At 39.8% G+C, this 288358-nt stretch overlaps 22 protein-coding genes, 2 long non-coding RNA genes and 2 other non-coding genes across 42 annotated transcripts in view; 12 read left to right on the forward strand and 14 right to left on the reverse strand.

The window, feature by feature from the left end:
• Exn (Ephexin) overlaps window positions 1–75627 on the forward strand; it is a 120719-nt gene extending 45092 nt beyond the window's left edge. The window contains exons 2-19 of one of the 12 annotated variants that reach the window (XM_074088311.1): window positions 5657–5686; window positions 29801–32583; window positions 32993–33093; window positions 49385–49509; window positions 50151–50295; window positions 51437–51920; window positions 53766–54007; window positions 58704–58818; window positions 64469–64613; window positions 66754–66931; window positions 67495–67677; window positions 68190–68394; window positions 69183–69351; window positions 69871–70010; window positions 70596–70745; window positions 71196–71358; window positions 72615–72819; window positions 73853–75627. In XM_074088311.1, coding sequence (XP_073944412.1) covers window positions 29837–32583; window positions 32993–33093; window positions 49385–49509; window positions 50151–50295; window positions 51437–51920; window positions 53766–54007; window positions 58704–58818; window positions 64469–64613; window positions 66754–66931; window positions 67495–67677; window positions 68190–68394; window positions 69183–69351; window positions 69871–70010; window positions 70596–70745; window positions 71196–71358; window positions 72615–72819; window positions 73853–74016 — 5661 coding nt within the window. In that variant the 5' untranslated portion in view covers window positions 5657–5686; window positions 29801–29836 and the 3' untranslated portion in view covers window positions 74017–75627. Of the gene's footprint in view, window positions 1–5656; window positions 5687–14893; window positions 15110–29800; window positions 32584–32992; window positions 33094–42988; window positions 43168–44910; window positions 45199–45662; window positions 45876–49384; window positions 49510–50150; window positions 50296–51436; window positions 51921–53765; window positions 54008–58703; window positions 58819–64468; window positions 64614–66753; window positions 66932–67494; window positions 67678–68189; window positions 68395–69182; window positions 69352–69870; window positions 70011–70595; window positions 70746–71195; window positions 71359–71622; window positions 71685–72614; window positions 72820–73852 lie in introns of those variants that run through there. The other 11 variants (XM_074088316.1, XM_074088315.1, XM_074088317.1 and 8 more) reach the window with 11 other exon arrangements.
• On the reverse strand, window positions 51095–51166 carry TRNAE-CUC (transfer RNA glutamic acid (anticodon CUC)). Its single transcript has one exon. It is a non-coding gene; the product is annotated as a tRNA-Glu (tRNA).
• Window positions 74795–79526, reverse strand: loj (p24 family member logjam). Its single transcript, XM_074088325.1, has 4 exons — window positions 79275–79526; window positions 78876–79139; window positions 78226–78344; window positions 74795–77835 (listed from the first exon to the last, which is right to left on the reverse strand). Exons 1-4 carry the CDS (start codon window positions 79485–79487, stop codon window positions 77727–77729), a joined length of 705 nt encoding a protein of 234 aa, XP_073944426.1. The 5' UTR covers window positions 79488–79526; the 3' UTR covers window positions 74795–77726.
• A 367-nt stretch (window positions 79527–79893) lies between these two features.
• Window positions 79894–82598, forward strand: LOC141428376 (tRNA pseudouridine synthase-like 1). Its single transcript, XM_074088357.1, has 6 exons — window positions 79894–80093; window positions 80177–80305; window positions 81088–81297; window positions 81377–81472; window positions 81787–82027; window positions 82371–82598. Exons 1-6 carry the CDS (start codon window positions 80044–80046, stop codon window positions 82596–82598), a joined length of 954 nt encoding a protein of 317 aa, XP_073944458.1. The 5' UTR covers window positions 79894–80043.
• Mkp (MAP kinase-specific phosphatase) lies at window positions 82595–83316 on the forward strand. Its single transcript, XM_074088359.1, has one exon. The coding sequence runs from the start codon at window positions 82595–82597 to the stop codon at window positions 83171–83173; it is 579 nt and encodes a 192-aa protein (XP_073944460.1). The 3' UTR covers window positions 83174–83316.
• Window positions 83317–83319: 3 nt separating this feature from the next.
• On the reverse strand, window positions 83320–102454 carry melt (ventricular zone expressed PH domain-containing protein melted). Its single transcript, XM_074088363.1, is given in 15 exon segments — window positions 83320–88473; window positions 88997–89269; window positions 90009–90277; window positions 91680–92046; window positions 92585–92709; window positions 94506–94595; window positions 95721–95750; window positions 95753–95830; window positions 95969–96084; window positions 96520–96674; window positions 98666–98812; window positions 99254–99513; window positions 99987–100191; window positions 100972–101226; window positions 101923–102454. Coding segments are annotated over 15 exon segments (2721 nt in total). The 5' UTR covers window positions 102028–102454; the 3' UTR covers window positions 83320–88227.
• Window positions 102455–103383: 929 nt separating this feature from the next.
• On the forward strand, window positions 103384–107899 carry LOC141428355 (cytoplasmic tRNA 2-thiolation protein 1-like). Its single transcript, XM_074088326.1, has 4 exons — window positions 103384–103678; window positions 103761–104300; window positions 104670–104874; window positions 104950–107899. The coding sequence occupies exons 1-4, from the start codon at window positions 103631–103633 to the stop codon at window positions 105492–105494; spliced, it is 1338 nt and encodes a 445-aa protein (XP_073944427.1). The 5' UTR covers window positions 103384–103630; the 3' UTR covers window positions 105495–107899.
• A 59-nt stretch (window positions 107900–107958) lies between these two features.
• On the reverse strand, window positions 107959–113721 carry LOC141427739 (mitochondrial E3 ubiquitin protein ligase 1-like). The gene is made up of 6 exons (XM_074087331.1): window positions 113444–113721; window positions 113114–113271; window positions 111993–112150; window positions 111267–111537; window positions 108752–108959; window positions 107959–108054 (listed from the first exon to the last, which is right to left on the reverse strand). Exons 1-6 carry the CDS (start codon window positions 113558–113560, stop codon window positions 107959–107961), a joined length of 1008 nt encoding a protein of 335 aa, XP_073943432.1. The 5' UTR covers window positions 113561–113721.
• A 1207-nt stretch (window positions 113722–114928) lies between these two features.
• pea (ATP-dependent RNA helicase pea) lies at window positions 114929–124733 on the reverse strand. Its single transcript, XM_074088327.1, has 12 exons — window positions 124559–124733; window positions 123672–124474; window positions 122827–122988; window positions 122086–122190; window positions 121673–121828; window positions 120231–120743; window positions 119708–119955; window positions 118656–119322; window positions 117782–118075; window positions 116966–117291; window positions 116525–116704; window positions 114929–115200 (listed from the first exon to the last, which is right to left on the reverse strand). The coding sequence occupies exons 1-12, from the start codon at window positions 124650–124652 to the stop codon at window positions 114978–114980; spliced, it is 3771 nt and encodes a 1256-aa protein (XP_073944428.1). The 5' UTR covers window positions 124653–124733; the 3' UTR covers window positions 114929–114977.
• A 143-nt stretch (window positions 124734–124876) lies between these two features.
• On the forward strand, window positions 124877–125679 carry MED9 (mediator complex subunit 9). Its single transcript, XM_074088330.1, has 3 exons — window positions 124877–125140; window positions 125223–125328; window positions 125451–125679. The coding sequence occupies exons 1-3, from the start codon at window positions 125037–125039 to the stop codon at window positions 125589–125591; spliced, it is 351 nt and encodes a 116-aa protein (XP_073944431.1). The 5' UTR covers window positions 124877–125036; the 3' UTR covers window positions 125592–125679.
• Window positions 125680–125907: 228 nt separating this feature from the next.
• Window positions 125908–140568, reverse strand: GTPBP1 (GTP-binding protein 1). 2 transcript variants are annotated; one of them, XM_074088328.1, is made up of 13 exons: window positions 140448–140568; window positions 140034–140231; window positions 139106–139217; window positions 137470–137659; window positions 136039–136217; window positions 134792–134955; window positions 133780–133902; window positions 132886–133001; window positions 131438–131582; window positions 130473–130679; window positions 128952–129197; window positions 128414–128575; window positions 125908–127839 (listed from the first exon to the last, which is right to left on the reverse strand). In XM_074088328.1, exons 2-13 carry the CDS (start codon window positions 140127–140129, stop codon window positions 127693–127695), a joined length of 1887 nt encoding a protein of 628 aa, XP_073944429.1. In that variant the 5' UTR covers window positions 140130–140231; window positions 140448–140568; the 3' UTR covers window positions 125908–127692. The 2 variants fall into 2 exon arrangements, with proteins under 2 accessions (XP_073944429.1, XP_073944430.1); XM_074088329.1 differs by having other exon boundaries at window positions 140034–140568.
• Window positions 140569–140760: 192 nt separating this feature from the next.
• LOC141428359 (uncharacterized) lies at window positions 140761–142677 on the forward strand. The gene has a single exon (XM_074088331.1). The coding sequence runs from the start codon at window positions 140981–140983 to the stop codon at window positions 141656–141658; it is 678 nt and encodes a 225-aa protein (XP_073944432.1). The 5' UTR covers window positions 140761–140980; the 3' UTR covers window positions 141659–142677.
• Window positions 142678–142934: 257 nt separating this feature from the next.
• Window positions 142935–161075, reverse strand: Mrgn1 (Mahogunin ring finger 1). 2 transcript variants are annotated; one of them, XM_074088332.1, is made up of 15 exons: window positions 160834–161075; window positions 160541–160659; window positions 159660–159931; window positions 158993–159180; window positions 158391–158545; window positions 156814–156948; window positions 155232–155333; window positions 154420–154560; window positions 153814–153933; window positions 152833–152943; window positions 151685–151876; window positions 150334–150442; window positions 148690–148835; window positions 146313–146388; window positions 142935–144787 (listed from the first exon to the last, which is right to left on the reverse strand). In XM_074088332.1, exons 1-15 carry the CDS (start codon window positions 160919–160921, stop codon window positions 144675–144677), a joined length of 2067 nt encoding a protein of 688 aa, XP_073944433.1. In that variant the 5' UTR covers window positions 160922–161075; the 3' UTR covers window positions 142935–144674. The 2 variants fall into 2 exon arrangements, 1 of the variants encoding a protein (XP_073944433.1); XR_012451420.1 differs by lacking the exon at window positions 148690–148835 and having other exon boundaries at window positions 144773–144787.
• A 417-nt stretch (window positions 161076–161492) lies between these two features.
• Window positions 161493–164638, forward strand: RpL10 (ribosomal protein L10). The gene is made up of 5 exons (XM_074088362.1): window positions 161493–161564; window positions 161687–161715; window positions 161795–162100; window positions 163081–163243; window positions 164451–164638. The coding sequence occupies exons 2-5, from the start codon at window positions 161693–161695 to the stop codon at window positions 164616–164618; spliced, it is 660 nt and encodes a 219-aa protein (XP_073944463.1). The 5' UTR covers window positions 161493–161564; window positions 161687–161692; the 3' UTR covers window positions 164619–164638.
• Window positions 164639–165781: 1143 nt separating this feature from the next.
• PolH (DNA polymerase eta) lies at window positions 165782–171624 on the reverse strand. 2 transcript variants are annotated; one of them, XM_074087437.1, is made up of 9 exons: window positions 171592–171624; window positions 171333–171492; window positions 170678–170812; window positions 170320–170422; window positions 169720–169936; window positions 168748–168865; window positions 167963–168103; window positions 167361–167728; window positions 165782–167263 (listed from the first exon to the last, which is right to left on the reverse strand). In XM_074087437.1, the coding sequence occupies exons 2-9, from the start codon at window positions 171464–171466 to the stop codon at window positions 165909–165911; spliced, it is 2571 nt and encodes an 856-aa protein (XP_073943538.1). In that variant the 5' UTR covers window positions 171467–171492; window positions 171592–171624; the 3' UTR covers window positions 165782–165908. The 2 variants fall into 2 exon arrangements, with proteins under 2 accessions (XP_073943538.1, XP_073943536.1); XM_074087435.1 differs by having other exon boundaries at window positions 171333–171616.
• Window positions 171625–171889: 265 nt separating this feature from the next.
• Window positions 171890–185108, reverse strand: LOC141428373 (fidgetin-like protein 1). The gene is made up of 10 exons (XM_074088349.1): window positions 184885–185108; window positions 184649–184807; window positions 184048–184557; window positions 183847–183965; window positions 183104–183259; window positions 180505–180638; window positions 179908–180022; window positions 173668–173780; window positions 172938–173129; window positions 171890–172040 (listed from the first exon to the last, which is right to left on the reverse strand). Exons 1-10 carry the CDS (start codon window positions 184992–184994, stop codon window positions 171921–171923), a joined length of 1728 nt encoding a protein of 575 aa, XP_073944450.1. The 5' UTR covers window positions 184995–185108; the 3' UTR covers window positions 171890–171920.
• On the forward strand, window positions 172354–172460 carry LOC141428439 (U6 spliceosomal RNA). Its single transcript, XR_012451425.1, has one exon. It is a non-coding gene; the product is annotated as a U6 spliceosomal RNA (small nuclear RNA).
• Window positions 185109–185401: 293 nt separating the features above from the next.
• On the forward strand, window positions 185402–191721 carry Josd (Josephin domain containing). The gene is made up of 4 exons (XM_074088333.1): window positions 185402–185675; window positions 185775–185947; window positions 186142–186322; window positions 186649–191721. Exons 1-4 carry the CDS (start codon window positions 185595–185597, stop codon window positions 186913–186915), a joined length of 702 nt encoding a protein of 233 aa, XP_073944434.1. The 5' UTR covers window positions 185402–185594; the 3' UTR covers window positions 186916–191721.
• Window positions 191722–192425: 704 nt separating this feature from the next.
• GLaz (Glial Lazarillo) lies at window positions 192426–208125 on the reverse strand. The gene is made up of 4 exons (XM_074088334.1): window positions 207623–208125; window positions 195351–195481; window positions 193799–194001; window positions 192426–192580 (listed from the first exon to the last, which is right to left on the reverse strand). Exons 1-4 carry the CDS (start codon window positions 207749–207751, stop codon window positions 192435–192437), a joined length of 609 nt encoding a protein of 202 aa, XP_073944435.1. The 5' UTR covers window positions 207752–208125; the 3' UTR covers window positions 192426–192434.
• Window positions 195851–196668, reverse strand: LOC141428365 (uncharacterized). Its single transcript, XR_012451423.1, has 3 exons — window positions 196617–196668; window positions 196458–196543; window positions 195851–196337 (listed from the first exon to the last, which is right to left on the reverse strand). It is a non-coding gene; the product is annotated as an uncharacterized lncRNA (long non-coding RNA).
• Window positions 199174–204152, reverse strand: LOC141428364 (uncharacterized). Of its 2 annotated transcripts, XR_012451422.1 has the most exons (4): window positions 203805–204152; window positions 203660–203719; window positions 203501–203586; window positions 199174–203380 (listed from the first exon to the last, which is right to left on the reverse strand). It is a non-coding gene; the product is annotated as an uncharacterized lncRNA (long non-coding RNA). The 2 variants fall into 2 exon arrangements; XR_012451421.1 differs by having other exon boundaries at window positions 203660–204152.
• Window positions 208126–209543: 1418 nt separating the features above from the next.
• On the reverse strand, window positions 209544–222431 carry LOC141428366 (probable cytosolic Fe-S cluster assembly factor CPIJ010948). Its single transcript, XM_074088336.1, is given in 10 exon segments — window positions 209544–211265; window positions 215491–215620; window positions 216184–216341; window positions 218457–218616; window positions 218619–218663; window positions 218862–219110; window positions 220110–220268; window positions 220853–220998; window positions 221161–221375; window positions 222255–222431. Coding segments are annotated over 10 exon segments (1440 nt in total). The 5' UTR covers window positions 222321–222431; the 3' UTR covers window positions 209544–211153.
• Window positions 222432–222855: 424 nt separating this feature from the next.
• LOC141428380 (dynein axonemal light chain 4) lies at window positions 222856–230629 on the forward strand. The gene is made up of 2 exons (XM_074088361.1): window positions 222856–223225; window positions 228705–230629. Exons 1-2 carry the CDS (start codon window positions 223154–223156, stop codon window positions 228951–228953), a joined length of 321 nt encoding a protein of 106 aa, XP_073944462.1. The 5' UTR covers window positions 222856–223153; the 3' UTR covers window positions 228954–230629.
• A 4215-nt stretch (window positions 230630–234844) lies between these two features.
• On the reverse strand, window positions 234845–247794 carry Git (ARF GTPase-activating protein GIT1). Its single transcript, XM_074087332.1, has 13 exons — window positions 247558–247794; window positions 247086–247219; window positions 245889–246001; window positions 245508–245688; window positions 244871–245001; window positions 244224–244413; window positions 242375–242447; window positions 242042–242236; window positions 241651–241781; window positions 240692–241183; window positions 238628–239722; window positions 238128–238487; window positions 234845–237812 (listed from the first exon to the last, which is right to left on the reverse strand). Exons 1-13 carry the CDS (start codon window positions 247619–247621, stop codon window positions 237642–237644), a joined length of 3330 nt encoding a protein of 1109 aa, XP_073943433.1. The 5' UTR covers window positions 247622–247794; the 3' UTR covers window positions 234845–237641.
• A 185-nt stretch (window positions 247795–247979) lies between these two features.
• On the forward strand, window positions 247980–252780 carry Ost48 (dolichyl-diphosphooligosaccharide--protein glycosyltransferase non-catalytic subunit Ost48). The gene is made up of 7 exons (XM_074088337.1): window positions 247980–248186; window positions 248287–248525; window positions 249181–249423; window positions 250084–250227; window positions 250608–250769; window positions 251399–251629; window positions 252505–252780. The coding sequence occupies exons 1-7, from the start codon at window positions 248051–248053 to the stop codon at window positions 252661–252663; spliced, it is 1314 nt and encodes a 437-aa protein (XP_073944438.1). The 5' UTR covers window positions 247980–248050; the 3' UTR covers window positions 252664–252780.
• A 17542-nt stretch (window positions 252781–270322) lies between these two features.
• LOC141428368 (leucine-rich repeat flightless-interacting protein 2) overlaps window positions 270323–288358 on the forward strand; it is an 18609-nt gene continuing 573 nt past the window's right edge. Inside the window, exons 1-8 of one of the 2 annotated variants that reach the window (XM_074088339.1) lie at window positions 270323–271203; window positions 276817–276966; window positions 278761–278877; window positions 279476–279622; window positions 280155–280416; window positions 280576–280707; window positions 280974–281161; window positions 285449–288358. The exon at window positions 285449–288358 is cut by the window's right edge and continues 573 nt beyond it. In XM_074088339.1, the coding sequence (XP_073944440.1) occupies window positions 270832–271203; window positions 276817–276966; window positions 278761–278877; window positions 279476–279622; window positions 280155–280416; window positions 280576–280707; window positions 280974–281161; window positions 285449–285559 (1479 nt within the window). In that variant the 5' untranslated portion in view covers window positions 270323–270831 and the 3' untranslated portion in view covers window positions 285560–288358. Of the gene's footprint in view, window positions 271204–276816; window positions 276967–277362; window positions 277512–278758; window positions 278878–279475; window positions 279623–280154; window positions 280417–280575; window positions 280708–280973; window positions 281162–285448 lie in introns of those variants that run through there. The other variant, XM_074088338.1, reaches the window with a different exon arrangement.

Genomic DNA, 288358 nt, shown 5'->3' on the forward strand with positions numbered 1-288358 from the left:
GCCTTAGGTCAAACCACTGAGGAACCACGGCTTTTACTTTTTAATTAACTGCCCGAAGGGTTGAGGTTTTTTAAAAATACGTAGTGATCATTTTTATGGCCTTAATTGGCTTCCACGAAACCACATTTCAGTGGTGTCACTGTAGTTAAACTTTACTGCTTAAGTACCTATTTCGTACAACTTATCAAGTACACAGTCAAGTGTAAAAATATGAACTTAATTCAAAGTTTCAAAAATAAGTATTCCGACGCAATAAGGCCGTAGTAATCTATTTTTGAGTGTTTCGAATAGATACTTATTTTTGCACTTGACTGTACTTATCTGTAAATATCTTTAAGTTTCGAACAAGGGCATAATGGTCCCGCGATCTCGAGCCGAGAATCACATGCTGTATCTGTTTAATTTACGTTAAGTGAAATTAAACTGGACGTCAGAGTCGTTGGCCTCTTCATTAGTAAACATAACCGCATATATTTGTGGCTTGTAGGCTCAGAAAATGTAATGGGCAGTTACAAAGCAATCTGTTTCAAACTTCCAATGCCCTACACGCACCTTTAATCTTGTGTTAAGAGCGTTTAATATACCTGCTCAGCTGGCAACGTTGCATTTTTGTTAGTTATTCTCGATTATTCCATAAAAATTGAATTAAAATTAATAATGTTGTCTAATAGAACACTTCTTAATATATACGTTAATGTGTCTACTCCAATAATTATTCGTTATACTTTTATTTTCTTTAAAAACCGGTCATAAACATTAATTCGTTATTAAGGAATATAAAAGTCTATCACGAATAATTAAGAAGTGTTCTATCAGAAAATATTTTTAATTTTCATTAAATTTCTATGGAATAATCGAGAAAACTAACAAAAATGCAACGTTGCCAGCTCAGCATAGCAGGCAATAATATGCAATGCGCCTGAGTCGTGTCCCTGCGCAAGAGTCATGAGGCTGACTGCATTTCCGCGCTGGATTTTAATAAGTACCTAAAACGTTGGATGAGAAATGAAGGCGCCAGCTCTATGGACATGGGTACCTAATTCATTTTTTTTATTTTACGTGACCGAAAAGCTTGTGATCGTCCGGGCTGCACGGACCTGATGTTTCTGTACATAACATATACCCGCCTTAATGATACATGTGTGGTTTATAAGTAGATCGCCAATTGTAAAGAGAATGTTCTGGCTAAGACTAGGAATAAAGATCATGTCGATAGTGGCAGACACAGAGCTGAGGACTTGTCGTCTAACTAATGTACTTAATCGAAAACAATAATTACCACTTTAATGATGATGAGGGTAGAAAGCAATGGCGAATGGACAATACAGCCTCAGATGAATGTAAATTTGGCCAACATTATTTGACCTTACTCTTTGGATGGGTATTTTATCGTTTCTATCTGTTTATTAAACCAAGATACTAAAATGACGTTTCATGTGTTAAGTACCTGTTTTTTTACATCTCATAAATAGTGATGTGCCACAAGCTAGCTAGGAGATATATCGACTTTTTGTATATGTTGATGTTTTGTTTCAACTGCATTCTAAGCAAGACCTACCTGAAAGCTCAATGCTTATGGAAAGTAGAATATTTAATGCTTTAATTTCATTTTTGTTTCCATAAAATAATATGTTTTATCGATTATTTTCAATTATGTCGAAAGCCGAAATCAGAGAGCAGCACTATTCTTATCTATGCTGGTCACATTATTTTTACATTTGACATTTCATACTGACACTTAAGTTCTTGGTTAAATAAACAGAGTATAGCTTCTCTATCGTTGCATCAGACAAGTGTTCTTAATCCCACGGCTGAAAACGCAAACACTTTCCACTCCACTTAGTATTGCTTTGTATGGCTTCCAAAGGAACTAGGGTTACCATGTGCCTGTTTGTTTCCAAGCTGAACTATTCCTCTTTAGCTTTATCTCGCGACTTCTCTAGCGCGGAATAACAAGTATTTCGGAAAATCCCATCTTCATACACCTCTCTCTAAAATGAAGAAAACAAGTCTAGTGGGCTAGAACTCTATTATGTAGCTAAATTAAAGTTCAACAGTCGGAACCCATTAGGCAATAGGTAGTAAGAATTTTTGAGCTGGTCACGATTTGAATGGGTCCCGAGCCCCGACTGTTGTGTTGTGACTTGTTTTCTTCTTTTTAGTACTTATAGGCACTTAGGCAGTTGGGTTTTTGATTTTTTAAATTAATTGTTTTATTCACACTTTTAATATTTCTGTGAAAATGGTAGACTATAACTATATACACATTTAGAAAGGGCTAATTAATAGCTAACATTTGATACCATACTCGGTAGGTTTTTTTGTTAAACACACGATTTGTCTCCAAAAATCCGTCATTTTTTGTATTTCATGTGCCCAGTGTCACTCGCGTCATCAAGACGAATCTAATGACGTATAATTTATCAAACTCGGATCAGCCGTTGAGTATTTACGAGAGGACATAGACATATTAATTTAATTTTATGTATAATGTAATATATATCTTATCTGCTTACTACCATAGTCTCATAAGAATATTGTTTACACTAACAATACTTGGATCTACTGAGTTATCCGAAAATAAATTATTTTGATATTTTTTTTGATAGGAATGGAGATAGATATCATACATACGGGTCAAACACATAACCCTCCTTCTTCGCAGTCGGGTAAAAATATCCGTAGGCAGTTTTAATGATGATGTTCCTACGGGATAGGGATAAAATCTCGAACTAATAACCGCGGGCTTAGAGTCATGAAATTTGGCATGAGTGTTTTAATTTAACGTCAATGTAATTTTATGGAATTTCCACGAGAATTTAATAAAATCCCGGAATTTCAATTCAACTGCTGTATCTAATTATTTACGCGTACGAAGCCGCGAGTAAACGCTAGTTTCATATAAATTTGGAAAGCGTCAGGAACAGGCTTGGGCTAGTTTTAAGGCATGTGGATCAAGATAGCTCCAGATATAGACCATCTTAAGTGTTACCACATGACGGCAATACTCGATGCAGCAGACCGGAAAGGTGTATGCATAAAGCCAAATAGCAACACGATCGAGGCGCAAGTATTTGCAGGAATGCACTCTTGCCAATACCACAGAAAGAAAAAAAAGTATACCGCGCAATGTACTTACTGTAAGTTTTGAAAGCATGAGTGCACGTTGCTATCTTACCGTTGGCTCATAAACGCGCTTGAAGAGAGCCTGTTTAATATAGAGATAGGCTGATAATTAAGTTATGGAAATTAATTAAAGCTGAGTTGTAATGATAAATAATTTTATGTGGTAGCTTAGGTAGTGGCTTGACTTAAGGACTCTTAAGCTGAATGTCAATCGATCGAGCTCATCATTCCGAATTTATTTTTCATTTTCAAAGCAGCCTGAGGCCAGTCGTCGAGAAATACATCCAGGTCGTCCCGCCATTCCGTCTGGGCCTACCCCGCCGTCGCCATCCGTCGTGTGGCACCCACTCTGTGGCATGCATTCGCCTGACATGGCCGAATTTACCTATTGATTTTTTTTTAAATTCACCATGACCTTTTCGGCGAAGAAACCTGCATTACCCTGCTAAGCAATTCAATGGTATTTGTAAAGTTTCCAATTCGCACTAGGCCTGCGTGGGAACTAGAGCAGGAGCCTCCTTATTTCGTGTGACATTAGCATATAGGCTGACAGCAGTATAAAGGTATGTAGATGAAAAGATGAACGGAAAGCAAAAACATTTCATGCTAAATGAAACTTATCGAAGTTATCAAGCATCCGCGAATGCCGTCGCTGCAGCGTTATCGCGCAGCCACTGACCGCGCATACGCCGTGGCCATGATGCAAAAACTGGCGCCATGCAAAAACCAACCTCAATAACTTACAAAAGAGCACAGTCAAGTTTTGTTGTCTTTTCTAATTTTAGCTCCATATTTCTGTTGAAACCGTGGTTGAAACTATACGCTAACGTGTTTCGTTCTCCCACATGTTCTTTTGTTGGCATTTGTTTATTGAGTAATACGTCATAGTAATCGGTTGCGATAGCTCTTTGGACAGATTTGTTATAATTGTTAACCAGCCTGGGGCTACAGGCTTTAATTAAACTCTTTGTTTGGCGGTAATTTAGATCGTATCTATGTGTAATCTGTGTTGCGGTCTTTATCTATGATCGCATGTCGTCAACATACACTGAAATAAAACAAGAACCTTTGGCAAACGCACATACGCACAATGTCTCCAGGAAATTTTGTTGATTCGACAATACACTACATAACAGTTGCCTTTTGGTGTAACTGTAAAAGCAGACTTTAGATATACGTATACAATTACATGCCCTACATGCATATTATTATACTAATGAAAACCACGCAAAAAAAAACTGAAGTAAACAGCAACAATAATTCCATGCACATGTATACATTCATAATAATCCAACTGTTACTGTAACCATCTTTGACAAAATGGCGACAGTGACGCAAGGTGAAAAAAAAAGTAAAAAATTAACAGTGCGAAGAGAGTGCAAAGTAGAATTTCCACATCGGGGTAGGCTGGAACTAGTATGTATGTTGATGGATTTTCAAAGGTAATTACTATATGAACCGATTTCAAAATATTTTATTTTTATTTGAAAGAAGATACTTTTAGCGTGATCTTATAAGTACGTTAAGAAAAAAAATGCAAACAGTAGCGGATAAATTACAATCTTAATTTAGAAATATTTTTTACAAAAACTTAAACTTAAAAACTGCTCAACTGGTTTAAGTTTAAAAATAATTTTCCTTGAAAGTTTTTATTAAGTTTAACTTCCGTGATTTTTTTTTCATATTTTTTTAGACGTGGGTTTTTTTTTGAACTTTCGGAGTGAACATCTCCGAAAAAATTCACTTTATCAAAATATGGTTTTGCAAACCCTTATTCATATTCAAATATCTATTCAACGATACCCCACAACAAAGGGTGGAAGTGAAAAAAAAATCATCCCCACTGGTGTAGGTACGAGTACCTATAGGGTGGTATTATTTTAATTTTGTTATTTTAACACTTTGTCGGCGTGACTGATATATATTATATTCGTGCTAAATTACAGCTTTCTAGTACTAACGGTCTCTGAGCTTAGCCGCGGACAGACAGACAGACAGACATGCCGAAAATATAAAGGTTCCTAGTTGACTACGGAACCCTAAAAAAGAGTAAAACAAACGCTCAACTACCCATTAAATTTGATAATATACTGCGGAAACGTGCCAAAACAATTATAAACGTAATTCGTTATGCATTTAATCGATGCCGCCATATTGGAACAATGCATCGGTGACACGAACAATGGCTGTTTGCTTGCTTCCTTTGCCTGCAAAACATGTACCACAGATTATACATCATCATTCCCTGAACAGTTTTCTTGCTGTCTCTGTATCTGGTTCACTTCCTCATTATCATTACGTCCTTCCTTGTCTTTGGTGAAATCAGTGGAACGTTTATTAACGGTTTTGTTCTTCTCATTATTGATTTTGTTCATTGAATTAGCAATAACAGTAGTAATTTTAAAGCGATTTTGCATTATCTTGTTTTTAACAATGTACTTATCTCAATGTTAAGACTTCCTTAAAAATATTACAATTTCCCTATCTTCATGTTAATCAAAACTTTAACGTTGTGTATGTTTTGTTTCAGAATCTGCTGTTTGTGTGTGAAGAACTTTAGGTGAGATATGTTTCTAAATAGGATGACTTAAGAAATACATGACGTGTCCTTCAAAACATCCTACTGTTGCAGGCAATGTATGCAAATAAAAACTTAAACACAGATTTAAATTCATTTAATATGTACACAAATTTATACAATCAGAGAAAACAGAAACTATTAATCGTTGCACTGTTTCATATTCCTAAGAGGAGTTCTACATTTATACCATATGCTGGCAAAGTCTAAATATAAACATATAAAATGATTGTCTGTTATGTAAACATTTAATAAGTACACGTTTCTGCGACAATTCGTCATAATTATTATATCCCTATTCGTATGTATTAATTAATTAATTATGTGTTCGTGGGCAGGCTTATCTCAGATCTCAAACAATTCACTTTTAAGCAGTCTTCTAAACGTGAAACCTGTTGGTTGAGTTTTTTTCATCGCATTCACCGCCGAATATGGCAAACGACCGTTTGTTTTCGGCCCAAAACCGACTGGTTTAACGACTTATAGATTAGTAATGTATATAAATCTACCTACAATTTACTAACCATATAAGGATTTGTCTATCGTCCTTCAACTTGGCTTCTGTAATAGGATCGTTTTTTCTGGCTGGAAACATAATCCGTACAGTTTAATTGATGTGCAGTTTTTTGTGACATGCTTTGAAGCCAGATTATATAACAATATATGACAATGTTTTCCCAGAGGTTTTTGGAGGTTTTTCTTAATAATTACACACATAATTGTGTCTTGATGTACAGTCAATTAAACTCTACAAGAATATTCATTATGGTAACGCAGTCTACGATCGCTTACAGAAAATCTTGAGAGATTTTTCGGTCTTTTTTGTACTTGTCGACCGATGTGCGATGTGAAATGTCACCTATAATTAGGCTACACGGGTTCACGTAGAAATCGTCTGTTAATTAAACTTGCTTCACCTCCAAAATTACGTGATGTTTTTTGGGGTAATTTTTGCCGCAAGGAGGCATTTTGGGACCGGCTTTATTACTTGCATGCATTTTCGTAATCAAAGAGAGGTTTCCGTCATACGCATGATTGTTACGCAAACTGATTGATATTACCGATATTTTTCCGTAGGTGTAGTTGTATTCTTTCACCAATGTTTGCTTATTAATTTCTTAGCACTTCTGGGGGAAAGTTTTGTTGGTAGGAGGAGGGGTTTCTTCTTTGTGCTATCCGAACGTTAATTGCCATACTTGGCCATTAGGGCCGTAACTTTTGAAAACAAATGCCGCAAGATGTCAAATTATAATGGTGTAACCTAAATTCCGGAGAATCATTACTGCGACCACAGAGTAGTCTAATCTGTGGAGCCGGTGATTGAAGCATTTGCTCTTACTTCGTGGAGTTTATACTAAATGACGGGAGAGAAAATATCAATAATGGTGGTAGCTATGACTACCAGGAGCCTATCAGAAAATTTAATGTCAAAAGAAATAGGAATAAAGTCAGAAGAAACTCCTCAAAATTTAGTTGTATTTATATTACGTTTTTCGAATGGATGGCAAACGAGCATGTGGGTCTCCTGATGGTAATAGATCACCACCGCCCATAAACACCTGAAACACCAGGGGACTGCAGATGCGTTGCCAACCTAGAGGCCTAAGATGGGATACCGGTAAGTGGGAAGTGCCAGTAGTTTCACCGGCTGTCTTACTCTCCACGCCGAAACACAACAGTGCAACCACTGCTGCTTCACGGCTGGATTAGCGAGAAAGATGGTGGTAGCAATCCGAGCGGACCTTGCACAAGGTCCTACCACCTGCAAAACAAACACAACACGTTGTTGTTGTGATAACAAACTTGTTTTTTAAACTGCTTTGTTTAATAAATTCATGTCCAATTCTACCTAATTGCCATCAAATCAAATAAATCTTAGGAATGCAAAACTTTCCCTGTTGTAAATATACGTGACTCGTGTGAAGTTCGTGTAGTCTTGATATATCAATGTTCAGATTTCTTGATGTCCGTAAAATTACGATAAAACTCGTAACTCCAATTTATTGGTCAGCTTTCCCCAGAAAGCACTTGCCACTTGCCAAAGGTCACTGATGAAGGATTGAAAGAACAATTTAATGGTAACGTCAACTTTCGTTCTCACGTTGTACTACACGTACATTATGGTATGTAGGTACTTGTAGGTATCAGATTTCGAATTAATAGCTGTCAATATACATGGCCCAAAAGTGCTGAGTCATGATATACGTTGACGATTACACAGCGAAGGGGTAATTCCAAATTATGAAATTAAAAAGCATCGACCTTAGTTGATGTTACAAAATTAGTTAGTAGTTAGTTTAAGAGTGTCATTGTAGCAGTTAGATTATGGTACATCATAGTGACTAGTAAATGGAGAGCAAACTTTATCCTGGTACTGCAAGATACAGGTTTTTTTATAGGCTCGATTCTTGTTTATTCTGTGACGTCACCGCATTTAGCAGGAATCCAAGCGTATACACGAACTTGTTCTCAAGAACTGGAGACTTGTAAGCTTCGTCTGATAGTTGCAGTGCAGGGATTCATCCCGAATGACTCACACTCACTGTAAAATTTTGTGAACATTTATTCAGGAACGTAGTTCCTGCGTCAACCATTGGGTTATTTTTCAGGGGGAGGCCTGGCCTGAATTTTTGTGTGAAGATATCATTATTATAGAATTTTGAATCGGTAACCAAAATCCTAGGGTGCGGGTACTGGACCATACTGGGGTGAGCACAGCCCACTTGTCGCGCCCCCTCCCCCCTAATGCCTATGGCGTCAACATTCTATGTCTTGTACCCTTTTCCTGCATGATACCTACTTTTCTGATGTCTCTAATTTGTTCCAAGTGCTTATTCTGGGTAGTACAGTAATAAATATAAAACTTGGACAATTGGCCACTTGCTCACTTTTTCCAAGTATTCTGCATCAAACAAATATTATGCAAGATTATTTTTTACTAGATATGTTTATTTATGCAAATATTTATTGTTTTATAAACCGAATTAAGTATGTACGATTTTTTAAATGTCTTAAAAATACGAAAATATCCACGTTTTAAATAGCCAATTAAACAGAGATTTGACGATACTAGAAAGCACCATACTCAATTAAATTTTTCTCGAAAATGATGATTTTACGAGTTTTATATTTTCAGTTACTTATTATATCACTTTAAGTTATTTAAGAGAAAAAATGTATTCCTAACATATATATTTTTTAATTTATTTAAATTAGAAATGCAAATACAGCGAATATAGTGAATAAATATTATTTATATTTCTATTTCTATTTGTACATTGTATCTTAAATTAAATGCTCGCCAAACTGTGAGACAGTTTGTTGGCGTTGCGCTCAATCAAATCTTAAACTACAATAAGTTAGGTACTTTACACTAAGATAAGAAAAATGAATACCAATACGGCATACGATGACTACAAACTTTTTATGTATGTGTGTTCAATAGAAATTGCAGACAATGTAAACAAACCCATATTCCCTCATTCATTCGCAATCTCGCACTTTTTGTGGGCACCCATGAACTTATTAACAGAGTCCATTATGTAAAGGAATATTCCTTTTTACTGACCGAGCCCCATGACAGATTTACTGAGTCTACTGATGTGGCTGCATTTTCAGATTAGATCGGTTTTAGAAGTGTCATGCTGCATCTAATTAATTTTCTACCCATTATAAGCCCTGTGCAATCAGACAGCATTGCGGGAGCAGGTGCAGCGTCCATTGACCCTTCAGTCACTTTCTCCTGTAACACGGACGACATATTTTACCCTTTTACAGATTTAACGGCATCTTTAACAGACCTGTTGAAGCAGGGTGTAACTGATGTTACGTCTGGTTGTATCATCTCTATAATCAGCCCTGCAATGTTTACGGATGTTAATTATAAAAATGACATGTTTCGTAATGGTGATCATATGTTTTAAGACGGATGACATCAATAAAAAATAGAAGCGTTTCGCCTTGACTCAATGCCTTCTGTTGATGGAGTATAAACACCCAATCAATCATATCGTGTCTATTTCACTATCATTATAATCTTACTTCACGCAATTTATCGCGTATTTATAAAGGACTTAAATGATTGACTGATGCTTTGGTTATTCCGGAAGTAATCGATACGATATGATATGTAGTAGCACCTGCATTAAATATTCTTCCGTTGGCCATCTTCCAGTACCTACAAATGTAACAGGTGTTATTTAACTATTGATTCGTAAGCAAAGTATCTCTTACTTTCTCGTTCGATTTTGATGTATTGCAATCGATATGTCCGATTCGGTATCAGATACCAGAGTACACTGACCTAATCGATTACGGTCACGACTTGACGCGGAAGGAAACCCTAGTGGAATCTGACTTGGCTTCCTCATTGTCCGGCTTCCTAATAAACAGTAATCTAATATTTAATTGGTGCTAAGCCGTAGTGTCCGGTTTGACCTACCACCTTGAAATTACCCTTTTTCAGACAGAGTCGAACATGTAGCATAAGTGCGCAGAGTAAGTTGAGCTGCGAAATGTTACTCTGCGTAACAACTCAACTTAATCAATCTGCCAACGGTTACTCTGCGAAAGGTTTCCTGCTTAACAAAAATCTGCTAAGTAATCGTTTGTCTGCGAAACATATATCCTTCATACAAATATCATCCTGGCAGTTGGACCGACCCAGCCCAGTTTTTAACCACGTTTTTATTTTCATTTTTTTTCTTAAAACTATATAAACCATAGGTACTTATGGTGTGAAAGTACAAAATCAGCCTACAATGTGGCCTAATCGCTTCAATTTTCATTTTAATCGATTATTTTGACTTCATCAAAATGAAATAAAATACCTGCGCTTGTAATTAAATTATAATTATTAAACATTCATTACAACATTGACAACATGCACTGCCACAAAATGGGGCTTCTAACTCTCCATCACTTTCGTTTAAGTGACATGTGAAAGAGACAGCGAGAATGAAGAACATTTGCATATGAATTAAGATTGATGAAGTGCTGTCATAAAGTGCGAAGTGTAAATAAGACTTTGAGTCGAGGACCAAATTGATGACTGGCTATATTCGGAAAGCGGTTTAACGGACTGGCCAAAACAAATAAATTACATTCACATCGAAATTAACGCATTGAAACCATTATTAATTAGTTGTTATGAAACATTTTGAAGACTTAATAAAAGAACTTAAATTAAATAATTTAATAAATAAATAAATATCACGGGACACTTGCCACTAATTGGCCTAGTGTAAGCAAAGCTTATGTTAGCTTGTGTTGTGTGTTACCTACCCTTAGCCATAAACGCTACTTTTAATTCGTCTTACCTGACACTAACATTTGCAAGATGCTGATGGATGAAACATACATTATGGTACCATAACAGATATTATGCTACTTACTTTTAATGAATAAGAGTGTCGGTACAGTACATAATAGGTATTTTGATACCTTCCCTGATTAGTTGGTGTTCCTTACTTTATGTGGTAGAGGTTCATATGTATGAGTATGTTTTCTGTACTGCTCACTATCTGTTGGTGTTCGATAAAGAGTTATTATATTGTATTGTACTCGTATGTTTGTATGTGGACTTGTGGAGTAGCAAGGTAGAAGCTAGTAGGTAAGTACATATATTTCATAACTTATTTCCCTTTCATAGTCTAAGCATGAATTGCATCAAGTTACTGAAACGATATCCAATGTCAATCAATAATCGATCTATGAATATTTTAGGTTAGTAGATATATTTACAATAAATAAGTTACAGTTGATCACTATTATTAGTAGGTACGCAAAAAGTATTACTGGCAAGCTGCGTGACTTGTTCAAATATTACTTCATCAGTGAAGAATGTGTATTGTGTATGGGTACCGATAACAGTTTTTGTTCAGTTTATTGCAAGAGGCTTTAAAATCGTGCATATATGGCCACAGAATAAGTAATAGTACAAGTGAGTGAGTGATATGGCGTAATATGATAATCGAATAAGCTGTCTGTTAATGATTAGAGAACCTGGCTATGAGGCTTGAGGTGTCAGGTTCAATCCTCGGTCGGGGCAGATGATATGGTTTTATTTTTGAGTGTTTGATATATTTAATTAGTGGTGTTCACTGTCGTTTGATTCGCTTCGATCACGTTCCAATTTTTTAACAATTTTGTTTAGCACCAATCTTGTCCTGATAATAAGGAATACAACAAAAAAAATATCCAATTCGGTGCCGTCGATCGGGCGTTATGCGCGTACATACATTTCGGCGATTCATTTTTATTTATACTTATATAAAATATATAATATACAGTTATTTAACTATTCTATAGCTAAAACAAGTTCCGATTCCATTTATTGCTTACTATATAAGAATTAAAAGTGATAGTTTCTAAAAATGAACTAGTCCGTTCTTATAAGCACTACCCATCGAAATAGAGTAAACACTGTGTGGAAATACCGTTGCAAATTATGGATTTTGGCTTTCGTATATAAGTTATAATTTTTAGAACAATGAAGCTTGTTGTAATAATGACCCACATGCGGCCGCGCCTGCCGCCGATCGGCACCGGCGACCGCCACCTCCAGCTATTGTTCGTTACTCTAAGAACGTAGAATATTCCATTAACAGTTTACTTCTGTTCATGCCCCCAAAGCGAATAATATCATATTGAGACAGTGAATCCTTCGTCGAAGAAAGGCATTCCCAAGTAAAAACGAGTCTGACTAAAATTAAATCGACAAAAATCCACTTAACAAACCGGTTCACAAAATATTAGACGGAAAGAAATCTCGATCAGTGCACAAATTTTGGTAACAAATATAATGAATCTCTTATCAAAATTTGTTAACTGATTATACCGTGTGTGGCCTGTAATATGAGCAAATAATTAAAATATAGATCGTATTCGTCAAACCACCGTGGTCGTGGTTTGACGACCAGATGGCCTAGTGGTTAGAGAACCTGACTACGAAGCTTGAGGTCCCGGGTTCGATTCCCGTGTCGGGGCAGATATTTGTATGAAAAATACGAATGTTTGTTCTCGGGTCTTGGTGTTTAATTGTATTTAAGTATGTATCTATCTATATAATTATATTTATCCGTGCTTAGTACCCATAACACAAGCTTTGCTAAGCTTACTTTGGGACTAGGTCAATTGGTGTGAATTGTCCCGTGATATTTTTTTTATTATAAATTGAACATTAGTTCAGCAACTTTTAAAAATATATATTTTTTTTAATTACACTAAAGTTTACTGGAAGAAGCAATGTAAATCAAAATGATTGATGTTTGTAGCGTGACAGGCGACGTCAGTTGTGTTCTAGGATGTCGTAAATTGAAAGATAACAGTGCATATTTAATTTGTATGAAAAAGGGAAAATCTAAAGACTCCATTATTTTTAAAAGTCGCTGAACTAATGTTCAGTTCGACGAGTAGGTACGAATCTAATTTTTAATTATTTGCTCGTATTACAGGCTACACCCGGTAGAATAACGAGTATTAAAAACAAATACAACGAATGCAAAACTAAATCACAAAGCAAATGCTAATGGCAAAAGGCCCATAGCCATAATCGTTAGTATGTCGACCAAAGGAGACAAGAGTCGATGATTCAGGTTTAGGTCAGTCGTGGGCGTCGTGCTCATGGTGCAACTAGAGATCAATCAACTAGACCTTCGCCACAGAATAACTAATAGTGCCTTCGCGCTATGGCTAACGTAATCGTCATTTCGTCCATTGCATTCAGTTATGTTAATGATTTGACCTGAGGATCCTTGAGGTCACTACGTCGATTTGTATAGTTGTTAGTTTTGGGATACTGATTAATTGCATCTAATGGGATTAAAATGGTGGCACTTATGTGTCAAAAAGCCGTCTACCTAGTGTTGGAACCTCAAGAAGTCTCCAAAACCGGCTCGCACCTTGGCTCTCGATTTACGATATTATTTAAATGATATGTATACATCACAATTTTACACAACTTTTTTACACAGTAGGTTCGCTTTGAAACGCTAATGCGGATCGGAATCAACAATGTGAGATAAACATATCAATGATATTAATGTCTGACAATAGTTGAACTTTGTATCCGTTTCATTTATAATATTGTTCTTTTAGGAGGCTTGCTGCCAGTCTAAGTGGATTATAGCTGGTGTGATACGAGTTAATGTACTCTTGATCTAGAAGTCCAATGTGCTCCTGGCTCTCTTTGCTTTCTTTTTAATATCTACCAACATATTGACACGTCAACCCAAGTAGATGCAATAGCAAGTAAATCAAGTACTTAAATCCACCACCTTTAGCCCTTCTGGAAATTAACTGAAGTCTGTGCATTATTTTGAGTTGATTGACTCTTGATCTAGAAGTGCGACATGTTCTAGAACAGAGAAGTGGTCAGCTTCAGGTAGCTAAACAGTCGATGGTGGTAAAGCAGGAAACTACACGTTAATAGAAAATATGTTAGTGAAAATGACTGATTATTAGTATTCGCACAGAGCCTAGTCAGTAAGCGATATATTGGGCTTAATGAAGTTTCCTTGGAGTCTACTCGTAGATCAACTCGGGTATTGTTTATTTTCTCAAAGAACTGACACGAATAGCATTTTATTTAATAATCATGCTAGAAGCTTGCATGCAAGTTCTTACTGTGTTTTTTCAGAGAGAGCGAAGCGTGCGAGAGCAACCTGCATAGTAATTGCGTAATTTAAATAAATCTTAGCGAAGTTAAAATTACATTACATTTTGCTGTACTAGTTCAATGACACATACCTACTTAGTTATTTAGATCTTTATTTTGCCTTATTGTCTTTATTGAGTCAATATTTCCTGTTGTGGTATCTACCGGTCCCATTTCAATCATTACTTACACTAATTAATTCATTTAACTTTTTACTAAACGACAACATTTCGAAACATCCCTTAAAGGGCTTAAAGTATTATTGTTTCTCGCACAATGCATATTGTTCCTATTTCAATTCTTTATCTAATGTCAAGTCTGTGGTAATAGATAACTTTAAATTCGGTGTCCAGTTCGGTGAACCATATTATGGCCCATAAATAATGGGATTAACTTTCTTTCAATAAGAGATTAAACAGGTAGATGTAGAGCCCTACGCATTCCGTGCATCCGCCCACTGGGTCAAGAAACAAGAAACAGGCACAGGCGCAGGCAGAGGCAGCGTCATTCAGTCAGAGGCGTCAAGCGACCAAACGTCACTAACGTCAGATCCGTTGCAACCGTCAGCGAGCACGCACGTGCGTCGCGCCGCTCACTCCCGACGTTTATTTACGTTATACCACCACCCGCAGAGACAACACTTATAACAAACCTAATAATAACATTATTAATCATCAATGAGTCCACAAAACAGTTTCTGTGCTAGTGAAGTGATATGTGCTGTGAATTTGGATTTCCTAACCGAGCAGGTATTTATTTTGTCTATACTACTGCTACTGCTACTAGTGATGTAAGCGAGGCAATCACTCAAAATTAGCTATTAAAAGTTATAAATACCGGAGAAAGTCCATTAACTTTTTATATTATGTCACTTGGTTCAGAAATAGGTTCGGTTATTGATTAAATAGATATAATTGAAGTGGGAGCATGGCTCGACGGTTGATTTCATGTGTGGTCTGCGAACTTGTAGGTAATTGGTTTTTCTTCCAACAAAGCTTTAATTTCATCATAACCGCACTAAATACTCAGCACAAAGCGGGACTTTTCTGCTCTAGAGCAGAAAAAATGTATGAAAATCCTTTATTGCATTGTTTTAGATTTTTTTTAATGGCACCACCAAAGATACCTCTTTACACTTCACAAGTATTTTTGCTATAAAATTAGCCTGTATAGTGTAAAAAATCTAGTGTTTGGTTGACCAACCTGGCTCCCATCCGAAATTTGACAGATCGCGGGTAAAGAGTGCGAATTTAAACTTACAAAAATGGAATCATCGAGTGCTAGTGACATTTCTTTCTCCTATTCATTGTTTAGCATGATTTTTTTTCGTCTACTATTCCTGTAATAGTTGAAAGAAAAGCAGATTATGCACCTCGCATTAAGTAATTTATATTGCCCTCGTGCTTTTTAAAGCCCTCGCTGACGCTCGGGCTCCAAATCGGCACTCGGTACAATAATAAATAACTTTCTGCTTGGTGCAACAATCTACTATTATAATAAATGATTTTAATATGCTAAATTCGGTACATAAGAAAGTATCAGATAAGATAATTGAACTGTTTCAATATTATTAACTATACATTAAATGACGAAAATAGCGAACAAGGGCCACGCTCAGCTCAGCATGATATGATAGGTTATGTAAATATTATGTTAGTTGTACAAATTTTTCAACTTGTGTTGCGTTGCCCCCATGAAGGTCAGTTAATTAAAGAAAATTAATTAATTCCATAACATCACTCATACACACACACACACACACAAACACAAACATCACGCCTGTATTCCCAAATGGGGTAGGCTAGGCAGAGCACACGAAACGTTACTGCTCCGGAGCCATTTTTAGCAATTTTAGGTTTTAAGTTTGACAAAAACGGTGCAATAGTGACAGGTTGCTAGCCTGTCGCCTACGGTATACCTTAAGCTATACTTATCCTCAGTCGCCTCTTTCTTACGACATCCAAGGAAGAATTGGAGAGTTGTAATTCTTACCCGACACCACACGGGTCACTAATACTGGGCAAGAAAGAACTACTCGTATAAACCTCCCCAACACAATTTCGTAAAACCGTAGTAGAAGAAATCATTAAAAAAAAACAGAAAGTATTTCTACACAGAGCACTTTATCTGCTTTGAATGATAGGATAGGTACGAGAATTATGAGATACCCATGTGTTGAACTCAAGATGAAAATCAATTGAACTTTGAATTGATCCAAAAACACGTTGTAAATGTGACTTGGGTTTAAAATAAGAAACAGCGCTAGCCAAAGTATCCCAAGTTAAGTTCTCGTTTTAATAATATCTTTGCTCTTTAGTTCTAAATATATCATCATGTCATGATGTCTCCTTTTCGGAATTCCCTGCCTAATTATTGCAACTCTCCAAGTAATCTGTGTTCGGTTCCACTTCGACTTCGCCTTCAATACCATTATTGATTTCACAGACTAGCTGGAAATGATCTGTATTATTAACTGTCGATTACACAAGCGGAATATTTATTACTTTTAAATTACCTGCCTCTCTGTTGGTCGGTTCATCAAAATTTTAGGTTTTTAGACCAATAAACTCACGTAGGTAAAGCTAAGAGTCTCGAGTATCTTCGTTGAGTCAACATTGTGGTTTTGTATTCTGAATTCATCATATAGTACACGCCTAACTAAACTAATAATAAAAATACGGTTACTTACCGTATGGTAAAATCAAACTAAAAGATAGCTCATAAAGGGATGTAGAAAAACGACTTATATATTTAATAAAGATCACTTTTATATCAATTGGTTGCATTTCGCCGTGTCAGTACTTTATCACGAAAAACTTTTTCACGAATGACTATCACGATAAAGTCGTTCGTGAAAAAGATTTTCGTGAAATAATACTAGCACCGATAGGTAATTAACTCTGGTGGTTCAGTAGAGTTCAGCCAAGGGCTCATTGTGAGATACCTACCTACGCTTCTACTGCGAAATGGGCGCACAATGAGCCCTTGGCTGAACTTTACTGAACCACCAGAGTTAATTACCTATCAACTAACGACTTCCTATTAACCTCTCCATTTCTTCCGTGGATGTCGTAAGAGGCGACTGAGGATATAGGTTAAGGTATACCGTGTAGGCGACAGGCTAGCAGCCTGTCACTATTGTACCGTTTTTGTCAAACTTAAAACCTAAAATTGCTTAGTGGCTCCGAAGCGGTAACGTTTCGTGTGCTCTGCCTATCGCATTTGGGAATACAGGCGTGATGGTGTGTGTGTGTGTGTGTGTGTCATCCTATGAAGCTAAATACCTAAAAATAATCAATACACACTTTAATTATATTAATACGTATATGTCTAAAATACTAGTAGACACAAACTTCAAGGTAGGTAGGTTGCTTGTTAGGTATCACGTCTATTTACCATAGGTTTGACATCAATGATATCACATTCACATTATAGCCTGACCTAATGCGAACAATCGAAACATGCAAATCGGATGTTGTTCGTAGTAAAGAGAAAGATTAACAAAACAACACAGCAGTGTTATCTACTTTTGCACTTGAACTTGGTCATAAGTAAGGATTAGAAATGTTTGAACAGATTTAATGTAGCTAAGAACAGAATAATATCTGCCATATTCAAAATTATACCCGAACTACATAGCTAACTGCATCAATAATAATGTGATATACTTATAAAGTGTTTAAAAGAAGAAAATGCGGATGGAATTGTCGAAATTATTATAACATCCGTCATCTAAAGTAAAGATCATCTACAGGTTATTCACGTTTGAATATTGGTAACAACCATGAAACCGCCAATTTTGCCATGAAAATAAGAAGTATATTGATGCCTCGTAATTTATATCTATACTATTTATGTATTAGGGAAAATGATAAAGGCTCAGAGGGTATGGTTCGAAATTATACTTTTGAAAGCGCTACGCCTATTTCTCCAAAGTAGTACAATATTGATATAGTAAATGCAAAGCTGCAAGCAATCCACATGTGCAACGTTCAGTTATTAAGGTCAGATCGGGTTCCGCGCGACTGGCTGCAATTACAGAGTATACGTTAATAACTTTAGTAACAATATGAAGTAACGCAGCAGATGCAATGCAATGCGTACCTAGTCTCGTGACGCGCGAAGCAGTGTCTTTGTTTTTGTACTTTTTTTAAAAACGTTCCTTTTTAAACAGTATGCGTGTGCGAAAGAGATAAAGGCTTTGACAAACAGCTGTGGCTGAGCCCATGTCGAAGATTATAAATATAAAATACCTATATTTGCAACAAATCTTGATTTTATTCTCCGTTTTTTTAGATTTTTATTAGCTTAGCTTTATTTTTCCTACCTGCACTAAGTGCCGCATATGTTTCTTTAGGTTTAAAGTTTGTGAATTATATCGAATAGAAGAGACTACATCAAGGAAAAGTTTCATTTACCTCTTTGAATAACCCACGTATATAAAATGACATGTCCATTGTCCTCAATAATACGACTCTTAATTTTACTCTCTCTAAATTTGTTTATCTTGTACATAAAAGTTTCTCTAGAAGTTATAACTATGTAGTTAACAATTATGTACCACCATTTTAAATGCAATTCGTTACGATATTTTGTTCAATTACACTACAGTAAATATTCATAAAAACAACACACGCTTCGTGAAATTAAAATTCTTCAATTTTTAATGCGTTTTTAACAAATCACTAAATAATTCTAATTGTTTTACAACAGGATCTATCCCATTGTCTCTCTATACAATGCCTATTTTTACTGACAAGTCTGCACTTCCGGTCCTTTTGTTCGCTCAACCTTGGGAATCCCTTCCTTTTTATTTGGAACTCATTACAAGGATTAACTGGTAAAAGAACTACCCGCATCCCATACACGCCTACTTATCCTTTGTGTTGTTTAAAATTATTACTTTCTATTCTTATCTGCCGACGTATTTCCCCATTACTTCATTTAGTAAACAGTCTTCATTTACTATTATTTTCCTGGAAATACATAACCGTGATTTCCCTTTTACAAGCAGCTGAAGTAAATCAATGGTCTTATAATAAATGGCATAGTTATTTAACTTGGAGATTGATTATATTAACGGGCAATAGAATCTAAAACAATCCATTGTCTAGCACACTGCGTTCCTCGAAATAGTGCTAACAAAACAATCATATGGTGTAGTATAGGGTATGATAGTAGTACCTACTCGTATGGTTTGGACAGTAAAACTCCACCCTTTACGTTTTAGACGAAGCATTTAAAAAGTTGATTGATATTTTTAATAAGCTACTGTTGTCTTTAGCATCTGGCCTGAAACCAGCACACCTCCATAATAGTAACACAATAGAAACAATGAATGCAGACGTATTGCACACGTATAAGGATTGTGACGGCAATGGTAAAGGTGTACATTGGCTGTAACGAAGGTGATAACATTATAGTATTACTGGAACTATACTAATTGTATTTGTTATCAACACTTCCTCTCTTTGTTCGTCAACCAAATCCACATGATGTTTATGTTATGTTCAAGAAGTTACAATTGCGTACTTTTCCCTACACCTGTCTTAAAAGTTTTGAACAAAGACCAAGGTCAGTAAAAGATAATATAAAATTCATTGTCAACAACTTTTTTAAAATTAAATTATCTTAATTATCTTAACGTTATCTTCCTACCAGTATCCGAAAACTAAGCCTATTTGTAATGACGAAATGATAGATAGTCTCTTTCAAACAATGGGTGGCGCATGTATCGACAGTCACCTATTATTTTATCGATTTGCTTAGCCATAGTTGAAATAATGGTTGATGGTCATGACCTGTTTGAGAATTTATGTCATTATTATTACTTACATTACAGTTCGTGACGCTCTGACTTGTTCTTTGGCTGGTATGTGTTTTGCTGCAAATGACGCATAAAGCTTAAGTTTTGCTTGATATTATCCTGTCTTCACAGCGACGCCGTGTGCCGAATACCTAACTACCTATATCGAACGCGGTAAAAGGAGTAGCCGGCTATACATTCCTCACCAAGGCTAGCAAGATGCAGTAGACATTGAAAAAAAGCACCTTTTTACTGTTGTTTCTGTTTTGCCGTTCCAATATTCAAAAGTAATCCGAATGCACGTTACACCTTACATTTTGATGCCAAGGGTATATAATACAGCCTCGAAAAAATTAATGAAACTAAGTGATTTCTACATAATATTATACATTATTAAATAATTCATTTCTAAAGTGAAAGCGGTGTCGGTAAATTGACAAGTATTTACATATCTGAGGTTTGGGAGTTGGCGTAGGTTACGACGGCCCTTTGTATCTTTATATTTCTTTAATGCGTTTCTCCAATCCAGTGAAATCTCGGAACCACTGATTATTACGTTATTATGTGACAAACACGAGTAAATTACATGCTTAGCAGTAGACGAGGTAGGTATACGGAAAGATGTAACGTCATTGTTGTTACATGATTGTTAAAGTTGTAAAATGTGGCAAGTATCTAGAAAGATTTTTATCAGCCCAGAAACATAATAAGCTGGTGAGGTGAGGTAAGTATCATCAACTAAGAATTCCTCAGAATCATGGCGTAATTAACTTTGATCTTTTGCAAAACTTCGCTCGATTATTTTTCTACTTAATTATTTCCTCACCTATGGTCATTACTGTAAAAGCATCAAAATTACATATACCTACTTACTGCATGCAGCAAATTTTGTTCAAATTTCAAAATTTCAAATTTCAAAAAATTCAAAATTCAAAATTCAAAAATTTCAAAATTCAAATTTCAAATTTCAAATGATTTATTCAGTAAATAGGCCGCAATGGGCACTTTTACACGTCATTTTTTTAAACTACCAGCGCTTTCGGAAAGACCATCATTGCCAAGAAGAATGCGCCGCAAGAAACTTGGCAGAAAGTCATTTTTTCATCAAAATATAATTACAAATAAAATACTTAAAAACTATATTATACAATTAAAGAAAAAAAACAAAAAATAATAATACAGGAAATAGGGATGTATGGGTCCCTTAGTTACAATACTAAACACTAACTATATCTAAACTATATCTACGTTCAGTGGAAGTGTAGAATGCTTCCACCGTCATAAATTTTAAAATAATAATAACAATAATTTAGTTCTGAAATATACATTTCAGGTCAAGTAACCATTAAGCTTTTGTTCATTGTACTACATTTGTTTTAGCGCTCTCACGATATCAATGTTAACTATTGAAACTTCCTATCAATTCACTCATCAGACTAGTTTATTTTCACTTTCGTATGCAGCTACTTCATTAACTTTCGTTTTTTCTTTCAACATCATAATAATAAAACTCAAAAAATCGAACATTACTGTGACAAACAAGCAGTTTTGATTCTCATCTTACTCTTATCAGTTAGTTTGTATACAATTGTAAACATACTCCGCTATCGAAAATACAAACTGAGACATGGATGCACAGACATCTATGTTTCGCTCTCATCGCAGATGTCGCTAGTGCTGCTGCTTAAGTAGCGTAGTAGAAATAAGCAAACTGAGATATGTATGCATAGGAGAAATTCGTGTCTGTACTCCTGTCCAGTGGTGGTGTAGGGGTATGGCACGCGGCACGGAATGCTGAGGACCTGGGTTCGATTCCCAGCACTGGTCTCTTTTTCTGGTTTTTCTGTGCATCCATGTCTCAGTTTGTATTTTCGATATGGTTTTAAGGGATGACCCTAAAAGTAACAAATTTGGAGTTGAAATAAAAAATACAAAAAGACTCCAAATAACCAATCATAATACTCCGCTACTCGTAGGCTTGGCTGCAAATGAAAGAAGTTTTACATTAACGTGCGATTGTAAATAGAATAGGGTCATTTGCAATACCAAGATGGTCGTTCACAACCAATATACTATATTGTTAGTTGTCATGTCATTCTTAAGACATGCAGTTAGCATACTAAGTGTTCGTACGCTTTTCACTGCCATAAACAACACTTCAAAAGACAACTGTGAGAGGCAACTTCGTTCTAGTAGCTTCTGAATAGTGAAATTAAAAAAGTCGCCGATAAGCTTTAATAGTTATTTGTGTCACAAGGGAGCAAAATGGTGTATTTACGGCGAGGGCGTACATTGAATCCTGGATGTAGCGAAGGATTCTACAATAGAATCCTGAGCGTAGCGAGGGCTTCTAAAGTAGAATCCTGAGCGTAATGAGGGATTCAAGTGTTAACGCCCAAGATGAAAATAATTGTGCTCCCGAGTGGCTCATACAACTTTTCACACCGAGCATTAAGAAACTTGAAAAAACAAATTCTAAATATTATTAAAGATCAACCAGCCTAGAAAATGGCGTGGCTTTACAATTATCAACTTCAAAAAATGGCATTTGCAATAAAATACTTAGAAAAGCCTTGAACAGAAAAGTTGCACTTTGCTCCCTCTCGTCAGGGAGGAAAAGTTACTTTTCTAAAGGAGAGGTGTAAAAACGATGTTTAATCAATCGGGTTATTTTTCCATTTGTAAACATCACTCGTTTCACCAGTAATCAAAATCACTTTTACTTATCCCTCTAAGTTCAAAGAAACGGGATCGAGATCATTAATCGCATCAACTAACCCGTTGGATTAATCAAACCTTGTCGATTCGTTAATCATCGATTACTTTAGCGAATACTCTCCGCGTCTTCATCATTGGTCTGTCGATCAATCCCGTTAGCTAGTACAGTTATCAACGGACTATGGCGCTTCACTTTACACGTTTAGGGAATTTCTCGGCCTTCGAAAAACGCTGTTCGAATTTTGAATGCGTTCTTTTGTCCGAGAATATGGGTTTGTGTGCCAGTTCGTTGTTTCACCTGTTGATTAAGTCTGTTGTGTTGGTTACCTACATTGATCTTGTGTTTTAACTTTACATGGAACTGTAACTGCGCCTTTTCTTATTCGTGTTATAAAATGACCTTTTTAGAGCATCGTGTGTTTATAAGTTTACTTAAACGTGAGCATCGTCGGGGTTATTGTTATTTGATGAAGTTAATTAAACGAAATAATTACATAATTGGTCATTATGTTATAAAATGTAAGACCTTGATAGTGGAAGAGGATTTCCTGGTGATAGAATATTAAGTACTAGCTACTTAATAGTAACTTTGGGAAGTATTCCTATTTTGCCAATAATAGCACATAGAAAATTCTACGTTTTACTCTACTAAAAACATGGCTATAAATATGTTCAGTAAAACATGATTTAACAATCGACGTGTATTCTACCCTGCAACATTAGTGACTCTTGACACCTTATTATGTAAGTTCAAAGAGGGTCGAGATTAATCATAACTAACCCGGATTAATCAAAGCATTCTACACATATTTAGCGATACTCTATTCTTATATTGGTCTGGAAATCCTTAAGAATTTCATTATTTTCAAGTTACAAAATTTCTCGGCCTTCGAAAAACGCTTTCGTTTTGAAGCTCAAGAAACTTATCGACCTATTAGGTTGAATTTTACAAAAGCTTAAACAAATTTTTTTATTTCTTACTGCTTACGAATCTAGGTTATCTGACCTGACTATGTTGATCTTGGGTTAAAATACTTAATACCAATTTCATCAAAATCGGTCAGTGGTTGACGTGAAAGCGTAACAGACAGACAGACTCGACAACAGTCAGAGTTTTCTGTTTCTGTTAGAATATTAAGTAGCATAAGTAAGACGATTTATTTTAAAAATATTAAAGTTACACATTTCCTAAGAAACTAAAAAAACATTAGGGATGCTTACACCTGGTTTAAACTTGACAGTGCTAACACAATGGCATGATGACACACAGAACATAGATCTGAAACTAAATTTTCGTTTTTGCAGCGAGATGGCCTTAGGAAATAGCGAAAAGATGAAAGACAAACATGAGAAGGTAAATTAGCTAAGACACGCTCTAAACTTGACTTTATCGTGACCATTGGTCAAAGTCAAATCAGGCAACTATTAAGTAAACGTTTGGTCAACTCTTACGTGTACAGGTCGATAAGCAATGCAAGAGCTGGCACGAATGGATTGAACGATAGTAATGTCACTTAGACATTTTTGTAAGAAAATAACATATCCATGACATTTTCACATTTGTGTGAAGTGTATTCAAATTGGTAACACACTATAAAATACTTTCATTTATTTTTCGAATGTTGGAAGCTGTCATCCTCCTTGTATGACCTCCCCACTTACATTACTCGCCCTGTTAACTTTAAATCCCTCCTTCGTTATGTATATTCTCCTTTCATTATCATTCTGTGTGATTTTATATCCTCTAATAATATAATACTATAGTTCTAATCAATAACAACACCTTATAGCAGTGTGACGTGACTCCCGCAACAGCGTTCGGCCGAAAAGGATTTTTTTTTCTCTCTCTTTTGAAAAATATTTTCTTGCTCCTGTCAAACTGTTGGCGTTCTGCAGAATCAACCGCAGCCCTGTCATCGTAACTGACATTGCTCCAAGCCATAAGGCCGCTATTGAGGGGAATAATAATAATTAATAACAGATACTTTCATTCACTCGTTCAATCCATTCGTGCTAGCACTCGTGAATCGACCTGTACGACATACATACAATATGAAAACTAATAAATAAAGAGAACTAGCCCTTTTCCCGCGATTTTACTTGTACTTATAATGTCTGGAATTTTAAATTGAGATTCCGGGATTTCACTATAATCACATAGAAACCCGCAACATTCATTGTGGTTTTCATTAACTTTGTATGTATAAAGAAAATCTGTGCAAAATTTCTTGTCTCTAGACTTAGCAAATGAGGATTCTGGATCTTACATGCGTATATCCCGTGGTAATATCGAAATAAAAAGCAGCCTATATGTCATATCCGAGTTCCAACTACATCTGGGGGCACGGCAGTGCCCCCGCCAAGTCGAGCAAAACAAAAACAAAGGCACGGCCGTACCATACTTTTCTCGAAGCCATTCAGGCTATATCTGTACGTCAGATTTCATCCATTTATGTCCAGCTGTTGTAGCTTGATAGAGTTACATGTACATTATATTATATAAACACAGACTGACAAACTTACCAGTGTATTTATTAAAGTTAAAGTAAAAAGTTACTAGTTAATCGATGTTATATATCTCTTGTACCAATTAGAAAAATACGCGAGCGAAAAAACGTTTAAGAACTATTTAGCTTTGTGTAAGATGTAGTTCAAATTCACTCACGTACAGAACTTTCTAGAGCTCCGCGTGTGCCTAAACCGACCACCGCCGACGCCTGTAGGGTTGCCAATGTTGCCATACACTTTTTAAACATGTAAAAAAACGGGCAAGTGCGAGTCGGACTCGCGCACCGAGGGTTCCGTACACATTTATAGGTATGTAAGTAAACGGGAATCGCGTCTTGAAGATATTTCTCGCTTTTTCCGAGAGATTTAATACATCCAGTGTATGCAGAGCCCTACTCTTAAGCAAAATATACGCAGTGTGGGGTCAGATTATATTGGACAATGATATTTACAGACAGACATAAAATATCAAAATTTTCTAGTTGGTTGTGTTATAATAGCTACCTTCATACCAAATTTCAAGATTCTGAGTTCACGGGAAGTACCCTGTAAGGTTTTGATTCCCTTGCGAGTTTCTAAAATTTGCGGAAATTTGCAGCATAAACGGCTGCATCTTTTGATTGCATTGGCTTAGAAGTTTGATTTTTTCACAGCGCCAATAGGGACAGTAGGCCTCAGAATTTGATATAAATTTCAGCTTGATACCTCCACGGGTTCCCGAGAAAAAGGGTCTTGACAGACAGACAGACGGACAAAAAGTGATCCTATAAGGGAACCCTAAAAACAAGATAACACATTTTGTAATGTCTTGCGACTAACATGTTTATAATTGCTCAACGATATGATTTCCCAATTTTTCTCATCTGTGAGATGGGATCGGGTCGGATGCAATAACACTATTTCCTCGTCGTGACCCAGTTAAAACTAGTGGAAATGTCCACGACTTCCTTACGACACCAGCATATTGGGCATACTTAAAGTGTGTGGTCTCATCAGCCGTAAATAACTTAGAATCGGACAAGTTATTTCAGTGTGTAACGTAGCAATTAAATAATATAAACTATAGAGGTTTACTAATGTTTCGGCGAATAACGTTTGGCAACCTGTTTCATCTCTCAACTTTTCATTTCCCAACAGTTTTTTCTGAAACTGCAAAAATTTCAAGATTTTTATAAATCTAACCTAACCTAAAGGGTTCTTCTACACGATGGCCCTGAAATAAATCCTGAAATATTTACAGTTTCAGAGTTTGCCAAATATAGCTGTTACCCGCAATTTTTCCGCATAAAATTTGCCCACTCCCGAGATAAAAAAAAATGCCTGATGTGAACATGGAGTTGTTAATAAGTATAGTACGTACGTATCTACGTGATTTTTTTTAAACCAGTTCAATGGTTAAATAATTACTCCCAATATAAAAACAAACAAGAAAAAATATCTTATATAAAATAACATAAATTACTTAGTCTAGTAAATTTTTGTTAAGCCTTAGATTGTTTCATTTTCATCGGGTTCTTCTGATTTTTTGCGATCACTAAGAGGTTGGACGAAAATCGACGTTTATATTAACTTAACTTATAACTATAAATTGTATGTATGTATGTAAACTCTATATTGTACAAAAGAAAAGAAACAAAACACAATTGACAAACTGAGATACTTGTACAAATGTGGACTTATCCCGTTAAGGGATCTCTACCAGTGAACCTTTGAGTCAATTGTATCTATGAATGTACAGTTTTTTTTTCTTTGTTGTATTGATACGAAACTTGGCAATTTTATGCGTAATTCTGATTGATGTCTATATAGTAATATTGATAAGCTGTTTATAAAGTCGGAAGTTAGCAGTGGCGTAGCTACCAAGGGACTAGGCGGGCAGTGCCCCGGGGCCCTCAAGCTCAGGGGGCCCTCGAAATTCTGCTTTATAGCTGACGATAAAGTTGCTTGGCATTTTTAAAGTATTTGTATTTATAATGATTTTACTACAAAAAACCTTACCAGTTTTGATAGCAGTGGGCCCCATTTTTTTATTTGCCCCAGGACCCTAGGTTACCTAGCTACGCCACTGGAAGTTAGACACTGAAATTCCAAGACTTTGTCCAAGACAGAACAATGTAATCCAGCCATGTTTGGGCTTGTAAGAATAGTCTTGTATTTGTAACTACAAAAGATAGTTTATGGAGCACTTAGGTAGGCAGTTACCATGACAACATGTTTTAATTTTTTAAACTACAATGAGGGTTTCACGAAGACGAAATATCGCTAGATGGCGTTAGTGTTGTGAGGTACGTTTGACGTTTGACGTTTGCTCGTGATTGGTTAAATAACTAAATGAGCCAATCGCATGCGAACGTCAAACGAACCTCACGATATTAACGCCATCTAGCGATTTCGCCTCTGTGAAAACCGTCATTATTATTGAAATCTGACTAGCTAAATAGGCTCTACCTTACTTAGTAAGCGAGACGCCGAAGATATAGCCCACAGTTCAGTTAAGTAACAGTCTATTCGAACTAAATTAATAACTCTAAATTATACAAATTCGGAGAAGCAAACAATAAACCTCATTTTAATAAAAATAAGTTGCACGTTCGTGAGTACACACACAGTATGTGAATGTGAAGGAAGCAGCCCTAGTCGATGGCTGTTCCCCGTAATTTCGAGCGGAAATCGCCGCACGCGCACGTTGTGCAACGCAGTTACATTTGTACTGGACGATATTCATATGCAAATGCTTATTAAATTGGTGTATTACGAATTTTGTATAACAGTCAACAAATGATCAAATTAATATCAGAAGGCATTCAAATTTAATTTAAATATCCCAACGAAGACAAAGTTAGATCACTTAACTACATAACCAATATCACTATATTAATAAGTAAGTCAATAAAGCCCGGTTTCTTCGGTTTGGGTCAGTGGTAATTTTTAACACGCATACATACCTATATTACCTAGTACCTACACTTCCAATGATTCTATTTACTAGAAACATGATATATTTATAGTTTCGATGACAATCGAATAATCGAATAAGTAGATACCGTGTGCAAAAACAGATTTACCTAATAAAAATATACTTATTACGATCTTACCTGCAATAGGGTTCGTTTGTGGTGATAACTTGGTAAGTTAAAAGGGTCGTGGTTCTTTAGTGTGGTCCAAATCTTTACAAGATCACCTACAATAGCGTTCGCATTTCGATCAAATAGATTTCTTGTTAATTTCTAGAATATATAATACAAGACAATGACTCTTTATTGTACAACAGAAATAGTTCACACTATACACACAGTAGTAGTAGTAGTAGTAATGTGGTACTAGTATTACTAGTAGTATATACTTGGGACTTATTCAAGGATTTATTTACAAATGTTTGTTTACCATTCTAAGTAGGTTAGGTACTAAGAGTACCTCAAATTTCATAGTTGTCGGGGAAAGTTGATCACGACTCTGTTTGACCCCACTTGCACTCTTGCGCAGGGTTCAGGTGCACTCACAGAATGAGATAGCCACGTACGTAAAGGCCTAAGGGCACAATGAACGTTTGACACATTCTTGGAAAATAAGGATGGATATAAATTCTCTGTTACGATTCTAGTTGTTCAAAAATTTAAAATTTGCAATAACTGGAATTAAACTTGTGTTATCTATCACTGTTGGATGATTTGTTAATGTTCTACCGAAGACAAATATATAATACAATATAATAAATAATAGAACAACCAATTAAAAAAATAACCGTATCAATAAATGAAAAATTAGCACGCCTAAAATTGTTTAATTATTAGTAAATTGAATAAAATTTCTATCATCGCCATATCAGCCGTAGGACATCTACCTACTGTTGGACATTTGCCTACCGCATACATAATACAAATTTCTATGTATATCATAAATAGGTAGATAAGTTCATACATTCCATACAGGAAAAAATATTTTTTCCAGTGCATTATAACCAGACAATAACTTTTCTTTATGCTCTAACACGCGTCACTTCGTGACCGCCATTATCATTCAAATCAGGAGTCATAAACATTGATATGTTTAGATGTTGTCTGGTGACAACATTCCAAGGACATTGCAATTCTCCACCCGCCAATATTTTGCAAACCACATAAAAACTACAGACATGTATTGAACAAAACAAGGTATCGTTGCTGCAATCTCGTGAGAACCCGTAGACAATAATACCAGCAATCAGACGTCGGTCTGTCCGTTGAGACTTGAGACTGTGGAAACATATCCAAGAAACGTGTACTTTCCCTCCACAATCAACTGCGATCTGTTGCAGCAATGTAGGTTATAGGAGCCAATTAGTTTCCAACTATAATTTTATGATGTACCATGTTAGATCAATCGATATTGTTATTAATTCGCACTTAAACATGTACGTTTATTGTTTCAGATGACGTAGAAAAGCAGTCGGAGATATCCATCACAAATGTTATTAAACGGACTAATGGAAGGCGCGCCGTTAACCAAAAACAACCTGTCATCGACGATTAAACACCTCAACAGCGACGGGAAGGAACACGGAACCATCAGTGCATTGATGAACTTTATCCTACCAGACACGAACATGGCAATAAAAGATAACCAAAAAAATAGCAACGAGTACGTGTACACTGTACCCATCCAACCGCCTACAAACGTAACATCAATTTCAGAAAGAATGAAGTCTATCAATGCTGCAAAGCAAGCATTCTTAAATTCAACAGTTAATTCACAAATTGATGCACCTAGAAATTACTCTAAGAAAGAAGAAGTGACATTACATTACGCTCAGATTGCAATAACTACCGAAAGTGAAGATTCAAGGAGCACGGGTGGAGGCAGAGATTTCAAACAAACGGTAAATCGGTTCAAAGGCAATGAAAATGTAATGCAGAATGATGTTGCACAGAATATTAAAAAAAATATTGAACATCAACAAAGGAAAGTTAGTTTTAAAATTAAAACTGCCGGAAATTCTCATCGACGGCCTCCTCCAGCTGCAAAAACGATGACATTCTCAAGCAGCAAAGTATCAGAATTAACCAAAAAGTTCAATGAATTAGTTGTTAATGAACCGCTTAAAGGCTTAAGAAAACAAAATTTGGTTAAAACTATTGAAGATTTGCAAGCGACTTCGCGGTGTTCTGCGAGCAACAGCTCAACGCCGTCCTCAACTCTTAGTAGCAGTCCAAATTTAAAAATAGTTCTGCGACAGAGACGAGGGTCTAGAAAACGAAATAATAGGAGAAGATGTTCAAGTATGGATTCCATCGATAAACATGCTTCCGACAGCTCAACTAGAATGCGCGTAATACGCTCTAAATCAGATGGTACAAAAATACCCAAGTCTCCTAAAAAGAGATTAAAATCTCAAGGGTCTAGTGAACAAAGTGGTTCGGATTCTGTCGATGGATCTCCCAAAAAGAGTACCCTTAGAGATGTAGTGCCCTCGAAAGAAAAGGTACCAACGGAAAGCAATGTAGTTAAAAACGTTATTAAAAAATTTGAATGCGAAATTAGCGCGCAAACAAATTTAAGTAATAATGGTACCCTTAAACGACCACCTGCAAAACCTCCAAAACCATTACCTATTAAAGAAAAACCAAAAGTACCTGAAAAGAAATCAACTCTAGTATTAACTAAAAACATTGTAGTAAAAGACGGCGTTCCAAAAATCAAAACTATACGTCCTGTTTTACCTGAACCGCCACCGAAACCTATCAGTGTTAAAACTCTCGCAGCTGAAAATTTGAAAAGAAGGGAATCTCTTAATGATAAACATAAATATAAAACTAATTACATACATTCCGACAAAATGCCTTTGCACATAGTTGAGATAATCCAAGAAGATATCAACGAATCTTCTATTACGCCGACTAATGAACATGAGGTAATTTCTTCTGAGTTAAGCAAGAGTGACAAACTTGAGGAAAACGCACAAGATGTTAATTCAAGCATAACACCTAATGAGTCGTTTTTGTGGAGAAGAAAGAGTAGCACTCAAATTTATTCTGACAGTGAAAAATCTGCATCTGATAGTCCGTATAGCGTTTATAGTTGCACTCTAAACGAAACTGTAGAACATCGTGCCGAGGAGCCACAAACAATCTCAGTAAAACCAGAATCTCAAGGTAGTGAAGTAACTATATCTTATAAAAATGATGAAAACAAAGCTGATCTTAAAAATGACACTGACCTAGATTTCGAAAGCAACCTAGTTGAAGCATACAACAAAGAAGTTCTTATCGGGTTCACTTCGAAACCGAAAAAAGTGGAGTTAGAAGACGATTATGAAATCTTGGAACCGAGGGAAACTGAAAATGTAGTGGTAATACCTATTAGAACGCTAGAAAGGGTATCAAAAATTAACTGCCCCTTGCCTGAAATTCCAAAAGAAGAGCCTAAAGAAAGCAAAAAAATGGTAGTGGAAGAAAATATTTATCAGTGCCTTTTGGAAATGCGATCGCATCCTGAAGGAGATGAAAGCAGCTTACACAGCTACGAACTGTGTGATTCGCAACTAGAAGAAAGAACCAGGGGCGACGGTGACAGTGATGACGGTTACGAATATTGCAAATCACCAATAAAACCCTACTGCGTGACCTCGAGCACTGGCATACAAATAGCCGAAAACTATCAACCATATCAAAATAAGCCCAATCACAAAAATTACCAAGTCTCCAAATCCGTGAGTGGCACTTCAACGGTCAGTTATGAAAAGATAGGTTCCGATAGGATTTACGAGAGAATTCCGGCTCAGTCACTTCAGTCCAAGGAGAGTAGTCCAACTGATAGAAAAAGACATTCATACGCCTCTGATTACACCAGCTACAACGACACAGAGAACATTTACGACACAATTAAACTCAGTGATTGTAATTCACATTGTTATGAAAGCATTCCTAACAGCCCTAGCGTGGTAAAGCTTCGGAATAGTCTTCGAAAACAGCTGGCATCGACTGTGCATAAACGCTTATCATTTGATACCGTTTCTAATATTAGCCAATCAACGATGTCTAGCGAACAGAAGACTAATAGCATCTACGGTCAAAGGTCTGTCATGAGTTACAATGGGCAGGAGATCGCCTTCCAAGTTCCAAGCAGCGAAACGAGCGTCAGCGACCGCAGCGACCGAAGCGACGACTGGGTCGACGTGTCCGACGAAGAAAAGAATGACGAGCAAAAAATCATTATGTAAGTATTAATATCTATACAATTCAAATGTCAAGTTCGAATATTTCAATCGATATCTGCTGACCTTATCAAAATTAGATTTATTAATGTAGAGTCTGCAGTAGGTATAATCTAATTAGTTATGGATACGTTACGTTCAAGGTCGAAATATTTTTTGGATTGCGTTTTCACATGTGGATGTTACTTGCCGGATTAGCAAAATAGGGTAATAAATAGGTCAAGTGGTACAGAACGAGACGGCAGACATATAACTGGCAATTACAGTTTCCAAAGAGAAACGTAAACATTGTTATCGTCGCTTGATATTAAAGCGTTCGGTTTAGTGGAATAAGCGCAGGGGAAATGTGTGGACGTTATAGTAGATGCAATAGGCAGTGAAAACTGTAACACAAATGAATTGTTATTGCAGTGTGAGGGAACGGAGTCGTGGGAGGAAGAGTCCTATCAGCTGGTCGCAGAAGGTGCGGCATCAATGGCAGAAGACACCGAAGGAGGCTGGCGATGACCAAGGTAAATGAAACGATTTCTAATTTGCCCCAACGATTAAAATCTAGGCTATAGGAGCAAGTGACTTTGCTACTCCGCAAAACCACGGCACTTAGCGCAGCTTGAGTCACAAAATGTTAAGGTTTTATTGCAAAGTAATTTGTTCCTCCTTTTTAATTCGATCATATGCGAAACGATTGAATCTGTTGTAAGGTAAGGACTACTTGTAAAAGGTGTTTATCAATTTGTTGACGCGCAGCGCCATCTATTACCACACCTTGGTACTTAAATATCGACGGAACTAACGAGTAAAGCATGCGTTGTTCACGGGCACCGCTAGATGGCGTTACAATGATCGATATTCGTTACATTGATGTTGTGTGCCATAAATAGAATGTTGTAAATGTAAATAAACATTATTTTGTGATAGATAGAGTTGAACAAATGATAGAAAAGCTATCTTGTATAATTAAACAATTTAGGTTCTAACTGGATTAAAGCAAAACGCACAACATGACTACAGTTCGCTCGCGTCAAATTGTGCAACTGCTATGATGATGACCATCTGTACTAAACGCATAAAATCTTAGATTAATTGAATGTGATTACTTAAAATGTGGCATGTGGCACAATTTTGTCATATTTCAATTAAGGAACAATGTATCCTAAACAGTTTAACACTTGGTTGGGGCATGTTTTATAGCGTATACAAATTTGTGTTTGATGGTAATCTCTTTTAGATGTAAGTTCCCACCCTGCCTAAGAATATCGCACTCAACTAGTTTAGAGATAGTTATCAATGACAAGTGAGCTATTGACGAACAAATTATTAACATGGTTTTAAGAAAATCCTGTACGATAACTTACTCAAATTAAAGCATTTGATGATTTTAAGTGCTTTTAAAATAATACGTACCGTAAACTGCTTCAACTTTGCCCTCTGGCCCTAACATTGCCTGACTCAATTTACAGTCGATAACTAGCACCCTTCTAGGTTTTTAAAGTAATAATAATTCCCGTGTAGATAAAAGTTTAAAGCCTATAAGAGTGCTAAGTTATCGACTCTAAATCGAATCAGGCAATGTTGGGGCCAGAGGGCAAAGTTGAAGCAGTTTACGGTATCTGTTTAGTTTAGCAAATGTCGCTATCTCGCATAAGCTATGCAATTTTTTGGGATAAAAAGTAACTAATGTATTGCCAATCTAGGTTAAAAACATTTGTTGTGCCGTTGTTGTGAGATCGAGTAACAAACATGCATATATGTATTTTAGTAGAATAGAAGGACCATTAGGATTGTCTAAGTTTGAAACTTAAGTGTGCAGTGCAATGTCTGGAGTTTGCCAGTGGGTAGGCACTAGGCAGTGTCGAAACAAGTTCACGGACCGCGGGCGTGGGCGGTCGCTAATTGTTGCCGGATTCCTGCGCGCGCGCCGCACGCAGCTTAACATGGAATCAGACAGTTCACTTATTTAGTTAATTTATGCATTTCATTGTGCACCTTTCATTCAGTGATACGTCTGAACGCAAGTTGAAACGGAAGTGACCGTGGAATGAAAGAAAAATTACCTAAGCAATTATTCTGGTGAACGTTAATTCGAATAAACCGTTTTACATCAGCCGAGTCACTCACATCTGACAGTTTTGTTAATTTCATTGGCGTCCTGAATCCGCTTTCGGATAACTCAAGTGCTGACTGACTGATTGTTTGATCAATAATAATTGTTATTAACGGAATATCTTTTGCCAGTTGATTTACTAACGCCTAATAGCGTAGGGATATTTGTCAAAAAAAGAGTTGTGTGCTACGTTGTTATTATGCGCTACGTTTTTAAATAGTACATATAATTTTATGGATAACATTTATTTAGGTAATTAAGTTCTCGGCGGTGATCTAAAGTAGATTCACATTTCCAATATACACTTAATTAATAGTACCTGGGCGACCGAGCTTTGCTCGGGCTAAAACTCGATAATAAACGTTTTCCCAGAGACAAGACCAAGCTAGATCGATTTGTCATCCCCGAAAACCCCCACATACCAAATTTCAGAGATTTAGATAGAGGAAAAATATTTTCTTCAACTTCAAACACTCGCTTTTGTAGATACTGAAATAATCGTAACTGGTACAACTAAACGTATTTTGTACTAAATATACGCGACGTACAAATTTACAAATGCACTTTCTGTGTTTACTACCCGCTGTCATGCACCGACGCGTTCGCGATTTATATCGCCAGTTGCAATTGTTTCATTTATATGCAATTAGGAAATGATTAGGAAGGAAGCCACGAACAACAAACTGCTACTGTGTTGTTTTGCTGCGAAAGTTTTTGCGAGTTACGTAGAGTCGAAATTTTACTACAGACAGAGGTCGATTCGAGGCAGAAAAAGTTTTGACTAAACTTTTAAACAAGTAAATTAATGCATAATTTATGACTTCGTGTAAAATTTTATTTATTGTGTCTGTATAACTAGTTACGCACACACTATAACTAACAATACTTAATCACACAAACTGATCTTCTTTATTCGCTTTATAAAATGCCTAATCTACCCCTTTAGAAAGCGTAATAGTTTTTGTTTGGTGACTCCGTACCTATGGCGCTGCAACTATCGATCTGATATAGTATCCTGACCTACATTGATACCGCTGGCCCATTGTATAGGTACATAAACTTGATACATATCTGCAGCGGTTAGTACTGTGAAAACAACGTGCCAGTTTGTACCATGTCGAAAACGGTCGGAGATTTCAGCTGAAATACCTACTGTAAGAAATATTTTTACCGTTTATTAGTATCGAATCTTGAAATTTCAAAAGCTAAGCTTTAGCGTAATACGAGCAAAGCAAATAATTAAAACAACATTGATTCAGCGACTTTAAAAATAATGGAGTCTTTAGATTTTCCCTTTTTCATACAAATTAAATACTGTTATCAATATTCGCCATCGTAGAAGTCCTAGAACACAAAGAACTGACGTCGCCTGTCACGCTACAAACATCAAAAACTTTGCTTTACATTGCTTATTCGAATAAACTTGAAAGTGTAATAAAAATAAACTAATTATTTTTAAAAGTCGCTGAACTAATGATGTTCAGTTTGAGGAGTATGATCTATGTACAGTCCGGTACATTTTGGGAATTGAAATTTCAAATCAAGTACATACCTAGTCAGTACATAGGCAGAAACATATAAGATTGTTGCTTGCTATGTGTTGGTGTGCAATAAAGAGTTATTGTATTGTATTGTCTGACACAGGAAACGTTTCATACTTAAACCACCTGTTTTAAATGCTCAACGTTTTGGACTCCATCCATGCAAGGAAGCGCCATATGCAAACACGGCACTTAACAATGCGAGGAAAGTAAAAGTAAGCAGCTATAAAACAAAAGCTGTTATTATGCACGTTGCGTACGTTTGTACGCAATTAATGGTCGGACATTAGCTTATTGCGGTGTTTATCCGTTGTAAGTGCGTGTATGCATAGTTTAAGAAGTAAGTGCTAGAAAATGTGTAAAAGCAATCACTCAAGATTTGCCGAAAGCGTTTAGAGGAGAATCAACATCAATCACAAGGATGGGGCTCAAAGAAAAGCGGTTTAGAAATCTATAAAAACAATGCATTGAAAGAGGTACCTAGTTGCGCTTTCTCTGTAAATACCTAAATAGACTAACCTACCGACAAATTGACCAACATTTATAAATTAAAACATCACTTAAGTAACAGTTGCTTGAGTTACATCGTAATTAATGTTGCAGAAATTCTAAGTTTAATTAAAACGTATTTTGACATAAAACATGTCTCTATTAACGAGTTAATTAATCCAAATAACATTTCATTTGTGCGACATAAATTCTCTCACCGACGACTATAAATCATATCTGCCGCAATAGAGTCATTCACTAGACAAACTCTAATTTTGGTAGCTGGAGCTGCCTTAAATTAATCGGCCATTGTTATAAATAGATAATTATTTCATGACAATGGATACATTATAGCCTTTAAGCGATTGTACAGCGGTACTGGAGCGGAGTTCCTGGTTTTAACGTAGGGCTTTATTGAAATTACTTTATTCTTGTCATTTCTCTTTCACTCTCTTGTAGTCTAGAATTAGGATGAAAGAGACGGGAATGGCGCAGAAAGCCTGGCGGAAGACGCCGTGGGCGCGATATTCATTGTTCAAAGTAATGGCTTAACTAACTATTGTTTTCATGTTAAACAAATGAAGGCTTAGGTACTGTTTGCTAGGAAGTGATTAATTGATTTATATTGACTTTCGTTTTTAAAATGGATCTGGGGTAAAAGTTAAACCACACAAAATCTATAATTTCTTCGCGATCGCAATCAAATGACAGATTGTAAAGTCTGATTGCTCGCGATCGCAATCAAATGACAGATTTCGCATACAAAAACTACGTTCTACGCTTTTGAACAGAGATAGGTATTTTTCCCAAACGATTCTACTTATAGCGACATGTAATTTAGATTAAACAGATAATATGCTTACTCACAAATTATGATTGGTTTTTGGGGTCTTTTTGTATTTTTTATTTCAACTCCAAATTTGTTACTTTTACGGGTATCCCGTGAAATCATATCGAAAATACAAACTGAGACATGGATGCACAGAAAAACCGAAAAAAGAGACCAGCACTGGGAATCGAACCCAGGTCCTCAGCAATCCGTTGCTGAAGTATGCATAGTAGAAATAAGCAACCTGAGATATGTATGCATAGGAAAAAATGCGTGTCTAGATTCCTGTCCAGCCGTGGTGTAGGGGTTATACATTGCTGGTCTCCTTTTCTGGTTTTTCTGTGCATTCATGTCTCAGTTTGTATTTTCGATACTCACAAATTGTTTAACATTAGTCTCGATTTCTAATAGATGAAGTTTAAATTCGTCCCTTGCTCATACTATTGCTTCAACAAAAGGACTACAGCATGCCTCAACTTTTCCATTCGACTTTCTACACAATGCGTTTAAAAATCAAGACATCAGTATTACATAGAAGCTCATAAGCTAGGAGGCGAATCATATACACATTCCAAAGGCATGCATCATAAGAAGAATTTGCTCTTCAGAAAATCATATTTGGCCATCCGGGTCTCGGCCGTAACTTTCGCGCCGTAAATGAAGTTGTTTTGACATTATATTGAGAAAAACCGGCCAAGAGCGTGTCGGAAACGCCCAAAATAGGGTTCCGTAGCCATTACGAAAAAATTAAGTAATATTTTATACGGAATCTTCCAAGTTTAGGTATATTTTATACCTTAGGCTGCTATTAAAGAGCGTTTATTCCTGCTGAGCTGGCAACGTTGCGTTTTTGTTAGTTTTTCTCGATTTCATAAAAATTGAATGACAATTAAAAATGTTGTCTGATAGAACACTTCTTAATATAGAAGTTAATGTGTCTACTCCAATAATTATTCGTTATAGACTTTTATTTTCTTTAAAAACCGATCATAAACATTAATTCGTTTTTAAGGAATATAAAAGTCTATCACGAATAATTATGGCGAAACTATAAGGGTTCCGTTTTTACCATTTTGGCTCCGGAACCCTAAAAAGTAGTCCAATGAGTGAAGCACGTCAACAAGCATTGGTTTGTTTAAAGTTTCTTTAGCAGATCAAGCAATTTTTGCTGAGTAGATCAATCTGTTATATTTGAACAAGTCGAGACGGCTGTCGACTCGAACTAAAGGTCAAGTTTTGAGGTAGCGTGGGAGATACAATAAAATTTATTTGTTTGTTGTCATTTTGAGATTTTATTTAGATTGACATTGATACATATGTAATGGACGTGTTTTGTTATAGAACACGAATAAAGAAGAACACTAAAGAGCAATATCATGTAGAAGCTCTGTAGATCAGCCTTTCCATTTTTTTCCAATACCAGACCATTATGAAGCCCGACAATGATCGCCACGGAGAAATAGAAAAGATAAGTGCTAATCTGGACGCATCAGTTAATGCTTCGATCCAGTTTTACCCTATCTACAGACTCTCCTAAAATACGCTCGCGGACCCCAAATTGAAAAAAACAGCCGCAGACTACTGGTGGTTAATAACTGGCCCGCTCCCAGTATAGTATTGGTAGGTCTTCAATCATGGTAAAGAATCGAATTCCATTTTCAGAACAACAAATCTACTCCCACGTGTCTAATTATAGCTTACTTTAGCGATTAAAAGCTCTATTCATGGCATCATTAGCTTTTAAAAAATTGTTCTGACGGCGTCGACTAAATTAAATGCTAAATTCAATGCCAATATTGTATCAGGTTAGCCTTCGTGCTATTATGCACTAGTTCTGTCTTCCGGCTCGGCGCGGACGTGCGGCAGGAACATATTAGCATCAGGAGACGACTGGCTTTGTTGCAGTTTTTAGTGAAAGTATTTCCTATAATGAAGTGAATCAAGTCATTATTGTGTAGCGTAATAGACGCGTTGGAAGGTATTATTACAAACTAAGTTGGATCACGATCCAACACACAACACACTGTCTAGCTATACAGAGAGGTAATGCGGCCTGCGTTTTGGGTTCATACCAGTGACGTCTCTTGACGACGTGTTTGCCTTATAACTTATGTATAGGAAGGTTGTTTGTTTTATTTGACAGCGGGATAATTTTGTTTGTATTTTTTAGTCTACCTTTTTTATCTATTCTGAATATTTATGTAGATGATTAGCCATGTTTGAGTGAATACTGAGCGTCTGCGACAATGTTTTTATACTTTTTTGTCGGTACAGTTGTTACAAAGGCTTGATGCTTGATCTTAAATCAAAACTTTGAGATGAGAGAATACTACATCCGGGAAGCCTAGTAAGGGCCTTGAAGATGAAGCGAAGCTATTCACTTCATAAATAGTCGACTACTTCATAGTAGTTACTCACTTGTAAGAATAAGACAGACATTCTGTTGAGTCTTAACCTTTTAAAGCATAGGTCGTGAACTTCAATTCTGGCTGAGTGCCAGAGTGACAAGGTGACTTACTTGGCACACTGCGACTTAGGTTTAATATTCACTATAGGTATTTGTTGATCTGAGATTAAAGCAATATCAAGATAGGTTAGTGTTGGGACCTATGAAAATCGCTCTTAAGCGATAAGGCCGCCTATTGCTTACCTTGTAATTTTCTCTGTGTACCTGTTTTCTGTATCGCTTACTATTTTTGGTGTACAATAAAGAGTAATTGTATTGTATTGTATTGTAAAATCAAGCGTCATAGCGATGTCTAGGCTTTAAAGTCTAGAACAATAGAATTCCTCGCTAAGTATTGTGACTACTTGTATAATGCACAAATCTTCTCACGGCTCTGCGTAGAACTTTATATTGCTCAACCTTGACCGTAAAATAACTACCTATGGTCTTTATGCGCATGTATCCAGTGGAAGGAGACCTCTTGCCAAAGACTGTTTGGACTACCCCTCTTTGACGTTGGTTCTTAAGAGAGGCCAACATTAACTGGTAATTTGAGTGCGTGATGACTCGTATAATCACAGTGATATGCATTTTGGACGATAATTCATGTTCCATTGAAAATAAATTGAGCAGTTATTCAATAGTTTAAAAAGATTGTTATGACATGACATTGAATTTGGCCTTACATCTCCACAAGATATCAGTGACTTGACATAACGTTTGAATGATGAAGACAAGGGTAGCGTAGATTCATCTAAAAATGTTATTACAATAATAGTCGTTTTATTCATAAATCATTGGACAATTAGCCATACGAAACGCCTCACTTCACAGTAGAGAAACTGAACACAATGTTGTCAAAGTCGAAGAAAAAACCGATAAACGACTTTGATCGCGGGAAACTGCAACAGATCTCTCGAAGAAAAAAGCCAATTCCGATAATCACCTTACAATGCAATGATCTGATCACGCTATTTTATATTTAAAATTGTCAGTCCAAATACTAACAATTAAAACCAGAGAAACTCATTGTAATGTGAACAATGAAGTTTGTAAAACGATTACAAAGTACAAGTTAAATACGGCTGAAGTATAATTTATGACTTTCGCTGAGCAATTTTAACAGACTCTAAATATATAATGGTGAGAAAAGTTTTTGAGCTTTGATAACAATGGTCCGGTTACGTATTTAGCGCCGTGCTAGAATCTAAGACGGCTGCTGCCATTGGCACACATGAAATACTTATGTACCTAAGAATTTAAGAGAACAAAACGTACCTTAAGTACCTACCCATTTAAACTTGTAAGATGATAACGAGAAAAAGACATTCGCTTCGCATAACCTTCATAAGCAACGCCTCAATATAGAATGCAATCCGAAGGCAATCCAGGAGTAAATGCACAAAATCTCAACGCAGTTAAGCAACTAGTTGCAAAACACACAGTCAAAATCGCCGATGAAGTCGAACGTGGGATCAATTATTTACCTGTTCCAGTTGTGGCGACTTGTCGGCGTTATGTCACTTTAGACACGAGAGCAATGTTCTAGATTTCTTGTGCATTACAATTAGAGTAACCTGTTACGCTTAGATCTTTAGCAAAGAAAGGCGCCACCACTTTAGTATTCCAAAACAGTTGCAGCATTGCCATCTATTTGCAGTATTTATCTTCAGCAGTATCATTTTGGAAACAATCGGCTTTCTTGTCTTTGATCGGCTATAGTGACTTCATTATTCTGTTCTCTATAAATGTTTACGGCTTAATTGATAGAATTTGCCCTAGATTCCCGCCGGTCTCACTGGACCAGTTTTCTGAAATGTTGCTCCAGTTGTACTCCGTTTCCTATTGTCTCCGATCTAGTTTTAGGCCAGACATGCCCCGCTGTTTCAAAATCGATTTCTTAATTTGCAAACGGGATCACGTTGACATCGAGTTTCCCATTTACCAAACAAAAAGTAAATATTATGATTCGTCTATACGTGCGCATGATCATTGAGACTGGAATGAAGTTCCGTGTACCTAAGTAAAGTGTGATTGATAAATGATATTAAAATTAACGTGTTTTATGACGTAGAGTGATGGTGATGATGTCGTTAAGGCGGATGCTAAAGGTTACCATGTATTTTACCTTGCTTTAATTAGGATATTTTTGATACTATTTATCAATAATTTAAACACAGTTCTAATAAAAACCATTTAGTATTTAACCGGAAAACTAGATAAATAAATTTTCAATTAGCTGTAAAATTCGATTTTTAGTAGGTAACTTTGAAATAAATAATTTGAATAAATAGTCAGCTGACTAATGCTGGCTAACATGCGACGTCAGTGTTCAGCATTATGGTACAAAATCCATGGTAAATCGAATTTTGCCAACTGATAAAAAGCATCTATGACTATGGTGTACCAAAAAAATTAAATTTGATCTCCATTCCAGTTAGATCTCACTTATTATTACTGAAATCATTTATGAACTTGGCATTCTTTCTCATTTATTTATAGAATATATAAGTATTGTTATGTATTGTTCACTTATTATTATCATGTTTATTGAAAAATTTATTTATTGTGGTCCTTTACTTATATTTATCATGACGGGATGTAGACCATTTGCAGACAAATCTGCGGGTGGAAGTTAATGTTATGTGCAGTAGCTACTCCTGATCGGTCTACCCTCATTCTTTTGCAGTTCTACTGGACGGTCTATTCATCCGCAAATTTCTTGGTCCATCCATGGTAATATGCCTGCAACTGCATCGAAATATAGGAAGCTCAGTAGGAAAAATCACTGTCAATACTTCCTAACAATTACGTAATAATATATTACTGTTGGTTTCTAATAAAATACAATAAAAAATGTTATAAGTTTTGTAAACAGCAAAGTAAACGATGACATTTCTTTGTCTGAATCCAGCGCCATGACACGTTCGGGGTGTAACTTAAACGGCATTTCTGGTACGCCGACGCTTTTGCTACAATTGCCGCATAAGGCTCGCGGGGGAGAGCGACGGTGCGCGGCCGGCGCGCGAGTCAGCCCTGCGCCCGCCCGCGGACGGACGCGCCGCCTGCGCAGCCTCGCGACAGTGAAAGTGCCCGCGCCCGACATCCACTGTTCTACAACTAAAGTGATGTTGTTTTCATGTAGCAATTATTCATTGTTCAGTGTCATCTGTGTTGGTGCGAAATTGTCATCGTATGAAGTGTCGCAAGTGGACGACCGTGGCTCCGCCGGCCGGTTGCGTTTTGGTTGCTGCCTAAAATCACGCGCACTCGTGAAATTTAACAATTACCCACAAAATAAATATTTGTAACAAGCGGAAAAGGTTTTACACTGAATCACTTTGTAGTTTACTTTCTATGGTTTCTTAAGCGCTAATTTTGTTTGTTATCTGCCGTTACGCCTCACCTCGGTTCATCAATGTTCGGTCTAGTTTTGTTTTAATAGTTCAGTGTTTAAATTCATGTCTACATCAAGTTCTCATGATTGTATTTGTTCACTTGTTAATTCAATTACCTTTATGACGTTGTTTTATTGTCTGTGTCTTTGCTAAATAGTTAATGATAGGTCATTTTGATTCGCCAACCTCGATATTGCGTATTTCTCATAACTAACAATGGTATTTGGTAAATTTGGGTCGTCATGTATAATAGTTTTATTGTTCGCTTTAAAATCCGAGTCCTACGGTAGGTCAGTTGAGGACATTGTCAATTTTAGCTCGCAACAATACACCTTTTTGGCAAATAATGACCCACATCCGCACTAAATTACTCAGCTTTCCAGAACCAACAGGTACAAGCCCTAAAGAGGTTACTAACTGTACGAATTTACTGCAAATTACAAATCTTGTAAGCAATAAGTGAAATGATAATTACATTACAAGTAGCTTGAAATCAATCCCTTTAGTTTAGGTATAGTTTACCCCTTGTAAATTTCAAGCTCTTTGCAGGTTTTATGATCCCGTCCCTTAATAAACTTGCTGAACTTCAATAATGTTGTATTTCACACTGCAAACATTCTTGGTTTACAAACCCTTTCGTTTTTTAACTTCAATGTCTGTTTAAAACTGTTATAATATTTATTACTTTCCTGCCGCTGTACAAATTGGAAACAACTCAACTTGCATCACTTCGCGTGCTGCTTCACTGTTTGCTAACGTTCAACGGTTACTTGATTCATATGAGTCTACGGAGACGACAGTGTTGACGTTTCTATCGCTACGTCTCTTAGAAAGTATCGCGTGCTTGATGATGCGCTGATAAAAAATATCTGATGCATATGTGTAGTTTAGTCTTTGTCTTTACCCTAGTCTAGAATCATCATTAACTGTGATTGTTACAATTGCGAGGCGGCTACGACATTCTGTCTATCTAGTTCACTTTAAATAAATTCTTTGTCATTTTACCAGCAAAAAAATAATCTTTTCAATTGCCTTCGATGTAAGTTGCGCTAATCAAAACGTTAAGTATAATATTAGCTTCACATTAGCCCGCTTTACGCGGTAATTGATTGTACTGTTCTCCTTCCGCGGAACAGATTATGTTAGGCCTTCATTGTTTCGCAACTTGCAATGCTCTGATTGCAACGCCATACAAACACATGCATAGTTATCTTCTGATTTTGCAACTGTAACCATAACCGCTTCATGATTCGCGGCTGAATTGCAATCGTTAATTCTATCTATGTCAATGATACGGAAAATTGGTTTATCTACGCCTGTTTAAGTGCTAACCAATGTCGTTCCAATAAAAGTGATTTTCGTTTTGTTTGCAATAATACTGCAGCATTGAAACGAGCAAAAACAGCTCTCGATTCTAAAGGCGTTGGAAATAACCCGCTGGTACCAGTTGACCCTGAATCGCCGAGCAACACAGCTGCCGGCTCATTTAGTTTTTTGTTATAGTAACTTGACCATTTAAAAGTTTAGGAAGGAAGCAGCTGAAACTAAAACCTAACGCAACCACATAGCCACAAATCTGATGAAAATTTCGCCCAAGCATTTTCATTCCCATATATATGACAATAGGCAACGGCGGCTATGTGAACTAAACGAGCGTGCTTTGTTTGTGAATAAAACTGGTAAAACAGTGAAATGTGCGTGATAAAGTGAAACGAGTGATGATGAAAAATGGTGGTGGAGAGGCCCCCGGTGAGCGGCGCCGGCCCGCCGGTCAGGCCGCGGACTTTCCGAAGGAACTGCGGCGATCAAGGTGCTCTAGGCTGTTAATGTTGTGGCTGCTTGAGACACGTATGGCTTGCGATGACGCCACACCCCGGACCTCACAATAATGACTCAATAACTTGGCGACAGGTTGCGCCAAATTAATCAAAGATTTCATTTTTGTGAAGCCCGTAGAATCCCAATGAGATTTAGCTCGCTCGATTATATGAAGCGCCTCTCATAAATTTGAAATTCTTTAGCATCTTATTTTAACTTTAACTGCGTGTGTTTATGACTAAACTAAATACATGATTAAGTCATAACCAACGCATTGTTCTCGCAAGATTTCAGAACTACCAAGCATTAAGTACTTAAATCTTATAAAGCGTAGCTTATCTGTGTTCGGGCTTTGATATTATCTTACTGGCTCAAGCGGCGTGATCTCAGCTTGTTTGACATTCATGTGGAATCCACTAAACAGCCTGTATTTTTGATCGCGCATTCCTTTTATAGTTTTCATAACATCGCCCACGACCGTTTACATCGGCACGAGCGCAAAATCACCGTATTACAGCAAGAATGACGAAGCAGTAAGGGATGTGGTGACCAAGGATGGGGAAGAAACGGTGAAGTTCATCCAAGTGCTGGAACAGAATTGCTGGCTGAGCATTAGAACAGTACTACGCTATGGAGAGTTTGAAATACAGGAACTTGTCGCGTTCATTGGTAAATGTTGTTCATGACTTTGATGCCTTCTTTTAGTTATTAATATCTTTAATCATCTACTCATCACCTCATAGTCATTTCTAGAATCGCGCACATCTAAAGGTTCCTATGTATTCCTTGTTACAATTAGGTACATTAATAGTGTGTAATTTTTTGTGTTCCGTGCCTTAGTTGGCCAAAACAATACCCTTATGTCCATACCGTTACTTTGTGTCCGTTTGTCTGTTTAGTTGTACTTAACCCTCGGTACGCAAATCCGAAAGAACTTGGCCTGTACTTTACTTATACAATGAACTCTCCTCATATCTTTAGTCAACGCAGTTAATGTGAAAAGATAATTAAATATTTTATATTTACTGGGTCATAAAGTAAAACACATAACAACTTATAATTCTAATGTGTTGAATTATTTTTCATAATATTTCATTAAGTATAATTTTAATTTTTTTACAAATTAGCTATTTAATTTGTTAAATTCAATCCGCTTCTTTAGATACTAGTTGCAATTGTACCTATTTTAAGGAAGAGCGGAGGCTCTTACTACAGGTATATTCTTACCTAAAAAGAGGCTCCAGCCACAATTAAATGTAACACGCAATGGTTTATGAATAAATTATTATTATTATAACTAAAGTTAGGTGGTTTCTCCTATATTGGGCATGTTACTTTTTACAGCTGGTATTTCCGTAGAATGATTAAAACTCTTGTTTTTCCTCTCAATCGGATGCAGTCAGAGATAACCGAAGGTTTCACCCATGTTTCACCTGATAGCGTCTGCTAGAGATAACTCGTTCACAACAAAATTGGCGGGTTTCATTCACTTTCTCGATACCCTGTTGTTAGTGGTCGTTATTATTATGAACCTGTTTATTGATTATGTTTGAGAGCAATTGAGTTTTTATGTAACTTTTATTACAATTACATGTACGTGACGTTGTGGAACAAGACGCTTTGTGTACTCGTAGAAGTGTGGTGTGAGTAAGATAAGAAAGTTATTAGAGTAGCAAAATAATTGCTAGGTACTTAAGTTTCGCAATTCGGAGCGCTTCCGAATTGGATAAATCCAAATGGTTCCTTTAATAATATTTATTCGTAGTTAAACCGTAAGTTTCTTATAAGCTTTCCTAGAATATATTATAAACAAATTAATGGCCCTTATTATTTTCTTAAATGAATTCAAAGCCATTATCTTAAAATTCTAATTTATCCCCCAAAATTGGGAAACGTGAACGTGTCTAGTGAAATGATAAAACGAGTTGACTTTGGGTTGGGAGTGCGTTTCGTCAACTCACTGACGTCTCACGTGTTTCAGTGATTTTGTCATATCACTAGTATCACTAAACAAATCTGGTGAAATGAAAGAACAAGTTGCCTTTTTTGGTGATTTCGTCATTTCACTAAACAGATTCAGAATTTGATCAAATGACTGATTATTTCTTGTTTAAATGATAAAATGAATTCGCCATTGTAACATCCGATTTGGTCATATCCCAGAGTTTTTTTTTCAAATCTCTCTTTTGGCCGCATAACAGTCATAGTTGACGAGTAGATTTTGGAAGACGGTTTGACCGTTCTTTTTATTGGACTATATCTGCTTAATCTTCTTTTGAAAGAATAGTGATGTAGTTTTTATTAAACGTTCAATAAAGGTATTCGTATTTCATTTCAGTTGAGCTACAGAAGTTGACGTGTAATTATACTAAGAGACGTAAAAAATAGCTTTCTAACCAATTAAGTTAATCAAATAAGCATTGGCATTGGATCTTTTACCATTAGATGCGTTTATACAGCTGTCGGAGTTAGTGTAAGTCATCGCTAAATCATTAATATTCAGCGACTAAGAAAATTACTGGAATTAAATTACAGAATAAATATTTAACTACCAGTTGTTCCCGTAACTTCGTCTGCGGCTCGATCCCGTGGCCGCGTGGGATACTTGGGCGTACCCAGGGAGGGTAAGGAGGGGCAGCTGCCCCTCCCTGGACTTTGTTTACCTCCTTACTAACTATCTACTGTTGTCGATAATTATGTTTATTTATTTGACTAGGTGCTTATAAAATTTGATTTGCCCCCCCCCCCTGGCCCAGAACCTGGGTACGCCCATGAAAGTAACAATGTTACTCGCTATCACACAGCTTTCTAACCTTGGAATTATCAACTATCAACCCTCGCCTGTGGTTCGGGTTGATATATACGTCTCGAATGAAATACGCGTTTTATGCACTTGTTGTACAGTACAATCTACTATTAAAATAAATTAGTTTTTGAGTTTACCGAGTACAAAAATACATTACACATATTTTCACAAACTTTTGCATTTAGGTATGACATAATATGTAGTAGGATTATGAAATAAACAACTAAACTACAGCAAGAGCAATATAGTTTATCGTAAATATGTACTTATATATTATTAAACTGTATTGCATCTAGAGAGTTGCTTGACTTTGAAAGAATCAATACAGAACCTATCAGTGGCATGGAGTTAACATTCTCATTAGTCACCCAGGAGGTTGAGAGAGGCGTGAGATACGTCATCACTGATTCACCCAGTAGAAATTGCGTTATTGAGTCGCCACGCCACTGATACATATTTATGTTCCTATAAAGCACCGTTAATTGGAGTGATAGCAATATAGTAAACCTTATAATCAGAAGCCTTTAAGCTGCGTGCTACAATTTGGAACTCAAACTACAATCAATAACCAATATTGCGCACAACCTGAAAATCTTTGTCATCTTGTCATCACGTAAAGAAATTAGGCAATCCAGTGGTAACGAAGTTGTTATGCCACGCCACTGGAACCTATTTACCAATAGGTACTCCTAGAACACAAACCCATTCCTGCTCTAGCCTTTCATGTCAACACAGCTAGTATGCTCGCTTCAACTTTCATATGCACATAAACTCGCAAAACCAACCTTAAATTGTACACCCTAAGTTTACTATTTACTCGCCGAAACCATATAGAAGGCGAAACTGAAAATTGTAGTCCGTAAATCTATAGTCATAAGGTTCGCGTTTGTTTGTCGTGAAACGAGTTAGGGTGCATGTCCTCATACGATTACCACAGCGCACGCGCAGGTGCTTATGTAATAGTGGTGGGTCATGCTAGGCCTTGACATTTTGTGTTTAGTTTAGTGTGAGAAGAAAAAAAACAAGCGTTGCTGACCTGTGTAGAAGCTTTAGTGGGTCCAGAGAAAATTTATTTTTAATTTCTTACTTTCTTAATGTTCTTACGATTTATGTTGGATGGAGACGCATACAACTATTTTAGGCACTAGTTCATAAAATAAAATCTTCGTTTAAGACTCAAGCAATCTGGCGCCAAAAGCCATGAATCACTATATTCACGGCTTTTGTTTATAAAAAGAACAACAGAAGCAAGTTTGAAAATTTAGTAACTGGACACGCATGTGTTAGCCTTCCCCCATTCTCAGTCAACTCATGTAATCAACGTTAAAAAATAATAGACACAGAAAAAACAATTTCCATTTTTTGACAACAGAGTGCGACAGTGGCGACTCAGGGCACCTGTACGAGTCTCTGGAACCGGCGCCTGCGCCGCCACGCGTGCCTCTGGAGGATGACTTCGACTCCTTTGACAGCGATACTGACTCTGAGGACCACGAGGTGAGCGCGGCTTTTTGTCATTTGATTATCTTGATTTCCGTACATAAGCAAAAAAAATACTCAAACTTTTTTTTAACTATAGGCTTTAAATTTTTTTATGTGCACTAAGTGACATATATGTGAGTGTATAAAACCTTTTTTGACAATTTTAGTACTGGGCATTAATAAAAAACGGCACAGATTTAAAAGTAACAAAAGAAAGCGTTTGTCGTGTCTCCTCATTTTAATTTGATTTTAACCCTCGACGCAAAAAGAGGGGTGTTAATTAGTTTGATCGCTATGTGTGTCTGTCTGTGGCACCGTAGCTCTTAAACAGGTGAACCAATTGGAAAGCGGTTTTTTGATTTAATAGCTAGTTTTCTAGCGATGGTTCTTAGATTTTTTTATCAAAATTGGTTTAGCCGTTTTTAAGATATTGACTTTTGAAATGACAAGGTCGGGGGTTTCCAACTTTTTGTTAATTAAAATTTCATTTTGTATAGTAGACATTGTCTACTTTTCTTGTAAACATCCAAACTAACTCATTACCTTTTCAACACCAATTTAAACATACCCTGATACTTTCAACTACTGAACCGTAAACCACTAACGTAAACTTTTGGCAAGGATTTATTTAAGTGTTTATTATTAATTTATTGCAGGTACAGAACCAAGCGCCGGCCCTGCCAGCGGCGCGGCTGCCGTCCCCGCCCACCGGCGCGGGCGCATACACGCTCACCAAAATAGCCAGCGTTGCGCACAAGAAAATGCGACAGCTCAAACGGAACTTTACTAAACGATGTTCTGGTTAGTATTTTTATCACATATCTATCAATATTATTGACTAGATTTTTTTTTATTTTCACCTGTCACGGTGTTTATCTCTTTGTCTAAGTGACCAACTTCTAGTGGTCGGATTGACTTGTTATTTGGTCTGCACTTTAAAAATAAGCTCGTTCCTCAAAATCGATATTTTTTTGAGATATCAATGATATCATCAAAAGGATTTGAGATATCACTATGAGATTTTTTTAAAGTACCTAGTAACGATTATGTAGGTTGGATGACAATCCAAGAACAAGTAAAAAGAAAAAAAACATTAAAATATTTTTTAGCTAGGATATCTTTATTTTAAGAGTTTCGAAAAAAAAGCTTCCGATACCGGGAATCGAACCCGAGCCTCCTGGGTGAGAGCCAGATATCCTAGCCATATCTAGCATATCGGATTCTGTTCAGTCCGCTGAAATAGAGCATGTGACCAAGACTATTTCATGAAAGCTTCATAAGTTTTATAGCTAAAATAAAAGACTAGGTTACTCTTAGAGATTGACTTCATATTCATATTTCATTTTTAAATTTAAAAAAGCCAAAAAGATATTCCGATACCGGGAATCGAACCCGAGCCTCCTGGGTGAGAGCCAGATATCCTAGCCATATCGGATTCTGTTCAGTCCGCTGAAATAGAGCATGTGACCAAGACTATTTCATGAAAGCTTCATAAGTTTTTATTTACTTCTTTTTAAAGATCAGCTAAAATAAAAGACTAGGCTACTCTTGGAGATTGACTTCATATTTCATATTTAAATTTAAAAAAGCCAAAAAGATATTCCGATACCGGGAATCGAACCCGAGCCTCCTGGGTGAGAGCCAGGTATCCTAGCCACTAGACCATATCGGATCATGCCTGAGGTGGCGAAATTTACGATCTAATCACATTATTAACACACCGCAATCTTTTTTTTTATATATAAAAATGATTCCCTATTTCCCTTGGTCACGGCATCACGCGTGAACGGCTGGACCGCTTTCGCTAATTCTTTTTTGTTGTTTGCTATTGTCAGGAGATTGGTTCTTATAAAAGAAGATTTAGAAAATTAAAAAAAAACACCGGGGCGAAGCCGGGGGCACCAGCTAGTGCACAATAAAAATAAAAACTTTTTCGTTTCAGTGGCAATGGACGGAAAACCATTTACAAAGCTATCGACGCCGAAAACCAACGGCACATACGACACCAGCACCGAAGCGATGAAATCTCCCATCTACGCAAACTGTGAGCGTACAGAGACGCATGCTTACAGCAACATCTTCTTCGACACGAAGCCACTTAAGACTGAAACCCCCGTTAAGAACAGCGGGAATTTTAAAGAGGAACTGAAAAGTGTTATAGGGGAGAAGAGACTCAGTAGCGGGGATGTGCCGCCTCCGCTGCCTGAGAAACCCCCCCAAGAAAAACCTTCGACTCCCACGAGCGACACTAAGAAGGACAGCGGCACTTTGTCCAGGAAAACGTACTTTTCCTTCAAGTCCCGGTTCAGGAGGGCGACTTCGATGGCGGTTGATATAAACTCTGATGTACCCAGCGCGTTGAAGATCACCAATTCGACGTTCTATCTGACTGACTCTATGGATGGAGACTCTGGGTTTAGTAACTGGTAAGATTCGATTTTGTTTTCTCATGATATCATACCGGATGGGCCCTGTAACAGAAGCAAAAAATTAAAACACAGGTTCAGCTACTTTAGTTCTGCAACTTTCAAAAATTAGGTAAGTAATTTTATCATTATGTTTATTCCAAACAAATTAAATGGTATTTTCAATGTACGGCATCCAATAGCCTAACTGACATCGCCGGTCATGCAACAAAACGCCGGATTTCGCAATACATTGCTTGTCCAATTAAACTTTAAACTATAATAAAAATCATAATACAAGTTATTTTCAAAAGTTGTAGAACTAAATTAGCTCAAGATTAAGAGTGGAAGCTGTGGTTTAATTTTTTGCTCCTGTTACAGGGCCCACCTTGTAGAGCTAATCGAATTAACAAAAAGACAGGAAATGTCATACAATTTGTATGAAAATAATATCGCTAAATCACCAGAGGTCGTGGCATATAGGTACAGTCACCAGCATTAATATCTGCCACAGCGAGCGTGCAAAAATATCTGACACGTCCTTCCGGAACTAGAAATAAAGTCGTATCAGATATTTATGCACGCTTGTTGTGTCAGATATTGGTGCTGTACTCTCTGATTGGCCAGTCCAGTATTCTTTCTTCTAAGTCGCTTCACTCTTGACAGAATGGTCGTGATCGTCGGATTAAAATCAGTAGTGAATCTTCAACTCTCATAGCATAAAATGCATATCCATACTAATATTATAAATGTGAAAGTGTGTGTGTTTGTATGTTTGTCCGTCTTTCGCGTCGAAACGGAGCGTCGGATTTCCGTGCTTTTTGGCATGGAGATAGTTTATGGGCCAGAGAGTGACATAGGCTACTTTTTATCCCGGAAAATGCACAGTTCCCGAGGGAACAGCGCGATAACCGAATGGGGACTGTATGAAAATTTTAGAAACGCTTGAAACTTTTTATCGATAGGGATAACCTTCCTAATTAACAGAAAAAAATACCAGATTTTTAAGTAGTATCAATTAATTTTAAAAAATTAAAGACTTTTTTTGCCACCAAATTACGATATAGTCCGGTTGGTTACGGGTTGTTCCATAGCCCAGAACAAATAATAAAAAAGAAAAGGTTATGTGTTTTTTTTTATTCAACTGGATGGAAAACGAGCATGTGGGTCTCCTGATGGTAAGAGATCACCACCGCCCATAAACATCTGCAACACCAGGGGTATTGCAGATGCGTTGCCAACCTAGAGGCCTAAGTCGGGATACCTCAAGTGCCAGTAATTTCACCGGGTGTCTTACTCTCCACGCCGAAACACAACAGTGCAAGCACTGCTGCTTCACGGCTGGATTAGCGAGCAAGATGGTGGTAGCAATCCGGGCGGACCTTGCACAAGGTCCTACCACCTGCAAAATGTCTCTTTGACTCGTTCGTTTTGACAGGTGACACTCTACCGGTCCGGATAATACCAACATGGAAACACCGACCCTGTTTTTCATTTACACGCCCATAGAAACTGACATGAGCTTCTATGGGTGTGTACATGAAAAACAGGGTCGGTATTCAAACCGGCTTCAAATTTGGAGTTGAAATAAAAAATACAAAAAGACTCCAAATAAGCAATCATAATATTCCCATAAGTACTTAAGTTATTAATTGATTCCGGCGTTACTTTTGGGAAGTCCATGTTAATGGACTACAATATCTTTATCTTGTTTCTCCGCTACTAAAGTACTTATACGCATATTAATTTTTAACTGCTCCATTTCCACTTTTCATCAGGTGAGATAGGGGTCAATCACGGGTCAGTTTTATGTACTTAAAGAAATAGAGGTGTAGTAAATGAAATACTTAACAATGGTCTCTTCAGCAGTGACAACGGGCAAGGCAGCGTCGAGACACTATCCCCGACAGCGCCAGCTCGCCACCACCGGGACGGTACGCGCGCGCTCATCTCGGCCTCCACGCCGTGTCTGGCCCCGGGCCCGCCAGGCCCGCCCCTCCTCGGGCCCGGCGACCGCCCCGGCGGCTCGCCAGGCCCGCTCGAGAGACCTGGGGTGCCGCCGCCCCCGCCTCCCGGTAGACCCACTGACATTAGCGCTGTCAATGAAGGTAACAGACGTCAACTGTTTTTGAGATGCAGATGAGAATGAGTTGAGTGATTAGATTAGATAGATTGACTAGATTCGTTGGCTATTTTAATGACCTAGCTAGCTTCTATTAACCCTTTTTACCTGAAAGCAAATTAAAATTAGTCCAAATATTATGGCAAGATTGTTTTTTTTTTAAAACGAAAAGTAGTTAAATTTCATGTTTTCTAACTAACTTTCATATTTTTACAGCTATGTCATACGAGCATCTAGTAATTCGCAAATATTTTATTTTACAAAGATGTCGATTTCATGTTTTTCAACAATTTTTTCTCACACATTTTAACCACAAAGCCTGTTATACTCGTATTATGAATGTTTTTACTAATGTCGACGCGACACGTCGACCTAAATCTGGTCAGGTTGAATACCACGTTATCAATTCATAGTAATTAGTAACCAATTATATTAAGCTACTGACCGCAACGACACGACTGCGGTATTTTCCAGAATACATATCAATATGTCATTTAAACACTAGTAATTTCAGTTGACGTCTGTTCGATAGCAGACGTTTCTCGGTATCTAACGAAGACAGCGCTATGCAGAGGTCAGTGCGCCTGCGCAGCGCTGGAATTTGCTGTACATTATGTATATATAGTACTTTTATCTACATAAGTCAAAATATTCAGTTTAATTGAATAATCATTCGGATATTGCAAATAAAACTTGGCAAACTCAACAAGCACTTAGAATCTGATTCAGTCTTAGTCAAAAAAGTTAAAACCTAGTTCAATCAAGGATAAGAACCTTTTATGGATACTTAGGGGCTATTGGTCAGAAATGTGAGTTGTTTGATAAATCTTGTTACCGCAATTGCCTGTAAAAAACACCTAGATTTCTTTTCAGTCGCCAAGAGGCAACGTTTATCAATTTCAAGAAATACTATCATTTTTCTACTGCTCACGGATTATTGATTAACCGTTTCGATAAGAGACATAATATTTCATATATTTTTTTTAAATTTTCGCTGTTCTCACTCTACTAAAATGCTTCGAGACTTAATGGTATAAGTGTAGGATTCAATGTTCGTTTAAGCCCTAGGGCTTAGAATTTTACGATTCTATTTATAAAATGTGTACCTAATGGTCCGAAAATGAGCTTTTTCTTAACTCACGGGCAAGCTGTTTCCAGTCTAGTAGATAAAAGTGCTATCGCGTTTTGCGATTCATAGTGATTCCAGCGGGCGCAGGCTGGTTATGGTTTGTGTCACGTGAATGCTCTATGTCTGCACTGTCTTTGTTTCTTACCGTCATCTTCATTTTGTAAATTTCTCACTTCACACGCACGGCTGGCACAAATGGCCGCGACTAGCATTAACACTACTACATCTCTTAACTTTACTGTGAAAAATTATGTACAAGGAATCATATTTATGTTCATACACAGGGTCTAGGCACTCATTTTGCATGTTTTACACTTTTAAGTTTAAAATGTATCTAACTGAGAATTACATATACATAAGCAACTACTAAAATGTTATCATCGACTTAAATAGAAAGAAAGAAAGGTTTATTTTGGCTCCATAAGTACCACCTAAAACTAAGACTAGAACTAGCACTAAAACTATGTTACTTGGTGACACGGCAGGATACCAAAAAGGGTCTCCACTCAGCATGTGTTGCCGCACATTATGTGCAGTAACGCTGGTTTTCTGTGGAACCCAAATGACAATCAATTCATATTTAAAAAATTACGTACCTACTTACGACGAAGCTTACCAGATCAATGCCCGCAAATCTTACAGTCTTATTTTGGTGCATTCCAGTTTTGAATTAAATTGCTGAACGGAATTGATATAAAATTGAGCATACATTTGGGATTTGCTGTTTGTATATTGTAGGAGTAGCAAACTGTCGTCCCGAACAATGGAAACCAGTTTCGTCTTCCTACATCTGTTTGATACTTTGATACTGAATTGTAATTAAGCCCTATTCAGACGACCGATCGCGTTGAATGAGTCATACAAAATAAAATAATGTTTTATTGTTGAAGCAAAACGACGTATTTACATTGTTTATCTTTTTTTTTGAACAGGTGCTCTCTTTCTGTGTTAAACGTGGTTTAAATGATTGTCACGTACGGGAAGTAGCTTAACTATGGTAACTTTAAAATTAGTTAACTGAAATCAGACCGCGTTGGAAAAAAAATGTTTTTACGCATAGAGCCCATTTTGTAGAAAAGTCTACCCATTCAAAAAAAATAAGTTATGAAATTGGAAACTAGACACAAAGAGTCTCTTGCCTAAGAAATCATATTATTCACTGACAAAAATGTAGGTTTGTTTTTGTTGTAACCATTATTTATTCCATACACTGTGTTTTAAAAAGGAAACAAGAGCGTCAATCAATGAAAACTAAAGTTTCGCTTAAGTGTTAAGCCTGACAGTTTCGTGATGGCTATGTATGAAGTTTGACAGCCGCTAACCATTTACCAACCGGTGATGTTAAAAAGCCGTATCTCTATCCACCTACACTATTATCCGTCAAATGATGGTCTATGACATCAGCGACCTTCCGCGATGCATAGCAATTATATAACAACTGTTCGCGAGTCTGCCGGAGTCATTATATACCGTTGTTAGTTTAGTTATTCTCGAGCGCTCACTCACCGAGCACGTATGTGTAATTGTGTATGTCATAGGTGCTTTATGTCGTGTTATGTTTTTGTGTTTTGTGTACTATGGGTAGTGAGTTCAATTGTTTTGTACCGTCGGATTGTCGCACTAACGTTTAATCAATACTTAATCATCTTTTATATTGTTATTTTGTAACCACTTCTCTTACTTAGATTTCTTACTGTTCTGCACGAGCGTTCTGTTGTGTAATGTAATGCACTATTGCAATAATTATAACAGGAAGGATAACGAGTTTTGTAAATGGTTAATGCGTGGTGGACTTGTAACTTTTAAAATAATTGTAAATAATGTTGCTATGGTCTTTATGTAGCATGCGCTTTGTGTCAGTTACGCTCCCACGATCCTTTACCCTGTTGTTTATAAAGCGTGCATACTGCGTGCATAATTTATTTAAAAAGAATAAGTCAAAAGTAGCCCACTTATCTTTTTTGATAATATGCACAACGATAGATATTTTACTATAACCCCTATGTCAATTTGCATTGAGTACTATGGAGTGATATTATTTGTTTTTTTTATTAGCAAGTAGCTGTTGCCCGTAACTTCGTCTACGGATAGTTCTATTATCGCGTACCCGCGAAACTATATTTTTTTTCCGGGATAAAAATATCCCATGTCCTTTACCAAATTTCATTACTATTCATTGAGTACTTTAAGCATGAAACATACGCACACGATCAAACAAACAAACATACGCACTTTCGTATTTAAAATATTAACAAGGATATGTTAAGGTACTCACTGAATGATTTTTTAATATTAAAAGAGTAGAAATAGGTACCACATAATTTCTTACGAATTTCCAATGCAATTTGGAACGTAGGGATCGTGAATTATGACAGTTGCGATTTGCGATAGATGGCACCACATAACTATTAGTGACATTGGTGTAGGTGTATGTAAGAGATCAAGATTTTGGATGCTTAGTCGGGTTCCCCTGTAGTCCAATTGGTAGGACCCTGTTAAGCGCGTATAGCCACAGGCGTTTTAAAAAATCTCAGATTTCATTGAGCAAACGTATTGCTAATAAAAACAAATAATATTAAAAAATCATATTTACACAGTGTTGCCAAAAAGCCTATAAAAATATCTGTATTATAAGCACAATGATAAAACTTTTTTATGTTTTACATAAGCAAGCAATTTATAACAACTTTTTAAAAGTTACCTATTCATGGTATCAACATTTCAATCAGCACAAGTAAAACCTCTTGCAGCACAATGTACGAGTACCTAAAGACCTAATTACCCTTTGGTTTACATAGAAACTGCAGCAAATCGCGTGTAAATAACCACCTATTTAATAATCCAATGCGCCAACATCCGCATCGACCATACTTACATACCCGCTTTAACTGGCCATTTAATAGCTTCTAAATAATAACACGTTTATGCAAATCGTCTTTAGAAACTGCAGTCCAATGCCATTTGCAAAACTATAGCTATGAGTTAATGGCTGTAAGCTTGAGTCAGGGTAACCTTTTCACAATAAATGCCCCAGTAGCTTCTTTGATGAGTACAATGGTAGCTTACTGAGACAAGGTGGTGCCGCGAGTCAAGCTGACGGCAGTTTTATCTGTACTTACTGGATTTCTGTTTGGAGTCTAATTTTTCGTAATCGCATCAGTGAAAATACCACTCTAAAGTGGTATTCTCCAAAAATACCTCACGATTTTATAACTATAGTTTGCGTCTACTCGTACTTTAAATTCAGCTCAATTTTCACCATTTCCAAATGGTGCTTTTATAAGATGTAGTTTCAAACCGGAATGTGGTTAAAATTACTAAAACTCAAAATGATAATAATTAAATTAAATTAATGTTCTTTTGACGATATTGAATCACATAATTGTAGAAAATAAATGCACTTTTTAAATTTTCTTATGCAGTACAGCGTCACGTATTTCTTTACCACCCCAAGATCCCAACAAATCTGGACCCCTTACGAGCATTAACACAAAATCTCACTATCAAACTTATTAATATCTGGCTAAAATTGTTTATTTTTATTTCGTAACAGAGCTGAAACGACTTCTGCCAACGCTTACGCGGAAGGACAAGGCGCCGCGAGCACGCACCTCTTGGTACGCCGAATGTGGCTCTGACACCTCGACGCACACCTCTAATACCTCTTGGTGAGTGATTTTTACAGTCTTTCGTAACTATATACACATGTGAATTCAAGAAGTAACATGTACAGTCACCTGCATTAATATCTGCCACATCGGAGCGTGCAAAAATATCTGACACGTTTTGTGCCGGCCCTAGAAATAGAGTCTTATTAGATATTTATGCACTCTTTCTTGTGTCAGATATTGAAACATTTGTTAGAACTGTTAGTATTTCTTTGTTTGTTTGTTAGTATTTGTTAGCCCTCTGGGTTATGACAGTGTTTTGGTCTTATGAGAAATGTTGGCCCTTTTTCACTACCTACTGCAGTGCACACAAATATGAGAAGTACCTAAACTGAAGAGTTTTGACACTAATCGGGTATCTGTCCTTCCTGCAGGGCTACTACGAAACTCGAAGTTCGTGTCGTGCGGTCCCGCTCGCTCTTGTATTAAATAGTATAGTATATAACCGCACGACACGAACTTCGAGTTTCGAGTTTCGTAGTAGCCCTGCTGTTTCACTATCCTTGTAGAATCCCAATTCCGTAATAGCAACTATCATTTCGCCATATAAGTCTAGATCAATTCCTAAATATCCAGTCTTGTGATTCATAATCCTTATTTCCTAGCTTATCTTTGTTAATATAGTTGGGTCGCATGCCCCCTTTCACCATTATACTTACTCATAACGTTCAAATACTGATAACATTTTCTTTACGACCCGACCAGTCATTTAACTGGCAGACTTAGTGAACAATGGTACTGATCATTAAAATGTGACTTTCCATGTTTTATGGTTAGACTAAAAGGTCCTCTGAAGTTCTGAACCAGATAAAATCAAATAGAGATACAAGCATCTGTCTTATTGGCATCGAATGTTTTTATAAGGAAATTTTCCTAAGTAGGTATACGTTTAAGTATTAACGTATTATCCTTATCCAACCGGATTACGTTTCGTTTTTCGTGGAGTTTTTAGTGGATTGCATGTTTAAACATAACGTAACCAACTGAACAAATATGGAGGATGTTTAAGGAACTACTTAGTGAATTTATCATCTATTACGTAGAATACCAGTGTGCGAACAGAATCGAAGTATCTAATCGAATCAGTCGTCTCTGCAAGAAACAATTATCTAATCAGTGTTCATTATTCACATAGTTTAGTCGTGATATCTGTGATGTATTAATTACATGGCGTCTCGCAAGGGTTAAATTCCAGTAGTGCATTTGTTGAAGTTATGCCGTGTTTAAAACGTAATGTCGCTTACGTTTGTATTTATCTTGAGTGTTGTTTTTAATTCTGTAATGTTATACGACTAAGTGGCAAGTTTAAGCGCTTGCAAAATGCTTTGTTCTTGTGCCAGAAAACATTTTTGTTTTTTCAATGAATGTGGAAGTTATACGCTCGCTGTGCAGAAAAAGAGTGATTTGTTTTATGAGTGAGTACCTACTTTCGACGGTCACAGTGTAAATGTCATGTTTTAATTTTAGTGCTCAACTGCTCAAGCAGACTCTACGCCACTGTATTTTGTGGACATCAACAAATTGTTTTTATAGTTAAATACACCGTAGAACTTGTACGAAGCGATTTTTTTTATAAGTAGAAATGTTTTATTTGATTTTATGTGTAAAAGGCATAGCGTGAAGCTTAACCCATTGAAAGACAAAGAAATACCTAACGGTAACGTGTACCAACACTTGTGTGTTAACACTTGAGACGTACGCGTGAGAGAGTGCGTTTTAAATTCTTTATTTTTTTTATAAAAAAGAGGTAGACTTCTGTTTAATTTTAAATTAAGTAAAGAGCAAAACGAGAACACAAAAAATCAATTAACGACGCATACTTTGTTTCAATAATATTAGCAGCGACAATTACATTATATTATAATGTTATAATGTAATACATTATAATATTATACATTATTGTGTGTTTGTGGAGTCGCAGTGCAAGTTAAAACTTGTGTTAGTTTGTATGTACTGTATTTGTTGTATGTGTAGTGTAGCATTCTTTTGTTTACAAATAAGTAAAGATTTTTACTTTTTTATATATTATATATAATGTAATTGTCGCTGCTATAATAACATGTTTAATACCTACATATTATGTAAGTATTAAACATGTTATTAGCCCGCCGAAAATGAAGCGTAATATTTTGGGTAGGTAACGCTGCGTTCGGACTTGGGAGCATGTTTTTACATTGTTTTGAGAGTATAATATCTATGATGTATAAAATGTACGAACTTAGGTAAAAAATAAGCTTATTCCTATAAATGCTTAAAAAAATCGTCTGGGTGTCGCCTGAGCACGTTAATGACATGACCAACATAACAAAGTTTTCCTTTAGAAAAGTTTTAAAGTGGCCGCTCTGACGTTAGTGGCAAGGGTTCCCCGCGCGTTGCGCGTATTCGCGTGCGCGAGAGACGGTTAGCCGGGAACGATGCGCCAGCGCTGCCTTATCGGTGACTCACCAGCCGGTCCCTACCACCGTTAGCTGGTGGCGCGAGTTACAAGCGAATGGACAGTGTTGTATTTCGCCGTTGACGGAGAAACAGCCTCCATCCACGAATGAACTGTGGACTTCCCTGTAAAAGTCGCCATTGAAATTTTCAGTTATTATAAAGCGGGTTTATTTAACCTTAGTTACCCGCCTTCGGTGAGCTCGACTAGTTTAGTTAAGTACAGTTTTTTTTTTTCGGGTAAAGTCGTATTAAGGGCCACTTGGTCTTTTTACTTGTTTTTAATTTTTAGATTTTAATATGCGGTACATATACGAGATGGGAGCGTGCAGTCGGGAATAAATAATCCGTAATAGACGACTGGGAAAGGAGAATCTACACATTCTCACTGGCTAGAAATCCGGCTGCACGTGTCTAACATTTTACTCGTTTTTTATTTATTACATTTTATACAATAGGACCGACAACGACACGATCATAAAACGTATTGAAATATATGCAAATATATATGTATTGTATGCAATTTTCAAAATGAATTCGACGTTTGGACGCTAGGCAAAGGCTAGCCTAAGCTCTTAGTCATGATTAGGACTGAAGTAGTGCTATCATATTGTTTAGTTTTGTGCCTAAATTGAGACGCTTTAGTCTCATTACTTAAGCCACAGTCATAATACAACGTGTATTCGATTCGATTTTCACGCAGCCGCCTCCCGAGTGGACGTTAAATCGGTTACGATTTCAAAACAATCGCATAGTTTAAAAAATGTTTTGACTAATTTTCCGCCATGTGTTCTGCATTGTGATTTTTCTTGTGCTTGTTTGATTAGGTATTTTTAGTGTGTTTGTTGATAGACATTATAGGAACCATTTTCTCACGTGAGTACCTAATGTAGACAGGTATTGTACCTAGTTGTACCTACTATAAAGAGGTATTGTAGTCAACAAAAGAACATAATGTTACGGAAAATACAGTCGACCACAGTGCTTGCAATTAGGTACTTAGGGGAAAATGATCTTAAAGGTTTTTCGGAAAAAACTACATTATTTGAATATATAAGGTATACTAAAATACTTAACCTACCTACTGCAAATGGGAATTTTCAGAAAAAAGTGGTACTCTATTTACTTCTTTTTTAAAACCTAACAAAATTTGGGTTATTTCTAATTAGACTCACAAGCACATCGATTTAAGCAATAAAAAAAAGAGTCTCACTTTTAATTGCCAGTTTTGTGACGCAGTTAACCATACATGTTGTATGGCCTTCACAAAACTGACTAATACATTTTTGTATGGAAAATTAAGGACAATTAAGGCAAAACGGAAACATTTTTTCTGAAAACCCCCAAACCAAATACCTTATTCGACTTAGAAAAAACATTAGGTAATTACATGAATATAGAATATTAGGGTTTGTTAGGAACGTGCGAAAACCCATCATTGGTACAATTTAGAGATGAGACAAATACGCATACAATTATGCATATTCACATGTATTCAGGACATGTATTTCACGTCTACAGGACAGGCCTAGCCTAGTGTAGGTATCACGGGAAATTGTTTTTTAAGAAATCTGCCGCACTATATTTGTGAGATCGTTTTAATCTATTCATGAAATGTAAATTAACTGTTCCAATAAAAATTATTCTGTTCTATTCTATTCACCGAACATAGACTGATTAACGAATATTCCTATTCGTCGAATATGATAATAACATTCGTAAAGAACACTCTCTGCTTTTATCAACGCTTTGTGACTGGATCTTTTAGGACTACTTCGCTGAAAAAAATATGTGAAAAATCAATCATCTGACCTATTGTGGCGGGAGTGACCTAAAATAAGACTCTTAAAACAGCCATGTATCATATATTTTATTGCATTATGTGGCAGGTACAGAGGATCATTCATGATCATTTTTGTAAACCAATTTTTGCAAAAAATAAAAAACCATATTAAAATTATAGTATTTATCCCAAATTATACCAGTAATTCATTATACCCACTGAACGTTCTATCGAATATAGTTATATCACATATACGTTATACCACATGACTGTTAGATAAATAGTTGTTATAAGTTCATTATATCCGATCGATGTTAGATCAAATCAGGTTATACCAAATGTTGTTATTCCAAAAGTGCATTATAGCTCTTAATCGTTATATCCACTGAAAATATATCAAAAGTTGTTATATGGACCGTTACACACCCTTAAATATTGGGACTAGGTCAATTGGTGTCAAGTGTACCATGATATTATTATTATTATATTTTTTATCAACATCTGACAACGTCCTACCTAACATAAAAAAATTAAGGCCCAGTAATCTACGTTATACGTATGTCTGTTTTTAAAAACAATTTTTTTTAAATTATGTATTTAACAAGTTTCTAAACACAAAGTGGATATTTTGGCCATGGATGGATACTCGTATTGGCAGAATAGTGAAATCACTATCCCTATTCGTACCTTCTCTATTCGTTAAAGTAAAATTTGTTGCATCAATTATAGTTATAGATAATTATTGAGTTGATTAATATTGCTTAATTACAATAAAATAGAACACGCAATACAATTAAGTTAGGTACTCAGATGAATTAATCCCTAAATCACTACCCGTACGGTTAATTACCTAAATACTGATCCACGATGATACATTCATGATTTTATGATGTCACTAACATGAGTTAGAGCTACAGAGCTAGTATAGAATTACTCATCGCATGTGTAAATAGCTAGTGTGCATTATGATTGTTTATATTTTTATTGTAGTATGTTTAATAAATTTATGTTATCATTTTAGTGATGTGTCCAATTGGTTGTAAATATTTGATACGTTGTTTATTTTTGTTTCACTTCCTTAAACGGTTACGTGTCTGCGGTTCCTCGAATACCTTCCGGAATACTAATAATTTCACCATCATTAAATGAAACAATTTACGATTAAATAGACAACGCGCAGCTGGCATGGCGCATCCCTAACCAATGAATGAATTGTTTTTTTTTTGGCTCCCGCGGTTAGCTTAATGTGCCACAGATGCGTAAAGATGAGGAAACTTAAGAAAACGAAAATACAATGAAAATACGGAGTTATTGACTGAATTTATTTATCATTATCACCTTTGCCGGTTTCACACTTTGTTAGTGGCCAGTATGAAATCATTTAAATAAGGCTTTATACATCATGTTATACAAAAATTGTGTCCATTGTCTTAGGTACGCGGAGGCCGGGCTGTACCAAGCGGGCGACGTGTCTTCATCCTCGGGCGCCTCGTCGGGCTCGCACCCCGCCTCGCCGCTGCCGCATTCGCTGTTCACTCACGAGCCTCTCTACCAGTTCTACAACGCGGCTAAAGTTGAGGTGAATACTTTATTGGAAGGGTGCGAAGTACTAGGTGGGGGTGATGAAATCTATCGCAGCGCTCATGGTGGCCAAAAGTAGAAATAGTTCTGGCTCTGTCATCTGTCATACTCATATGAATCTGTCATTAACAAAGCAATTTGTATAGACTTTAACTAAGTACCTAATTTTAGTAATAGATGTTTGTGTTATGATGCGAGCTTGAATTATTGAACACTGTCCCTGTTTTGTTCTTAATTACTCTACATCATGGACATGTCCAGCAACAATTTTCCTTATGAAACGGTTTGTGGTTGAAATTTTATATTGAGTGATACTCACAAAACCGGTCTTCAAAATGATACTCATTTTGATCTGAAAACGATATTTAATTTATTACTAGCGATATAAGAACAATTATATAATTTTACTATTATTCAAAGAAACCAATAAGATAGCTTTATCCTTTTCGTATAATGTCGCGATGAAATTTCAAAACGTCAGAGCATCAGAGCCAAAAAAGTTGCGGACACTAGGTCGCGCTGATGTCGTGCACAGAGCCAATACAATTTTCTAATGATTAATGAATGCTATTCATTTGTTTTTGATAAGGCTGGTAACGAGCACGATCTTAGTACTACTACCAAACAAAATCTATGAGGAAATCGCGTTATTTTCTCTTCAATCAATCAATATCATTTATTTGTGAACATAGGTGGTATCGTTATGCTATATAATATATGCTATGCATATATACGCTATGCTTCGCCATATGGCATACAAAATAGCTGTCACTGAGACATGCAGCAGCTGCATGCAGCTCTTGTGTTTTGGGAACTTAATTATGATTTGCAAATGCAGCCAATATGTACCTAAATAATTTACTTAGGTATTTATTAGTGTCTTCGTTTTTGTAAACACGGCATTTTCCGTATAATTGACCGATTATACCTACTCTATTTCTACTAAACCGTAATCTAAATGTTATGACGCGTCAAGCACCAAATAAACAAAACATTTAAGTACCTACTTCCTTATTGTATTGTTGTAGGTACTTACTGGAGTTCTGGTCACCATAACGAAAACTTAATTTATTAACCCCCGACGCCAAAAGAGGGGTGCTATAAGTTTGAACGCTATGTGTCTGTTTGTGGCACTGTAGCTCTTAAACGGGTGAACCGATTTGAATGAGTTTTTTTTTATTTTAAAGCAGGTTTTCTAGCGATGGCTTTAGACATGTTTCATCAAAATCGGTTTACCCGTTTTTGAGATATTGAACTTTGAAGTTTCAATGTCGGGGGCTTCCAACTTTTTGGGGGTTAGATAGTTTAGAGGGGTCTACACCATTAATTAAAAAAAAAAGAAAATAAGTGCACGTATATCCATTAATTATATATATACGTGTTAACACAAAACAGAGGTGCTTTTAAATCTACGATACGTCGTACTAATTGCTCGCACCTATCCTAATTGCAACATATAATTGCTGCAACCTTCGACGGGGCCAGAGAATTTTTATATCAATTTGACCTCACGGCTAAAATTAGTTGACTAATTAATGAGAGAATTAACCAACACTATCTGCAGCCTTCTTTATGCACCAGTTGTGTTTGCGTGATACGAGAAAGTGCTTGTGAAATGAACGCGCTCCGACTTAAAAGAATATCGCGGAGGAATAGCTTGAAAAAGACAGAGTATAGGCCTTTAAGTGTGCTGTGCGCTCAATCTCTGATAATATTAGAGAGCTCTGTGCCTAATAGCGAGTCGTTGGAAGATGTGGTATATTCTTTTAATATACTTACAGCGTCATTAAAGCTAGAGTAAAAAAATATTTTTTTGTGTGTAACAGTGCTGAATTTAGTTTATTCAAAAGTAAAAATTAATGCCTAATTATTTACACACAACAACAATAAATTAATGTATTAAAACTACAGGACTTTTTTTATATCTACCCAACCCAAGTAAACTTTATACGCGCGCTTTGCGCAGTTTGTTTATGTAGAGTAAGATGGCCGGCAAAGTTATTGGCATATGGATGGGGTATAAATTATACCGTATAATAGCCCTCTAGGCTGGCAACGCATTAGTAATCCTCTGGTGTGGCAGGTACCCATGGGCGATGGTGCTGGAAAAAAAACTAACTTACTGTTTTTTTTTTCAGTCTCTGTGTCGCGACACAGGTGATTCCGACTCGGACGCATACGACCCAAACGCCGGGTCAGGTGCCCCAGCCGGCGCGGCGCCCGCGCGCCCCACCGCCATGGCGCTAGTGGCGCCCCGGGGGCCCGCGCGCACGCTTTGGTGCGAGGTACCAGAAGTGCTACAATCTGCTGTACTCAGTGAGTCCTTTTTGATCTTATTGTAACACACTATCAATTTTAGAAGGTGCCTATTGGTACCTATTTTCTCTCATCCACACCCAGTGGTATACATGTATAATTCCACGATTTGTTCATTATACTGATCTAATCGCAGAATGGATGTGATCGCAAGCCATGTATAAATTGCCCGCTAGTTATTTTGAGTGCTAAAGTGGGTCTAGCAACCTCTAAGAATCTTATATATTGGTGCCAAGTTTTAGATTTTGCGAATAGACATAAATCAGGAACCTACGTAGATACAGCCAAACTCAAAAATACTGAATCCACACACAATGTACCAAGCTTTGTCACACACACACTTTGACACAAGTACTTTATGATCTTGATACAAGGCACAACTTTACTGAGGAGATACTAACAATTGCCAAGTAGGTATGCCTCATTTAATCTGTTAACTTGTTTGTCTCCCCATTCAAAAAATAAAGGTCTACGCAATCATTCGTAACATCATCAGATTTCTAGCATAGGACTTATACACTTAACTACCCGTGTTAAAAATGTCTTACCTCCACTCATCTCAGGTTCCCTAGCACCGGCCCAGAAGCGTCTGCAAGAAGCAAAGTTCGAGCTGCTGACGTCCGAAGCATCCTACCTCAACTCGCTGAACGTGCTAGAGTCCCACTTCATCGCTCATCCCGCTTTCCGCGACCCCCAGGTGCTGCCGAGAGAAGACTGGGAGATGCTGTTCTCTACTATACTACCTGGTGAGTAAGCGTTCAGATTGATAGCTTGGTCTGCTCATGAAGGATTTTTGGGATCCTTTAATTTGCGTTACCATCATTGTTGGTGTGGTGGTGGTACAGTCACCTGCATAATATCTGCCACAGCGGAGCGTGCACAAATATCTGACACATCCTACCAGCTCTAGTCCTATTGGTGATGGTGACTATACTCTCGATACTGTAATGACATATTTTCATTACTTTCTTTTGTTTTCAAACGGCTCCTAACGAGAGTAGGTAAAATATTGTTGAAAAAAAAACTTAAATAGATTGGTCCTCTCATCAAGTATGGATGTTAAGCTAGCAGTGAGTTGGATTTAGGTCCATGTAGAATGTCCTTGGACCAAATCCTTTAATTTGATTGTAAACTTTGCTTTATTCGTGTTTATCCAAATAAACAAACCCAAAGTTTGACTAGGCACCCAGTTCTCATTAGTGGTTATTCTCTGGGTTATCAACGTAGCCACTAGATTAATCTTGTCTCTGTCCGGCAGTGCGCAAGTGCTCGCAGCTGCTGATGGTGGAGCTGGAGAAGTGCTGGCAGGAGAACATCCTGCTGACGGGCATCTGCGAGCTGGTGCGGCGCCACGCCGACCTGCACTTCCACACCTACGTCAAGTACTGCTCGGCGCAGGCGCTCATGGTGCGCGCGCTGCAGCGGCTGCGCGACCGACCTGCCTTCGCTGCAGCGCTGAGACGGTAACTTAACTCGTCATCTTCGGCCTATATACAACCCACTGCTGGGCACAGGCCTTTCAGTATGAGAGCTTCCCGCACGTGCCCAATGCTGATTGAGATTTTTTCACACACAGCATAGAACTACTTCACACATTGGATCAGGTTTCCTTAACCGAAAATATCTGGGCAAATTTAAAGTGCAATTTCGCTGAATTCCGAAGAGTGTAGCGATTTCTAGCGTCATCTATATAGCGCCTTAAGTAAATATAGAAACTCCAACATCCTGCACCGCGCTATCGAATTTAAGTTTCTCAACTCGATCGCATGATATGAGACTTCCAATGCTTTTCCTTCGGACTTCGGTCCTCAGGTATGAGGGCATCTGCCAGGAGAGATATCTCTCTACCGATACCCCCTTCTCCCCACAAAAGCTTAGAAGAGTGAGTTTAGGTTTGAGTCCACTATGCTCTGGTGGTGATACCATCGTTCAAACCACTAGGCTTTAAACAGAGGCGTCTTTACCTATAGTGCAGGGTGTGCGTTGCACACGGGCGCAGCGGTGTTAGAGGCGCCGGCGGCGGCACTTTGTACCTATTCCATTTTGACCGCGGACGCTACATGGGCTAAAGACACCTCTGGCTCTAAAGGCCAGATAATGCATTAAGCCACCCCAGCTTTCTTTAATTGAAAAGATACACCGAAATATGGCATATAACAATAAAAATAAATGCACTGTCCACACGGTCTTTCGACTCGTTCACAGTTGTTTCAAAAGATGAAAAACTCATCACTAACACTCCCAATTTCAGACTAGAAAGCCACCCCGCCTGCCAGAGCCTGTCCCTGCACTCGTTCCTGATGCTGCCGATGCAGCGCGTGACGCGGCTGCCGCTGTTACTGGACGCCGTGCTGCGGCACCTGGCCGAAGGCGACGCTGAGAGAGACGGCTGCATGCTGGCACTCGCTACGCTCAACCATGTCAGTATACACCTGTGGCCTTATTGTCTAAGGCACTCGGAATCGCAAACTTTTTCACCATTTCTTTCTGTCACACGGTATAGGATGAGGGTAGTAAGAGACGGTGAATGCTATCGTGAGCGTCGAGGCATTAGACAATATGGTCACTGACCTGCCGGAACCTGGTGCTGCCGATGCAGGCGTAACTTATCTGAATCGTAATTGCATCTGAAGCTTTTCCATGTCTGTACCAATCACTGCACCCTACACATCACAATTCTGCCACCTAGTAGTAATTAATGGGACTAACACGGATAACAGCAGAACGAACAATAGTAACAGCGGTCGCAATATTCCGCGAAGGTTCTCTCTAACTCTCTCTGTACTTCCCAACGTGACGCAGCCTTTTGCTAGCGGATTCATACCTTTCTATTAGGTCCGCGGTTATTTTAAAAACACCATTACTTATAGATTAAAACATCCAAGTGATCCAAGTTGGTGACTACATTTAGTTACAGCTTGTGTCTTCTTGTGTTACAGTTTGTGTCACAATGCAACGAAGGCGCCCGCAACACGGAGCGCGTGGAAGAGATGTGGCGCCTGTGCCGCGCCATAGAGTTCCCGCCGTCTATGCGCGACCCGCCCAACCTGGGCCCGGCCTGCTCGCGACGGGATCGCAGGTAAACAACTGTAACACACCCTGGCTCCATCTAGTTATCAAATAGAGTAAAGTTTCTCATCTTGGCTGCCTAAATACAATTTCAAACGATCTTCCTTCGGACTTCGGTCCCCAGGCATAACACCGTCTGCAGAGTATTTTTTTTTGTTGCGACTTACATCCACATGATCAAATCATCAGCGGAGCGATGACCACTGTTGAAGAAAACCCTTAGAACGTCACAATGCTTAGCAACTTGCCATCTGGATCCACGTGGGTTATTACCAGTTGTTTACATCCCGTTGTTCCCACAGCAAACTACTTCCCATAGTCCGCACATGGTCCGCACGGACCATAGGTTTTTTTCTCAATTGTCCGTAGTGCGAAAAACTGAGAAAAAAAAAACAATAAGTGTTAATGAAGAGGAGCGGTCAACTGGGGAATAGCTTAAAGCCTCCGAATTGTGGTCGCCCACGGGTAACCGGTCTTCAATCGATGTGGCCTTCTCATTGCCATTTCAACTTCTATGCTAGAATAGCTAAATGCAATTTTCCAACTATTTTCAAGAGATAAGTGTGTACTAAAATAGGCTCTTCCAATGTTGTAGGCCGGTGCGTTGGCTGGTGCGGTCGGGCGAGGCGACTCAGCTCGTGTGGAAAACGGACGAGTCCAAGCTGACCTTCGGCCGCAAGTTCCACAAGACGCCGCTGCATCTGTTCCTCTTCAACGACCTGCTCGTCATCACCAAGAAGAAGGGGTGAGTTTAAACTGCATCACGTTTAGGTTTTAAGATCATGTTGGCTATAGTCCAGTCTTACATCATTGCACGAATTATGTCCAAAAAAATTAGTAACAATATAAGAATACTCAACAAAATGTCCAATTTTGAAACGATGATGATAATAACAGTGTTTCCCAATTAGGTACTCTTTCAAAGGTGTATAAAAATGGGACCAGATCGAGGGGGGGGGGGGTGAATATAGCCAATTGTGTATCACAAGTGTGGCTTCTGTTATAGGGGCCGCCTGTGTTAGAATTTTTACTCGCACATGAGGTAGAGGGGTCAAAATTGGCAAAACCATACACACACACACGCACCAAACATCACGCCTGTATTCCCAAATGGGGTAGGCAGAGCACACAAAACCTTTAAAAAAAATCATTCTTACGTAATTAATTAATGAGAAACAAATGTGTTATTCCCCAGTGAGAACAGTCACGTGGCGGTGGACTTCTGCCCGCGCTCGCTGCTGGAGGTGTGCGCCGGCGACGCGGGCGGGGGCGGGGGCGGGGGCGCGGGCGGCGCCAGCGCCAAGCACGCGCTGCTGCTCACGCTGCTCGAGAACCACGAGGGACGCACGCTCGAGATGGTAAGGGCTCTACTTCCGGGGGCCTTGCTTGGGCCTAATGAAGTTTGCCACCCCTGCTCTAGTCACCGTATTTTACTACATAACCTTTAGTCGAAATAGCTGTCAAATTCATCGTTGTTTAAATTATGTTTGTGTGTTATTGCCTCACCCCACTTGTACTTTTTTTGGTAAACATCGGTCTTGCATGAATGACTACAGGGGTGTTCAAAATTAGTGTTCTAGAATTACGCGCGCGATTGACTCTGTAATTGAGTGTATTTTCAGATGATATAGACAGAACACGGACGAACGACGACGAACTTGACAGACTAGACGACCCGGCTCTCGTACGTAACCTTTGTTTATCGTGATCAGTATAACAAGCACGTCTTGCTCGCACCGTCATGTTCTGTTTCACAATAAAACACTTAACTTTTCTATGAATCTTCTGAGATAGTACCTATATACACGCACTCTGACATAGAGCATTCATACTTTTCACGTATACGTATAAATCAACAAAAGCCACAAAAAAACTCTATAAAAATTAAATATACTACAAAACTCAACACTTCTATATATTGAACGTCACGTTGTTTTATTTTATCAATAGTTTAAATACCTACTGACCTAAAAACACGTATAGAGATCTTGTACAGGTATAATAGTAATAAAATAAGGCCTTCTTAGTCAGCTACACTAAAACGTTTTAAACTGACCTGGGTTTATAAATTGTCTTCCTTCCAATAATTTGTCTCTATTCCGATTTATGTTTCATATAGATATACTTTTAATTATATTTAAATATTCATGCATAGATTTGATATATTTACCTATTATCCCACAGTTAGATCACATCGGCTTTGAAGTAACAGTCGCTTTCTCATAAATCAAAGAGGTGAAAGTTTTTTTATTCCGAGTGCGTTATATAATATTTAATATCCTCAAATCTTTACAGACTCAAAATGTGTAAAGAAAATAGTCTCGTCTACCTATCTCGCCCTAATATGTAATACAGGTGAACTATGTATAAAAAATCACGCGCGACCTAGGTCCTATACTACGGTTTACTATACTATAGTATAGTAAAGTTCATTGACATGAACCTCCGCAAAGTAACAACGCCTAATCCAATAATTTACTTATTTAATATTACCAATCGTTAATAAACGTATTCATTATTTTCCTTCAATTAACGCTCATTTAACGCGATCCACGTTCAAACCTCATCATTCCCTCGCTGCTTCACGACGACTATAACATATCGCGTCCCGCAGATGATTTCTTGCCCGTCGGAGACGGACGCGTCGCGCTGGAGCGAGGCCCTGGCGCCGCCGACGGCCGAGGGCGCGGGCGAGGCCGTGTACGCCGGGTGGGACTGCCCGCAGGCCGTCGCGCTCTACGCGTATGCGCCCGCGCAGCCCGACGAGCTGCCGCTGAGCGAGGGCGACGTGCTCAACGTCACCAGGAAGACTAGCGAAGGTTTGTGATATACCTATTACCTATCATAAGTCTCAGCGTGGAAATAACGCTCAATCGTGGGCGTGGGCTTCAGAGGGACAGTGGCTGTTGAACGCTCAAAGAAAAGTAGAAAGCGTTTCTTAGTCATCATCCCAGCCTATATACGTCCCACTGCAGGGCACAGGCCTCCCCTCAGAATGAGAGGGCTTGGGCAGTAGTTCCCACGCGGGCCCAGTGCGGATTGGGAACTTCACACACACCATTGAATTGCTTCGCAGGCTTGTGCAGGTTTCCTCACGATGTTTCCCTTCACCGTAAAGCTCCTGGTAAATTTCAAATGTAATTCCGCACATGAATTTCGAAAAACTCAGAGGTGCGAGCCGGGGTTTGAACCCACGATCTTCTGCTTGAGAGGCCATAGGTCAAACCACTCGGCCACCACGGCTGTCTTAGTATACCTACGTAAATGAAAAGGAGGATATATAAGAGATCATAAGTGTTAGACGAGTGTGTAGTGAAGAGGGAAGTCAACTGAACGCTTCGTGGTAGAGTTTGAGGGAAGCTAAACCCGAAATACTTACATCGAATCCTACTAATTACTTATACTTAAATGCCAAAATCTCACGCTAAAACACCAAGATGAAAGTTTGCTGCCTTCTTAGAAATCTTGGAAATAAAACATGGCTTCTTTTCATTCCTATATTCACAAGGGCTCAGACATTAGATGTGATTCTCGAAATTTAAGAACTCTGAGACATTAAATTTTGAACTGTTGCATTGTTTATAGCTACAACGAGGGTAAAATGAAGACCACGGTGTTATTTTTGTAAATCTCCTTGAGCATCTGAAGCCCGGAATTCAACTGTCGAATCTAATAATGATTTACGCGATTGAAATTGGGGGGGTAGACTAATTAACAACATGAACCATTTGTCGGATTCTTCTCACCAGAAGTTTTTCCGAACCAGTGCTAGATTTTTTGAAATTCATAAGTGCTTGTTATAGCCTAATTTTAATAAAAATATTAACTCTGACATTTGCCTTCGTCCTCCAGGCTGGTACTACGGCGAGCGCACCCGCGACGGCGAGGCGGGCTGGTTCCCGGGTTCGTACACGGCCGAGGTGGCGTCCGCGCACGCGCGCGCTCGGAACCTGCGCCAGCGCTACCGGCTGCTGGCGCTCTCCGGGACCTACCTCGGACAGCGCAAGAAGACATGACCGCGGGACCCTGCAGACCTTTGAAAACCCAATTCGGGATCAGCAAAGCCTCCCACCGCCCTGCAGACGTGTGAAAACTAAAGCCGGAAAAATACGGGATCAGAAGCCTCCCCCCACTACCAGGCGCTTTGGGCATGCGCAGGGCTACGATCGATGTGCCTCCACGTGATTGTAAAAAGTATTTTCGGAATAACTATAGACTTTTAGTGCCTAACGCCTGCGAAAAGTTAAGACATAATATACATTGGCTATTATCGTAAAGTGCCCAGGGCCACAAAAAAATTATCAGACACAAAAAATGTATCATCTTCAAAATAATCTATGTAAACGATTTCTTGAGGACAGGAGCCCTGGGTTCTGGTGTCACGATTACATAAGATACTACGCCACAGATTTGACATTTGACATCCCTTATATTCACCTACTGGCTGGTTCACCGCCGACGGTGTTAAGTACTTGCAGTCAGTGTTATGATAACTGCGGGGAAGTACTTTAATGTATGAAGTGACGAATGCCCATGTGCCCTTACTGGAAAGACTGTATTGTATTGGATTAATAAGATCTAAAATCCAGCAAGTCTCTTTTGATTTGAGTACAAGGAATTAAAAAAAGAATTAACGAATATCTGCTGTAGGTAAGAAGCGGTGGCAACGGTTGTGGAGTCTACGAGGAATGAATTAAGCTCCTTTCCATTTCTTGATAGCAATCTCTGCGGAATCGTCCGATTAATCTTTGTCAAGAAACCCTGTTCAACAAAGTATGGAACTACCTAACGATCCAAATACCTATAAAAAAATCGTAAAAATCTCTCACATGAGCTTTATCAAGAAGCCGTCAACTGCGAAATTAGAGCTACAAATCAATCGTTATTTAATTCTCCACAAAGTGAAGTGAAATTCTCGGTTGAATTAAGTTTAAGTAGTAGGTACTCTTACTGATGGTGTGACTGGGTTTGTAAATAATGACGCGATAAAGGTGCTTAATTACGAATAAATATATATTAAATGAACTATATTGAGTGAATTACACAATGATCTGAAGGGAAGGTCGGATGTCGTGAGCGACTAGGAACGTCCGTCCAGACACTGCCTTATCTTAGAACTTAGACGTTAGTATTTTTGGAGCATTTTAACCACCACGCTGCACCGTAAGGATGCTGGTGCTTGTTAAATAATTACGAAATATTCACATTACACTCTCAAAGAGTTTAAGGAAGTTATAGTCTAGTTGTGAAATGTACAGTTACGTATGAGATTCACAAGTTTAATGTACAGTTTCGAAGCCGCTGATTAGTTGTAAGTTTGTACGTATATCACACATATTTACTCTCCTAGCTGGTGGTATCTTGCCCGCTACGTTCGTTAACTAGTCATATGAGCGGACGACGATATTTTCGCAATAACTGATTATGTAATGAAATTATCACAATTAATATAAAATTCTAGAACATTCCGATGTTTGCGGTAATTATTTTTATTTCTTTATAATTAATGTTTTGAATGTACTTACTTAAATTATTGTTTTTATGTATATTGTATGACGCGAGAGTATACGTACTCTTCATAGGGCCTTATTTATAGTGTTATCAAATATAACTGCGTACATATCAAACTGTTTTTTTTATTTCATCCATTTTAATCTTATTTTTTTTAGCTTTGTATATTTTTAGATAAAACAAACAGAAGCAATAAAAATACATTATTAAACTTACAATATTTTTATAATATAAGTAGATCATACAAAATGCTGAACCTACCACAATTTAGTAACTGCAAATCTCAAGTAGATGGTACAGCTTTGTAAGTGACTATCATTCATTATCCAATTTAAAATATAAAATGCATCAACAGTGTATCAAACAAACATTAGAAAAATACATAAACTTTTATAAAATATAAGATTCTTTCATCAGATCTAAAATAATCAACTGAAACTAATAAATAAAAATCTTTTATTAAAAATCTATTTTGATGTAGGTAATGTCCCTTTGGACCCTACCTAATTAATTATATATTTTTTATTGTGCACCTTTGAAATGCCTAGATAAGAAAATATGTATTTTTCCTTAAAAGTATTGGTATAAAAAGTTTAAAAAGCACAACTTAGGGGCTATTTCACCATCCATTAATTAGTGTTAACTGACGGTTAAATGTGATGCCGTCTCTATTTGTTTTGTTCGAGTAGACGGAGACGGCATCACATTTAACCGTCAGTTAAAACTAATCAATGGATCGTGAAACAGCCCCTTAAACTTATCATAATCTATTGTATCCATCATCATAAAATTAGATTACAAGTAGAAAAAAAATCATTCTGAAGACACAAAAGATACAACAGAGAGTCAAAAAATAAAGGAATGTTAAAAGCATTACTTAAAACAGAGTATAAGGTTCATTTAAAATTTAAAGCACTATTAGAAGCAACTGATACACGTTTTATCCCTGAAAAATAGTTTTGAACATTTCACAAAAAAACCTGTATAACTAACTTACAGGCAGAGTATGAGGATGAGAATGCTGGCTTCTATAATCATGTTAAATAAAACCGATCGATAGGGTTCATGCGAGAAGAAGTAAGAGGGAATGTTATATTCAGTCAACAAATAACCAAGGAGCGGAATTTTCATAGCAAAAATCAAATGTCAAGAGGGATTGACCATTGTGTTTTATCAGCTGTCGATGCTTAATTGTCAGTTAGCACGATATGTTTCAGGTAATGAAATTAGACCTGTAATGGGGGAGGCCTTTGTCCTGCAGTGGGACACTATAGGCTACCAAAAAAAAAAATAGACCTGTGTGTTTGTTACAATTTAAACATAAAACCGAAACGGAAATGTTAAACAGTGTAACTAACCTTCATTCAAAATAACAGAATCGAAATCTATATCTGTACTAATTATATTTTCTTCATCTTGTCTGTAATAACAAAGAATTGTCATTATTTTCTCTACATTGTCACCATTTAAACTAAGAGAAGGATATTTCTTTATCCATTTGTTAATCGTTTTTCTTTTACGATTAACCATTTTGGTTAACAGGGGAACCTAATAAAATAATAATTATAAAAACTCAAGCGACATCAAATGTCAAATGTGACTATTTTAATAAAGAGATGCAAGTGGCTTATCAAAGAAGTCAAATGTTACAGAATAATGTTAAAAGTGGGTAACATGCGAAAAATCGTTAACTGGAATAGTCGATAAAACACAATGGTCAATCCCTCTTGATATTTGATTTTCACTATGAGAATTCCGCTAATTGCAAATAACCAATGTGTTTTACAAAATAAAAATTCAAAAACAGCCTTCACTACAACAAATTAAGAAGAAACACAAGTTATTGTTGTCCTGTCTGATATGCACAACAAAAATAAATTCATTTAAGAAGAAAAGTTAAGTTCTGGACCGCCCGCTGTGGTAATAATTACAATCTATTTAAGTCATTAACTTTATTTGGCACAAAGACAAAAAAGGTTCGCCATCCCTAACTGAAGGTGCAGATAAGTATGCAGAAACTTAGGCAGTAATTATTATGGTGAACGCAAGATATCAACCGTGATCACAGGTTGTAGAAATATAGACTATGCTTGCAGCAATATTCACCAGCATCCAAAAAAAAATGTCATCAATACTTTATAGTCAGTCTGAAGCGCGGCGGTCCACATGCGCCATCGAAAAGGCTGTTTGAGCCACATTTTCTCTTATGAGCTAATCAAATTCTTGTTTTAGAAGAGTTATCTTTCACTTCGAATAGCTTCCTCAGGAAGTACACCTGCAAGGTCCCTGTGGCCGTGATGGCCAAAATCTGTATGAAGGACCATCTGTAAAGAAAACAATACGATTGGGTAGACAACATCATCAAGCAATAATTTCAAAACATGATTCCAGTAAAATAAGTTTTTGTTAGACAATTTATTTCAATACAAGCTTTTTTCCTGACTCATCCAACCTACCCATGTATACCAAATTTCAAGTCATACCAACATTATATTATTGAAAGTATTTATTGTATTAGTCTGCGGTGATCAGAGAGGATAGGCAACGCTAGTATTGCCCACCCAGCTGCTGGTGTTAGCTGGTGTGTGCCCGTGCATCTACTGGCACTGGCTACCTGAGCCACATGCCACTGGTATAAGTAATGATGGATCAGCAAGTATCTTCGCCATGCCACTTTCTCTTATTTTTTCTATTCTACGGTTTTTAAAACTCACCTTAAAACATAAACATTATTATCCTGTAGCAGGTTATAATCTCTGGATTCCCTTGCTCTCGAGTGGTACTGGAACTGCAGTATGTCATTTATGTTGCGCTCCACAAACTGAATGGAGGTCTGGTGGAAAAATCACATGGTTAATTTATGGGTCAACTTTTATTTAAAAACTTTTTTTAAACATTGTTAATTGTAATGGTTTTTTTATATAAATAAATTTATTAATTAATAAGTTGATACACTACTAAAATAGATTGTTTCATAAATTTTAAAAATCTTCCACTATTTTATATGAATGAAGGCCACTTTTTATTCAAGATATTATAACACCCCTCTTTTTGCATCATGGTGATTTTCCACCGGTAAGGCAAGACAAGACGAGGCAAGATGAGAATTGAAATTTGTATGCATTGTCGCGCGCCCGCCGGGAGCCTCCGCGGGCCGCTGCGGACGCAACCATACAAATTTCAATTCTCACCTTCAGGGGTTAAAAATTAAAAATTTCTACAGGATGCAGACAAAGTTGCGAGTAACTGATAGTTTGCTAAAAACATAAGCCACTGTAATAGTAAAAGGATACTTCACCCCTAATTCAAGTACAACTAAAATGAAAATTGGAAACAAACTAACATTTTATGATATTATACTTACAGTAAAGTTCTTAATGTTCATATCCAGCTCTTCAACCTCCTTGGCATACTTCTCCCACATGTCATAGCGGATAACAGAGAGGTACAAGTTGACTAGTTTGCCCGCAAATCGCGAGAACTGGTTGTCGATGCACACAGCATAGTATCCGCCTGATGATGACTGGTCCGCGTACTCCGCGCTCTGCCGCCACTCGTACGGATGCACAATCTGTCCGTTCGGGTGCCGCACCGCGAACCCACACATCCCGTCACCGCCTTTCAACACCTGCAAACAAATTAGAAAGTGCTCTGTATCTTAAAAGAAAACTACGATACTAATTGGAAACGACTAATCTTATAAGATTAATGAACTGATAAGCGGCGTAACATATGTCTGAAAGCGGAATTAACTGCCAATTACCTGATAGCTGGCATAAAATGTGGCTCCCGGTTGCACGTACTGAAAGTAACAGTCTTCCTTGCCCGCGTCGATGTGAACCTTGTAGTCCATGGTCACCGCGGGCAGGTTTTCGTACCATGGCGCCGGCGACGAAGTAAACACATCGCCAACGAGTGACAAAATTGTAAATATTAGTGTTATCACTGTAAACATATGCCACGTCCGTCGAGCCATTTTTCAACTGATTTGATTGAATTGAACCGAACTGTCTATCTGACGTGTAAGAAAAAGAAAAAAAAATACGAAATCCAACATGAAAGTTAACAAAATTTTATTGATATCAACGGTTTTTATAGTGCCTCGAACAATTCCACTGACAGCTTATAGATGTTTCTCCGAGTTTTAAAGACAATCGTGTATTTTAATTTAATCAAGGATTCGCGCTGTCATCGTTCATCCACCATTACGTCTCATATTTCGTTTTATAGATTTTTTTTACCGTACAACGACAAAACCTACTAGACACTGGCAAAATTGTCCTCCAATGGACAGAACCATATTTTTCTAAAAAACCAACCAACCAATTTAATCAAGAATAACTTGTGCGACACATGATAGATAGAATAGTTTTTGAAATACGTCTAAAAGACGTCAAAGTCGCCGTCAGCTCAGCTGTGGTGTACTATTACTCTTTCTTTGGTGAGAAACTATAACCTGCAATTTATATTTCCATCTTCTGTTTTATGAATGAGCAATAACAAACAAATTTCTAAATACAATAAAGAATAAAATGAAAGCTAGATACTTAACATTCTTTTCGTACATAGGGTCACCTTTCAGGTTAGTAAGTCAAATAAAATTATAAACACCTTCGCTGCTAGCTTTACGATTCCCCATCTCCATGTGTAACTTCCCAAACGCAGGTCTTCAGAAAAGATATGGTTAAAGGAAGGCAAGAATCACACAGACTTTGAGAGTATACAAGGCCGTCTGGAATTAGCTCTCCTGGGTTTGAGGTCTTTGGTCTACCCCAGTGTAATATTATCAAGCCGGTAAGTATTTAGTTACATTAATAATACCAAAACAACTTCCTAATTCTATAAACTTTTAATTTCTATAAGCATTGAGGGACTGTGTGACATCATAACAAAAATTATAAGGTCATTTATCTACTAATTGGAAAATCGTTGTCCTTGGCTTTTTTTGGAGAAATGTGTTGAGATAAACGTCAAAGAAAAATTATTCTGTGTTTAAAAACAACCGTATCTTTAAACTGGACTAGTATTATACCAAAAATAAAACTACCCATTTAAGAGTGTTTTTAACTGCTGAGCGGGCAACATTGCATTTTTGTTAGTTTTTCTCAATTATTCCATATAATTGAATGAAAATTAAAAATGTGGTCTTATAGAACTCTTCTTAATATATAAGTTAATGTGTCTATGGTGCAAAACCATTTTGACTGTTCAATTCATCATAATTTGAAGAGAAAGTTGGCAGGGGACTGTTAAAATTTTCCATTTAGTAGAGAAATACCCATAAATGCAAATGTCAGTATGTTTGTTTATTACCCTTAAGGTAATCAACGGATCTTTTTATCCCATAAAAAAAAAACAAATACATATATGCATCGCATTGAGAACATCCTCTGTTTTTTTTCGTCGGTTAAAAAAATTATAGCTCCTTCATTCAAGCGCGCATTAATGAATTCTTCGCAGACAAAGTCATAGGCAACAGCTGGTATTATTAATATTTAATATTTCACTCTTTTGAAACTGGTTACACTAGATTTGGAAAAAATTCAACTGTTTCATAAAGCTTCTTTATTTCATAGTACAGATGGTGGTGTCCATGCATTAAATGCAAGTGCACATTTTGACCTGGAGAAGTTTGGAACCAAGATCTATGAGCCGCACCACATCACATATGCCCTCAACAAACACTTCTACCGCACTGACACACCTATTTATGTCAAGAACTGTTATCGGGTGTCAGACACGTTCCATGCTCGATTTAAGGCTCTTTCCAGGACATATCTGTATAGGTGACTTTTTTTTAACATTATTGTGATCCATGAGTCAACCTCTAAGCAAATATTTAAATCTGTAACATTTTATTTTTAGGTTAGCAGTCCTGAAAAAGGGTGTTGTGTTACCAGAATTCACGAGTATAGCACAATACATACCTATAGAAGAGTGGAAGAGATGCCACTTTATGAGGTCAGACAATCTGTAATATGACCTTTGAAATAAAGTGTCACTTACAGTTCAGCAAATACACTTTCTATTTTGAACAATTATCAATCCCTATAATGTTTTGCCTTTCACAATCTTCACTGATACATAACCATTCATTTTATAATATTTATAACTATCAAATTTGTATCATAATGTACGTAATTACATGTAAAGCAAAGTTTGCCTTCAAATTCAAATACTTTATTAGGATAGCGGGCATTATGAATATTTTGACTTGCTTATTTTTCGATTTGCTCACATCACATTTCACTTTCTTCCAACATATTCCGTTTTAGAGCTTATGATTTCGACATTGAAAAGTTCAAAGAGGGTGCCAACTACTTCATTGGCGTCCACGACTTCACGACGTTCAAACGGTTCGACAAGCTGAAACAATACAAACACAACCGGCGCGAGATCAAGTGCATAGACGTGCGGCCGGCGTGTGCGCAGGCCACCAGCTATACGGCCAAGCGGGACAGCATCTGGGAATACTGGGATGTAGAGTTCCGGGGGAGGGCGTTTGTGCATAATCAGGTGAGAATGGTGTTTATTAATAGTACATTGTGTCTTAAGGGCGGCAAATAAGGAGTTACGAACGAGAGTCTATTAGAAGCCAATGAGACGAGAGATGAGATTAAAGAGTCCATGTTCGTAATTCCAGTACCTCCCGCGACATACAATGTTTTTTTAAGACAAAAAATAATATTTTTACAAAAACCGTTGGCGCAGCTCGGGACAGAAATCCCCAATCCCCTATTTTGTTTTATTGTTTTTCTTTCTACCCTCATCCTGTACCGTTCGATAGATTAACATCAGCTATACCTTACCTGACTGCTGTTCCTTATCCTAAAATTTATCAGATATTTTTTTTCCATAGATTCGTCGGATGATGGGCACATTGAACTGTGTAGCCATCGGTAAACTGCCTCCTGAAGAGATAAAGGTGATGCTGCAAGTGCCCTCCAAGCATTCTTGGCACAACCACATCCAAAACTGCCCCCCACACGGACTCTACCTGTGCGACGTAGAGTACAACCCACAGGACTTGATTTACGAAGCAACGGACAACAACACCATTGAAGGTAGTGATAGTGAGGAAGAATGAGTTTCCTGAGTGAGTTAAAGAAACAGAAGAATAAACTTAAAGAAATAGAAACTGTAGTGACTAATGCGGATGGACAGAGGTACATTGAAAGAGGGACTGATAGGGCTCCCATCAGCTCAAAGGCGTATGGTTTTGTCGTGGATAATAAACCCGATAATGTTCCAGTATTAGTGGTAGCACACTTCTTTATAGGCTCGCAGGACTGCGCTGTAACCGACGTTTTAACAACCCACCATATTACCAACGTTCTTAGTGTAGGAGTTGATGCTGGATTAAAAAATGTTCGGCATAAGTTTGTGCAGTGTTTAGATTTACCAGAAACTGATATAAGGCCCACACTGGCAGACTGTTTGCCTTTCATTCGTGCGGCCATAGGAAGAAAGGAGAACGTGTTGGTTCACTGCAACGCCGGCGTGTCGCGGACGGCCGCGGTGGCGATAGCGTACTTGATGCATTACCACGCCATGGCGTTTGAGGATGCACACGCATTGGTGAAGAATAAGAGACCCGCCATACAACCTAATGCTGGGTTTACAAAACAATTGAAAACCATGAAGCCTGGTGAATTAATTTAAGTAATTCAGCAGTTTTTTTTTAAGCTATTTGTGGGCATTTCTCTACAAATTGGAAAATGTAATCTAGTTTGAATAATTTTAAATCAAAGAGTTTTTATAAAATGTAATAGTAAAACTATATTATTTTATTGAAATAAAACATAGTGTTTACCAACAGAACTTTTTATTTATTGACCAATAAATAACTGTAAGTACAAGGGCCTGAATACTTTAAACAATAGTAGGTATTTAAAGCGACTGCTGCTCTCAAAAACTTCACATTTCCTTACGAAACTAAGTATGCGAATTAACTCATAAAATTGAATTATTCCAAGTTCATAAGACAATTAGCACCGTGTTTCCTGAAGCTAAACTTAAACTTAATCAACATGTATAAAATTGTATAAATATCTATCTGTACAATGCATCGACCGTCGCAGCCAGCTGGCGCCGCTAGATCAAAAACAATAAGAACAAAACCTTTGTACTATTGACTGCTACCATTTCCTTTATAATAAACATGAGTATCATATGTTACTTTATATTTCACATAAGATATCTTTACAATATGCAATATATAAAAATGGCATCAGCAGAACATAATACAATTCGATTGTACAGGCAAACATTACATTACAACTAAAGAATTCTAAAATGGTGAGCAAATGAAATAAGTTAATTGTAAATCAATATATTAATGCCAAACAGGCGACGTTAATAATATAATAAAACCGGTCGGTACAAATAAAAACTTGTTAATATTAATATCAAACTTGTAAATGGACGTTACAGTTACCTAACAACTACCTTAGCCCTACTGGAAGCACTTATTGCAAGTACGATAACAAGGGAATAAACAATTTGGTTACATGATGAACACTCAATATTTGGCGATGACAAGGTGCGGTAAGGCCGGGCGCGGAGCTACGGATATTCACAACTCGACATATCTATTATAATTTATAACATTACTTTTGTACGCCACTACTTCTACCCAAACACTATTATAATATGATTGTGATTGTGCTTTGAAAATGCGAAATGGCAAGTTAAATAACATAGAGTTGTCATTGTCACAAGAATATTGAACCCTAACAAACTAATAATAATGTCATTTTATACAACAACTAGAAATAATATTTTGAGACCACAATAATTATTTAAAAACTATCAGGACAACTGTCAGACAGGACGGGAATGTCAATTTTGAATCACAAACATTTGGTCTCACAAAACGATAATGAAGTAGATGATACATGACCAGCATTCAGTCTTAGAGCTTTTTATAAAATCTCATTGTCAATCGTTAATAATATATTACAATTTTTATATTACATTTTGATATAGTAAATGTCATATAAAATCATTAAACGAAAGTACCGCGCAGCAACTGATCAATACCAGGACTATCGTTAAAACAAATCTTAAGTATACATATAAATTCATTGTACTTAAGCTCATACATTGTTCGTACCTAACGCTATACAATGTATACATGCTATATTATATACAAAAGGCACTTGCTAACTGTCACTACAGCTACAAAAGAGTAAGTACATCAAAAACCTAACCTATGCCATAAATAAGGGTCATTGCCGACCGGTGCAACCTCTTGTGGTGCAGGAATGAGATCGGCGCGTTGTATCGTTTTTACAGATATGTAGTGAGCATACGTTCTTGCATTTATAATAAGCAACAAGCTTCTACCCGCGGCTTCGCTCGCTTGAGCCGTTAGGTCTGACATTGAAATTCCGAGGTTTTACTAAATTGCCAAAATTGTATATCTCAACACTTCGTATATCCCGAAATTCAGCCACAATACAACATTTCGTATTAGCGTTAAAGTTAAAAAACACACACAAACATTTACTACTATTACTGGGATAATAGGATAAGTACAGGAAGGGGTTTAGCGTTAATGGCTCATTCCTCCTAATGGTCGGTCATAATGAAACTATCAATATTCACGTCTTATAACACCTTTTGAGCTACAACTACTATTGTCATATTTTCAATTCTACATAAAGGTACACCCACACCAAGACGAAGCAATATTAAAACTTGTGTGATATTTTCGTCGCCAATAGCCCGTACAATCAGAAAAAGACATATGAAAATCCAATTTATCGGATACAATAATATCGGTGAAGTTGTAAACTTGGGGAAACACTTTACGTACATCAATCTGCTGAAATAAGAAAGTTATACTTCGTATCTTCGGAGTAAAGCAATTTTCAATCTTATATTTTAAAAGATGAAGTTGCTGAAGTTTGTTTAGAACTATCCTCAGCGGCACACAATTTGGCCCACCCTTCATACAAAATTACCGATTCTGCATACATTTGAGGGCCAGATTTTTTGCTGCTCAGTATACACTCCAAAATATCGGCGGTTGCGTCAGTCTTAATCTTAACATTAATTTTGTCCGTATGATATTTAGTATGTTTCCTTCCCTCTCAAATCTTCTGTTATAGAAAAGGATAGAGTAAACTAAAGCCGTGGCCAAAATTATCCAAACGCGTTTGACAGATCAGTATGCACAAATATTGTCACAGTTCAGTGCTGTTCTTATGGCTTTGTATGAAGGCAACGATATTTTGCATGAATACTTGTAGTTCCTCACTTGTCCATTTTCCAATGTTAATTGTTTTACACTTAGTTACATCTATAACATATTGTTATTTACCTAGCTGTAAACATTTTTCTCATTTATGGCAACATTTTACCTGTCAAAATAGTTCAAATAATTTTCATCCAGACTACTCTACTCAATTAGTCAATTTTGTAATTTTCACCCATATTAAATAAAAAATCTACGAAATAGGGTGTCAATATGAAATGCCAATTGGTTAATTGGTATTTTAAGGTACGGTGCCCTAGCCGCTAGCTGGCTAGCCTATACATGCATACATGCCGCTGCTGGGCACAGGCTAGACTGAACTCAGAATAAGGGTGTAAACACTAGTGTTAGCCAGATGGTGCAGTTATTTCTCCCTTTCCTTCTGAATTTGCCTCAATATCTAATCGGGAACAGTTAATACTAGATTGTTATGAGTATATGTTACATCTAGTATGAGATCTATTTCATTAATGCAGTCAAAATTTTGGCAGTTACAATATGACATAATGTTGACACTACAATACTTTGTAATTTAATTAATTTTATACATCTTATTTTTAATAAACAATTTCACGAATCCTTTTCAACCAGGAAGACAGCAAACACAACTTGTTAATTGATTATTGTTACAAAGAAGGCTATAGGTACAATAATAAATTTACGTAGAAATAATTAAGGCGTCTCGTTAAATAAATTACATAGAGCTGCGTCGGGGCTTGCACCGAATAAGTACATAAATATCTCTTATTTTTAAGTTGACGCATTGCTGCTGGCATCTTACGAACGTAGTCTTAAAAAACAAGAATAACATGGTCGCAACTTGTACACATCGAAAAACTAAATTATTAATAACAGCAGAAACACTAGTAGGTATATAAAATTAAGTTCAATATCGCCATTCTAATTTTCTTTCCACTGCGAAACTTAAAATTCGGTCAAATGTTCAAGCTCACTTTTACAAGATTTAGGGGCTGTTTCACCACCCATTGTTTAATTTTATCCTACGGATAAATGTGATGCCGTCTCTGTATATTCGAACAAAACAAACAGAGACGGCATCACATTTATCCCTCAAATAAATTTAATCTACGGATGGTGAGACAGGGGGTTAGTTTTGATTATTATCAACTGTTTTTGAAATGCATACTTTGAGTCATATCTAGGCACTTTTTCCTTTACATAGCGAGGAATAGAAATATAATGCGAGCTAAAATTGCGACACAATGTATAGGTAGTACCACCAAAGTTGAGGTCACGCACACAAGAACATGTCGCGTAATGACAGCCGGATTTTGACATTTACTCATTAATTTCATTCATTCTCCTTTTGTGCAATCAGTTCTTTTTGTAGCTGTGAGTGTAATCAATCATTCACTTCTGGTGAAACTACTTATATTAATTTTCACGATTCAATAGGTATGCAAATTGAAATTCGAGTTAATTGTAAAAGGACCTATTGCAGTGGTTATGCTTTATATAGATTTAAATCTCTTGTAAAAATGAAGTAAAAAGTTAAGCTATAAGCACGCAAAAAACGGATTTCAATTGCCAAAAAATTCGGCTGTCAACTGGCAAAAAAATATAATCAATTGTAAATCTTATCCTTTCTAATATTATAAATGCGAAAGTAATAAGATATTTCAATACTTTTTTATTTAATTTATAAATAAATCAAAGCATCACATATAATATAACAGAGTTATAAAGGTTTGAAATTCATAGATTAGACAGAAAGATTTACTACCGTGTAACGTCAAACGCAAGTTTCACGAAGAAATCCGTTTTAGAAAGAGACAGATATACAGATAAAAAAAGATTAATATAATTTTCATCTGAATTATCTTTCTTTGCTAAACATTCTTTATTCGCTAAGTATTTGGGAACCCCTGCCTTATTGTATAGTGACAAAGCACTAGTTCTGTAAGTTAGTTCAGTTACAGTACATTCATTAAAAAAGAAACCTTGTAAGAGTGAGTTGAGACCTTAGAAGCTCTTGTTGACTTTAGCGGGCGCGTGCTTCGCCTACGAGTGGGTTCTGTAGCCACAGTGGCGTGGAGGGAATATTTTGCTGTAAGACAACCCAGAGAGATAAGCGTGAGTTAGGTATGTCTTCGAATGCAATTCCTCGGAGTCAGTACAGTCAAAGAAGCTGAATCCTGTGCCAGGGCTACTGATGTCATATTGATTGACATCCCATAAATCTGACAAGAAATCATAGCAAAATTGATTATGAAAAAGTGCCACTCTGACTCCGGTCCGCGATTCACTTTCCTCGACCACATACAAGTTTTGTCATACTTGTCATTATAGTCATGCAATCCTCATCACAGATATCAAATCTAAGCAAGCTGATGGGAATCGAGTTGTCACGACGCCACGCCACTGGGAGCCAGTAGGTTGTATATGTATAACTCAGTCCAGCAATTAAAAAAGATACCTTGTAAGAGTAAGTACCTTAGAAGCTCTTGAGCGTGAGTCCTCTCGCAGGCAGACTGTTGGCTTTGGCAGGAGCGTGCCTCGCCTGCGAGTGTGCGACGGCGATGCTGAGACACTGCGCCCACTCCTCGGCGTCGCCCGCCGCCGGCTTCAGGATCAGGGTCTGGTCTCCCGTGAAGATCTCGAAAGCCTTGGGGATGTTGCGCGCGCCGCGGGACACTTTCACGGACCGGATCTGGTTGATGTCTATGCTCTCGCCACCGCTCTGTAAGATGAGGTGTGATGTTTGATCACTTGTTGTGTGTTTTCAATTTGAGCGCTGCCTCGTTGTGGACGTTGAAGGATTTTAGGAGACAATAGTGGTTGTGCAACGAGAAAAATATAAGGCGTTAACTAACCATTGAAAAAATCTCAAAGGGGCCGGTGGGCAGAATAACTTTGAGGACTTATCTAAGTTGTAGTTAGTTGGACTAAATAGAATATAGCTTATCAAATCAATCAGCCATGTGCTGGCTAAAGTAGTATTTCTTTCAACCTTTTTTGTAGTCTAATCTAATGTACAGCTCACCAATCGAAGAATAGCGTCGAGAAGGCGGGGACTCGGAAATTTCCTCGGACTGTTTTTCAAAGCAAATTTAAATTGTAGTTACCTGACTTAGCAAAATTATTTTGAAAAATCCGGACGTGCTACCTCGAGTTCGACCGAGTTTTAGAGGGAATAGAAACCACTAGACTACCACAGCTTTGGGAACAGTTGCCCTCCCCCTCGCCGCTGCGGGCGCACTCACCGCGCCCTTGACGCTGAGGTGCGCGCCGGAGAGCGTGAAGTACCGCGTGCGCCAGCGCCGGAAGAGCCTCCAGCGGCCCTTCTTCTCGCGCAGCGTGCCCTCGATGACGGGCGCTCCGGGCTGCAGGAAGCCGGGCGCGCGCTCTGGGTGCGTGCACAGGAAGCAGCCCCACGTGGCGGCCGTAGGCGACGCGTCGGCCTCCAGCGGCCGCGTCAGCGAGAACACGTCGAAGAACCCGGCCACCAGCAGCTCGTTCAGCAGCATCTCTTGCTCCTAACAACATTGTACAATGGCACTATGTAGTTTATCATTTATGACGAAGACTGTGTCGTGCAACTTCGTCCGTAGCACGCAGAAATATTGCACCTGGGGTAAAGATCAGTCCACTCCAAATCCACTTATCTGTCATACGTAAATACCGCGTATCTGCACTACATGTAGTTTTAGGGGAAATAATTTTAACTTCATATCTGTTTTTTATTTCAAAGAATTGGAATGAAAACTGAAAATTGGCTAAATTTATCAAATATTTGGCGGAGTTATTTAATGCTAGTTACGCTGATTTGCACTATCCTGGACGATATATTAACCTAACATAGAGTAGCTTTCTATTACCAAAAGAAATTTTAAAACCAGTACAGTAGTTTCAGAGATTACTTTGTTCACAACTTTGTAAGAAATCTCAACAGAGTTCTTTACCACTTAACTAGAGTGAAATTCATAAAAAAAATATCCATGTTTTTTTTATTATTTTTCTCGTATTTGTAACGCCAGTTGGGTATCACATGTTTTTTTTAAATATGAAAACGAAATCAGGCATTTAAAGGATTAAAAGTGGATAGGGCGGGTTCAAACTAGTGTTTTATTTACGCGTATGGGTGCGCCCTTTGCCACAAGGTTTAAACCAAAGCGGGTGTAAGCGCGTATCCCAAAAACTACCGTATACTTGTACGCACAGAAAAACCGCTAGTTTGAAACTGCCCTTACACAATATCGAAGCCAGCAATCAGACCTTGATCCCCGGGAACGCGCTAGTGACCAGCGTCAGGAAAGTCTTGTTCTCGCACTTGAGTATATCCCAGCAGTGCTTGAGACTGGAGACGGAGGCGTCCCTGGAGGAGAGCGCGGCGGCGTGGCGCGCCTGCAGCGCCAGGAACATCAGGTGGATCCAGACGCGCGGCGCGCGCGTGCGCATCGTGAACAGCGTGCGCGCGTACAGGCAGTGCGGCCCGCGCGTGCCGCACGCGAACTGGAGACGCGCTTGCTTCTTGGACCGCTGCTCTGGAGGAACGAACCGATACTCATACTCTCATTCTAGTACTAGAATCTAGTACGTAGACGCTCCTCTCTTAATTATATTCTATTTTTTCTAACATGATTCAAATGACAGATGCCAAACTGACGTAACTAGAGTCCCTCCTACTGTTACGCAAACTATCGATACTTTTGCATGTACCATAGCCAAATAAGCTAAAAGTGTCAATGACCAGTTTCTATTGTTATTGTTTTAACATGCAAACGATTATCAACTTTAGTCCATATTGACCTTGCTAAAAGTCAATAGCATTATTTGTTGTTTTAAACGTTTATCGAACTGAAAGTATATTTCAATTTAAAATATAATATATTCAACACTTGGAGTGTCACTTTCCGACTCTGACGAACAATCAATAAGTTCGTTTATTTTACCGCTTTTATTTTTACTGATAACCCTCCTCTAGCAATTGCGGCCGATTGAAACAACATTGTAAAGGCGTTCATTAAATACTGATAACCCTCCACTAGCTCTACGTTAATATTACCCAATGCCTACGCAGTAACTTAACAATTTGTTAGCGAATTTTGAGTTCAAATAATCGAACAATCAGCAGTTTTTATGTGATTTAATTTTTTCAAGCATTATTCTCTGTTAGAAAACATAAAAAATAGTACAAATAGAGTATAGCTATTATTAAAGCAGTGTGCAACTGGCTACGATGTTTCACTTGTGTCCTCTGACGTGATTGGTGACGATGACGAGACTTATATCCGGATTCGACCACAAAATACTAGACTGTATACCTATTATCTATTTAATCGTATGGCGTAAAACATTAAACAATTACACTAAAGAAAGAAACTACAAACTAGCTATAAATCCACATTCAGGGTCCCAAGCCACGAGATTGTGTCAGGTGTCAGATTGTACAGATCTCCAGGGGAGCCCGAGTACCTATAAAATCGGTTGACTCAGTTGTTTATAGCCAACGATTTAAACGATACGACGGACGAAGCGGAACTGAAACACACCCCACCGCAGTTAGTTGCACACGCAAGGTATACATGTATACATGTGGTGAGATAATATAACAAATCGTCACTACTTTTATAAAACTTATGCCTCGAAATCGATAATTTATCGTTAACTTTATGCACATTGTTTTAAGGTTCAATTTTGTTGACGTATTGATTTGAGAAACGAGATTTTTTTCAAAGCAGTGACGAAATATGAAATGTATGCAAATGGAATGGAACGAAACCATTCTGACGCGACACAACACATCAGACAAATTATAAATCGGCTTTACTTCACTAAGTGAAAAAATAAATACTCAACCCTGACGAAATAATAATTTATTAACCAGGATTAGGGATCAGGGTTTCATTGGAAACAAAAACCAAAACACTGTTGAATTAATCCTACCTTCAATGGTGCACTTGGCAGGCGGTGGCAGCCTCAGCGACACCATATCCATATAAGCCTTGATCTTATCCAGATGTTTCTCGCAGAAGTGCTGCACCGTGTCCCTCATGGGGTACGGCTCGAACACGCTGATCCTGTGGTTCTGGTTACTACTGGTATTGATCATGGTGACGCTGGTGTTGTTGGCGCGGCGGGCCGTGACCGTCACGCCGGGCGTCACCACGGACACGTGGCCGAGCGCGGCGCCGTGCGTCACGGACACGGGGGATGCCAGCGGCAGCGCGTCCGTGGACTTCCCGGTGAGAGGGTTCACGGATATGGACTGGGGCTGGGGCGGCGGGTTGGTTATTATCGTGGGGCCGGCGTTCTGGGATTAAATAAAAAGATCATATAACTATGATGAGAATGAGAAATGTACTGACAGTTCGGATAGATGATTATTTTAATCAATCAAAAAAATGCTAGAATGAATTTTTAGACTCTTATGAAGTTTTATGAAGCCATACCTACTACAGTTATTCTAGCGTAGTAGGGCGATAAAGTTACTACAGGTTATTTATTTTGCACAAAACCGGTACACTTTATTTTCCATTTTGCTTTTTTTTACGGTTCTTCTGTTCCGGTTTTTTCTCAACTAAAAGTGAAAAAGTTGTATTCAATTGTTCGCATCGCTTTTAAAAAGTTTTTATTGTCTACTGTACTTTTTTTTGTAGTAAAATATAAACTACTAATTTAGAACCTAACTTTGGTTATTAAGATTTGTCTGTATATTAACAATTATGGACCTCGTAGTTGTCCGAAATAAAAAAAAAAATCTTATTAGAAGGTCCCGCAGAAGAAATATTTTTGAAGCAGGCTTTTGTTGTAATGACGGCAGAAAATGAGATAAGTCAGGGATCACTCACGTTAGTGGTGGGTCCGATGTGTATGGTGTGCGCGTGCGGCTGCGGGGGCGGGGGCGGCGCGCGGGTCCCGCCCACCGTCACCGCCGGCAACGGCGCCGGCTTCGCGCCCTTGCTGCTTGATGCCACTGCACACAGACCAAACAATAAACCCTATTACTACAGGCAATTAAATAAATAAATATTACGGGACACTTGACCTAGGTCAATATTTGGGACTAGTCCCAAAGTAAGCAAACTTGTGTTACGGGTTGTAGGCAAACGGATAAAAATACTTTTCACAACACTGCTCGAAAATATGGCCATAGATAACCTAAATCCAGTATCCAAAACTGCCTATATATGTATGTACATTTAACAGCTGACTCATTTATGGCTCGCTAAACACGACGAAATATTTTTCCCGGGCGTGCTGAAAACGACAATCGGACCAATCAAAAGTAATCGTCTGCTGCATATGAAATTAAATTTACCAATGACAATGCGTCATTTTTGACTTTTATTAGGTGTTTTTTTCTTAAACGCATAATATGCACAAAATGCTTTAAAAAATGTAAGTATGAAAAAACGCCTCAGCATCGCAGCAGATCGGACACGACGAGGATGACGTTTTTATTTTTTAAATATGTGGTTGGGTACTGGGCACTTCGAAAACGGACTCGTTTAAAAAAAATATGTCACAAAAGAATAAGAAAAACTAAAATCGACGGGAGCAACGCAGTCTTTGGATTGTTATTGTATGTATGTAAATTATTTATTGTATGTACATTACAAAATAAGTAAACAAACACAATTGACAAACAATGAAATATATGTACAAAGGCGACCTTATCCCTTTAAGGGATCTCTACCAGTCAACCTTTGAGTGGATGAGAGGAGCATTCAGTCAGTCAGTCAGTTGTTTGTTTTGTAAAAGCACAGTGTTTAGTCTCGGCCAAAAGTGCAATAGATGAACTCGTATTATCGAAAGTCTCCCCTTCGGGTCGGCCTTCAAACTAACTCGTTCATCTATTGCTTACTTTCCAGCCTCTACAACAATGTCCTATAAATAGATAGATACACACTTAAATTCATATTAAACATCCAAGACTCGAGAACAAACATTCGTATTCGTATTCGACCGGAGTTCGCACCCGGAACCTCAAGCTTCGTAGGCAGGTTCAGTTACTGGGCTGGGTATAAGGTAGTCTAAAATTGACCAAGTAAAATAACATACAGAGAATAATGCTTTGTCATCGTATTTTCTCGGAAAGATTCGTATTAGTGCTGTAACGAATGTCATTTTATGAACATTCGCGAATGCGAATGCGAATGAGAATATCTGCTACCGACATTCGCGAATGCGAATATTCAGTTTTTCGTTCTGGCGCCAATTGTCTATGGCAGTCTTGTTCGAACGAAGTGCGTTCCGTTTGTATTTTGTTACGAGAATTACCCAGTTTATACGAATGCATCGCAAAGTAAATAAATAAATAATACCAAATGATTAAGTGAAGACTGATAATGTGATTACGAGGTTATTTTTTTTTTGTTGTATAAAAAACAAAAGAAATTAATGTATTTTGATTTTATTAACCTACATACTAATATCTAATAATTGTATTTTTTCTGATATTCATATTCGCAAAACATTCGCAGAAATTTTGCGAATGCGAATGCGAATATGGAAAGATAATGCGAATATTCGCGAATGCGAACGCGAATGCGAATATGGAAAGATAATGCGAATATTCGCGAATGCGAATGTGAATATTCGTTACATCACTAGTTCGTATTCATCTTGCTTCCTCAACTAACTTCCTGAAGTTTACTGAATCTAATTGATTAAGCAAGACTAATCACACTAGCCCAATTTGTAATTTAATTTTTAAATTTGTCGTTTTTTTATTTTTCTTTTAAATTAAAGATGTCTTCTTGAGTTTACCTGTGTTAGTGGACGGCGTGTGCTGCGAGTTTATTTGCTGCGAGGAAGACAGCCGCGTCATGCTTTTGTGCAAGCCGCCCACTGAGCCGCCTGTAACGGTACATTACATTAAATCACGAACAAAGACATTATAAGGCTGAGACCTGAGAAGAACTGAGACCATATTATAAAAATAATGGGGCAGGGGTGCTAAGAATCCCCGGGTGGAATAATATTAGAATAGGAACTTGGTATGCTAGACTCATTTTGTTCTAACATGATTCAAATGACACATGATGATTATGTAACTAATTTTTTATTTTTTCCAACAGAGATATATACTCGTAATGCTTGAAAAAATGAAGTCACATTTAAACTGCTGATTGTTCGAATATTTGAACTCAAATTTGACAACAAATTGTTAAGTTACTGCGTAGACAGACACTGTGTTATATTAACGTACTTTCTTTAATGAACGCCTTTACAATTTTGTTTCAATCGGCCGCAATTGCTAGAGGTGAGGGTTATCAGTAAAAATAAAAGCGGTAAAATAAACGAACTTATTAATTTTCAAGATTGTTCGTCAGTGAAAGTGACACTCCAAGTGTTGAATAAATTATATTTTAAAATTCAAATATGACTTTCAATTGGATAGCGTAACGTTTAAAACAACAAATAATGGTATTGCCACTTTTAGCACTAGGTACATGCAAAAGTATCGATAGTTTGCGTAACAGTAGGAGGGACTCTAGTTACGTCAGTTTGGCATCTGTCATTTGAATCATGTTAGAAAAAATAGAATATAGAAGTTTGAAGCAGTAGGCAAAATACCGGGAAAGCGGCGCCCTGTAAGGCGGAAGAAATTATGGCTGCGGTATATTAGGGAGTGGTCCGGGATCAGCAGTGGCTCAAGATAGGCGATCGTTGTAAGTTGAACTGAGTCCGTGCGGCGCCCGCTCCGCTCTCAGTGGAAGGTGAACCTTAAGCTTGCATTGTTTCGTTTCGTCAGACCATAAATGAATTAGTAGAATAGAAATGTCTCAAAATTCGTATTGAAAAATAATTTCGCGGTATTTGGCCGCGAGAGGCCGCGTGTCGCTGCGTGTGACTGCATTTGGCCGCGTGAAGCGGCGTGTGGCCGCGTGTGACCGCATTTGGCCGCGTGTGGCTGCGTGTGGCCGCTGTAGCATAGCATAGCGGCCGCGCGCGGGCCGCTGTAGCTAGCGGGGCACTCACCGGCCACGTTGAGGCGCGTCCCGGAGCGCGGCGCGGGCCCGGGTGCAGCCGGCCCGTGCTGCGCGAGTCGCCCAGCTTGGCGCGCCGCGTGTAGCCGCCGCTGCCTGCCGCTAATATCACATTTTTTTAAAAACATAAAATAAGCGCAAAAAAATATATAGAAATAACTACTAACAAATAAATGTTTCTTATTCTTATTCTTATTCTTAAATACATATAAATTAAAATAAATAATTAAGTGCCCTCACAGGTGGTTTGGGATGTAGCGTTGGCGGAAGAGGGAGCGGGAACGGGCGCGGGCGAACCGTTCGCGCCGCCGAGCTTCACGATGGTCACGCCGCCCGACGTGCGGTTTACTTCGCTGCTGCAACAAAAGATAATCGGTTTTAAACTGTTAAATGGTAGAGAGATGCCAGTTTAGGTCTGAAACTACGAATAAATAATAAGTCAGGAAGCGTAACTCAAAACAAATTCCACACAAAAAGTGGCCATACCCAAAACCAAAACGCCTGAAAGAATAATCCACTCGCTTTTCATAAACTCGTCTGATTTACAGCCTCGCGATGTATTGCAACTTGCACAATTCTTCTTGCAAATCTTAACTGGGATATAGGAAAGTAGAGCCGACCCAATATTATAAACACACAATAACCAAAACATAGGTACTAGGTTTAAACATAGGTTTACTTTATGTTAATTTTGCAATGGTCAAAGGAGCCAAAAGTTCCCTGAAATAGGAGCTCCGCGAAGTGGAGCACAGTCAAATCAGTTACAACTGCGCGTGCGCGCGCCATGTTACCTGTGCGCGGGGCGCACGGCGCAGAGCACTCGCTCGGTGAAGAGCGCGGGGTACGCGCTGCAGAGCGCGGTGCACTCGCGCACCAGAGCCGCGTGCGCGGCGCCACCTGTCGCCATCTCCTCCAGGATGAAGTTTAACGCCTCTTGCGCACGTTCCTACACAAAAAAGTTAAAAATATTAGCATTAGAAGACAGAATAACAGGTATTTTATTTATCAATTTTTTTAAATGAAATGATAAAAATTGTTAGAAAGGAACCCTTATAGTTTCCAAATGTTTATCTATCCGCCTGTCTGCCCGTCCGCAGCCTTACTTAGTCTTTGAGCAACTTGTCGTTCTAAGGCTACGTACACACGTACTATGCGCCAACCGTGCAGCTCGAGCGCGCTGTCACTTTTTCGAGCGATACTTTAAAGAGGAACAGCACGCTAATGAGGGCTATCGTTTTTTGTCTCACTAGATGGCGCACTGTTGCGTGAGGTTTTTAAGTGTGGCTTTCAGTCTGTTATTACGGGCGTTAAAACAAAGTTTAGACTGAGGGGGGCACTGACCTTGCTGGTGTACCCGACCTGCGCGAGCGCCCGCGACGAGCGCCACGTGCTGCGGCGAGGCGTGCGGTGGCCGCGCCGCGACTGAGGGGGGCACTGACCTTGCTGTGTACCCGACCTGCGCGAGCGCGGCCGCGAAGCGCACGTGCTGCGGCGATAATGCGGTTCAGGTAATGCACTGATATTCACTGACCTTGCTGGTGTACCCGACCTGCGCGTAGCGCACCGCGACGAGCGCCACGTGCTGCGGCGAGGCGTGCGGCGGCCGCGCCGCGCCTGAGGGGCGAACTGATTGCTGGTGTACCCGACCTGCGCGAGCGCGGCCGCGACGAGCGCCACGTGCTGCGGCGAGGCGTGCGGCGGCCGCGCCGCTCACTGAGGGGGCACTGACCTTGCTGGTGTACCCGACCTGCGCGAGCGCGGCCGCGACGAGCGCCACGTGCTGCGGCGAGGCGTGCGGCGGCCGCGCCGCGCAGCTGAGGGGGGCACTGACCTTGCTGGTGTACCCGACCTGCGCGAGCGCGGCCGCGACGAGCGCCACGTGCTGCGGCGAGGCGTGCGGCGGCCGCGCCGCGCACTGAGGGGGGCACTGACCTTGCTGGTGTACCCGACCTGCGCGAGCGCGGCCGCGACGAGCGCCACGTGCTGCGGCGAGGCGTGCGGCGGCCGCGCCGCGCACTGAGGGGGGCACTGACCTTGCTGGTGTACCCGACCTGCGCGAGCGCGGCCGCGACGAGCGCCACGTGCTGCGGCGAGGCGTGCGGCGGCCGCGCCGCGCACTGAGGGGGCACTGACCTTGCTGGTGTACCCGACCTGCGCGAGCGCGGCCGCGACGAGCGCCACGTGCTGCGGCGAGGCGTGCGGCGGCCGCGCCGCGCACTGAGGGGGCACTGACCTTGCTGGTGTACCCGACCTGCGCGAGCGCGGCCGCGACGAGCGCCACGTGCTGCGGCGAGGCGTGCGGCGGCCGCGCCGCGCACTGAGGGGGCACTGACCTTGCTGGTGTACCCGACCTGCGCGAGCGCGGCCGCGACGAGCGCCACGTGCTGCGGCGAGGCGTGCGGCGGCCGCGCCGCGCACTGAGGGGGCACTGACCTTGCTGGTGTACCCGACCTGCGCGAGCGCGGCCGCGACGAGCGCCACGTGCTGCGGCGAGGCGTGCGGCGGCCGCGCCGCGCACTGAGGGGGGCACTGACCTTGCTGGTGTACCCGACCTGCGCGAGCGCGGCCGCGACGAGCGCCACGTGCTGCGGCGAGGCGTGCGGCGGCCGCGCCGCGCACTGAGGGGGCACTGACCTTGCTGGTGTACCCGACCTGCGCGAGCGCGGCCGCGACGAGCGCCACGTGCTGCGGCGAGGCGTGCGGCGGCCGCGCCGCGCACTGAGGGGGGCACTGACCTTGCTGGTGTACCCGACCTGCGCGAGCGCGGCCGCGACGAGCGCCACGTGCTGCGGCGAGGCGTGCGGCGGCCGCGCCGCGCACTGAGGGGGGCACTGACCTTGCTGGTGTACCCGACCTGCGCGAGCGCGGCCGCGACGAGCGCCACGTGCTGCGGCGAGGCGTGCGGCGGCCGCGCCGCGCACTGAGGGGGGCACTGACCTTGCTGGTGTACCCGACCTGCGCGAGCGCGGCCGCGACGAGCGCCACGTGCTGCGGCGAGGCGTGCGGCGGCCGCGCCGCGCGTCGCAGCGCCGCGCCCTGCTCGCACACCAGCGACACGCGCGCGCGGGACACGCACACTATCAGCTTAACACGTTAAAAAAACATATTAGTTAGAAAAACAAAAAAAAACCGCTTTAATAACAAATCGAACATTTAGGCCCAGTCCGCAATGCGAATTTTTTCCGGGCTGTTTTTTTCTCGCTATACTGCAAGTAACACGTTGACTCTTAGACCCGGTCCAGACGCAGCGTTTTGCGCGAGAGCCCTCTCACTAGACACGATAAGCGCCAGTGCCGTCGCGCGCAAAACGCTCCGTCTGGACAGGGTCTTATACGAGTATTCGCACTGGTGGGAAAAAAATCGCAAAGAAATTGTATGTAAAGCACGGAATATAATTCGCGCGAATAAATATCGCGCGGTGAAAAATTGCAGTGCGGACAGGGCCATATTCATCTATGCAAAGACAGACTCGCGAAATCTACAACTCACAGAGCCCCTAGTAACTACAATCATTCAAAATCATACCTGCAAGAGATCCACGCACATACACCCCGGATCATTCTGGCTGGTGGTACTGGGGCACAGATAAGACAACAACTGCGGTATACTCGTCTTGAGCGCGTCAGGGCGCCGCGCCGCGATCTGCTCGAACAGAGCGAACAGGGAGTTCTTCTCGACAGGCTCGGCGTGCGGCAGGAGAGACACCAGCGCCATCACGTGGCCTTCCAAAGGCTCCGGGCACACTTCATATAGGTTGGTGAGGATGCGACTCAGTGGGTAGTTTCCTGTGTGAGTGAAGCGTATCTTAGTGAAAAGGGAGTCCCAGGCAAGTTTGGCGGCAAACAAAAAAAATAAAAAATGTGTTGGTGACACATTTTACAAATAAATAAATGTCTGTTGTAAATACCTAACAAGCACTCACATTCGCGCGCAAACATTCGTACATTGTACAAATGTTTTCACGCAAACAAAAGTGGGAATCAAACCTAAATGAATGCGTTGTCAAAGGTTCGAGGTTCGTAGCGTCTCACATCGACGTCGAAATCGGACAGGATAAATTTATTAGAATTCATGTACCAAATTACATTTAAAATTTATTAGGAGATTTTTTTCTAGGTGTATGTAACCATAATGAGCCAATCCAATGGCTGTATGAGCTAATTCCCAACCTGTACTAAGCCTGTGTGGAAACTATAACTCAAGCCGCTACATATAACTACCCAGTTGAACATATGTATATACTCGTATGGACTCTCACCAGTCATGATAGAGTCCATGATGGTCTGCACATGCGGCTTGAGCAGCCCCGCGTGGTGCACCGCGGCCAGGGACAGGTAACGCGCCATGTGCCGGGATATCTCCCGGTTGCCCTTGTGAAGGAATTGCACCGCTACGGGCAGGAACAGCTCCATTACGTTCTTGTTGCCGCTGATCTCTTTGTCTGGTTGGATAGGGAATGATACCTGGAAAGCGTTTAAATGTTTTATTGTATTTATAATTGCTTATTAAGCTTGCCAGTGACGATGCAAGGATGTGGAAGACCACTCTTTGTTTGGCTACCAATGATAGAAAAAGACCTCTAAGAACAAAACTATGCATAGTCGTAGTCGTCTATGCGTCACTGCTGAGTAGAATAAGGAGCAGCCCAAACAGCATCTCAAAGATGATAGCTGATCATGTTGGTTGTCCTGTTTTAAACGAAATTATTTTAAAGGTAAAATCCAACTTAGTTTTTAAATACTAACATTATTTTTAAGATTGCTACTAACTAATTATTATTATTATTATTATAGTTAAAATTTAAGACAAGGGAGACTGATATAGATGAAGGTATGATATGATGATGATGATTGTAATTTTATTGTATTTCTTAAGAATGAAAACAAGTTGACTGAAAGTGCAAGAGGAATAAAATCGTTACAATTATTACATACATTATTCAAATTATAAATCCAGCTTAGCAAAACCAGTTAATTATCAATTAGTTAAATACATCAATAAATTTGTCATTCAACGATTGATACAAGGCACAAACAAATACTAATACTATTCAAATTATCTTGAGACATGAATAATCGTGATTTAAACAATTCAATTATTAAGGGTTCCATGTTAACATTTGCTCATTTCCCCCATGGTATGGGGGTGCCATATTGAATATTTGCAGTATTTACAGAACCCTACACTCTGTGTTGTCAGACATATACTTAAACTTTATTGTTTTAGAATATGTTCAAACATACCAAAACAATACAAGCGATCACATCAGATGCTATTTTGGCATGAGGTGGGTCATCATCTCGCAGATGGCCAATGGGCATCAGGTTGTGGTGCAAGCAGGACTCGAGCAGTGCTACTAGCGCCCCACAATATTTCTCCAACGTCCCTGTCTCCTTGATGCAAGAGGTCACACGGGTGACACATATCTCTATTAGGGCTTGGTCATGGTCGTTGCGGATATAGTCTGGACGGGATGAGATCTCAGTTATTTGTTTTAGCTGCAAGAGACATACAACATTCAGTAAGGAATTATTTTAATGTAGGTAATAAAAAGTGTAATGACAGTTTTCAAATGGTTTACGGTTATTTATATTAGACATATTGTCTACAGGATGTTATTATGAGGTAAGTAGACACAATGCATTATTGGGATTTATATTAAAGATAATGGCTGTCTACATCCCGTAAAAATATATCTTGAATTTCTTTTATTTTACTAGTAGATTTTATGCTAATATCTGTTACAAGTTAAGAGCCAGGTTTAATTATGTGATTTATCATAACTTAGTCACAGAGCCAATTACAATAAAGAGAATCACATTAAAGGTGATTAACATAATTAAATTGGCTCCACTTCTTAATGTGCTACAACCATGCAGTAATAAAAGTTAAATATAACGGTTCAGAACTACCAAAAATTATCTTTCAAGAATATGCAACATTAACTTGTTATTCACATACATATAGCTACTTTTAAGGAGATGCGACAGCTTGCCGTGAATGTTATCACCTCAAAGAGTTCATCCAGAGATAATTCTGATTTCTGATAACAATGATTATAAAATACACTTTGGATAAATAGATGCTAAATAAAACCTAGATGGGATATATTTTTAATATCTACCAGTGGTTTAGGCAACAATACAATATATGTACACAAATAAAGTCTCTGTTTAGGAAGGATAACAGCTTACCACTTCATTCAAATCGTCGACGATCTGGGAGTCGTGAATGGAGAATAAATCGCCGGCGCGGGTTAAGTCCCGCTCCGTTAAGACGTGCTTCAACAGCTCGTGCATTGTCACGATAGCCTAGGGTTCCGACACGGAGCCCCCAGCCACTAAACTAGCATAGTATAATCACAACCAACTAACTACTTCAACCGACACATCACACTCGTTTCACAAAGAACTTTTCAGCACACATGAATTTATATCTGTAATAACATTGGCTTTTAAGACACTCAAATGTGGCGAAAAAACATTTCTATCAATATTTCAGCTATTTTAAAGTAATTAAAACCAGACGAGCGAGATTATACTTTCGATAGGAAAAGTAACATTATCGTTCCGTTCCTTTCTTTTGAAGATTTATTTATGATTTTAAGCAATGCGGAGATACTTATTTAAAAAGCATAATATTACTAACAAAGTACAAAAATACAAGATTCTATTATTCCTAGAATAATATCCTCTTTCCAAGATTTCAGTTATAAATTTCTATTGAGCACTTGTTTACATTTCTTGTATTCATTGGCAGAACGGAACGAATTCTAGAAACGTCATCAACATTCCAAAAGGTACTTTAAAGTTCAAACTTCTTTATTATCGTATTTAAATGTTATTGTTATTATACCTGAAAACTTGACACCAAATTAAGATCCATAAATGCAACATTGTTTTTATTTTCTTTTCAAATTCTTCTGTTATTTGAAATTTTAGTTGTAGGATACTATTGTTTTAATAATATTATGGTTATAGTAAGTTTTAGGTCTCTATAAAAAACCTAGTTCTCATTGTCAAATGTGGGTGACACTCTATCCCTGTCCGGATAATACGGAGATGGAAATACCGACCGACCCTGTTTTTCGTGTACACGCCCATAGAAGCTCCTGTCAGTCAGGGCTTTAAATACCGTTAAAAAGTGGTAACGTTACCAACTGTCAAACCGATTTAACGTTAAATGATAATTAACGTTAAACGATTTACCGTTACTTATACAACTTTTTACCGGTAAAAAAAATGGTAAGTTATCAGCTATTTATTTAATTAACGTTAATTCAAAAGTATCGTTAAATCATTTTAACGGTATTTATATTACTATTAACCGGTAAGCTTGGGTAACGTTAAATTTTAGATTATCCTCATTTATCGAGCGAGTATGCACGCGCTAAATTGGCAACACTCGGTGCATAGCAAAAATTACCAATAGTGTTACTTCGGTATCGTTATAATAATGTGAATTGGGTAACGTTAACAAGCCCTACAATGTAAAGTAAATTTACCGGTAAAAATAACGGTAATTAGGTAACGTTAAATAATGTTAAGTTATCAATTAACGTTAAATTTTAATACCGGTACTAGGTATTTTTATGATTTTTACCGTTATTTAACGTTACTTATAGTGTGAATTTGGTAACGTTAACAAGCCCTGCTGTCAGTTTCTATCAGACTTATAATACACTACTCTTTCTACGGTTTCTATGGGCAAGTACACAAAAAACAGGGCCGGTATTTCCATATCGGTGTTAGTTATCCGGGCCGAAAAAGAGTGTCACCCGTCAAATGTCATTTATTTATTCGTTCGTGAAGTTCCGAGCTCCATAAGGAAAATATTGCAAAGTAAAGAAATTAAATTAAACCACTTTTCTATTTGTAAAGTTAAGAAGGAAAAATTGCCACAATGCCTGTTGCATGTAGGACAGGGTGTGGAAAAAACGCTGTATTAAAGGTAAATGAAAAATGTTTTAGGTTATGTGATTAACTCGATCTTGTATAGATAGTAATATTATTTAACTATTGAATAATTACAGCGTCCCAAAACCGGTGATGCTCTGTGCAAAGAATGCTTCTATTGGGCTTTTGAAACAGAAATCCACTACACTATCACTAAAGGGCAGCTCTTTAACAGAGGAGATGCTGTTGCAATCGCTGCATCTGGTGGCAAAGACTCAACTGTCCTAGCCCATGTCATGAAAACTCTCAACCAACGGTACGACTATGGCTTAAATCTTATGTTACTATCAATAGATGAAGGGATCACTGGTTACAGAGATGACAGTTTGGAAACAGTGAAACAAAATCGTGATGACTATGAAATGTCACTGAAAATTCTGTCATACAAAGATCTGTATGGTTGGACTATGGATGAAATAGTGGCCCAGATTGGAAGGAAGAATAATTGCACTTTCTGTGGAGTGTTTCGTCGTCAAGCACTTGACAGAGGAGCTGCAATGCTTGGGGTGAAGTGTATTGCCACCGGACACAATGCAGATGACATCGCAGAAACAGTGCTTATGAATGTGCTAAGAGGAGATATTGCCAGATTAAAAAGGTGTACAGCAATATCTACTGTAAGTTCTGTATAAATTTCATCAAAAAAAAATTATCATTTAAATAAATTTATTAAATAATGTTACTAATAATATAAACAGCCTCTAGGACACATACCTACCTATTATGAGGATTATAAATAAGTGCCCCCTCTACCTTATTTTGCCATTACGTGATACTTGCTTGCCACAATGTTGTCAACCTCTGGTTTACAATACAATACAAAGACTTTATTGTACACCAGACATAGTAAGCGATACAGAAAACAGATTATTATCAGAACAGAGGTTTATGGTCAGAACAGATCATTGCTTGGTCTGAATAGCATAAACAAAGTTTTGATAGGTGAGATCATAGACAACAGCTTATTTTTAATCTTATGCTTTCAGGGAAGCGAAGGGACAATTCCAAGAGTGAAGCCTCTGAAGTACACATACGAGAAGGAGATTGTGATGTATGCACACTACAAGAAACTGGTCTATTTCTCCACAGAGTGTGTGTTTGCTCCCAATGCATACCGGGGACATGCTCGGGCTCTGCTTAAGGACATGGAGAAGATCAGACCTTCATGCATCATGGACATCATTTATTCTGGTAATTATTATCAAATACGGTTTGTGAAACAGTGTATTACTTTGAATCCTTTTTCTTATTTCTGTATAATTTTAGGAGAAACAATGGCAGTGAAAGAAGAAGTTTCTCTACCTTCCCAGAGAATTTGTGTCCGATGCAAGTTTGTCTCCTCCCAAGAGGTGTGCAAAGCCTGTGTGCTCCTAGAAGGCCTAAATAAAGGCCTGCCTCGATTAGGTATTGGTAAGAGTTCCAAAGCTAAGAGAATGCTAGAGGAGTACAATGCTAATCAACCACCAGGAAAAACATTAGAGGCTGTTACTAAAGATTTAAATGATGAATTAGATGTCAATAACAGTAAAGATAAACCAGCAAGATGTAGCAGGAGCAAGGTAAATTCAAAAAAGAATAAGGAAAACTGCAGCAATAATTGTTCAGGAAAATGTTCTAAGGAGACGATAGAACCTACCAATTCTAAAATTAATAATTTACTTGAAGAATATGGCTTAGATGAAACAAGTAATGTTAAAGTAGTCGGAAAAGAATCTGACAATTCTGATGATGAACTTATATCCAATCAACAAGAAGATGAGACTTGTTCAGGGACTTGCGGGAAATTGGGATCTGTACCGATTGGTTTCTGATATTATGTATAAATTAAAGAATATATTTATTTATATAAAACGTTTATTAATCCATTTACGTACCACATCCAACAATCTTAGCAGAAAATATGTGTAGCTCTGTTATAAATATAAGAAAATCTATAGTCAGTATTGCTTTTTTGTTGTATTAGAACAACAGTACAACTATCTCCTTGTTCTATGGACTTTAAATTAATATATAATTACTAAAACATTAATCATTTAAAAAACTATTAGGCTAATTGCATTGTAATGATAATTTCACACCTGTCAACTGAAGCTCCTTCATTTAATGTTATTTGTGTACAGTCAAGGGCAAAGATATTGACACGGCCAAAGTTGCAAAAATATGTATACATGGCCTTAATGTTAAGTGCATAAAGTCGTGTATACATATTTTTGTAACTTTGGCCGTATCAATATCTTTGCCCTTGACTGTACAGCTAAATCTTAAACTCTTGACTCTCTCGTCACAATCTATTTTTAATTCCACTATTTGACGAGACATAGATCGTGGTTACCTTTGCATTCATCCAGTGGTAGGGTATGCATAAGCTTAGGCAACACTAGCGCTGTCTACCCTGATGGCAGCACTAGTGTTGCCTACCATGTGGCCGGTGCTGGCCGGTGCGTGCCCATGAAGCAACTGGTGCTGTTTTCCTGAGCTGCACGCCAGTACACAGATAATGACCATGGGTAGACTGAAGACTTTACAGAATGTTAATGTTGTGTAGACCATGCTCGTAACAAATATATCTAATGTTCTTAACGTGAATCATTAAAACTGCTATTTGACTATGTCTGACAACGGTACAGAAGCCTATTGCAATTTCGAAGCAGCAGTGCTTGCACTGTTGTGTTTCGGCGTGGAGAATAAGACAGCCGGTGAAATTACTGGCACTTGAGGTATCCCATCTTAGGTTGGCAACGCATCTGCAATCCCCTTGGTGTTGCAGTTGTCTATGGGCGGTGGTGATCTCTTACCATCAGGAGACCCACTTGCTCGTTTGCCAACAAGTTGAATAAAATTTTTTTTTTTCATCTATCTAGGAAAATACCAGAAATTCTCTAATCAAAGTAATGCAAAGTTTACACTAGCTATGAGGTCGCAGTTGCACTCATTTGCTTTTATGTGTGTGCAGTGGAACTATTGTTCATTATTCAAAATGGCGAGCCAGCGCACTGTTTTTTTTTCTACCGGGTAACGATGAATAGGAAAACATCGCGCGTCTTTGACACCCTAGCAGGTGTTAACTAAACGTAAATGGATGCGTGCTGTCAGTTCCTTGAGTGCAAGTTTTGTCGCAATATATACATATCTAGGACGCGTCTGTGTTTACATTTAATAACTACGGAAAAAACAATGGCTCTAACAATTTATATCTTACTCAAAAACGTTACAAACTGTTTAGCTATAGCAAAATATGTTTAAAATTTAGGGAAAGATGACCCCATTAAGTTTTTTTTAACGGATCTGCCAATGTTGAGGTTGACTTAGGCTCTGTTTCCACCAGAGATGTGCAAGGATGTGCTTTGAGGAATGTGTTTTTCATGAACCAATACGCTTCATTTACCTTACCTCGCTCCGCTCAGCTGTTTCCACTAGAGATATGCTGTGCGAGGATAGGCAAGTGGTGCGGTTCTATTGGTTCATGAAAAACATATCCCTCGCAACACATCCCCGTACATCTCTGGTCTCGGCTATAAGCAGAGTTTAGACTTTCAAGAAAAATCACGCAAGTTGTATTACACTGCGAAGCCGTAAACCCAACGAGTTTATAGTGATCAATCGAGCGCCGCAATGTAATGCAACTTGCACGATTTTTCTTGCAAGTCTAAACTCTGCTTTAGACTTTCTTATGCTATCTACGGTAATTCTACCAGTTTTTGGTAAGGGCTGGAATACACATGCCTGTAGCTCGCACATTTTCGTACAAGTAGCTGGCGCGCGTACATCAATCTTCATACAAATATGGCACAAGCGTGCAAGCTACTTGCATGAAAATGTAGGAGCTACAGGCATGTGTATTCCCGGCCTAAAGTAACAGTCAGATACAGGCGTCACGTTTTTGATTCGTTAAACTAAGCGAGCCAAACTGTACTTAACGTCCATCGGATCTATGGATACTAACGCCATCTAGCCTGTCAAGAAACCCTCATTAAATTAGCTAACGTTAACGAGTCGATAAAACTTATGCTACGTACGCACTATGTGGTTAGCAGCGCGGTTTTAGCGCGCCGTCCCTCTTCAAAGTATCGCTTGAGATAGAGACGGCGCGCTAAAACCGCGCGGTTACCCGCATAGTGCGTACGTAGCCTTACACTCAAGGTAAACGCTTCAGACACGTTACGGGCCCCATAGCGTCTCGCGCAATAAAGTCACTGTGGTCAGAACTTTAGTCTAGGTGATGACGGGAGCTCGCGAATGTAGCTCGCGGCAGATGTCATGCCGAATACAGGCAGTCTAGGTGATGAAAGCGGGATGAATACGCTCGCGTCCCTGGATGTTGTCCGAACAGTCTTCGCACAGGCACACGTGGCCGCACGGCAGCAGGATTATCTGCAAATAGAATACAATTATTTTATTTGCCAGAATACTTATAAATGTAGAACGTCACTAGCACTAATATATGACACAACAAAGTGTGCTTAAATATCTGATACAAATACGACGCCATGGCTACGTTCCACTTATCGTCCGCAACACCCGCGACCATGACCGCTGAAATTGCCGTTACAGTAACGTAAAAAGGTCGCGGGCGTTTTGTTATAAGTAGAACTCACATCTTGAGCTCTGTATGATCGCAATAAGGCATAGTGAAAACTTTTAGTAAACATTTCGCATAGATTGGAGGAAAATTGAATTCAACATGGATTCCCGTGAATTTATGGTTGCGTCTATGACAAAACGAATGACAGATATGACTCGGAAAGTTCATCAAGTTGATGACATTTCGCTCATCTGCCATCTGTCAAATGAAAGCCCACTCGACTCAACAATAATCTGTGGGCAAAGTGGGCGCGACGCGGTCGCCAACAGTGACGTTGCGGACGTTTAGTGGACCGTACCTAATTTCTAAGGCCGCTAGAACGTGAACGTTGAAGTTTTGTTCGAGCCCCTTCCCCTTTAACCCTCACTAATGGATACCTAACTTGCTAAGGCGCGTTGCGTGACGTTGAAGTGTCTCGCATCTGCCCCTGCCCTCTTACGAATAAGAAGCACTGTCCTAACGGGTCAGCAACATAGTCCCAGTCACCTCCTTAGGGTTCTCGGCGCAGACCACACACAGCTGCACCTCAGGCAGGTCGGTGTCGCGCGCGCGCTTGCGGCGCTCGCGGCGGCCGGCGGCCAGCTGCGTCTTGAGCGCGTCCTCGCGCGCGCGCCGCCGCCGCCGCTTCAGCCACTTGTACGCCACGCGCGTCGACGCCAGCGCCGCCACGCTGCCGAATATCACCAGCAGCACTCTGGAAAATATTTTATTGTTTTCGAGTTACTTATTATTATTATTATTATTTAGAAGCCTGTAGAGGTGTCCCACTGCTGGGCAAAGGCCTCCCCCCATGTCCTCCACTCTACCCTTTCTTGGGCTATCTCTGACCAGCTGCAAAGAAAGGCGTCCAGATCGTCCCGTCGAGTTACTTAGAAATAAAAAAATAGAAATAGAAACATTTATTCGTATTTGGGCCAATCAACTATTTTACCGACACTTTGGGCGTCTCATGCGTTACCAGAATTGTCTCTGGCGTTACCAAAAAGATATCGTACTTCCAACAAGATATTTCACCATCCACCATCTATTAAATTAGAGAAAAAACATGTTTACTTACAAAAATCTGCAATTGTTTGAAAAATGTCTCGGACAGACTAGTGTGGGTAAAAAAGTCGATTGGCCCATTTCGCAATATAAGTAATTACATAATATACACACTTAGACAATTAAAAAAAAAATAAGATTTTTGCCTACCAACTTGCTTTTTTGGGACCAGCTTAGCATATCTATTTGGTGTACGAAATTCGCTAAGGAACAAATACAAGCTCTTAAGTTTTTTTTTTAATTCCTTTATACAAGAAATAAGATAAAAGTTCACTATAAGAGAAGCTTAGGGAGCGAACTAAAACCGAACACTGTTTATCTGTCGCCGCGTCCACCGACATCCACCGGTTGCCTACTAATACTACTAATTACAGTACGTACACATGAAAATCTTTCGACGTATATGTATTTATTTATAAAAACAATTATAGTGGCTATGGCTAGCACGCGTCACCAAATAACTAAGAACTGAGTTCGACCCCCAGCCCCATTGTTTTTCTGTTGTTTTCTGTATTCTCGTTGCAGTAGAAATTGAAAAGGAAAAAAAAGATTTAAAAATAAAAGTTACTTACAAAAGCGTGTTAAACATATTTGTTTATAAGTAGGTATTGAGAACCGATACTTTCTGAGAGCTATTAAGACGACAGATTATGATTCATTAGAATGAATCAACAGTGAATTTAATACATACATAAAATCACGCCTCTTTCCCAACGGGGTAGGCAGGAACTACATCCTTCCACTTGCTAAGATTCTGGCATACAACTCTCGCTTCCTCTTCATTGAACGAAATATATAACGGCTCAGTTACAGCTGTGTCTTAACGTCACACTGTATTCGCGTCTAAAAAATAATGGGAAGAGCAATAATTCAAAATGACAATAAATTCGAATGTCAGTCGCACTCACATAGTCGAGACGAACATATCAAAGAGCGCCGCGGGAATATGCACTCAACGAGTAGCAATTAAGACCGCGCTCCTAATCGAACTCCCGCCCGAAGGTCGTCACGTGTGAACAATACTTGTGCAGTAAAATTGTTTTAATTTAGTGGGTGACCTCAAAGGAGCTAGATTTTATAACAATCATAGCAGTACATAAAATTTTGACGCGCGCTCTGACACTTTTAACTAGAAAAAAAAAACAATTCCAAGTTTAGGTATATTTTGTACCTTAGGCTGCTATTTACTCTTAAACTACTCATAATTCTCAAAAAAACTTAACCATTATAATTTTTCTTGTAAGTTTGATATACTTACTACCATCCTGATTTTTTTCAAATATTTCCACCCACCAGTTTAGATTTTAGTGGGGGGACGCTCGATTTTAATGAAAATTTGCACTTTAAAGTTGAATATTTTGTAAGCAAATCACTGAATCGAAAAATCGTTTTAGCAACCCCCTAATGGTTTTAAAATACCTAGCCAACGATACCCCACACTATAAGGTTGGACGAGAAAAAAAAAATCACCCCCACTTTACGTCTATGGGAGATACTCTAAAAAAAATTTTTTTTAATTTTTTAATTGTATCATTTTGTCGGCATAGTTTACATATATATTCGTGCAAAATTACAGCTTTCTAGCATTTATAGTCCCTGAGCAAAGCCGCGGACGGACAGACAGACAGACACATGGCGAAACTATAAAACGGAACGTTTTTGCCATTTTGGCTACGGAACCCTAAAAAGCCAAGTAAGTCGATTTTGCACACGGAGGATTCCTGTAGGTATTCTAGCTGGCAACCCTAAGTATAAATACAATTGAAAACCGCGAAATATGCCGTTAAAATTGACGTCATTGTAAAATATTGAAAAAAAAAAACATTTTTTTGGCACATGCTTTATTACAGAATTTCCGCGACCCATTTCAAAACCACCCACGACCTTAATTTGGGTCGCGACCCGAGGTTAAGAAATGCTGCTATAGGTAAACGATTTTCTACTAGATCTCACATACCTCAAGAAATCTCTCGAACTGGCCAGTCGCTTCAGCAAAGTCGATTTAGTAGCAGTAGTCAGATACAGAGGCAGCCCGTCCCGGGGCGGCTGTATCTTGAGCTGTCCGGCGTGCGTACTCAGCTCCCCGACGGCGGTGATGTAGGAGCCGTCGCGCAGCATCTCTTCCATGGTCTGCAGCCCGCGCTGCCGCACGCCCGAGAAGAAGCCCCACACGTGGTCGATCACGCCCGGGGACATCGGCTCGAACTTGTCCGAGATTACGTCCATGTCTGTGGATATACAAGTGTGTGATTCTTCATTCTCACCAAGCTATACAGGATGATTCGGGAAACGTAAAAAGAACCAACCCTAAAATTACTTACTAAGTGCATGGTCACCCTACAATTAAGTGTGGGGATTTTAAACTTTCGTAATTCTCACTCATAACTGATATACGCACCTTTAGAACGAAACCGACACAATTCAAAATGTTCTCATTTTAAAACTCAATCATGTTTTGTTTTATACAAAGTTTATTTTAGTAATGTGAATATTTCGAATTGTAATATATTCTGGAACTTTATCAAGACTACTCTATTTATTGTTAAAACTACCTCAACATTTTTACCACATTGCTGCAACCAACTTGCACAGGCCGCTAATCAATTAAAATTAAATTTATGCAATCGTCTCCTAGGATGATCTTACTGGCGCAGTGTTAACTAACACTTATAAGGTGTCTTACCCAATAACTCCGCAGCAAGTGCGTCCACCACCTCAATACTGTATTTGCCATTGCTGAGAACAAATGGGCTGGAGTTGCACACCTCGTGTATAGTCCTGGTCTGGTCCGACCAGAATCCAGCCGATGTTCGTGCTATTACATGTTCTTTTATTGTTAACCTGAAAATTACGGAATACTTACTAATATTATAAGTAACTCTGTCTGTGTGTTACCTCTTCACACTCAAACAGTTAGATCGATTTAGATAAAAATTGATTTGTAGATATGTAGTTTGAGACTCTGGGAACAGGATATGATAGTTTTTATCCTATAAAAATTACACAGTTTTCTCAGGATTGTGATAAAATTATTTCCTCAAGTTTTTTTTTATTATAATTAAAATAAAACAATTAAACAATAAAACACAATAACAAAAACCGGCCAAGAGCGTGTCGTACACGCCCAGGATAGGGTTCCGTAGCCATTACAAAAAAATCTAATAATATTTTTCTAAGGATTTCGTATTGTGTACTGAATCTTCTAAGTTTAGGTATATTTTATACCTTAGGCTGCTATTCACTCTTAAACTACTAATAATTCTCAAGCAATATTAGCCGCTATAATTTTCCTAGTAAATTTGATCCACCCAACAGTTTAGATTTTAGAGGGAGGGACGTTCAATTTCAATGAAAATTTGCACTTTAAAGTTGAATATTTCGCAAACAGATCACTGAATAGAAAAATAGTCTTAGCAACGCCCAAATGGTTTCAAAAGACCTATCCAACGATACCCCACAATATAGGGTTAGTCGAGAAAAAAAAACACCCCAACTTTACGGCTATAGGAGGTACCTTAAAAATTTTCACATGTCACAAGATTTCAATTGTCACATTTGGTGTACTAAAGCCTCGTTAAAATACTAGATAAAAAAAAACATCATATAAACGTTGAGATACATGTACAAAGGTATGTACATGTATCCCTTTTAAGGGATCTCTATCAGTCAACTTTTGTGTGGATTTATAATGAAATCAAAAACAAAGTTGCTCTAAATTACATTAAACCATGACTTGACCATTCTTTGAGGCAACCTATACAGTATATAGTGCACATTCAACTTTTCAACTTCAGTTTTACCTACCTCTGAATGACTCCTGTCACGGAATTATTGTAGTTGCTAGTGATGGGGGTGCCCAGAGGCTTGACAAGGCCCCGGATCACCACATAGGGGATTGTGTTGCTTGGATACTTGCTTATCTCCTTGGTCAGCGATGAGTCTATGTCCAATACTGGTGCTGTCTACATTTTTTAATAAATCAAGTTAAAAGTTGAATATGAATATAACCAAATTTCAATCATTATTGCAATATTATCTCATCAAAAATTACGCAACAGGACCAAAAAATAATTAATTAACCATCAAACAATGTTTAATTATTTATTTAAAACATCTAATTCAAGTGGCATTTACCTGCAAAGCATTCAGTATGTGCTTGCATTTGCTCAGCTGCCGCACACAAAACCCAAGGATCAGCGAGTCCAGGCCCAATATCACCGTCTCGCCGACCACCTCGGAGAGGAAATCCATGCTCCAGTAAATTTTAGACCACTCAAATAACAAACAATTTTGTTAGTGCCAAGAAATAACTAAATTTGCTTTAAATATATGCCCATTTTACCGCAATATTGTTGGAAAAATCAGCTGTGAATTGAATACCAGTTTGACATTTGGCTTGGCGTTTTGTTACTCAAAGCGATTTTGAGGTTAGTCAAATATTCGAGCAATAATAAAACGCAATACGAAAACTCCGCGATAATCTAATAAAGCAAAAATAATAAAATTACGAATAATCAATCCCCTCGTTCCCCGTACATAACCAACTTCCATTACCAGCACGTGGAGAGGACAAATAATTCCTACTCCAAAACCGGTTTTTTTTTCCTTGTACTAAACCAACGTCATAGCCGGTAATGTACAGTCAAAGGCAAAGATATCGACACGGACAAAGTTGCAAAAATATGTATACACGGCCTTAATATTAAGTGCATAAAGTCGTGTGTACATATTTTTGCAACTTTGGCCGTGTCGATATCTTTGCCCTTGACTGTACGAGGATAAATAATTCATAATACATATTACTGAAGCTTATTTCCACAATCGCGTTTTTTCCCAATATTAATCGACACAGAAACTGATGCAACATAACCTAAACTTACCTGTTTCTGTGTCGATTAAACTTGGGAAAAAACGCAATTGTGAAAATAAGCTTCAGTAAAAAAGTATAGTTCTGTAAGGCATTAAAGAATCGTAAAACCAAAACCGGGTATTGTACTATGAATTATTTTTCCTCGTACATTACCGCCATTACCGGCCCATGACGTTGGTTTTGTACAAGGAAAAAAAATCCTTTTACAAAACCGGTTTTGGAGTAAGGAATTATTTGTCCTCTCCCAGTGCTGGTAATGGAAGTTGGTTATGTACGGGGAACAAGGGGAATAATCGATACAGTTTCATATAAGATATTCAACGTAATCGACAGTAATCGCCGTCCGCGCTTGCTCTTAGGTCTCTGCCAACCTCGAGCCAACACGGGACGTTGACTTTTGAAAAACTTCAATTTTATTGACAAAAAAATAGGAAGTTAATTAAATTAGGAAGTTTGTGGTTGTGATTAGCAAGATTGGCGCCAAAAATGCTACCTGCACGAAATCTCTGTTTTTACATCGCTTATAATATATGAACTTTGCTACATTATTTAGATGATATTTTTTATTTCTGTGGATAATATTCTAGCTTGACAATTATTCTTTAATCTGGTCTATTGATATTTCTTACTGAACTCTTTTCTCGAGCTAAAATCCGTATAAAGCATAGAGAGCGTCCGTTACCTATTCACTATTCAGAAAGTAACTGCTATATTTTAATGTAAGTTATCAAACAAGATAAAAACAACTATTGGTATTTACAAATTTTATTTCTTCATTAAATAACTCTGCTCTTCATTTTAATTCCTTCTCCTGCGCACTCGAGATATACGCCAGGCGTTAGGCTCTTCGTACTTATTGTAGAGCGGCTCCAAGCGCTGGTTCTTCTTGAACTTGGACAGCTTGGTGGGATCGGAGAACTTGAAGAAGGCCGGCGCGAACTCCACCAGCCACTTGGGGTCGATCGTGGTCACCTCCCGCATGTATTCCTTGGTCGTTTGCACCAACTCGTGGTAAATCACCCTGGAAGAAGGCAATGTGAGTTAATGATGTCACGTAAACAGGAATGCTTTTACAAACACAAGAATAGATTGTTGTAAACAACGTTGCATTGAAAAGATAGTAAACTAAAGGCTGACCAGAATTATAAAAAAATCGCCATATTGCGGAAAACCAATAGAACTAATTTCTTGTACTGGTAATACTAAATTCAAATGTCATCTGTCTATTGCTGTCAAAGTTTAACGTTGTTTGCGCGTGGTATTTTAAAGTGTTATTTTGTGTTTTTGTGCGTTAAAATATCCATAAAACCACATCCATAAAATATTCATAGCCTTGGAAGGAAAATAAATCACAACATATAAAAAGGGATTAGAAAATATTCAACAACATCACCGACACCATCTCAACATGACTGGTAGATATCATATATGTGTAAAGAATGTTGCAATATAAAATGTAGAAGTGCTGCCCTCGCGTCAGGTTTTTTTATATTACTGGTCACCCTTTAATTGTACCCGATGAATCGTCGCAATATTCGTTTATTATGATTAATTGATTCTATTTCTTTATCGTCCGAATACGCTAGTGTACAGTCACCATCAGATACTCCGTAGCGACCGAGGTGGTCAAAAATATTGAAACGTGCACTCTAATCCCAAGGCATTAGAGTTCATATTCCGCACTCTAATCCAAAGGCATTAGAGTTCATATTCCGATATTTTTGATCACCTTGGCTGCTCTGAAATATCTGTGCCCTATTTCACGAAGCTACAAGTTACAAATTTACAAGCGGTAGTCTTTGTTTAACAGTATGCATCGAAAAGAGACTACCACGAGTAAATTGTAACTTGTAGCTTAGTGAAATAAGCCTCTGATGTCGATTGTACAGTCGCCATCAGATATTTCGGAGCGGCCAAGGTGGTCAAAAATATCGGCTCATGCACTCCATTATAAGGGTATTAGAGTTCATATTCCGATTTTTGATCACCTTGGCTGCTCAGAAATATCTGATGTCGATGTACTGTATTTATTTTACTTCCCGAATAGAATGAACTTTTTTCTAAGGGGGTAAGAGTAAGTGGACGACATTAGTCGATCTAATTTGCGCGCCATATTAAACGTCCTAATTTTGATTGTTGCCACAGGGCCGTAAGTTCTATTGAATGTTTTTATAAAAAAAAATATTCACCATATTTATGTCATCCACCACTGCAATAGAGGCCCATGCTAAAACTATGGTATAAATATGATCATCAATAAATTTATTTTTTACCATCTATACTTCTGTATCCGTTTTCATGTTATAAATGCATTACGAATTTAATAAAATAGAATTAGAACATACCACTCTGGCTGTCGGTTGAAGAGCGCAGACGAGGGGTGTATGTAGACGACTTGGCTGTCGACGAGCGTGCGATAGCCCTCCTGCGGGTCTTTCTTGGCGGCGTTGCGGAAGAAGCCCGAGCAGATCGTCTTCTGCACGCGGACCGTGTTCTTGGCCGCGGAGACTACGTCCAACTTGTGTCTGTGACAATAATACATTTTTTTTTATTCATTTGCAATGCTAGCATTTTTTTTCCTGACTGCACTTGCATTGTCATCCAAACTACATATTCACATCAAGTTTCAAGTTGATGCTATTTACACATTGAAGAGTTCCATCCTACGGAGACAGGTCGCTTTTTATACTACCAGCGCTTTCGGAAAAACCACCATTGCCAAGAAGAATGCGCCGCAAGAAACTAGATAGAAATTATTTTTTTCAAAACAAAACATATCGACTTACCTATCCATAATGCCTAGCAGTTGTTTCCTGACGTCTTGCGCTCGTTTCAGCGTGCGAATTTGCACGAAGTTCTCGTAGCACCACGCGTTAGAGAACTTGTTGTTCCGCCAACTGTTGAACACGGCGAGCAGCGTCAAGTGGTCGCCTTCCGGCTGGTTGAACTTGGCCTTCTTCTGGTCCGCCAGGGCCTGCTTGTCCTTAGGCCGGTAGAACGTGTTCTGGACGCTGAGCATAGACACTATTGTCAGGATCTCGTCGGAACACTGCAGGGCCACTGACATGATGAGGATCTTTGAGAGATTCGGTTCCAGGGGGAATTCTGCCATCTGAAAGACGAGAATGAGTATACAGAATGCTAGTTGACATTAATAATAGCGATAGAAATATGATCACTCAATTTATACTATTCGTTTTTTCTTTCCAAACGTATTTTGTCCTGTACGTAATTCGAATATGTGGAAATAAACGTCCCTCTAGCTCTTTCTTTCTCTATATCAGCTTATATACGTCCCGCTGCATTCACAGACCTCTCAGAAATTCAGAATGGGAGGGTTCAGGCCGTAGTCGTAAAAATCGTTACCAAGAAAATAAGAGCTGAGGTTAATTTATGAAAAAAGGTCAATGTGAAGGCGTAGTTGAAGTCAAGTTTTTTTGAATTTCGTTAGATTTTGGAAATTTCTGGATGTGTGTTACAGAGAGAATGGGCACCCAGGACACAGTATAGGTGAACGAGATAGAAAGTTACTTCATCCACAGGCAGTATCGCCTCCAGCTTGATCTGTAATTCCACGGATGAGGCATTGTGAAGCCACTTACCCTCCGCCCGAGCCTAGTCAGCAACCCTTCAGCATCGAGCGCAGACAGCGAGTGCAGCTGTTCCAGAGCCATTATCAACGACTCGACCGGCGGCGCGTCCATGAAGTCAAAGTGCAACAGATCATTTATGCCCATAGTCTTAAGTTGCAGCACCGTCGTCGCGAGGTTAGTCCGCTGTATCTCCGGTACTGGAGTGGGGAGCATCTCGTCGCGGTACGCGCGCTCTGTGTAGAGACGGTAGCATTTGCCCGGGCCGGTGCGGCCGGCGCGGCCTGCTCGCTGCTTTGCGGCTGCCTGGAAACAAAGGAGTAATTAATACAGGAGTGAAATAGGCTTGTAGTTCTAAAGCCGGCTCTCCACTGAACGAGCCGCCTCGCGCGGCAGCCATTTTCGGTGTTATTTTGAGCCCTTTGTTGAACAAAATCATGCCTCATGCGCTTGCCTCGCGCGGCGGCTCGCTCAGTGGAGACTCGGTTTAAAACCGACTGAGTCAAAGGATTGACCATTTTAACCCAGAATCTAGATTAATTTTTGATTACCTGTTAGATTAGATTCTAGTAACTAGTTGGGTAAAGATAGTACTTGAGTGAAGTTTTATTTGCAAGAGTTGACTTTAACAAATATAAAGCAAAGCCAACGAAACGAGATATAAACGTCATTATTACTATCTCGCTCCTTTTCTGTCTCATGACATAATTTATCTTTATCTCGTCTCATTGGCTTTGTTTTAGAAGCTAATATTGCAAGTTACATAAAAGCTCGTTATATTAAATATTCAAGTATTGTCGTTCGCAGTAATAGTGGTAGCGTCTAGAGCAGTTTTTCTTCAAAAACCAAATTACAAAGTCAATTTATAGCCAATAACCTCCCTTACCTGTGAAATAGGAGTGACGACCAACGAGTCCATGCCAGTCTTGGAGTTATACACCTTCTGCTTGACAAAGCCGGGGTCGACCACATAGTAAATACCATCTATGGTCAGCGAGGTTTCCGCAATGTTCGTGGCTATCACAACCTTCCGCGACCCGGGCGGGGCGGGGTCGAAAATACGCGTCTGCATCTCAGACGGCAGCGCAGAGTACACGGGCAATATTATCAGCTCAGGTACATCAGGGCCCAGAGACTTCATCCTTTCATAGAGGATTTCACACGCCGTATCAATCTCTTCTTGCCCAGTCAAAAACAGAAGCACATCGCCGGGCGGTTCCCGCAAATGTATCTGCATAATGGTTATCAAAGACGCATCCAAATAGTCAGTCTCTGGCTCTTTTGTATACAACACTTCGACGGGGAATGTACGCCCTGGGATGGTGAATATAGGAGCTTCGAAGAAGTACTGCGAGAATTTGACAGCGTCTAAGGTGGCTGAGGTGACTATGAGTTTGAGTTCGGGTCTCTTTTGCACGGCTTGCTTGAGGAGGCCGAAGAGTACGTCGGTGTTGATGGTTCTCTCGTGGGCCTCGTCCAACATGATCACGGAGTAGGACTTCAGGTCCAGGTCCATCAGGCACTCGCGGAGCAACATGCCGTCTGTCATGTACCTGAGGACAAGTTTACGGCATAAAGTTTTAAAGCTGAAATGTCTAACTGCATTAAACCGAGATGGACTGCTGAAGAACGCTCAATGACTATGTGAACTAAGGAAGAAACCCAGGCAACTTCAGGGGCTTAATTTATTTGTAAAAAAAAAACTTTTACTGGTAAATTATGATTGAGCTTGGGACAAGATAGTTCCGATTTCAAGTTGTTGTCTAAATACAAACAATGGAACTAAAACAAAAAAAAAAAACAATGGAAATGCCTATGTGTAAAATTATATTACTATCAGAGACGTTTTAGGCTAAACATATATAAAATTTGATTAGGTTTTGACACCCCAAGCACCATTGTTCAACATAAGATGTCTATAGGCTGTCTGGCACTCACTTGATGACAGTCTCGGGGCTGGTGCAGTCCTCAAAGCGTATGGTGTAGCCGACCTCCTGGCCGAGCCGGCAGCCGAACTCCTCGGCGACCCGCTTGGCGACGGACATGGCGGCCACGCGGCGCGGCTGCGTGCACGCCACCTTCCCGCGCGCGGTCAGCCCGCACTCCGCCAGATACTGCGTGATCTGCGTCGTCTTGCCCGACCCTGTTTCACCGATCACTATGAGGATCTGGTTATCTGATACCGCCTGTGAATAAATAAATAATATTTAAAAAAAAATCTTGAATATACTTGTTGTATAGCAGGATAGAGGGCAGCAGTGTGGCCCATGTTTTGTTGGTTGGATCTGTGGTTTCGAATAAAAACACCAGCTTATACAGTGTAGCATGTGTTTGATCATGAGGCTTTAAATTCAAGGTTCGATTCTACTTGCATAAACTAAGCTATTTTTGTTTTGTAACAGTTTCACCGGGCGATTCCCCTGCTTGCTTACTCCATGCAAAAAAAAAAACAAGATCTGACCTTAATCAACTCGTCCCTCAGCTTATAGATGGGCAGCGACTGCCGCTGCTCCAACAGCGACAGGTTAGTCTTCTTCCCGAACGAGGACTTCTTCCCTCCGATGACGTGTTTCTTCCACTCGGGCAGGTCCTGCGGCGTGATCCCCGCGCCCCTCATGTTCGCCGCCAGGGCTCTTCCATCCGCTTCCGGGAGCGGATCTATCCAGTTCTTGTTGAGACCAGTCGGCAAACTCTCCATTTCTTGTTCCCGCTGTATCATCTTCTGTTCTCGTCTCTCTTTGGCTAAAGCCGATTGCATCATGGCGGCCTGTGCGAGGGAACCGTCGGGGTTCTTGACGATCCTGACAGGAGATAAGTCGTGCAGCGCGCGGCCGTGGCCCTGGAGGAAGGGCGGCTCGTCTTCCACCAGCTCTATCTCAATGTCGGCTTCTCCGTCCTCGTCTTTAGGCAGGAGCCCGGTCTCTTCGTCGAAGTCTGGTAGCTCGCTCTTGTCGATCACGCCGGATGATATCATCTGTAAAAGTATATGTGTTAAAGTTTTATAAACTGACTCGTAATGCATGTATATAACAAAGTTATGACTTTTAAATATCTACTCAAGTCAAACACTATAAAATCATTCTGACTACTAAAGTTTTGTGACACTAGAAGTTAAATACTGTTCAACTTCTAGTGTGTAAGTTAAAATATCTATATTCTGAATATTGAAAATTAATACATATATCTAAAGTTAAAAAATCGACCTAACCTAACCTACTTTCGATATTTTGACCGTCGATTTTTTTACTTTAGATAGATATATTAATTTTCGATATTCAGAATATTTAGATAGGTACGTCCCCGTTTTACCAACCGTGTTCAACTTTTAGTTTCACACCTCAAGGAAACTCGCTTTTACGTAAAAAACTGCATCGAATTCGGTCTGTCCCTTTAAAAGCTACAATGTCACAGAAAGACAAACAGACATTAGCATCAAAAACATAACACCCCTCTTTTGCGAGAGTTAAAAAGAAAATAAAGCGACGCGAAAGATTGATGTTTTAGTAAGATAGATTAAAAAAAAACTTTATAAACATGCCATGACAAATGGACGAAAACAAACATTTCAACTCTCACTATATCCCACTAACATTATAAATGCGAAAGTTTGTTTGTTTGTTACCTCATCACGTCTAAACTATTGAACCGATTTAGATGAAATTCCGTATACAGACAGTCCCGGAGAAGGACATAGGATAGTTTTAATCCCGGAAAATTTCACAGTTCCCGCGGGATAGCGATAAACGAATACTACGCAGACGGAGTCGCGCGCGGGTAACAGGCTAGTTACCTCTATAACATAAATTAAGTTGTCACGGCGCAGCCGCAAAAAGGCGCTAACTGACCATGTGCTGCGACATTGCTGGCACAGCGCTGATATCTTTTGTGTATAAGTTCGCTTACCTGCTTGATCTCCCAGCGCTCGGGGCTGGAGAGGCGCGTGACGCGCTTGCGGCTGGCGCCGTCGGCCGCGTCCGGCGGCTCCGCGCCCGCCAGCCCCGCTAGCACGCCCGCGCCCGCCGCCGCCGGACGGTCCGGGTTGCGCCCGGAACGCTCCGCCTAACCAACAACAAAAATGCGCTATTTTTTACATTTTCAAAATAGAAAAGGCACAGTTACAAGTAAGATTGGATCAGGTACATTTTTTTTCTGAAATTAGAAGTAATAAATATTATAAATTCGACTAGCATTTAATGTAAACTTTTTTATAAGGAAAAAGCTCTGTTTTAAATTCTAAAACACCTATTAGAGTGTTTCATATACTTTTGTGTGATCCTATGAGCTTAAGTTTAAAATAAACTTTAAAGTAAACTTACCTCCAAGTGGGCATGGGAGGTGGGATTGAGATCTTTGCCGGATTCCTGGCAGACATCCTTCATCGTGAGAGACACCTTCTGTCCAGTCACCGACAGCACTTTGATCTGAAACAAAATAACACATTGTTTGCTACACCATATTGGTAAAATTGTATTGAGTCTTATTTATATCTACATAACGCTTATGTACAGTCGCCATCAAATATTTCGAGCGGCCAAGGTGAACAAAAATATAGAGACATGAACTTTAATCTCTTTATAATAGAGTGCTTGTGCCGATAATTTTGACCACCTTGGCAAATAAAGTAAAATTTATGGCAAATAAAGAAACTGAACTGAACACATTTTGATTTATGCTACTGAAATGGCCAACTAATCCAAACCAACACTATAAACGCGAATATGACGTTTGCTTGTTTGTTTAGCTTTCACTTTTTTTGAAATTTGGTATTGAGATAGTTTGAGACTCGGGCTGGGAAGGAAGATTATAAGCTACTTTTTAACCCAGAATGCAGACAAAAATGAAAACCCACAGACTGCTTTGGATTTGGAGGAATAGAGGACTTGGAGGGTGGCCTCTGCCCAGCAGTGGGTTACCAGCCCAGGCTTAATAAAAAAAAAGGCAGATGGGAAAGGAGGCTTGGGAAGACAATGAAAGTATTACTATAACAATTAAGAATCTAGTGCTAAACAGAACAAGAAAACTTAGTTCCGGTAATGAATTATGATTGAGTTGATTACCTTTACTTTGTCCCCTCGGGACACCACATCGGACACGTTGGTGACGCGGCCCTCGGCTCGCAGCTGTGAAATGTGTACGAGCCCCTCCCAGCGCTTCCGGACACCCTCGATCTGGACGAAGCAGCCAAATGGTACAATATTGGCCACCCTACCATTGTAAATCTGAAACAAACACATTTCCATTGTCTAATCTATTATCATTAAAATTAAATAAAAAAAAAACAATGTTTATTCTGAAAGTAGGCCACAAAGGGCTTTTTTAAACTAACAGCACTTTCGGAAAGATCATCATTGCCAAGAAGGGCAGGATGACATAAACTTAACTACGAAAGGAAAATTGTAGTGATGAACTATGTTTCATTTATAAAAGTGTGACACCCAGTTTTTTTTTATTTCCGTTATCTTTGACAAATGGCTCAGTTCATTGAGTGTCTTTTTGGCAAAAAAATTTTTTTTTCATACGTATTAATAATGTTATCTCTACATTCATTGTTAAAGGTGTAATTCAAAATTTCACAAACCAAACAGCCATTGGCAAACTACACCTTGCTAAAACGGCAAAAGAGAGCAATTATTAAAAAAAAAGGTGTAACTTTAAATTTGATGACATACCTGACACATTAGACATAAAAAAACTTATGAACTTAAAATTAAGAACCTCTTTTAGATTAAGAGTAAGGCCACAAGTGTCTTGAAGAAATTAATTTAATCTAACCTGTTGAATCCCTTCAAGTTAATGGAAATCAAATACAACATGCTGTATAACTCTTTATAAGTCTAGTATTTGTAAGTTTGTGATTGATGCAGTAAAATTGCACAGATTAAATAAAAAATTGCAAATTTACCTTTCCTGGTTCAGGATCATCACTTATTTCAACTTGTGGAGACTTCTTGCGTGCTTTCTTGCCATAATCAGCAAATCTGTCCTTTTGATTCCTGTCACGAGAGTGAGACCTGCGGTCCCTAGACACAGACCTCTTTCCTCTGGAACGGGATCTCCTTCTCCTCTCCCTAGATTTAGATCTGTGTCGCTGACGACTCCTAGACCGCCTTCGCCTATCCCTGCTTCTGCTCCGCCTATCTCTACTTCTGCTCCGCCTATCTCTACTTCTGCTTCTCTTATCTCTACTACGACTTCTTCTGTGCCTACTTCTACTCCGTCTTTTTCTGTCTCTAGAGCTATCACGTTTGTTACTTCTCGCCTCTTTTCTGTCTCTACTACTACTGCGGACTCTTTTCCTGTCCTCTCTCTTTGGCACTTCTGTTTTTGTTTTAGATGGAGCCAGAGCTTCCAATTCTGCCATGGTTTGGTCAATAACGTCTTCTTTTGCTTTGCTACTTTCATCTTTAAATATATCTTTACTTGTCAATCTATTGTTCTTTTTTTCATCCCCACTTTCATCATCTGATGAGAAGACAGGCTTATCATTAGGTATAGCTAGCCCTGGGAACTTGTTGGCCAAGGGGTTTTTGTTAACAATCTCATTTTTATTTGCTTCTGAAGTTGCGGTAGCCGGTTTCATATGCTGTATGATGCGCAGAAGATTGGTCATAAAGGAGTCTGAGAATTCCGCCCCATTTTCCGTGAGAGCCTTCTTGAAAGCATCGAAAGTAGCATTTTTGTCAGCCAAGTCTATTATAAATTCCGCTGTAACAGAATAATTTAAAATAAAAACAATGTTAAAGAATAAACGTAGCCAAATGTGAAAATAAAGGGATAGTATGTGCTTACCTAAATCTTTGTCGTTTAACCCCAAATGGTTGTCCAATTCTGTACATATCTTTGAAACTAAAGATAAGTGCTCTAATTTAGCTACTTCATCCATTGTTTTTTCTCTTAGAACATGCCTATTTTATTGAAAATTGAAATAATGTTTTCGTCACATGAAGCAACAGTCCGTCAGACATTCTGTTCTGACGTTATTTTTTTCTTGGTTGTTAGCAAAAAAAACATTTTAATCTGTGGTAAGCTATTTAAGTTAAGTAAAAAACCGCTGAAAAGGTATTTTTTTTTTATATTTGACCGACATTTTATTTCTTCTTTACCTGTGGCATGGCATGGCAGGCAGGAGCTGCAGATTTTTTTATTGCATATTGCATTTTTCTTCGATTTTTGTTGTTCTCGTGTGAATACGAAGTGTATTTCGCGATACGTTAAGATAAGACGTTTTTAGGCAAGTGATCTTAAAATTTTTCATATTGCGTTTGTGATGGAAAACAATACAGACCTCCCCGAATCAAACAACTTCACCCCGTTATCTGTGCAAGAAGTTGACGTAGATTTTTTACCCATTGTATACGAAATAATACGAAGGTATTTACATATAGATCTTATTTTTAGCCTTTCACGTTTTAGATAGTACGCTATTTATAACATGACTTTTCTCATTGTCTAGTGTCGAGCGTGATTTCCACGACAACTCCGCGAAAGCGCGAGAGTCTCAGGACTGCAGCCAAAAGGTGCTGGAATTGCAAAAAAAATTTGACTACGCCCGCGCACAGGTAAGATGATTACACGCCGTGTTTGGACCAGACTTTAGCAAAATTTAAATAATATACAACTTAAATTGTCTCCAAGGTTCTCCTGGTATTATTTGTCACAAGTTTGTTCTAATTTGGTACAGATAAGGCGCTTGCCAGGCATAGAATACAACAAGCAGGACCAAATAAAGCAGTTTGAGGTGCTACGAGCCCAGCTGCAACTGAAACGTGACCTGCTGCAAAAGTACCGAAACATGTGCTCATTCGAAACTTCATTCAAGTGATAATCCATCACGATGCCGCTCAGAGCCTTGCTGAAGTATTTAGCTGACAATGAGCGCCTAGTCCAAAGAATAGCAGAGTCTTATCCAGTAAGACGCGCTGCACAACTTGCAGTGTCCATGTTTTACAGAGGAAAGGAGAAGGCCTCCCAAATGGACCCAGAACAAATAAACAGGCTGATGTCATTTTTTAGAAAATTTTCTCAAAATGTAAGAGAAGGCATTCAAGATGCCAAGAAACAATTGAAAAAATAAACCAATATTCAACATTAGTTAATGAATTAGTCACCTACAGTTATAATTATGAGTTAATAAAAGATTATAATTATTTCGAGCTATTTATTTCTCTCACTCAGAACAAATCAATAAAAATATTCTCTCACTTAAACTAGGAAATCACATAGTAATGGTTCTGCAAACAATCAAAATACTGAATATTATGATACGGATGGAGCAGCTAGCCTCACTAAATACAACTAATGTACAGTCAATGTCATAAATAAGTGATCAATTTTGTACCTTGGTGCTTTTTAGTCTGTACACAATTTTGTATGGCTTTTCAAACATGACATTAAAATGACAAGGTACAGAAGTGATCATTTATTTGCATTTAATGAACATTGTTATGGAGTAGCTGATAGTATATCAGCTGGCCGTAACTTATATCAAAACAATACCTAGATCCTATTGATTCCTTAATAAAAAAAACATCACAACAAAAACCCAGTGAAAGCTGCTCATTTCACATCACCTTATAATAAATGATTATTGCTTCAAGAATTTTCAAACTATAAAATTGTTCACCAATAACAAATTTTAATACAATTAATGTACTTTTTCAAATTAAACCTTATAAAAAAAAAACAAAGTAATAAGTAACTGTGTGTCACATTAATCAAATACATATATATACGAATTGTACATTTCTCGCCATTTATTTTCGAGAATATCTAAATACCGCAACAATTAAATATGTCCCCCTAGACAGAAGAATATTTGTTTTAAGATTTTAATCTAAGACAAAGATGTAAACGCCCATTTGTATGTACATACAGCAATAAGAAAAGTAGTTGTCAAAAATATCCAACTATGAGTTAAATTGAGACCATTTATGGATATAGGTACAGTCTATTATTCAAAACACTCAATAACTGCCAGATAATCTCACTAGTATCTAGTACTAGTAGCTGTAATTTTCTCACTGGATCTTAGATTTTTTGGCAGCAAATTAAGTGTACCATAAGTAGACATTCAATTTTATCTACATAATATATCTAACTTACACTGAAATTAGATCTTTACTACCTTGTAAGGTGAAATTTTAATGGCTATAGACAGTTAATCTCGCCAAAATGATATTTGCAGTTAGGAAGCTGTTGCACGTAGCATTCACTATTTTCTGTACCAATATATAAAATCATTGTTCCCCTAAGTCAGAAGTATCTGTCTTTCTAATTTCTGGTAAATAATGGTTTGAATATAGGCGGATCCTGGACCTTATCAAATATAAACTGCATGCAATTTTAACCTTTTAACCGCCAATACGTTTTCGTTCGTACGTGTCCGTGTCTTAATTATAAGACTGCGGCGAAATGAGCTGGATTATTTGTGTCTTATAATTCAGACAGTGGCGGTTAAAGGGTTAAAAATGTGTTATAGGTACAAAATTGCTAGACATAAAATGAAAGTACGACAACTTCCTAACTTTATCTTGTAGAATTGAATACCTAATAATTATCGGGACATATCCTCTGAATTTGTTAGAAAAATACAACTTTATCTGTGTGGTAACTACACAGCGGGGTGATGTCAACATTTTGATACACACTATGCCAAGAGTTTGACCCGTGATCGTCAATCAGAGTATAATAGATGCAACCCCAAAGAAGAACCTAATTTAGTGACAATCAGGACAAAATGGAGTAACATTGCATCGGTTTCAAGCGTCAATTGCAATATACTATTATTTCAAGTGACATCCTCGTTGAGAAGTTAACATTTGAATGACATCAATACCAAAAATAATAGGACAGCATGACCGTTAAGGGATCGTCCGAGCCAGTGTTACCAGGTTTTTCTGTTAACCGTCGTGTAGTGTTTGTGGCTAGTTTGCGACGAGGGCGGCGGGCTCGGGCGGCTTGTCGTGCCGCTTGCGTCCGCGCCGGCCGCCGCCCGCGCCCCCCGCGCCGCTCGCGCCGCGCTTGTCTGTCTGCACCTCAAACGGGGAGTCTACCGTCGTCACGTCGTTTTCCTGTCAAATTCGCTAAGATTATTTTTTGCTTTGAACCAAATTGACGCCACTGTCGAGCTATGACTATTTTTCGGCACTTCAATTGCTACTAATTAGTATTTGTTAAAATAGGCAAGTGTACAAATATTAAATAGGAATAGCAAAAGCTTAGTCCGGCAAAAGTGAATAAAATTGCGTCTTTTTCTTTTTCAGGAATAAGACCATTTGCAGGTGGTAGGAGCTTGTGCAAGGTCTTGCTACCACCATCTTGCTCGCTTCCTGCCGTGAAGCAGCAGTTTGCACCGGCGTGGAGAGTAAGACAGCCGGTTTACTGGCACGTGAGGTATCCCATCTTAGGAGTTGGCATCCCATTACCCCTGGTGTTGCAGATGTTTATGGGCGGTGGTGATCTCTTACCATCAGGAGACCCATTTGCTTTTCCATCCAGTCAAATAAAAAAATAAAAAATAAAAATCCCAGCACCTCCACTGAACCAGTTTTCCTTATGAGACGGCTCCATTAGAGCACACATCTACCGACGCTGTGTAACATAGTGTGGCTTTCCCCCTTGAGGTCGGGGTGTCACCGTACTCACCGTGACGCTGTCTAGCGCGGCGGGGGCGGCGGGGGCGGCGGGGAGCGGGGCGCGGCGCTCGTGCTTGTGGCGCGGCTGCTGCGGCTTGTGGCGCGGCGCGGCGCCGGCCGGCTCGGGCCGCAGCACGTTGCCGACTGCCTTCGTGCGGCCCTCGCGGAACACCTGACGAGTAACAACTGTATGAGGCATTGGCGTGCATCGGGTCGATTCTAGGGTAGGTAGTTGGTACTTCGCGCCACTAGCGCTGCCTTCTCAATGCACGCCATAGAGGTGTGAGGAGGAGGCCACGTTCGGATGTCCAAATTTTGACGCACATTCCCTAATGACGTCTAGACGTCCTTTTAAACTGTTAACATCATCATATCAGCTTCAGGACGTCCATGTTGGACATAGGCCTCTCCCATAGAGATTGAGTTGCTTCGGTTGGAAGCGTACTGCATCCATCGTGAACCCGTGGCTTTAACCAGGTCGTCCGTCCTACGCTGGCCATGGAACCGATCCCGTGCTATATGGCCTGCAGGACAATCACAACACTCACCATCCTCTGTCCCCGCTTGAGGTACTCCGGATGCTTGATGAACCTGAAGCGCACTCTCGCCTTGTCGCCGGTGCGCAGGCAGTCGCGCGACATGGACAGTATGGAGGCCGTCTGCCGGATGGAGCCGCAGTGCACCATGGCCTGGTAGCGCGAGGAGATGGTGGTCGGGTGGTGCAGCACCAGGATCTCCCCTTCGAACTGCCAGCACGCCTGCGGCTCTAGTAGCGGGGATACCATCACCATACCCTGGGAACAGTAGCTCAGCTTACTATAAAACGTTAGGGCTATAGGCATGAATTTGTATTTTCATTTCACATGCACGCACCAGTTTTAAGTGGGTGACGTTGACGACTAACATTACATTTTTTGTTTGAATGTTACGGCGTTCACGTTCAACAAGAGCGAAAATGGTGAATGTTACAAGTAGTCGAAATACAGTTGACTGATATAATATACATAGTTTTAAACTGTAGTAATAACTTATTCAAATACACGCTCAGTGCCCTTAGTGTAAGTTTTCGGTTAGAAAATACGTCTCGATCGCATTCGCGTTAAAATCTCAATTTGAATGGAAACACGAACAGCGCCTCTAGCGGAACGTTTGCGATGTTCGTGTTTCCATGACAAATTGAGATTATAACGTCTCTTTCGATGTAGCAAACGTAACTGGTACGTCACCAGTATACTTTCTCTGTCTAATCTTGAATTCCAAACTTTTTATAGTTATTTGTGGTAGCTTGCGTATACGCTAGCGCTTGATCTTGTGCGCGAAAAAGCCTAGCAACAGCCTGTGATTAAGGCTCCATTATTATGCAGTTCATGATTATGACAAACACATACTCGCACATCTGTGGTGAACTTTGAACGGTATAGTCGTCTAAGTCTACGCGCTATGGTTTAAGTTCCTCCGACAGTGCTACGGCCGCGCTTTGCCGCGGGTCCTCGCCCAGCATCAGCGTGTGGTCTAGACCCCAGCGGTTAACATATCTGACAGTGCCGTGACCATACTGCATACCTTCCTACAGCTATTGTCTAGCAACAGCGTGTGAGCCAGGCTCCACCGGGTAACGTGCCTTTCCCATGGTATTCCCACCTCTTACCACCAATTTGTTAGCAGTGATAACAGCTGGGATTTCCCCCCCATCTTTTACCACTAAGTACTTGGTGGTAACAACTGGGATTTTTTCCCATTTGTTACCACTTAAGCAATTGGACTAACTACTGGGATTTTTTTCCCCAGTAGTTCAGTTCCCCAATAGTTTGAAAAATATTCGCGATAAGATTTATAATAACTCCATAAACCGATAGAACCTTTTTTTAATATGTTGACAGTAAACTGCTGAAAATTCAAATGAATGTGGTGGTAACTATAACTGGGAAAAAAATCCCAGTTGTTACCAGCAATTAGTTTAGTGGTAACAGATGGGAACAAATTTCCCACCTGTTATCACTGGTAACAAATTAGTGGTAACAGGTGGGAATAACCCTTGTGGCCGACAGTGCCGTGAGCATAGTTGTCACCTTCCGTATCTGCGAGCGCTTGATCTTCTTGAGCGCGAAGGAGGCGGTCTGTCCGCCGCGCACCTCGGCCACCTGCATGCGCTTGCGGTGGATGCTCTTGACGGTGATGGGCGAGAAGCGGCCCAGCGGGTCGGGCCCCAGCAGCAGCGTGTCGTTCAGACGGATCACGCCCGCCAGCGTCGTGCCCGACACAACCGTGCCCACGCCCTAAAAACAACGCACTACTTGGAATTACGGCTATCGCGTATCGATTCGCCGCTAGAGGCGCTAGTGCAGCGTGAGCTCGCCGAAATGTCAAATCTCATAGTTTTTGTGAGCTCCGACATTACTGCGAGCGTTACGGGAATGAATGACTGTGTTTTGAGACAGTTTTGTCTTTCGGAAACTTTTGTCCTTCCTTTTTTTCCGAAAGGGACTAACCTGGTTACTCGATATTTTTATGGTACGGTTTATGTATTATGTATATGATTTTAATCTAAACTTTGTTGTTGGATGACCCGCCGTTTCATGATTGCTACGACCTGGACGCCTTGAATGGTACATCCTACCCAGGAGGCCGACCTGCGAGACGGGTCCCTTCATCATCATCATCATCATCCCAGCCTATATACGTCCCACTGCTGGGCACAGGCCTCCTCTCAGAACAAGAGGGCTTGGGCCGTAGTTCCCACGCGGGCCCAGTGCGGATTGGGAACTTCACACGCACCATTGAATTGCTTCGCAGGTTTGTTCAGGTTTCCTCACGATGTTTTCCTTCACAGCAGCTCGTGGTAAATTTCAAATGTAATTCCGCACATGAATTTCGAAAAACTCAGAGGTGCGAGCCGGGGTTTGAACCTACGACCCTCTGCTTGAGAGGCGATAGGTCAAACCACTAGGCCACCGCGGCTTTTTAGGAGCTGCCTGGTCATGCTCAATGTGCGCCATAGGTTACGGAGCCGAGCCAGCATGGGCCGTGTACTCACGGGCACGGAGTAAGTGTCGTCGATCTGGAACTCGGCGGGCTGGTCGTCGCTGGAGGGCATGCGCGTCTTCAGCAAGTTCAGGAACATCGTCAGCAGCTCCAGGTTCTCGCCGCTCACGTTCGACACCAGGAAGATGGGGCACAGCCTGCCCGAATAACGTTAAGTCTTTCTTACGGTTGCGACCCGATACATCTAATTGATTGATTGATATAATATAACTGTAACATTTGGTATTTTCATAATTCATAATTCATTTATTTATTGCGTATTTGGTATGGATAAAAAAAAATTTGCAGAGCCATTATTAATTATTTTTATATGCATTGGGTTTGGTTAGTTTAGGTTAACTTTATAAAAAAAATCATAGAAATATTACATCTTGAGTGAATTATATTAAATGCAGAATTATCCTAAATGAAACGAAAAGAAAGGCAAACAAATTAATTACCATCAATACTACCAACAGAATCAAAAGCCTATCGAATACATACCTGGAAAAGTATACTTTTAAAGCTAGCAGTATTTTCAATAATTGCAAAGAATATTGTAACTTATTACTAAAACAATAAGGTTGAATTTCCAAATCAATGCATGTGGTCGCTAAATCGCCTCTACCTTATTAAGGGTTAAATAAATAAATGTTACAGTTATATCAAAAGATTGTTATATTTATAAGCACACCCCTTACACGGGGCGGCAACGTAGGCTGGTTGGTTAAATGTATACATCCAGCAGCAGCAGTGTCCAGCAGTGGTATAGCGGTATAGCACGTGGCACGGAATGCCGAGGACCTGGGTTCGATTCCCAGTGCTGGTCTTATTTTTCTGGTTTTTTGTGCATCTAAATTTCAGTTTGTATTTTCAATTTAGGTTTTACGGGATGACAGTAAAAGTAAAAATTTGGAATTGAAATAAAAAATACAAAAAGATTCCAAAAAAAACAATCTTAAATGTATACAATCACCCCGTGTATAGGTAGCAGGCCATAGAGGCGACCAGCACCACGGTTGGTCAACAAGACCGACCTGCGATCCGAGATCAAAGGCCGCGACCGACCGCCACTCTTCCCGCAGCTTTTATTGGTGATGGTTGCGTTCTATTGTATTGTCACATATCGGACAATTTGACCCGCATTGCCAGCGCGAGACTAGAGAACTAGAAACGTTCAAACTACAGCATAGTCCGTTTAGTACGACTTCGCATTTAACAAGCAACCGTTTTTAGCGACGTAAGTATAGGCAAATGTTTGGTTTTAATATGAGCCACTATGAGTACATCCGTTCGTTTAGTACGGCGTCCGGTTATTACGACGTAATATTACCGGTCCCTTGGCCGTCGTTATAACCGGATTTTACTGTAGTTGTATTTTTATCACTTCGCATAATGGATTTATTTATCTGTGTTTTTTCAACCATCTATCATTGTAACATTCGAAGAAACTTTACGTACCTCTGTGAGACGAAGTTAGTGGCGCTAACGATGACATCATCCTTTGTCTTGACCATGACGGGCACCTTGCGGCACCCGGATGACTTCAGGATCCTAATTAGCAGCTTAAGATTATCCTGCGGGAAAAACACTTCTTCAGTGTCGTGAATTATTTATGATGGACGTAGACTGAATAATAGTTATTTGTGTCACAAAGGAGCAAAATGGTGTATTTACGGCGAGGGCGTACATTGAATCCAGAATGTAGCGAAGGATTCTGCAATAGAATCCTGAGCGTAATGAGGGATTCAAGTGTCAACGCCCAAGATGAAAATAATATTGCTCCCGAGTGGCTCATACAACTTTTCACACCGAGCATTAAGATCCTTGAAAAAAAAAATTCGAAATATAATTAAAAAACAAACGGCATAGAAAATGGCGTGGCTTTACAATTATCAACTTCAAAAAATTGCATTTGCAATAAAACACTTAGAAAAGTCTTGAACAGAAAAGTTGCACTTTGCTCCCTATCGTCAGGGAGGAAAAGTTACTTTTCTGAAGGAGAGGTGTGAAAAATTACTTATTAACTCTTCATGCTCGTGAACTTCGTATTTATGCTGGATATTGGCGACATAAAATTACTTTTTACCCGAGTGCCCGTAGGAATGTTGTCTTCCGAGCGTATAGGTATTTGTCGTTTGTCTATTTCTTTGAAAATGGAAAAAAAATGTACCTTGTATGTAAATGAACTTGTTTGTCACAGTTTTTTTTGGCAACAGGTTTATATTTAAAGTTTAATAATTTGCAGTGTATAACATGTTTATAAAACCCATTTTACCCTCGATTTAACTATCAACCCTCGCCTGCAGCTCGGGCTTTTTCCGCACTCGTTGTACAATGTACAAGTTTCCGTACCTGCAGCACGTTGGGCGGGCACATGTCTATCTTGGTGACGACCACGAACACGGGCACGGAGAGCGCCAGCGCCAGCCCCAGGTGCTCCTTGGTCATGCCCACAATGCCCGCGTTCGCACCAATCTACGTAACAAAACGAAATCCACTACTGAATAGTTGTCGTAGCTTCTAAACTTTTGCAGCTGCATTGGACGCAAATCAATACTATGGCAGCAGTACAATGAACGTGTATTTGGAGTCACGAGTAGTCACAAGTCAGTTCATCCTCGTAGTACAAGTAGTCATAAGTCAGTTCATCCACGTAGTACAAGTAGACATAGTCAGTTCATCCTCGTAGTACAAGTAGTCATAAGTCAGTTCATCATCACGTAGTACAAGTAGTCACAAGTCAGTTCATCCTCGTAGTACAAGTAGTCACAAGTCAGTTCATCCTCGTAGTACAAGTAGTCATAAGTCAGTTCATCCACGAAGTCTAGTCATAAGTCAGTTCATCCTACAAGTAGTCATGTTCAGTTCAGAACAGTAGACACAAACCAATTCATCTACTGCTCATAAGTAGGCCTGAGTTAGTACACTTGCTCAGTATAAGTGGTCGAAAGTCAGCTCATCTGCTCACCACAAGTAGTCATAAGTCAGTTCATCCAATAAGTATCAAGTAGTCATAACTTCATAAGTCCGTTCATCCACTCAGTATGAAATAGTCAGAAGTCAGTAGATCTGTTCGTTCACCACAAGTAGTCATAAATTACTTCATCCACTCAGTATCAAAGTACCTAGTCATTTATAAGTCAGTTCATCCCCTCAGTATGAAGTAGATAGAAATCAGTAATCTGCTCACCACAAGTAGTCATAAATTACTTCATCCACTCAGTATCAAAGTAGTCATTTATAAGTCAGTTCATCCCCTCAGTATCAAGTAGATAGAAATCAGTAATCTGCTCACCACAAGTAGTCATAAGTCAGTTCATCCGCTCAGTATGCGTATCCATAAGTGAGTTCACCTTCAACTCACCATAAGCATGCCGAAGTCTGGAGCGTGCCCGGTCATCCCGAAGACCGTGGTCTTGAGATAGCGCTCGTGCCCCGCCAAGTCGATGAACGTGATGACCTTGGAAGACTTCTCGCAGATCTTAACCCAGTCCAGCGTGCCGTGGTCGGGCTTGTTCACCACGTTGCCTGTAATTAACTTTAACATTAATTTACAGCTAAGTCAGTGGCCTCCATCGCCTCGGGTTTCGTGTATTACACAAGGTGCCTTCAAATTATTCCGGGATGTTTCAGCAGATACTTGGGTTGGTTTGGCTGAATACTCCTGTGATTGTTTTCCAGGAATTGTGGTTGACAAAGCCAACTAACTGAATCACCTGTACAAATATTCGGAAAGCTTTTGAAGACACCTGGCCTTATATTACGAAGTCCGGTTTTCAGACTTGTCATCGTGCCACATCCACGTTCATCATGCCGCACGCGCCAATAGTATTTAATAGGAAAGCAGGCTCAGTGGAGTATTTCTCAGTTGATGACAAAGACAAGAAAAGACAGAGGAGTGGCCTATTGTGTTGACTTCACAGATCGCCACATTGCAGAAAGAGAAAAAAAAAACCGGCCAAGAGCGTGTCGGACACGCCCGAAATAGGGTTCCGTGGCCATTACGAAAAAATTAAGTAATATTTTTTTAAGGATTTCGTATTTTGTACGGAATATTCCAAGTTTAGGTATACTCTTAAACTACTCATAATTCTAAAGAAAACTTTTTCCTTGTAAGTTTGATATACTTACTACCATCCTGAATTTTTTCAAATTTTTCCACCCACCTGTTTAAATTTTAGAGGGGGGACGCTCGACTTTAATGACAATTTGCACTTAAAGTTGAATATTTTGCAAACAAATCACTGAATCGAAAAATCGTTTTAGCAACTCCCTAATGGTTTTAAAGGACCAATCCAACGATACCTTACCTACACTACAAGGTTGGATGAGAAAAAAAAAACACCCCCACTACGTCTATGGGAGGTACTCTAAAAAAATTGTTTTTAAATTTTTATTATACCATTTGGTCGGCATAGTTTACATATATATTCGTGCAAATTTACAGCTTTCTAGCATTGATAGTCCCTGAGCAAAGCCGCGGACGGACAGACAGACAGACTTACATGGCGAAACTAAAAGGGTTCCGTTTTTGCCATTTTGGCTACGGAACCCTAAAAAGAGGGATTTTCGTAGTAGCCCTTCTGCATTATCGGTGTGCTGTGCACTGACCCATGCAGTCGAAGCCCAGTATATCGTTCCCGACGGAGCTGGTCCGGCCGCTCTCCATCTCGTGCTTGTGACGGAACAGCCGCTGGCGCGCGAACCCGCGCCCGTTGTCCAGCTCGCCGTGCGTCAGCACGCCCAGCAGCGTCGACTTGCCGGCGTCCACGTTGCCCACCACCGCCACCCTGACGAGTAGACGGGACATATGGTTAAGGTGCCGGCTGGTAGCCGACTGCACGCGGCAGCAGCAGGCGACGTGGCGTCTGTCGCTGCAGTCACGATTTCGAACCCGACTGCAGACGGCATCCAGTTGGTCCCGAGTGTTCCGTGAAACAAGATGTCTGACGTGTTCGAGAATAGTGATCGCAATATTTTATATCTTTTTTTTTATCTATGGATCACTACCAATCGCGGAAATTTTAAATTCCGTTTTATTTTGCGTTAAAAATTAGTGTGTACTATTGTAACAACTGAATCGTGATCCACTAAAAAAGTGATAGTGACATCGTATTGCTTGACAAAGCAATTCTGTGAAGTGAAGCGTTTCTATTGGTTCATGAACAACACATTCCTCGCAACACATTTTTCACACATCTATTACTATTATTATTTATTTTTGCTTATTGACTTAGAATTGTATGTATTTAATTTGGACCTATGTTGTTCTTGAAATAAATGAATTATTATTATGGTGGTTTTTCGAAATTCATGTGCGGAATCACATTTTAAATTTACCACGAGCTTTACGGTGAAGCAAAACATCGTGAGGAAATCTGCACAAACCTGCGAAGCAATTCAATGGTGTGTGTGAAGTACCCAATTCGCACTGGGACTACGTATATAGGTGGGACGTATATAGGCTGGGATGATGATGATGGTGGAAACGCAGACTGCGGCTGATGTGCAGTGTAACGCGCGATGTTTTCAGTTTTGTTTCCCGTTCATTTTACTTTTACTTAAATGAATCAGTAAGTGGTGGCAGCTTTATTGGTTTATGTAAATTGCAATTTGTTTATTTTTAAGAACCATGTACCGTTTGTGCCCAAATAAACATTAAAACATGTTGAAAGAAGGAAAAAAAGAAAATATTCATTTGTGACAACAAGACGGATGGCGACGGTGGGGTAGGCCCAGGCGGAGATGGCGGGACGACCTGGATGTATTTCCTGCTTTGGATCGGGAGGAACAGAGGACATGGAGCGAGGCCTTTGCCCAGCAGTGGGTCATCAATCCAGGCTAGATAATAATATAATTATAATATAACATGGGAATGGGAAAAATGGGTAAAAATAAAACAAAAATGTGCACGTCACGAAGTGATCCCAAACCAGCAATCTACCGGTCTTGCGAACGACGCTGGGAAAACTAACGCTATCCACCCCGGCATGGACCCAATGCACGCCTATCGTGGATCAGGCATGGAATGTTTGTAGGTACCTGATCTCCATGAAGTCAGTGTGCGGGCGCTCTGCGCGCAGCAGGTACTGTCCGGTGAGGCCGCGCTCGGCGCCCCCGCCCCCGCAGTGCCAGCGCCGCAGCTCCACGCACGACACGCGCTCCGCGCTCACCAGGGACTGCAGCGTCGCCACCGACGCGTTGTACTCCTCCTCCGTCAGACCGCGACCGTCTGACACCAAACGTACGATTCAAGGCCTCTGCTAAGAGCGGCCACATACACTCGGAATTCCGTTTCGGAATTTCGATTCGAAATATCGATTCGATTTCTGTAAATACATCACACACGTACGTTTATTTCAATTCCGAACGCACAGGCCACCATGCGGAATTCCGAATCAGAGAAAAGTTCGAACGGAAAACTACCTACTGCAAGGCACCTGCAAAACTCAAAGTTCTTGTCGTGCGGTCCCTCTGACACTTATGCTATTCAATACGAAAGTGAGAGGGACGGTACGATACGAACTTCGATATTCTAATTTCGTAGTAGCCCTACAGGGCTGCATGAGGCGGGGGTCGCTGCTCTACTGAAACCTATTGGATCAGCACGCCGCGCCCGCGCCAAACCGTCGCCAATACTATCGCTATTTTTACTCTACTAGTAAATTATGGTATTTATTGGAACTGTTTAAATTTTCTTGGCTTTTCAGCTATATTGAAGAAAATTATGCATAGCATAGGTATATGGAGTTTATCCATCAGTGAGTTCAGTATTGACTGAGCTACCTCAAAAGACACTTAAGTTACAACAATTTAAAGGCCTGTGCACATTAGGTAGGATTTATTTTAGAAACTATTGAGGGGAAATAAATGTACATATATATGTTGCAACTAAATTAATCATCCACATTTGATTTCACCCAACATTACTCAAATATAATTCAATCATAACTAAATATCAATTTAAAATAATCAGTTATGATTTACCATGTCCAAACTGAATAGTGTAAGTGCAGCATTAATTGTATATTTCTTTAACAATAACACCTTAATGTCATGGTAATATGATAGCAAGTACAGCACAGCGATAAGATTATAGTTTGCATAATCTGGTGGCATCAAGTATGCCTTATCTCTATCTGGCATTATTGGTAAACAGTACTGATAATTAGCTCACACTGGAGCTGCAAGGACACATAGTTCTATTCTTAATAAAATTTTCTTAACAAATGAGTCAAATACAAAAACTCTTCATGTCATGAAGCATGCCACTTCTTTGTGGGACGTTTGTATGCTGTGAAAATACCGGTTGTTGATGTTGTTTCTAGTTATTTGCAAGCACTTTTATCAAGTTGGCAAAGCAATATATAATATTCAACCTAAAGAACTATAGGGTACAGTAGTGGTAATTACACTTTCTAATCTAATAATTTATAACTTTTCACCCATCTTATTTACGAGTACCTATTCCATTTATTAGTTTTACCACTGGTTGTACAGTTGAGTTCATAAACTTGTGAGCAAAAATTTGATCAAAAATATCTGAACACAACTCTATTGTCAATGGCGGAGGAGCGTGTTCAGTTCAGATATTTTTGATCAAATTTTTGTTCACGGGTTTTGGAACTCAACTGTAACTTTCACATTTTATTTAACTATATACTACAAGTGCACATACCTTCTCCCAGTCCTATGTCATATATGATTTCCCCGTTGCCAGCCTCTAGCCTCTCCATCAGCTGTTTGCGCAGGAGGTCATACTCGTCCGCAGAGGGACTCACTAGCACCATCTAAGAAACACAGTTGAGTTCAATGTTATTTTCTTTTAACTTTCTTCCTAGATTTTATTTATTTTAGTATATAATTAAAAATTTATTCAAAAATAAAAATCTACCAAATTCATAACATAAGTTACAAACAGTCAAAAATGTTGCAACACTTGCATTGTATTGTAACAATTTGGGGTCATTGCATCATTACAGGGGAATCCCCAACTACTATGCAATATACAGTGAAAGATAAAGCAAATAATAGTTAGATGGATTTTGAAATAACAGATAATGAATAAGTAATTGAAGACCAGTTTTTTTCTTTAATAACACTTAGAAACTAAGAACATACTAATAAATTGTTACACATTATAAACAGTATTAGTAAAATGATTTTGTTTTATTTTAAATCCACTTGCCAAAAATAAACCAGATTTATGAATTATTTTTGAGGTGGAATAATATCCAGGAAAGTTACAATTGATTGTGCAACTGGATCTAAAAATGGGTTCCTTCATAATTCACAAATTCTAATTAATCATTATTTGTTAATAATTATAATTGCTATAGATAAATATTAATAAAGAAACAATTTCTAACAAAGAAAAAGTAGTTTTAGATACATTATTTTTATTTATCTTCTTTCTTTCATTTATTCAGTACGAGACAAAAATTTCTGATGAGTTAGCTTAAGCAAAATTAAGTAAATTATGTGTTTAATTAGCAGAGTAAAGACATAAAGAGTTGTCTTTTTTATGCTTTATTTAGCATCAATATGAGCAAACGCAGCACATTTTCGCGGGAAACATATGTTTGTAAACAAATGCGAAAGCTCACCTTCCCTCTGATGCTAGAGTAGTCTGTCTCGCTCTCCACATAGCCCCCAGCCTCGGGCTCCACCAACCCCACCGGCGAGTCAGCCCTGGTGTCCATCTTCACTGAGGATAAGGATCGCGCGCGCGAGTAACACCAATTCTTATTACACAATTATGTCATCACATTACTAGACAGCTTATACTCCCACGTTTGTATTGGCTACAAATAAACGAAATATATTAAAACAAGTCAACCAATGTCAACGGAACACAATAAAATGGTCAAATTCACTAAGAATAGCGACGATAAATACACGGATATTTCACATCGCAACAAAATCAAAATTGACACTAAAACGCATGTAGACTGCAGTAGACTGTTGGCAAGTCTATAATGTCGCACTATATAGTGTAGTTGTAATTCAACAAAACTCACTTGATACAAAATATGATCGTATTAACACATGAAAATAGCTGAGCCAGGCCAAAAACAGATTAACAGATGGAAAAAATGCCAACTTTTTGACAACTCAACTCAACATTTCCCCTTTCTAGCTCGACGTGTTTATGGCATGAGGAAATTAGTAAAAAAAATGTTTTAATAATGAGCTCAAATAGCTTTTCACAGGTGCGCTCACAAATGGCTCACAACTTAATGCTTCAAGTTTCATACTATGAAGTTTGAAATTCATGTCATGTCGCGCTCACGCTAATGGCATTTATATGGAGGATAAGGGAGACGGTAAGATTATGATACGAACTTCGAAGTTTAGAATAGACCCCAGCTTCGAAGGAAAGGAAACAAAAAAAGCTTGTCTTTGGTAAACTAGGAAAACGTCGAAAAAGTAAACAAGTGGAGAATGTGATTTCTAAAAGGATTTATTTAATTTTATGCAAGGAATCATTGTATTTTGGCGATACGTTTCGGTAATATGATACTCTGGATATCGTTGTCCCTGAACAATCAATATGGGTGAAGACTATGGCGTAACCGATTGTTCCTGGAAGAAAATGGTAATAGCGAAAGCGAACGACGAGTGGATCTCAACTATAAAATCGGAACAGGTAGATGTCGGTAGAGCGATGAACACTTCAGATTTCAGCATGGACGCGGTGCAGATGCCGTTCGGAATCGTGAAGACCGAAAACGAGGAGACCAGCGGCGACCAGGCGTACAGCGACTACTCAGAGGAGACATCGTCGCTGGGCTTCGAGGACCCGCTGCTGTTGGCGACGCCGAGCGCGGAGCGGCGCCGGCGCCGCAAGGGCTCAGGGCCAAAGAGCGAGTCGGAGGAGGAGCGCGCGTCGCGCCTCGCCAAGATGTCGGCGTACGCGGCGCAGCGGCTCGCCAATGAGACGGCGGAGCAGCGCGCGCTGCGGCTGCGGCGCATGTCGGAGTACGCGGCGCGGCGCCTGGCGCACGAGAGCGCGGAGCAGCGCGCGCGGCGCCTGGCGCGCATGTCGGCATACGCCGCGCGGCGCCTGGCCAGCGAGACGCCCGACCAGCGCCGCGCGCGCCTGGCGCGCATGTCCGCCTACGCCGCGCGCCGCCAGGCCCTCAAGAAGGTCTCCGGCCCGCCCGCTACGGCCGCCGCTCCCTCTGCCTATCCTCCTGGGGATGATGAAATATTGAACAACCAAAGTTGAGTTTTAAGATTCTGGACAGGTGACCGGTTCAAGATCGATCTGCAAGAATTTGATCCCTTTTTAGTTAATTGAATCATGAAATCACTCTTTTGAATAGGTGCATGGGGTGGTGATCGTGATGGCTTTAGAACTTAGATTGTTTACATAATTTTATTTTATATTAACAACTTAGAACTTATGTATAATGCAATAACTGAATTTTATATTATATTTAGTGTTGTAAATAATTATCTGCTTTTCAAGATAACAATATTCTATGTTTTTATAGAGTATGCTGTGAGGTTTGCCTTAGCGTAGAGCAGCAATATTACAACTCGTAGTATTGAATATTTATCTCAGCACCTACTTTTATGATTAGGATTTAATTCTATATTTAAATTGTCATGTGTACCTTTCAAAAGATCACAATAAATGCATTTTGTATGTTTTAGTGATAACAAGTGTTCTTATTCATATTTTCTCCTTTTCATTGATGTGACCAGTTTTTTAAATTAGATTTTTTGGTTGTATAATAAATAATTAAATCATATTGTAAAAAAATAATTGAAAAAAAAACGAATATATAAAAGTCAATCAAAACTTCATCAAAGGTTGATTGCTTATTTGGTATTTAATGATTAATGATATAAATGAAACTACAAAGAAAAACATTTAAACATTTCTTATATTTTATCTTATCCAATTCATCTATATGCATGATTTCAAAACAAAAAGGTACACAAACTCTTACTTTTACTACCTTCACACCAATAAATTATTTGCTTATTTCACTATTTGATCACCAGACGATGCCATATATCCAGAAATAGTGCATAGTCTGCTCTGCAAGAGATGTTTCTTTTTTAATATTCCTAATGTAACTATAGTTATTTATGCAACTGTATCGTAATAGGGGTCCTTAAAACACGAGTGTGGTTTTATGAAACGAGGCGCTGAGGGGACCGAGGGGTCACATGAGTGTTTTAAGGCCTAATTACATACAGTTGCAGACAATATTTTATCCACATCCATATATTAAATCCTCTATCATGTGCTCCGCGAACCATTGAAAATGACCTGCATTATCTCTAACTAGGTAGGTATGTCTGCCCCACGAGCTGCGCGCGCGACGACCTGCTGCTGTTCGTGCGCGGCGCCCAGAGCTGTAATGATGTATGAAATAATAGAATCCAATGTCGTAATGCTTGTCATTATCTATGGTTTTTGAATGTATAATGGAGGATTTACTATATGGTACACTCATAAAATAACATCTACACCATATAGTAAATCAATTATGCGTTCAAAAACCATAGGCAATGACCAGCATTAAGACATTGGATTCTGCTATGAACATGGCTGTATCGTAATAGTCATTACGATACAGAAATCTGTATCGTAATGAGATGTCATACATCATTACAGCATGGGGCGACCACGTGCAGCAGCAGGTCGTCGCGGGCGGGTACCTACCTAGTTCTCATTAATGCAGGTCATTCTCAATGGTTCTTGAACACATGATAGAGGATTTAATATATGGATATAGATAAAGTATTGTATGCAACTGTACGTAATTAGGCCGTATAACACTCATGTGACCCTATAAACCCACACTCGTGTTTTAAGGACCCCTATTACGATACAGTTGCATAAAATACTATTGTTTCACAAGAAGGTAATTTTGGAAGCAATGCGTGGCATCACTTTCATTTGCTCATCAATATGGTATTTGACTATTTTGTATATGTTTTATAAATTAAAACTACACAATGCCTGTTATCGAATAAAGAAACAATTAGAAAGAGAAAGAGATACTCGCGTGTGACGTGACATGCAAGTAGCGCCATACTTGCTGCATAGAGAAAAGCGTTTGAGAAAGAGACAGGCATATAGATTTCAAAAAAATCACAATCCATTTTTCAACTGATTTAAGTTTTCTCTTCGCTAAACACTGTCTGTATATCTATATTTTCATAATAATATTAATCTGTCATCTCCCAGGATAACAGGATCAAAGGAATTTGGGCACAAATTTGTGCCTCTGGGAGAGGACAGGTTAAGACATGGCAAATTTAAGTTGTCAAATACCGTATTTCTCACATGTACATCATCAACACTTGCTACTTGTATTTCACTAAATACCTATCTTCGTGTTTTGAATGAAATACAAGTACTTGGCCTGTAAAATCAATTTTCGATGACACTATGGGATCGGTGAAATAAAAGTGTTATGCTCGTATTTTTGTCAGGGTTAATGTGTTAGCAGCTTAGCAAAACTAAAATAGAGATTCAACCAAAGTCAAGGAATGTGTTTTTGTCAGTCTGATATCTTTATATGCCTAATTATGATAAATCTTATACATATATTACCTGCAAAATTATTAGGTACATAGACATTTCAAGCAAAAATTAAATGTGGTATAGCAAGTCTAGTGCATTGAGCCTGGTTGTTCTAAATGTTTACATCCATTTACCAATAAAATAAAAGAACTAACACAAAGACTGTATTGTCAATGTTTGATTTTTCAAATCATTTGACAAGAATAACTTACACTGATGGCGGACAAATCTTTTAACATTGTCAAGTCACTGACTCAATCTCAATAAAATTTTAAGAACTTCGAATAACCATTTTATATATCTTAAATTACTTCGATATTCCAATTTCATAGAATTTCAGTAGGTACGAGAGAGGTTTAGTCAGAGACCCGTCGATATAACTAATTCTAAGATATATATTAATCTAAACTTTATTAATACTTACTATACGTATATGGTACAAATATAATACTTAATTTATCAATTTTATTTATTTACCTAATGCCTAAATTATATATTTGAAAGATTTTTTTTTGTGTACTGCCATATTTTTTCGGATTGTTAAAATACAGTGTTGTTTTGATACTCAGAATCAAGCTCCTACTACGTTTTGCGATTGAAGTAGAAGTTTTCAGAGTACGTGTAGCAGTGGACTTTCAGATTAATAAAGAAACATTGTTTTGTAAAAAATGAGCCGTCTCTTGGGTAGAGTTTCCTCCTAACAGGCGGTGTCTGTCGGCATGGCGGCGGCGGCCAGGAGCTGCCGCGTGGAGGACGTGGAGCTGTACGAGTCCCCCGACGAACGCACGCTGGCCTGTGACAGCGGAGTTCCTGTCGATACGACAAGTACAATAAATGCCACTTCATGCAGGTGTTTGGTGGCTGGCAATGAGGGCTATCGTTTTTTGTCTCACTAGATGGCGCACTGTCGCGTGAGGTTTTTAAGTATGGCTTTCAAAGTCTGTTATTACGGGCGTGAAAACAAAGTTTAGATTAAAATCATATTTAATACACCTTAAAACCGTACCATAAAAATATCGAGCATGCCACAGTGTTGCATAGTCCCCGTTTTGTTCGGAAAAAAGGGAGGACAAAGGTTTCCGAAAGACAAAACTGTCTCAAAACACAGACGTTCATTGCCCCGGAACGCATATTTGCCATAATCAATTTCAGATATTGCAAAATATTCACAAAATTATTCTAATTATAAATAAGCCCGCGTTGCTCACCCAAAAACTATGAGATTTGACATTTCGGAGACCTCACGCTACACTAGCGCCTCTAGCGGCGAATTCATACGCGATAGCCCTCATTGTAAAGCCCGGTTTCCACCACGAGCAGAGCGGGCTCATTAATGGCTTAGTTTAACTATATCGACCAACTTCATACAGGTCCAGTGCAAGTACTTTCATGCAGCCGATCGTTGTAGGTACGTTAAACTAAGTAATTGATGAGTCCGCTCTGTTCGCGTGTAAATTGGGCTTAAGCGGTCCATTGGCACAGCCATAGGCGTCCATTGGGTCAATTTCAGGATAGACAGCGCTAGTTACTCAATGCACGCCATTGGTCACAATGCACCCGTAATTATTGACGATTGGCGTGATTTCATAACGAATGACGATGATCTTTACCAGGGGTCGGCAACGCGCGGCATGCGGCCCGCGACTGTTTCGTAATATCACTTCTATAACCTATGTACCTACATTAGGTATTTAGGTAGATATCTATTAGGCACAAAATGATCTTACAAGTGCGGCCCGCCTTTATCTATTTTTTTCACTATGTGGCCCATGTCTGCCGAAAGGTTGCCGACCCCTGATCTTTACCCAAAAGAGTAATGACTGATTGACAGACTGACAGAAAACATAAGGGTCCAATGAGGGCTATCGCGAATGAATTCGCCACTAGAGGCGCTAGTGTAGCGTGAGGTCTCCGAAATGTCAAATCTCATAGTTTTTGAGTGAGCAACGCGGCTTATTTATAATTAGAATAATTTTTGAATATTTTGCAATGTCTGAAATTGATTATGGCAAATATGCGTTCCGGGCAATGAACGTCTGTGTTTTGAGACAGTTTTGTCTATCGGAAACCTTTTGTCCTCCCTTTTTCCGAACAAAACGGGGACTATGCAACACTGTGGCATGCTCGATATTTTTATGATACGGTTTTAAGGTGTATTAAATATGATTTTAATCTAAACTTTGTTTTCACGCCCGTAATAACAGACTTTGAAAGCCATACTTAAAAACCTCACGCAACAGTGCGCCATCTAGTGAGACAAAAAACGATAGCCCTCATTAACATCACTCATAGGTAGGTATGTTCACCTAAGACATCTATCACAATGAGCACTAACCGGGCAGCGAGGTGACGCGATGCGGCAGCACCCAGCGAGGCGGCGCGCCGTCGCTGAGCCCGTTGCTCATCGGCTCCTGGCATTACAACACCACTACAGTCAGATGTAACCAAACAATGTAAACTGTATCTGTAGGTATGTCATACAGCTCACGGCACTTAAGTGTAGAAGTAAACTTAGGTAACGAGGGGGACTGAGCGACGCACGGGGTAGGCCAGTGTAAGCGCTGATTGGCGCGACTGTCACATGCGCTGAAGTAACGGTCAGCGCTACACTAACGTTCCGCAGGTTGTATATGGTTGTAAAAACCGCCCTTCAGCTCTGTTTAATTTCATAATAATATGGAACTTAAATCCCCGACATTTTATATATGTATTAAATGATATTGTAACGGATAACTCACGTCTTAAGCCGAGTTTAGCTCGACATGTTTCGGGCTATTTCGTAGCCCTTCTTCTCAGGAGCACGCGAACGCGACTCGGTGGCTGCCGCAACACGCACACTCAGCAGCAGCAGGCAGCAGGTGTGTGCGTGTTGCGGCAGCCACCGAGTCGCGTTCGTGTGCTCCTGAGAAGAAGGGCTAAGAAATAGCCCGAAACATGTCGAGCTAAACTCGGCTTAAGACGTGAGTTATCCGTTACAATATCATTTAATTTGAGTGAGTCTCACGGTAGTTTTATGTTCAAAATTGTATATATGTCGTAAAATCCGCCAGATCACGAAATTCCTAGGCATATATACAACGTCGGGGATTTAACTTCCATATTATTATGATAAATTAAACAGAGCTGTGGACCAATTCTGCGTCTAGCTACAAAACTACAAATAAACATTTAGGGGCTGTTTCACCACCCAATTATTAACTTTAACTGACGGATAAATGTGATGCTGTCTCCGTCTATTCGAACAAAACAAACAGAGACGGGATCACATTTATCCGTCAAATAAATTTAATCAATGGATGGTGAAACAGGGGTTTAGACTATAGTTGTGAGAACTAACTTAAGGCAAAGAGACGAGATTTCATTACAACATCATAACCGTCTGATATGTTATTATTAGTACCAATCACGCTCCTTTTCTCTTTTTTGCCATAATAACCTTATTACTTTAATTAGGGCGGCAATTTTTCTTCTATTCCACTAACATTTGAAAACGTACAAGTGTGCGGCCAAACCGGTGACGGTACGGAATCGCAGTGACGCATCGTATGCGCACCGTGTTTTTTTTGGGTTGCTAGCCTGTCACCTAAGGTATATCTTAACCTAGGTACATCCTTTGTCGCCTCTTACGACATCCACGGAAGAAATGGAGCGGTGCAATTCTTACACGACACCACACGGGGAATTCCAGGATCTCCCTCCCTCAGGATTCAACCATCTAAAATAATCTGCTAATTCTGACAAGTAACGTAAGCTGTGCAGTAATTATGATAGCTATGGCATATATATACTTACCTACATAAGAAAATTTACAAAATATTCTACCGTTACAGATAAAACAACACACATTTAACCTGCACTGTGTATTGTATATGCCAAGGTTACCACCGTTTATTGAATAGTGCAAAAACAAAAATAAGTGTAATAAACCACTAAAGCACATTAAAACACATATTATTAGCTAACACAGACCCAATAAAAAGCAATAATGAAACGCAAAAAAATGAATGATAGAAAAACAAAAGACACCAAAAATATCAACACAAAACAAATGACGAATTACGTGAATAATGAATGCGCAAATTATGGCACAACGAACAAAACAACCAAAATGTAGTCTGGATGACGTGACGTCACGACCATGAGCGATACCGGCGCAAGCGCTGCCTGAGGTCCTCATCACAAATTTTCCAAACACAATCGCACCTACTGCTAGTTTCTGTATCTAAACAGCTTAGTTTTATGGAAGAGATCGCTTTTATGCATCTTTTTTTGTTGACTCACTGTATTGATTTGTGGCGTTATATAAAGAACATAATTCTATTGTATTTATTAGAGACAGGAGTTTTCAGGATCTAACTTCTGTGGTTTTAATGAACTTTTGCTCACAAAAATTAGCTTTTGACTTTTTTTACCCGTGCTACAACATTTGATTTAGGGGCTGTTTCACCATTCATTGATTAGTGTTAACTGACGGTTAAATGTGATGCCGTCTCTGTTTGTTTTGTTCGAATAGACGGAGACGGCATCACATTTAACCGTCAGTTAACACTTATCAATGGATGGTGAAACAGCCCCTTAATATATTATCTTCCCGCCAAGTTTATAGCGGTGCTTTCTTTTACATATATGGATTTCGACTTTTGACTACATGGACAAATTGGTATGTGTTGAGGGCCCCAGCCCCAGCAGCCGCGGCGACTCCCCAGACTTACGGCGACACTGCGCGCGGGCGCGGTGAGGATGGTGGTGGCGGTGTCTTCCGGCGTGAAATAGTCCGAGTCCTCGGCCGGCGCCGGCGACCCCGCCGACCCCGCCGACCCCGCCGACCCCGCCGACCCCGCCGACCCCGCCGAGCTCGCTGCACCATCACCAACTGTTTACTCTATACCTGACCTCATGACCTCTTTATTCGGCAAGAAGGCCCAGACCAGCAGTAGGACTTACATAGGCCATGATGCAAGATGACGATGAATTACATTGCTGCTGTCTTTTGACTGGCCAGGAACAAATCTCTTTGGCTTCTACTGAGACACGCTATGGTCATTTAAAAATAAATTGCTTGATCTAACGACAGTTTTGTGTCTTTTGAGATAGTTTCAGACATTAGTCCAAAGATGGCGCTACATAAAACGCGTTTTATCAGTCAAATTAGCTAGCTAGATCGATGTTTCGGTCCCAAACCCCAAAAGCAATAAGTGTCCAGAGACACTGACGCACTCATGGATTCTTAAATTCGTTTTATTCTCAGACTAAAATGTCTATTCCTTGTCATATCTTAAACGTTTTCCAACTAAAACTTCTTGTCTATCTGTCTCGCCCTAACATATCGATTTTTTTCTCGCGTTGCCAATCTACTAGGTACTATATCGCTATCACAGAAACCATTTAAAAAGTTCTTCAAACATTAGCTTTATCGGGGCTATAATTTCAACAATGAGCAATGAAGTTATTGTAAGTCTTTTATATACTAAGGCGCCTGTGTAATCAAAGCCTTATAGAAATATGAATGTGTATATGTAATGGGTACTCGCTGTAACAAGCGGATGACAAAAACAGAATCCACAATATGTATCAAAGAACCTTGATTGCTTACTAACTAAAGCCAACGATTATTGTTTTTATTGGCAAAGCAATTTATTGAGATGACTGTTCAAAAATGTTCACATTTTAGCATTTCAGACGGCACACTTCAGAACCGGACAGAGGTGTCATGTAGCTCGATTACTCAGCAAATGCTACACATTCAAAATTAAATATCTATCTCAAACATTTTACCGAATTCAAGTCCCTGGTAGATTGATTCATAGACCAAAAACCCCGAATGCTTGATTGTCGCCAAAACCGCTAGAGCCTTTTGCGAGATTATCATGGCATACACTCTTAAACATGTATACAAAAATGAATAGATAAGATTCCAAAATATATATTAGTCCGTCAGTTACATGGGTGACACTCTTTCCCGGCCCGGATAATACCGACCCTGTTTTTCGTGTACACGCCCATAGAAGCTCATGTCAGTTTCTATGGGCGTCTACACAAAACACAGGGTCGGTATTTCCATGTCGGTATGACATCACGGGCTCCCACTATCGAACTTTGTCGTGCTTTATATTTATAGTTTACGGTAATCTGATTGATGGACAAATTATAATTATTTTACAGAGGGCAATTGCTCGTTTGATACAATAAAGGCCTGCTTCACTACTCTTTGTTATATTTTATGTGACAGTTATCTGTATTGCCGTCTCGGTTTGTTTTGTTCGAATAAGCAGAGACGGCACATTTATCTATTACATAAAGGTTTCGCTGCAGACCCATGGCGAGTAAGTTAAACATGTGTGCGTGTGTATACATACAGTTGCGTGGTGAGTGCGTGGCGAGGTCTGCGTCGGCGTCGTCGATGTGCGCGAGCGCCGCCCCGCCCGCCGGCCCCACCCCCGCCCCCGGCCCCGCCCCCTTCACCAACTGGACATTACAACCACACTATTGTATTGTTTAACTCTTTATTGTACATAAAATACAAAATCACAGTTAACAAGACAAAGAGATGTACAAAGGCGAACTTATCCTTTAAAAATAATTAATAGTAAGGCTACATTAGCACTGTGCGGTTAACCGCGCGGTTAGCCACATAGTGTACAGTCGCGGAATGAAAAGATTGACCGCCTTACTTGCTTGCTCAATATAAGTTATCTGCTTTATCGACCGAGTATGACATAATTCCGTCATAATGTCATTAAAAAAGGTAACATTTTTTTTTTTTTTTTTTTTTATTATTTGACTGGATGGCAACGAGCAAATGGGTCTCCTGATGGTAAGAGATCACCACCGCCCATAAACATCTGCAACACCAGGGGTATTGCAGACGCGTTGCCAACCTAGAGGCCTAAGATGGGATACCTCACGTGCCAGTAATTTCACCGGCTGTCTTACTCTCCACGCCGAAACAAACAGTGCAAGCACTGCTGCTTCACGGCAGGATTAGCGAGCAAGATGGTGGTTGCAATCCGGGCGGACCTTGCACAAGGTCCTACCACCTGCAAAACATGTGCTTCTTACAACGTGTACAGATGAATTTATTTGAAAACTGCTCAACCTTTTCATTCCGCCACTGTACGTAGCCTAAGACTAGGTGCGTACGGATGAATAGAATAGAATATAATAGAATAGAATAGAAATCATTTATTCGTGACAAAGTAGCGTAGCATAACAAAAAGATATTAAAAATTTAAGAAAGTTGTACGTCACGAAATGGTCCCAAATCAGCAAAAATAAACATACACGAACACACATACACGGAGATTTAGTCACAGTGACAGTCGGACCTCTGTTTTTCTCATCGTAAAGACAGAGACAGAGACCAACTCACCTTGGACAAATGTCATACGTGCGCGCCTAGCGCAAGAGGCAAGAAAATGTTGCGTGAGCTTCATCGATGTAATTTGAATCTAATTGCTTCAATAATAAAGTTAAAATTTCACGGTTATTTTTTTTTGTTTCCAGATTACAACAAGAAAAGTTGATGATGAATTCTTAAGAAGTAGAAAAGAATCAGTACAGAATCAGTAGGTTTGTGGCCGACCTAAAACTCCTCTAGTACAAGAGCGCACATGGTAATTATGCGGTTAGCCGCGCGGTTTTCGCGCGCCATCCATTAAGGGTGCGTTAAAACCGCGCGGCTAACCGCACTGTGCGTCGTAGTTTTACCCCATTGGAAGGCAGTGTCGCCTGCGTGAGCAGCGGCGAGAGGCGCTCGCAGTCGCTGTCGGGCTCGGGCTCGGGCTCCGCGGGCTCGGGCGCCGCGCCGGCCGCCGTCAGCTCGTCCGCGCCCTCGTCCTCGGAGCCCGACGGCTCGTGTAAAGACACCGCTTCCGGAGGGTACTCCAGACTGAGTGACGACTGCGAACAGGAATGTACACGTAAACTGTGTAGTTTGCTAATGTACTTCGGAACTCGAAACAAAAAATCGCTTCTTTCTAATTTGAATCTTCAGGAAAACGAAGAAAATCGACGAGTCTCGAACGAAATTAACATTCTAGTTGTACTGTATAAAGATTTTATTATAATTTCTAAAATTCATTGCATTCTAAGGGGCTGTTAACACTAATCAATGGATGGTGAAACAGCCCCTAAGAGTCATTATATTGTATGATATAATTCCAAACATCTGGCATAGTATAACCAACTATTTGTAAACTTTATACGAATGTTTTAAAGTTAATAAAAAGTGCTATTAAAATCGACGATACGCATAGAACACACTAAAACGATGCTTTTTAATCGGTGGCGAGGAGTCGAAAAAATTATCAGTCAAAATTGAATTTAATAAAAATCATTTAACTTGACTTACAAAGTTTCTACTCGTATGTAAGCAGTTATTTATAATTTTGCAAGTTGACTTTCATCCACTCCCCCCCGTCCAGTTCGGATGGGTTTAAAGTTTAGTGCGAATAGGTAGGTTTGTAGATTAAATGACAATGTAACAGTCACAAAAAAGCTTGTACAAGTTACAAACTGATTCATGTACATACCAGGGTGGAACCTTTTAATAATCATCATTAATAATCAATTTCACTACAATTTCCTTGTCAAAAGTATGGGATGTCAACATGTAATTAGTGGCACAAAGGTTCCACCCTGATTTGGGATTCAGTTTGTTCGATGGTACCTATTACACACCACTGAATATACCTCGTTGAGTTTCTTGCCGGAATCTTCTCAGCAGAGGTTTTTCCGAACCGGTGGTAGATTTTTTTGACATTCATAAGTGCTTGTTATAGCCTAAATTGAATAAAGATATTTAAACTTTGACTTTGACTGTACAATAACATTTATGGAAAGTTTCGTCATGTTACCTTGGTGACGCTGTCGGGTCTAGTAAACAGGGCCGGCCCGCGGAGCAGCGGGCTGGCGGCACGCTCGCGACGCCCGTCCTGCTCTCGCGCCAGCAACACCGACATGCGGAACTGAGACAACAATATTTAAGTCACTCACTGTTCAGTTTGTGCTGCCAAAAGGAAACCAAAAAGTGGATTCCGGAAGCGAAAAAACAGAATGTGTACAAGACTTAGCGACAAAGCTCTCAGCTTTCAGGATGCTGTTGGGGTTGCCGCGCCATTGCAGCGCCTCAGGGATGTTCGCGGAGGCGCGAACCGACGATTTTCACGCTATTATGCGTAAGCGCGTAGCATCGATGCTACAGCTTGTGCGCGGCAGCGCTAACACCCTCTTGGCGACTGTCGCAAATAGAGTGGGTGGCCCATTCGTACGGAGATGGAGCTCTAGGCATTTGCCAGTTAGGTAGTGTGTAAGTGTAGTTTGTATATTTGTTGATGTGTATATTTGTTCGTAGTAACATAGGCGATAAGGTTTCTCATTGTTACTAACTTGATATGGATAATCTCCGAAATAAAAGAATATTATTATTATATTATTATTATGGGGCATCCACGATCCCATGGAGGGTCGCTAAAACAAGAAAGGCAGAATGTGTATTCAACTTCAAATGCAAATTTTCATTAAAATCGAGCGTTCCCCCTCTTTATAATTTAAACTGTTGAGAAGAAAAATTTAACGGCTAAGATTCCTTGAGAATAAACTTTTAGTTTAAGAGTAAATAGCAGCCTAAGGTTTAAAACATTACACAATACGAAAACATTAGAAAAATATTATTTGATTTTTTCGTAATGGCTACGGAACCCCATCTTGGGCGTGTTCTTATGTTTTCATGTTTATCTTGAGATACTGCCAGTTGGAGACTTAGCCAAAGTATGTCTTGGTGTTAGACTATAGTTTTCGGGGTGGGCCGTAGGCAGTGGGGGTCGGTGGTCAGTCACCTCTGGCGCGCGGGCGGGCGCGGCGGGCGCGGGCGCGGGCGCGGCGCGGCGGCTGCCGGCGCTGCCGAGGCTGGTCGACGAGCTGCGCTCCAGGTTGCAGCGATTCAGGGTCTCTGCCGCCTGCGAAACGTCAACATTAAGGATCCTGTTACAGGTTAGTTCAAGGGTTCCACCTTAATAGCTAGGGGGAGGTCATATAGCCAAAATATATATTTTTGTGAATAAAAGATTGAAACATGAATTTTATTAAAATCAAGGATTTAAAAAAATCTACTGTTTGTCCTAGACCCAGCCCAGGGCCCAGGGGGGGTCGTGCCCCCATGACCTAGCCGTTAGAGCAGTCCCTGTCTGTAAGTGCGACACCTGGCCGTTAGTGCGACAACTGGTAGTTAGTGCGGTACTTGACTATAAGGGCGGCACCTTGCCGTTAGACAATCTCTGGCCGTTAATGCGGTACCCGGCTGTAAGTGCGGCATCTGGCTGTAAGTGCGTCACGTAGCCGTAAGTGTGATACATCGCGGTAAGTGTGGCACCTGGCTGTTAGTGCAGCACCTGGTTGTAAGTGCGGCACCTGGCTGTTAATGCGACACCTGGTGTGTGCGGTACCTGGCTGGCGGTGTCGGTGTCGGGGCTGGCGATGGCGGGCGCGACGGGGGCGGCGGGCGGCGGCGCGCGGCCGCTCGGCCCGTTCAGCGCCTCCATCAGCGACACCGGCTCGTAGCCCGGCGGGATGTTTTCCATGCTGCCCTGTGACACACACACACACATTGCTCGATGATTCTTGCAAAAATTATAATGTGATGATTTCCTTCTATTAAGTACTTACTCGTCGAACCCTTTTACAAGTTAAACAGTTATATTTCGCAAAAAAAATAGACTTAACAGAAGGTCTTTATAATTTGTCATTAAAAAAGTAATTTACTGATATAATGCGTAGTTAATGGCACTGCATAAATATAAAGTCATTTTATTTCTTCACGACGTCCCGTCAAGTACAAAGAACAGTTGCGTTGATTTTGTGTGTGAAAATAAGCAATAATTATTAATTGATTAAACGATACATAAGGGGAATATAGTCCAATTCCGCACTATGTCGTTAATATATTAACAGTTTCAAGTGAATTATCTATGTGCGCATCAATACAAGAGGGCTACTAAGAAATTCGAAAATTGAAGTATGTATCATAGCGTCCCTCTCACTCTCATATTAAATAATATTAGCGTCAGCGGGGCGGCAGGAAACGAATCGCATATCGCAGTTCGTAGTACAGTAGAATTCATAAACATTTGATCAAAAATATCTGAACACGACTCTATTGTTAACGGCATAAAAGCGTGTTCAGATATTTTTGATCACAAACTTGCTCACAAGTTTATGAACTCGACTGTACATGGCCAGGGGGGGGTGGTGTACTCACGAGCGGCGGGCTGGAGGCGGGCGGCTGCGTGGAGGCCTTCTGAAGCGCGCGGATCTGCAGCAGCGCGCGGAACGGCGCGCGGCAGATCGGGCAGTTGTTGGCCTGAGCGAACAGTATTACGCTACATACCCTCTTAGGGCCGCCACACATATTCGGAATTCCGGTTCGGAATTTTGATTCGGAATTCCGTAAATACATCACACACACATACCTACATATGTTTATTTCAATTCTGTACGTACCTACAGGCCACCATACGGAATTCCGAATCGGAAAAAACTTGGGACGGAAAACTACTGTTTGTATTTACCTAATGATTCGCCGACAATTTTTACGCAGATTATTGATTGGCAGATCACGTTTCGCCGAGTAGCGGTACGCCGATGGTTTTGTACGCAGATGTATTGTTTCGCAGACTAACGTTTCGTAACTCAACCTTTAGTAGACATTCAATTGGCTTATGCGTCAGTAAGGAGTCACAAAATTATACCAAACGTTGCTTGCCCAAAAGAAAAATCTGCTTATAGTTGTCTGCGAAACGAAAATCTGCGTAATTAAACTCGGCGAAACGACAGGTAACCGTTTGTATGTATTCCGAATCGAAATTCCGAATGCATGTGGCGGCCCTTATCAGACTGGCTAACTACTTGCAGGAGAGTTGAAAACGAGGCGAGCGCTCAACGATTTCGCTGCTTTGCTTTTAACTCGCCCACAAACCGTCAGTGTGATAAGGCTGCTAGGGCCACTTGCACGGGCCAGGGCAAAATACATTGTTAAACCTGGGTTAGGGTTGGCAGTTTCATGGATTTAGACACTACATAACACTGGATAAGCAGTTAAAACCAAGTTCAAAAAATAGCTAATCCGTGAAAGCCGTCTTACTATCGTAACACCGGACAAGTAATTCATCACCTACTAGCAGGAGTAGGTATATGATGTTTTCATAACAAACGAAAACGTTTATTTGTAAAATACAATCTAGGTATTTATAAAGACGGAACGCGGACGGACATCCAAACGGAACAAGTTGGAAGAGGGAAGGGAAGGGAAGAGGGTCTTTGCTGTAAGATAATAAACATAAACGAACACAAGTTGAAACCCTTCGACCTTATCATTTCAATGTTCAATATCTCAAGAACGGCTGAACCGATGTTTATGAAACAAAGCTAATAACCTAACCAACAAAAAGTTGGAAAACCCCGACTTTGTCACTTCAAAGTTCAATATCTCGGCTAAACCGATTTTGATAAAAAATCTAAGAACCATCGCTAGAAAACCTGATTTGGAATAAAAAACCGCATTCAAATTGGTCCACCCCTTTAAAGGTCCTTTTATTTATACCTACAGACATTGAGCGTGCCAGACATGTGCCGTGACAGACAAAATAATATTCTTCTATACAGTGTCTATTAAAGTATTTATATCTATGGTTACATGGTCGCGCAGACACGCCGAAAGACACTTAATATAATTAATATTATTTTGTCTGCCACGGCACTTGGGTCCATCAAACTTATAACACACCTCTTGCATCGAGAGCTGAAAAAGGGGTAGGGGAAGAAAAGGGAAGGGTATTCCTTACCTGGTATCGGAGCGAGTCTGCGCACGAGTTGCACAGACACAGGTGTCGGCACGGCAGGATCAGCGTGTCGCGCACGTCGCACATGCAGATCACGCACTCCGAACCGCCCTCCTCCGTTTCCGTGTCCGACGTCGGCTGCCAACAGGTTAGCTCATTCAATTACGGCTATCGCGTATGAATTCGCCGCTAGAGGCGCTAGTGTAGCGTGAGGTCGCCGAAATGACAAATCTCATAGTTTTTTGTGAGCCCGCGTAGGTTTATTTATAATTAGAATAATTTTGTGAATATTTTACATTACCTGAAATTAATTATGGCAATTATGCGTTACGGGGCAATGAATGTCTGTGTTTTGAGACAGTTTTGTCTATCGGAAACTTTTGTCCTCCCTTTTTTCCGAATAAAACGGGACTACGCAACGCTGTGGTTGCTCTATATTTTTAAGGTGTATTAAATATGATTTTAATCTAAACTTTGTTTTCACGCCCGTAATAACAGACTTTGAAAGCCACACTTAAAACCTCACGCAACAGTGGCGCCATCTAGAAAGACAAAAAACGATAGCCCTCATTACGGGTTCAGAGGTCAATGGTTGCCGCCAGCAGCGGCGGATGTATCATTTGGGGCAGAATACAGATAGCTGTCATAGCTATTACCATCTTACTCGTTAAACTGGCCATATAGCAGCGTTAACACTGTCTGTTGTATTCCAGTTTGTGGGTAAAGTAGCCGGTGAAATTATTAGCATGGTTGCATTCCACCTTAGACGAGGATCACACGGAGCGGTGCGTGCGCCGCGTGTCTGCGCGGAGGAGCGCCACCGTAAGCCCGTTCTCGGCGGATTACGTACGTCGTGATACAAAATTTCAATCCATTCGACCGCGTGCCGTCGCGGCGGCGCCGCATCGCTCCGTGTGTCCTTAGCTTTAGTCCTCACGGTAGGCAGTGCATAGGCCATCTCATACTATTTTTTTGACGGTGGAAGCATTCTACACTTCCAAGGAACATAGATTTAATTAAGATGTTTAATAATAATAATAAATTCATTTATTTCGGGCAATTTGGCCCACACAATAAATACCTTACAGACTAACATAAATATTTATAATAATCGATACAAATTAAGTAAGTAAATCAAGTAATTGGCGGATGCGCAAACCGCGCGAGCCAATAAAAAAAAAACATGTAATAAGTTTTGTTTTTAAGTAAGGACCCAATACATCCCTGTATTAATTTAATGTAATTTTTATGTATAATTTTATAGTGTATTAATTTATACTTATGTACTATTTTATTTGTAATTACTTATATAATTTAATTTGTTTCAAAAAAAATACTTTAAAAAAATTGTTTTTCAATGATGGTATTTCTGAAAGCGCTGGTGGGGTTAAAAAGTGACATGTCAAAGAGCCTTTTGCGGCCTATTTACAGAATTAACATTTTTTTTATTGCAATTGCCTTATGTCCGTGGGTCTCAGTTTATATATTCAGCGGCACAAAATTTGGCCCACTCAACATACAAAATTACTAACCACTGCATTTTGAGGGCCATATACTTTCCATCAAGTGGGTTGGCTAACCTTAGAGTCGAGGTTTTTATTCTCGATGCCGTAGATCTCCTGCAGCAGGTAGCAGAGCCCGTCCACGAACAGCTTCTGCTTGAGCGCCTTCAGCACGTACGCGCCGTCAGGGTGCTTCTCCACCAGGCCGATGGTCGTGTGGGACTGCCTTATTTCTAACACATAAAATTAAAAATTATTAATACCAGCACATATTAAATATATTGACCCGCATAACTCACGCCTTAAATCGAGTTTAGCCGGACATGTTTCGGGCAAATCCGTAGCCCTTCCTCTTCGGAGCAACGCGACTCGGCGGCTGCTGCAACACGCTCACTTACCAACAACAAACAACCACATAACAAAATAATTGTTATATTACTTTTTGTTAATTTTCATAATTCTATATCAACGAAAAATTTTCTATTCATTCTTACAGCTTTTGATTTTCATGGTTACTGTATGAAAATACACTTTAAAAAAATAGTATTGTTTGACAGGTGAACTTGGAAACTTACTTTTTTTCAGAACTGCACTTAACTTGAGTATTAATTATTTGTTTCAATGTGATACTTGTCTGTAAGTTTGTAGCTGGCAGTCCATAGCTTATTACTAGTCCTTACCATCCTGTCCCTCATCAACCAAGCAGTAGATAGCGACGGGGATGACCTCATGGTCGGGGCTGAAGGCGAGCTCTTCTTCGTTGTGACGCGACGGGTCGAACACGTGTGCCAGCTGGCAGAACTGCTGGTTGGCGCCCTTCTTGTAGTGGAACGTTTGGGAGGTCAAGTTTGGGTCACGGGGGTAGTAGCTGCCAAACAATGGTGTTAAGACTGGGTATTGCTAGTATAGGTTTCACTTTAGTACATAATTGGCTATCTGATGCCACCAATTCACATAGTATTTATTTATGTGCTGCCAAACTGTGATTTTCCCATAGATTTTGAATGGCATAGTAAGCTATTATGATTGACTAACTATTAAACAGTTAATTGAAACTTAGTCTGCTTTTTAGAGCTAAAATAAAGTGTTTTTTATTAGACTTGCATCTCCTAATTAGACAAGTGGGATGACCAAGAAGTCCACATATTTTTGGAGTAATATACAGTTTTTTGTCTTATCGCAATCAACTTGTCTGGTCAGCTGATCTGTACTGCGGCACAAAATTTGGCCCACCCTTCATACAAAATTACCGATTCTGCATACATTTCAGGGCCAGATTTTTTGCCGCTCAGTATATTTATATTTTGGTAAAAATTGTTTATATACTTGTTTGTTATGTATACTTACACAACACCAGTAGGAGTGACTTCTTCGGTGCAGAAGTAGTATATGGTGATGGCGATTTTGGCATCACAGTCAAAAGTGAACTCAATGTTGTAGTATGTCCCTTTGCCATTGTTGTCAACAGGTTTGATCATGCCATCTCCAATTTTGTTATTTTCTACAAACTTGCCCATTGGCTCTGGGCAGCGGACAAATCTAAGGGACTCTTTGCGGATATTTACTAGGCTTTTTAGAGTTTTTGTTGGTTCATTTGACTGCGGTGGAGGATATGGGAACTGCAAAGATAAAATAAAAAATAAATTTGTATGAATACTTAACTGAAAATTTTAAATAATGTTTGGGCATTATGGTTTTGGAAAAAAGTGATGAAAAAGTATGAAAAATAAAACAAAAACTTATAATAATGTAGGAACTATTCAGTGAACACATTGAGATATTAAAATAACTTATGGTTTATCTGACTGACAAGTCTCCTCTACTCTGGTGAGCTGTACAAGCCTAATTTGAGGGTTTTTTTATTTTTATTTATTCAACTGGATGGCAAACGAGCAAGTGGGTCTCCTGATGATAAGAGATCACCACCGCCCATAGACACCTGCAACACCAGGGGGATTGCAGATGCGTTGCCAACCTAGAGGCATAAGATGGGATACCTCAAGTGCCAGTAATTTCACCGGCTGTCTTACTCTCCACGCCAAAACACAACAGTGCAAGCACTGCTGTTTCACGGCAGGATTAGCGAGCAAGATGGTGGTAGCAATCCGGGCGGACCTTGCACAAGGTCCTACCACCTGCAAAACACTAATAATTGGGTAATAGCAATACACTATTTGAAATAAATACATTGTTTATAAATATTGCTAAACAGATGTGATGTTACTTACAGGTGTCGGCCTGCTTCCTAAGAAATTCAAGTCAGCATTTTCCCCAAACAGGTATGCCTCAGGCTGAGGTGTGTCAAACCTCTCGCCACCCATGATGAAGTGGCTGCCAAAATAATTGCCTGAAAGTGGACAAAAATCAATTTAAAGTTAAGCTACTTGTGCTAATTCTTCCCATTTTCGTAAATACTAGAATCAAGAGCTGTTTAAGGGGTTTCCAACGGTAAATTGCAGCATAGTTAGGAGAACAATGCAGGAGAATATTTAAATAAACATTGTAAGGTCACCAACAATACCTGATCGAGGTGGATATTTATATGCATGATTTGATACTACGTCTGCTTCTTCCACACCAGCGTTCTGCCTGCTGGCAAAAGCCCCCATTTCTAGCAACAAATTAGATTTTCCACAAAACTATTTGGGGTATTTGTTTTGTTTGCCTGTCTAGAATTACGCGAACTCGACCGAGCGAATAGAACAGAACAGAAAGACTGGAAACAATTTTATTTTGGATTGGACAATTTGGACAGCTGGATGACATTGACAGTACAGAAATAGAATGACAGATTTAAGGTGTTTTTTTTTGTTTTGTTCCGAGTAAAATTGCGTTTAATTACCTGTGTTGAACAAATAAATGATTTTGTATTTGTATTTGTGTATTTGTCACAGATGTGAAGTCCGTGGTAATTGTATTTGTTTATCGAAATAATTTTGCAAAAGAGAGGCCATTGTTTCTTTGAGATCTTTTTATCATATTACGCTGAGGCCTTTGCCCAGCAGTGGGACACACACTATTGTAGGCTAGTAAAAAAAAAATATGCTGAAGCATTTTTGTGCAGTATTGTTTTGAAATGTAGAAAATGTACCATAATTTTCACAAGAACAAACTCAGGTTTGTTTGAGTACAGTTTAAAAACACTTAACCTGACTACTTACATTGTTATTTACATGGCAACATTACACTAAAACGTCAACTACTAGACGTTCTTTCTGCCTTCTTTCGAGGTTAAGGTGTCACTTTGTGAAGGTGCATTATTTTATCCTGATATAAAATCGCTTAAAATCTCAAAGAGTGCTTTATATTTTGATGTGTCGTTGTACAGTGGACGTCTGTGATTATTAATAAGTTTGGTTTTTGTTTTATTTCAGATCACAATGGGGCGCCGACCCGCGAGATGGTAAATATTTTACGTTTCCGACTTCGTTAATTTTCTTTTAATGTGACAGTAATTAACGTTTTATCTTCTTATATTTCAGCTATCGTTACTGTAAGAACAAACCGTACCCGAAATCACGGTTCTGCCGTGGTGTACCTGACCCCAAGATCCGTATTTTCGACTTGGGTAAAAAGAAGGCACCGGTGGAAGATTTTCCGCTATGCGTGCACTTGGTGTCTGACGAGTACGAGCAGCTGAGCTCCGAGGCGCTGGAGGCGGGGCGTATCTGCTGCAACAAGTACCTGGTGAAGAACTGCGGCAAGGATCAGTTCCACATCCGCATCCGTCTGCATCCCTTCCACGTTATCCGCATCAACAAAATGTTATCGTGCGCTGGGGCTGATAGGTAAGTCATGTATATAATTTTTTTTTATTTAAAAAACTGGATCCCTGATTAACACATTTGCTACGCTCGTAGCCCGTAGCAGCGTTTTTCCGATTTGTAGCGAAAACTGCCTACAAACAGAGAATGCGCCTAGCGGGTTCTTGACACTGAATGTGTTAAACTTATTACTGTTCTCTGCTGTAAAGCATTCATTCTGTTTTCCTACAGATACTGAGCAATTCAGCTGCTTCATGATTCTTGTAATGTCATAAGTTTACTCAAGCAGCAATTTCTAGTCTTTATTTGCTTCATTTGTAGTACCATATTTCACTGCTTAAATACAAAAGTGACTCAAAAGCTTTTTTATGGCTTTGTCATGGTCGGTTTAAGTTAAGACGTGAGTGATCCGTTACAACATAATTTTCTCAAAAATGTCCATAAAAGTTGACATTATTCTTTACATATCAGAAGGTGAAGTGCATAGTTTATGGTCAGCGAAAATTAAAAAGTTAAAAAGATTGCAGGCGCGCTAGCTCGACAATAATGAATTAGCGCGCCTGCAATCAGTCACTTTTTTTTTTAAACTTAAAAAGGCCATGGAAATGTTGGCACAAGTCTTATACAGCCAAGTCTAATGGCCGGTATCAGATATTTGGTTGGAACTCCGGACTTTTTCTATTGGGTCTGAAATAGTTTGTGGTGTTTTCGGTGGAAAAATACACCTGCAGTTTATTTTTAAAGAAAAAAGGCGGGAAAGCATAAGAAAAATATTGGAATAAAATTAAATTTTATAATATATTTTGAGAAAAAGTTTATTCTATTTCAGAATTATTCACCATTTTTGAGAAAAGCTTTATATTAGTCTCGGCTGGAATAGCAATTGCTGGCTTCGTATTATATCATCATACTCATACTCAGCCAGCAATTGCCTACTTCCAGACCACGACAATAGTCTACTATTAATATTCACAGTGTAATGATCATTGTGGTTAACATTGCAGGCTCCAGACGGGGATGCGCGGTGCTTTCGGCAAGCCGCAGGGCACGGTGGCGCGCGTGCGCATCGGCCAGCCCATCGTGTCCGTGCGCTCCAGCGAGCGCTGGAAGGCGCAGGTCATCGAGGCGCTGCGTCGTGCCAAGTTCAAGTTCCCCGGACGCCAGAAGGTAATGCTTTCACTGTAGCTGTACCAGGGGCTGTTCATTTATTACTTGAGATGATTTTTAGGGAGGGAACCTGAAAAAGCGATTTTTTTTTCTTGCATGGGAGGGAACCTGAAAAAGCGATTTTTTTTTCTTGCATGAATTGGTGGGAGGGGTCTAGTCTAGACTTGTTTTAACGTAAAATCACGAAGGTAAACAAAATTTTACATATTTTTACTACTTGAATGTAATTTTGGTAGATGTTAAATTTCTTCTGTAATAAATGAAAACCCCTTAGGCTTACTTTCACTGTTAAGCCACTGAAAAGTTAAAAATGAGTTTTTTCGAGTGTACTTGCTGGGATTTGAACCCTTGGTGCTTTGCCAGTCACACCAAAGCAAAGGGACTTGCAAATAACTCTCACTGAGATTGCCTATGTATGCCTTCTTTGGTGTGGTTTGGTTTAAGAAGTGGCTACATACATAATCTTTACTGCAAAACTGCCATCATTAAAAGTTTTACAAGTTATGTTACAATGCAGCACTGGATTGTCACTTCTAACTTGTTCACTCTACAGCCTCACAATGTAATTCAGCTCTAAAATGGTTTTTAAAGCCCATAGGATCTTTTGTGCTTAACATGGTCAGCCCTGGCAACAATCCACTAAGTTCTTACGCTATGCCTACGCATATCCTCCTAACGCCCAGTCCTTTATAAAGGACTTATTGTAATTTGAACATCAAACTCTATCATAAATGACAGTTTGATGTTCTTATATCAAAAATTTGACTTGGGAGGATATCCCACAGCAATCACAAACATCACAACATTTGTGATCAGAAATTCCTACTCCTATGCGACAGTGACACGCGTGTGTGTCAACAGAATTAGTAACTCCTAAAGGCTGGCATAGCGTAGGGGGTAGCGGAACGTTGCTGGAGCCGAAAGTGACGATCCACTAAGCTCTTACGCTATGCGTACGCATATCCCACAGTAATCACAAAAACGTGTCATTGGAATAGAAGTAAGAACTAAAAAGTCAGATGTTGTGTCAATGGGGCCGAATGTGTTAATTCCAAGAAGTTGACCATCATATTGTACTTTCGGTAGAACAAGGACGTAATACCACTTTTTGTAAATTAAGTCTTTTTTCGACCAAAGACTTTTGTACTACCAAAGGTAATGTAATGTTCTCTAAGTAGGACACAGTGTAACTCAATTCCCCTTCCAGATCTACGTGTCGAAGAAGTGGGGCTTCACGAAGTACGAGCCCGAGGAGTTCGAGCGCCTGCGCGAAGAGAACCGCCTGGCGTACGACGGCTGCAACGTGAAGTACCGCCCCGAGCACGGGCCCCTCGACGCGTGGCGCAAGGTCACCACCGAGCTCTATAGCGTCTGAGCAATAAACGTTCCACTATATGACTGCCTTTGATTTTTACTAACGTTTTAGTATAGTCCTGGGCCCTATATCATAAAAAATACGAGTGCCACAATACTACATAATTGTTAACTTTTCCATACAAAAAAGTGACAAAGTAGAATTGTAGCGTTTGTAACTTTTATGGTGTAGTCCCATCTCGTAGCCAGATTTGGTAGCTGGCTACGAAATAAGAATAGTGCTTTTCTTGTGGCTACCAAATCTGAATAATTTTTCCCATCTCATAGCCAGATTTCGTAGCTAAGCTACGAAGTGAGAATTGTGCTTTCGAACCGGCAACCGGAACCGCGGTGGCTTAGCGCAGTGTCTATCTCGATCTCGAACGATATTCCGAAAAGGGATGGACGAACCGTATCTTGGGAGAGGAGAGGGAAAAGCGGTGACATTAGTTCTGGAAGAAAATACAATGATGATAACATTTCCAATATTTTCGCTAAGTACAGTCACCAGCATTAATATCTGCCACAGCGGAACGTGCAAAAATATTTGACGCGTCCTTCCGGCCCTAGAAATAGAGTCGTATCAGATGTTGTGTCAGATATTGGTGCTGGTGACTGTACAAGCCAACAACGCGCCGCACGTACAACACAAGCTGTGTGCAGCTTTTCGTTGATACTGACCATGCGCGCTGTTTGTTACTGCTAGACAGCTCGCAGTAGGTCGTTTCTGATCCGCCACCCGCTGCGGATAGCGGTCCGTTGCGACTAGTGAATGGTCAGCAGGGCTACTACGAATCTCGACGTTCGTGTCGTGCGGTCCCTCTGACATATATACTATTTAATACGAGAGCGAGAGGGACGGTACGATACGAACTTCGGAGTAGGCCCGCAGTACTGGTCGTCCACGCTCGTCGTGCGCGACGTCTATCCGCAAGCGAGAACCCGGACAGTCATGGGCTCAGCATTTAACGCCACGGGCGACGAGCCGCTACTCCTCGTGGGTGGCGAGTCGGAACAACCGGGAAACTTCGATGCCACATTCACCTTATCAGAAGCCTTCACAATAAAATGATCCCTATGAGGGAGGGAGGGGCCCTTGAGAACGCATTCGGAAAATGATTTATCGGCATCAGAAGAGCCAATTTATTTGGAAAACTAGTACACATAAATGACAAAATAAGTACATAACAGTCATAGTCATAAGTTTTATTCAGACATTATTTACACTGTGTACATATTATTGCATGTTAATTAGGAAGTGAAGTAAGTGAAATTCACGGACAATGTGTAAAATAAACGTGGCCCGCATAGATCATCTATTCGGGCCAAAGAAAGACTGTATTGATTTACATGGCAATTTTGGTTTCTTCACTGGCGACCCGCTTGTTCGTTTTCTCTTCGCGTTTATCGTAACTGGAACATGTACAGAAATAGGCTTTTTGTTTAGTTCTCTGCTTATTTTTTGCGCCTCGTGGAAGTCTGTATGCTCTGCAAACTTATCAACTGGGATTCTCTTTCCACATTCTGGGCATTTTTCTAGAGGGGTACTATTATCAACTTTTATTAAAAAACTAGCGATTGATGACACAGTTTCACTTTTACTTTGCTGCTGCGCCACTGTTTTCTTTTTAGTTGTATCTGTGTTCATAACTGTTCTAGTAGATCTCTGCTTCATTTCATTGCGCACTTGCTGTCTTTCTTCATCTCGTAACTTTAGGGCGACGTGATAATCAGCGTGAGTGTCGAACATGTCAGCTGATATCTTTTTCATACACTCTGGGCATTCGAACATCTCATCTTGCAGGGGACTTTGACGAGTGTCCTCAGTCGAAGGAACTACAGGTTCTGGATGCACTAATTCAGGTGTTGTTGCTTTGGTTGCCGTAGTGTTAAGCAATTCTCTCATGCTGCTGACTCGTTCCGCTTTTTCAGGTTCGTCTTCGAACAATGCAATACTCTTATTAATCTCCATATCTATTGTCGATCCAGAACAGTATGTATCGTTGCTGTCTTCACCACAGGCGACCACGTGGCACTTGGGAGTCGTCGGGCGAACCGCTTCTGATTTCAGCAACTTTGCAAAAAATGATTCTTGTTTGTCCAATGTTGATTGTAACCCAGTAATGTTGCTGTGTTCAGTTTCATCTTTAATTGCACTTTCACTGACTTCTGGTATTTTGTACTGGTCGGTTAATACTTCATTATCTGTATTTAAAAATTTGCGCATAATATAATCCTTATCACTAATTTGTTTATCTTTAGATAATTTTGTTCTATCGGGTTGCGTGTGTTTATTTTTATCTAAAGCACTCTCATATCCAGTAATATTGCTTCCAGTTTTTATTTGAACTTTAGTGTTGCTATCAACTTGTGGATTAGTTAGTTTATTTTCTGACGATGAGATTGATGGCACTTGATCATCAATCTTGAAAAACCGGCGCATCATGTTATCATGTCTTCGTTTATCTTTCTGTGATATTTTTGTTTCGTCGCTTTGAGCAACATCTTTGTTTTTATTTGCACCAACTGAGCCTTCTTTAGAAATATTAGCTGCAAAGAAATCCATTATGTTCTTACTTTTTTTATTTTCCGCGTGGTCCTCGAATTTACCAACACTAATTCCTAGGAATGTTATTGCTGATTTTAGTTTTCTGTTGGCTTCTCCATCTGAAATAGCAAATGAATCCAATTAACTTTTATTTGATTAAGGATTATTAGTTTTTAATTAAAGGGAATAATCATTCTTCTTTTTTTATGCATGTACCTTTAACTCTGACACCTTCTATGCTCTCCATGACCAGCTCCAAAGCTTTACTCGAAAATAATTCAGCACACAACTCTTCTTCATGCACAAAATTATAAGACCTGGAGCTGCTGGATCCTCTGCCATCAGCCAGCTGCGTGGAAAAGCTGGCCACCATCTGCTTTGGCGACCTATTGTTGTCGACGGCATCCTTCTCCAAACGATCTTCGATCTCATCGCCAAGGTCTTTCAGCCATTTCTTCAGGCTTTCCAGGTCAAGAAGGGCGGACTTGCCCTTGAAGTTCTTGCAGCAACCTATGCTTTTTGGATTAAACTTGGCTTGAACTGGTTCTAGGTCAATCCCCCGCGCTATATTGTATAACCACGTCCTAAAATCAGTGAACAGTAAGGAATTTATTAGGTTGGTAACCAACAGATAATAAAATGGTCATTTTGTTAGTCTCTCCAATCCTATCGACGCGAAAAAGACGTCCATCAGCTCGGCCGACGCGAAACGACGTTTTTTCGCTCTTATTGCGTGGACATAAAGCGTTTTTAGGTCGGCTTAAGCCGATTCCGCGTCGATAGATGTGGGGAGACCCTTATTCGAAATAATTAGTTACCCATTTTTTTCGTCAAACTTGGCCTGCAGTTCTTTCTCAGTAAATTTCTGGAGCTCAAACATATTACTTATTTTCAACACTTCACAGACTGAATATCCAAATTTTCCACCAAGATGTTTCACCTTCTTCACTGGCAGGGTTCTGAAATACAACAGGGTCGAGTTACAAAAAAAATGTTAACCACCGCAACCACTTCAATGAGTATATTAAAATCTCATAAAACATGAACAAGATTGATAAAACCAAAAAAAACGGCTCAAAGTCAAAGTAAAAATATCTTTATTCAATTTAGGCTATAACAAGTACTTATGAATGTCAAAAAAATCTACCACCAGTTTGGAAACACCTCTGTTGAGAAGAATCCGGCAAGAAACAACAAGGTATATTTTTTTTAAAAGATTTACAATATTATTAAATGATATCAATATATACATCACAAGTATTTAACATAACTTTATTTTTAACACAGTAGGTTAGCTATTTGAAGGGATCGCTAATGCGGATCGGAATTATTTCCAAATATCCCTGTCCATGATATAATCATTAACTTTATAATACGCCTTAGATATTAATGTCTTCTTGACTATAGATCTGAATTTTGTATCCGTTTCTTTTGGAATTTTCTCTATCACGATTTTAAGTTAGGAACGATTCGACTTCCGTGCGAGGCGCTACCTACCGTCGTAAACTAATCAGACCGTTCCTGGCTTATAATCGTGAATCGTTTGTTTCTAGTTTTTTTTTTTCAGTTTCAAGCACTCATGCTAAAAGCATTAAGAACTCACTTATAAAGTATGTTAACTGTGTGCTTGGGCAGGACAGATTGCTTATTAGGCTTGTTCATGCCGCAGACCAGTTTGGCGAGGATCTTGTTATGGGCTATGCCAGCTGAACAGGTGTATCCTGTGGAAAAACATACCAATTTATATTTATGAAGTACAACAGTAGTTTGGATATTGCAGTAAGATCTTGCGTTGTTCTGGATGTGATGAGACAAACTGGTACTAAAAAAAGTAACTGATCCGTGATACCGTGCAACCACAGGGTGCAACAAAGTATTTTATCAAAAACAAAAGGTATCTGGTACAACACAATACAGAACAAAATTCTCAGGGTGCCCTGGTTCGATTGTGCCAGCCTCCCCAGGGATTTACTTGTGTGGGCGTTTCGAGTGCGGTCAGGACATGTTCCATTGAATAAATTTTTAAATATGATGAAAGTAGTTCAATCCCCCATGTGCACGGATTGTAATAAGATTGAGGACTTAATACATTTTTTGGTGGAGTGTGTATTGACTAAGGATATTCGCGAGAGGTATTTGAGTGATTTGGACCTGTTCAATGGTGCAGTGAATATTATTTTGAGTTGTCCGGTATTGGAAGATGCAGTATAAATTTACAGGTTCATCAAGCACTCCTTTGCAGCCAGATAATCTGGACATCGCAATAGGAGTGTTTGATGAATGTGGACATCGAATATTTCAATGAGGCTGGCATAGTCACACAGGTGCACTTAAGTCTCAAAAAAAATATATGACATGCTCTAATGGCCATACTAATCATACAAATACAATTTCGTCAGACAAATATTTTTAAAAAAGAAACTGTAACTAAACATCATACATATTGTGGCATGCCGGCGCGCGGCGCGCGTTCCTCTAAAGTTTAAAAATCTTTCCTAGATTTTATTTTAGCTTTTGCGGACCATAAACTACATCTATAGAGGTACTAAGCAGTAAACAAACAATATTTTATTACCAGTTTCTCTGAAGACAGCCGCCCTGATCTCGCTCACAATGATAGCTCCAACAAGCAGCTGCTTAGCATGTTCATGATCGAAGTCAATGCAGTCGCTGCCATAGTCCAAGACGTCACGGATGAACTCCTCTATGCTATCATAGCCAAGAGCAAATGAGTTGGGGAGCATGTCGGACTTGACCGTCTCTATGTTAAAAGAAACCAGCCTTTCTTTTACCTGAAATAATTAGTATGTACGTATTATAAAAAGCCATATAATTATGTTACTAGTTTTGCCAAAATGGAAGCACAGTGTGGTGTGTCCCTTTGACTCGATCATACAATATCTAGTCTGACATCTCATGTTTGGCCCTAGTGTTAAGCAACTACGCTGTGCCACTAATGTTGCAAGGTTTTTGGAACTGCCCAATTTAAAATATTGATTAATTCATGGGTATAGGAATAGGACTGTTTTTAGTTTTTAATGATGCCCAAAAGATGAATCACCACAGACCTTATATCGATATAAGGTCTGTGTGAATCACAGTTTCATTACAATTATGTGACATAGTGTGAAATTAAACATCAAAAATGTGAACTTGCCAAAGCATCATAACTTACAGGGCCTGTGATGTCCAAATAAGCTTCGTCAATGGAAGCTCGCTCAAGTAGAGGGGTGAATGTTTGCAGCACTTTAGCCACCTCTATCCCTGCATCCCGGTATCTGTAATGTTATAAATTTTACATTAATAGTCATATTCTGGTGCATTCTCTCATAGTTTTCATGTTTTTTTTTAGAAATAAGGCAGCTGTAATGAATGCTTTTAATCTTGCAAGTAGTAGTGGGTGAAATTTGAATTTATTGAATTGATTTACTAACTCCAAAGAAACATGACAATTTTAATTGTATTCTCAAATTATTACCTGTACTCTTGTATTCTTGATTTAATTGAATTGTGATAGGAATAAATTAGCTTACTTAGAAATATTGGCCTTTCCCCTGTTACAAGGCACGGAGGGCAGCTGGATGTCCGGACACTTCTCCTTGGCCTCGTCTCCGCGCATGTGCCGCGTCACGCCTCGCGCTCGCGCAACATAGTTTACTGCAATGATCCTGAAAATTAATGTATTTCTGATTCATTTTATGCAGACTTTTTGAAACCTTTTTTCTTAAACATTTGTTCCACTTACATACGGGTATTTTGAACATAAAACTACTGTGAGTGAGACTCACTCATATTAAAAGATCTTGTAACGATAACTCGTATCTTAAATCGAGTTTAGCTCAACATGTTTCGGGCTAATTCATGAATCATGAGTTATATGTTACAATATCTTTTAATACAGGGTATTTTGTTACGGTGAACTTGCAGCTAGGGAGCCTATAGCTATGTAATAGGGTACAATATCTGGCAATGGTGTGGCACTGTAGCAACTCAATTTGTACCAGTTTGCCTAAGTTTTTAGATTAACCGAAACCCAATGCCGCACCCTTGAGTTATATTTTAAGAGTCATTTTGTTCCAGCCAGCCTGTACATACCTACCAGGCAGGAGCAAGTCCTCTAACTGGTTTCAACATGTTTTGTAACCAAATCGTTTGAAGTTAACTAAGTAAAACTATTGGAATATTTACCCGCCGCCTTTCCAAGGGTTATATTGCACTACAGCTATGGGTTGTCCTTTTAATTCTGGGTTCAATTTCTCTTCTACTTGGCAATAAAAACAGTCCATGTCAATCAACACCACAACACGATTCTCTTGTTCCATTATACAAGGGTTATTTATATTTCAAGCTGTAAGGAGGTATCACATTTTCAAACATAGCTTCATAAGTTTTAATACAAAATAATACTGAGATATTTGTAAAACCAATGAACAGGGTATTTACGCACAATTCCCGCCAAGCAAGATAATACTTTATTTTTGTTAAAATGTCAGATTCAGCTGTTTACCCATACCCATACCCAGAACTGTCATCTACTGACAAGTAATGACACGGTATGTTGCAGTCATTTTATAAAACGTGAATTTTGAACCGGAGCGTCTTCGGTAGAGATTTTGGAAGCAATGAAATAATTTCATTAATTAATTAAATTTAAGATTAAGATTGGTTTTGGTTTTAAGATATTTTATTTTCAATTTAATTAAATTTACATTTTCTGATAATATGAATGAAATAAAACAATCCAACATTATGAAACATATCAAAATTTATTGAAAGCTATATGCCGTGGCCATAAGTTTGGTTCCACTTAACGTAAAGACCGAGGTCGTCTTGAGACACACTTGGTTTCACTCTTTGCAGGGCATTCCTGAAGTCCTGTGCATTCACTGGACGCACCTGATGAAAAGAAGCCACATGTAATTGAAAAATATTTATGAACAAGACAGTGACTGGAATAAATCGTGATGCAAAACACGTATGTAGGAAATGTACGAGTATTGATAATAGCGCCATCTAGTGAATAAATTAGAAACATAAACGCAGTATCTATTGTTCGGAACAAGTTCCGCATTGATGTTTCTAACTTATATACTAGATGGCGCTATTATCAATTCTCATACATTTCCTACAGACAGTATGTGTTCTGCATCGCGCTATCGAAGTTTTTATCATCCGTTAGTATATATACCAAGCGAAGTACGTAGTAAGTGTACTTGCTTCGGCAGTACATATACTAAAATTGGAACGATACAGAGAAGATTAGCATGGCCCCTGCGCAAGGATGACACGCAAAATCGTGAAGCGTTCCACATTTTTTGAACGCTCTTGAAATGTTCAGCAAACAAGGAGAAATATATTTGCGGGCTGTTTGTTTCACCATCCATTGCAGAGTACTTTTTATATACTGGAAAATCCATTGATTAGTTTTTAACTGACGGCTAAATGTGATGCCGTATCCTATTTGTTTTGTTCGAATAGACGGAGGCCATCACATTTAACCGTCAGTTAACACTAATCAATAGATGGTGAAACAGCCCCTTAGAATGTTTTTTTTGATGGGAAAGTTACAGGCCAGGTCGAAATCTTTTCGGGATTTAGGTGCGAAAATTGCGAAATTCCATTTGAAATTTATACGGTGAAGGAAAATACCTGCGAAGAAACTCAATGGTGTGTGAAGTTCCCAATCCGCACTGGCCCGCGTGGAAACTGCGGCCCAAGAACCCCCCATTCTGAGAGGAGGCTCGATTCCTGCAAGGCCGCAAGGGGATGAATAAAGTCCGGGAAGACAGTTACCTTATCTCGATCAATGGTGCATATCTGCGAGAAAGGCACGGCGCGCACGGGCCCCATGGCGGCCTCCGCACAGAGCGACTTCATGTCGGCGCCCGAGTAGCCCTCCGTCAGCGCCGCCACCTCGCGCGCCTCCGCCGCCGACACGCCGTGCGCCTCCGACCGCAACAGGTTGCACACTATCTGCTCGCGCGCCTTCAGTTCATGATGTCAGTGTTAACATCCCATCAATAAAAAAAAATTGCATGAGCATTTAGGTCTTGATTGCCGGTAAAATTGGATCATATTCACTGTTTTGAAAGTATGACTTATATTATATTAATGTTTTTTGGCGTTATGGTCTATGGGATAGAGCTGTGATTGTGGGCATGGCATTTTAGATCTTGTCACATAAAGCAATTATTCTTTTCTGGCCTGTAGGATATTGAGACCGAACTAATTTGTTTGCATTATATTCGCTATCAGCGCGAGTGAATTAAGGTAAATAGCGTTTTATGAAAATTTTCGTTATATAACCCGGAGCAAAACATACCTACCCTGTGGCGAGTGAGGAAAGAGCGAGTGTAAGAAGGCTGAGTGAGTTAGATAATGTTTTCGGATATACAGCACAGTTATTACGGTCAGCCATCAAAGTGGACTTCAAGCTTCAGTCATGTTCTCTAAGCACCTGGCTATCCGGTCGTCAAGCATAATCTCCTTTTTTTAAGTCGGTTAAAAAGGAGGTAACTCTTACAGCAGTGTCCGGTAGAGGTATGTAAAGTCGCTTGACGAGCCGCCGGCGCGCCGCCTCGTCGAGCTCCTGCGGCCGGTTGGTGGCGCCGATTATCAGCAGACGGTCCTCGTCGCCTGACAATACGGACAACACAATGAGGGCTTCTTGACAGAAAAAATGTCGCTAGATGGCGTTAGTATCGTGAGATCCGGTTGACTAGTGCTAATTTAACCAATCACTCACGTGACACAAATGTCAAATCGAAAATACAAACTGAGACATGGATGCACAGAAAAACCAGAAAAAGAGACCAGCGCTGGGAATCGAACCCAGGTCCTCAGCAATCCGTGCTGCGTGCTATAACCTCTACACCACCGCTGGACAGGAATCTAGACACGAATTTTTATTTGTTTGTTTGTAACAAATTTGGAGTTGAAATAAAAAATACAAAAAGACTCCAAAAAACCAATCATAATTTGATTGCTTAGTAGCGTACATTTCTTGTCTGGGTGAGCGGTTGGTTCCGAAAGAGTGTGACGTCTCTCGATGAGAGCGGAACATAGATGATAGCGACGGACTAAATTAATAATTTAATTAAAATTTTATTATAAGTATTTTTAAGTGATTATAATGTGCTTGAGAATTTGAAATCTAAAAATTACTATCATTGTATAAAATAAAAATAAAATAAAAAAAGAAACACAATAATTATTTAATGATTATTATAATGCTTTGCTTTTATTTGATTTATTAAGATATTTCAAAATCAATTGTAAAGTAAGTTATTTGATTGCCGACTGCAGACTTGTTTTCAATGTATTATAAAAGGCGTTGCAATCAGTATAGGGGGCATTATTGTTGTAACTTTCAAAGTGAAGACATCTAAATAAAACTCCTATTGTTAAACACAGCGTTTGACTTGCCATCATGGATCACCCTCCAACATCAGAAGTGAGGGGAACTGATGCCCATGAACATGACGACAGTTACGAACCGTCATACTCGCCGGTTATCCAACAACCAACCGTCGGTTATTCTGCAAGTGGTAGTGAAATTGCTTTACTTCGTCGCCAAGTGGAACTATTAGAAAGAATGGTATTTTCAAGCAACCCTCAACCACGATCCACAAATTTTCATCGTAAGCTGACGGACATCTATCTACCCGAGTATGATCCCGATATTAACCAGCTGACAATTCAGGAATGGTGTAAACAGGTAGATTCTCTTATTTTATTACGAGGCTGCTCTCAAGAAATTGCCATGATGAAAGCCTTATCCTGCTTACGAGGACGAGCCAAAAAATGGGCAGATGCAAATGCACACGCATTAGCAGATTGGACTGCTATAAAAACACACCTTCTTAGCCAATTCAGCGCAGAAACAAGATACATAACTTTTGTCAACCGTTTTCGCGACTACACCTCAAATGACGCTGAGACCTACGCTGAATATGTGTCCGAAGCATGGCGCCTTTTTTCACGGATATCGCCTAATGCTCCAGTAGATCTCATGGTTGAAGCAGTTATTTCCGGGATTCGACCAAAATTCTATCAAGCTGAATTATTGAGATCAATGCCGAAAACACAAGCCGAGTTAATTGCAACTCTGACAAATTATCGTAAAAGATCAGCAGTTTCAAGTGCCTTTAATGAAGCGACAGAGCCTAAACGCCCTCGCACGGATACATCAACGGTTACTAATGACAGTAATCGCATTCGTTGCAACAAATGCGGTAGAAATGGCCATAGGGCCCAAGATTGTAAAACGCCGTTTTGCAACACGTGCAAACGGACTGGACATCACAGTGACAAGTGTTGGTCAAAAATTTCCAATAACACAGCACGCTTCACAACACCTACCTGGAACCAGTCTTCACGAGCAACACCGCAGGCTTCGCATCAGCCGACTCGAGTAGCAGCACCCGTGCCGAGCCAACCTGCCGTTAACGTAGTGGAGAGAGAGACTCCATGCCGCGCAAGTATACGTATAGGTAACACTGAGTTGACTTGTCTGATTGACACAGGTGCTGAATGTTCCCTCATAAAACGAAAATCATCAGGATCCATTCCTGGTAAGCGTTTTAATAAATTTACACAATTACGAGGTATTGGAGGTCACTTGATTACGTCCAATGAAGTAGTTGAAACCACTGTCACACTCGATGAGGTAACTTTCGAAACTACCCTACACGTGGTTGATAATTTGCCTTATGATGTTATTTTAGGAGTTGATTCTTTACAAATCCCTGGTATCAAAATAGAAATCACTAACAATGAAATATCAGTTAAAAGAGAACATTTTGTTGGTCAAATCAAAATAGATCCTTTTCAAAGCACAATCGATACCGATATTTCTGATAAAACCCTGCTAGAAAAAACTCTTTCAAACATTCGAGCATTTTTGGTATCAATCTACCTTCGAAAATTGTAAAAACTGGTTGTTTAAAAATTCGTTTAAAAGATCAACATCGTGTTGTGAACCGACGACCCTATCGGCTTGCCCCAATAGAACGTGAAAAAGTGAAAAGTATCGTTCAGGACCTTAAGTCAAAAGGCATAATTAGAGACAGTTGTTCACCTTACGCTAGCCCCATTCTCTTAGTTAAAAAGAAAAACGGTGAAGATCGTCTTTGTGTAGATTTCCGCGAACTCAATTCAAACACGGTGCGTGATCATTATCCGCTACCCTTGATTCAAGATCAAATAGATAAACTCGCCACCGCGAAATTTTTCACCACTTTAGACATGGAATCTGGCTTCCATCAAATTCCTATAGCCGAGGAATCAATAGAAAAAACTGCTTTTGTTACCCCTGACGGCCAGTATGAATATGTAACTATGCCATTTGGTTTATGCAACTCTCCTTCTGTTTTTCAGCGTTGTATAAATAAAGCCCTTGGTGAGTATTTAGATAAAATCGCATTGGTTTATATTGATGATATTTTGATTCCATCTGAAACTGAAGAACAAGGTGTTGAACATTTAGATTTGGTATTAAGTAAATTAACGGAAGCAGGTTTCTCATTAAACATGGCAAAATGCAAGTTTCTTAAACGATCTATTGAATATCTGGGTAACATAATTCAAGATGGCCAGGTCAAACCAAGTCCTTGCAAAATAAAATCCTTAACAAATTCTTGCCCTCCTAATTCGGTCAAACAATTACGTCAATTTAACGGATTGGCTAGTTATTTTCGCCGATTCATACCTAATTTTTCGAGAATTATGGCTCCCTTGTATACTTTAACAAAAAAAGATGTAAAGTTTGAATGGACTGAATCTCATGAAAAAATTCGTCAAGAAATAATTTCATACTTAACATCAGAACCAATATTAAGCATATTTAGACCTGATCTACCCACAGAAATTCATACCGATGCTAGCTCATTAGGATATGGTGCAATGCTAATTCAAATAGAAAACAATCGTAGAAAAGTAGTAGGATACTTTAGCATGAGAACTACAGATTCAGAATCAAAATATCATTCATATGAATTAGAAACTTTGGCCGTAGTCAAGGCCTTAAAACACTTCAGACATTTCTTATTCGGACGAAAATTTACCGTTGTCACAGATTGTAATGCCCTTAAATCTAGTAAAACAAAGAAAGAACTAACCCTCGCGTTCACCGATGGTGGGCCTTTTTACAAAACTTTGACTTTGATATTAAATACCAAAAAGGTGATCAAATGAACCATGTAGACTTTTTGAGTCGAAACCCACTAATTAATATTGTAACAAAGGACCCGTCTTGGTTAATTGTTGAACAAGAACGAGATCCAGAACTTAAACAAATTAGAGATGCCATAAAAAATAATGATCCATACGATAATAAGTATAGCCTTACTGAAAACTTGCTGCTAATATCTACTCAGAACCAAAAAGGCAATACAGTAAAACGTTCAGTCGTCCCAAATTCCCTTGTGTGCAGTCTCATAAACCGGTACCATGAAAATCTTTTACATGCGGGATGGGAAAGAACGCTTGCTAAAATTAGAGAGCAATATTGGTTTAAAAATATGTCAAAAAGGACTCGAGCATTTTGTGATCACTGTTTAAGCTGTAAAATCGGTAAAGGTCCATCAGGGAAAGTACAAATAACACTGCACCCAATTGATAAAGTAGCAATACCATTTCATACGCTTCACGTTGATTTAATGGGAAATTTAAGTGGGAACGCGAAAAAAGCATATGCTTTTGTTGCAATAGACGCGTACACAAAATTTGTATTAATTAATCCCTTACAAGATAAAACTACTGGCTTAATTTTAAAATCCTTTCATAATATAGTCCACCTTTTTGGTACTCCCAACAGAATTATTTCTGACCGAGAGCCGGCAATCATGGGAGGTGAAATACAAAATTTCTTCCAATCTGGACGCATAGAACATCACGCAATAGCACGCGGCGTTCCCAGGGCTAACGGTCAAATAGAAAGACTTATGAGAACGCTTAGGGACCATTTAGGTGTCATAGCGTTAAATCATAGCAAAGCTTGGATTTCTAAACTTGGTGAACTGCAACTATGTATCAATACAACTAAATCTAAAGCAACTGGTCATTCTCCTTTGGAACTTTTAATAGGAAAGGTATGTTCGTCTCCAGCTCTTGAGCAGATTTCCCTTTTAGAACATCACCTAAATAGGGATGATATTCGAAAAGAAGCCTCTGACAGGATGGTCGAACAAGCTAAACGTAGTAAGACTAGATTTGACGCTAGAACCGCAGCTGTATCCCCATTTAAAATAAATGATTTCGTTTTATGTAAAGACACACAATGGTCTGGCAATAAATTAGGGCCTAAGTTTCTTGGTCCGTATCAAATAGTCAAAATTATTGACAACGATCGATATGAAGTTAAAAGTGTCAAACCAGGTTTTAGTAAAAACATAGTTGTGTCACACGAACACATAAGGCAAATTCCAACACCTAACTTAATAGAGCAAGTAACCGAAAGTGACCGTGATAGCGACTAAATATTTTGTGTATGTTTGTTAAGTACAAGTATCATTTTTTTTTGTAAACAAATAAAGATTTACTTATTCACAATATCTAAAAGAGCACAACTCATGTGCCACCTAAAAGAGCACAACTTGTGTGCCACTTCAAAGAGCACAACTCGTGTGCCACTCAAAAGAGCACAAACCATGTGCCACTGAAAAGAGCAAGTAAATGCCACCTTAATAAATAATTCCTTTCAGGAAATGAAAATGAAATGACGCTCAGAGCACGAGCTGATGATCAGAATGGCCGTGATAGCGACGGACTAAATTAATAATTTAATTAAAATTTTATTATAAGTATTTTTAAGTGATTATAAAGTGCTTGAGAATTTGAAATCTAAAAATTACTATCATTGTATAAAATAAAAATAAAATAAAAAAAGAAACACAATAATTATTTAATGATTATTATAATGCTTTGCTTTTATTTGATTTATTAAGATATTTCAAAATCAATTGTAAAGTAAGTTATTTGATTGCCGACTGCAGACTTGTTTTCAATGTATTATAAAAGGCGTTGCAATCAGTATAGGGGGCATTATTGTTGTAACTTTCAAAGTGAACACATCTAAATAAAACTCCTATTGTTAAACACAGCGTTTGACTTGCCATCATGGATCACCCTCCAACATAGATGTCGCTAGTGCTGCTGCATAAGTAGCGTAGTAGAAATAAGCAACCTGAGATATGTATGCATAGGAAAAATTCGTGTCTAGATTCCTGTCCAGCGGTGGTGTAGGGGTTATAGCACGCAGCACGGATTACTGAGGACCTGGGTTCGATTCCCAGCGCTGGTCTCTTTTTCTGGTTTTTCTGTGCATCCATGTCTCAGTTTGTATTTTCGATATGGTTTCACGGAATACCCGTAAAAGTAACAAATTTAGAGTTGAAATAAAAAATACAAAAAGACTCCAAAAAACCAATCACAAATGTCAAAGTTGTCGAATGGACTCACGATCTCGTTGGATATTTTTGCTCCATTGAGAGACTCCTGTTTATGGTGACATCCAGGTCTTTACGGTACCTGATCAGGCCTACGGTGCGGTACCTGATTATTTAAAACGAGAGTGAGATGGACGGTACGATACGGACTTCAATTTTCAAATTTAGTAGTGGCCTTCAGGACACCTCTTGACCATAAAATGGGACTGCAAACAGTGGTCTCTTCCAATTCATTGTTTTGCATGTGTGTTGAGCTCTGGAGAATTCGTTAAGAAATCTGGCCCTACATATTGACCTCATCATGTTTATTTTAGTACCTGTGGCAGCTCCGTCGAACTGCACGAGGAATTCAGTCTTGATTCTGCGGGTAGCTTCGTGTTCAGTGTCGCTTCTCTGCGTCAGCAGAGAGTCTATTTCGTCGATAAATATTACCTGCAGAATTTAATTGATTCAATAATGACTCATTAGTCAGTTCATTAAACCAGAGGCCGTATTGCCCTACGAACAAATAATAAGGTATTGTCTAACATCTCTGATGCTCACGATCGTAATCAAATGACAGTTTTTGTATGCGAATTCTGTCATTTGATTGCGATCGCGTGCGTTAGAATCATTAGGAAAGGATCATTAGGAAGGAGGAAGTCAGATTTTTTTGGTCAGATCGCCCGCCCTTTTTTTGTCATACACACTACACAAAGACACCTACATGAAACACAAGGTATATGTAGTGTGTAGGTAGGGCAAACACCCGCAAAGGATCCTGCTTCATAGGTAAACGGGGCATAATATATTGTAGAACATACAATTTCCGCCCATGCCTCAAATAATTCCTACTATACCTGCACCCGCACCCGCAGGCGTGCGCCGGTGCGCCAGCTAGCGTAGGCCCTAATAATATAAGTAGTAATACTGACGGCCGGCTGGTGCACTCGGGCGACGGCGAACAGCGCGCGCACCATCTTCTCGCCGTCGCCGATCCACTTGGACGTCAGCGACGACGCCGAGATGCTGAAGAAAGTCGCGCGGCACTGCGCCGCCACGCACTTGCCTGCCCAACATAAACACCGCTATTGCACTTGCTTTTTTTAATGCAATAAGGGGCAAACGAACAAAGCCTAAGGGGCCTTTTAGGCAGGAGTACGCTCTATTCTTGAAGGCTTGAAAGTCATATCGGTCTGGGAATACCGCAAGCATTGCTGTGCGAGGCAGGGAATTTCTGAGAAAACGCACAATAGAGGACTGCCAACCATCTAAATGGTGAGGATGGAAGTTTAGATCTTGAGCTCACGAGCTAAGTAGAATTGCCATACTACTTCTTGTTCTAAACTTTCGTGATTTTCACTCATAATACCATGAAAATATTATTATCTATTACGCTACAATATAACGCTACAATATATGTGGTTACATCGGATTTGAACGACAATGCAGACATAGAGCGAGAACGGAGGGCGTTGTCAGTTAGAGCGAACATGATGGCCCGCAGATTTGCTCGTTGCTCACCAGGGGTAAAACTGACTCTTTTTAGAGCGTTTTGTACCAATTTTTATACGAGCAGTCTGTGGATCGCGTGTGCGCAAAGGCAATACAGCGCCCTACGTGTTCAGTACAACAATGCTTTCAGGGTGTTGATGGGGCTTCCACGGTTCTGCAGTGCATCGGGGATGTTTGCTGCAGCAAGAGTGGACTGCTTTTACACAATCATGCGCAAGAGGTGCACATCCCTAGTGCGGAGGGTGGAGGGGAGCGCCAACGGCATCCTGAGGGCATTCGCAGATAGGTTTGATTGTCAGTATCTGAATCATTGTCATATGATTCATGTACTGACAAACAAGCCTATGTACTAGTAAAAGTGCTAAACTATTTTATTTTATTTTCTTTATTTGATTTTTCTTTATTTTTGTTTGTTTCACTAACACTACGGTAAGCATCGTACATTTAACTAACACCATGTACCTAACATATTTATAAGTAATACTAACAACTGATGGATCCTAGTTATCTGAATAAATAAATTTTATTATTATTATTAATATTACTCGTGTGTTTAGCGTGATAAGCCTGTTTATAATATTTAACTAGAGGTATTTCTTGTTCAATCACCACTCTACTTTTAATTAAGTCTACACAATAATTACCATTAAAAGAAGAGCTAGTCTTCCTGACACAGGTGTAAAAACGCCTACTGGAAGACCTCTACATTTGTCACCTTACCCATTGATTGCGTGGAATGAAATAAAGCAATTTTTTATTAATTTAATTGTTGACTACTCGGCGCCCCGATCTAGACTTCTCGAACCTACCTAGGCAAAGCTGGATTTTAGGCGCCCTTAGCAGCTACGCGCAAATGTGCGGATACTCGGATAGGTATTTACAACTTGGAATTTTTGGAATTGGGTAAGGAAACGGCGCGCGCCCCGATTTTACCACAGCTAAACGAAGCAGCAACATCGCATCAACTGATTGTGTCGAATCTGTTCGGTGCTCGCTATTTTTGAAATATTAAACAGTGCTAAAATAAGTACCGAATAGTTAGTAAAATATCGAACTGTTGGCAACCCTGCCTTAGATCATCCGGCGCTTCATCATCGCCATGTCTGTCTGTCTGTCCGTCCGCGGCTTTGCTCAGGGACTATCATTGCTAGAAAGCTGTATTTTTGCACGGATATATGTGTAAACTATGCCGACAAAATGGTACAATAAAAAAATCTAAAAAAATATATAGATAGACGTAAAGTGGGGGTGATTTTTTTTTGTCATACAACCCTATAGTGTGGGGTATCGTTGGATAGGTCCTTTAAAACCATTAGGGTTTGCTAAGACGACTTTTCGATTCAGTGATTTGTTTGCGAAATATTCAACTTTAAAGTGCAGTTTCATGAAAATCGAGCGTCCCCCCCCCCCTCTAAAATCTAAACCGGTGGGTGGAAAAATTTCAAAAAAATCAGGACGGTAGTAAGTATATCAAACTTTCAAGGAAAACTATAACTTACTATGTGGTTTAAGAGTAAATAGCAGCCTCAGGTATAAAATATACCTAAACTTGGAAGATTCCGTATAAAATAAGAAATCCTAAAAAAAATATGACTTACTTAATTTTTTCGTAATGGCTACGGAACCCTATTTTGGGTGTGTCCGACACGCTCTTAGCCGGTTTTTTTTTTCTAAATCATACCGAAACTGAGACTAGAACATAGAAAATCAGAATAATAATAATTATCGAAACACTTATTGAATCTACTTTGCGAATTTTGTCACCAAAATTTTGCTGACAAAATTAATATTTTCAAGGTTTATTTGTTCAAAAAGTAGGTTACATGGTCAACAGGTGTTATGCCAACATTTGAAAGTTCTCCACTTTTTGCCGCTTACGCGGCGTACAAATTTTATAACAAGAGATTGTCATCTACATGTAAGTACGCGTCCCTCATACGTAGCATATCAAGTAAATATATGGCCGAAAAGCAGCCTTAAAACATTACTCTGTCATAAAATATTATGTTGTTTTGTTACCAATAAGTGTCTTGCCAGTGCCCGGAGGCCCGAACAGTAGCACCCCGCGCGGAGGGCGGCGCAGCCCCGTGAACAGGTCGGGGCGCAGCAGCGGCCACACCACCGCCTCCTGGATCACTGACTTGGCCATCTCTAGACCCGCTACATCCTCCCAACCTAGAAAAAAAAAGAAAAGAATGAAAATTTTGTCTGGAATACCTTCCTATTTGTCAGTGTATTGTAGAACTGTTGGTGAAAAACTAAAGTAAATTACCTGTTGTACGAAGTGGTAATATTATGTCTGTTTAGATAAGTCAATATTCCATATTCGAATTACTTAGGTACCATATCAGTTCATGATGAAATGAGGAGAATGACCTGTTGTATGTAGTAATGTAAAGACTACTACATACAACAGGTCATTTTCATCACATTGAAATTTTAATTATTTTATTGTTTGCTTGATTGATTGTTCCTATTGCATAAATTTGACTTAGATTTAAGTAAGTATATTCTTGTTTTGCTTTTAATTATTATTATTGAATTGAACTCTAATTTGACATTCTAAATTCAATTTTTTATTTTGGCTGACAATTTATTCTAATATGATTTACTTTTTGTATACATTTGACGATCCTTTTGTGAATTTCTTGTAATTAACTGACATGTGTTTATAATGTATTTTTTCAAAAGGTAATAAATAAATCTAATCTAATCTAATCTAATCATCTCATTAAATGATTCTTATTGCAGCTATTGCTTACTTGTTGGAGTTCCTTTATCAATAATCTCACTCTCAATGAGCTCTATCATTTTGGGGTCCAGATGTTTAAGCCTCTCATCTGCAATAACAGGTGTCTGCTCCACAGGTGCCTGCTTATCTCTGCATACAAAGAAAAAACAAAAAGTTATTATGAAAATTTAATTAATATCATTAGGATTCGGAGTGTATTACAAAAACTTACTGAGCTCCTATCATTGGCGACACAAACTTAGCTTGAGCCTTCCTAGATGTGCCCAGAGTCCTTTTAGCAGCCGGGTTTGAAGCCAATAGCTGTTCTTTTGCAGTTTTAAAAGTAATCCTTGCTACATTCGCTTTGTGGGACTTAGCTTCTTCCTCTTCTTTTGTAAGATCTACCTCCATTTCTTGTGATAACATGGTTTTTGATGTTGTAGGTTGGTTTATGGCTGAAGGTTTTGGTCGACCAAATGTTGGTTTAAAAACTTGTCTTTGCTCTTCAGATGACTTTGTTTCAGAATTGTAACCAGTATTTAAAGCTTTGACAAATATGGATTTTTTGCTTCGAGACAATACATTTTCTGAACCAACTCGCTTGTTTTCTAGAGTCGGTATGTTGCAGGTGCAGTCACTCTTCATAAATTTCATGAGTGAGGTATTATCTGGAGAATTGACACTACATGTCTTGCATGTCGGTATTGAACGCTCAAATAATGTTTCTGGATCAGTGAACTTACTGTAATAAAAATTAACCATAATTTGTTTAAGTGTGAGTAGTACATATCTTTAATTTATTGACAAGAAACGTTGATATTTAACTTGTTTACCTGAGAGAACTTTTCCATGTTTTTACACGACTTGTATCATTATTATGTAGCAAACAGTTAACAGAATCAGACAATTGTTCAGCTGCCTTCTGATTGCAGATTTCCATATGAGAATTCCAGACATCCTTCAGTAGAATAATGGATGATGCGTTGGATGAACTAAAACACATTTACCTTGAAGTTTTTGATTTTTTTAGTTTAATTATTGTAGTAATTGTATAGTAAAATCCACAAACCATTCCAAGGAAACATTGTAATGTTGCAGAGTTGATTTGTTAACGGTGGATAAATGATCTTGATATTTATCCTCCGGTGCTCCAACATGGTGCGATTTTGGATTATTCATTTTCAAAATCAAGAAAACAATATTACTGCACAAAATAACTATAAAATAGATTTTCAAGGCTTACGTTAACTAACTTAACAACCAGTCATGTCATGAATGGTCATGTCACTTCTAAAATTCCCGCCAATGTTATGTTATAAACTCTATGAAGCTCAGCTAAGCTATGAAATAATAAAATAGTCTGTGGTATAAATGTTAGAGACATCTAAAAAAACGCTGAAAGTTAGCCATAGCCATTTACATCAGAATAGCATTAGAGCTATATATACTTTTTTCTATTCTAGACTTTCTGTGCAAGTGATAAAGACTATTTTAAAATATATAATTCGAGTACCGCTATTGAAATCGACGTAATTCATTTCTAGTATTTCATCGCTGTTCAATCAAAACTGTCAAACACACTGTGTGTGACACTTGTCTGTCATCACTCACAGTACCTATATTCGGATTTTTTCGTAAACTGCTGCTAATAAATACGGAAATGAAATTACCTAGTAATGATAAGTAACAGTATTGCAATATTTGTTCCCTATAGATAGTTAAAACCTTAACCATGTGCGTTAATTGTGTGTTAACTATGTAATTTTTTGTGCTAACGAAATGTCTTCAAAACCGACGATTTATCATGAGAAACAAGTAAAAGAGCTGTGCGCATTGCACGCACTTAACAATTTATTCCAGGTACGGGAGTTTCTCATAATTTTACATATAGATATCGGCTAGGTATATGCCTAGAGTCATTTAAGTTGTGCGCGTATGTAAACATATACTTGTTGCTAGGTGCGCGGGACGTTTTCGAAGACGGAGCTGGATACAATATGCAGTCGTTTGTCGCCGAACGTGTGGATCAACCCTCATCGTTCCTTGTTAGGGCTGGGGAATTATGACATCAACGTGATAATGGCAGCGCTGCAGAAGAAGGGTTGTGAGGCGGTCTGGTTCGACAAGAGGAAGTAAGTAGCGACGTGATGCGCGCGACCTCGCACGACGCCAAGGTCGCTGTTGTCCACTAAGGAGTCATTTACGCCCTATTAGTATTATTTAGCATGATGTGAAATCTTGTTGCAAGTTTCTATGTGTAAGCTATGGAACTATTTAATTTCTGTTCACTTTTTCAATATTTATGATAAATCTGCTAATATTCCAGAGACCCTGGTTGCCTGGACTTGTCGAACATTTGTGGATTCATCCTGAATGTACCTTCGGACTACAAGCTGGGGTTTGTGATGCTTCCTCTGCGACGGCGCCATTGGATCACCATTCGCCAGATACAGGGCAACTTCTACAACCTCGACTCTAAGCTTGATACACCACAGCTCATTGGCCGAGTGAGTAATTAATGTTTTATGGTCAAGTTTGTGAAGTAATAAGGGTATTTGTATGAATAATATGACTAACCTAATCTTTTGAGACATTTTGAAAATCACAAAATCGAACAGTTCCACTCATGTTTATAATGCAGGGATTCCCAAACTGTGCGCTGCGGCGCCCTAGGGCGCCCGGAGTGAAAAATGAAAAAAGTTTTGGAACCCCTGTTATAATGCAAGAACTGTCCGACTAGTTATAGACAGTATTTGCATGTGTGAAATGGGATAAAACAACAAAGTGAATTTAGTTTTTTTTTTTTTTCATAATACTATCATCTCAATTACAGAGCAGTGACCTTATTGCGTATCTCAAGGAGCAAATGGAGAGCAAAGAAAAGGAGTTGTTTGTGGTTGTGAGCAAAGAAGTTGAAGAGAAGCAGCTGTGGATGAATCAGTTTGCAGCTAACAATTCCAGCCAGAGCCAAAACCCTCCCATGAACCACTGCGACAGCCTTGACAGTGTCTCATCTAACTCGGCCTTTGACTCAAGAAACCGTGATGTGGAGTGCCTCAAACTAAATGAAGTGCGGAACTGTATAACGCAAAATAACTAATTCGTCATCTTAAGGTATTTAACTGAGTTAGTCCAAAAGCATTTCAACAGCTGAAGATTTTGTTATTGTTGGTGCAAAAATAATTTGCTGATATTTAAATATTCTTCATCTGAATTGATTTATACTGGTGTTGCTATATCTATTCATTATTAAATGCAGAAATATGTTGATTTGAAGTAAGATATTATTACTACACCTCTACCATCATAGTTAAACATAAAACTTGGACTTTTGTTCATGTAATAATGGTTTTGATAGTTGTTGAAATGCTCCATAATGACTGAGTTATCATATTAGTGAAAAAGTATAAAAGATGATTCATAAAAATCTATGTATGGACAGAATGTGAACATCCTCTTTAAATATACTATAATAATATGACAATTTACCATATTCACTTGTCTGACTAGATTATTTATAGTGTATTCTAGAAAAAATATTGTGTATTATAAACCAGTGAATTTGGCATTACTATATTGTTTACTTTGGTATACCAGTTGCTGGAGAAACTAAGGTTGATCCGTTTTGTATTTGAAAAACTGTGCAATATGGTTTAGAAGGGAACAGACTCTCTATGCCTGCGATAATATTATTGTGTCCGAGTTTCTGGTACAACTAAATTTTAAGTCTTACTACCTACAGAATATAGCATATTAAATAACTTTTGTGGTTGATAGAAGTGTTCAGAATGGTATTTTGGTCTTCTCGTATTAGTGTCAGCTTGTCCAGTATGAACCTGGCTGCGTTGGTTGTTAGTACTTATAGTGTAATGCATATTATTTTTAATGTTATGTTTTTAATTCATATTTTGTTTTGCACAGTTTTGTTGGGTTTATTGTTTTATACAAGTGTTGTCTGCATTATAAGATATAAATAAACGAATTGAGTTGTACGGCCTAATGTAAATCGGTTTTAGCAAGTATTTAAGACTTTCTTTGAGTAATAAACTTATAGGGTAAATGTAAATGCGGCTTATTGCTTAAGGAGTCGTCTAGGTTGAGTGCCATATGTTAGAGGCGGGCAGGAGCATGAGTTTTTGACTTTAGGACTATTACTTTGTAAAGTCTTTATAGAACTAATATAATAGCTAAATTTTCAGCCAGATTAATTGCTCCATTTGTCTTTTTATTTCGTTGGAAAAACGTGGAAAAAATCGTAAACATCTTGGTACTGGACGACCCCTTAATGCGGCTGCGACAATAACTTCTTACTCAATTCGTCTTTAAATTAGCTGTAAATATGAATGATATTCATTCGGAATTTTTATTACCTTGCATGTGATTATCTGTATTAAGATTCATGTAATTATGCCAGAAGGGGCATCGGGCGCCATTGACACTCTATGTAATCATAATCACTTTAAGCCTTGTACCAGGGTTCAGAAGTGATCACTAGTAATGTTGGCGACTTCAAAACTTATCTGCATTTTGCAACAGAACTACATTTAAACGTCTGCTAATGTCGTTCGGAACTAGAAACAAAATATCGGTTTTCTTTTTCTTACTCATTTGAATCTTCAGGAAAACTATGAAATCAACGAGTCCCGAGCGACTTTAACATTCTGGTTGCACTGTACTTCACTCGGACTTCAATTGATTTTGTACCGTACTTACATTTCAGTAAGGTCTAATATTTGTGCATTATGCCTGGAAAATGGTTAAGACACTATCCGTTCGCTTCAGACATCGATGACATTCAGTACCATATTTCCCCGAAAGTCGGATATATTCGCTTATAAGAGTTTAATGGTTCACGGTTAATTATATTACATGATGTGCACGGAATGTAGACCGTGATTGCCTTTAATGACCTTCTGCTATTTTGAAACAACGGAACTTAACGGAAGCTCATTAAAAGGTAGACCTTTTCGGTCAGTTACGGTCTTTATCTCGTAACAAATATTATTAGCTTGCACGTAATGAGTTTTTGTTGTCGAAAACATTAACTTTTTTTACTCTTAGCCCCATGTTCGTTGGTGTCTAAGAGCCCTGGGATGCCCTAAGGCCACGTACGCACTATGCGGCTAATCGCGCGGTTTGCCGCCCCTCTTCAAAGTAGCGCTTGAGATAGAGACGTGCTGAAACCGGCTGTTAAGCTGCGCGTCAAATGCATCGGCATCGAGCCGCACGGAGCGGGCGGGTTTGTTACTTTGTATACATTTCTATGGTACTGCGTGCACTGGATCGGCATTTAAGCCATAGAAACACACACGCGCACGTACTCACACATACACACGCGTACATACACACATAGTACGAACATTTGTTTTTACTTTTTTGCCGGTTATTTTTATGTCAAATTTGTATTTTTTATATTTTTTTTATTCTGCATGTAATCGTTTAATTCTTAAGTTTTACAAATCTGTTAATCGCACTCGCAGACGTCCAAGATACGGGCTCAGCCTAGTTTGGAGTCTGATAGATGTGTTCTGTATTGTATCACATATGTTCCGTTAATAAAATATTTGTATTTGTAAATCTATACAAAGCAACAAATCCGTCCGCTCCGTACGGCTCGATTCCGATGCAGGGGACGCGCAGCTTTAACCGCATAGTGCGTACGTGGCCTAATACGGCTCTGATACATTGCCAAAGCCACGCCAAACGATGCGCGCTCGTATTCATGTACCTACACTACAAGCAATACTAACCAAATAAATAAGCTAATATTATGTAACTCATGCAGCATACTGTTGATATTCACTTGTATCCTGCATGAAACTTAAAAATTTCATCAGAAATTGTAACAGTGTTTAGTGAAAGATATAATCGACCAGTTATGATTTACCATGTCCAAACTGAATAGTGTAAGTGCAGCATTAATTGTATATTTCGAGTGAATATGACTGACAGTTTTATAAGGGGATGCATTGTAAGAGGCGAAAAAGTGTTGACATCAATTCTGGAAGGAAATTCCTATTATTATTTTGTATGAAAAATACTCATGTTCGTTCTCGTACATTACTTTGCCTTACATATGTATTAATTTTGGTTATCTGTTGCCTAGTACAGTCGCCATCAGATATTTCGGAGCGGCCAAAGTGGTCAAAAATATCGTCACATGCACTCTATTATTAAGGGATTAGAGTTAAATTTTCGATATTTTTGATCATCTTGCCCGCTCTGAAATATCTGATGGCGACTGTACAAGTCTTGTTTACTTTGAAACAATTGATGTGTTAATTTTCCCGTGATATTATTTATTAAATAACTTAGTAACAGACCGAGTTCGTAAGCTAAGTATGGTTTTTAGCCATACAGGCGCCTCGCGCGTCACTTCTGATCTTGTTCAGTTCTGTGTGTAATTTCGCTTGTATATTGGTGGTCAGTTGAGTCTTTCACTGAAACTAACTTGAAATATTTTCGTCGTATTCATCACAAGAACATTATACCCTCTTATTCATAAACCCTTGTTAAGCTTCACGAGGGATTATACCTGCTGAGCTGGCAACGTTGCATTTTTGTTAGTTTTTCTCGATTATTCCATAAAAATTTAATGAAAATTAAAAATGTGGTCTGATAGAACTCTTTTTAATATATAAGTCAATGTGTCTACTCTAATAATTATTCGTGATAGACTTATATATTAAATGATATTGTAACGGATAACTCACGTCTTAAACCGAGTTTAGCTCGACATGTTTCGGGCTATTTCGTAGCCCTTCTTCTCAGCTAAACTAGGTTTAAGACGTGAGTTATCCGTTACAATATCATTTAATATGAGTGAGTCTCACGGTAGTTTCATGACTTATATATTATTTAAAAACTGGTTCTATCAGACCACATTTTTAATTTTCGATCGATTCGATTTTTCGATTTTTTCGATCGAGAAAAACTAACAAAAATGCAACGTTGCCAGCTCAGCAGGTATAAACGGTCTTAAGTTAAGATTAGTTTTCTTTATTTGTGACCTTGATATTTGCTGTTATCGGACTCAGGGTCTACGCTAGCTGACGCGGTTTGCACGGAGCGGGTGGACGTATATTGAATTAAAAAATCAAAAAACCCGACTGCCTTAAAAACTAAAAGGAAGAAAATAAGTCTAGTGATCTAGAACTCTATCAAGAAGCTCATTTAAGGTTCAACAGTCGGGACCCATTACGATGATTTTATGAGCTGGTTACGATTTGAATGGGTCCCGACTGTTGAACCTTAAATGAGCTTCTTGACAGAGTTCTAGATCATTAGACCTATTTTCTTCCTTTTAGTTTTCAAGGCAGTCGGGTTTTTTGATTTTTTAAATTTAAATTTTTTTATTTTATACTTTTTGATATTTATGTGAAAACGGTAGATTAAAAGTATTATAACCCATATATATTTAGTATGGGCTAATTATTATTATTCGATACTTACCGTATTGTTACAATACAAAATATTTTTTTTCATTCCTCCGCCATATTTTTTTTCGCAGACGCCATATAGAAATTTCAATTATGTAGCCTGTGTCACTCCGACAGTTATGACGAATCCAATGATACCTCATATGTCAAAATCCGTCTAGCCGTTTAGGCTGCAGCGAGGACCAAAGAAATGGACATACATACCCACATACATACATACATACGCTCGAATAACATAACCCTCCTTCGGGCAGCCGGGTAAAAATTGCTTGAGCAGCGCTAACTGCGCGCGTCACGTGCGACGGATTTTACGTGCAACCGCGCCAGCTAGCGTAGGCCCTTGGAAGCTACATTTTGCTATAACAGGTTTGTAACTTTATGTGTAAGAGGGTTAGTCTTTAACTTTTACTATGCATTGTAAATATGTATAAGATATTTTTCCATAAAAAATAGAAGGCGTGATGACAGTGTTTGTATTATTTCTAGTTTATCCTTTACTTATTTGTCCCTTGCCATCCAGGCCATCCAAATCCAAACAAATGGGGAACATGCATAAATACAAAACTGGAAAATAAAACGAATAGTGTAAAAACCATTAATATCTATTGAAAAGTAAGGAATATATGGGGGAACGGAGTTTGCATGCCATCTCTTTATTAAAAAAAAATAGTATTTGTAAAAAAAAAATACTTTTATATCTATAACTATAGATCGACGATAAAAGATCTATAACATATATACGACTGTAGAAAGTCCAGTCCATCCATCTCTATGTATATACCTGTATTTTCTGTACTGCTTACTATGTGTTGGTGTTCAATAAACAGTCATTGTATTGTATTGTCCATACTATATTTCATGTATCTGGAAAGAGATGAAATGCATACGTCATTGCCTCGTATTTTCTTTAATTTTCAACACATTTTGATTATTTTTATGTCAGTAGTTATTGTCCAGTTTTGAACTTGTTCAGAGAAAGTTTGCGCTCCACGCATATTTTTTATTGAGTTGAGGGCTAATTGTCGAACACACTTGGATTCACAATCGTTTTCACCATTTCTTTCTGTCGCACGGTATAAGACGAAGATAGAAAGAGATGGTGAATCCGATCACGAATGGCCTCTGCTCTCTTTCTCAATCCCAAGGTTTTGGTGAAGGTGAAACAAGAGTAGTTTATGTACTAGTTTATTAGCGGTTGGGTGCAGTTGTTGTTTTTGGAGAGCAGCAGGCGGTCGGGGTCCAGCTGCAGCGCGGCCAGCAGCGCGTAGATGCGCGCGCGCAGCGCCGCGCCCAGCTCGCGCCGCCGCCCCAGCACCCACATGCGGTCTGCACACAACCACAAGCAAATCAACGCACACAATCTAAAGAGAACATTCCTATTGCTGGAGGTCGTTGATCGGCAGTGGAGTGGTAAGCTACTTGCAGCAAATGGATTTAATTGTTAGGTACACCAAAATCTTTGTAGCTTTGTTTAATATCCACATTAAAAGAATTACAAGTCGTCGTCAACGAGTCAATCAATGAACGTCAATCGATGAACGATACAAGTACACATAAGATTTAATGGTCAGAGTTCAAAGGAGGAACATGTGCTCGCGCTATGGCGGTCGTACCAGAAAGGGCAGAGTAGAAAAACCTGTGTCATAGACAACAATGTTATTGCTAGTGTCAATAATGATATAAAGAGGGCGCTAGACTGTCCAACACGTATTGGGTAGTTCTACGAGTGTTTCAACCGCTATCAGTTTCCTGTCGCTTATACTGAAGAAATGAGTCGGGTAGAATTTCCATTCCGGATTTTATAAAACGATATGGTGTGCATGCGGTAATATTATAACAATTCATTAAAATTTCTTGCTTACGGTCTCTCATTTCTTCAATATATTGTATATGCGACAGAAAACTGAAAGCGGTTGAAACGCTCGTGGCACTACCCTGTTGTTGGATGTATTTTAAAATCATTAACGGTTTATAAAGACGATTTTTTAATACAGTGATTCGTTTGCGAAATATTAAATTTTAAAGTGCAATTTTTTGTTAAAAAATTTTTTTGATATGTATGTAGGTGGTAAGTGTATCAAATTTAAAAGGACAACTATTACCGGATAAATTCGCTTAAAATTACTAAGTAGTAGTTTAAGAGTAAATAGCAACCTAACTTACATTTTTTTTTTATTTATGATTATTGAAGTTATACTATCGTACGTTATGCAATTTGACCGTATATATTTTTGATCGTATGAAAAACGAACTTATGACATTTGATTTTAGATTTTATGCTACGTAACCTATAAAATCTACCTACTTACAAAATTCCGTACGAAATACAAAATCCTTAGAAAACATTTCTTGATTTTTTTTCTTAACGGCTACGAAACCCTATCCTGGGCATGCCCGACACGCTCTTGGGTGGTTTTGATTTATAGTGTAATATTTTATGCTGGTCCCATTTGCCAAAAGTAAAGTGGTAAATTTTCAAGTTGTGTGGATATTTTCTATCAGCTATAGTATCCGGTAACCGTGCCGGGGGCCGGGACTACTGACCGGCGTGCGCGATGGAGACGCTGGTGCAGGACCAGACGACGGCGAAGTTGTCGTAGTCCGTGAACAGCACGCTGTACTGTCCGGCGCCCGGCAGCATCCGGCCGATCAGGTACGGCATCCGGTTGTTCAGCTTGTAGCGGAACGAGGACGAGCCGTTGTGGCTCGGGATGCCCAGCCCGTACGTCGTGGACGGCGTGCCTGTCCTGCAAACATGGGAAACATTCATTTATTACATTCACCCCCTGTTTCACCATCCATTGATTTTTATTTGACGGATGCCGTCTCTGTTTGTTTTGTTCGAATAGACGGAGACGGAATCACATTTTATATCACAAAATTAATCAATGGGTGGTGACAAAAGCTCCTTAGGGTGACGGCGCTAATCCAATGATGGACATGTTAAGCACAGCAGTACCCAGTAATGAACGACAAGGAATCACGAACTTTACCTTCTATTCCGTCGTAAGTAAGTCCTTTTCTTAAAATTTGGGGTTCTTTCACCCTACATAGGTAAATGCCTGTTATTTGGAATATGTAGGTACTAATAGCTACAGAAAAAGCGTCGATAGGGATCATTATAATTCTTTTAGGTACATATATATGTAACAAATAATGTCTCACCCCCTCAACCATCGGCTAGCGATACCCAATGAATACATTGGCACTATCGGTCGCACTCGCACTGTATATCTAGCGGTGATCTAGTGGAGTTGATTTTTTACCCGACTGGGAACAAGGAGGGTTATGTGTTTGACCCGTATGTATAATGTCTATTTCTATGTCCCCTCGTAACTACTTAACGGCTGAACCTATTTTTTATAAACCGTTTTCACAGAAATATCAAAAAACTATGAAATGCGTTAAAATACTCAAAAGAAGAAAACAAGACGTGGACGTAGTGGTCTAGAACTCTGTTAAGTAGCTAACTTGAACTTCAACAGTGGACCCGTTAGGTAGTAAGAATGTTTGAGTTGGTCACGATTTGAATGGGTCCCGACTGTTAAAGTTAAAGTTAGCTACTTAATAGAATACTAGACTACTACGTCCACGTCTTATTTTCTTCTTTTGAGTATTTTTTTACGCTTTTCGGGTTTTTGATTTTTAGGGTTCCGTACCCAAAGTGGCACCAAGTACAAGTACATTCGGCAAAAAAAGCTTGTATTAAAAATTAAATTTTTAACAAAAACTTATTACAAGCATTATAATTATTTGCAGTGTAGGTAATGTAACTATGTTTGCTCGGGTGGAATTTTTCAACTCAAATTTCGATGACAATGCAATATTATTACATGGGAGTTGATCTAATGATAAAGCTAGCGGGGTGACCATAGGAACACTGTGATAAACGACACGACCGCATAGAGTTTGGACTCGTTTGTCGTCTTGACTAACCAGGGGCATCAAGTACAGTCAGCAAAAAAAACTTATATTAGAAGAATTTTAAGAAAAACTTTTACTGAACTGTTTACGGAACCCTTCATGTACGAGTCCGACTCGCACTTGACCAATTTTATTTAAATTTTATTGTTTTATTTCGATGATAGGTACTCACCACCGGTTGACGGTGTTGACGGCGATCAGGTAGAAGCCTCGCTCGTTGAGAGTCACGCGCAGCTCCGTGCAGCTCGCGGAGATCTCCATCAGGTAGAACGAGCGCTCCACCTCGTACCACGTGCCCGTCATCTGGACAAGCCGCCTGGTTAACTCTTTAGTAGTAGTTAGTACAGGGATTGGAAATAGTACAATTATTTTTAGAATAAGCAAACAGGTAAAGGGTATTCTCACTGGCTGTTGCCGTCGTTTATCGCTATCCCGCGGGAACTATGCAATTTTCCGGGATAAAAACTATACTATGTCCTTCCCCGGGAATCAAACTATCTGTATACCGAATTTCTAAACGGGTTGTGCAGCAGTTTAGACTTGTAAAGGGTTTTTTTATATAAAGGTAACAAGGCAAACAGACATTAACTTTCGCATTTCTAATATTCGTTGTTGGGTAGAATGTAGAGAAAAGGTAAGCCGTGTGTAATTGACCGACCAAGTAAATCTTGACCTTCTATGTATCCTAAGGTATTTGCTGTTTTTCAAGATTAAACACTGTAATGAAATTTCTACACAGGGTAGCGGGTCGCTGCAGGTGAGTAATTAAACCAAGGTTTTGGTGCAACAAGATGTTTATTTCTAAGGATACTCACAATTATCCCGCTCCCATCAACCATACAAACACTGTGTATAATTTAAATCCTACTTCCTTATGAAAACTAAGGGTCGTGAATGCAATTGGCCAGTGATTTGAGATAACTTAACTATCTGTATAATCTAAATAAAGGTAACTCCTATACCTCGGCTCCGAAGTTGCCAAACCTGGCTGCAGGCCACTGTGGGCCACTCTAGGACGCCGCCTCGTGCTCGACGTCCCAGCGCCACCGACAGTAAACCACGCTGGGCAGGCCAACCAGCTCCACAGCCGCCAGGGCTCCTTGAAACACTTCTACACGAAGCCACAACAACCACACTTCAGCCCGTGTCTTAGCACCTCCTGTGGACGGATCATGGATTAGAAATAACTCCAGTGGGGTCCCTCAAGGACAGAAGGGACCAGCTCGCTTAGCCTGGTTGACAGACCACCATGAAATTTGGAAATTAGTTAAGCACGCACCGTGGAGGAAATGCAGACTTGCTTAGCGCCGCCTGGGTCACGCTGTCTACTCCACGAAGGCGCAAGACTTTGGACACCACAGCGATCTACAAGCAAAGATCGAGGATTAGAGTTGTCGACCCAAAGGGAAGGCAGGGCTCCAATGGTTTGTCCACATACCACTGAATTCCGGAAGACACTACGTGAGTCGCTCCACGTCACACACACCATATCACTGAAAACAAAAATGTTAAATAAGTAAAGAGAAACGCTGACAGCGTATTCAGACGCCTTTACCAGGTCCATCAAGAGGAACTCACCAAAACAGAAAATAATTCCCACTTAGGAACACAACCACTCTTCAACCATCAATCAAAATGGCTGCTCACCCAAAACGCGGCCTCATGCTCGTAGAGCTGTCACTGTTGCCATGTACGATTTTTTTTTGAAGGACATCACTAGAGTCAAAATCCAAATTTTTACTTTCCAAAACCAACCATTAAGAGAAAATAATTATTTAATCCATATTCCTGTAAACGATCTACACAAACGGAGATTAATTTAAATGTCCTTAAGTCAAATGAAAAAACGCCGAATTATGAGATGAACAGAAAAAACATTGACTCGAAAACTCTTGCTGTCACCTGTCAAAATGACAACCTTACAACACCCCTCCTCCCAGACGAATTTCCCGACAAAAAGGAGAGAAATTCCAGCTGGCCCCCAGCTACCTCCACGTAACCCTGAAAACCCCGCAAGAAACGAAATCAGTTGCACCAAAAATATTTTTTTTTAAAACCCTCCTTTTAAAAAAAAAGTCAGCTAGACCCGCCTAAGCTACCGAGTGGTCAACGTCGGCGGCGCGGCGAGCGAGAGCGACCAGCACGGGCCGCGCGTCCGACGTTCACACACCCTTAAAACAAACAAAAATAATAAACGAAATAGCAATAAAAACGTAACACATGCTGTTACGCAATGCTGGGACTGACCCACCAGGGTCGAGATTAGTCGGCGTCGGCGGCACGGCGAGCGAAGGCGACTGACGCGGGCCGTGCGTCCGACACCCACCTACTCGATTAAAACTTGAAGTAGTAAAGTTTGTAAAAAAAAGGGCATAAATATGCCTGTAAAGAAAATTGTAAAAAAATAAAAATAAAAGAGTTGGTGTTCCAAAGGATCATTCTCTGTTCTGTGGGATAAGATGCGAGTAACGACTATTGTCATCCTACCGACCAGCTCTACATAGAGTCAGCCCCTTTCCGGTACCACTTTCATATCTTTAATATGCCATTTTCCTACAGGTTTGCCATTCCCATCCTCCAACTCATATACTAATTTCGAGAGTTTCCTAACCACACGACATTTTTCATATTTTGGGGCCAACTTGGATGCAAAATACTTAGATGCGTCACTTTGTTTAAAGGATCGTTTCCACACAATATCTCCAATCTCAAACTCCAGATCTCGCCGCCGCTGATTGTAGTATTTAGCATTTATTTGGTGAGCCTTCGTCAACTCCTCCTTAACCTCAGCAAACACCTGTTTAAGCTCGCCCAAATTATTGTAAAGGTCACTACGTGACGAAAAGATAATTTCATTAAGGTCTTCGAAATCTTTGTAAATACTACCATCAGCCACAGCCTCACGTCCATGCACTAAAAAGAAAGGGGTATAACCCGTAGCTAAACTCACAGATGTATTTATTGCAAATTGAATTTTGTGTATATTAACGTCCCAGGTACGATGGTCGGTACCGACAAAACTAGAGACAGCTGTCAAAATCGTCCGATTTTGTCTCTCTACGGGATTAACCTGAGGCGTATAAACAGGTCCAAAATGTACTTGAGGTATTTGATATTTGCGGTATAATGACTGAACCTCGTGGCCGCAAAAGTTAGAAGCATTGTCAGACATAATTGTTTGTGGAATTCCATGGACAAGAAACACATGATCCTCGAGCCGCTGCGCTATCACCTTACCGGTGGCACGGCGTAAAGGAAACAGTAAGCAATACTTTGTGAAATAACACGACACCACAAGCAGGTTAGTATTTTGCATCCTAGACATAGGTAAAGGCCCAACAATATCAATACTGAGACACTGGAATGGACGCGAGCAGACCCTAGCACTACCCATTAACCCCGGTGTCTTAACATTGGGGCATTTATAAGCGTTGCAAACGTCACATTCGGAAATAAACTTTATTGTATCTTGGTACATACCAGGCCAAAAATAACGCAACTTCAACCTCTGGTAGGTTTTGGCTATTCCTAAGTGAGCTGCCGTTGGCTCTGAGTGGTTCCCCATTAGAATAGCATGTCTTAAGTCACTTGGAACAACCTCCTTCCAGTCATAGTCTGATCGCAGTTTACTCTTTGACTTGGTATATCGAAATAGCTTATTGTCAATAATTTGAAAATTTGGACAACTCCTAGCTTTATCACGACAACGCTTATAAATGTCACAATACCACGGATCATTTGTCGCGGGTTCCAAGGTGGATACTGGCACCGCTCTGGAGAGCGCGTCAGGCACCACATTATCGATACCGCGCCTATGTTCTATTGTGAAATTATAAGGTGACAAGCGACAGCCCCACCTCTCCAATCGACCGCTAGGGTTCTTCAAATTCAAAAACCACTTCAAACTGGCATGGTCCGTGAAGATTTTAAACGGCTTGCTTCCCTCTAGGTATGGGCGGAAATGTTCTACCACGAACACCACCGCTAGTGCTTCCTTTCTGTAGCAGAGTAGTTACGCTCGCAGGGTGTTAGTGCGCGACTACAAAAGGCAATCGGATGTTCTTCACCATCGCAAGTCTGCGTTAAGGTACCGCCTATCCCGAAATCGGAAGCGTCGCAGTGAACGGCAAAAGGTTTGTCAAAATCTGGGCAAGCCAGAACCGGGGCACTTGTTAAAGCGGTTTTTAAATCTTCAAAAGCCTTATTAGCCTGAGCGGACCAATCAAAAGGCGGGGCGCCTTTGCGCGTAGACGTGAGAGCGTTTAGTGGTCCCGCAATTGAACTAAAATTTTTAATGAAGCGTCTGTAATAGGAGGCGGTTCCTAGAAAACGCTTCACATCCTTTCTAGAGGCGGGGGTGGGGAAATTTTTGATAGCACTAATTTTATCGGGATCCGTTCTTAACCCATGCCGGTCAACTACATAGCCCAAGTACTTCAATTGACTACGGAAAAAACTTGATTTGGCCAGATTTATTGTAAGATTCGCCTTTTCAAAACGAGCAGCCACGGCACGCAGCAGAGCCAAATGTTCCTCAAAGGTGGCCGACACACAGATTAGATCGTCCAAGTATGACCAGACCTTGCCTTCAAACTCGGGTCCAAACAATCGATCCATCAGACGCTGCTGCGTAGCTGGTGCTGAAGTCAAACCGAAAGCCATTACTTTGTACTGAAATAGACCGCGGCCAGGAATTGTAAATGCAGTCTTTTCTTTCGAAGACGGATGTAACGGAATTTGATGAAAAGCCGACTTTAAGTCTATTGATGTTAAATATTTGGCCTCTTTCAAGCTATCTAATATTTGTGAAATGTACGGTAAGGGGTAAGAGTCGTGTTTGGAAACATCATTAAGTTTGCGACTGTCCAAGCAAAATCGAAGAGAACCGTCAGCTTTAGGTGCTAAAGTGACGGGACTATTCCATGGGCTAGTGCTAGGCTCTACTAGGTCGTCGCGCAACATCTCGTCTAACTGTCGGTTAAGTTCCCTTAACCTTTCGGGTGACATCCTATAAAAACGTTGTTTAATGGGTACGGCATCACCCGTATCAATTGTATGTGCAATGAGATTGGTGCGTCCTAAACCTTTACGCTCCGCAGAAATGTTTTCAAATTTCTGTATAACCTCTAACGCCTGACACTTTTGAATCTCATTAAGAGAATCAAAGTCACTCAAATGAACCTCAGAAACCTCACAATCACTAACGTTCCTCTCGGGAACCGTGCCACATAACGCGAGGACCTCCGGAGCTATACCAAAGGCCCTCCAAAAATTAATACCTAATAACAAGTCCGTCGTCACGCCGGGTATGATATAAAACTTGACAACAACAGTCTTAACGTCAACCGTAACCGGTAGGTATACATAACCAGTGACGGGAGACGACGAGCCGTTTGCTGTTTTTATTACGTCGAGATCGTGTGACCTGTACCTAGTGACGTGATTGGGTAAACTGTGTAAAATGTTATTGTTTATTATAGATATTTCTGAACCCGAGTCAAGCAAGCCACCATGCACAGATCCGTAAATGGAGACGTTTTTAAATGGTCGATGGTCATTACCAGCTATGACGTGAACCAGGGGTTTATCCCTCCTGCCGTGCACAAATTTTTTATGCATTGCAGGCGGGACAAAGTCCCGGCCCACCCCTACTCGTTTTTTGGACCACGTGACGGACCGGCGGTACATCTGGGGCAATCACGCATTGTAACTCCCTTTTCTCCACATCGATAACATAATATGGACTTTGGTGCCCTACAATCCTTCAATACGTGACCATTCATCCGACACTGAACACAGAAGAGCTCGTTGGGGTTATTGATAACCGCATCCACTGTCATATAGGTCTGCCTATTGTGTGACTGACAAGCTAAGTCGGGGCACAACAACCCATTCGACACTGGAGGCGGCTCTTTGAACGCCCCCACTCGATATTTAGCATGTTCCAATAACCTACAGTGTTCCTTCAATTCCGACCACGAATTAATTCGAGTTAGCGCTAATTGTGACGAATAGAATGGCCTTATTCCGTATTTAACAATTGTTAACTGTTCTTCGTCACTAATTGGTTTCCTCAGTCTATTAAAGTAAATTTTCATTATACTTAAATAAATAGTGATATTTTCTTCGGGACCCTGTGTACGTGTACGGATTTCCTGCATTAATCTATAGTCAAAATCGAATGGCAAATATTCTTCTAGAAGGAGCTTTTTTAAGTCACTCCACCCACGAACCTCATTGCACACGCCGCGGTACCAAAAAGAGGCTTCCTCAATAAACAATTCAATAGCCGAAGCAAATAGTTCATCGTTTGAAATATGCCTACTTTGACATAACTCCTCTAAGCGTTCTATGAACGCAACAACACTTGTCTTCCCATTAAACTTCAAATTCAATGTGTGAACACCCTTATTCCTATTACAAGACACATTAACAACCTGACCAACCTGAGTGTGCGTTGACTCATGTTTAGAAGAGGGCTCATCTTCGTCCTGTAAGTCCTGGCTACTCTTGTACAATCTGAACAAATTGTCCACCCTCTGAGTAATCACTGTATGTTTTTTATTTAATTCGGTATACAACTCACAGTCATCTGGGGTTGTTGGTTGCAAACGCCCCAATCTATGAAATAAGTGGTTACTCAGGGCCTGGATTCTGTTCAGGTTCTTCAAGGAAAGTCGCGCGTCAGCAGTCAATTTCGACAATTCGACCAATTTATCAGCTATACACTGGAACTCAACTGATAAGTCACCTAAGAAGGAGTCTATCTCATCAGTAGGTATTTTGTTTGCTAACTCTCGAATTTGTGTCTTTAAGCCAGGGTAAGAATCAACTGGCTGTTCACCACGTATCTTCACTTCATAAATTAACTCATCTTTATGCAGCAGGTGAAAAACAATTGGTTTTTCTTCCATTTTATAAAATAAGTCAACGGGCCACGTGCAAACACGATTACAAAATAATTATCTTATTTTAGTTATAACTACTAAAGACTACCTGTTATTGTACTATGTTTATTTAGTACTAAACAAAACGTAAACAACAATGTTACTTTGTTTTGTAATTATTTAAATGAATGTTAATGTATTTATTTTAGTAAAATATTTTTTATGGCTATGTATTTACTTAATTACACCCTGAACAAATGCATTAATCCACAATGGTAAAATATAAGTTTAACCAGAAACTATCAATGTTGGAATATATTCACTTATTTTGTTTGTGTAACAATTATCAAAATTTACCAAAACTCAACTGTTTACATGTGACTGGTACTTAAAATGTTTGTTTCAATTATTGTTTCAAACTGTTGACAATTTACTTACAATTGTCCTCATTAACACACACTTTTAAAGTATATAATTTGATTGTAGTTGGTTTATTGACTATTGTGATTAATTTTATGATTTATTATAAGTTAAATTTACACTTGGTTTTAACTTGGTTTTCAAACACTACTTAGCAAAATGGATAGTAATTCAGCTAATTCACATTCACATATGAATTGCCAACTGCAATTGTTAAATTGCAAGTAGCAACTGTAATATAAAACAGGTAAAAATAATATGGTCTACACAATAACAAGTAGGTATAATGAGTTCAATGAATTTGACACCTTGTTTTTATTTAAATGTGAAACAAGACAAAATATTCAATATTACCTAATTACCTATATGATCACTGACCAACCTGTGATTTAGCCGCAGATAAAACACAGAGCAAACCTTGCAAACACTGTCAAAAACTGTTCGGGCGCCGATTTGTAATGAAATTTCTACACAGGGTAGCGGGTCGCTGCAGGTGAGTAATTAAACCAAGGTTTTGGTGCAACAAGATGTTTATTTCTAAGGATACTCACAATTATCCCGCTCCCATCAACCATACAAACACTGTGTATAATTTAAATCCTACTTCCTTATGAAAACTAAGGGTCGTGAATGCAATTGGCCAGTGATTTGAGATAACTTAACTATCTGTATAATCTAAATAAAGGTAACTCCTATACCTCGGCTCCGAAGTTGCCAAACCTGGCTGCAGGCCACTGTGGGCCACTCTAGGACGCCGCCTCGTGCTCGACGTCCCAGCGCCACCGACAGTAAACCACGCTGGGCAGGCCAACCAGCTCCACAGCCGCCAGGGCTCCTTGAAACACTTCTACACGAAGCCACAACAACCACACTTCAGCCCGTGTCTTAGCACCTCCTGTGGACGGATCATGGATTAGAAATAACTCCAGTGGGGTCCCTCAAGGACAGAAGGGACCAGCTCGCTTAGCCTGGTTGACAGACCACCATGAAATTTGGAAATTAGTTAAGCACGCACCGTGGAGGAAATGCAGACTTGCTTAGCGCCGCCTGGGTCACGCTGTCTACTCCACGAAGGCGCAAGACTTTGGACACCACAGCGATCTACAAGCAAAGATCGAGGATTAGAGTTGTCGACCCAAAGGGAAGGCAGGGCTCCAATGGTTTGTCCACATACCACTGAATTCCGGAAGACACTACGTGAGTCGCTCCACGTCACACACACCACAATACCTCACTGAAAACAAAAATGTTAAATAAGTAAAGAGAAACGCTGACAGCGTATTCAGACGCCTTTACCAGGTCCATCAAGAGGAACTCACCAAAACAGAAAATAATTCCCACTTAGGAACACAACCACTCTTCAACCATCAATCAAAATGGCTGCTCACCCAAAACGCGGCCTCATGCTCGTAGAGCTGTCACTGTTGCCATGTACGATTTTTTTTTGAAGGACATCACTAGAGTCAAAATCCAAATTTTTACTTTCCAAAACCAACCATTAAGAGAAAATAATTATTTAATCCATATTCCTGTAAACGATCTACACAAACGGAGATTAATTTAAATGTCCTTAAGTCAAATGAAAAAACGCCGAATTATGAGATGAACAGAAAAAACATTGACTCGAAAACTCTTGCTGTCACCTGTCAAAATGACAACCTTACAACACTAAAGTTGCTTAATGGCTAAAAGCATAATTTTGGAAGTGTACGCAAGTATCCAATACATACCTAGAGTGCAACACCAAATGAAGAGCGAAAGCTGTGCCCGGAAATACTCGGACCAGAAGTTGGTTACTTTTTCTACTATTATTATTACTTCTGGTGTACAATATAGAGTCATTGTATTGTATAAATATTGTATTAAAGGTCCCTAATTTATGAATTGTATTAATTGCCGTGACATTTAATGCTAATGACTGTGTTTTTAACTATAATTTTATTGGCATCCGTAATTTTTGGTGCGTTATATGATTGTTTTAATTTAATTGTTCTTAGTACCTGTAAATTTTGCATGCCAGCTTCTGGTGAAATTCGTTCACATATAATAAATGCATACCATCATTTTGTACCACATTTTCCCATCACCCCATCACTAACCCATACGTGATCCATACCATACACATTTTTTTTATGCACCACCCTATGACAGCTTTTGCCCTCCCCTCTCCCATTTACGTCGACCGCTGAAGTTAGTTTGCATATGAATGACTCGCGCGCAGAAGGTCGTGCCGCGCCTGCGCGGTGTGTGTTCTCGTGACCCCCACCCACATCGCGTTTGCAACAGCTCCTACTTTGTTGCTACGAAAACAATGCTACAAACTGAACCTAATTAAAAAGCTAGGTGGCATTTTTATAAATAAGGTTTGTATTAATTTGACATGTACCTATATTAAATATATTGACGCGGATAACTCACGTCTTAAATCGAGTTTAGCTCGACATCATCATCATCATCATCATCAATCAAGTTATCCGGGTCAATATATTTAATATGAGTAAGTCTCACGGTAGTTTCATGTTCAAAATTGACATGTACCTAATAATATGCATGAAATTGCGTTTTTTTTCATCACCGCAGTGTTGGACATGAGATAAATAACTAAAAATTCTTTACTATAATATTTATTACCTCAGGAGATTATGCCACTTGAAAGAATATTATCAATAACAAAAATCTGGTTCGTAGGACCACCACAGATACAACCACAGCTAAGAAGACTGCAGCCGCAAGCGTATAGACCAGAAAGATGTTCTTACATGCAGTCCGGAGTAGGTATGAGTCAACGACCGACAATTGCATGTGGTGCGGTGCAGTAGCCACTGCCGAATATTGTGTCCTGTGTGTGTGTGGAAGATTAATGTCCAGGGAAATCTGAGTGGCCCCGTCGCCCTCTACATTTTTCATTTCGTATTAAGTCTTAAGGCACAGTTCTCAGATGGTCGGATTTTTTGAAGCCATTTGGATAAATTTAACTAAGAGTACATCCCCTACATTTGAATTGGCTGGAAAATACTTACTGAAAAAATCATGACAGTAGTCGTATAACGAATTTAAAAAGAAAACCATCATTATGGGACGGTAGTATACTGCCCTCCTAAGCCAAAAGGCGCTATCTCAAAAAAAAAACACTTGAGCTATTAATACTATTGTGTAGCTTAAAACATTCTGCATCACATGGTGTAAATGACAGAAAAGCGTTTTTTTTTAGATAGCGCCTTTTGGCTTAGGAGGGCATAGCTCAGTACTTAGCCTTAGATAAACCTTAGATTTCTCTATGTAAGTACATCTGTTTTCTGTGCTGTTTATTAATTATTCATTTTTTTGTTTGTTTATATTGTAGGCTTTAAAAGTTAACCATTACCTAATACTCGTTCAAAACTTAATTATTGTAATTCCGTATAAGCATTAGTAGGTACGGAACCCTGCACTACGCATGGTCCAATATGCACTTGGCCGATTTTTGCATGTAGATCACGCATCTACGTAAAAACGAAGGTTTACATCCGTTCCTTTTTGTTGTTAATGTTCAGAAGTTTAATCCGTACTACTATTATAAATGCGAAAGTAACTCTGTCGGTCTGTCTGTTACGCTTTCACGTCGAAACTACTGCACCGATTTTGATGAAATTTGGTATAGAGGTAGCTTGAGCCCCAAGGTATTATTGATATAAAGGATACCTTTTATTCCGGTAGAGGGCGCCACCGCGTGACAACCTAGATCCGTGCAGACGAAGTCGCGGGCATAAGCTAGTTATCATACAATAACACCAGTATTTGTTTACGTCGAAGCAGACTCGGACCATATCGGGCGTCATACGGTGGACTGTTTAGCATTTTATATTATTATTTAAACTTCATCGAATTGTTAGCTTACTGATTACCACCCACCACTGATCCACCTACTTTTAATCCCGTGAACGAAAGTAAAATGTCAGTCTTCACCATCGCAAAACTGATCCAGTACTGTCTTTCCTATAAGAACACACGGAGCCGTGCCCAGGGCAGCCGAAAGTCAGTCATATTCCTTTAAATTGATTAATCTTTGTTGCGCCGGCCCTGGGGTAGAACAAAAGGAGCGGTCGCTCCAGCCGCCTGAAGGCCAGGGGCACCAGTTTCCAGTGCAAAATAACATTTCGATGGCGTCTCTTGAGAGGCGCGGAAGTGGTACAGACAATCTCGCTCCACCTTGATCAAGTGCTAGAGCCGGCGTTGATATTTTCCAATGGGCCCCTATATTCGTTGGTGCCCACGGTCCCCCGCGCTCTAACACGGCTCAGCTGTCGTGTGACCCATGAACCGTAAAGCCGAATTTACTTTATGCAACTAGCAGTAGATACTTTGTGGCGTGCGATCAGTCACTAAAACTTAATGTCTCTTCGGCCACACAATGTAATGCTATAGGTTAAAAACTTAAGACAGGCCCTTGTACCATCAGCTAAATATGTCTACCACCCTAAAGTTGATAATCGCTTGCATGTCACAAAACAATAATGTCAATAGACGTGTCTGTCAACTTGAAAGTTCGACTTTAGCGACATATCGCCACTACTTTGAAAAAATCTCGTATCTAAAATCAATATGTCAACAAAATTGAACCTTGACGTAATGTTCATAAGGTCCACTCAGAAAAATTATCTACTTTGAGATACGAGTTTTTTTAAAGTAGTGACGACATTAATTTGATACTCGTAGGATCTTGTTTAAAAATTGATAGACCACTTATTTGGCTGATGGTAAATCAAATATTTCGAAGAAGGCAATATGGTCAAAAATATCGAACATGCAGTCCAGTAAAGGCCTTAGAGTTCATGTTCAGATATTTTTGATCACCTTGGCCGCTTCGAAATATCTGAAAGAAAAAAAGAAATCACTTATTGCCACAAAAATAAAAACAAGCTTAACAACAACACTCACCAACAATCGTACCAATCTGATGGCGACTGCACGTATTGTAGTAATTTATTTATGTACAAGACGAGTATGGAACTTGTTACATACACGAGGGGCTTGTTTTTTTCCCTATTATACTATATTTATAGTCTAGTATATACTTACCTAGGATAAAATAAGTTGCATTATTTAAATTCGGCTTTTAACCGGGTAATTTGTTTACATATTAATTTATTTTACTTACCCTTTGGATATCAAAGTTCGGCAGCTGCGGGTAGACGGGGCACACACCGAGCCGGGTCCCCGCGACGCCCAATATCAAGCTGAACACTACCAGGTACATTTTACACGAACGCACTCTAAAGTCACCCATTACACTTGCACTAAATTATCTACCGATTTAGGAACTAATGCGGCCGCAACGCAAATTTATTCCTCAAAAAAACGTACAATCCCAGTTTTAAATATGCAAGATTAACACTTAAAAGTAACCGAAAGGCTCTCTAGATCCACTAGCTTGCTGACTTTTGGATGAAAACTTATTACGAACTAAGTAAAGCTAATATTTATGGATTTACAGGCGTCGGGCGGAGGATATTTGGTAAACGGGCGGCATGTTTGTATAACAACCTCTCGCGCGCACTGGCAGCGCACACTTCGCGTACGATATTCAAATCCAACCAATTAAAACACGATGACGTTCGATGCGTACTTATAAAGAATTAATTTATCAAGTTTGTCCGTGTACAACACAGGTCAAGATGTGTTACCGTCGTCATTGGTTGTATGATATATGAAAACACTCGCGTGCCAAACCCGACACAGTACAGGGGGGCACTAAGAAATTAGAAAATCGAAGTTAGTATCGTACCGTCCCTCTTACTCTCGTGTTAAATATTATAAGCGTCAGTGAGACGGCATAAGAAGTTCGAATTTTACAGTTCGTAGTGCAGGACCAGGTTAATTGGCAATTCGACCAATTCCTGTAAGGCAATTAGGGGTCTAAGTTGAGCGGATTTAGGGCCTGTTTCACCACCTGTCGACTAACTGTAAGATATCAGTGATGCCGTCTCTGTTTGTTTTGGCCGAATAAACAAAGATGGCATTACTTTTATCTGACACTTAAAGTTAGTCAACAGGTGGTGAAACAGGCCCTTAGAGTTATTTCATTTTTTCGTTTTGTAAGGTTCTGTACAACGCCGGCTGTAACCCTTGATCAAGGTAAAGCCACAGAATAAGTAATAGTAGTAAAGCGAGATTGTCTACACCGCTTCCGCGCCTCTCAAAAGGCGCCATCAAAGTTTTACTCTGCACTGGAAACTGGAAAAACTGTTGTCACTATTTTATAAGATTTTTGAAAACAATACTAATAATTATAAATATTATTTGCAGGAATATTTATATTATACACATTATTTTTTTGCGTTTATACACGAAGTCAAAGACACAAGCGGAACATTTAGAAAAATGCTGGTTAAGTTGGTTCGTATGCAATGCGCACTGTACTCTGCAGTATGCTCTTGCTCTACAAAGGCGCCGTCTATAACACCGTAATATTAATGGCACTCCTTAATATTAATGTACCATCTTTACGTAAAGATAAGATTTAAGCCAGGGATGCGCAAAACGCGGCCCGCTGTAGATGTATGAGCGGTCCGCCAGAGCCCTCATATCGAAATTAAATCAACCTTTTCACCGCCCCAGTCATCTAGTCGTGACAGCCAATGAAATGCCTCACACGCCATGATCATCTATACGACCAACATTCAACTCAAAATTAATCCTTCTGCAATGGAATTAAAAATCAAGTTGATTTGTCGCTGGTTTTTCGGTGGCGTACAGAGCACGACACTTCGTTTGTTTTGTGGCGGTGAAAAAGTTAATAATTTCATTTGTTTTTATTAGCTGCGGCCCACCTTTAGCTCATAATCTGTCCGAGTAACTCCTGATTTTAACAAGTCTATGCATCCCTGGTTCAATGGTTCAATTCAAGCAAACCCACAAGCTAAACCTAAGGAACAAGTACGCCGAAGCCGCAAGTGACAATGCATAAGTCATACATAATGTATTCCGTAGAGGAAAGTTTCATATAACGGGGCATCGCATATTCATGGGCACTTGTGTCACCGGAGTCCCTTCAAGGTCCTATACAGTTAAACAATATAAACAGTTAATATACTTTTTATTTTGCTCTTAAACTTACACCTTGCAATACAGATCATACCTAGTGCCATACACGAAGACGCGTGATTTTGTCAAAATTAGACATTAATGACATTGTAATAAGAACCACGACACGCGTCATCGTAAATGAGTCTACCTATTCCTTGGTAAAGAAAACGAAATCCGATAATAATAACATTAACGAACATATTATATTATATTGTTTCCATTATGTATGTTAATTTCCATTGTGTTGTTTACAATATTTAATTGTACCGAATCAAATAAATAAATAAATATTCCAATCAAACATTCTTTTAGCGTTGGCTTATTCAAATTTAAGGGAAATATAAATAATGATTTAAATAAACGAAAATTTCCAAGTCAAAATAGTGAAATTGTACCTTTTATGAATAGTTACTTTAAAAATACGTAATGTTGTTAGCAAATTTTAATCTTATTGACCTTATTATGTAGGTGACTATAATAAAATAGAAGCCAAAGTGTTTTTCGTCAAAACAAAAAGAACCTCTGTTTGACATTTTAATGTCAACCTTGAGACGTTCGAGCTTAGGTCGAATTCTAATTTCAACAAACAGGAAACAACACATTATACTGTACTAGTGGAAAAAAACAGTAAAAGGTGTAAATTGTGCGAATTAAAATAATTATAAGAATTTCGCATATATCTCACTCACACTGCTCAGTAAAAGTGATAAGTACCTATCCAAACAAACAAATATCATGGGACACTTGACACCAATTGACCTAGACCCAAACTAAGCAAAGCTTGTCTATGGATACTAGGCAACGAATAAACATACTTATATATATAAACATCTAAGACCCGAGAACAAACATTCGTACTATTCACTTAAATACTTATAATAACATTTCAACGTTTCAAGCAGACATAGAAACCAGTTTTTTTTGGTACAATTCGATTTAATTACATTCATAAACAAAAGAACATAAACAAAATAAGTTAAGAATATTTAACAGTACCTGTTTGTTTGTTGTGTTTGTTTTCATGTGAGATGTAGGTAATTATAATTAGAATTCGTTCCCCATACAGTCGGACCAAATGAACAGTGGCCTGGGGGCTGGGGAAATATATCACATGAAATATAATATTTTTTTCATTTAATAGTGAAACTTTTGACAATGGATCACAGTTCAACTGGTTGTCTTTCTCCCCTTTCTTTTATCACCAATGGTAAACACGACATTTATAATGGTCCATTGATATTTATAAAAATTATAAACTTTTCTGTACTACTATAACGTAGACGAACTTTTTTGATCATGCTATCTACAGATTGGTTAGTTTTATAAAATAAAAATCTTGATTTATAACTATATCAATCAAGCTGTGAATTTCTGAGAAAAATTGCATTTATATGACTTAACCAATCTCTCGTGCGACATAATTGAAAAATTACAAAATTAAACGGTTGAACTCACGATTGTAAATCAGGTGCGGTGCGACTAGTTTCGGTCTTATCAAAAGGTCTTGTTCGTTAAATAAAAACTAAAATCGCATTATATCAAATGTACCATTATTGTTTTTAAATCTTATATAATTTAATACGTGCCCAATCACAGTGTGACCTCACCACTTGATGTTAAGCGCGACGTCGGATTTCTCTACCGCGTGGTATGTCGTATGCAGCATCGCTTTGGCCTTGTCGGAGTCGCGGCCGTGCAACCACTCGCTGTATAACCTGCAAAATTAAGTCTTTGAGGGTGTGTTCAAAAGGAAATATCTACGTGCAGCTTTAAGTACGTATGCAGGCGACCCGATTGTATAGTGTCGTGACGCCTCCGGGCAGACCTAGGAATCCAGGGGGAAAAATTTTATGACAGGCAGTGAGCTCCTATATCGATAATCTCAATTATGGGTACCCCTTGAAATGTCGACAAACTATTTATCGAATTTCATTTAATCGAAAATAATTCATATAGCATATTCAATACTAATATTTTCTCTTGGAGTAATTTCACTTCATCGACTATTCATCTATATATATAAAAGGCAAAAGTGATTGACTGATGTATCAACGCACAGCCCAAACCGCTGGTTCTAGGGATTTCAAATTTAGCACGTAGGTTCCTTTTATGGTCTAGGGGTGCACTAAGAAAGGATTTTTCAAAATTCACCCTCTAAGGGGGTGAAATGGGGGTCCAAAGTTAGTATGGGGAAACAAGATTAGTTTGACTATTTTATTCGAAACTTCACAGGAGTACTCTTAACAATAAATAAGTAAACACGTGTTTCAGGTTTTTTGAGAATTCAACCCCTAAAAGGGGGTAATCTGGTGACAAAGTCAATCGAAAATCAATCGTTGATATATCAACGCACAGCCGAAACCACTGGACGTAGAGACTTAAAATTTTGCACATAAATACCTTATACATACAACGTAAGCATCCACTAAGAAAGGATTTTTGGAAATTCTTCAGGGATTTATATATTTGATTCAGAGTGTCCCTATCTCAGTAACTATAATAAATAGACTCTTCAAATTTCATTCACAAGTAGGTATTACATTAATTAAAACATCGATTTCATGATTTTTGGAAATTCCCACGGGATAAGGAAAAAACGGGATTTATATATTCAGTTTAATGGAATCCTATGGACTATAATTACTAGACTTTTCAAATTTGGCATAGAAGTAGGTGACTATAATGATAAAAAACGTTATCAAGGATTTCGGGAAATTCCCACGGGATAAGGAAAAAACGGGATTTATATTCAGTTTAACGGAATCCATTTTTCGTTTTACTGGTCCTCGAAAACTGATATTTGGCATTAAAGTTTTCTTGAGAAGTGTAGAGGAACACTACAAAAGAATTTCCCGAAATTCTGACGGGAACGGGAAAAAATGGGATTTTTCGTTTTACTGTTCGTAGAAGGCTGCAATTTGGCATGTAGGTTGCTTGAGGACTGAAAAGAACCATTCAGAAATAATTTCCCGAAATTCCCACGGGAAAGGGAAAAAACGGGATTTTTCGTTTTACTGGTCCTAGAAAGCTGAAATTCGGCATGTAGGTTATTTGGGGAGTGTAGAGGAGCGTTAAGAGAGGGTTTTCCAAAATTCCCACGGGAACGGTAAAATACGGGATTTTTCTCAAATTTGGCATTTAGGTTCCTTGGGAGCGTAGGGGAGCACTACAAAAGGATTTCCCGAAATTCTGACGTTATCAGGAAAAAAACTTGATTTTTCGTTTTACTGGTCGTAGAAAGCTGAAACTTGGCAAGTGGGTTCCTTGGGGTGTAGGGGAATTTTAAGAGAGCATTTCCTGAAATTCTTATGGGAACGGGAAAAAACAGAATTTTGCGTTTTACTGATTAAAGAAAGCTAAAATTTCAAAAGTCAAAAGTTACTGCACGCACGCTGCAAAGAGCTCTTTAACTGACTTCAAAATAAAAGGAGGAGGTTATGCAGTCCGCTATATATATTTATTTATGTATGTTCATCGATTTTTCGCTCATTTATGGACCGATTTTACAGAATATCTACTCCCGAGGTAGCATTGTCACTAAAATAATCAGAATCTGATGACGGGATCTTGGGGAAATCGAGGGCAACCCTCAAATTTTGTAGGCACGCATTACATTTTTTTATGTATTTTCTAGAGTTATTTAAGTATTTGCGTCTGGTAGACATCATCTCATGTTGATGTGCTGATGATGGAAGGTAAAACTCCTTAACGGTTAGGAGTTAGAGGAAGTTTCCTTAAATATCATATGCACGTATAGGGTAGACCTTTAATTGTATTATTTCTGGTTATTCAATATTCAGGTGAGCTGATGATGGAAGGTATAACTCCTTAACGGTTAGGAGGACACATTAAGTACCTACGCCAAACCAATCAACTCATTACGTAACAAAATTTATCCATACCTGTAAAACAGTATACTGTGACAGGCTGACTGACTGACTGACAGACGACGCGTGGTTTAAACTACAGATTTTACAGACCTGAATTTGGCACACATGTAGATAAAGTATCATAGAACACTACGTATGGATTTTTCGAAATTCCCATGGGATAAGGAAATATTTAACTTTGTCTGCTTCTTTGTTTGTTTGGGGGAATCTCTGGAAAAACTGAGCTGATTTAAAAAAAAATATTAGTGAAAGCTTTTTAAAAATCGACACCCGAAATAATAGAAGCCTGTTTCAATTCAATGGCGGACAGTGTGGTTTTCTATTGAATTCACTTATTCCTATCCCGCGGGAACAATCCTATGCCGCGTAGGTACGAAGTCGCGGGCAAAAGAAACACGTGGGTTTTCTAAAATTACACCCCGGACCTAAAGATGTGAAACAGGGGTTCAAAGTTTGTACGAATTATGATTATGCAGGTTGACTTTTAAATTTAAAAATTTGCAAATATAATCCTCCGAAAAATCAATTAAAACACGAAAATAAAGATCGTAGAAAGTAAATCTGTGTTACTCCAAATTTAACGCGAGCGAAGCCGCGGGCAAAAGCTAGTTAAATATTAAAACAATTATTAGAACAACGGTACGAGGATTACTATTTGTTTAAAAATACACTTCATCAACTATTCATGAGACAGAACAATTAAATATCGCTGTTTATTTCTTCGACGTATTATTACAAAATGCTAGAAAATAGGTTAGGTTCCAACTACAACCTAAAAAATAATCTCTACCAGAAAATAGGTTAGGTTAGATTAGAACTGTGACCCTGAAAAAATATGCCGGTACCAGAAAAATATGTTAGGTTAGGTTAGGACCGCGACCCCAACAAAAATAAATCGCTACCAGTTAAGTAGGTTAGGTTAGGTTACAACTGCGACCCCAACAAAAATAAATCGCTGCCAAAAAAGTACGTTAGGTTAGGTTGGAACTGCGACCCCATAAAAAATAAATCGCTACCACTAAATAAGGTTAAGTTAGAACTACGACCCCAACAAAAATAAATCGCTAACAGGAAAGTAGGTTAGGTTAGAACTGCGACCCTAACAAAAATAAATCGCTACCAGAAAAGTAGGTTAGGTTAGGTTGGAACTGCGAACCCGACAAAAATAAATAAATAAAATTAATTCAAGAAAGTATGAAATAATAATATATGAAATGAAGTTCTGCCAATAAACTGTCTATTAAATAATATTTATAGAAATTAAAAATCCGTGATTTAAACATACTTATTTTAATAATTGACTTTTAACTGATACTCGATTAAAAGTTTGTCGACATTTCAAGGGTAAACCCACAATTATCGATGCTTGTCCCGTATACTAGTAACCGCCCCCAATATTGTGTGTATTTTTTAAGTATTGTTTTGATGTCCAGTATGAAGTTCGCACAAAGCAATGTAATGATTTATTTATTTATTTGTCATTCAGCTACCTGAAATGGATTCATCAGTAAAAAACGGAGACGTTTAACGGCCGAAAATTTGGAACAAATTCTGATCGTTTATTTTAACAACAGTAGATGGGACAGTAATTAAGAAAAACAATTATGATGAGTCTCAAAAATCGTTTTAAAAGAAAGAAGAGAATTACGTTATTACTTTGTTAATTTTTTACAGTTTTGATAAAAACAAATTTTTACAAACAAAACTTGGAGGGATCACTAGTATATGGAACAAGCATCGATAATTGAGATTATCGATATAGGAACGATAAAGAAAAATGTTACGGCGCGTTACATGGGGGGAGGGGGGGGGATCAAATATCTCCAAAAATTGCGTTACGTATTACTTGAACGCCCCCTTGCACACGGGCGCAGCGGTGTTAGGGGCGCCGGCCGCGGCACTTTGTGCCTATACCATTTTAGCCGCGCGCTTCCTAGATGGCGCTAAAGTTATAATTGCACACGGACGCTACATGGGCTAAAGACGCCTCTGTTCAAAGTGTTGAAACGCAGCCAAACGGCGGCACAGCCCCGCCCCGCGGCTAGCTCACCTGCGGACCAGCTGGTTGTCCTCCGGGATGGAAACGGGCAGCTGCGCGTACGCAGCCTCCAAGTGCGCGAGCAAGTCCCGCGCGCTCTCGCCCGCCGCCGCCCGCACCTGCGCTCCGCCGTTGAGGCAACCTGCGGGTCACATACGGATTCATTAACGCCTCATGATAGGAACTTGTTTAAAAATTGGTAGACCACTTATGTATTTCGCTGATGGTACAACAAGAGCATAAAACGAGCCATTTTACCCGAGGCGTTCATATAGTTACCCGAGCAAGTACGGCGAGGGTGGATAGACACGTCGAGGGTAAAATGGGTTTAATGCTCGAGTTTTACACTGCTTTTCACTTCGACTAAGAGAAAACAAAATAGCAACAGTGGAAACAACTGTTCACTAACTTTAGGTACCTTTAATTTTTCATGTATTGCTATGTAATCATAAATTTTTACTTATATTGATTTATTTTGATTGATTTCATTGATTTTTAGTTTTACATAAAATAAAAAATATTAAAAAAATATATAGAAACTTTTATTATTTTGTTTTTTTTGTTGACACCTGATTATCATGGTCTTAAACGAAAATTATACATTAGAGCATAAAAAGTAATTTTATGTCACCTAGATCCAGCATAAATATCAACTTTACGAGCATAAGAAGTGAAAAGATTATTTCGTTCACACTTCGCACTCACCTGAGGGGCACGCCATGACCTCGACATAGTGATAGGGTGACTTAGCACGCTTCAGTTTCTGCACGAGGTTCTGTATGTTGCGGAACCCGTTGGCGATGGCGAACCGCAGCACCTCCACGCCGTCTTTTTCTAGCACCACTTCCCGGAAGTCAGGGTTCCTGGAATCAAGAATTAAGCGTAAGCACGAATAGGAAATATCCACCAATGGGATTGTTCTTTTTAACCCCCGACGCAAAAAGAGGGGTGTTATAAGTTTGACCGCTATGTGTGTCCGTATGTCTGTCTGTGGGACCGTAGCTCTTAAACGGGTGGACCGATTTGAATGTAGTTCTTTTTATTAGAAATCAGGTTTTTTGGCGATGGTTTTTAGACATGTTTCATCCAAAAATAGTGCGGTTTGTTATTTATTTTACTCGAAATCATTAATCTAACAAGTCGTTACCCCTTAGTGTCCACATTTTTAGTATTATTATTACACATCAATAGGTAGGTTAGGTTCATTAGGTATCTTCAGATGCCCGAAGGGCAGACCGCCCAGAAATAGGAGCCCCGCGAAGAAATATGCGACTGATAAAAAAAACTACTGGTAAAATAAGCGAAAAAAAATTAAAAAACGATTCATGAAAAGAGACGAATAAGTAAATTTGCGATCGTGAAAAATCGCGATGCGAAAATTCGCTACTCAGAAAAAACGCGTTTGTCAAAATTATCTAACAAATCCGGTGTAGTGTCACCGTGTACCTTTATGGGTGGCTATAAGTGTCATATAACAACTCTAGGCTTAGATCAAAGTTAGTCAATAAACGATTGCGATGGCTTGTTCCAGAGGGTTCTACGTTCCACGCGAACAATGGCGCGGAGCGTGACCCGCTGACGCACGCGCGACCCATATTTACATGCCGGTGTTTATACCGCGCGGGTGTTGAAAAAACGTGGGGCTAAACGAGACTGCGCAGCGGACACCTGATTGTTGCTGTTATTGTTCAACCTAGCGCTTGACCGCGGATTCTGGAATAAACGTATGACCAATCCCGTGGAAATATCGAAATAAAAAGTAGCTTACGTGTAAACGTGCGACGAAAGCATAAGATGGATAAGGTTTTTATTAAACTTCGATTAATACTTTTGTATAAAAAATTGAGTGATGGTGATAATGTTCCTAATAATGGTGAAGTATCACTTTACGAATACGCAACATAAGTGTTATTCCTTACATAATTGGATAGTGAACTATAAAAGGAATGCAATGAAAATATGTAATATAGAAAAAAATACGATTATTTACTACAACAATAAATGTATCTATTTTTAATTATGTCCTCTTCTTTAAACCAATTGTAGTCATATCCATATTACGTATATCATTCGACATGATTTTGACGTAAATTGCACCCGTCATCCGCCCACGCACTGCTTTATGTATTTCCAAGATGTCTATATAGCAATTTTTATCCCAATCTATTTTGCTGTTTAGTTTACTACACGTTTGATGTGTCAAGCTCAGAGTGGAAAACTATACAGACATACCACGAATCATACATCGTTTCGTTTGCTTAGGGTTCTGCACTCAAAGGGTCCAACTTGCTTTAAATTATGTCCGCGATTTATTTGTTACATTTGCTTTCTTAAAAAAACAGCAGTTGATTTCAAAGTAATTTATCAACTGCGTTTCCATGTTGCATTAGTCTACACTACAATGTGTCGCGACTCCTAGCGCCATCTGGTAAGCAAATATGGAAACTACAACATCTAGCATCGTGCTATCGAAGTTTTTCAACTTGGACGCCTCGTGCGCCGTTGATCTATTACAGCCTTCCCCAAAGTGGGCGATAACGCCCCGGTTGTGGGCTCTAGAGGCCTAGAGGGGGGGGGCGGTAAGGGGCCCAGAAAAAATCCAGACTAATATGTTATTGAGGTTTTTAAGGTAAGAAAAAAAAATTGGGGGGCTATAAAATAACTGATTTTCAAAGTGGGCGTTAGACGAAATAAGTTTAGGAACCTCTGATCTATTAGATGACATGAAACAAGCACGTCGCGCCAAGCCAAGCCGTACACCCGCGCGAGTAACCGGTGGCCCTAAATGTCGCTGCCGCAGATTCGTCGTCTATAGATATCGAATGCTGCGGTATTGATCTCAAACGCAATCGATTCAGATAAGCCACCCCACCATACATTATTTTAGATATGTTCTTGTATACAAAGCTAGCGTTAAATGTATTTAAATCACTCGGCTTTTACTGGGCCACCAAATCATAAGCAGTTGTTAAATTTACCTCAAATTCTTATACACGAGCGGCGCCTTGCTCTCTCCGAACAGCTGTTCCGCGGCGTACAGGAATATGTGGTCAGCGTAACCACCCGAGCCTGAGCCGGCGTGCCCGCGGAGGCCGGCGGGCGGCCCGCCCCACGGCCAGTCCAGCGGCGCCGCCGGGCCTCGCCCAGCTCGCGCCCCGCCGCGCCCAGCATCTGTTCCAACTCGACTGTTGAAAGGCTTGTCTTTAGTATGCTTTGTTTTTTTTTAATGTTTGAGAGAGTCATATAGTATTGCATAAAGACTATAAAATGATAGAGTGGAATACCTTTTACTAGCATGCCCAGGATAGGGAATAGTGGCAGAGGAACGAGAAATCCTTAGCCCAGTAGGGGGACATATCATGGGATACATAAAAAAAACTTACTAGCAGTGATAACGCAGTCCACGTCGTGGCAATTGAGCATATCGCTATAGAAGTCCTCCCGCGACGCCTCCAGCTTCTTGTCGTAGCACGGCATCACCGTCACGTGGTATATCTCCCCGGCATTCACCTCTCTGTTCTTCGCGAGCACTTCCTTCACAAGGGAGCCCATTATCTGCTGCGGTGACTTCGTGCTCGATATGTACGGGAGGATGAAAGAGCCGTGAGTCTTTTCTGCATAACACACCCATCCTGTAGAATTTTAATTATTTTTAAGTAAGAATTTTTTGCGCAAGGTTGATCACTCTGAAGCGTATTTTTCTCTCTGTTTACCTGTTTTCTGTATTGCTTACTATTGTGGTGTACAATTAAGAGTCATTGTATTGTATTGTTGCTGTGTCAGTTAGTTTATTAAATTACTAGCCGTTACCCGCGACTCTGTCCGCGCAAAAGTCGTTTATCGCTATTGGTTCACTGGTTTATATCATCATCATCATCATCATCCAGCCTATATACGTCCCACTGCTGGGCACAGGCCTCCTCTCAGAACAAGAGGGCTTGGGCCATAGTTCCCACGCGGGCCCAGTGCGGATTGGGAACTTCACACACACCATTGAATTGCTTCGCAGGTTTGTGCGGGGTTTCCTCACGATGTTTTCCTTCACCGCAAAGCTCGTGGTAAATTTCAAATGTAACTCCGCACATGAATTTCGAAAAACTCAGAGGTGCGAGCCGGGGTTTGAACCCACGACCCTCTGCTTGAGAGGCGATAGGTCAAACCACTAGGCCACCACGGCTTCATGGTTTATATGTGATGAAGTAATTAACAAACAAACAAACAGACTTACAAACTTTCGCATTTATAATATTAGTGGGATTTTACAGTTTCCTTCGAAAAGTCTGCTTACTAAAGTGGTGGATGACAATGAATGAATGTGTGAAGTTCCCAATCCGCATTGGGCCCGCGTGGGAACTATGGCCCAGGTCCTCTTGTTCTGAGACGAGGCCTGAGCTCTGAAGTAGGTCGTATATAGGCCGAGACTTAGGGGCTGTTTCGCCACTAGCTGTTAAATTTTATGTGTCAGATAAATACGATGCTGTCTCTGTTTATTCAGACAAAACAAACAGAGATGGCATCACAAATATCTGTCACATAAAATTAATCCATAACTGGTGAAACCACGGTGAAATGATGACATTATCATTAGCGAGATAGAGTTCAATAGCTTAACAGTTTAAAAAAAAACAAACCTGGGCAGGAGCTGGCCAGCATGGGCAGGTGGCTGGCGCCGGGCTCGAGTTGCTGGTTCCGGAAGCGCTGAACGAACTCCTGCTGCGCCTCCAGCAGCGACAAGTCTTCGGCTACCGTCATGTCCAGCACCAGGTCCGCGCCCAGGCTCTTGAAGTACCCTGGGACAATCAGTTATGGACAAATAAGTTTCAATCAGAAAAATGTGCAGTCGCCATCAGATACTCCGGAGCGGCCGAGGTGGTCAAGAATATTGGAACATGCACTCTATTCTCAAGGCAAAGTGCATGTTCCGATAGTTTTGATCACCTTGGCCACTTCGAATATATCTGATGTTTGATTGTAAAGCAATTAAGGTATTCTTATCTTTCACAAAACCATTAGTAGCTTATGTAGTGCGGATCGCTGGCAATGTTACTCCTTTGATGTAAAATAGAACTATGGATAAACGCTGCACACTCAAACTTAGTTACTCCTTTGATTTATTAAAGTAAAATAGAACTAGTACTTTGGGATTTTTCAAACATATCAGCCAGTTTGCTAGTGCCGTCGTCAGCTAGCAGCAGCAACAGCATGATCACCATAAAGCTCACATCCCGCGTGAGGCCTCCACTGCATGTACACAGCGTAACTTGCGGCTATGCCAATAGCAGCGGCTACGGCTGCAGCAAAATCACCATGAATCTTACGACCCCCGTGACGCCTCTACTCTCTGTACACAGCGCTCTAACACACTGAATCATACCAGCCAGTCTGCCGGCGGCGTCATCAGCTGGCAGCTTGTAGCGTGCGGCGAGCGACAGCAGCGGCTGTGGCGACAGCGAGATCACTATGAGGCTCACGTCCCGCGTCACACCTTTAGTATCTGTATATTTACGTTCTGAAAACACCCTGCAACAGAAATCAATTGAAATTTTAGGTCATCAAAAATAAAATGCCTTTGTAAATTGAAAGTAGACAATAAAGAGCTCATTACATGCCGATTTTTGTACTGCCAGGGTTTTCAGAAAAATATCATGTCCAAGAAGAATGAAGAAGAAACTTGGCACTTACCTAAGCAGTTCCTCTTGACTTTGTCGTGTGACCAGTACACTCTCTGCAGAGGTGATGCAGCCGCTACAAGCAAGGCAGTCCGCCAGTGTGATCTCCACCTTCTGAAGCTTCTGTTGCCGCCCATTGGATACATCGAAGTATCCATCTGCACCTATCTTTATTTTGGCTCCTGTCTTGGTCTTTTGCTTCTCGATTTTCACTGGTTTTATGCATTCCTGGAGTTTTGTAATATTTAAATATTACAATATTTACCTCCTATTTTAATCTTGTCAATTGTTGATGGGCACACTTGGTATATTCTTAAAGGATTATATGGTAGATATATATCTGTTACCCAGGGCCAGGTAGGCCTTAGTCAGCATCTAGGAATCATGCATATTTATCATACGAAGGTAGAAATGAAAGAAGAACACTTTAAATTTGTTAGTTAAATGTTCATGATTTCATTCATAATTTTAGGGTTTTGTAAATAACAATTTTAAATTTACCAGGGTAGCGAGACTACATGAAGATATTTTAATTACAATTGATTAATTAATTGATTTAATTGATTGATTATTGACGATTAATTATTACATTATTGTCAAAATTATAAGGCATATTTATTTATCAACAAGATTGATTGTTTTGTTGCACATTTGCTGGGCGTGCTAAGGAATCTTATGAATAATGTAGTAGATTGTTATATTTTTGTAGCATCTTGCGAATTTATCGTCAAGCCAATTGATTATTTTAAAATACACCTGAGGCGATATTGCCTAACGTTTCTGACCCTCGCGATTGCTATCAAATTTCAGTTTTTGTATGAGAAATCTGTCATTTGATTGCGAACACGAGCGTCAGAACCGTTAGGCAATACGGCCTCTGGTTTTAAGTATTATTGTAATCATTACTTAGCATGTTTATATAGAACCATTTCACAACAAATATTTATAAATGATTTCTCTCTTATAAGTGTACAATGAAGCGGATCGCCGGTAAATTGAAATAGGATTGGGAGTACAGAAGATACAATCACTATTAGAATAACGTAACGCTTTGATATCACGTTCCAAGGTAAAATAAAAACAGAAAAGCAGGAAGCTATAGGTTACCTGCGACGGAGTGATAAAGTCGTCGAGGTCCGTCAACTGCAAGGCACCGCTGAAGCGTGACGCCATTTCTATATATTTTATTTGGGTTTTAACTATTAGACTGGTGTAAGCACTGCTTTACATACTTTTTACTATAATGTTTTGTTGCACGATACATTCGCCAATTCGCAATAAATGACAATTAGTGACACTGACACTGACAGATCTCATATGTTTGGTTTACGCATGGTTTACGTGATATTAGCGTTTTTCTCATAATCTCGAACATGGTCAAACAGAAAAACTGGGATCAAACTGTCGGTAAACGAATTTTGGGCTTCTGGCAACTGGCTTCTGGGGTGTTTATTTGTATGCTATTTTATTTAGATCCACCAGTGAACATAAGATGTAGATTGAAAGTTGACTTCCTGAAAGCCAGAGTGCGCTCGGAATTAGAAAACATAGAAACTAGTCTAAAGAATTTGAACTTAATTTTTCATTACATTAAGGATGAATTTTGATTACACACACACATTATAGTATTTTTCAACTTTGAAATGCAAGCCGAGATAGTGCAGTTTTAAGTTTCATTTGTTACATCAGAGTTCTCGTTCAAACAATATAAATTTCTTACGAAATCGCCAAATTCATCACCCATAGGGATCACCCACCATACCAACGTTTCATTAGCATACGGCGACATTCTCGTAGTCGTAGCTCATGAACTTGGCTGTCGACAACAAGGCTGGCTGCATCCGCCTCGCTGAGAAAAATCAATTCTCGATTCCCGCCTCTGTCGGTCGCCAAGGCAACGCGTAAACAGTGGGGAGACGTGAGCGGTGCGCTTTGCTCAGTGCATTTGTTGATTGGATTTCAAGGATTTCAGTGGTGTGCGACCGTGTAGTGTAGCTTGGATCACGATGGCGGAGGAAGCAGCGCCCGGCGGGGGGCCCGTCGTGGAGAAGGTTATACACACGTACCCGCTTATACGGGTAAGTTTTATTGTTTACAACAGGTACAGTCAACATCATAAATAAGTGATCACTTTTGTACCTTGTCACTTTAACGTCATATTTGAAAAGCCATACGAAATTGTGTAACGACTGAAAGCGACAAGGTACAGATATGATCACTTATTTATGACGTTGACCTGTACAGTCACCAGCACTAATATCTGACACAACAAGCGTGTATTAAATATCTGATACGACTCTATTTTTAGGGCCGGAAGGACGTGTCAGATATTTTTGCACGCTCCACTGTGGCAGATATTAATGCTGGTCACTGTACAGTTAAAAACAAAATTAGAGGAGCAACTGTGGAGCTTGAAATTATCTATATGTCGGCGGCCGATCGTTAAATCCGCCAGATCATGAAATTCCTAGGCATATCGTGAAATGGCGCCATTTCATGAATTAGCTAAGGGACATCCGCCATATCGTTTAAAACTCACCGTTTAACGATTTGCCTAGTGACGTTTAGGCAGATTATGAAATTCCTAGGCATATCATGAAAGGCCGCCATATCGGTTCTGGCACTTCGCCGGCCGCTGCTGCGGCACGCTCGCTTCGCTCGCTGGGCTCGTGCGTTGTGTTCATAATTGATCCTAACCACTCCTCGCTTCGCTCGTCGTGCCTAAATTTTTCTTTTTTTCGGCATATCACGATGTGCCCGGTATAGAGCTAGGAATATCGACGAATGCATTGCTCTAATCGATCTGCCGTATTGTTTCTCAGGCACATCGTGATATGCCTGGCCAACGTTTAGGCATCATGAAATGGCGCCATTTCACGATATGCCTAGGAATTCCGTGATCTGGCGGATTTTACGATCGGCCGCCGACATATACACTATTTTATTACCTTGGCCATAGAGTCGTAATGTGAGTAGACCGTTTTCAGCTCCACAACCACTCAGCCATTTCTGTTGAATATACTTAGGTACAGTCGAGGACATAAATATATGCATGTATTGAGTGAAATTTGTAAACACCAACCTGGTAATGCAGTCTTTCCCGAAGTGGGCGATAACGTCCCATTGTGGGCGCTGGAGGCCTACTGGGGGGCGGTAAAGGGCCCAGAAAAAATCTTCACCTTTGTGCCTTCATTAGGCGAGACTAATGTTATTGAGGTTTCTAAGGTGAAAAGAAAATGGGGGGCGCTCAAAATAACTGATTTTCTAAAGGGGCGTTAGACGAAATAAGTTTGGGAACCTCTGTGTTAATGGCTAAGAGGCGTGTATAGATATTTGACGCATTGGTAACTTACATACATGTATTGTATGTAAGTACCTATGTAATCTTTTATTGTAAAAAATAAGTAAACAAACACAATTGACAAACATTGAGATATATGTACAACGGCGAACTTATCCTTTTAAGGCATCTCTTCCAGTCATCCTTTGAGTGGGTATTTCTTTATTCAAATCAAATGTATATGTATTCGTGAGAATTAACGCCCAATAAACAAGCTTGATTAAAATATTTATAAGAGCGTAAATTAAAGTGCACTACAATCTCAACATATTTGAATTTAAATAAAATGGACTGAAGCATGCTGGACTTTTGATACTTTTGCTACGTACGTAATTGATGAGTTTTACCTTTGCTATAATACTCCACTACCACGCGTGCAAGACGGCTACGTCCGTGCGATACATTTGTGTTTTCATACAAAAACCCGCTTTCCTCCACTTCCACATATGTTGCATTATGTTAAAGTAGGGTGTATTCCTAATGAGACTGAGTGGAGAGATGAGCGTGCAGAATTAACCCTTATACCTACCATAACGAGGGTGCGTTACGAGGCGTGAATTTCAACTAGGCAAGGGATCGTACCCGCCCTACGTGACTTCAGGGGATGTTTACTGCGAGCGGCAGATACCTAATCATAACTTGACCCATATAGTAGTCTGCCGCTAAGAAATCAAATGTCTGTTCTGGGAAAATGCGTGCTGACAAGTTTTAGCCAGAGCTCGGTCTCCCTGACTGTCTTACGAGCGCAGTGGTAACTTCGCGATAAGGTTCACTGCTGCTGACTGTACCTACAAATGCATTGTAGGGCTTACGATTTGTTTGAAGTTATGATTTACTACTCCACATTAAGATCAGCGCGATAAACCATTAAATTCATTCATCTTGAGACGTTTATAGGGCGTGTGAATGGACGTGTTATTATAGGAGCCCGAGTAAAAGGCGTAAAAGCCGTCCACCTGTAGATGCCAAAACAAACACCGCTCGAGGTCGACAGCAAACTTAACTTTGTAGTTAAGTAAATACAAGAATCAACGTGCATTCAAAGAAAGCTTTAATTTTAAACGTGATACAGCGAAGTCAGATCATTGAGCGGCTGCAAAGCTAAGTTTGTGATTTGCCTCCCGTGTAATTTATTTGTGTATTGCCCAAAGTTTGTACGTTGGAAATACGCGTGTCAGTCCAAATATTTAGACAGGGTGGCACTGATTTAAGTCGCTGGGTCACTTCCGCTCCTCGATATTGATTATAACATCATAGTCGTAGACGTCAGATATGAAAAAATATTATTTTTGGAATTTTGTCATTGATTTTGCTTAAAGCAAGTACTTACCTATTTCGTATTTATCTAACTCTCTTATCTTCCTTTGCAGAAAGTTTAAGCCAGATAAGTAATGAGTGACACCAAAATTTTCATGATCTACATTTACTTTTTTCTAAGTGCGAAAAATAAAGCTTCGGTAATTTGGTTTTACTTACCAAGCCCTTGGAAAATTTTGTACACCTACCTACTCGTACAAGCCAAATGAACCATTTGAACTTAACGATAAAACGATTTTTACGCGAATATTATTGCACAACATCTGCCTTTACTCAGTCCGAGTGTGTCCCACCGCGCTATTCTGGAAGGAGTCTTTTTTTATTTTTTTTATTTGACTGGATGGCAAACGAGCAAGTGGGCCTGATGGTAAAGATCAACACCGCCATAAACATTCTGCAACTATTGCAGATGCGTTAACCTAGAGGCCTAAGATGGGATACCTCAAGTGCCAGTTATTTCACCTGTCTTACTCTCCACGCCGAAACACAACAGTGCAAGCACTGCTTGCTTCACGCAGGATTAGCGAGTAAGATGGTGGTAGCAATCCGGGCGGACCTAGCACAAGGTCCTATCGAAACAGCTCGATTCTATCTCCTCCAATAACATTTCATTGGTAATTAAATGATGAATAGAAATGCTATTGAAATGTAATGAGTGTTAATGATTGACAAACGCGTGGACCATGGCGACGACGTGTAACGTGATCCGACACGGTCGCGTTGCTCGCGGATTCGTTTTCCCTCGCGTAGAAATGGATAGGTTAAATTAAAGTGTATTTTATTTAATGCCTCGACGAGTTTGTGCGTGTTGCAATGTTTGTTCGCTCTCTACCACTCAAAGGTTGACTGGCAGAGATCGTTTCCGGGATAAGTCCGCCTTTGTACTTAGAAGTTTTCTTGTAACCTTTTTGTGTTTACTTTATTGTACTATAAAGAGTATAATATAAACGAACAAACAAACAATCAGCATTTGCCGCACTTGTCAAAAAAAATCTCAATAACTAAGGGCAGCAAGAGGGTCCCTGCGACAGAGTTGACAGAGTGTTACATACGAACTGTCAAGGTATACCTATATAGGTACCATCAGCCAAATAAGTGGTCTATCAATTTTTAAACAAGTTCCTATCAAATGAATATGTCGCTAAAGTCGAATTTTCAAGTTGACAGACACATCTATTGGCATTATTGTTTTATGACATGCAAACGATTATCATCTTTAAGGTGGTAGACCACATATTTGGCTGATGGTACCTTAAGCCGCAGGCCGCTACAGGCTAACTTTGTTCTAACTGCAACGTGACTGCTACTGTCAACTTCCCATACATTTCAGTAACAGCTAGCGTGCAGTTTGTAAGTTTTGCGGACTGCAAAAAGGCACTGCGAACTGGGTACCTTAAGCGCTCTGCAATACAACTGCTACTGTCAACTTCCCATACATTTCAGTAACGCAGTTTGTAAGTTTTGCGGACTGCAAAAAAGTAACTGCAATGGAAAATGCGTGGACGGCTAGCAGTTGACAGCTACGTTGCAGTTGTGATGCAATCCGCTGTAGGTACCTAGCGGCCCATGATGTGCATATAAGCAATGACTCTTGGCTATGTAGAGTCAGAATTAGCGCCACCATTATAGACATTAGGTATACTTAACTTAAAATAAAGTTGGACCGTGGTTGGACCGATGGTAAAATTTGTTAACGTTAACTTTAATAAGTATTCACTGTAATTACGTGTTTGCTTATTTGTCCTGATTGTTATTTACTTATTTTGTTACTCACTCATGGCCTGCAGTGTGCAGTTAGGCACAGTTTAGTGTGAATTGTGACGCGTCTAAATGTTTAATTGCATCTACTTACTTATACTGGTCCCCCATTCGGAGGCCTCTCAATCGACTGAACACATCATTTGTACGAAATTCAATATACATCATATCGCATAGCACAAAAATAATCCAATGTTGGAACGGCAAAAAATGTTCCGTTTCAAATCGCCGCTGCTCTATTACATTTTATAGGTACTTAGTTACAAGCTAACCGCTAAGTTTTTTGGAATATCATTGGAAGAGCAACAAGGGAAGTTCTAGGAATTATTTGGACTTAGCATAGATATTGAACTAGTGTTTTATGCTTCAATAGGTACTTAACCCTGGCCCCGATTTACTAAAGCATTACTTGACCAATACTACGAAACCTCGAAACTCGAAGTTTACGTGCGGCCTACTAACTACCATAAGGATGTCAGAGGGACCGCAGTATTACTTATTAGTTTCGTACAATGGTATTGTAACTTATTACTAATACAATAAATGGTTGCATATTATTTAAAGCTAGTAGTATTTTCATTAATTACAATGGATATTGTAACTTATTACTAATACAATAAGGTTGACTTTCCAAGTCAATGCATGTGGTCGCTAAATCGTCTACTACTACTACCGACTGAAAGACACCTAACTAACCGCATTCAAACTCCATAACATTTGGTCTCGTAAGCTTCATTTCATTAGTATTTATTAAGAAAAACTTGTTTTTGTTTTTAAGGGTTTATACAGATTTCAGTACCTGCTGTTGTTAAATCGTCGAAACCGGCGGCATTGAATGTAGAGCGTTGCTGTTATCCGTTCCACTACCATGAGAATGAGATTACAGTGACCGTACTCGATATAGTGACGGCGTAAAGTATTTGTATGGAGAATTGTACAGCGCCTCTACAAATAATTTACACCGTCGCTATCGAGTACGGTCACTGTAAACTCATGGTAGTGGTACCGATACCGATTCCCGAACGTTTTCATTATCATTATCAATTTATCACCTCTCTACATTGCATTAAAACTTAATCCAAACGCTTATTTATTGGTCACAATTCCATCGTTATATCTAACGATTCCATTTCTCCCCCCAGCACACAGACATGCCGGAAGAGATGCGCATAGAAGCCATGGAGCTGTCAGTGACGGCCTGCGAAAAGTACGCCGCCAACAACGAGCTTGCGGCGCGCATGGTCAAGGAAACCATGGACAAGAAGTTCGGCCCCGCCTTCCACGTAGTCGTGGGGGAGAGCTACGGCTTTGAGATCACCTACGAATGCACCACCATCTGCTACATTTACTTTGGCGGGACCCAGGCTGTCATTATTTGGAAGTGCTCTTAAACATCGAGATGTTTTTTTATGCGCTGCTTGTATGACTACAAAGGGGAAGTGTTGCTATGTTTCATCTTATAATGGAATAGGCGGTTTAAAGACGTATAACTCAGGGCCCCGGGCAGGTCACGACTATACGCAACTGGCGGCGTGGCAAGCGATTTTTTGTACACTGCGTTTTGCTGTTTTGTAGTACATTACTTGTATAACTGCGGTGCGATCACAGAATAGTCGTGTGGTGTATTCACCACACCACTATTCTGTGATCGCACTGTATAGATATTGTATCGCTTGGGACGCCGCCTAGATCGCATACTTGTGGTCAGCCTATAAGATGAAGATAATGATGTGCCTTTGCGTACTCTACGATTCTCTAGCTGCATCTTTTTGATATATTTTTAAAAATGTTTTCCTGCACCTACCCTGCATTTGTACGTCTCTTACAAAGCCAAGATATTTTAAATACTTGATATGTTTAAATTAGGTTTTAGTCGTAGATTTGTCATTACCTCGAATTGATTTAAGTTTAGTTTTTAATCGCATCGTCAGACGAAATGTCTGGAACCGCCCGGCCGCACCGCGCTACGCCATAGCGCGCTGAGCATTCGTATGCTAATCCGTACCTACTTTCAAACGAGGCGGGTAATCTCTATTAGCATAAGTCGAGTCAAGAGACCGCGGCAAAAATTGTTTTCTTTCACGATATTTCGGTTGAACATGCGCTGAATGGGAACCTACTTACTGTTGACTCAAAGGAAAAACAAGTTTAACAATTTGCATTATGCTAACGTTTAGTTTAGTAGAGAATAGACGGAGTATAACTAACTATGCATTTACCTATTACAGGCGGAATATTCCTTCAATGGCGCATTTATTTACGTTAATCAAGACAGCATGCCGTGTTCGAAAAATGTAGGGATATGCAGTTATATCGACATAAATTAGGTAGGTACCTACCTATTGCGACTCACCTAGGTAAGGATCCAAGTAAGTCTAGCTTGATGACGATGATTCTGCCTACTTTATTTTGTAGGTATCTTAGTAGAAGACTAGACTAGGTTTTTAATAGGTACTGCATTAATTTTATGCATATTCAATGAACATGCTGTGGAGGCAGCTCCTGTGAGCTACTGTATGCCGTTGCCATCAAGCAATAAATGTAAACGTGATTCACCTAAGTTAATAATAACATAGTAAAATCAGATTGTATATCGCAAGACATACTCAAAACTCTATAAGTACCTAGCTGTTTACACATTTATGTATCTACTTTAGAGGTAATTATGTTCTTAGCTGTGTGAACAAACTTATCCTTAATTATTGTGCAGCAATTATTGTAATGGTCCCATAACGATCGTTTTTCGGCAACCTTGAGCGCCCGCGCAAGAGCCGAGTGGGCAGCTCCTATTGTCGACTGAGTCATCTTGGACTGGCCACAATTGCTCGACTAGTTTTTTTTACAATTATATTGTCAATTATACGTTGTTTTTATAATCATGGTGTTCTAGGACACGGCGGGATATTAATGTTGTACAAATGGAAATCGAGGTCATGGGAATATGCATTTTTTGCATGAGATTATTGAATAAAAAATTAAAAACTATATAGATATTATATGCGTGGGTTGGTGTTGATACTTTTAATTATTTATGAATCTACAAATAAATGTGTATATTTTACAAATTATTAAATCTTTCATTTTCGAATCCTGTTCAGTTTACAATAATTAATTGGTAAAAAAAACGATATGCAAATGTTAATAAAACAAGTCATAATAACCAATAGAATTTAATATGTTAAACGTTACAATTTTTTATAAATTCCGTATGGATATAATTTTTATTATATAATATACACCTGCTTTTTGCAAATTAAATAAAAATATAAATGTGCAGTACCTACTGGTGAAATGTGGCTTAGGAAAGTGGTCCGATTACAATCTAGTATGAAAAAAAAAGTCTAAAAGAAGTTTGCTAAACATTCAGAGCCTCTACAAAATGATCAGTACTTTGATACAAATCATACAAATACAAAAAAAGTATCGGCTCATCGTCCCACAAAGTCAATGGGTGAGTAAGCTATGAATGGTATCATTTTGTATAAAGACTGAAACATTTTGTATGAAACTGTGAGTGTTAAGTAAAGGGACCCTGGTGTCAAGCGTGTATTAGTCTACTCCAGCGTGAATTTGCTAAAAGCTGTGACGGGGTAACACTCTTTCCCGGCCCGGATAATACCGACATGGAAATACCGACCGTTTTTCGTGTACACGCTCATAGAAACTGACATGAGCTTCTATGGGCGTGTACACAAAAACAAGACCGGTATTTCCATGTCGGTATTATCCGGGCCGGAAAAGAGTGTCACCCCTGTGACGTAGTCGACCAAGAAACTGTTTTACCACCACAAGTGACCTTAACGCACCTCACAGATTCATTTACTCATCCGTCATAGAACGTCAAGATTTATTTTAGATTACAAGCCAATGTGATATAATGATGTTCAAGAGGCTAACACCAAAATAATTATATAAAAACATCTTTATTTTTTATCTTTGTCATAAGATTGACCCATTTCTCTAGCCTCAAAATCGGGCCATAAAATCCAAAAAGGACAAAGTACCCTCTACAGCGATAAACTGCTAATGCCGTTTATATTGGGATAATTACTAGTTCTCAAGGATTATGATATAAATGAAGCCTTATGAAATTGACGTAGAATGCGAATTTCTGAATTGTTAAACTAGTTTCTTGGTCGAGACTCCGGTGGGCAGCAAAATATTGCATAGCTCTTACTGTAGAAATATTATGCTGCTGGCTTTCTAGTCAAGTGCATTTACTTTCTTCTATCATAGTCATTCATAGTACACGGCATGAAGGTTGACTACGCAAACTGCAATCGTTTGTCTTTTTGGGGGGTGAAGGAACTCACCGGTTCCTTAACTTTTTAATAAAGTTGTTCAGACTTGCTTCCATTGTTGTAATAAGGTAATAACAGTGGATTAATTGGCATCTAATGACGTTTCAACTGAACTGTTAAACCGTTCGAATATTAGCCCAGCATACAGATATCACTTTTGCTTACCGTTCAATGCCGTGTACTGTACAATGAAGTTTAAAAGAAAAAGTATACATAATTAGAGGTTATAAGTGTACCAGAGAAATTATAAAAAGCAGAGACCTCTATTGAGGCTCAGGTTTTTTCTTGTGGTTTCTATTACCCTAAGTCTTTTACATAAACATTGGCACATCACAAATACTCGTTATATATAAATAATTAATACTTATTACATTCCGTACGAAAGCTAATATATAAATTTCACATCGTATCTATCATACGTACAATTAAATTCTATAACATGGATATGAAACTGTCATATAAAAAATCTACACAACTGATAGTAAATATTATGTTGAACTTAGGTATCTAGATTCTATCTAACAAATGTATGAATATAGTTCAACATTTTAGGCACGATTGTATAAAATTCAATATGCGCTGAGTGCAGAAGCACTGCACATACGTACACTCAGCAACAAATATATCTTAAAAGACGTAAGTTCATATAGACGTCTAGCGTCAAGACTGTAAGGGATGTGCAGTTTTTTGAAGTGTCTCCGTGTAGGTATATATCTGTTGCTGACTGTACAGGCCAACTCAGGAATACGCGAGCGCCACGAAACACGACCTACTCCTAATTTGCGCTTAAAGGGCCACAGGAATGAAATATTACTTCTACAGGATTATCCACACTAATGTTAATATGTTTGAGACGAAACTGAGTTTATCTGTCCACTCAGTTTGGCTACTAAGCTAAACTAGCTAACCTTCTTGCAGCGTGAAAAAATAACTCTTTACCTAATCATTAGCGTGTACACTGATTATATGCTTCTGAACGATTGGTATATATATATTAGTGAAGGGATGATGACACGACAGTGTGTCATTAACAAAATAGTTACATACTGTAACTACAGTCGAACATAGAACTTCCTTTCTTTCCTTTTTTGAAGTCGGTTTAAAATCTAGGTAATAATTTCACTCCTGGTGTCCCCGGTGAGTGAACGAACACGTGTTACTCGTCGGCAATTATACTGACATTCTTTAATGCCTAATAACCGAATTTTTCTCTCAAACTAATGAGTAAGATTTACACCGAAAAACTTTCGTACTCAAAGAGAAAAAACTTTTGTTACGGCGTTTATAGTTAATTTTTAAAATTGGTGGCGAATGACACGAGTTGCTACGATTTACATTTATAAATAGGTTTGTACAAAGCGATTCTATTCACCTCCCCTAGTGCGATACATTCAATAAGCGTATATAATTCACAAAGCGAAATCTTCCGAGTTAGCCTCATACTAAAGCACCAATACATCAGGATATAGAAACACTGGAAAAAGTAGGATCGTAGAATATGAGCAAAATTAACCTTAATTCATATGGCATAGAATTTATATTTGAACTGGCAGACTCAATTCCCTAAATTCGTGTCATAAAAATCAATGAATAAAATATAAATATTATTGTAAACGTACAAAAAGATATCCCTAAAATTACAATTAAATACACGACAAATAATCCAAAAATACAATCAAATAAAAATATACACGTTGATTTTATGTAAATGCGTTATTGATACTATAAATTGAAATATAATCTCCAACGGGAAATAACAACTTACGAAGAATATTGTAGATCTAACCTATGATCAAAACCAAAAACTCGATTGTGAGCATCAACACAACCTCGAACAGTTCATTTCAATCGACTACCAGTACAGAATATACTAAAGAAATTACACTAAAAAGAACACATCAAATGGAATGACGCGGATACAAGAAGGCAGTTACGGCTAAGAAAGAGTTCGCATAGAAATGTTCACCGAACTCCAGATTCGACTAACACCGGGAACCATAGCTAATGCTTGTGATTTAAATTTTATTTAAAGTTTAGGATTATTGAATCGAAATTACTTACTAATAAAGTTTAAATATAGTTTTATTTGACCATTAGGTCAAATATTTGATATTTCAACGCTCGAAAATACCATTCAAAATTGGTAAAAAAATTGTGCTCAATTTGAAATAAGAGTCCTTTACAAAACAGCTGCAAGCAAGTTGTGTTACTTTGGACATGTGATGAGAAACGCCAAGTACAGAGCTCTCCAGCTTATTATCCAGGGGAAGATTGCCGGAAAGAGAAGCGTGAGCAGGAGAAGACACTCGTGGCTGATGAATTTACGAGACTGGTTCAACTGCAGTACCACGTCCTTGTTAAGAGTAGCAGCCTTCAAAATCAGAATCACCATGATGCTGTCCAACCTCCGATAGGAGAGGAATGGGAAGAAGAAGAAGACAAAACAGCTCATCTACTACCATTATTACCCCCCCCCATACCCCACTGCTCTCTGTCCACTACAACTGAAGTACTGGATGCTAAGTACTCGAATCATCATTTTTATCCGTAGCGTGACGAAAATTTCATATGCGTCTTCTTTCTTTAGCAGTATTAGTAAACAGGAAACCATTGGAGCGTCGTGGATAGGTAGAGAATATACGCCAAGTATGTTTAGAGCTTGTTCACACTAGCGTTTTTGCCGGCGCGGTTTATACGCTGCGATATCATCGCGATTATTTTAGCGCCAGCATCGCGCCGCGTGGACACCAACATTATTTACCGTACGTGGTTTAAGTGGCAGGCGGCGAATAATCTCGGATATATCGCAGCGTGCTCGCCGCGTGCTCGCTGCGTACGCCGGCAAAAACGCTAGTGTGAACAAACTCTAAAGGTAGGCGTCCGCTCGTATGCCGGACGTATCCTGTCGATGCGATGCGGACGTATATGATCTTGCGTGTGCGTATGCGTACTACGTGACCAGTGGAGATTAGATTTTTGTGACAATGATAAAGCGTTAGTGCTTTGGTTAGACCAATACAGCCGAATGAGACCCACAGCACTGGGTATGGCACTTCAGTTACATTACAACGAACCAATAACTATATTAAAATGATCTCAATTTTATACATTTTCGATCTAAATAATTATTACTTACTCTAATTCGCCTATACGTAAACTATTAGGTCTGGCGGTTGAATTTTAATCACGGGACTTTACGTAATTCTTGTGGGAATTCTAGATTTACGTAATACGTAATTTTATGTCTTTAGATTTAGCGGTTCCGACAAGAATGGTAAGGACAGAAGGCACTCAGGGCACAATGTTATTTGATTCACTACACGTTGCAGCGTGTTGGCGCGTAGCGACTTTACGCCTTTTATTGGTTCTAGATATTTAAGTAAATAATAATTACTTAGCTCGAACACAACAACTACCTACGTATACGCTATTTGTATACTAAAATGTAAATTAAAAAATAATAAATTTATTTTGTCTAGACTCTACATCGACGTTACGTTGATCTTCGTCCAGTCGTTCCAACAAGTTGTTATAAAACGACATTATAATTTTTAATTTTAATTAATTAATACAATAATAGCCAAATAATGGCCTCCGTCAAATACTAAATCTTACAACTCATATATCACTGGCTCTGCAAAGTTATATTTTGAAAAAATATTTCATAACCTCAGATAATTTACGATATTCACTTTAATTTCAATTAAGTTTACTGACAGACAGACAGACTTTCTCTGTTCCTGGAAATTGTAAAAGTGTTTTCACCTCAATGTACACCTTACATTATAAATTGTTACGAGAAAAAGCAATGTCACTGTTAATGCCAACAATTGTTACAAGTTGTTATTGTAGTTAATTAAAACATCTGAGCCTGTCAAAACTTCATTAGAAAACAGCACTTCAAATGTACATTAAATACTTCGTACGTAACTAACACAACAATCCTTATAAATTAACACTTTTTGTCTTATGTCTTATTAATCTATGAATACTTTGAACTAAACAAAAGTTGTCTATGTCACAGGTTAGGTTGATTTCACAAAAATAAAATAAAATGTAAAAAGTAATACTTTCATGTCTAATAGACGTCGACGTAACGATTAGTATACAACCGATTGTTAGCCTACAATTAATATATCGTTGTCGCGTCGCATTAATCTCAAGATAATGTTAACTAGGAAACAATTTAGAAACAAAAACGCTACGTAAGGTAACGCTACGACCGCGTGCGACCGGCGACGAGGCGAGTTTTATCTGTTACTTGCGTGTGCTCTATGCTGACTACAAGTGAACCTTGGTCGCGATATAACAGAGAAGTGACTAGCTCGTCGCGCCGCCGCTCGCGCGTGTTCGGGGCCCGGCCGTAACAGTTCAACCATTCATCAAATACTTAACATAGTTATAAAAAATACTTGTTTTTACGTTTCTTTCTCTATGACAGTAGGGCATTTATTGCTGGCTATTTAATTGTAACATACATTTATTATTATTACACAGCATTAAGAAGACACAATTTAATTCATACGTAAAGATCACTGTTTGCACGACCTTTATACCTTCTTAATAATTTCCCTTATGTTCATTCGAAGATGAACTTCGTCCGGCAAAGCTACTATCTTCTTCTAGATATTATTCATTTTCAGGTATCCACGTGTGATTTTAACCCTCCTGTCTCGAGAGAGATGCTCAATTGATGAATCATCTACCGAAGTTTATTTGTACATAATAAGCCATAACTGCGTATTATTAGTTCTCAGGAGGTGGAACTAAAAACGGGTTAATCAATCACGTACACATTCACTAGTAATCCTAAGTATACAATCCGCAAATTACACCATTGTTAACGCATTATCTAGCGAGGTGCCGGTTGTCTAGTTATCCTCACAAACTCATTGTATTATTTTTAAACAGGACTCCACAAAGACTGCATGTTTTCGTGCCAGTTTCTTACATACCTAATTACGCACAGTCTATCCCAGTCGTTGTTAAATCCTGTTTAAAAATAACTTTCGTTGTAACACCTGCTAGGGGATGTAAACCATGATTAACTTTGATCTTCCGATATTTCGACGCATGAACATGATCACGGGTAGAAAAGATATACATCCCGTAGCAAATACCTGTTCAGATCTAGTGAATCATGTTGTTCCATCGTATATTGTCGGATAAGTTCGTATTAGTCTCGCTTCCTCAATTAGCTTGAATAAACTTCAGTAAGCTAGTGGAGGTAGCAAGATAAGGTCACAGCTCATTATAGCCACTAGGCACCCGACCAGCACCGCCTCGCCTCGAGCGGTTAGTATTCTTCATATTGATTTGTATGGGCATGCGCTCACTACATCAACTCCGTAGCGTCACCGGATCGCCTCACTCGCGAGGTTGCCACGCGCGGACGGCGAGTTGACCACTCGGTGATGGCCCGCTGCTTGCCGCCATAGTGACTACTAGGAAATTCTACAACTGTCGACAACGAGTGGACGCCGAAAGTCGAGGCGGTGCTGTTCGGGTGCCGGGTGGCTCTAATGAGCTGTGACCTTAAATCCGAACTTTTCCGACAAAATACGATGGTAAAACATTATTAACTACATCTAGACACGCGGCAGTGTATCCAGCCACGAGCCAAGTTCAAAGAATAAGGAACTGGCGACACGTGTGTTGAAAAATTTCAATCTATATAAATAACACTGAATGAAAAACTGGTATAAGTGGTAAGTGTTCTACACAGTCACTGGTATTGTTATAGTAAAATGGTTACACCGTGGTGTAGCGGGGTGTTCGCTAGGAGTCCTGGTGGAAGTGCGTGACGAGCAGTTTGGTGGCGCGCGCGAGGTCGTAGGCGGCGCCGCGCAGCTGCTCCAGCTGGCCGGCGCCCGCGCACGCAGCGCCCAGCGCCGCCGACGCCGCGCGGAGTTGCTCCAGCACTGCCGATAGCGAGCGGTCGGGGCACGTCTGTGAAGGAGAATGGCTTTCAATGCAGCTTCTAAGACCCGGTCCCAGACGGAGCTTTTTGAATAGAATAGAACAGAATAAATTTATTTGGTGTGAAAAAAAAATATTCATGAAATTTTAATCTAAATATAACAGTAGTTAGTAGAGCACCACAATGGATAACACTCAGCAAATGCCGATGCCTGAATTTCTGCAGTCATGGCGCTAGTTTTCAGGGCAAAAAAGAGTGCACCTGGGCGTGTCGCGCGGCGAGGCGCGGCGCGGCGGGCTGGTCGCGGCGGGCCACACCTGGGGCGCGCGTCACGGGGCACTGACCTGCGGGAACAGCTGGAGCAGCGCGCGCACGCCCGCCCGCACCTGGGCGTGTCGCGCGGCGAGGCGCGGCGCGGCGGGCTGGTCGCGGCGGGCCACACCTGGGGCGCGCGTCACGGGGCACTGACCTGCGGGAACAGCTGGAGCAGCGCGCGCACGCCCGCCCGCACCTGGGCGTGTCGCGCGGCGAGGCGCGGCGCGGCGGGCTGGTCGCGGCGGGCCACACCTGGGGCGCGCGTCACGGGGCACTGACCTGCGGGAACAGCTGGAGCAGCGCGCGCACGCCCGCCCGCACCTGGGCGTGTCGCGCGGCGAGGCGCGGCGCGGCGGGCTGGTCGCGGCGGGCCACACCTGGGGCGCGCGTCACGGGGCACTGACCTGCGGGAACAGCTGGAGCAGCGCGCGCACGCCCGCCCGCACCTGGGCGTGTCGCGCGGCGAGGCGCGGCGCGGCGGGCTGGTCGCGGCGGGCCACACCTGGGGCGCGCGTCACGGGGCACTGACCTGCGGGAACAGCTGGAGCAGCGCGCGCACGCCCGCCCGCACCTGGGCGTGTCGCGCGGCGAGGCGCGGCGCGGCGGGCTGGTCGCGGCGGGCCACACCTGGGGCGCGCGTCACGGGGCACTGACCTGCGGGAACAGCTGGAGCAGCGCGCGCACGCCCGCCCGCACCTGGGCGTGTCGCGCGGCGAGGCGCGGCGCGGCGGGCTGGTCGCGGCGGGCCACACCTGGGGCGCGCGTCACGGGGCACTGACCTGCGGGAACAGCTGGAGCAGCGCGCGCACGCCCGCCCGCACCTGGGCGTGTCGCGCGGCGAGGCGCGGCGCGGCGGGCTGGTCGCGGCGGGGGCGCGCGTCACGGGGCCTGACCTGGCGCGCGTCACGGCCGCCGCCCTGCCGGTGCGCGGCTCGGCGCGGCGGGCGGCGCGGCGCCCGCCGCACCCTGCGGTCAGCTGCAGCGCGCGCACGGCCCGCACCTGGGCGTGTCGCGCGGGAGGCGCGGCGCGGCGGGCTGGTCGCGGCGGGCCACGCGCGCGCGTCACGGGGCACTGACCTGCGGGAACAGCTGGAGCAGCGCGCGCACGCCCGCGCACCTGGCGTGTCGCGCGGCGAGGCGCGGCGCGCGTGGTCGCGCGGCCACACCTGGGGCGGCTGGTCGCTGCCTGCGGGAACACTGGGGCGCGCGTCACGGCCCTGACCTCGGGCGCAGCTGGCTGGTCGCGCGGGCACGGGGCGCCACGCACTGACGCGGGAACAGCTCGGCGCGCACGCCGGCGCGGCGGCGAGGCGCGGCGCGGCGGGCCCCACCCTGGGGCGCGCGTCACGGGGCACTGACCTGCGGGAACAGCTGGAGCAGCGCGCGCACGCCCGCCCGCACCGCGCCGAGGCGCGGCGCGGCGGGCTGGTCGCGGCGCAGGGGCGGCGTGGGGCTGCGAACAGCTCAGCGCGCGCACGCCCAAATTGTCGGATGGCGCGCGTGGCGGGTCCGGCCCACCCTGGGGCGGCGTCAGGCGACCGGGAGCACGCGCACGCCTCCGCACCTGGCGTGCAGCGACCGGCTCCCGGCTCGACATTGTCGTCACTGGACAAAACTGCGTAACCTATCAGCCGCGCATACGCAGAATGCGTTCATAATAGACAAATGGCTTTAAAAATGGGCGACAACACTACGGAGCGTTCTCAACGCCTCATTTCTGTATGAATGCGTGCGCTGAATTTTGATGTCGTTTTCGATTATTTTTTGAAGTCCTTAAAAGGGCTTTTAACCTCGTAACTAAAATGAATATTTCGAACTAAATCATGTTTCCTAATTATTGTTTTATTTTGTAATTATAGATATTTAATACATGAAAAAAAATTTGGTTATCAGATATTTGATAGTTAAAGCTCCGCGTGACGTCACACGGTGCGATATTTTTAGCACAATGTGACGTCACGGGCCCCCCCACACTTTGAAGCGCTTCATTAGGGTTCTGTACCTCGAATGGAAAAAATTGAACCCTTATAGGATCACTTTATTGTCCGTCGTCCATCCGTCTGTCAAGACCTTTTTCTCAGGAACGCATGGAGGTATCAAGGCACCGAATTCCGTACAAATTATTAAAAAAAATAAAAAAAAATATTTTTATTATATGATGTATCTAAAAATTTATGCTTTTCGCAATGTTTAGACGTTGCTTCATACCAAATTTCAAGATTCTGAGTTCACAGGAACCCTGTAGGTTTTGATTCCCTTGCGAGTGTCGAAAATTTGCAGCATAAACGGCTGTGTTTTTTGATTGCGTTGGCTTAGAAGTTTGATTTTTTCACAGCTCCAAGGGACAGTAAACCTGAGTATTTGATATAAATTTCAACTTGATACCTCCACGCGTTCCTGAGAAAAAGGGTCCAATCAATTGAAGTGGTAACATAATTTTAGTTTCTACTGACTTATTGAATCACTAGTTTACATATTAAGTCACCACACCATACTTTAATATCTTTCAAATTTAAGTTAGTTGTCAAACTACGAGTCTTAGAGCGTCTACCAACTACAAGCGTCTAAAATTAGTATAATTAATGATTAGTACCTGGTGTTTAGTAACGTGCCAGTTATTCTTTGGTCCCTCCCTAGCCTCAAACATACTGACCGGTCGCTGGGAGCTCTTGAGGGCTTGCTTTAAGTCCGCCTCCTCAGAGCTCAGTGTCAACTGATCGGTTTCCAGGCTTCTGCCTCTCTCTGGGGGTTTACTCGCGCTGTCTAAGCCGTTACTCGATACATTATCCGTTATTGAGGTCTGAGAAGTTAAGCTGTTATTGTCTTCGACGCTGCTAGTTGTTTTGAGGACGCTGTTTTCTTTCGTCAATTGTTCCACTATAGTCTGTAGGTCTTTGAGTTGGTTTTTTAGTTCGGTGATGGTGGAGTCCCTGCTGTCGAGTTCTTTCTTGAGGGAGTCGACGTCGCCCCCTCTGAGGGGGGGCGAGTGGGCAGGGCGGAGGTCGGAGAAGGCGGAATGTTCGATGGGTAACGATGCGTTGTACGTGGATGACACTGTCTCGCCGGCGCGGGGGTCTATGCTCATCTGTACAAATATTTTAAACATGCATTTTGCTGACTGTTTCAAGTTATTAAACAGCAATAGCATTGTAAGAGTTTGTTGGCGACAATTTGGCGATTGTACACAAAAAAGGGCCTAGCTTTCCAGAAATACAAATATTTGTGATCTGTTCCATGAAACTCTTGACCTCATAAATACAAAACTGTTAAAACGATTTCAACGAAAAAGAAGAAATTACAATTTAGTCATAGGAGAGGCGGCCGCTACATTAGCAAAATGATCAGAGCGTTTGTATTCGTTAAAGTATATTCATGAGAGAATTCAATAAAATATTGTCATTGGCTCCACCTGGGGGGATCAATGAGAACTAAATATAAAGATTCGATTAAATTTAACAACTCGACAGCAAACACTTTACCTAAGTTTAAATAAGAAATACCAGATGGCGCTGTGAGCAACAGTCCAGTACGCTATATGGAAATCATATTTACATGGAGGTCGATGGGCGCAAGCGCGGCGTAGTCGTCGTCCGACGCGACGGAGTCGTACAGGGGCTCGTCGTCCGACGCGTGCGACGCGCGCAGCAGCCGGCTCGCGGGCGGCGACAGCACGCCCAGCAACGCTGGACGAACATTAACAATACAGAATACAGTACAGACTAAATAAATTGATGACTATGTGCTTATAAGAAATTCAGAGAATATATAAAAGTGTACGTTTAATGAGCGTTTCTTGACAGGCGATATATCACTAGATGGCATCATTGTCTTGAGGTCCGTTTGACGTTGCAGTCTTGCTTGCCATTGGGTCTTTTAGTTATTTAACCAATCACAAACGAGACACAAATGTCAAAGTTCAGGGGGGGGGGGGGGGGGGCAGTACCGTGCGGCTGCAGCGTGGCGATGTGCTGGCGGCGCGTGGCGTCCAGCAGCGCGTCGCGGCACAGCGCGCCCAGCTCTCCAGCCGACAGCCGCGCCAGCTTCTGCCGGCCCTGGTTGCGCGGCGCCGACAGCGCCGGGTTCACCGGCAGAAACACCACCCCGCAGCGCTCCAGACCCGTGCCGCTCGTTTGCCATACTGTACAAAGACACATTTGTACATCAGGGATGCAGCACAGACCGCGGCCTGCTGTAGATGTACGTGGGGACTTTTCCTTACAACTACTATGAAAAAGTGGATACATAAGTTAGGGAACCGACCGTACAATATACTTACTCGCTTCGGTTTCTCTTCGGTCGATCTCATCGTAAATGTCCATAACTAACTCTTCGAATAAGTGATTCGGCAGCTGAAATAAGAGTTAACATGTAACTAACAACTGCAATTACACCGCAAACAAATATTCTAAAATACCACGACCAGTATGTTTTCATCGCTCCTGTTCGGAAAGTTTAATTTTAATCTCTCCTGTTCGGAAAATTTAATTTTCATGGGTAGATAGCCGGGTGGAAAATTGCGTTTTCATCTCTAGGGTGGAAGTATTTTTTTTGTTCAACCTCCAGTTTTGTATATAAGCTCCTTGGTCGTGTTGTATTTGACTTTGTTTATTGAAGTGACATACATACATCAGATAGAATACAATGTATAGTAAAGAATAAGAAATTTAAACATTTTGATTAGCCAGTTATACAACAGGTCGTGACCAACTCGATTTTTATTTATAGTCAGCCGTGGCAAGTGGCCAGTCGAAAAGGTAGGTACCGTTGGAGGTTGGATATAAGTAAATTCAATTTATTATAGTCGAAATGAAAAGTAGTGTCTAACTCGGGTGAAATTACCCATTTCCCCTCGAACCATTGGCGCTCTCATGAAATGAGTCACTTTCCACCCTTGTTTATCAATCTACTATTAATAAGTATGTTTAAATAGACTCTTGATCTTTTTTACTAGCAAAGATAGATAGTTTAAAAAAATGTCCCCAGAAACAATGACAGTTTTGCGACGTTTTTTTTCATAAAGTCAGTAAGGGCGTGACAAAACTGAATCATAACATTTTTTATAAAAAATTTGGGACATTTTTTTAAACGATCAGAATCGATTGAGCTCTTTTTTTCCAAAATATAAAAAGAAAATGTATACTGGGATCTGGCTCTATGTGACATTATCTTGATTTAAGTGGTAACAGGGAACAAAGTGTTACAAAGACATATACCTGTAATGCAAGTAACAAAGTAGAAAGTAACAAGTATGGAAGTTGTGTGTGTTTATAACGTTTTAAACTTTCGTGATCTTCACTCATAGTCAAAATACCTCGAACAGGACTTACCCATATCAAATATAACTCACGTCTTAAATCGATTTAAGACATGAGTTATCCGGGTCAATATATTTAATATTGTATGAGTGAGTCTCACGGTAGTTTCATGTTCAAAACCGGACTTATCACGCTAAAACACACGAGTAATATTTACCTTCGGACGACCGGATGGCCAAGTTGTTAGAGAACCTGACTACGAAGCTTGAGGTTCCGGGTTCGAATCCCGGCCGGAGCAGATATTTGTATGAATAATACGAATGTTTGTTCTTGGGTCTTGGATGTTTAATATGTATTTAAGTATGTACTTATCTATATAAGCATGTTTATCCGTTGCTTAGTGTCCATAGTACAAGCTTAGCTTAGTTTGGGACTAGGTCAATTGGTGTCAAGTGTCCCATGATATTTATTTATTATTATTATTTATTTACCTCGACGTTTCGACTACATTACAGTGGCCATGGTCACGAGTGGTCGAAACGTCGAGGTAAATATTACTCGTGTGTTTTAGCGTGATAAAGTCCTGTTTGGACTTGGATGAAATTTGGTACGTAAATAGCTGAACGTCTGAAATAACACATTGTCTACTTTTTATCCCGATATTTCCACGGGATACATGTAATATGAATTATCCCATAATCTCAACCGCCAAGTCTAGAGACTCTAAACTTTGTGTGGGTGTTCGTCAACGTAAAAGACCATGATGTAATTTTTGGAAATTCCCATGTAAAAATGTATAATTTAAATTCGACTGTCAGACTGATGGTTTACGCAAATGCAGCTGTAAAGGTTAGTAGTTGATGAACATACGAGCTGAAGCTTTCCCCTCGCGGCCTTGGCGACGTCGGTCATCTCGTGGGCGTCGGTGGCGCGAGGCACGGCGAAGTGCCGTCCGGCGGCGTGGTCCGGCCGCGCGCCGGACACGAACTGGATCAGACGGTCCGTCGCCTCGTACACCAGCTCCGTCATGCGGTCCGCTAGCTCCAAGTGACCGCCTTGTCTGGTACATAGATAAAGTCTGGTCGCGGAGCACGAAGCATTTCGTACAATGACCTTTCAGTATGTGTCTGTTGCTAGCGCGTAAATATTTGTCGTCGCGCTCGCACAGATGAATTTGCACGAATGCGAAATCAAATATTCACGCGCGAGTGACAGAGACAAGTAGTGGTAGTGTTCCGCGACCGTACTTTAGACCCGAAATTTAAAATCTCCAACAGACTTGACTGGCTTTTGAATATTGTTTTTACTGGCATCATCTCCACAATGATACTGATTCACTATTATTACTACACATACAGATATATAACATTGACAGAAAAATAAAAAAAATACCTGTGCCAAGAACCTATGGATAAACCGTTATATTTCCATTGTGCGTTTAATATTGTCAGACTAAACTTTGTAACTAATTAGATATAAACGGGGCTTTATAATGTTGTGTTCAGTGAGATAGTTACTTGGCGGCCATATGCGGCGTGAGGTGGTTGGCGTCCCTCGCGGCGGGGTCGGCGCCCCACGCCGCCAGCAGCTCGGCCTGCGCCGGCTGCCCCGCGCGGCACGCCACGTGCAGGCACGTGCTGCCTTTCTCCTGTAAAACAACGTGTGATGACACTCACCCGCTCACCCGCTGATATAAAGTTAAACTGGGATGGCCGAGCGAGCTGACAAGGAAGGCAACACACAATGAGACTTTTACTCGCAAATTTATACGTGCTGAAGCCATCCGCCATTTTGTTTTATTGACATTTCATCTATGTCAGTCGACTTAACTGCCTTTGGTTTTCTTGGAACTATTTCCGTTATTGTGAAATTTTCATTACATTATTATTTGTTGTTATCCTTTTTGTCGTCTTCTGGTCTAAAGCTATAAAAATAAAGTCCAAAAGTGACAAACATTTTCATTTGCTGTATACACAAGGTCATACCGACAAATTTGTATCGACATATTCCTATACCTATTTTTTATTGCTATGTCTGGTAACATTTTCAGTTGTCAATCTAGTTCGTCTAATTTTGGATTCGAGTATAAGCCCGGCCCTGGTAGTCTGGTCGTGCATAGTGCTGCACCGGCTGCGGCTGCCAGTTAGTAGTTACCGGGTGGTAGTAGTTGGGGTCGGCGCCCTGCGCGAGCAGCCGCATGGCGGTGTCGAGCGAGGCGCTGCGCACGGCGCTGTGCAGCTGGCGGCCCAGCTCGCCCACAGGCTCGTCGCGCCGCGCGCGCAGCACGTATGCCAGCCGAAGGTGCTTCGCCAGGATGAACTCCGACTTTATGGGGCTGCAAGTCAAAAGATTTCGTTAAAAAAAAAATTGTACAAACTTTTTATTGTTTAATTTTTGTTATTTTGTAACCATTAGGCTTGGAAAACTATAAACCATTTAAAAAATAAACTACATCATTAAAATGAAAGAAAAATACATTTATATGTATTATTTCTATAGATAATTCAGCTTATTGTCATGCAAAAAGAAGCTCACTGTAAAGGATCTTTAGCCTGCGGTTTCTTCCTGAGATGCTTGGGTGCCGAAGTGTCCAGCAGCGAGTGCTCCCAGATGCTGTTGACATTCTGTGCTGTCAGCTGTTGGACCATCTGTTAACAATAATGATGTATTGAAAATGAAAATGCATTTTTAATACCACATACATTCTGTAGAAGAATCAGTATCATAATTAAAAATGCAAGCAGTTTGTAGTGGTATATTTGGACAGGTATCTTTCACTGTAATTTGCTGCATAATCTCACATTGTATATTGGTATGGACTGACCCTTAGGAGTAATCTCCACCACTTTAACGTTGTAAATCCTTGCATACTTTATAAAGAACAAATTAACACTAAGAATAACGGTTGAATGTACTTTATAAAGCACAAATTGTTCATTGAATGAAAAATTTTAAGAATGTTGAAATAATATCCAAAATAACAAAGCTTCCAATCTTTAAGTGCCAATTTTTTTTTAAGTTAGGATTCAGAAGATTAAGGGGCTGTTTCACCACCCATTGATTAGTGTTAACTGATGGTTAAGTGTGGTGCCGTCTCCATCTATTTGATCAAAACAAATAGAGACGGCATCACATTTAACCGTCAGTTAACACTAATCAATGGATGGTGAAACAGCCCCTAAGAGTGCAATGTCTGCTCCAATGATATCCATAGTGACTGTAAATTGCTAAATATAATAAAAGTACATTTTTGTTTACAATCATAACATAACCATTGTTTAATTAAACAGCATTTAGTCATACTCTTATAACAACAGGAAAACTGTAATCAACACCAATTCACTATTGTTCCATGAGTTCATAAGGTACCAGTTGATTCACACTATTCCATCAGTAACTTATAATATAATAGTATATAATAGAAGAATGAAAGATTTTTCACCATCATTACCTAGTCTTTCTTTTTTTATATAAATAAAAAATGAACTATTGTGAACTTATTTATTTATTGTAGTATCATTCAATACCTTTAGTTCTGAATTCTGAAATTCATATATATTTTCACAATTCATAATAGACTAAAAAATTTAGAGAACTGTTGTTTTTATGCACAAGAGTTATTATAGCAATCTATAATGGTAATAAAAGCTGTGTTGTTTGTATAAATAAAACAATGTTAGTTAAAACATTGTCTTTTTTACTATGTGAACAGTGTACCGTTCCAAAACTTACAGCCAGTAATGATGGGGGCCAGGAGCCCTGCCGCAGGGACTTAACATGTGATATGTGCCTTCCCATGCTGCGGTGCACACTGCAACACTCTGCACACAGCAGGAGACCACGATTGATAGACGCCCAGGACGGGTCTAAGAAAAAAAATACATTATGAAGAAACATTTTGTTATAAGGTACTACTAGTACCAAAAAACTAGATTATGTCACATATGTTATCGGCCAATACGTGTAGCAGAACTAAATCGTTACAAACAACATTTCCATTCGCCAATTATGTGAATTATACTCCCACAGAATAGGTAGTTCAAGGTAGGAAGTCATGAGACCGCAAAAATATCACTATACATGTCTTTTGAGATTCCAACTACCTACGTTTGTTAAACGAGTGATTGACTGTCTAGACTAGATAAATAGATCTGGCTCCTTAAACAGAAGACCTCATTTCTTAATTGCTATTGCCCTCACTGACCTGAGGCTCCGCAATCGGCGCAAACCTCCACCGCAGAGCGGTGCTTTGACCGCGATATCATCATTCTCACTTATTTTACGGAAGACAGCAGTCTTAAATGTACTGACGGCGTACAAAACTATAATTAAAAACTAGTTAAAGACCACAACTAATCTGATACAAAAATAAAACATTTTACGAAACGTCATGTCAAATCGGATCAAAGCTACCAACCCAACCAACCCAAACGCCAAAATAATATAGTGATGTGCATTAATTTTTCTTTGGTATCACCAATACCAGATTTTACTTTACATAAAATAGTTTACAATATTCACAAAACAGAAAGATATCTTTAGTTTTAGTCACTATTTTTATTTTATTATATTTAAATTTGTATATTGAAATTTAAGAGCCAAATGACACTTCATACTTTATCTAGTTTATGGTTCCACAAGTACACGTCACGAAAATTTTAGTCTGCATAGCGTAGGTTATATTTAGTAATTAGCCGATGAAAATGAAGTTTTCTATTATTCTAGGCGTAATAGCAACCTGTTCTTTGGCTATAGCCGAACAGGAAACCTTAGTGTTAGTTGATAATCTTAACATTAGAGAGACCCACTCTCAATTCTTCAAGTCTCTGCAGGGTAAGTAAATTCTCCCTATACAGTATGATAGATAATAGATAGCCGGTTGTTTTATCCAAAACCTTATAAAACCTAAGTGAAATTGCCTATTTTTTTCAAGATCGTGGCTACACCCTAACTTTCAAGCTCGCCGACGATGCAAACCTCGTCCTTTCAAAGTATGGCGAGTACTTGTACAAGAACTTGATCGTGTTTGCGCCGTCGGTGCTGGAGTTCGGCGGGCAGCTGGACACCGAGGCTGTGACGCGGTTTATCGACGATGGAGGCAACCTGCTCATGGCCGGGAACGCCGTCGCGGGCGACATCTACCGAGAGATTGCTTCAGAGTGCGGTTTTGAGGTAAAATCCAATAAGATTCTTGAACATTACAATAAAATACAATTACTCTTTATTGAACACCAACACAGTAAGCAGTACACAAAACACAAGTAGTATAGAGATTTTTAAGGTTAACAATAAGCACAGCCTTATCACTTCAACAACAACTGCAACAATTTATTGTTTAAGATCAACAAGAGGTCTCTTTGTGGGCAAGTGCACCCTGTATTGCTTCTCCCATATTTTTTTAAGACATTTTAGTTTCTTTTATACTTATTGTGATACACAGCCAGATATAATAGATCTCTCTCTTATTATACTTGTTATATTGTAGCATCTGTTTTTTTTTTCTTTTTTTGGGTTGATTTGCTTTAAGTACCAAATATTCCTTGCCTTTTATTTACTTCATTATGGTTTCTTGTCACGTTTAAGATACTTTATCCCTTTGTATGCTTAAAATACCCATGCAAAATTGAAGGCTTCCTTTATGTTTTTTATTTTTATCTGTTAAATTTGAATTATACAAGGTAGTGGAGGCTAGAATGTAGATTACTTTTTACGTCCCTCATTAAAGGTGTAGTGCACATTTTGATGTACAGAAAATCCTCTACTCACAATATTACTTGATGAAATTTCCTTAACAACTTCCAATCATTATTATCATTTTCATCCCCAGATGGATGAGGAATCAGCTGCAGTCATTGACCACTTCAACTACGATGTGTCGGATGAAGGCGAGCACACTAGAATTGTTGTGTCTCCCAAGAACCTGATCAATGCACCAACCATTGTGGGGGCTCAGAACACACAACCGCTGCTCTTCGAGGGCACCGGCCTCATTCTAGACAAGGACAACAGCCTGGTGCTGCCGATCCTGACTGCTGACAGCACGGCTTACAGTTATAACCCTAAAAGCCAGGTGAGAACAAACTAGCATGAACATAGCTATCATAAGGTGGTGCCGGTGGTGGGTGAGCAAAATAATTGTTTTAAGTCATTGATCTGGACCTCCTTGTGGAGGCGTAATGCCTGATTTAATAAATTATTTAAAAATTTAATTGTGATATTGAGACATTACAGAATGTGTCAGTACCTCAGTATTTTTAAAATCTTTTATTTTGAATTTGTATTGAATGAGTTTGTTTATTGATATGTATCTCTAGTAAATGATAAGTTGTTCTATTTGATTGATTGAAAAAAAAGTGAATAAGTGCATCTTGTTTCTACTGTCTGAGTAATTTTTTTATATTTTTACTATCTATTTATGTAAGTGTATGAATTACCTAGTACGTAGATAATGATACCCATGTGGTGTTGGGTTAAGAATAACACCTCTCCATTTCATCCATGGATGTTGTAACGACTGAGGATATAGGTTAAGGCATACCGTAGGCGACAGGCTAGCAACCTGTCACTATTGTACCGTTTTTATCAAACTTAAAACCTAAAATTGCTATAAGTGGCTCCGAAGCGGTAACGTTTCGTGTGCTCTGCCTACCGCATTCGGGAATATAGGCGTGATGTTTGTGTAGATAATGATGAGCAATTTTTCTCATTGTTGTGCTCAATCCTTTTGCAGGTGAAGGAGTACCCGCACGCCGTGGGCCGCAAGACAGTGCTGATCGCAGCCCTGCAGGCTCGCAACAACGCGCGCATCGTCTTCAGCGGTTCCCTGTACTTCTTCTCCGACGAGGCCTTCAACTCGCCCGTCTCCAAAATTCATGTAAGACTAGTTCTTGTTTTGAGGACAAATAATGCATGAGTGCTGCTTGCCCATGCAAATAATGCATGAGGGCTGTTGCCCTATGTAATGAATAAATCAAATAAGTGTGAGTTCCGAAGAGATTCCAACAACAAATGGGACAAGTCTTCTACCTACTGGCAAAGCTCACACAGTGGTGATGGTTTAACTCTCACCATATGCAAAAGTTAGTTGTCCTAACAGCAGATACAAACACTTTTCTTGTAAGGTTGGCAGAGTCCAACCAAAGTGTCCATAAGGGACTAGCTTGGATGGTTCTTTACTCAATGGCAGTCATCAAGGACTGAAAGCATTCATGCTCTTTGCATACACCTAGTTACAAAAGACTTGACTGTTTGCAGGGCGACAAGATAAAGTCGGACGTGTCGGGCAACAAGGCGCTCGCGGCGCAGCTGAGCGCGTGGGCGTTCGGAGAACGCGGGCGGCTGCGCGTGCGCGACGTGTCACACCGCCGCCACCAAGACGCACGCTCCTCCGACACTTACACCATCACCGACACCGTCGTGAGTATGCAACCTAAAGCATTGCCACAGACAAATCAAAATTATTTACTATAGCATGATTGGCAAGGTTATATAGTGACCTAGGCATCAAATTGGTTGACTGTACAACGTGTTATCAGCGCCGGCCCTGGAGTACAGTAAAAGGAGCGGTTGCTCTAGGCGCCAAATGGCAAGGGGCGCCATCGTCCAGTTTCCAGTGCAAAATGAAATAATTATGGCGCCCTTTGAGAGGCGCGGAAGCAGTGTAGCTCTACCTTGATACGGCTAGAGCCGGCGCTGCGTGTTATTTTTGATTTCCGTTAACATTTAACAGGTCAAATTCAGTTAATTTCTTCAGAACACTAGCAGACTAACTCTTAACTTTAACACATATTTAGCATACGAACTTTAAATATACGTAGTGTATAAGTGATTCCAGGGATTGTGTCTTTCCCAAATATTTATAAGAAAGAAAGAAAAGAGAAAAGATTTATACCGATTAGGTGCAAATCTTAACTTTTTTCATATAAGAGTGGGACAAATGAGTATGCGGTCACCTAACTAAAACTAATTTTAAATACAAAAAAGACGCCAAAAAAAAAAAACCAATCTTAATTTAAAAACACTTCTGTAAATAATGTATTTCTCAGGTGTACAGAATCGAGATTGAAGAGTTGAAGAATGGCAAGTGGCAACCGTTTGACGCCAACGACGTCCAGCTGGAGTTTGTCCGCATTGACCCGTTCATCCGCACCACTCTCAAGAAGAATGCCAACGGTGTCTACGAGGCCGTGTTCAAGGTGCCGGACGTATGGGGAGTGTACCAGTTCAAAGTGGACTATGATAGGATTGGGTACACTAGGCTGTATCATTCTACGCAGGTAAGCTAAATAACAGGAAACTTCTAACTCACAACATTTATTGACATAAAAAAACACACTACATCACAACAAAGACACAGTAAAACATAAATAGAAGAAGAGAGAAGAATTAGAGACTTGTTTGGCTTCACTGAAATTGTGGCCTCCAATACTTACCGCCACTTTTAATGAATAACCAATTGGACTTATATTGTAGTTTATCTCACAGCTTCGATTCTGTGGAAGAATAAAAATTGTTTTATGTAAAAATGTTTTATTAAAAAAAAACTAGGCATTTTCGAAAAAATATTTTTTAGTGCACATCAGCTAAATTTCAAGTCTCTAGCTCCAGTGGTTTACGTACTGCATTATCTGTCAGTCATAGGTTTAATTTACCTATACCTATTGAAAACTGTAGAAATAATAAAATGCTTACCAAGTTTAGTTTTTCATATTAAATAACACAATATGATACACATTAGGCACAAAATACAAGCAAACTGGACATATATAGTAAAACAAAAGCTATAAAAATAGGCAATAAAAAAGAGTACAAAAACATAGTTAAAAAAAGAGGTCTTTGCCAACACCTATCAATCAAAGCTTAGGGCCTACGTAAAAGGCGTATTTTTTTAAGCCCAGACCACGCGCATTGCGTTAACGCACGATTACGGCGGCGTCGAAACTTCTCAATAAGCTGGTAACTGGTGACCAAGGTGACTGAATCTCGTTTGAAGCACGTTAAAAAATATGCCGTGTTCCCTTACTTTTTTTGAATCCTGGTCTTACAAATAAAATATTTACTCAGTGATAGTCTATCGGGTGTATAGCGCGAGCGGCAAGTTCAGCCCATAATGTTTGTGTATATTTTAATTTTTTTTTTTATTTGTCCCCAGGTGTCTGTTCGCCCGCTACAGCACACACAATACGAGCGTTTCATCCCGAGCGCGTATCCGTACTACGTCAGCGCTTTCTCCATGATGATTGGAGTATTCCTCTTCTCCTTCGTTTTCCTTTACTACAAGGAGGATACACCCAAAACCAAGAGCGAGTAACTTTCTCGTTGGAAAATGAGATACTTTACTGTTTCTATAAATGGTAATGTGGTAATCGTGAGTTTGTATTTGTATGAGAATATTATGCTGTATGAGAAATTAAAATTTTAAAATAAAGATGGTTTTTTTATTTTTTTATGTAAGCTGTATCTTCCACGATTTCAGTAGGTACAGTCAAGGGCAAAAATATGACTATTTGAACCACTCAAAATCAAAAATATGTTACCACGCCTTTTTTTTACGTCGGAATAAGTCTGTGGTACCACAAGTGGTACATATTGTTGAAAGGTTAGATAGTCCGTATTATTGCACTCTACTGTACCAGCGTTTATGATATGAGGATCAATGTCAGTGTAGAAGTATAGAAATTTGCAGTTTGATACATTAGTTACCGAGCCCGTACACACAAAATATCATTAAAAGACTTCACACAAATTCTCGTGGAAACTAGTTCGTAGAAATTAGAAATAGAAATCCTTCCTTTAGACTCTTTTTAGACTGAACATGAAAAAAAAATCACAAGTGAAGATGAATTAAACTGGAAATTTTATATTGAACGCTGCAATAATTGACAATCCCTGTTCATCTGTTGTCTTGAACGCATCGTTATAAAAATGGCAATGGCATGTCATACATGGCTATAAGAATTTAATTTGGTTAAAAAGGCCATAATTCATGCATTTTTTACTACAAAGATTATTTATTTCACAACTACGCTTTAATATAGTGCCAAGTAAATATATAAATTCATGACAACGTGTAAACTTTGCGGGTAATTACTGTGATTCGTGTAGGCAGTGTATTGGTGTCCCCATATTTTATAAATATCGATAGTTTGTATTGTTCCGCGCCCAATATTATATTAAATAGCTGTATCGGGTGAATGTCGAGTGCCGTGACCTGTTGAACCTCGGAGGGGCTGCAACAGTGATGTGTTTACAACTGTAACCGTTCCGTGAGTATGATGTCATTGTAGTGGCTGCCATAAAAAACTGTGTTGGCTTGGTGCCCACCCGTTTTCCTCTGAACACGACAATTCTGATACAGATTCGCGAATATATCCACGCGGAAAAAGCGCAATGAACCTCTAGGTTATAGACGTTTTGTCCCAGTTAAATATGTAGATGAGACAGTCACTGATCAAGTGACTTGGGTGATGTTTCCCTCACAAGTTTTGCTTTCAAACAGTGAAAAGAGGAGTGAGTAATAAAGTGATTGTTTATTAACAAAAGTCGTGTTTATATTAATTCATTTGAATGGGTGGCCTTTAGTGCAGAGCCTTACTGGAGGTTGGTCCTATTAATCCTTGGTAAATAATTCTAATTCATTTGTTTTGTACTTGGTAACCTCTAAGTGGTGCACTCAGAAACGCTTTGCTCTAATATCTTAGACTTATTACATTAAAAAAAAGTGTATATTAATATTTCTCCAATGACTGACTTAAAGTAGATTAAATTTATGTATCAGAGTATGACAGTTAGCAGCTAGGTAAGATACAGCAGTGATAATGAGTTAACAAGTCAATTGGGTGGGTTAATCTATTAATTATATGCTAACTTGTTGCATGTGGTGGCTTTGACCTATATTCTGTTTATGATGTTGTTTTACTTTATCTATGCAACTACTGGCAATCAGTGGATTTCTTTGTATGAACTTAGTGTGTTGCTTGCACTTGAAATGTTCATAGAGCAGTGTGGATTACTGTCTAATAAGATAAGTCAACGGGTCTCTTACTCCACCCTGTAAATAAAATTGTATGACGTTGGAATATCTGATTTAGGATCCATATTTAAAATGGTTAATTGAATGTCTTACAAATTCATATACTGGCCTTTGGCCCTGAGGGGTTACTTTGGCCTTTGGATATAACTTGGTCCTGGTTTTATTATTCTTTGAGAATATGGCTCTCTGCCATGTGGTTGATGTTAATTGATCAATCACATTTTTATATTTTTATTTTATGTTTTCATGTGGTTTTCAATAGTTTTCATATAGGCCAAAGTAACCTGAAATGGATCAAAGTACCCCAACCTTATGGTACTGCTTGACCCACAGACTCGTCAAAATATAACATTATTTTCTTGATTTTGACAATGTTTGGTAGCTTGATTTTGACAATGGTTGCTAAGAATGAAAATATGTGTGTTTATGTTTTTGTGCAAATAAGTTAATAGTTCAGTGAGTCTCTTCATTTAGCATTGAAAAGCCTTCACTTCACTTCACTGTCTTGTTGAGTTTTTTGTTAAGTACCAAAAAACACTTGTTTGCAGAAAGTGTAGTGAGTGAGCCGCGATGGATCCGTCGCGGCGGCAACGCACCCAGACCAAGGCCACTGCAGAGGAGCAGGCCCTCGACCAGATTGCAAAAGAGGTCAGTTCTACTTTCACTACTATAAATCCTACATGAACACACAATACATATGTCGTATGAAGTAAATACATATATGAAGTTGTTGTGGATATATACATACTTTATGACATTGCATTTCATAGTAAACTGGTTAAATTAATTTTATTACATATTTTTTATAATTTATTTGCAATTAGTCCATGAACAATGAGCAAATTTTTTGCACGTAGTAGGTAATTCCAATCTAAATACAATTTTTTTAGTTTTGGATAAGTCCATGTAAGTAATTTTTAAACATTTTTTTTTTCTATTTTTATGTGCGAAATTGGGGTTCTGTGAAACAAACTAAATTAGAATATGGTTTATTTACTTCCCACTTACAATTTGTTGAATGCCACAGATAGAAAAATAAAGTAGTAAATTAATTGGTATTATTATATTATTTAAAATGTATCCTAATGTGGTAAGATCAAAATATATTTCTATGTGGCTCTCATATCATAACATGACCAATTGACCACTGGCATGACAAATGAAGCATATCTCTCTTCCTGCAACTAGAAGTATATTAAGGAAAATATTTTCTGGATTTATTATGTGTTAATTACCTTATTCAATAATTTCCTTAACTTGTGGAGAAATAAATTCTTTAATTATTAAACATGCGATTGCAATACAGTTGTCTGACACTGTCTATTAACTACTAAATTATAGTGGCTTCTTTATCTAGCAATTAATTTTATCTATCACTTAATCTTTATCACTGAGCCACTCCTACTGTGAAAACATTTATGACAATTATGACTAATGGTCTTAGAGTTAATAATGGTATATGTCACTCCAGGTATTTGACAAGTCCTGAATTTGCCATATCCTATATATTATTATGAGAATATCATTAGACATACATATGGTCAATGTCGAGTGAAGAAATAAATAGTTTTGGTTGAAAATTTTATTAATAGTGATAAAAAAAAACTATATCTGTCTCTTTCTAAAACGCTTTTCTTTCACTTTTTTTCTAAAACAATATTTTTTCTATTCTTTTTCTATCTAATCTTGAATGTTTAAACCTTTTCAACTCTGTTATTTATAGGTATTTAAAGTTAGCTTAAAAATGGTTATTCCATTTAATATCATATCATACTTTGTAAAGCTTTTGATAAAAAATAATAGTAAGTATCTTCATTCAACTATTTGACTGTATTTCTTACCCTATTAGTCTTTCGCTCTTATTTCACACAACTATTTGCACATTAAACACTTAGAAGATCATGAAATACGTTATCCTTACGCCTCTTCAGATAAGCTAATAGTATACTGGCACACTGACTTACAGACACACTTGAGTGCACTCAAACATGGAGATATAATAACTTCAATTAATGCTCTGACATCAATAAAAAATTGACATTTAATCATTGTTTTCATGACTTTATAGGATCTGTCAGCTGTGAATAAAACCCATCCCTGATAGTCAGCTATGACCTTCCCTTTCTGAAAATTCCATCCTAGAAGAATAATGCCTTTGGCCGATCCAGGAGTGTTGAAACGCCCTTGACTTCCCTTTTATTTAATTATTAAGAGTGTAAAAGCGATAGAAATGCCCATAAGTCATCCTCTTAAAGGCCCGGCAACGCACCTGTGATATCCCTCGTGTTGCCAGGGTCCATGGGCGGCGGTGATTGTTTCCCATCAGGTGATCCGCATGCTCGTTTACCCCCTCTTATATAAAAAAATAAAAACCAAAGCACTAAATAATGTGGAAGGTTTGCGCGAATTTGTTGTTAGGGCTTATTAAAGCTCACAAACTCCACCTTCAAAATTGATTGGTTTGATTGGTTCGTAGCACAAACTCAACCAGCCAGATAGAGCTATAATTGATTGATTCAGGGGTTACTTTCAGAGGTCCATATCAATGAACTGCACTAATTTTAATTTGTTTAATTTTTAGCTGAGAATAAAGATTAAATATGTGTAGTTCACAGGTATATCTACCTATGTGGTATTCACGTCACCAACGCAGGCTTGATCCAGCCTCGAGTTTCGGCTTCATCACTTACTTTTAAATGAAGCTAAGGTCAAACGTCTAATTCGTATATCCCACCTGTTAATCCCACTTATCCAGCCAGTTACCAATTACACACAATGACGACCTGCCGGTGATACAACCAAATCTTTAAAAACTCTTCGGTTCATAAGCAATTTGCGATGATTGACGCTGTGCAATATGTCCAAACGACGCGGCTGCGCGGTGCACACTATGCCCGCAGCATACCTTCGGATAGGTGCGACAAAATAAGACACGATCGAAATAGTCATCCGCATCCCACCTTCTGCGAGGCGTCCGCTACTTTCTCCACTGTCCATCAATTCAGTATGTCTACTATACCTCTACCCCTTTGAAACAAACATACCCATAGGCCATAACCAAACGTACCCTTAACTTTTTTTTGTAATGAGAGGAAGGCAATGCATGCGGGTCACCTGATGGGACATGATCACCGCTGCACATGAGTATCAACTACTTAAGGAGAGTCATTGGTCCGTTGCGAAATATAAGCCCTTTTCTTGAAAGCCCCGATGTCATAGTTGTCCGGAAACACTGCTGTACCACTACCATGAGTTTACAGTAACCGTACTCGATAGCGACGTCGTAAATTATTTGTAGAGGTGCTGTAAATTCTCCATACAACTATTTCTACGCCGTCGCCGAGTACGGTCACTGTAAACTCATGGTAGTGGTACTGACGGAAGTTGATTCGACAATTTCACTGTACGTATATATGGCAGGAAGTTGTATGATACAGAATATAATAGTATTGCTCTGACCCTACCCCAGACCGCACCTACTTTTTACTTGAGTCAAGAAATATTCCTTTTGCTCATATTTAGAACAATTGCGGTACGCTGCTCTAGCAAATCTAAAATCTCATGTCTACTACATCTATACTCCTAGATATATGAACACAGATATCTAATCTGCGCAATGCCACGAACGCGAGCTATGTTTTCATTGCTTAAAGATTACAGCTAACCTTCCATAAACAGCCGCTAAGTGTTTTGCCATTTGGATGCGGCATTTAGAAGCCCAATCGCAGCGTAATGCGTTGGAAAGAGGAAGCTATAAAATGCGATGTTTGGCGCTCCGCGAGCCCAGGATGATGTGGGATGTGGCCTTTGAGTATTTATCTAGAATATAGAGTATTTATCTAATCTAGCTAAATACTCAAAGGATGTGGCGTATCGCACGGATCGCGGATCTGTGTAAATCCTTTAATAATTATGAGATTATCGAATAGGGTTGCGTCACAAATTAAATGCAAAAAATAAACTACAATAAAAAAGAAGGAATTTTCTTCTTAAGTTTTCTTAAATTACTTTCTTTATTTTAAAATGTAGAAAAAAAAATATTAACTGCGCAATAAATGCAGAGAGACAAATCAATAGAGATTTGCCCACCCCATTGGCGGGTGTTATAGCAACGCAGGGGGTTTGACATTGATTGATAGATGTGAGAAGGGTACACTAAAATTCACCTTATTTATACAATCTAATTTTGGCATTTTGTGTGTGATTTTCATATTCTATTTACCTACTACTTGAAAGTGTTACTTGCCGCTACATGATCAAACGGTCAAACCAATCATTAACGTTATAGTTAAGAAGCACTGTGCTCAAACTCAGCAATTTTAAATTCTAAAACCTAGTGCTTGTCTAAAACTTTTCCATTTAAGTATTCTCGCTCATTCTCATAATAGTTTACATAGCGACCTAATTACTCGTAGCTGACACCCCTATCCGATGCGACGATCTATTTGTACGCAAACGCATGCCGCACGCCGCGCAACAAAACGACACTGCGCCGAAATAGATGCGCTTGCCGCCAACCACGCTATTTACATTAGATCTGGACCTTTCGCGACACGTCAGACATCAGATTGATGCTTGATTACATCGGAAAAACCGATTTTGATGAAACATGTCTAAGAACCATAGCTAGAAAACGTGATTTCAAATAAAAACCGCATTCAAATCTGTCCACCCATTTAAGAGCTACGGCGCCACAGACAGACACACAGACTCATAGCGGTCAAACTTATAACACCCCTCTTTTTGCGTCGGCGGTTAGTAGAATGCGGGAAGTGTCAATATGAGTTATGACGTAGGAGTCATGCTCAATCACCAACTCAATCGTCAATGATGGATGAAGTACGAACACCTGCTTAACTGATAGAATCTTTGACAATGAATTGAGGACCTTATTACCCCTAGCCAAACCTAAGTTGCATGTGCGAGTTTTATCAGTTGGGTGGTACTTATTAGTTCTCCATCGTCATTTCTTGTCAAACTCCGCGAAGCGTTGCAGGGTCTCCGCAGAAGTGCTGGCTATAATCAAAATCTTTGTTCGCGGCGCAGCAATCCTATGGCCAGAATAGAGTCGTATTACATGCACGCTCATTGTCATATATTGATGGTGACTGACAACTTCCATGAAGAATGTCAAATTTTATTATTTTTGGTGGCAAATATTTCGTTATCCGTCATTTGTCAAGAGGCGGTGTTTGGGTCTCCGCACGCTTTGTGCAGAAGCTAGTAGAAAAATGTGTGGTCGTGGGTAATGCGCCCCCCTCATCAGGAAGAGTCGATCAGAAATACTTCTGCACGCTTCATTATATTGGTGCTGGTGACTGTACAATCTTCCGATGAAAATGTTAATGTCAATTTTTTATTATTTTTGGGCTCCGGCAAATATTTCGTTTCCCAAAAGGGATCCGTCACCAAAAAATTATGTAACCGCTGAACTAAGTGCTTGCGTTGTGTCCCTTCCTAAGTTAACAATGGACCCTTACAAAATGTAACCTTTTTATCTACGGATACTATTGTGCCTAGAAGCTTTTGAGTAATGGAATTTATGTAATTACAGTTACGTGGTTGATAACTCGCGTGTTTGAGATGAGACGTGCTGGCACAATACCTACGGTCTCATTCAGAGCCTTTCTGTACTAAATTGTTGCGCATACTTGAAATGACATGTTGTAGTTGCGTTTCTATTCTACCAGAGATGTGCGAGCAATACGTTTGTCATGAACCAATAGAAACGCTTCATTTCCTTATCCTCGCTCCGTGTATCAATAATTGCAAATATGATAATAAGAGTAAATTATTCAAGTAATTTATTGAATCAGGCGTTACTTTGCGGAGGTCCATATCAATTAACTAAAAGAATTTCTTTGCTCACCCGCGACCTTGTGGTAGCTAAGTTTATGCAAAATATGCGTGTTCATGCATTTCCTCCACCTCCACACTGTAAGAACACACACAAATCACACAAAATCATCTATCACCACCACCACCACACTACACTGACGCGTTTCGAACTCAACCAGTGCTCATCTTCAGAGCAACACAACCGTACACCATGCTACCAGATGTTAGACTAACAAACCACAACAACCGTTTTAATTTGTCACTGTAACTCCCTAAGTACCCAGCCATATTTTTCTCAAACAAAACAAAACTACCCACAAAATATTAATAAAATTAGAAATTCTTTTAGTTCATTGACATGGACCTCCGCAAAGTAACGCCTGATTCAATAAATTATTTAAACACATTCCTCGCAACGCCTTTCTGAACTCAATAGTTAGTTACGCATATAAGAAACGACATGTTGAAAAAAGAGAGCAAATATGATAAGCATTTTGCAAGATTAAATTATTCAAATCAATGCAACACGCAAAATAGAAAAATAAATAATAATTTATTATTTAAGTAGCCAAGCAGTCTTCACGTTACGTCTATCGGTTGCGTCTGTGTCACTCAACGAGTAAAACTGAACCCTTAATTAGAATTTCAGGAATAGATTAAGGAGTGGAAATATTTACGTGACATCGTTTGTTTGTACACGCGGCTTTATTGATCAGAGATTTGTCTCCTTCTAAGACTTTGAGTAAACGGTGAATTATAGTATTTTTTGTAGTTGAAAAACTACTATCTTGCGTGTATATGTTGGATCATAATTTACTATTTATTTATTTTTATAATGTACTGTATTTCTGTTGAAGCCCCAAATAAATAAAATAAAATAGAATATATGTAGCCACACGCAAGTATATTTAATAAAGTGCTCAGAAAAATGCGACGTTTCCGATGTTTAGTGAAAGTAGGGCTTACATTTTAGCTAACTAGCACACCACACCATTAAAAACTACGTGAAATTTTTTTTTTCGATGCGCGGAATTCGAGTCTTTATCGCTCACCTTTCACATTATGTGTATGTGTGACAGATCTCTGCGCCTGAGAAATCCGCGTTTGATCAGCTTGATTGAACTGCAGCAATGTGTGTCAAGAGCCAATCACAATATCTGCATTAATTGTTAGGAGTTTAACAAATGATTAACAAGGTAGTCACTAAGACCAATAATTCGTTTTAAATTAGTTGTTCAAATTAGTTAGTGTAAACGAGCTGTGATTTAATCGAAATTAATTACCATAAAATTACGCGCCTTGAGAAACCAAGAGGCTTGAGGAATTGGAACGGAAATATGTAATTTCTTGCACGACATTAAAAGTGATGAACAAGCTACATTTATCTTAAAAGACCATCGACTTTATAACCACGGTCTGCTGACATTATCATTGCCGAGCAGTCACACAATGTATTCATGGCTTTAAGCATCAAATTCTTCTGCCAATTCGGCAATCTCGTGATTATTGGACGATTGTAGAAAGCATTACAGCATAACCCAATAACTCGCTAAAACATCACTGAAATTAAGAGACCGTAAGGCCAAACAGTGCAGAGTACAGTAAAGTTGCAGTAGTAGCATATTTTAATTAAACGCTTTAATTCTGTAGGCGCGTTATGTATGCAATGCCTAAGGCATATGCACGTGTAAGCAAATTTAAAAGTGCCACGTCTCTTCAGCTCCCACTCATCGTGTTTGTTGTAAAACGGGAACAGTTCTCGTGTGGGGTAGGAAGGGTCACCGGCCGGGGCGCGATCGATCCCGTGTCCCAGTTCCCAGCCGGCGGCCCGTGCCCCGGACCTCCAGACGGCCTCCTTATGCTAATATGATCTAGAATGTTCCAAAAATTTTTTAGGTAATAGCTTGGATAAAGTAACTTTAATAGGGTAGCAAAAACTCTGCTTAGTTATAGAATTTTTAAAGTTAGGTCTGAGTTCAGTTTAGACGAGCTCCATCCTTAACTTTAGAATAAGCCCGCGCAGTCAGGTCACTTTCAAAACAGCTATTGAAATCTGCCTTGCAAAGAGTTGAAAGACTCAAGTCTGCATGGGAGTCATGGGAGGCTGTTTGCAGCGAGAATATTAATACGTTGCTTTCAGTGTTTGTGAATTGGAAGTGTAAGTAGATACGACAAAACTTAATGCATGCTTCCATATACGAGCATATTCTAAATTGGAAATGTACAGCTGAATGTTTGCTATGTTTCTGTCAGCCTTCATCACATGATCACTGATCTATCGGCAAATATCCGTTGAAATTCGACGCAAATCGTATATTTTTGGTTAATCTTGAACAGAGATTGGAATACTTTAACAGTTCTTTGTCATACCAAATCAGAAGGCTAGCCAAACCAGCAATTTTAATTAAAACCTGCTGAAGTTTGAAATATTTTCCAACTCGGCAACTTAAAAATAAACCACGTTGCTGTAATCAGTTGCGTTCAAAGGAAATTTACTGCGAAGCGAGCAAATCTTAGTCAAAATCTGCATGGTTGCGTGCGTGTACGGCTCTTGAAAAGGTTTGCCATGTCGTATCGATTCTATGTTAGAATTTTATAGCATTTAGATAGGCATGAGGCAGACACACCTAGGCACCAAGTGGGCACGAGCCTGGCTGAAGAGGCTTGACGTCAGCACAGCATCGATCTGTCTGTTCGGCGCCCCTACCCCTGCCTCCCGGCTGATGCAATTCTCGTATATTTTGCGAAACACAAATGTTTCCACTAATTTTAGTAATAATAAGTAGAGTCAAATAAACTACAATTGTGGTTTAATTAGTTTGAGTTTGTGGTCGCTATTATTACTGTATGAAATATTTCGCTTTCTGGTCAATGCTGCAATTTGTTACTCGTCATTAATCATTAGTTACCAAGTTTATTTTACTGGACTAGGTGTTTTATTTAAACTTCGAAATGATTTGGAGATTATTTTTGATATTGCAACTATATAGTTTTATTTTGGTCCCGACGGTATCGCTAGTAGTAGTACTATTCTGTCTATTCCCGCTATCCAGGGTCAGAAGCCGTGCGTAGATGCATCGATCCTAGCTGCGTTCTCCCAGCGACCTCATGGGAATGCAGTGCACGTTGCAGATGTCCCTCCGTGCGCAATTTTCAGTGCTCAGCCTTTGTTGAACCAGCCTCCTAAATTAGTACTTTCCGCTGTCTTCTTAGTTACATTTCCGAATTAATGTTTAGCAATATTAGCGTGCAGCTATTTGATGTTACAACTACGTGCGATATTTTTTAAGACGTTCACATACCATGCACTTCAATGCTTAATTTTAAACAATGCGCGCGATGTCGGATTTTGCAACCGGTTAAGCAGGAAGTGTGTGCGGATGTGACAGCTTGTTGCGTAATTTTCGTACTAGCATCTTCGTGTTACCTCATCCTCTTCAACCAATGCTAGTTTAAACAAGGTTCATGTGCATTCCCCGTGTCGGTAATGTTGCCTTTAATAGCGCCGTTACCGTTTTACGCGTTTAACCCGATTTATTTTTATAGCACGTGTATATTAGAGATTTTACAGTTATTGAGACACGTTTGACCTACATTTGGAATGTTATCATTATCTTCCGTGATTTTATTTTATTAATTTTGTTAGCAAGTCGTGTTGCAACTGAATGAGCTCTCGCATTCTAAAGGAGATTAATGCAGTTGTTTTGCGCGGCATTCTTGTGCACAGACGGTGCTAGGGGGTAGTTCCCTTTGGGCGGGCGGCTGGAGGGGCGCGTGGGCGGCGGGGGGAGGCTCCAGCGTCAACGACCGCCACTCGGCAGTCTGCGAGCGTTCGAGAACACCGTCCCATGGTGCAACTTAGCGGGCAACTTTCGATATTTCCGAACAAGTTTCATTCCGTGCACTTATTTCTTGTGCTCGCGACCCGCCGCGTTGTGACTGAATCTATGAATCATATTATGCTCTTAATTGGTAACAGACAGTGATGACGTTAATTGGATTATATTTTGGCACGTGTCTGTGACCGTTCTGCGCATCACGTTGATGGATAATCCCTGTGTCGGCACCGGAAGCGTATTGCGTGGAGTGTCGCGATCTAAAATAGACGTTTTTATTTGTGAACAATGCACTGTTGAGCGTGGGTTTTTGGTGCGTTTGTTAATCTGGGACAATGGTGAAGCTGGGTCTGGCGATGGTGGTGGGCGTGGCGCCGGCGCTGGTGTCGTGGTGGCGCGGCGGGCCGGCGCCCGCGCCGCTGCTGAGCCCGTGCAGCCCCACGGACTCGGACAAGCTGCCGCGCTGGCCGCACCGCTCGCCCTCGCTCTCCGACTGCCTCGAGAGCAGCAGCGACGAAGAATCCGCCAGATCCATCGTCTGCCACGTTAGACCTAAACTAGTGAGTGAGCGATCTAGTGTAAACTCGCTCTTGTTAGACCAATTTAGCGAGAACGCACGATGTAATTATCAAGTCCAGTTGTTCTACTTACGCTCCCATAATTATGTTGTCAGAGTTTTTGCTTTTCTCTTTGTAGTCAACGAAAAAATTAACAATGATTCATTTTTTCCAGCGCCCAATTTATGTTTAAAACCAAAAACTGTCAAGTCGAAAAATAATTAAATTTAGCGTTTGTTGAATTCGATTTCATTCCCCCCTTTTATAATTTTATCATGTTCTGCAAAGATTGCAAGTTAATCTTAGGTAACTTTACTTTCACTTCAGCCAATACGTGTTTTAGCATTTTAGCACAATAAATACGAATAGGCGTTGTTTTGAACGGGATTTTAATTATTGGTTTGACGAATATTTTATTGCAAGAGACAGCGACTCATGAAAAATCAATTTTGGTATTGTCGTAAAATATGGCGAGGCTGAATCACTGCGGCTAGCTATGACTAAAATTAGACTTACTGACATAAAGGAACGTACCTTCTCTGTCATTTGCATACAAATAGATTGACAATACAATGCGTGGATACGTATGCCGACGGTCACATAACTTGACGACAGCTAAGAAATACTTATTCATATTCAAATCGATGAACGATTCTGGAGTCTATCAATCAAATTAGTGAAACTATTGTGAAACGGGACTACATGATATATACCTACCATGAATAAATCATGAAGAATTAGCAATGCGTAAGACTCACTATTCATACGTATGTTGTTAAATGAATATATGAATGTCTTCATTTGTAAAATTTCTAATAATGCTCCAGAGAAGGTTAATATCGTTGTTATCTTATGTTAATTCATTTTAATTTTTAAGGGTATCGTATGAAATTTGTGTTAACTAATTTCGCATTTATTTCATATTGCCCAAAACTCCGTTTGCGTAGAATTCGTTGCCGGGAACTATGCAATTTTGCGGGATGAAACTATCCTATGTGCGTGTATTAATTTAAGGGAGACCGTTTCATCTAATTTGGTTCTGCAGTTTAAGCGTAACAGACAGATTTTGCAGGTGTAGGACCTTGTGCAAGATCCGCCCGGATTGCTACCACTATCTTGCTCGCTAATCCTGCCGTGAAGCAGCAGTGCTTGCACTGTTGTGTTTCGGCGTGGAGAGTAAGACAGCCGGTGAAATAACTGGCACTTGAGGTATTCCATCTTAGGCCTCTAGGTTGGCAACGCATCTGCAATACCCTGGTGTTGCAGTTGTCTATGGGTGGTGGTGATCTCTTTCCATCAGGAGACCCACTTGCTCGTTTGCCATCCAGTCGAATAAAAAAAAAAAAAAGATTTATAGAGAGTAACAGACAGACAGATAGAATAACTTACTTATTTACAATACATATTAGTACTTAAAATCTGGAAAGGAGGATATAAAATCGTATTCAGTGCGTTTCACATGGATTCCGAGCGCATTGCGTGATCAGACGGATGCTCGAATAAGATGTGTTACATCGAGCTTAATCAAAGTATATGGCTCTGTTACCATCAAGACGTAAAGTAGTTCACGTTCACCAAAACTCTTTCGGAAGTGAATTGTGAAAACATAACATAACCGAACATGAATTTTATGACTCTACAAATCGCAGCAATAAAATCGAAACTGACAGATTGTCTTCTCGAATTTATTTATGTTTATAAATAAATCACATCGATCATTCACCTTTACTATTACGAAACGGCGCCTGCGCCGCGTCGCGTTGCTGCATCCGCGCGCGTTGCAAATGTCACGATATTTGCGTCGCGTGCGCATCCCCCGGTAGGTACCGTTCGTCCAATACCTCGCAGTTAATCGCCCGAACCAATTAGTTTTTATATCGACCCGTCGATCGCGTCGTATTGGGGGATATCTAGTTAGTACTTTCCGCGTTGCTTTGTGTACGAAAGTCCGGCTGCTTGGTACGTAGTTTTTACTGCCTTCTTTTTGAATCAGGAGGCACGAATTTAATTTAATGATATTAGAGTACGTCGCGCGTTAAAACAAAACTTGCCAAACGAAGAGTTCGCAGTAATAAAAGGTAATTTAATTAATTAGAACACTTACTGGAACACAATGGAGACATTGCTTGATTAAATATTATTGGGAACACGCAAAACATTGCTTTACAAAAATGAATAAATAGGAGTCAGGTGAGCTTGACGTGTCTGACGAGTTACTCCACTATTCATTGTATGAAACGGATGGGGCGCTCCACAACCCTCGAAACCCTTTACACCTTGCGAGCGCCCAATCTATTTCGAAAATTTTAGACCGCTCGTTCTTTGGAACGAGAAGCCAGACAATTAACTACACCTGAAGGCACACCATAACCATATATCAGTGAGAACAACGGCCTGTAGCCAGAATGCGGAATCGCATACACAAGAGTCTATTCAACTACTATTCAGTCACCTGCAGTTGCAATAGTAACCGAGCGTCCCAGTGTTCCCCGCGCCTCCATGCGTACGCGAGCTCCGCGATATCATCTCCGTTTTTCTTGGCCCTTTTTTATTTAACCGGTGTACTAGATCTCGATCCCGTTACTGTTATGCCATCGTTACGTTCTTCGTAAGTGCTCGTGGTTTTTTCGGTTATTCTTGGAAGGTATTTTTTTCAATAATGTGATTCTATTTTACATGAGTTTTCGCAGCGCCCAATCTATTTAAAATGAGAGCTTACTCGTATCAGCATAATGCAGCGATTATGGTAATGTCGTTATCTATGACTAGTGAAAAAATACGAAATGTCGAAGCAAATATTCTATCGAGAATTAGTTAGCTTATGCACGAAATTTTGCTTCGTACAGCTTATCCCATAGGAATTTTGCGAAATTCGTTTTATTGCTTGCTCCCCCATATACGTGATAAAAAGATAGTTTTCATCAAATATTTCATATTAAATCCTTTACTTGGTTTGTAAATTACTTTGTCTTGAGTTAATATTTTAATTGCGAAAGTTAAAACCTCATTACAATTTTACTAAGTTAGGTAGGTTTCATAAGATGGACTCGTACCTACTTCAGACGCGGTACATTTGTTGCCGTTCGATCTAATAAGGATTCTATCCGATTCTAAATCACTCACCAATTGCTTTCTTTATTCACGCTCACTTATCTTGGCAACATAACACCTAATCTCAAACGCACCATAATGTTGCATTAGAGATAGGGTATGTACATCCCAACTACAGCTGGTACATCCATTTGTGGAGCGTCGCCATTGTCAGTTATTGTTTGCGCCCGCACCCGTGACGTCCTTGCCTTGCGTCTTTGTGCTACAGTAGAGCTGCTATGCTCGAAGGCTGTCCACTGTGACAAATAGTATACGGAACAGGGAACTATGTATCACTTTCTTTAAACTTCAGGGTTGACCAACCTTATTAGACCTAAGATTTATTATACTGCGCGATTTACGTAATCAGTAATTTTCATAGGCGACATTTGTACTTTTCTTTCCTTGCCACGATTGACTGGATTAAAAGCAGTGATCGACAGATCGATCACAATTTACCGGTTCCTCACCTCTACTCTGAACATTATTTCAACAAATCTTAAACCATTATAATAAATGTTTTATATTACAACATGCTACTTTGTTATAATCCGCTGTGTTACAATAATGATTGTGGATGTAAGTTATATGTTCGTAGTTAATTTTACACATGTTTTGTTCTTCCTGTGATAATGTCAATGCCACAACAATACCTACAGACACATATATTTTCGTAATAGTACGATCATATGCCCGGTAACTTCATTGTGTTATTGTTATTATTCATTTCACATGGGTGAAAACATAATGTAAATTAATGATTATTGCTGTTGTTGTTGGTAGGAATTAATAAACACTATCAGACCCAGACCAGAGGTTAATAATATGTTGGATGATGGATTAAGCTAGCATTAAAAGCTCTTTAATTCTGTTGGCGGAGTTAAGCAATCCACAAGCAGTGGTAAACGAACTAGAAACAATTACTTTGCTCACCCGTGACCTTACGATAGCTACGTTTATGCAACAAATGCAGCAGCAAGCAAGCAGTGGTAGCCTAGTGGTTTATATGTGAAGTTATCTCAATCAGTACTAGGCCCGCGTGGGAACTACAGTTCAAGCCTTCTCATTCTGAGAGGAGGAATATGCCCAATAGTTAGACGTATAGGCAATTCGAGATTGGATTTGTGTTATGTTGTCAAGGTACTGTTGTGTTGTGTCGCTCAAATAAACCAGGGCCTAAGGATGAAATATGCTAGCATGCTACTGACACAGATGTAAGTATAACAAATCCTCCTTACCAAAAGGATAATTGTTTTGTTGACTCGTGTAACTAGGTCACCCCGCATATGTAAAGCTGTTAGGGCCTTACAGGGGATTGTGGACACAAACCAGTATAGATATGTCTACAAGTGTGACAATTTTATATGGAATAAACGACTTGATTGTTGACGTACTTAATCTGCAGATTGGGTCTAAAGATTAACGTCTGAAAGTTGTTAAAATAAAATTGGTGTGATGACTAACTTGCTTATTAATTTCGTGTGGTGTAAACTTCCCGCCTACCAATTATGTTTCGTCACTGTCTACGTCGTTAAGCGACTGCTTAATGGTTCGTTTAATGCAATTACTGCATTCTTTGTAAGTTCATTATACCTATCGGCCATGTTATTCACTGACTAGTGGTCGTGACTTACATTTTCGCTGATTTTAATACTTACTTGTTTGTGTATTTTTGTGAGTTGACAGTCCAAATGCGGCGGATTGATTCCCTTAACTGCTTCAGCACCGAAACCCGGTTTCACCATTATACTCGTAGATCTCCAGTTGCTTCGGTTGGAAGCGGTCTGCATCCACCGTGACCCTTGCGACTTAAAAAAAACCAGTGTAGCAATTTCTAACTTAAAATTTCTCGTATTGTCACTGAAACATTCCAAAGCAATCTTTAGTTCTGTTTGCTACTTGAGACAATTGAAAATAAATTTTGTTTACGATAATGCAGGTCCCGTAGATCACGTTTCATTCCGTCGTATAAACCGTTGTTTACGTTGTAAAGATTAAAGAATAGGTGACGTAAGTACTAGCCTGGCTAGGTTAGTTCATTAGCCACCGCCGATACACCTTACGCGACAGGAAAACTTGCGGCGGGTGCAGTGATTCACCTCAAGCCAAAACGATAGGAAATTAAAGGCGCAAGTGGTAAGAGGGAGCGTGTTGGTCATCAGATAAATTTCAATTCAACGCGTCGCGTAGGTAAATAGAAGTCGCAAAATGGATAGGCAAAGGACATACAAAAAAAAGTACCTAATATTAGTCTCCAGGTAACGTGCATATTATTCAATTAAATTTATTATTTTTATCTATGAGCACTATTGTATAAGTATGATAACAATCTGAAAAAAGCAGTTAAGAACTAAAAACCAGTCAAATTGCAACTTACGAGTTGGGTCTTTACTTCAATTATAGTGACGTTAATTCAGTTTACCTTAATGCATTTATTTACTTTTTGGCATTAGCTTTTTAGCCTAACATTCGGATTACTAAGTGTTACGTATCATAAAGAATATTTTACATATATTAGCACTATTTTGTACCATTATTTGGCAAAAATATGTTTCGGCCTCCGCTTGAGGCTCTGCTTCATCACGCTCGTAACGGTGCGATACGATTACGACAGCGATAGCGATGCAGTCCAACCACGAGCGCGAGCGACGCCGACAGTCGGCCGCCGTCGCCGCCGCAACCACTCGCGTCGTCGCACCCTTGTGTTTACTTTACGCCACACGCAAAACGAAGAAATACCTTTGTCCTATTTTCGCGTAAGAACCGTTATTTAAATTGAATGCAGTGAATGTGAGTGAATTTGTATTTCTTGTACAAAAAAAACTGTTTTCATGCAAAACAACAATATTGTTCTCAATATCTGCAAAAAAATATTGGTCAAGGAGTGATGATTAATAAAGTGTAGAAAATCAGCGATAAGGCTATTGATAAGTGCGGTGCTGAAGTTTTGTTTATCGCGCACAATTGCAGTGAAATGAAGTAACAATTGTATCCGTATAAATATTTAGGCAGTCTCAAACGTTGACAACCCCGCTGTTGACCACAACAAACGCGGGAATGCATAAACTTCGGTTACAAATAATTTGATTTCCCCGAATATTCCACACAATAGCCGCGCGTACACAATGACGCTCATCATGGGCAATCAGTCCAAAAATGCAACGCCTGACAATAGCGACGAGGAAAGCGGGGATGCGTTCACTGACGGAGACTTCGGTGACTCCGACGAAGAGTTACACGTCGAACGTAACGATGACTCTAACACTACCCTTATCCCTGTTAACGAAACTGTAAATGCAGAAATAATGGAGATAGTACGCGGCGCTCGTAATGGTTTCGATGAACACGATCATGCTAAAGTTAACGGACATAAAAGCAGTGATAGTGACTTGGAATGTCGCAGCAACGGCGAACTCGCGATGCCTGACGCCAGGAGGGACTCCCACGGCGACCAGAACCCTTCCATCGTTGGCATTCTCGGTGGTCAGCAGGATCATGTACGTATTTCTCATTGTTATGCGTCCCCGCATGACCCTTTCCGCGAGAATTTAAGGCATCCCGTGACTCATAGCTGTGCGATTGACCCTTTTACCTGTTTTGCATTTCCTTGCATTTCTCTGTTGAAGAAGCCCTTTACTTCTCACACGTTAATTTAGAATTAAAAACTACTAGTTCAGCAAACATTCTAACAGGATTTTATATATGGTCAATAAAACCTACGAGGCGCAAGGCCATTTACTATCTTATCTCTTAAAATTTTCACTTACTCGCGTTCCGGAGGCCGCAGTCTCTAAAAAGTTTTCTCAGGTGATTGCTGTTTGCTTTACGCACCAATAACCAGATGCTAGCCGCGTTAACTTCAAAATGCTGTAAATTGTCATGCACCGCACGCATCACAATTGTTTCGTGATCTTCCAATTTGTATTACGGTTGAGTTAGCTCAGCATTGTCTATTGTAAATCATGTGGCATCAGTTGAGCTTGAGCGACACAGGTGTATGAGTTGCGGCGGGACGGCCTTGCCTTGTTGCGAACCTAAGCGGATACAACATGACATTTCCGGAATCTTTGCTAAGCTTGGCCACAAGAACCGTCATCTTATACGTGAGTTTAAACAAAAGTACCCATAGCATATACTTGTTGCTTAACTAATGCCCTTGCTATTCTTGTTATGGTAATAAAATAGTTCTGAAGACGAATAATTATAAGTAACTAAAGCGCTAGCCAGTATAAGTATGTCGTCAACTAAAAACACTTGTGTTCACGGTACCTACTTCAATACGATACTGCAGTGTTCTCATCAAGTCAAGTCAGACTACACGTGATTTTATTCCAGCTCCGTGTTAAGTGTTGGGTTTAATGTTGTGAAAATATGGTTCAATTTAGTTGTAAGATTGTATAGTCAGTGGTTGTAATATGTCATCGCCAGAGTTTCTGTTGCGGGTCGCCGCCAGGGTCTTTCTGGCTTATGTGAGTCATCACTCATCAACTATTTGCTGGGCTGCCTAAATCGCTAACGATCAAGACCATGTGCGAATGATCAGTGATGTCATGTCGCATACAATATCTAAGTAGCCTTCCTGTTCGGTATAAAAATCCCCGGACGGGTTCTTGCATGAGTTCAATTTTGCGTGGGTGTAACTAATTATAATGCGGGTTGAATTAGTACTGTATGTCTCTTTCAAGTATCTGTTTCATGGCATTTTTTGTATGAATGTTATTGTTTTGAAAAAGTTACAAAATGTACATGTGAATACTTGAGGATGCAATACAATTTACAAGTTTTTCACAACCATACTTTGGTACAATCGTGTAAACAGTTTTGTAACTTCTTTCTTAAAGATTCTTGCCGATGGCAAGTGAATGCTAATGAATAGGTATGTCGAAACATGCTTTGCTAATATATTTATCTAACCGGCCCGAAAATATACGTTCATATATATCTATTACTTTGGGAACCTACAGAACAGATCCGCTTATGTAGGTATGCCGCGAAACAAACGATACTGTGAAATATTGAGAAAATATTTGTTTTCGATGAGATCATGAAGTTCAAACAAACGATAATACCGCACATAAAAGGATCGCTATCACTCCTGAACTAGCTCTTTTTGTCGTGTGTGTGATTGTCATTATCTCATAATATGAAGTGACACGTCTAATTTCTGTTAAGTAGATTTTCCAACAGCTTATGTATATTTAGGTACTCTCAGAGCGCCTTTTATGTAAGTTAACTTTAAAGTATCAGTACGACGAATCTTTATTTTATTCACAGTTATGTAAATCATGGCGTCTTGAGCGCTCGCCCCGTGTTCCTCAGCACACGTGCCCGCTGCGGCATAAACAAACATGACAAGCTTAAAGCGTTCGTACTCACTCGACCATTCGGCGACAACTGTCCAGCGTCCACTAATTATCATAATTTATGTACATACACAAATATTTCACGTTTGTACGACATGATGCTGTCAACGATGCACGCATAACTTAGCTGTCTAAATTCTTTCTTGAAATTGAGTCCGAATTTGAAGTTTCTTAAACACTCTTCAAGTCCTCTTCCTTTACATTAAGCTGATTATTGAGTTTTTTTAGAAGTAGGTACTTGTAACTTTACAGTTCGATTCGATAGATGGAATAAACTTGGAATAAAACGATATCCAAATCTTCGGTGCAGCAGGCAGTATAGTGTGTAGAGCACCATATTGCTGCGCTAGCGACAGGTGGGATTAGCGCCCTGAAACTGGAGCAAGTGTTGGTGTGTACGTCTCGGCATATTTGCTTACGCTGCACCTGAAATTCTGTATAGTTTTACTTTTTCGTAATCTTACTGGCACGCTTAACTGAGATTGAGATTTATTGCGTTTTAAATTGATCTTTCTCGCCTGGTGACTATTTACGCTTTACCTATAAATCAACAGCAAGCAAAATTTAAGAATTTGACCGGATTGGTTAACTACTCAGCTGACGGGTTTAATTTGTTTTAATAATTATACAAACTAGTATTACGACTTAAACAGACGAAACTGAAACCGAGATATTCGTTCGGCCTTCAACGATACTGCCTAACAAAACGTTAGTCACACTGTTCGACACGGAGCTTGGTGACAGCGTGTCCTTACGTCCTTCGCGGACGATGATGTCACTGCGCCATGCGGACGCTACACAGCATTTGACGTATGTGCACATAACGGTTTTGTCTCGTATGTTTATTTGATCTTCAAAATAGATGTTAAAATTTCAAATCTAATTACATTTTCTGAAAAATGTGTAAAGAAAAGGGGCGAAAATGGTTTACGCTGAGACGGCGGTAGCTTTGTCCGAGCAGGTTACCTACTGGGAGTTGTTTCCATCTTAACAACTGATTAATTACCTAGTTCGAAGTATCGACGATGTATCAATTTTAGTGAACGCACATTAACAAAAGAAACACGACTATTTAATATTAAATCTGGCTTATTTTCTGTACAGACAGAATCCACCTCTTTACTAAAACTATAACTTAAATAATGACAACTATCCAATAACGAACATAACTTTATCTTCACCATTGATCCCGCAGTTATCATAAACGGATGTTAAGAATATTTTTTAAGAATAAACAGTTCTAAAAATACGGTAAGTACTGTTTTGAACAATTGTATTTTATCGAATTCCTTTGTTCGATAACAAGCCGATAAGGTAATGTCTTGTTCCATTATAAACCTGCTCATCCGATATCTGTTTTGTGTTGTTGATCCGCCTTTGATGGAAATTTGAAACTACGTATTTAGAGAGCGTCTGGTAAAAATGTGTATGCTTTCTTTTATTATAATATAACTTATAAATTGAAGATGATGATTAACGATCAATGTTTATTTTGGTTCAATCGAATTTCAGCGGATGCGAAGCAATCACAATACATTTCAAATCACAATACATTTCAATATTATTGGGGTGAATTGGCTGAATAACTTACGTAAGATATATTCAATAACAAAGACTCAAGTTATTGTTCTCTTGGCATGGCTGTAAAACCTTTGATTTATGATAATGTAAATAATACTTCTTACGAAATGGAACAGTTTCACGATTCTCTTTAAACTAATCAGGATTGTTCTCGTCTATTTCAGTATTGTGGTTAACGCATGGTTACCGCCTAGTTCGAGGAATAGCTATTGTTTTAACACTTGCTATCGAGCCTGCATTTCCCGTCACCCGCATTTACACCAACTTTATATTTAAAGCCCCTATACAAACTCAATTTCGCCTGTTCACTAATCTAAAAATAAGCCCTCTTTGAATTTGTTACATTTACCTTGTTATTTGTATTGTTAAACTCTTTATTGTACATAAAAACACATGAAAATAACAGAACACAGGATAATAAGATGTACAAAGGCGAACTTATCCCTTAAAGGGATCTCTTCCAGTGAACAGAAATAATCTCATTTTGTTATTGGAAAGACTACCTAATATAAATATCCAATTTATTTAATTTCAATGCAACCATTTATTCAATACAAGCAACTTTCACCTCACGTTAACACGAATATTTTCCGCACGTCGCGGACAAAGCAATAGCACTTTTAATTAAAATACCAATACATACCTAGTTTCGTAAATAAATCTTTTGGACAGCAGGGCTACTACGAAATTCGAAAATCGAAATTCTTATCGTACCGTCCCTCTCACTCTCATATTAAATAATATAAGCGTCAGCAGGAAGGTACGATACAAACTTCGATTTTCGAATTTCGTAGTAGCCCTGCAGAGCCTATGTGCAACGGACGGTGCAAATAAAACTGTAGAATTATAAACGCAGACTAGATATTTAAACGTCAAAATAATTAATTAATAACATGGATGTAGATGGACGACCAAGGGAAACCATACAAAACGAAGCACAAAATTATAGAGTAGCGACTAACTGACGTCAAGTTAAGTCTATACATATATAGTCTTTAGATGCTTCAGTTCTAATTTTTTTAAATAATTTTCGGCCTTAAAGCTGCGTCCTTTAGTCAAGTCTACTTAATTTGATAACTGTCTGAATTTAAAACTGAGAATGAAGATATTCTTGGCTTTTTTCACAACATAAACGAATATAATTTAAGTATTGCCACTATTGCCAGCATGAAGATACAATGTTTAACAAAATCAAAGTACCATATTTAGTTTCTAGTTTTATTCTGAGTTGGCGAGTGAGCAGGCATTTATTATATCGTTGTGTGTGTGCCAACGTCGTCTGGCCGCTCCCGAAGGGGTTGCCCGAGCCCCGAGTATTGGCGCAGACACTCATAAACATAAACTCTACATTATATCAACGTTTACTCAACCATTTTACCACACGCTGAGAACCGCGTCGCAATTTATTATATTTTAAAAAGTTTCATAAGACTTCTATGTCATTATCTGCTGAGCAATGTTTTTTTTAAAGTAGTCAGTCGCGTAATTCAACGCACAGATTTGGCAACTCTTTGAAATTCGAATCGCGCTAATCAGCCAGAACATTGTATACATCGTTTAACCTGATTTCAAGTTTCCGCTCATAGAATTCACGTCTTGCTGCCGTTTTGCCGGAACGGATCGTATTCTATTCGTTTAAAAAGTAAAACCAAATAGTCTTCCGGCTTTTGTGTGTTGGAAACAATCAGATATCGTCATTTATTGTACAATTAATGAAATCGGTTTCGTTAAATACTTACTACTCCTTTAGTTATCTTTATAAATAATTAATTAGGTAATCTATTTTATAATTTCACGAAGTCCTCGCAAAAGTATTTAGTATTTTCGCTGCCTGTCCGTGGTCTAAATTTCAAAGACGAAAAGCTAAGCATGTTGATTTATCTACCAATAAAAATATCTCTTCACCACAGATAAAAAATAAAATAATGCTGGTGCTCAACATATACATACAGATCAAATTTATGGAATAATCATGTGGCAGAACTAGATTAAACTCCAACGTCATGAACCAGAATAGATTAAAAAAGTAGTGATTAATATGAAAAAATATCGAAATTGGTTTCTAATAATTGACTTTTAAGTACAAAGAAATAATAAAAGCATTGATAATTATAGACAATCGCAACTACCGGAACAGCTAATCTCAAGCAATGGTGGTTGTTACAGGCGGAGCAGCGGCTGGCGGCGCGTCGCGCGGCGCGGGCGGAGGCGCGCGAGATACGCATGCGCGAGCTGGAACGGCAACAGCGCGAGCAGGAGGACCATGCCGACAAGGCCTATGACATGTATGCCGGTATGTGTAGTGTAACACCATACGTGGAAACCAGTGGAGCTTGTTAAGGGCTACACTAGCTGGAGCGGCCGCGTGTGCAGGTAAAAGGCGCGGCACACGCCAGTTGTAATGTATGAAACTGTATAGAAAGATGCCAGACCAGATGCGTGGCGTGCGTAGGTACTGGCATCTTTCTATACTGTTTCAACATTACAACTGGTGATCATACTATTTTTCAATAAGTGTCCACCCGCTCCGTGCAAACCGCGGTACGAGCCAGAGCGAGGGTCGGAGCCCCTATCACGCAATCGACGGCCTAACTCCCTAAACAACTCGCGTGCCTCCAATACTTGGCTTTCCTATAATTAACTTTTAAAAACAAAGAAATAATAAAATCATTGATAATTATAGACAATCGCAACTACCGGAACAGCTAATCTCAAGCAATGGTGGTTGTTACAGGCGGAGCAGCGGCTGGCGGCGCGTCGCGCGGCGCGGGCGGAGGCGCGCGAGATACGCATGCGCGAGCTGGAGCGGCAACAGCGCGAGCAGGAGGACCATGCCGACAAGGCCTATGACATGTATGCCGGTATGTGTAGTGTAACACCATACGTGGAAACCAGTGGAGCTTGTTAAGGGCTACGCTAGCTGGCGCGGGCGCACGGAGCGGCCGCGTGTGCAGGTAAAAGGCGCGGCACACGCCAGTTGTAATGTATGAAACTGTATAGAAAGATGCCAGACCAGATGCGTGGCGTGCGTAGGTACTGGCATCTTTCTATACTGTTTCAACATTACAACTGGTGATCATACTATTTTTCAATAAGTGTCCACCCGCTCCGTGCAAACCGCGGCAGCTAGCGGAGGCCCTTACAAATCAGTCATATGCTTATTCCACCATTAAAAGCCTTATTGTCTCACACACTTGGAATCACGATCGTTTTCATCACTTCTTTCTGTCACAAGGCATAAAACGAGGGTAGAAATGTGGTAGAAAGAGATAGTGAGCGTGATCACGAACGTCAGCGCGTTAGACAATACGGCCTCAGTTCAGTTTTCAGTCGGTCTGGTCTAATGAAGATTACGCGTTGCTTTGTAGTGAAAACGTCAAGCGCCACAAACACAAAACAATATAATAAACTAGCCGTTACCTGCGACTCCGTCCGCGCTGAATTCTACTATCGCTATCCCGCGGGAACTATACATTTTTTCGGGATAAAGACTATATCCTATGTCCTCAAACTATCTGTATACTGAATTTCATCTAAATCGGTTCAGTTCTTTCAGACGTGATGAAGTAACAAACAAATAAACAGACTTACAAACTTTCGCATTATTAGTGGGATATACCTTTCAAAATTTACTTCTTGTAAACAATATGCTATCAGTGCAAAGCATTAGATTCAAAGTCAAAGTCATAGTCAAAATATCTTTATTCAATTTAGGCTATGACAAGCACTTATGAATGTCAAAAGAAATCTACCACCGGTTCGGAAAAACCTCTGTTGAGAAGAATCCGGCAAGAAACTCAACGAGGTATGTTTTTTTTTAAACAGATTTACAATATTATTAAATATACATCACAAGTATTTAACACAACTTTATTTTTAACACAGTAGGTTCGCTATTTGAAGGGATCGCTAATGCGGATCGGAGTTATTTCCAAATATCCCTGTCCATGATATAATCATTAACTTTATGATTGAACCATTTTAAGCCAAGGCAAAGAAAGAATTGAAACGAAAATTGGTAAGTCTCTCATGCGCTGTTTTGGTGCAAAACTGTGGTGTCCAAATCCAAGAGTGCAAAGATTAATCTCACCTGTGACCTCGGTTGCAGAGACGGTGGGGCGGCGCGCGGGCCCGCGCATCTCGGGCCTCACGCCCGCAGCGCTGCACTCGCCGCGGCGCGCGTCCGAGGACTCCGCCGACGACTCCTTCAACGTCAAGGATCTTAGGGTAAGCTCCGCGGACAATGTGTTGCGAGATGCCTGCACTGAAGATAAAAACTCTAACTTGTTGGTGTTTCCAACAATATCCCAATAAAAGATGAATCGATAAGATGCCATGTGAACTCAGAATAATGACACTCTTAAGTCTGGTCTTCATTTGGCATTGCGTGTTCGCGTTGCTCTTTTAGCATTTCCGTAGCTCATGCTAGGAACGATATAGTGGTGAAAATCAAAATACATGGACCACAACGAAATTCCTACTTACCTGAAATTAGAATAAAGTAGAAAATGTAACAAAATAGAACTCTATTGTTTTCTATTGTTTAGTTTACGTATTGATCTTACTATCGTGTCTTTTTTTTTGTTACTATGATTCCCCTTTTGCTTTAAAGAAATGTATGTCCTTTAATAGAAAGCCAATAAGTTTAGTCAAGCTGAAAAGTAGTGTGATGTAATTGATGGATGACCCTTTAGTCTTAGTTTTATTTCAAACCGTCGCAATGCTTTTGTTTGTCCCGACGAAGTACTAAGAGTTTCAGCTACCATTGAGCTTGCCTGTTCGTAGTGTCTTTTGTGACATGTGTCCTGTCATGTTGTGATTACAGCACGACCTGAAGGAAGTGGAGGAGAAGTTCCGCAAGGCGATGATCCTGAACGCGCAGTTGGACAACGACAAGGCGGCGCTCGGCTACCAGCTGGAGCTGCTCAAAGACCGCATCGAGGAGCTGGCGGCGGAACACGCGCAGCTACAGGTCAGGCCCTAGCCTTATAGCCACAGCCGTGGAACACAATGAACCACGCATGAAGCGCTAAAAAAAACACACACACACATACGCAGGGGAGGGCTAAAGCCCTTGATTAAGGTAGAGCGAGGTCATCACCGCTTCCGCGCCTCTCAAAAGGTGCCATCATATTTTTTTTGCACTGGAAAATGGCGCCCTTTGGCATCTTGCGCTTAGAGCGACTGCTGCTCTTGCTCTACCCCAGATTTTTTTTATGAAACTGTAAATTATTCAAGATATATATTTTAGGATCATCTTGTAGATTGTAGAACCCTTAAGGTCAGGTTAGGTTTGTTTTATAACAATTCTAAAATATTATAGTTTAAAAAAAAAACGTTCGTCCATACGAAACAGTTCGAAAATGAATGGGCGTATACACGAATAATCGGGTCGGTTTTTCCATGTCGGTATTATCCGGGCCAATAAAGAGAGTCATCCTAATGAATCATTTGTCAAACACATTTTCGGTGAAACATTAAAGAACTCTGTTGTAATTCCACAGCGCGAGCACAAAGAGAAATGCTCGGCGCACGAGCGGCTAAAACGCGAGCACGCGTCGCTCGAGCGGGAGCTAGTGGCGGCGCGGGACGCGGTGCGCGCGCGGGACGCGGCCGCCGCCGGCGCGGGCTTCGCGTTCGTGGACGCCGCGCCCGCGCCCGCCACCAACGGCCTCAACAACAACGACGCGCCCGCCCTGCCCGCGCTCGCCCTCGTCACTCACCAGAATGAGAAGCTGTTGAATGACGCCGGGGAAGGCACGCTAGGTAACTCCAAGTCTATACCTAACTACTATTTACAGGTGGATATGAAAACGGGTAACACTCTGCTACCCAATAACGTACAGTACAGTAACGGGTAACACTGCTACATTGTAACATATACGGTAACGGGTAACACTGCAAGCTGAGTGTTGTGTGTTGCAGACGTGCGGTTGCAGAAGCTGCTCAGTTCGAAGCAGAGCCTGGAGGGCGAGGTGCGCCGCCTGAAGCTGCAGCTCAGCGAGGAACAGCACAACGGCGTCGCGCGTGCGCACGACCACGACCTCGAGACCGAGCGTGAGTACTGATGGACGTATTGGAGTAGGTACAGGTCCATTCGTGTCAGCTCTTGTTATTGTGAGTTGTGAATTGATTTATACTATGCGATCGCCCGCGTAGCGTGGCAGTCTAATATGATACTAGGCGGTAGTGGTGTTACAAACAAATTCCTCCTTCCACCAAAGATTACTACATTATTTAAATAGAGTTTTTTAAACCTTTCCAAAACGTTACGTAACGAATGATTCTATACTGGTTAGTTAAGTCGTATTGTTGTGGTGCAGTGGAGGCGCTGCGCAAGTCGACGGCGGAGGCGAAGGCGCGCGCCGCGCGGGCGGAGGCCGAGGCGGCGCTGCAGGCCGCCGCCGCCACGCGCCTCGCCGCGCAGCTGTCACGCGTGCGCGCGCAGCACGACGCGCGCGACGAGCACGAGGAGCAGCTCAAGCAGGAGCGCCGCCGCCTGCAGCGAGAGGTCTGTACACGCAGCACGCCGGCAGCCCGCGCCAGCTGGGAACTGCGCGCGCAGCACGACGCGCGGCGACCACGACCAGCAGCTCAAGCAGGAGCGCCGCCGCCTGCAGCGAGAGGTCTGTACACGCAGCACGCCGGCAGCCCGCGCCAGCTGGGAACTGCGCGCGCAGCACGACGCGCGGCGACCACGACCAGCAGCTCAAGCAGGAGCGCCGCCGCCTGCAGCGAGAGGTCTGTACACGCAGCACGCCGGCAGCCCGCGCCAGCTGGGAACTGCGCGCGCAGCACGACGCGCGGCGACCACGACCAGCAGCTCAAGCAGGAGCGCCGCCGCCTGCAGCGAGAGGTCTGTACACGCAGCACGCCGGCAGCCCGCGCCAGCTGGGAACTGCGCGCGCAGCACGACGCGCGGCGACCACGACCAGCAGCTCAAGCAGGAGCGCCGCCGCCTGCAGCGAGAGGTCTGTACACGCAGCACGCCGGCAGCCGCGCCAGCTGGGAACTGCGCGCGCACACGACGCGCGGCGACCGACCAGCAGCTCAAGCAGGAGCGCCGCCGCCTGCAGCGAGAGGTCTGTACACGCAGCACGCCGGCAGCCCGCGCCAGCTGGGAACTGCGCGCGCAGCACGACGCGCGGCGACCACGACCAGCAGCTCAAGCAGGAGCGCCGCCGCCTGCAGCGAGAGGTCTGTACACGCAGCACGCCGGCAGCCCGCGCCAGCTGGGAACTGCGCGCGCAGCACGACGCGCGGCGACCACGACCAGCAGCTCAAGCAGGAGCGCCGCCGCCTGCAGCGAGAGGTCTGTACACGCAGCACGCCGGCAGCCCGCGCCAGCTGGGAACTGCGCGCGCAGCACGACGCGCGGCGACCACGACCAGCAGCTCAAGCAGGAGCGCCGCCGCCTGCAGCGAGAGGTCTGTACACGCAGCACGCCGGCAGCCCGCGCCAGCTGGGAACTGCGCGCGCAGCACGACGCGCGCGACGACCACGAGGAGCAGCTCAAGCAGGAGCGCCGCCGCCTGCAGCGAGAGGTCTGTACACGCAGCACGCCGGCAGCCCGCGCCAGCTGAGAACTGCAGCAGCTCAAGCAGCAGCAGCGAGGTGTCTGTGATACACAGCACTGGAGCAGCCCGCTGGACCTACTCCGAATTTCTTCTAGCAGCGCGCTACCACAGCGGGTTAACGGAACGCATATCATTCTACTCTACAGTTAGAATATATCTCAAAGCTGCTTAGCGCTGTTGCTTAACGGCTAACCTACTTTAGGTCCGCTTGCACGGTCTAGGATTAAATTATTTCAGCATTAACCCTGGATTAGATGTGACAGTTCCATACATTTTGAAACCACAAAACCCTAAGTAGCCGTTGACTTGGAGTTACGCAGTTAATCCTGGCGCAAGCCCGCCTTAATACACAAGGTAGTACCCATTACTTCTCTCGCGATCAACATCAATCAACAAGCAGTGCCACTGAAAAAACTGCCGCAATCAGCTCGTTTTCTGTGCTGAGGATTATCTTGTATTAAACTGCAAAAGTTATGTTTTTCGACAATCAAACGTCTGAGATTTATGGTTGAACTCGAAAAACATTTCTGACACGAACAGTCTTTCCCTTTACAGCTTTGTTTTTTTACAGGAAGTCGTTGACTTCTGGGCCGTTATCAAAAATGGCGATAGTTAACGGTACAGTTACAAGCGTGCCCCTTTCCGCCCGTCTTAACAACTCCGCTCTAACGAGTGCACGTGCACTAAACAACGAGACCAATGTAAATAGTGACAATCCGAGTGGGTGTGACGTGACACTAAACGTGACCTAATTAAAACTGTACGGGGCTGTTTCACTACCTTTTGATTGATTGATTATTTTGACGGATAAATTTAATCAATGGGTGGTGAAACAGGGGTACATGTACTATCGTAAAAATTACTAACGATTTTACCCTTTGGTCTTGCTCATTAGCCCCTATTATGGCGTAATAATTTCTAAAAGTGTACACACACTTCTTTATCTCGGCATTATAAAAAAAAAGAATATTTATTCACAAAGCCAAAAATATAACATAACAAAATACAAAGAAAGAAACAGATAAAACATAATTTGTGAAGAGGTAAAGGACTCAGCAGAGCTGCTGGTTTTCGGTCCTCACCTTGAAGAAGGAAATGGTAGTGTGGCTGACAATACGCAAAACGCTACTAAAACATAATAAAAAAAGAAAAAGAAAAATCAATCTGCTTTTATCTGCTATGAATCGGCCAAAAGTTGGAAGGACTGTTGCTTCCGAATTATCCTCGGAGCAGGGGGCTCGGCCCCGAACCCACTGTCTAGAGCCCTATTCAGGCAGCAAAGTTACCTTAATGGTTATTATTACGCTGTCTGTATGATCTGCCAGATTAATTAACTCTGAATTATCACAATGTCCGTACGTACGTGCTAACTGACCAATCCAATGTAAACCACCAGACGACCAGATGGCCTAGTGGTCAGAGAACCTGACTACGAAGCTTGAGGTCCCGGGTTCGATTCCCGTGTCGGGGCAGATATTTGTATGAATAATACGAATGTTTGTTCTCGGGTCTTGGGTGTTTATTATGTATTTAAGTATGTATCTATATCTATATAATTATATTTATCCGTTACTTAGTACCCATAACACAAGCTTTGCTAAGCTTACTTTGGGACTAGGTCAATGAGAGCTATCGTTTTTTGTCTCACTAGATGGCGCACTGTTGCGTGAGGTTTTTAAGTATGGCTTTCAAAGTCTGTTATTACGGGCGTGAAAACAACGTTTAGATTAAAATCATATTTAATACACCTTAAAACCGTACCATAAAAACATCGAGCATGCCACAGTGTTGCATAGTCCCCGTTTTGTTCGGAAAAAAGGGAGGACAAAGGTTTCCGAAAGACAAAACTGTCTCAAAACACAGACATTCATTGCCCCGGAACGCATATTTGCCATGATTAATTTCAGATATTGCAAAATATTCACAGAATTATTCTTATTATAAATAAACCCGCGTAGCTCACCCAAAAACTATGCGATTTGACATTTCGGAGACCTCACGCTACACTAGCGCCTCTAGTGGCGAATTCATACGCGATAGCCCTCATTGGTGTGAATTGTTATTTATTATTATTATATACGAAACTCGAATCTAGCTGCAAATACGAGCTTTAAGCTGCGTATCCACTAAAGATGTGCGAGGACGTGTTGCTAATAATGTTTTTATTAACCATCAGAAACGCTTAATTTACCTATCCTGGTGGAAACCACCATCTCTGGTGGAAACACCCGAGCGTAGCGAGGCGAGGTAAATGAAGCGTTTCTATTGGTTAATGAAAGACACATTCCTTGCAACACATCCTCGCACATCTCTGGTCGAATTGGAGCCTTGTACAGTCACCAAAACTCATAACTGACCGTCTTGCACCTTGCCACGGTGTATGAGATTCACTGGCCAGTTAAATGTGATGGTGACTGTAACCCGATTTTGCATGATTAACTTCTTTATATACGATTGATTGTAATTGTCCACTAAGTTGTGACGTATGTAATACCCTGTGAGTTTATTTTTTAGTTGGCTTTTAAATCCCAAATTGCGTCTTAACTTTAGACAGTTTAAATCAACACCAAAGAGCCATTTTACGATACCGTAGTGATGTAAATAACAAACCAAATGCTATTTTTTTATCGCTCACTGAGTGCCCTTTTGACCCTTTTTCAGGCCCCGCTAATTTAGGTAAGCTACTACAAAATGAATCAAAGTTTTATGTTGTTGTTCTATGAGGGATTAATTTAAAAACAATTATAATATTTTTAATGACTTCAATTGTTTTGTACCATATTGTAAATGTAGCAAGGTCGAATATTTGCGTACATTTATGTGGTCACTATACCTATGCACTATGCCTGGAAAAGGGTTTGATTAATAACATTTTCTTTATACGAGAACATTTATTTTATACGTGGCGCTTTATAGGAGATTGTGGCGTGCAGTCCAGCCCAGATAGTGTCGGACTCTCACCGATTACCCGATTGCACGTCCCAAACCCCCAGGAGCTTACAAGATACATCTATGTTAATAGTTAATACTCACTGCATCGCTCTGAAAACCCGTGTAAATATTACATAATACGATTTGTTCGCTCAAACATTCTATTCTATGTATGGTCAGCCGCGACCATGTTTCGCTGCTATATGCAGAAGTCGACTGCAGGCATCTTTGACGGCCGCCCATATGTTTAGTGGAAGCATTTTATAAAATACTGTTTTATTTATTTTTAGGCCAGAGAAGCGCTGAACCGGGTAGAAGAGTTGGAGACAGAAAACAGTCATTTGACGAAGCGGCTCGACAAATTGAAGAACGCAAAGTCGGCGCTACTCAAGGAGCTGTGACGCGCCACGGCCGACGTTTTGTTGTACAACTAGACATGCTGACACCAACTGGCCCCCCATAATAAATTCATCATATCAGCCGTAGGACGTCCACTGTTGGACATAGGCCTCTCCCATAGACCTCCAGTTGCTTCGGTTGGAAGCGGCCTGCAGCCACCGTGCACCCACGGCTTTAGCCAGACCAAATTATGTATGACTAATAAACAATCAAATCTCCAGCTATTATAACTGCATACATGAACCTAATCTAATAAAATAAAGTAACATTCTAGTACACACAGTATCCAAATGAGTTCGTTCAGTAAAAAGCTTATGGATATTGCAAAAACTCATTTTCAAATAGAACAATTACATGTGCAAAGTACATTTTTATGTGGACTTGATTCTAAGGTCTCACTCACATGGAAAGCTGCATTTTTTTGTGGTAGTTTCGTGTTGAACGCAGAGTTATTTTGCACCGTGAAGCCTTCGTTAAATAAACGTTGAACGTATAGTTTTTAGCGACGTATTGGATTGCATTTATCGGCATTTTTTGGCAAAGGGGGTTTTCTGATAGATGGAGTATCGGTAGATGGCGTTAGTATCGTTAGATTCGTTTGACATTAATATTACTTGAGTTTACTATCAAGTTGCAAAAAACACAATCACCGCACAACGTTCCTCTCAAAGAGAGTTTAACTTGACACTGGCGAAATTGTCCTATTAATTAGGACAGAAAAGCCATATTTTAAAAGAGAAGAGTGTGTATAAAAAAAAAATACTTGAGATCGCAATAAATAATTACAAACCCATCCCAAACGTGATACAAAAATGTCAAACGGACCTTACACTACTCATAGCGTGTCACAAACAAAACCCTCATTGATGTATGTTTGAAATATTAAGAAGTCACTCCAGAGGCCAGTTTATAGTTCTAAAAGCTATCCAGACTGAATTAAATAAATCTATTACCGGTAAAAACGTAATAGTACAAAATAAAACGCAGTAAAACCGCACTCCAATGGCACTGTGTTCATAATTCGCACGATTTGGCCATTCATTGTAGTAGCCAATACTCTATCACTTATATTTTGTAATATACATGCGTAGTTGCTGCAATATTTCGAGGGATTGTGCAATATAGCACCGTTCTACAGTGCAGTGACGTCACAGTCGCGCCGGTGACGTTTCAGTGCGGTTTGACTGTCATTAGACAAGGGGGCGCCAACGTCAACTGTTATCTGATTCCATTGCAATCGGAAGAATAAAATAGCCATGTAATATAGCGTAGAACCTTAAGAAACCAATGTTGCGCTGTCAGCCGCTGTATGTAATATATATGACACCTAGAAACACCCCAAATAATTTGGTTGTGTTACATTTTTATTTGTACATCGCTTAATGTTGATTTTGTACAATAATCATGTGTATAATTAATTCGTTTAAATGATAATTATTTATTTAATGCAGTTGAAATTATGTTCGTATTTTTCTGTATATTTTCTTTTCTATTTAAGGATAATGATAGCTTGCCGATGATATTCGCTTTGCGTACTAATACTAAAAAATATTTTAATACTTGCCATTGGTATCACAAATTCGTTTTATTTTGCAATATGATAATTTATTCACCTTGGTTTGGAGGTAAATGAAGGTTGTCAGAGTATCAATACAGGGGACGGGCGGCATCGCTGTCCTCAAACTGTACTCACCTATATTGTATGAAGATAAGTACCTACCGTTAATCGAGATCGAAGGTTTTATCAAACTCGATGTGAATGCATTTGTCTAGGCCACAGATATAGATAACACTAGATTACGCAAATGCATCTATCGCGCGTCCGAACCCCGACCAAACGTCGGGGTTGGCCCCATACAAAGACTAACCGCTAATTGACTAATCATGACTAGTGACTGACTCGAGCCCCACGGCGCGGGCGGGCGGCGCATTTGAATCGATTTTGCGTTATCTAGTGTAATCTATATCTGTGGTCCAGACCAGACAGCATTACGCAGTGTTTATTTTTTTTTAACATAAAATGACCGTAATTGACCCCTATCTCACCTGATGCAAACTGCACCTCGGTATTGATGCTGTGATATTTATGTTTGTTGACGATTTTAAATGTGAAAGTGATTGCTCAAAATTATATCCATACATGTATTTAGGTCGCACGGGACGCTCCGTGTTATATTCAAGTATTGAGATTACATTCATTATATTGGAAAGTTACCATACCTCTTACTAATGTCGTGAATGATGAATATTTAACGTGTGATGGAGACATGCTGGTTGAAGTGCGATGTTATATATATTTTGATGATTAGAGCTAATGTGTCAACGGGGTAAGACAGGCCTTGGTGTTAATGTAATATAGTTCGATAATTCGATAGTCATGCTCACATAACTTAACAGTGCCATCGCGCACCAAATGAATGTATTAGTATACAATTGATGTGGTATTTATCAGTAGATACGAGACGTCGCAGTACCTACTTGTAGTTGGGTCGTGGTCGCACTACACTTTTTTACTAAATTGAGTGCAATGTGGCCACGGCTTTAGTGATATGCTTGACAGATGTTTTTATATACGGTTGAATGGTTCGAATGAGGTGTATAAGGGCGAACCGCACGAGTCCAGTCGACGTAGATTTAGGTAATCGACTTTTGTACGCAGCGTTACTATAATTGCACGGTATTTTAGTGTCGCATGAGAAATAGACTCGTTTCTAAAATTTTTTAAGTCTCAAGCGCTGGATTCGCAAAAAAACTGTCAACCCTGCTAATGTATGTTTAAACTGACCCCCTGCGGGAGGAAC

Source organism: Choristoneura fumiferana, chromosome 5 (assembly GCF_025370935.1).
Source record: "Choristoneura fumiferana chromosome 5, NRCan_CFum_1, whole genome shotgun sequence".
Taxonomy (NCBI): domain Eukaryota; kingdom Metazoa; phylum Arthropoda; class Insecta; order Lepidoptera; family Tortricidae; genus Choristoneura; species Choristoneura fumiferana.

Bases quoted from the DNA above. Each gene is read 5' to 3' on its own strand.
- loj (XM_074088325.1), bottom strand. From the start codon at position 79,487: ATGGCTCGACGGACGTGGCATATGTTTACAGTGATAACACTAATATTT. The intron at 79,140-79,274 runs GTAATTGGCAGT...ATTTGTTTGCAG, and splicing joins CATTTTATGCCAGCTATCAG to GTGTTGAAAGGCGGTGACGG. The intron at 78,345-78,875 runs GTAAGTATAATA...TTTTTCCACCAG, and splicing joins TGAACATTAAGAACTTTACT to ACCTCCATTCAGTTTGTGGA.
- LOC141428376 (XM_074088357.1), top strand. From the start codon at position 80,044: ATGAAAGCTAGATACTTAACATTCTTTTCGTACATAGGGTCACCTTTC. The intron at 80,306-81,087 runs GTAAGTATTTAG...TTTATTTCATAG, and splicing joins AGTGTAATATTATCAAGCCG to TACAGATGGTGGTGTCCATG. The intron at 81,473-81,786 runs GTCAGACAATCT...ATTCCGTTTTAG, and splicing joins AAGAGATGCCACTTTATGAG to AGCTTATGATTTCGACATTG.
- Mkp (XM_074088359.1), top strand. From the start codon at position 82,595: ATGAGTTTCCTGAGTGAGTTAAAGAAACAGAAGAATAAACTTAAAGAA.
- LOC141428355 (XM_074088326.1), top strand. From the start codon at position 103,631: ATGCCTGTTGCATGTAGGACAGGGTGTGGAAAAAACGCTGTATTAAAG. The intron at 103,679-103,760 runs GTAAATGAAAAA...GAATAATTACAG, and splicing joins GAAAAAACGCTGTATTAAAG to CGTCCCAAAACCGGTGATGC. The intron at 104,875-104,949 runs GTAATTATTATC...GTATAATTTTAG, and splicing joins CATGGACATCATTTATTCTG to GAGAAACAATGGCAGTGAAA.
- LOC141427739 (XM_074087331.1), bottom strand. From the start codon at position 113,560: ATGGATTTCCTCTCCGAGGTGGTCGGCGAGACGGTGATATTGGGCCTG. The intron at 112,151-113,113 runs GTAGGTAAAACT...CGTAATTTTCAG, and splicing joins GTGACAGGAGTCATTCAGAG to GTTAACAATAAAAGAACATG. The intron at 108,960-111,266 runs GTATGTGAGATC...AATATTTTCCAG, and splicing joins AGTTCGAGAGATTTCTTGAG to AGTGCTGCTGGTGATATTCG.
- pea (XM_074088327.1), bottom strand. From the start codon at position 124,652: ATGGATGAAGTAGCTAAATTAGAGCACTTATCTTTAGTTTCAAAGATA. The intron at 119,323-119,707 runs GTGAGTGCCAGA...ACTTGTCCTCAG, and splicing joins AGCCCCGAGACTGTCATCAA to GTACATGACAGACGGCATGT. The intron at 116,705-116,965 runs GTAAGTCGATAT...TTATTGTCACAG, and splicing joins CTGCTAGGCATTATGGATAG to ACACAAGTTGGACGTAGTCT.
- MED9 (XM_074088330.1), top strand. From the start codon at position 125,037: ATGGAAAACAATACAGACCTCCCCGAATCAAACAACTTCACCCCGTTA. The intron at 125,141-125,222 runs GTATTTACATAT...CTCATTGTCTAG, and splicing joins GTATACGAAATAATACGAAG to TGTCGAGCGTGATTTCCACG. The intron at 125,329-125,450 runs GTAAGATGATTA...AATTTGGTACAG, and splicing joins TTGACTACGCCCGCGCACAG to ATAAGGCGCTTGCCAGGCAT.
- GTPBP1 (XM_074088328.1), bottom strand. From the start codon at position 140,129: ATGGACACCAGGGCTGACTCGCCGGTGGGGTTGGTGGAGCCCGAGGCT. The intron at 136,218-137,469 runs GTACCTACAAAC...TCTACTCGTCAG, and splicing joins ACTGACTTCATGGAGATCAG to GGTGGCGGTGGTGGGCAACG. The intron at 130,680-131,437 runs GTGAGTACACGG...CGTTGTTTTTAG, and splicing joins ACGACACTTACTCCGTGCCC to GGCGTGGGCACGGTTGTGTC.
- LOC141428359 (XM_074088331.1), top strand. From the start codon at position 140,981: ATGGGTGAAGACTATGGCGTAACCGATTGTTCCTGGAAGAAAATGGTA.
- Mrgn1 (XM_074088332.1), bottom strand. From the start codon at position 160,921: ATGGGGGCTTTTGCCAGCAGGCAGAACGCTGGTGTGGAAGAAGCAGAC. The intron at 153,934-154,419 runs GTACCGCACACA...GACGTTTCGCAG, and splicing joins ACACCGACACCGCCAGCCAG to GCGGCAGAGACCCTGAATCG. The intron at 150,443-151,684 runs GTAAAACTACGA...TGTAATGTCCAG, and splicing joins CGACACTGCCTTCCAATGGG to TTGGTGAAGGGGGCGGGGCC.
- RpL10 (XM_074088362.1), top strand. From the start codon at position 161,693: ATGGGGCGCCGACCCGCGAGATG. The intron at 161,716-161,794 runs GTAAATATTTTA...CTTATATTTCAG, and splicing joins GGGCGCCGACCCGCGAGATG to CTATCGTTACTGTAAGAACA. The intron at 163,244-164,450 runs GTAATGCTTTCA...TTCCCCTTCCAG, and splicing joins AGTTCCCCGGACGCCAGAAG to ATCTACGTGTCGAAGAAGTG.
- PolH (XM_074087437.1), bottom strand. From the start codon at position 171,466: ATGGAACAAGAGAATCGTGTTGTGGTGTTGATTGACATGGACTGTTTT. The intron at 170,423-170,677 runs GTAAGCTAATTT...ATAACATTACAG, and splicing joins GGAAAGGCCAATATTTCTAA to ATACCGGGATGCAGGGATAG. The intron at 169,937-170,319 runs GTAAGTTATGAT...TAATTATTTCAG, and splicing joins ATTTGGACATCACAGGCCCT to GTAAAAGAAAGGCTGGTTTC.
- LOC141428373 (XM_074088349.1), bottom strand. From the start codon at position 184,994: ATGAATAATCCAAAATCGCACCATGTTGGAGCACCGGAGGATAAATAT. The intron at 183,260-183,846 runs GTAAGCAATAGC...TTTTTTTTCTAG, and splicing joins TGATAAAGGAACTCCAACAA to GTTGGGAGGATGTAGCGGGT. The intron at 172,041-172,937 runs GTAACTGTCTTC...TCTTTTCATCAG, and splicing joins GCACCATTGATCGAGATAAG to GTGCGTCCAGTGAATGCACA.
- Josd (XM_074088333.1), top strand. From the start codon at position 185,595: ATGTCTTCAAAACCGACGATTTATCATGAGAAACAAGTAAAAGAGCTG. The intron at 185,676-185,774 runs GTACGGGAGTTT...ACTTGTTGCTAG, and splicing joins CACTTAACAATTTATTCCAG to GTGCGCGGGACGTTTTCGAA. The intron at 186,323-186,648 runs GTGAGTAATTAA...TCTCAATTACAG, and splicing joins CACCACAGCTCATTGGCCGA to AGCAGTGACCTTATTGCGTA.
- GLaz (XM_074088334.1), bottom strand. From the start codon at position 207,751: ATGGGTGACTTTAGAGTGCGTTCGTGTAAAATGTACCTGGTAGTGTTC. The intron at 194,002-195,350 runs GTGAGTACCTAT...CCATGTTTGCAG, and splicing joins GTCAACACCGTCAACCGGTG to GACAGGCACGCCGTCCACGA. The intron at 192,581-193,798 runs GTCAGTAGTCCC...GGTTGTGTGCAG, and splicing joins CGTCTCCATCGCGCACGCCG to ACCGCATGTGGGTGCTGGGG.
- LOC141428380 (XM_074088361.1), top strand. From the start codon at position 223,154: ATGGCGGAGGAAGCAGCGCCCGGCGGGGGGCCCGTCGTGGAGAAGGTT. The intron at 223,226-228,704 runs GTAAGTTTTATT...TTCTCCCCCCAG, and splicing joins ACACGTACCCGCTTATACGG to CACACAGACATGCCGGAAGA.
- Git (XM_074087332.1), bottom strand. From the start codon at position 247,621: ATGATGATATCGCGGTCAAAGCACCGCTCTGCGGTGGAGGTTTGCGCC. The intron at 245,689-245,888 runs GTGAGCTTCTTT...TTTGACTTGCAG, and splicing joins CAGGCTAAAGATCCTTTACA to CCCCATAAAGTCGGAGTTCA. The intron at 242,448-244,223 runs GTATGTTCATCA...CTCTTATTTCAG, and splicing joins CGAGGGGAAAGCTTCAGCTC to CTGCCGAATCACTTATTCGA.
- Ost48 (XM_074088337.1), top strand. From the start codon at position 248,051: ATGAAAATGAAGTTTTCTATTATTCTAGGCGTAATAGCAACCTGTTCT. The intron at 248,526-249,180 runs GTAAAATCCAAT...TTTCATCCCCAG, and splicing joins CTTCAGAGTGCGGTTTTGAG to ATGGATGAGGAATCAGCTGC. The intron at 251,630-252,504 runs GTAAGCTAAATA...ATTTGTCCCCAG, and splicing joins GGCTGTATCATTCTACGCAG to GTGTCTGTTCGCCCGCTACA.